The sequence below is a fragment of the Neoarius graeffei genome, chromosome 12, assembly GCF_027579695.1.
Source record: "Neoarius graeffei isolate fNeoGra1 chromosome 12, fNeoGra1.pri, whole genome shotgun sequence".
Classification (NCBI taxonomy): Eukaryota; Metazoa; Chordata; class Actinopteri; order Siluriformes; family Ariidae; genus Neoarius; species Neoarius graeffei.
The window spans coordinates 44,578,344-44,866,701 of NC_083580.1; the positions used below are offsets into that span (position 1 = coordinate 44,578,344).

General features: G+C 43.2%; 5 protein-coding genes across 8 annotated transcripts; 4 read left to right on the forward strand and 1 right to left on the reverse strand.

The window, feature by feature from the left end:
* Positions 1 to 44,673: 44,673 nt before the first annotated feature.
* ghrb (growth hormone receptor b) lies at positions 44,674 to 113,201 on the forward strand. 4 transcript variants are annotated; one of them, XM_060935929.1, is made up of 11 exons: positions 44,674 to 44,795; positions 53,686 to 54,426; positions 54,610 to 54,747; positions 84,813 to 84,905; positions 92,836 to 92,962; positions 93,245 to 93,417; positions 98,955 to 99,139; positions 100,082 to 100,223; positions 100,319 to 100,409; positions 100,654 to 100,723; positions 107,663 to 113,201. In XM_060935929.1, exons 4-11 carry the CDS (start codon positions 84,824 to 84,826, stop codon positions 108,428 to 108,430), a joined length of 1,638 nt encoding a protein of 545 aa, XP_060791912.1. In that variant the 5' UTR covers positions 44,674 to 44,795; positions 53,686 to 54,426; positions 54,610 to 54,747; positions 84,813 to 84,823; the 3' UTR covers positions 108,431 to 113,201. The 4 variants fall into 4 exon arrangements, with proteins under 4 accessions (XP_060791912.1, XP_060791909.1, XP_060791911.1 ...); XM_060935926.1 differs by lacking the exons at positions 53,686 to 54,426; positions 54,610 to 54,747; XM_060935928.1 differs by lacking the exons at positions 44,674 to 44,795; positions 53,686 to 54,426; positions 54,610 to 54,747 and adding an exon at positions 44,802 to 44,984.
* Positions 113,202 to 113,236: 35 nt separating this feature from the next.
* LOC132895382 (coiled-coil domain-containing protein 152-like) lies at positions 113,237 to 203,128 on the forward strand. The gene is made up of 8 exons (XM_060935930.1): positions 113,237 to 113,432; positions 113,584 to 113,689; positions 114,203 to 114,271; positions 114,372 to 114,436; positions 121,399 to 121,501; positions 200,048 to 200,175; positions 202,233 to 202,328; positions 202,961 to 203,128. Exons 1-8 carry the CDS (start codon positions 113,373 to 113,375, stop codon positions 203,084 to 203,086), a joined length of 753 nt encoding a protein of 250 aa, XP_060791913.1. The 5' UTR covers positions 113,237 to 113,372; the 3' UTR covers positions 203,087 to 203,128.
* Positions 203,129 to 248,374: 45,246 nt separating this feature from the next.
* nim1kb (NIM1 serine/threonine protein kinase) lies at positions 248,375 to 266,550 on the forward strand. Its single transcript, XM_060934864.1, is given in 4 exon segments — positions 248,375 to 248,639; positions 249,245 to 249,513; positions 265,803 to 266,203; positions 266,205 to 266,550. Coding segments are annotated over 4 exon segments (1,281 nt in total).
* Positions 266,551 to 273,007: 6,457 nt separating this feature from the next.
* On the reverse strand, positions 273,008 to 274,253 carry gadd45gb.1 (growth arrest and DNA-damage-inducible, gamma b, tandem duplicate 1). The gene is made up of 3 exons (XM_060935048.1): positions 274,061 to 274,253; positions 273,734 to 273,938; positions 273,008 to 273,610 (listed from the first exon to the last, which is right to left on the reverse strand). Exons 1-3 carry the CDS (start codon positions 274,201 to 274,203, stop codon positions 273,497 to 273,499), a joined length of 462 nt encoding a protein of 153 aa, XP_060791031.1. The 5' UTR covers positions 274,204 to 274,253; the 3' UTR covers positions 273,008 to 273,496.
* Positions 274,254 to 277,757: 3,504 nt separating this feature from the next.
* On the forward strand, positions 277,758 to 278,400 carry LOC132894915 (growth arrest and DNA damage-inducible protein GADD45 gamma-like). Its single transcript, XM_060935049.1, has 3 exons — positions 277,758 to 277,861; positions 277,958 to 278,162; positions 278,287 to 278,400. The coding sequence occupies exons 1-3, from the start codon at positions 277,761 to 277,763 to the stop codon at positions 278,398 to 278,400; spliced, it is 420 nt and encodes a 139-aa protein (XP_060791032.1). The 5' UTR covers positions 277,758 to 277,760.
* The last annotated feature ends 9,958 nt before the right edge of the window (positions 278,401 to 288,358 follow it).

Here is a 288,358-nt window from a genome sequence, read left to right on the forward strand (position 1 = left end):
CTCTGCTCATTCCTTTTCAAGAAGGACATTTTCGCTGTTTTGCCGACCAGCTATGGTAAAAGTCTGATCTACCAGTTGGCTCCGCTGGTAGCCAAAAGGATGGGGCTAGTTTGTGCAGTACGAAGAATTAATAAACAGCTTTGAAACATTACTTTTTGATTGTTTCTTATTTTCCCGTTATTTTAAATTTAAGGGAAATTATTTCACCAAACACCACTAAATAAAAACTCTCAAAAACAGTTTAAGCAAACCCTTGAAAAACACTTGGAAAAAAATGAGTGTATGTGGTACAGACTCCAAACTTGTGGTCATTATCTCCAAACTTCTTAATATCTAGAACCTGTTTATTAATTAATACGCATTTTGAAAAATTATTTATTTCAAGGTCTCCCCCATTGCTTTCTGTCGCTCTGACTACGTCACAGTCACTGTTGTGCTGATTGGTCAGAGCGTTGGCCTATACGCACAGAGACAGTTTGAAAGACAGCGGTTTGTTCCTCCCAACCCCGTCGGAAATGTCTACGGATCGAGGCCAGACTAAATATTCACATTTAGTCTGGCTTGCCAGGTTAGAGATAGTACTGTTCTGATGCTGGATTCAGATGCATCAACCTCTATGACGAAAGGCTTAGTAGGACCAGAGTGTTTTAGAATGGAGTAGATGTAAAAGCTGTGTTGAGTTGGAAGAAGGCTCTTTCAGGATCTTGGTACCAGTGGAGGCATTTGAGGCCCTTTTTGAGCAGGGTTTTGAGTGGAGTGGCAATGGAACTAAATCATCTGATGAATCTCCTGCAGCAGTTGGCAAATCCTAGAAAATGTTAGAGCTCCTTAATTGTAGTAGGAGTGGGCCAAGTGGTGACTGCAGAAATTTTATCTTTGTCCATAGTTCTCCATCTGAACTGATGACATATCCTAGAAAGGAGATTTGGGTGACATTAAAAAAAACACATTTTTCAGCTTTGACAAGGAGTTGATTCTTAAAGGTTTGGGCTAAGATGTGCTTAACATGATTTACATGACTTTCCAGGGTAAGGGAGATGATCAAGTTATTGTAAATGTGGACAAAATTGAATTTGAAATGGCAGAGAAGAAAGCCCATACGGCATCATGCAGTACTCATAATGGCCAGAGGTGATGCTAAAAGCTGTCTTCCACTCATCACCTACCCAGATGCACACCAGATTGTAAGTGCTGCATAAGTCAAGCTTAGTAAACACTTTAGCTGAGCGGGGTTGTTCAAGAGCTGAGGGACTTAAAGGCAAGGGGTAAGGGTACTTTAGTGTGATCTGATTGAGTCCTCTAATCAGAGCATTTTTTAAGGATTTTCCACTAGAAGACCAACTGGTCTGGGCAATACAATCACAGGCCCCAGAGTCCATGTGGCTGCACCGCTGCGGCATATTCTGTGATGCAAAATGGTTCACCAATCACCATACAGACAAACACACTACAGTGACTACACAGCTATCAAGAGCAATTACCAAGCACAAATGTTGTCAAAGACATTCAAAGTTACACAGTAATGACATCAGATTCTGACATCAGCCATCTCAGTAACCAAATTTTAGTTTTGTTTTTCTTAACCAACATGATCTTGTGTGTATATCTTATAACATAGATCTTTGTTTTCTTTGTTAAATGTATACTTACAATGGTACTTGGTTAATTAATTGCAACTGATTGAACCAAATGATAAGACATAACTTGGTTTAAAATTAATTGCAACTGATTGAACCAAATGATAAGACATAACTTGGTGAAGCTGGTTTGGCATTGACTAGGAGACCAAATCTGGCCACTGGGAGACCATTTGGTCTCCCAGTGACTATGTTAAAAAATGCTCTGCCTCTAATAGCAATGCATAGCCTCAGGCCCCCTCCTTTCTTCTCCACAAAAAAGAAAGCAGCAGAAGCAGACATAAACATGCAGTGTGTGTGTGTGTGTGTGTGTGTGTGTGTGTGTGTGTGTGTGTGTGTGTGTGTGTGTGCATATAATTATTCTTTTTCTAACCCCTAAGTGGTATAATTAAATGTAAAAAAAAAAAAAATTGTCCTTGAGGAAAAATTATATATATATGAGTCACACCACAGAATTTTTGTACCAGATGCTCGGTTTACATAATGCATAAAAATGGCGTTGAAAAGTGCGTGATATTTTGCACTGTTTTTGGTGGCTGATCCAGTAACTATCACCTCAATAGCACTCCTACAGGATACATTTACCATGTTTAACATCATCCATGACTGTGTTGGATTGAGGCTGGTTCTAGAGGACTTGAGACAGGGACTGGTTTTAAATAACTACCATGTAGTTACTGTCCAGAGCTAAAAATGAGTCAACACTCAATAGCGTGCATTCATTGGACATGTACTCACTGATTCTGAGCCCTAGTCTCCATGTTTTCAATACAGCATGTTCAGAAGTTAGAAAGAATAAAATCACATTTTATGACTATCTTGTATCAACAATAGTTCTAGCATTGTTGGTAATATTTTGTAGAGGTTAAAGTTGGTCCCATGTGAGAAACAGAGTATTGGTGACTAATATTCTGACATAATTGTCACAGTGCCAAAAATGAATTTGGCATGGTGCCAACCAATCAATGAGGCATCAAATTAAATTACCTATACTAGTGCATCTCAGAAAATTAGAATACCATGAAAAAGTTCATTTTTTCATAATTTAATTCAAAAAGGTAAACGTTCATATATTCTATATTCATTACATGTAAAGTGAAATATATTTAAAGTCTTTTTTGTTTTAAATTTTGAGGATTATGGCTTATAGCTCATGAAAATCAGAAATCCAGTATCTCAAATTATTAGAATATTCCCTAAGATCAATCAAAAAAGGATTTACAATACAGAAATGTCCAACTTCTGAAAAGTATATTCATTTACACACTCAATACTTGGTTGGGGCTCCTTTACCATGAATTACTGTATCATTGTGGTGTGGCATGGAGGTGATCAGTCTGTGGCACTGCTGAGGTGTTATTGAAGCCCAGGTTGCTTTGATAGTGGCCTTCAGCGTATCTGTATTTTTGGGTCGGGTGTTTCTCATCTTCCTCTTGACAATACCCCATAGATTCTTTATGGGGTTCAGGTCAGGCAAGTTGGCTGGCCAATCAAACACAGTAATATCATGGTCAGCAAACCATTTGGTAGTAGTTTTGGCACTGTGGGCAGGTGCTAAGTCCTACTGGAAAAGGAAATCAGCATCTCCAAAAAGCTCGTCAGCAGATGGAAACATGAAGTGCTCTAAAATCTCCTGGTAGATGGCTGTGTTGACTTTGGACTTGATAAGATACAGTGGACCAACACCAGCAGATGACATGGCACTCCAAATCATCACAGACTGTGGAAACTTCACACTGGGCTTCAAACATCTTGGATTCTGTGCCTCTCCACTCTTCCTCCAGACTCTAGAACCGTGATTTCCAAATTAAATGCAAAATGTACTTTCATCTGAAAAGAGGACTTTGGACCACTGAGCAACAGTCCATTTCTTTCTCTCCTTAGCCCAGATAAGACACTTCTGACATTGTCTCTGGCTCAGGAGTAGCTTGATATTAGGAATGCGAAAGTTGTAGCCCCTTTCTTGAAGATGTCTGTTCATGATGGGTCTTGATACACTGACACCAACCTCAGTCCACTCCTTGTGAAGTTCTCCCAAGTTCTTGAATCAACTTTTCTTGACAATCCTCTTAAGACTGCAGCCATCCCTGTTGCTTGTGTACCTTTTCCAGCCACCCTTTTCAGCATTGACCTTTTGTGGCTTACCCTCCTTGTGGAGGGCATGAGTGATCATCTTCTGGACAACAGTCAAGTCAGCAGTCTTCTCCATGATTGTGGTTGTGTGTACTGAACTAGACCAAGAGATACACTGTGTTCATACTGTTTTACTCAAACTTGAAGTGAAATATTCTAATATTTTGAGATGGGGTTTTTTTTAATGTTTTTGTACTGTATGCCATACTGATTAAAATTAAAATAGAAAAATGCTTGAAACATTTTAGTTTATGTGTAATGAGTCTATAATATATAACATTTTCACTTTCTTAAATAACTAATGGAAGATATTGAACTTTTTCACAATATTCTAATTTTTTGAGATGCACTAGTACATGTTTTGCAAATTCATAATAAAAGTAGTGTCATTCTGGTCCAAAAATACAGTTTAGACCCAGCTAAAACATCATGTACATCATGGACATTTTGAAGGCTTTCTGCTTGGAAAATGGACCATTTTGGGTTGTGTGCAAATGATTTCATGTCAGATTTACAGTAACTTCCCTTGGTCCAATTTCACTTTGGTCTGTATTTCCTGTATACGGAGACTTGGTAGTGTAATGCAGCAGGTATAACTCAAAATCCATAATCTGAGTGTGGCAGCGGGGGCATGGCCGAGTGTTAGTCTGTGAATGGAGGCAGAGTCAGGGAAGGTGAGTGGTCATATCGCTACACCTGTTGTCAATTAACGTGTGTTTGCGTGTCTTTTACAGTGATGGCGCCCTATAAAAGGAGTGAGAGGAGGAGAGATCAGAAGAGAACACGATAGTAGTCTGTGTGTATGAGTGTGTGTTTGAGTGTCCCCAATGGACAGAGTTGTGCTGAAAAGCAAGAATAAAAATAACTCAGAAGCAAATAACAGCCTGCCGTACTTCTGTGCTCCACCCACATCCGGAACGTTTCTACACTGAGCATCTGGTATGAAAACCCATATGCTACTTAAAGAGACATTGTAATATTTGTTCCATCCTTAGAAAGCTGGAAGTTGGCAAAAGAATGAAAGTAAGTTACATGAGGCAGTTATTTCAGACCTTTTCCTACAATGTGATATTTAGAATAATGCAACTTAATCCACAAGTCTTATTTTCCTATATTACATAAATGAATGCTTTTGACAGTGTTTACTGTTAGTAGTAGTACTAGAATCAATATCATTGCTATGGTTTTCACTAACTTTGTTTTATTTCAGAAAATAAAATGGGGAGATTTACTGAAGATGAGGACTGTAGGTGCAATAGGACTGGAGACCAGGGGTTTAAGCAGTGATATGTGAAAGGTGGGGTGAACACATTGCATGGTGAGTGGTAAAGCCAGTCTGATGGAATATGGATTGATTACCTTGCTGATAAGGAAAGGTCCTAGGTACCTGGGAGCCAGCTTGTGGGAGACGGTTCTGAGTGGCAGGTGGCATGTGGACAGCATGACTTGTTGCCCCACCCGGTAGGTGGGCGCCTTAGAGTGACGTTTGTGAGCCTGCCTCTTGGATGCTAGGGAGGAATGAATGAGTCTTCTCCGGGCCATTGCCCACGTCCTCCTGCAGCAGCGTATGAAGATCTGGGCTGAGGGTACGGCGACCTCCTGGGGAACAGTGGTGGTTGGTACCCTAGTGAGCACTGGAATGGAGAGAGACCTGTGGCAGAGGAAGGGAGAGTTTTATGTGCGTATTCGATCCAAGGTAGGTACTTGCTCCAAGAACTGGCATCCCTGGATGCCATGCACCTGAGTGCAACCTCCAAAGCCTGGTTAGCTCATTCTGCCTGGCCATTGGTGGAAGCCTGAGGAGAGACTACAGGTGGCCCCGATGAGTTTGCAGAAGGCTCTCCAGAACTGTGCAGTGAACTGAGGACCTCGGTCAGAAACAATGTCGGTAGGCAGACCATGTAGGCAGAAAACGTGGTGGACGAGTAGTTCTGCAGTTTCTTTGGCTGAGGGGAGCTTGGGCAGAGGAATGAAATGAACGGTCTTAGAAAAATGGTCAATAACAGTGAGGATGCATGTGTTGCCACCTGTTGCCACCTGAAACCAGCTGTGATGTATGGATTAGAGACCGTACCCTTAACGAAGAGACAGGAGGCAAAGTTGGAGGTGGCGGAGTGGAGGATGTTAAGGTTTGCGATGGGAGTGACAAGGTTGGACAGGATAAGGAATGAGCACATCAGAGGGGCAGCACATGTGGAGAGCTTGGGAATTAAGCTAAGAGAGATGAGACTGAGATGATATGGGCACATCCTGAGAAGAGATGCAGAGCATGTGGGAAGGAGAATGTTGAGGATGGAGCTGCCAGGCAAATGAAAATGAGGAAGGCCAAAGAGGAGATGCATGGATGTGGTGAGAGAGGACATGAAAGTGGCAGGTGTGGTAGAGAAGGATGCGGAAGACAGGGCAATGGAGACGAAAAATCCACTGTGGCAACCCCTAATCGGGAGCAACCAAAAGAAGATGCATGTGTTGCCACCTGAGTTGGGGAGTCCTGTGACGAAGTCCAAGGCAATGTGAGACCAAGGATGATGTGGAGTCGGGAGGGGTCTTAGCAAGCTGGCAGGGGGTCGATTGGCTGTCTTGTTCTGGGAGTATGTGTCACAGGCTGCCACAAACTCCTGGATGTCCTCCTTGATGGATGGCCACCAAAAGCCCTGCTGGATGAGCGCCAGGGTTCGAGCAGCTCCCGGCTGACAAGCCATCTTGGAGCCATGACCCCACTGCAGCACCTGGGTTTGCACAGAACAGGGAACAAACAGATGATTAGGTGGTATGTTGCTTGAGTTACCTTCACCAGGGTCCTGCTCCAGGGCCTTCTGCATGAGTGTCTCAACCTCTAGAATGGCGGCCCCCACCAGGCAGCATGGAGGAAGGATGGTCTTGGGTGGCTTGGACTCCTCTTGGTGGGAGAACATCCTGGACAGGGCATCAGGTTTGCCGTTCTTGGAGCCTGAATGGTAGGAGAGCATGAAGTTGAACTGGGAGAAGAAGAGAGACCAACAGGCTTGATGGGAATTGAGACGTTTGGTAGACTTGAGGTACTCCAGGTTTTTATGGTCAGTCCGGACTAGGAAGGGGAGATCCAACCCCTTGAGCCAGTGCCTCCACTCCTCCAAGGCTAGCTTGATGGCCAACAACTCTCTGTAGCCAATGTCGTAATTACGTTCAGCAGGGGACAGCTGGTGAGAGAAGTAGGAGCAGGGGTGGACCTTGTTATCGCTGGCCCTCTGGGAGAGAATGGCTCCGACCCCAGACTCAGAAGCATCGACCTCCACGATGAACTGTTTGGTTGGGTCTGGTGAGAATGAGTGCCGTGGTGAACTTGCGCTTGAGCATGGAGAAGGCTTTCTCTGCTTCCTCCCCCCACTTGAACGAGGCCTTGGTTGAGGTCAGGGCTGAGAGAGGTCTGGCCACCATGCTGAAGTCGCAGATGAAGCACCTGTAGAAATGAGCAAATCCCAGGAAACACTGGAGCTCTCATCTCGAGGATGAGGTAGGCCAGTCTGCAACTGCCTCAAGTTTGAGGGGGTCCATCTGGATCCTAGCCGGCGAGATGATGAACCCCAGAAACGAGACAGAGCTCTGGTGGAATTTGCTCTTTTCTGCCTTGACAAACAGCTTGTTTTCTAGCAGGCACTGGAGGACCTGCTGGACATGGCCCTCCAGGGAGCGAGAGACGATCAGGATGTCATCCAGGTACACAAAAAAAGATGTTAAGAAAGTCCCTTAGGACATCATTGACGAGTGCCTAGAAGACTGTGGACATGTTGGTCAGGCTGAAAGGGACCACGAGGTACTTGTAGTGGCCAGTGGTGGTGTTAAAGGCCGTCTTCCACTTTGTCCCCCTCCCTGATCCTGACGAGATGGTAGGCATTGCATAAGTCCAACTTGGTGAATATCTTGGCTCCCTGGAGTAGTTCAAAGACCATAGTCATGAGCGGTAAGGGGTAGCGGTTCATGACCGTGATGGTGTTGAGACCTCGATAGTCAATGCAGGGGCGGAGTGACTTGTCCTTTTCCATGAAGAAAAATCCTGCCCCTGCTGGGGAGGAGGAAGGGCAGATGATCCCTGCTGCCAGAGACTCGGAGATGTACTTCTCCATGGCTTGCCTTTCAATGGGAGAAAGAGAGTAGAGTCGCCCTTTGGGTGGTGCTGTCCCAGGCAGGAGGTTGATTCCACAGTCATAGGGTCTGTGAGGAGGGAGGGACACTGCTTGGGTCTTGCTGAAAACAAGTCTTAAATCCAGGTATTCCAGAGGCACATGAGAGAGGTTGGGAAACTCGCTGGCTGAAGGCTGCGGTGGTTTGATGGGAGGCAGAGCGGAGTTCAGGCAGGACGCTAGGCAGGAATGGCTCCAGCCTAGGATGGTATTATCGGCCCAGTTTAGGTGGGGGTTGTGCTGCGTTAACCAGGGTAATCCTAGGATGATGGGTACGTGGGGGTTGTTCATGACAGAGTTGGATGGTTTCAGAGTGATTGCCGGAAATCCTCAGGGTGAGCGGGGCGGTAAGGTGGGTGATGGTGGTCAAGCCGGTGCCATTGAGTGTCAGGACTGTGAGAGGGACGTCAAGGGCGAGTAGTGGAATTCCCAGACGCTTGGCGGTGGCAGAGCAGATCAGATTCCTGTCCGCCCCTGAGTCAATGAGGGCCTGGAGATGGTGATGCTGGTTGTTGTGGATGATGATGACAGGGAGTAATGGTCGATCAGCAGGGGGCTGGTTCTGAGTGTTGCCTACTAGGGCCCCTCGATTAACTGGTGGTTTCGTTCCCTTTAGCGGGCAGACTCGGCAGATGTGTCCTTGCTAACCACAGTAGAAACAGGTCCCTGTGCTCCGCCAGCACTGTCGTTCCTCCACTGACACCCGTACCTGGTCTACCTGCATGGGTCCGATGGATGAGACGGGAGGTGGAGAGGAGGTGAAGCTGAGGCGGGTCTTCTCTCTCCTCCGTTGCTGGAACCGGTCATCGATATGGTTGGCGAGGTCCATGAGACTGGAAAGGTCCGATGGCAGTTCCCGCAATACCAGTTCATCCTTAATGGCATCGGACAAGCCATGCAGGAACACATCGACCTGGGCGCGCTCATTCCAACCGCACGATGCCACCAATGTCCAGAACTCGATGGCGTAGTCCGAGGTAGACCGGGACCCCTGCCGCAGCTCCATGAGCTCTCTAGCCTCCTCCCGGCCTGACAGAGAGCGGTCGAATGTTCACCTCATCTCCTCAGAGAAATCCTTGAAATAGGAACAAAAGGGTGCATCGGCATCCCACACTGCTGTTCCCCACTCTCTGGCCTTGCCAGTGAGGAGCATGATTGTATATGCTACCCGGGAGCGTTCTGTGGGGAAGGCCAGAGGTTGCAGCTCTAGGATCAAAGAGCATTGAGATAGGAACGATCTGCAAGTACCTGGTTCTCCATCGTAGGGCTGAGGTGCTGGAAGTCTGGGTTCGCAGAGAGGAGCTGAAGTAGGAGACGGCTGGGCAGGGGTAGGCACGGCTTGATAGCACTGTATCTGTGTGGTGAGGAGATTGAGTGAGTTGGACAGGGTGGCGAGGTTCTGGGTGATCTGCTGAAGGTCTTGTAGATTGGTCCCAAGGAGAGTCCCTTGCTGCTGGATGGCCGTTTTCAGATGGGTGAGTTCCGCTGGATCCATGTTGGCCAGAACGTACTGTTAGGGGTGGTGGAGGTGTGGTGAGATAAGGATCCACAAGCAGAACACAGACAGTAATCCAATAAATAAGGTAATCCAGGGAAAAGGGCATGGCAAAAACGGGACAAAAACAAATGCCAAAAATAGTCCAGGTAAAAAGAGACAAAAACTTGACAAAAACATGAGACAGACAAAGACAAAAAAGCTAGAGCAAAAAAACCATGAACTAGAAAAAATAGCTTGAGCAAAAACCATGAAATGCAATGAAGGCACAGAAACAGCTAGAATAGCAAAACGAGATGTTTTGGCAAAGTTAGGGTCTGAGAACGACTTATTTATACAGAGCAGAGAGAACCAGGAAGTGAAATGAAGGCTAGATGGAATTCCCGTCCCGGATCCAGATTAGCGCTGACCTGGGAGATAAGTAATCTTCGGAGTGGAAGTCTGGGGCGGAGCATGACAATAGGTTTATCAGATCAGTCTCACGTAAAAAGGGATCAGTCTCATAAATTCATTAATCATTAATTCAAGTGTCTAATAGTTTATAGCTAAACTATTAAAATCAATGGAATAACTTATTGGTGATGTTGCTATAGTTTTAGTGAGTATTGTAGCTCTAATGTAATACATTTACTCTAGATCAATAACATTCATATAACAACCAAAATGGGTGAAGGCGATTAGATTAGATTAGATAAAACTTTATTGATCCCTTTGGGAGGGTTCCCTCAGGGAAATTAAGATTCCAGCAGCATCATTACAGATAAACAGAGAAAAGAAATAGAGAAAAACTTCTAGATAAATTAAAATAAATTAAGTATTTACATATACAAATATAAAAGAATAAGATATGGGGAAGAGAGGAAGGGGGAGGGGGAAGGGGGGAGAAGTGGGGTTATGGTAAGTGTGTGTGTGGGGGGAGCAGGAAAGATATTGCACTTTATATTGCACATTATATTGCACATTGTCCGGTATTGCTTATTGTTAGGCTAGGCTACTGCTCCTTCCTGTCCTCTGTCCTCCTGTTTGGCAGAGTGTTAAGAAGCCAGATACAAACAACCTGAACCCCCTAAATGTATGCAATAATGTGATAGTCAGTATGTATGACACTAAAGTGGATGTAACCAAAGGGCACAGACTTACCACCAGGCCTCTGCACCAACACAAGCGGTGTCTCGCGTAGACGGAGAGCTCGCGCATGGAGCCGCTCCTTCTCCACTCCCCTCCAAAGCTCATATATTTGGGGAAAACCCCGAAAGTAAAATAAATGAAAGAAAACATATTTCCAACTTAAATCCAAAAGGGAGGCGAAATGCAAATCCACCGTAAAGTTCAGCGATCACAATAGTTGGCTGTCTTCTCATTCAAACAAAATGGTCTTCCATACATTCTTGCTCGTAAGCTTATATGCCTGGCTAGCCGAACCAGCAGAGTAGCAGCAAGCCAGTGCCCCCTGGTGGATATGATGTGTTCGTGAACATGTACTGTCTATCTACAGTGCAACTACCAGGAAACAACATCCTAACATCCCTCCCCCCCCTTAAACAAAAAAAGACTTTTTTTCCTCTTTTCATCAAACTGATTTTTTTTTTATAAATCTTTTCTTTTATATAAAAGCGTGCTGACCAACCAAGTACTAGGCTTAATGGGGCCCATTCTAATTACAATCACTACAACCCCCCTCAACACCTCAGGTCTCATCCTTCGGCTGTAATTGCGATAGCACATCAGCAACTACATTGTTCCTGCCAGCGACATGCTTGACTACCAGGCTATAGGGTTGGAGCACCAGGCCCCACCGGAACACTCTCTGATTGGAAGTCTTAAACTTGGCCAGGAAAATCAGAGGGCTGTGATCAGTGAAAACCACGACATCACCATTAGACCCAGACAAATACAGTATATTTCAAAATGCTGGACAGCTAACACCAGAGCTAGGGCTTCTTTCTCAGTGGTGGAGTAGGCTCTTTGATGCCTGTTTAACTTCTTTGAGTAATAAGCTACATGCTTATCCAGACCTGCTGAATCGGCCTGTGACAATACTGCACCTATACCTACAACCCCGATTCCAAAAAAGTTGGGACAAAGTACAAATTGTAAATAAAAACAGAATGCAATAATTTACAAATCTCAAAAACTGATATTGTATTCACAATAGAACATAGACAACATATCAAATGTCGAAAGTGAGACATTTTGAAATTTCATGCCAAATATTGGCTCATTTGAAATTTCATGACAGCAACACACCTCAAAGTTGGGATGGGAAATAAGAGGCTGGAAAAATTAAAGGTACAAAAAAGGAACAGCTGGAGGACCAAATTGCAACTCATTAGGTCAATTGGCAATAGGTCATTAACATGACTGAGTATAAAAAGAGCATCTTGGAGCGGCAGCGGCTCTCAGAAGTAAAGATGGGAAGAGGATCACCAATCCCCCTAATTCTGTGCTGACAAATAGTGAAACAATATCAGAAAGGAGTTCGACAGTGTAAAATTGCAAAGAGTTTGAACATATCATCATCATCGACAGTGCATAATATCATCAAAAGATTCAGAGAATCTGGAAGAATCTGTGTGTGTGTAAGGGTCAAGGCTGGAAAACCATACTGGGTGCACGTGATCTTCAGGCCCTTAGACAGCACTGCATCACATACAGGCATGCTTCTGTATTGGAAATCACAAAATGGGCTCAGGAATATTTCCAGAGAACATTATCTGTGAACATAATTCACCGTGCCATCCGCCATTGTCAGCTAAAACTCTATAGTTCAAAGAAGAAGCCGTATCTAAACATGATCCAGAAGCGCAGATGTCTTCTCTGGGCCAAGGCTCATTTAAAATGGACTGTGGCAAAGTGGAAAACTGTTCTGTGGTCAGACGAATCAAAATTTGAAGTTCTTTATGGAAATCAGGGACGCCGTGTCATTCGGACTAAAGAGGAGAAGGACGACCCAAGTTGTTATCAGCGCTCAGTTCAGAAGCTTGCATCTCTGATGGTATGGGGTTGCATTAGTGCGTGTGGCATGGGCAGTTTACACATCTGGAAAGACACCATCAATGCTGAAAGGTATATCCAGGTTCTAGAACAACATATGCTCCCATCCAGACGACGTCTCTTTCAGGGAAGACCTTGCATTTTCCAACATGACAATGCCAAACCACATACTGCATCAATTACAGCATCATGACTACGTAGAAGAAGGGTCTGGGTACTGAACTGGCCAGCCTACAGTCCAGATCTTTCACCCATAGAAAACATTTGGCGCATCATAAAACGGAAGATACAACAAAAAAAGACCTAAGCCAGTTGAGCAACTAGAATCCTACATTAGACAAGAATGGGTTAACATTCCTATTCCTAAACTTGAGCAACTTGTCTCCTCAGTCCCCAGACGTTTATAGACTGTTGTAAAGAGAAAAGGGGATGTCTCATAGTGGTAAGCATGGCCTTGTCCCAACTTTTTTGAGATGTGTTGTTGTCATGAAATTTAAAAATCACCTAATTTTTCTCTTTAAATGATGCATTTTCTCAGTTTAAACATTTGATATGTCATCTATGTTCTATTCTGAATAAAATATGGAATTTTGAAACTTCCACATCATTGCATTCCGTTTTTATTTACAATTTGTACTTTGTCCCAACTTTTTTGGAATCGGGGTTGTACATCACAAGCGTCAACTGCGAGCTTGAACGGTTTACTGAAGTCAGGAGCTACCAACACTGGTTCACAGGAAAGAATGGCTTTGATCTGATTAAATGCCCTCTCACACCCACTGGTCCAAAGAATTTTCACCCCCTTCCTCAGAAGATTGGTCAGAGGCTCAGCTACAGTCGCAAAATTGAGAACAAAGCGCCTGTAAAAGCCACACATTCCCAACACCTGCATAGCCTCATGCCGTGTCTTGGGGACCAGCAGATCTATGATGGCCTGTATCTTAGCCCGCCTTGGAAGCACCTTCCCTCGTCCCACCAAATGACCCAAATAAGTCACCTGACCTTTCCCAATCTCACATTTGACAAGGTTGGCTACCAATCCTGCCTGCTGTAAGCGTTGTAGTAACTGCTGGAGATGCTCAAGGTGTTCGACCCATGTATTGCTATGGACTAAGACATCATCTATGTACACCACCACATTAGGGAGGCCAGCTGTCACCCTACCCATCAACCTTTGAAAGGTTGCGGGCGCGTTCTTCATTTCAAATGGAAGTACATTACACACATATAGGCCATCAGGCGTTGCAAAGGCTGAGATCTCTCTTGCGCGAGCTGACAATGGGACCTGCCAGTACCCTTTAATTAAATCAAGTTTAGACACGAATTGAGCTTGACCTATGCGATCAATATAATCCTCAAGTCGAGGAATAGGGAAAGCATCGGTTTGCGTCACCTGGTTGACTTTGCGATAGTCTATGCACAGTCGCCACGACCCATCAGGTTTAGGCACTAATACCACAGGCAAACTCCAATCACTTTGCCCTAGCTCCACTGCCCCAATCTCTTCCATATAAGCCAGCTCTTCCTTAACCCTGGACAGCTTCACAGGAGACAGCCTATAGGGATGTTGCTTTATAGGGTCTGCCTCACCAACCTCAACATCATGAACCACCAATGTGGTAAGACCAGGACAATCTCTGAAGACCCCACTAAATTCTTCAAACAGCCTACACACATCTGCCCTCTGCTCAGAAGACAAACGTGCAAGATTTTCTTCCAACTCCCCCAATGCCGCTACATTACACAAGTGAGCCGTAACAGGCTCCACACCTGCCATATCATCCTCCCCCTCCCCCTCAAAATCCAAGGACACAAACACCATAACCAGGGCTGAATGACCATGATATAGCTTCAAAAGATTAATATGGCAGAGCCTTTTTTTCCGCCTACCGTCTGGAGTACTAATGACATAGTTGCGGTCTCCCACCTTCTTAGCGACACTGTATGGTCCAGCAAATGCTGCGCTCAGACCACCTCGCATTGGCTTCAGTACCAAGACCTTATCCCCCACTGAAAAAGATCGAGCCACTGCCTTCTTATCATGCTGATGTTTCATTCGCTCATGCGAAACTTCCCAATTGCCCCGTGCTACCTCACAGGCGGCTACCAAGCGCTCTTTAAAACAAGACACATACTGTAATAAACCCCCCTCCTCCTGCCTGGCTAAAAACTGTTCCTTAACCATCTTCAGGGGACCACGGACCTCATGGCCATAGGCCAATTCAAAAGGGGTAAACCCAGTAGAGTCATTGGCAAATAATAAAAAAGGAATTGAACAATCCCAATCACCAGGGAACTGCACACAGTAGGCATGCATCATAGATTTTAAAGTCTGATGATACCTTTTGATAGCCCCCTGTGATTGAGGATGATAAACGGAGGACACCACCTGGACTATCCCCAGCTCAACCATTGCTTGCTGAAAAACACCAGATGTAAAATTGGTGCCACAATCTGACTGGACCTCTTTAGGCAACCCAAAGCGAGAGAAAAACTGAAGCAGAGCATCCACAACAGACCGAGTTTTCATATTGTGAAGAGGCACTGCCTCTGGAAACCGTGTAGTCATATCCATGATGGTAAGCAAATACTCCGAACCCTTCATCTTAGGTAGTGGTCCTACACAATCAATTAAGACGTGAGAGAATGGTTCAGCTACAATGGGTGGAGGACACAAAGGCGCCACCGGAATTTTCTGGTTGGGCTTCCCAGAAACCTGACATGCATGACAAGAGCGAACAAAATTGACCACATCTTTATGCAAGCGTGGCCAATAAAAATGCCTCATAACTTTTGCTTGAGTCTTCCGAACTCCTAGGTGTCCAGCCATGGCTGCTTCATGGGCCAAACGCAACGCTTTCTGTCGAAAACAGGAGGGAAGCACCACCTGCTCAACCACCGCCCAGTCCTTAGTGGCTGGTTGCTCTGGTGGCCTCCATTTGCACATCAAGACATTGTTTTGGAGGTAGAATCCTTCAGCTATCATCTGACTTTCCTCAAAACCAGCTGCAGCCTCTCTCAGATTTAAAAGCTCACTATCCTTTTTCTGAGCATCAATAAGGGCAGCAGGACTAAATTCACAGCTAGTGGGCACAATTCCCACTGCTTCAGGGGATGGCACTGACGATTTACTAGGGTGCTCATCAAAAGTCTTGTCAGAAGATGCGTGCTTAGACATAGCGCAAGTGACAAGCCGGAAAAGCTGCTGGCAACTGAGTCTCTAGAGCCTCAGCCTCAGGACTTAAACAAGGAGAAGCACTAACCACAGGGGATGTACACACCTGGTTCCCTGCCAGGTCATTCCCCAGCAACAGACTAACCCCCTTAATAGGCAGTGAAGGCATCACACCAATAGGGACACAGCCATTAACCACATAAGACCTCAAAAACACATTGTAGAGAGGAACAGATCCATACTCCCCACCTACACCTTCAACCAGCACCGACGTCTTCAGAGATGATCTCTCTGGGAGCTCTAAAACTCTAGCTAACAGCAAAGACTGTGCTGCTCCCGTGTCTCTCAAAATGGTAACCATCACCTCAGGCTCTCCCTCAGAGACTGAGACAGAGCCCTCAGAAACAAACCCCTTAAAAAGCGGGTCAGTTACAACAGATGGTACTATGCTACTTCTATCCATGTGCAACCCCTGCATAGAACCAGGCATGACTAGAGCAACTTCTTTACAAACTTCATCTCTACTATTATCAAAGTGCCTCTTCCTTTGCAAAATGGGACAACGTGATTTAATATGTCCAAGTTTTTTGCAGTAATGACACCTAACATCATCAAAGGACCTCTTAGCAGCACTAACAGTAGGCCAACTAACCATAGGCTGACCAGCACTAAGTGGACTTTTAACAGGTGCCGGAAAATCACCTTTACAACAACCATCACTTCTCTTCTCCTCACCAGCATGACGTGAAGGAGCACCACCAGACTTCCTTGGCCACACTCCTCTGTGTATCAACACATAGTTATCCGACAATTCAGCGGCCTTAGAGGCAGACTGTACCAGCTGCTCATTAAGATGAACTTCAAGCTGGCGTGGGACACTGGACTTAAATTGCTCTAAAAGCATCAACTGTCTGAGCTCCTGAAAAGTGTAAACTTCACTAGCCCTGAGCAACTTATCAAACAGCAACTCCTGTTGCCTACAAAGAGCTCCATAAGTTTGCCCAGCCTTTAATTTCACAGTTTGAAAGTGCTGACGATATGCTTCTGGAAGGAGCTCGAAAGCTCTAAGTACTGCCTTTTTCACAGCCACATAATCCATATCATTCTCAGAACTGAGTGCAGCATAGGCCTCCTGAGCCTTTCCAGTCAACTCCCTACGTACCAATGTCACCCATTCTTCCCTAGGCCACTGTCGTTCGTGCGCAATGCGCTCAAATGTGTCAAAAAATACATCTACTTGATATACACTAAACTTCGGCATTAAAGCAAAACACTTGGTCAAATCAAATCTGGTTTCATGAGTGCGCTGATGCTGATTATCTTGCTGTCTAATGTAGGTACACAGTCCGTCTAAGAACTACAACAGCCCGTCTCTTTAAGAAACTACATTTCCCATCAGCCCACTTCCGCGTTGACCTACGTCACGCGTGGGCGGGATCACCAATGTCACGTCCTCCATGAATGCATAAGAGACCCGGAAACGCTCAGCTCGCTCTCTTTCCGTCGCGGGACCAGCGGTCTGCGTACACAAAGAGGCTGCTCACCCGAGCAAATTTAAAAAGACGTCTTTTCTTTCTTTCTTGCAAGATCCACGAGTTAGCGCGATTTCTTTGTTTACCTTTGGCCACAGTAAAAATCCAGAATCGCGCAATTTTAAACTCAGTGAGTTACAACCAGTTTTTCATTCATTAAAGTACGTATGACTGCAGCTCAAAGCAGTTAATTTATAATTAGGAGCGACTAGAATTCCTCCTGATTGAAGCGCTGTGCATATTATTTTGATCAGAGACTTTCTTTTCATCATGAGCAACCGCACGCCGGATCACGAAATTCTCTGCGCTTTCTCACGGAAGCGGCTCACGTGCTCCAACGGCGAAATTCCAAAAGTCTCGGAACATCTCTTCATAATCTTGCTAGAGGCAAGATATTGAGTAAGACTTGGCAATTTTGGGCATAATTAAAGCTAGTCTTAGGAATTTGCTTTTATTGAAACAGTGTGAATTTAAACTCAGGAAAGTTTTGTTTACACTATTAGACATGCAGCGTGTCGAATTGAATTGTTCTGTTTTGTTTAATCTCTCAATTGTTTTAATAGATAGCCTGTGCATGCTCCTCTTTATTCCTACTAACATATTTAATTCTCTTACTCTACATCTTGACCGCATCAAGATTTCAGTGGATTCAGTACTGTTATAAGCTAGTGAAATTAGCCTATGGTTAATTTCTTTTGGCTCATTAGCATCCAAAGCTAATCCTTTTGTTTCATTAGCCTCCAGGGCTAATTGTATTGTCTCAAGGGAACACTAGGCCTTAACACATGGCGGTCCTTCCCCCACACTCACACACACCTTTCTTTGTTTTAACTCCACGAGGTAGGGTCCTTGGGCCTTAGCTAGCCACATGGCTAATTCCATTGTCTTAGCTTAGCCACACAATGCTAATCTAGGGCCTTTCACACACACAGGCCACACACACAAGCACACATTAGCAACACGTGCTAATCCTTTTGTTCTACTTGGATAGCATTCCTTTGTCTCAGCTAGCAACCAAGCTAGGCCTCCACCACCTACACATACACATACACACACACACACACACACCTCACTGTTTGTATATATTTCAATCTGCTATTATCCATTTTTATCTTTGTTATAATAAATTCATTTATTATTGAAACTGTGTGTTTTATTTGTGCATAATATACTTGAAGTCCCCAATCTCCCAAAGAATTCAAAAAGGTGCAGATGATTTATGTAATATGATAAGTGATCATAATTTGGAATATACCATAATTTAGCTGTTTGGTAATTTATTATTAAGCACCAAAATTAATGGTATGATTCACTTTGAACGATTCAAATGAGACTGATTCAATTTAATTATTAACCTTCAGATTTAATGAGACTGATTTAATTAGATTGATCACTTAATAATTACCAAATGCACCTACAGTTAAATTGGTGCCCTGTGTGAGGAGATTGGTTTGTTGACTTCTTGAATATTGTTGCAGCAACAAATAAACCACCAGTTTAATTCAGCAACTGCTAAGGTATATCCCCAGGTGTGTTAAAACGGTTAACAGTAGTGTGATAACCATATCACGAATACTCATAACCTATTCATAACTTAGGATAAGAGATAGCATTTACAAACAAACAATTGATTAATTACATAGTTAATGTTAATTAATAAAAATGAATTAATAAATTAACTCATTGATTAATTAATTATTCAATATCCAACCTAAGCAAAATGGCATCCCCTCGTGTCTCAAAAATTGAAGACAACGCTCAAGACGTGTGTCTCCTTGAGGTCATCGCAGACCTCATTCACTGCTCTGCCTCCGAAAAGGCAAACATTAAGTACACAAGTAAGAGTGAATGCCAAAACAACATAGATAACTCGAATAAACATATGAGAGATCCGAAAAGAACAACTTTTAGTGTCCAAGCGGCACTAGGTAAGCTATTCCTGTCATATTTCCAAGATACTGATTCAGAAATCAGACACCTCCGCAGAGAGGTTGAAAGGCTGACCACCAGCAATGCCGAGCTGGCAGCCGATAATAATGATTTACATAGGGAGTGTGAGCTCTTGAAGAACTCCCTTGATTGTGCCAAAAGGCTAGAGAAAGCCGAAATGGCTGCCCAGAAGGCTGCGGAGGAGCAGACCCCCCAAGAAGAGTGCGAGGGGCATGAAAGACCCCCAACGATGCGCCAAAGTTCAGAGCGGGAAGAAGCGTCTGAACCGGACACCATAGATGACCTGGTTGAGAACCAGACACCCCGCCAAACTCCAACTCGCTACACGACTTCGTTGTTTAGCCAGGATGGAGCCGTACTGTGCTCATCCTGAGCCCAGAACCCTAGCACACCCAGGTCAGTGTGCTACAGTATCCCTGATCCATCATCAGATGAATCAGGCTATGAATCTAGTGCGAAACGGGAGCAACACCAGAGTAGCTTAGATAGTGAGTGCTCAGAAGAGCCAAGAAGGCCACACAAGGACATGCACCAAACCCTTTGCTTACGGCAAATTGACCTACTTGCCAACGATGTTGAGCGATTCGATCCCGACAATCAAAGAACAAATGTAAATGATTATTTGCGAGAAATTGACCGATGCCTGATGGACCTGCCGAACGCCACAAAGCGAGAGAAACTCAAACTAATCTGGAAGACCTCCAGTAGCAGCGTTCGTGCCTTTTTAGAGACTCTACCCCCAAACATTCGCGATAGTTACGCAAAACTTCGCAATTACATGAGGGAAGAATATGCGCCGTACACAGACGAAACCTCCGCGACATTGTGTGCATTACAAATCAAACAAAAATGGTCTGAGGCACCTCGTGAATATTATAGACAGCTACGTGCTGCCTATTTCCAGGGTAGTAGCGCACCAGGCTTGGAAGAAGATAGAGGCTTCAAATCTCTCTTCTTACATAACCTCCACCCAAGCGTGCGGACTCAAGTCGCACTGACGTGTCGGCAGGGTTTCCACTCAATGAGGGAAATTAGGCGACTAGCCCAAATGACCTGGGAGACCATTGTCAAAACTGCAAACGGAAACGATGATGAACCCAGAGTCCTTAGGCTCCAGGATGCAGACGAGCCCCCGCTAGCCTTAGAAGGAGGCGAAGCTCCAAAAGGGTGACCCCCCTGGAGAAATCCTGGTCCGAACCGCCCCTTGCCGAGCCATCACCAGCGTGAGCAGAAAAATCAGCAAGGTAAGGCCAGGAGGGACCGAAGGCAAGTCCACAGTGACTATGGCAACCGCCCATCACATGAAAAGGGTCGTAGGGAACAAGGCGGTTGGCAGCAAGATCGTCATCCCCACTCTGGCCAGAGATGGCAGGAGCGTTCTGACCATAGCTCCACACGTAGGGGTAGAGATGAACAACACAGTGACTCAGACCAACCTGGTAAGATCCGCTCAGAGCTGGATTCTTTAAAAGCCCAGTTGGCTGAGATTAAAGAACTGTTACAAAAGAAGTCAGACCCCTCAACAAAATAAATCGAAACGAGCGTAAAAAAACAAAAGGCCTACTACGACCGAAAAGCCTCCCATCACAAATATCAAATAGGCGACAAAGTCCTATATTTTAACTTTGCCAAACCGGTAGGAGTTTTAAAAAAAAAAAGTTCCTACCACACTGGTCAGGACCTTTTGATCATAGGAAAACTGTTCACCGTCGCGTATCGCATTAGGACATCCAGGCCTAATCAAACGCGCTCATATCGATTTCCATAACAATCAAATCAAGCCTTTTGAACAGTCCTCACTCCAAGAGGGGGGTGTGAGGGAATTTTTAATGGATGAACATTATTATTCTCTGTGTTTCTGTATGTTGAGCTCAAGTGGCCTATACTGAGAGATGTTTTTTCCTATGTTGTAATCGCTTTTCTGTGGCCTTCGTGGTAATGAGCAGGGTGCTTGAGTTCAACCTAGCTTGCATCTTCTCATGATGTAACCACCTTTCCTGACCTTGGGGGTGATAAGCAGGGTGCCTGAGTTCTGATAACTACGCATCCGCCCAAACGCCAGGTGCACACTCTAACAAAGCTTCATAGAAAATCTTGAGCCAATCACGTGAAGATGCAAGCAGTAAGCAAATGCCTTTAGAGTATAATAGATAGCAGCCACTAAAACACAACTCAGAGAGCGCGCGCGTACTCTCACATCACTAGAGGTGATGCTTTAATTTTCTTTCTTTCTTATATACCTTTGTATGATTTACTTTAATAAATGACTGAAAAGACGACTGTTAAGCGTTCTGAAGTGTTTATTAGAAATTTCCATTACAGGGGACGATAGCTAGGCCCATCCTGTCCACCTAGCTTGTACGCCTCACTCACCCATAAGCGTACACTAACATTCCCGGTCAGACTTATCAACCCAATAAAGTAATAACCCTTCAGTATAACATGGTAGATAAAATACTAAAATCCGCTATTATTACTAGTGTGTATTCATCGCAAATACACCTGGCATATAGTCTTGGCAGTGCTATCCTCATTTTTGTGAATCCACAAGACTTAGAGATGTGCACCTCCACTAAAGACATCCACTGGGTCTGCCCAAGCAACCCATACATAACACTACACGCCAAGCTGGATAAGATGGTCTGCGTCCCTGACAGCTTTAGCCGCAGTAGCGCACGCTTTCTGGCCAGACCACCCACTGCTATTACACCTTTCTAGAAGATTAGGTTTACCAACCCAAACACTAATACTTCTTTCCTTCCTTCATTTCTTCTCTTTCCTTGTTTTTATGCATAGGAAATTAAACACTACATGTTTTACGTTTAATGTTTAATTTTTTTGTGATTTTGTGATGTGATTTTGACCTACGGTAGTTAGCTAGAATGATTATATGCCCAAAATGCCTATAGCCTGACTATCATCCCTGTACTTAAAACTCCCCATGCCAAAACAAATAACGACTTCAGCCTATTTAGCCTATGGTTAATTTCTTTTGGCTCATTAGCATCCAAAGCTAATCCTTTTGTTTCATTAGCCTCCAGGGCTAATTGTATTGTCTCAAGGGAACACTAGGCTTTAACACGTGGCGGTCCTTCCCCCACACTCTCACATACCTTTCTTTGTTTTAACTCCACGAGGTAGGGTCCTTGGGCCTTAGCTAGCCACATGGCTAATTCCTTTGTCTTAGCTTAGCCACATGAGGCTAATCTAGGGCCCTTCACACACACAAGCAACACACACAAGCACACATTAGCAACACGTGCTAATCCTTTTGTTCTACTTGGATAACATTCTTTTGTCTCAGCTAGCAACCAAGCTAGGCCTCCACCACCTACACACACACACACACACACACACACACATACACACCTCACTGTTTGTATATATTTCAATCTGCTATTATCCATTTTTATCTTTGTTATAATAAATTCATTTATTATTGAAACTGTGTGTTTTATTTGTGCATAATGTACTTGAAGTCCCCAATCTCCCAAAGAATTCAAAAAGGTGCAGATGATTTATGTAATATGATAAGTGATCATAATTTGGAATATACCATAATTTAGCTGTTTGGTAATTTATTATTAAGCACCAAAATTAATGGTATGATTCACTTTGAATGATTCACATTAAATGATTCACTTTAAATGATTCACTTTAAACGATTCAAATGAGACTGATTCAATTTAATTATTAACCTTCAGATTTAATGAGACTGATTTAATGAGATTGATCACTTAATAATTACCAAATGCACCTACACTAACTTTAGCCCGTTCAAGCTCCAATTTCGCTAACTCCTTAGCCTCTTCCCTATCCTTCTGAAACAATTCCATTTCTTTGACTTTCCTCTCCAAATCTCTTTCCTTTCTACTCTCCTCCTCTTCATTTAACTGTTTTCTTTTTGCAGCTTCTGCCTCTAAATCAGTGACACCCAAATATAACAACACATTTAAGATTTCATTTTTCTTGGCATCTTGAGAGACTTCTGCTTCGCAAAATTCAACCAAAGTAAAGAGATTTGGCTTTGTTAGTCGGACTAAACGCGCACGGGTTACTTCCTGTTCCATGAATTCCTCTGCATTAAACTCAGACAGACATCACTATTTTTAGCAAACACAGCCAAACTGAAACTACACTGTCAACCAATAAGCCAGACGCAATGACAGCATTGAAAAACAAAGCAAACAAATTGTGTGCCTAGCACAACACTAACGTTACCAAAACTGCACAAAATTATCCAAATTAGGCCTCGCACAAACCACAAGAGACTGGCTTACAAACTGCAGTATACAAGTAACAACAGACCAACCAAATGCTTACTTCCAAAGTTACCACACACAAAAACTTCCACAAATGCAGCTAATGTTAAACAACACACCCATCGCTACCAAAAGCAACCGAGTTCAAAACAAAACTATGTTTCCCACAACACAAACACAGCTCCCGGACGAGCCCCCACACTGTTAAGAAGCCAGATACAAACAACCTGAACCTCCTAACCTAAATGTATGCAATAACGTGATAGTCAGTATGTATGATACTAAAAAGTGGATGTAACCAAAGGGCACAGACTTACCACCAGGCCTCTGCGCCAACACAAGCGGTGTCTCGTGTAGACGGAGAGCTCGCCATGGGCGATTGCTCCAAGACAACGAGGGAGGCTCAGCCTCCTCTAAAAATGACGAACCTCGTGTAGGATGAATTGCTCTAGGCTTATGTTATAGCCGACCTTATAACATTGCTATTTCAGATCCACAATCATAGAAATATATGTGCTCAACCCAACTACAGTGCGAAATCATTCCGTTATAACTTTCCCCAGTTCGCCTAATGTGTGCGTGAGTTTTTCCCCCTCGTGACAGCGCGATGCAGCCCAGCTTCAGTGAACTTCAATGGCATTTGGGAGCTATGCGCTTTTCAATCTCAAAATGCAAGACGATTATTGGACAAATACTGCGAAAACGCCCGCCCACCGGACTCCCAGCCTCAGTGGACTTCAATGGCATTTGGGAGCTATGCGCTTTTCAATATCAAAATGCAAGACGGTTATTGGACAAATACTGTAAAAACGCCCGCCCACCGGACTCCCAGCCTCACAGTGGGAGGGACATGGCAGTTTCCGCGAGGAGACTGGTGATTGGTGAAAGCGGCCGGATATTTTCTTTGATTGACAGCTCGTTTCAACTATAGATAGGCAGCGGTGAATTTCAGTTCAGTCCCATGCGGATTCGCAAGTGCTGTGGTGTATTGTAAGAGATCAGCTTACATTTCAATTTCATTCATTACATATGGTTTCTACCAGCTGTTTTAGTTTGTATATATTTTCATTGTAAATAAAGTGTAAATATAGTGTTGTCAAGTTTGCCATCTTAGTTCCAGAAATTTCATTTATTTGAGTGACTGAACTTGAGGGGGCTAGTCAGCTAGCAAGAAAGCTGCACACGGATGCCAAGCATTGCTGATTTAATTTTGGCGAAGCCATTTGCCAGTCTTCCTTTCGAGGAAAAAATTAAAATTAAAGAGCAGGGTAACTGGTGACTCTAAATTGACCGTAGGTGTGAATGTGAGTGTGAATGGTTGTCTGTGTCTATGTGTCAGCCCTGTGATGACCTGGCGACTTGTCCAGGGTGTACCCCGCCTTTTGCCCGTAGTCAGCTGGGATAGGCTCCAGCTTGCCTGCGACCCTGTAGAACAGGATAAAGCGGCTAGAGATAATGAGATGAATGAGATGAAGAGCAGGGTAGACCAACGCCTCAAATTGACTTGGTGAAAAAGGTAGGGAATAATACTCATTCCTTTCAGCTCTCCTGGTACGAGAAAGTGAATTGGCTAACAGCAAGTGACCCACATCAACAACAGTAACTAGGCTACTTTAGTAATATGTCATGGATGGACCAAAAATATAGAATCTATTTAAAATGTTTATGCTGAGTATATTATATTGGAATATATATTTCTCTGGATATGAATTAAACACAGCTACAATTTGGAAAACATTTTTAAACAAAAACACAGCCGAGAACATTTCACACTACAGACCTGGATTAAAAGTGAAGGATTATCAAAATTGTCAATAAAACATTTCTCAGTCAAAATAAGTAAAATATAGGGAAAGTGTCATTGAATGAAATGTGTGGCACCCAGCTCTATGTTTGGCTCCCCAAGGTCAGTGCTTGTGCCTATTCCAGAACACACTGCTGTTACTGCTGAGGTTCCTGACAAAGAGCTGCTTTCAATAATGATCAATTTTTAAACAACATGCCACAATTTTAAAATATAAAATGTTAAAATATACCCCCCCCCAACACCACCATCATGTATATTGGACAGTAGGCTAATGGGCCAAAAGAACCTGTTATTTCACAGTTTGTGACCCTGCCAACAATCAGCCAGATCAGAGGCAAGAGTATGGGCAAAGTTTGTGTGTTTTTTCTTTTTTCTTTTAAAATCTGGAAATATCGTAACCGACCAGCCTCTCCTGTTTGAAAGACTACCAGCCGCCACTGGAGCTCGCGCATGGAGCCGCTCCTTCTCCACTCCCCTCCAAAGCTCATATATTTGGGGAAAACCCCGAAAGTAAAATAAATTCCAACTTAAATCCAAAAGGGAGGCGAAACGCAAATCCACCGTAAAGTTCAGCGATCACAATAGTTGGCTGTCTTCTCATTCAAATAAAATGGTCTTCCATACATTCTTGCTCGTAAGCTTATATGCCCGGCTAGCCGAACCAGCAGAGTAGCAGCAAGCCAGTGCCCCCTGGTGGATATGATGTGTTCGTGAACATGTACTGTCTATCTACAGTGCAACTACCAGGAAACAACATCCTAACACAGAGGTTGGCACTCAGTAAATGTTGTAGCAATAGACAGGACACAGTTTATTCCAAAGATACCATTTATTGAAATAGCTGACATGAATTAGCAAACTAATACTGATCAGATATAGCAACAATAGCAGCCAAGGATTAATTCAATATGAATGGTGATACAATGTATACAGGTAATAATCATTAGTGTATATGATAACTAAGGCGCTAATGGTGATCAGAAGTAATAAGCTATATGCAAGTTTACAGTGTAGGGGCAAGTGGATTTTAAAATGTGGGAGGGAAATCACGTGTTTGTGTGTCTGTGTGAGAGAGTGTGTGTAAGAGTGTGTGTGTAAGTATGTGAATGGAATGCGCGAGCCTTGTGCTAAGCCTCACCTAAAAGGGGATGACCAACAAGGAGAGTGCACGAGGGAGAGAGAGAGACAAAGGATCTGTAGTTTAAAAACTAGTCTCGGCTAGACCTTAAACCCAACTTTTACTCAACCCTTAGCTACTCCTGAAATTCCAATGTTGAGGGGTGTACTGCAATGGAGGGAGCTAAAAAGAGAGAGAGAGAGAGAGAGAGAGAGAGAGAGAGAGAGAGAGAGAGAACGCATGTACGATCTAACAAAATACAGATAGTAAACAAAGCAAATCAAACATGCGGTCTAAGACCGACTTTCATGTGAATCAAAATGCGTACATTTAAACCATGAATGAATTCAAATAAACAACATTTAAACCATGAATGAATTCAAATAAACTTCACATTAACTAGCCACAACTAAGACTAGCAATTACCCAGATGCCAGCCTTACTTGAGATCACTCTTGCTTGGCAACTGAAAGTGCACCGTCTGTTATCCGAAGACAGCGCGGAGTGCAGATCCAGGGAGAAAACAGTTCTGTTCCTTTTATTTTTACAGCTTGTCAGCTGAAGATCTTCGGTGTCCTGTCAGTCATCCGATGATCTGGAAGGAATTTTGTTTGTAGTTCATCGACATTGCAAAAGGGGAAAGGGATCCGGTCGCCTTTTCTCTTTAAAATACTGCATGGGCTGCAGTAACTAACCGGTTCAGTTATTATTGCAACTATGCGAAGATCAAAGGCATTGAACTTTGGCTAAAGGTCCAGTATCAATAGCTCGTTCTTTGTCCTTTGTTCTTCTGTAGCAGTCTCTTTCACGCGTGGAAACCCACCGCCAGAGAGAAGGAATTTCAATTCCGCCGCGGGTTTAAAGCACAGTCATGACGTCACTGTATTTGGTATCTGGTATCATCTCTTTATCCAATACCATTACAGGGAGTCAGAAGAATGGGCAGAAATAGAACATGGCATTGAGTACAGGGATTGGTGTGTTCAATGCTGTACAGTGAAAGGGAGAAAATGATTCGTAAATGATTACTATGACTACGGCATGTCAATCCATCCCTACAGGACTAAGAGGAGTGATTATGTAATCCTTGCAAACGAATGACTAAAATACACTGAATTGTGTTTGTTTTTCTGTTTGAAAATCAATGACATCTTTGTGAAAAGAAAAATGAGATTGGATTTACCTGACTCTTAAAAATGATCATTGTTCTTCACTTAGTACAATTCTGTACAGTTCACATATTAAGAACAGCTACAAGGACTTACCAGTTTGAATTCATGGTTATGATGTGACTACATGAACACATTCATATATGTGAATTTGTACAAACCAACTACAGAACTACAGAAAAAAAAATAGAGATCAGTGAAACATGGTGATGTTCCTGGCTCTTGGAGGTAAATCTCTCTTTGCAAAGCCATACAAAAATTATTTTGTCACACACTGCTGAGGAGTTCAGTCCAAATTTATGAGTGTCTTCTGGAAATGGCATTACACAGTGCAGGTTTCACCAAAAGTTTTTTGCTGTGAAAATCAATTCTGAATTATATCTCTGTTGTTGCTAATGTGCTAGCTAGCTACTGTAGCTAGCATGTTCCTCTTTTATAGCTATCTATAATGTACATTATGCCAACAATGTCAGTAGTACTGACATTCATCTGTTTATGTCTACATTTTAGCAAGTTTGAACTATGTAATGATACTCAGCACCTTGAAATTTTACATTACACCACTGATATTTGTAAAATCATTACGTTGAAAGATTGTACATGCATTATATGGCCAAAATCTTTTAAAAACTTGACCATAACACTTATATGTGATTTTTGAAAATCCAATTCCAGAGCTACTCTCTATTTGCTGTTATAATAACCTCCACTCTTCTGGGAAGCCTTTCCACTAGATGTTGTAGTGTAGCACTTGAAATTTGTGCTCATTCAGTCACAAATGCATTTGTGAGGTCAGGCACTGACATTTGCTGAGGAGGCCTGGGGTGCAGTTCATCCAGTTAATTCTAAAGGTGTTCAGTGGGGTTGAGGTCAGGGCTCTCTGCATGACACTTGAATTCTTCAAGTGTTTTCATGGACCTCACTTTGTTCACAGGATTGCACAGGGGCATTATAATACTAGAACATGTTTGAGCTAGTCCATGAAGGGAAATTGTAATGCTGCAGCGTACAAAGTCATTCAGTATAATTTCAACTTTGTGGTAACAGTTTGAAGAAGACCCACAGATAGGTGTGATGTTCAGGTGTCCACATACTTTTGGCCATATAGTGCATATGGTACATATTGAGTGAGCATTAATGATTTTCTCATTATGGAAAGCCATGAGGTTACTTGCTAATTAACAGTTATTCCACGAAATCAAGTCATGCATAAGCTTATAGCTTACGAGACTCATAGTGCCAAGTCAGTTATGAGCCATGTACAGTGGTGCTTGAAAGTTTGTGAACCCTTTAGAATTTTCTATATTTCTGCATAAATATGACCTAAAACAGTGGTTCTCAAACTTTTTTCACCAAGTACCACCTCAGAAAATACTTGGCTCTCCAAGTACCACCATAATGATCAACATTAAAATACAGTAGCGTAGTAGGCCTAAGTATTCATTAAAAACAAGGCGGAGGTTTTATTTAACAAGTAAATGTAAAGGTCCCATGGCATGGTGGTTTGTTGATGCTTTAAACGGGCTCGTGGAGGTTTCCGGATGTTATATCCGCAGCCTTTCTCGAAATGAACCCTCGGCACGTAGATATAGCCTCCTGGGAGAAAGCCCCATTTCAGTGCTTTTCCCAGTGCGTCGTTTTGCTAATGAGAAGCAGGAGGCGGGGAAGGGTAGAGGGTGGGGGCGGGTCTTATCATTAATATTCATGACATGTAAACGTGTTACCTCTGATTGGCTAACAGCACTGTGACGCTACCTCCAGTGGGTCAGAACAAGCGGATGTGGGTGTCTTACTATGGCGAGAGAGAAGGAACAAACCGCGAAGGGAAAAATACCGCGCGCTGACGTCATTAAGGTGCGACGCGAGGAAATAAAATAAATTCAACAAATGTTTGGGTTTTTACTGAACAAACAAACAAATAAAATGAACGAGTGACTTAAAAAAAAGAATGTGGGTGTCTTTGTAAAAACTGTTTTGATTGGCTATTATAACAGAGCATGCTGCATGCTTTTTGGTTTTGTAGCGCAGAGTACCTGGCTAACTGCAGGAAGCGGTTAGCTGCACAGCTAATGTAGCCATTGCAAGGCTAACGTGGCACCGATTTTAAAACACGGCAAAACATAAGCTCATAAGTTACAATCAATTTCCAGACTAAACTCAGTTTAACAGAGCATGCTGCATGCTTTTTGGTTTTGTAGGGCAGAGTACCTGGCTAACTGCAGGAAGCGGTTAGCTGCACAGCTAATGTAGCCATTGCAAGGCTAACGTGGCACCGATTTTAAAACACGGCAAAACGACTTAACAGTTATACACTTACTTGTTCGCTGTTTGTGGCTGATGCGGCAGGGATGCTTGGCACAGACCCAGGCTTCAGTGACAGTTGATGTGCAAAACCTGCCCTGTACTGTCCCAAGTTGTGGAAACATTCATCAGGAAAATGCTTCCAACAAACATACACCATCTTAGGTAGACTCGACGGCGTATTATTGGAGTAAATAAAATTAAGCCACTGCGTCTTCAGGGGCTCTCCCGTCGGCAGTAAAAACAGACTCCTTTCTGTGTTGTCACATCCATGTACAGCGCAACTTCCATGTTTGGTGGCAACTTTTGAGCTGGGCGGGCAATCCATACAGTGGGTGGGAATCCAGAGGGGGGGCGTGGGGATCATCTCCCTTGCTGACGTAGGCAAGGGAAGAGTTTATCAAAGCGCCGTTTTGACGCGCCATTCTCAAATGTTGGGCATAGTTTGGTTTACACATTATGAAATTTCTAGCCACTGGGGTGACTTAAGAAGGTCAGAGGAACTCACTTTAACGTTAAAAAACCTCAGAAAGTGAAAATTTCATGCCATGGGACCTTTAATATTGTTGGCCACTGTAACATTACGCACAGTACTTTGAACAGTAACACTGTGTTTAAATATAGGAAAATAAAACACTGTACTTAAATAATGAATCAAATAAAATTAATTGCACATAAAAGTGAAATAAACATTGTACTAAAATAAATATTAAGAGTTCTTAAAGATTAAATGAAAATGTACTTAAAAGTTAAATAACTGTACTGTTCTTAATGCGCTCAATCAGTATCTTTTTAACATCGTCAGCCATGTCGTTTATTATCCTTGACATGGTGTCATTTGAAAGCGGCACCAAGTTTAACTCTCTGGCAGCTTTCTCTCCACACATGATACGTGTCATCTCTTTGGCTAATGGTAAACACAGCAGTTCCCCGATTATGTGCGGCTTACCGGCTGTGGCGATCAGGAGGCTGGCACGATATGAAGCTTCCTGTGCTTTGGCTACGGGTGTACCATAGGACAGAATGGTGGACTTGGACTGCTTCAGTTCATCACGTTTTCGTAAAAAAAATCAATTGGTTTGTCCTTTAGTGCTGTGTGTTTGGTTGTAAGATGCCGTTTGAGATGCGATTGTTTCATGGACTCATTGCTCAGAACGTCCCCGCATACAACACACTGCGGCCTGGGCAGCTCCTCTGTCCCACTCCAAATGAATCCCAGTTTTAGGTATTTTTCATCATACTTCCTCCTCACTGGTTTCTGCCGTTTGCTAGCAGTTCTGGGGCTGGTTTTGCCACTGTCGTTAGCATCTGTGCTCGGCTCACACACGTCCTCTTCAGTTCTCCCTCTCCCCTGATCCACGCTCCCATTCGCGGATTTAAGCCACGACAGTAATTTTGTTGTATTCGTCATAATTAGCAAAGCCACCTCCACCTTTTCCCATCACAGCCTAGTCTACCAATGGCGGATAACCGTCTGTCAGCGGAACCGGCGGGAATGCGTACGTACGCTACGTATGGCTACCCAGAAGCACTTGCAAACTTTTTAAAATTATTAACTTAATTTGTATCTCCTTTCATTTTCTTGTCATCGGTTGATAAGATATTTTCATCCATTTGGATATTATGGATAGTATTTCACGTTTTATTTTTTTTTATTTTATTTATATTTAATTAAGTAATTCTTTGGCGTACCACTAGTGGTACGCGTACCACAGTTTGAGAATCACTGACCTAAAACATCATCAGATTTTCACACAAGTCCTAAAAGTAGATAAAGAGAACCCAGTTAAACAAATAAGACAAAAATATTATATTTGGTCATTTATTTATTGAGGAAACTGATCCAATATTACATATCTGTGAGTGGCAAAAGTATGTGAACCTTTACTTTCAGTATCTGGTGTGACCCCCTTGTGCAGCAATAACTGCAACTAAACATTTCTGGTAACTGTTGATCAGTCCTGCACATCGACTTGGAGAAATTTTAGCCCATTCTGCCGTACAGAACAGCTTAAATTCTGGGAGGCTGGTGGGTTTCCTCACATGAACTGCTCGCTTCAGGTCCTTTCACAACATTTCGATTGGATTAAGGTCAAGACTTTGACTTGGCCATTCCAAAACATTAACTTTATTCTTCTTTAACCATTCTTTTATAGAACGACTTGTGTGCTTACGGTCATTGTCTTGCTGCATGACCCACCTTCTCTTGAGATTCAGTTCATGGACAGATGTCCTGACATTTTCCTTTAGAATTCACTAGTATAATTCAGAATTCATTGTTCCATCAATGATGGCAAGCCGTCCTGGCCCAGATGCAGCAAAACAGGTCCAAACCATGAAACTACCACCACCATGTTTCACAGATGGGATAAGGTTCTTATGCTGGAATGCAGTGTTTGGCTTTCTTCAAACATAACGCTTCTCACTGAAACCAAAAAATTCTACTTTGGTCTCATCCGTCCACAAAACATTTTTCCAATAGCCTTCTGGCTTGTCCACATGATCTTTAGCAAACTGCAGATGAGCAGCAATGCTCTTTTTGGAGAGCAGTGGCTTTCTCCTTGCAACCATGCCATACACACCATTGTTATTCAGTGTTCTCCTGATGGTAGACTCATGAACATTAGCCAATGTGAGAGAGGCCTTCAGTTATTTAGAAGTTACCCTGGGGTCCTTTGTGACCTCTCCAACTATTACACTCCTTGCTCTTGGAGTGATCTTTGTTGGTCGACCACTCCTGGGGAGGGTAACAATGGTCTTGAATTTCCTCCATTTGTATACAATCTGTCTGACTGTGGATTGGTGGAGTCCAAACTCTTTAGAGATGGTTTTGTAACCTTTTTCCAGCCTGATGAGCATCAACAACACTTTTTCTGAGGTCCTCAGAAATCTCCTTTGTTCATGCCATGATACACTTCCACAAACGTGTTGTGAAGATCAGACTTTGATAGATCCCTGTTCTTTAAATAAAACAGGGTGCCCACTCACACCTGATTGTCATCCCATTGATTGAAAACACCTGACTCTAATTTCACCTTCAAATTAACTGCTAATCCTAGAGGTTCACATACTTTTGCCACTCACAGATATATAATATTGGATCATTTTCCTCAATAAATAAATCTCATCTCATTCTCTCTAGCCGCTTTATCCTTCTACAGGGTCGCAGGCAAGCTGGAGCCTATCCCAGCTGACTACGGGCAAAAGGCGGGGTACACCCTGGAGAAGTCACCAGGTCATCACAGGGCTGACACATAGACACAGACAACCATTCACACTCACACCTACGGTCAATTTTAGAGTCACCAGTTAACCTAACCTGCATGTCTTTAGACTGTGGTGGAAACCGGAGCACTCGGAGGAAACCCACGCGGACACTGGGAGAACATGCAGACTCCACACAGAAAGGCCCTCGCCGGCCCCGGGGCTCGAACCCAGGACCTTCTTGCTGTGAGGCGACAGCGCTAACCACTACACCACCATGCCGCCCCAATAAATAAATGACCAAGTATAATATTTTTGTCTCATTTGTTTAACTGGTTTCTCTTTATCTACTTTTAGGACTTGTGTGAAAATCTGATGTTGTTTTAGGTCATATTTATGCAGAAATATAGAAAATTCTAAAGGGTTCACAAACTTTCAACCACCACTGTATGATGAGATTGAGTGGAAGAACTGTTTTATTATATCCACATTCACTGGGTTTTGGGAAACAGAGCATTTTTATTTTACACAAATTCCAGAAATAAAAACTTTATATAAAACTTCCAACAAAATAATTTCCACTTAGAATGTAAACAAACTGGCGAAATGATAGTAGCAATTTGTGAAAAAATGCTATAATAATAATTCTTGAAAAAAAAAGATATGTTCTTCCCATCAAATCCCTTTATTCCATATATTGTTGCTTTTTTGTGTTGGGGCGGATGTTTTTGAGTAGAGTTTTTATTTGTTCCTCAGCTGGTTCAGCAATGTGCGCCGCCATTTTGTTTTCTCTACTCATGGTATATGAGCTGATAGCCTAGTAGTCTACTATGAGTGTACAGTTACTACTATCAGTTAGAGTGCATGTAGCCAGTCAGAGTGTACGATTGCTCATATCCAGTGAATGTGGATAGAATAACACTATATAGCATGCATAGATCAGCTTGCTGATGCATACAATTAAGTAAAATAATGTGTCCTAAAACAATGAAGCAAAATCAAAAACATTCACATTTTATAATATGACTTATTTGGAAAAAATTAGCCCTTTTAAAATTAATATTGAACTTAAGTCGGTCAAATGCTTAACTGAAATGAAAGACAAACAGAATTCTATACATTATATGTATTACTTTTAAATACTCATAAATACTATTATTACTGTGTAGTACTTTTAAATACTCTCTCACCTCTCACCCTGACGCCTTTAGGCCAACGGCCTGTAAGTTGTCAGCCTCTTTATGAATGCTCTCCATACTGTTCTATCCTCAGCCTTTTTCTTGACTGCTTGGAAGTCTGGTTCTTCTCTTCTGGTTATCTCAGTGATCTGATCCAGCCATCTTTTTCTTGGTCTACCTGCTGGCCTTTTCTTTTTGGGTGTCCAGTTAAAGATTCTCTTTACATCTCTGTCCTCTGGCATCCTGTGCAGGTGTCCAAACCACCTCAGTTGATTTCTTTCAACTAATGCCAGTATGGACTCAACAGACAGCGTTTGGCGGATGACTTTGTTTCTGATTCTGTCTTTTCTGGTAACCCTAAAGATGAGTCGCAACACTCTCATCTCGGTGGCTTGTACCCTACTTTTCAGTTTTTTAGTTAGAGTCCAGACTTCGCTCCTGTACAGAAGGACTGGTCTTAAAATGGTTGTGTATATACATATTTTCACGTCTTTGGGTATACTCTTCTCCTTCAGGAGAGGATACAGGGCACACAAATTTTTAGTGAATTTTGTGATCCTGTTGTTAATTTCTTCCTCGGTCAAGTTATCCAAAGTAATTTTGCTACCTAGGTAGTTAAAACTAGTCATTTTTTGAGGATGTGGTTATTTATGGAAATGCGGCCTCCATCTTGCTTTCGACCCACTCTCATATACTCCGTCTTTTTGTAGCTGAGTTTTAATCCTGCTGTAGTCAGCTCTTGGTCCCACTGGGTCATAACTCTTTGTAGCTTTCGTGTGCTGTTTCTGGTTTGTGCAATGTCATCTGCATACCCAAAGCGTTCGATTTCGAAGTCTTTCCTTTCTATATTTTGTATAGTACGGTTAAAGTAGATAATGAACAGAAGTGGAGAGAGAACACTTCCTTGGCGTACACCGGTGCTGGTTTCAAAGTAAGTAGTGCCTCCCAGTACAGTACTGTGCTGGTTCTCATATGTGCTTCTTATAGCTTTAAGGAGTCTATTACTAATGCTGGTTTCTCCTATCACTTTCCACATTTTTCCTCTCGGTATGCGATCGAACGCTTTTTCCAAGCCAAGGAAACATATGTGTGTTCAATGGAGTATTCCCAGCTCTTCTCTAGGAAAAGTCTCAGTGCTGCTATCTCAGTGTTTCCCACAGACCAGGTAGCAATTTGTGGTGCTCCACTGTGCCAATGAGGGAATCGTGCACGGTGGTGTCATGGCGGTCGGTGGAGTCGGTCATTGGGGTGTATGCAAAGTGTTTACAGTGGGCGGTGTTCAAACACACAGTATTTTTCTTCAGAGTCACCTGCTGGGACTATTTTAAAGCTACAAATTTGAGATTATTCAGTTCAATCTAAATTCTTTTAAGTTCTTTAAGAGAAGACAGCTAAAACAATTTTTACCAGAACCCTGCCTGGTTTCATTCCTCGACCCAACTTTACATTACAGGGCAGGCCATTAGTTTGCTGGGCTTGATGTTGGTGGAAAACCTCATCTCATCTCATCATCTCTAGCCGCTTTATCCTGTTCTACAGGGTCGCAGGCAAGCTGGAGCCTATCCCAGCTGACTACGGGCGAAAGGCGGGGTACACCCTGGACAAGTCGCCAGATCATCACAGGGCTTGGTGGAAAACCTGTCTTTTAAATTTATGAAAATTACTCACCAAAATTGAAGTTAAAGTTTAGCTTTTACCTTTGTTTTTTGCCTTTTTGGTGGCAATCTTTCAATCATTCTTTAGTTGACATTCAAGGAATAAATTGCAAAAAACAAGCTGGAGGTTTTTATTTTAAATATTGAACTCAACACTTACCTCAACCAATACTAAAATGAAGTAAATAGTATAATGTAACAAAATAATAATAAAATATCATTAATAGATGTAAGAAACCACTTAAGGTAACACCAAGGCAACTAACAATCAGACCCTCCAGGATTTTGCGATATTGCGATTTGCAACTTCAATGCAAATTCAACCAATCCCAGCGAATTCAGGGCGGTGTTGCAATTATATCCAATCACCGCAACTTTCCCGCAAATTTGACCAATCGTTGGCGTCGTCTTGAGGTGACGTCGACAAACTACCTTCCGCCTTACTTCTGTGTATACGTTCAAGAGAAGCAGCATGTGCGCAGTGTTGCCAGATTGGGCGGTTTAAAGTGCATTTTGGCGGGTTTTGAACATATTTTGGGCTGGAAAACGTCAGCAGTATCTGGCAACACTGCATGTGCCAGTCAGTGTTTATATAGGCTTAAATTCTGTTACTGAAAGTGTGTTATGTTTACAGTGAAGGACTGTGCACTTTACATTATTTTTTTACTTAAAGGGCTGATGACACGAACATGACTCTATGCAATTTCTTAAATAAACTATACAACATGGCAAACATGTTAGATTTCTGTTATAATTACGTGAAAAGAAGCTGTTGTTACGCAAATATCCAACTTTTAATTGCACAGCGCAAGAAAACTGGGTCCGTGGCTCGCGGCCATGTTGTGACATCAGCAGAACACGCTGCGGTTCACTGGCTGTTCTACTCTGGTTCTACTCAATGGAAATGGCGCATGAAAATGCCGGTGAACTCTCTAGTGCTAGCTCTTCCTCTTCTGGGAGTCTAGAATTGTGTTGATCTCTTCCGAATAGAATCTATGATAGCCTACCCTCTTTACCCTTTGCCTCTCATTGCTAGGCGGCAGTTACATGAAAGCCGCAAGCTTTCACAAGCAAATACATGACTGATATCACGCTGACTTTATGATTACATTTATGATTATCATGTAGAATCTATAGCTCTACGTACCTTTATCTTATGTCGTTTCACAACACATGTTCTGACAGGAGGACTGTCTTTGGATCCGGCATAGCTACTAGTAGACCCCCTCTGGAATACTGGCAGTGTTGCCAGATTGGGAGGAATCCTGCCCAGTTGGGCGGTTTCAAGTGCATTTTGGTGGATTTTGAACATATTTTGGGCTGGAAAACTTCAGCAGTGGGGCGGCACGGTGGTGTAGTGGTTAGCGCTGTCGCCTCACAGCAAGAAGGTCCTGGGTTCGAGCCCCAGGGCCAGCGAGGGCCTTTCTGTGTGGAGTTTGCATGTTCTCCCCGTGTCCGCGTGGGTTTCCTCTGGGTGCTCCGGTTTCCCCCACAGTCCAAAGACATGCAGGTTAGGTTAACTGGTGACTCTAAATTGACCGTAGGTGTGAATGTGAGTGTGAATGGTTGTCTGTGTCTATTTGTCAGCCCTGTGATGACCTGGCGACTTGTCCAGGGTGTACCCCGCCTTTCGCCCGTAGTCAGCTGGGATAGGCTCCAGCTTGCCTGCGACCCTGTAGAAGGATAAAGCGGCTAGAGATAATGAGAGAGAGATGAGAGAACTTCAGCAGTATCGATACTGCTGAAGTTTTCCAGCCCCAAATATGTTCAAAACCCACCAAAATCAATACTAAGTATCGATACTGCTGAAGTTTTCCAGCCCAAAATATGTTCAAAACCCACCAAAATGCACTTGAAACCGCCCAACTGGGCGGGAAACCTCCCAATCTGGCAACACTGTGTAGGCACTGCTGATGGTAGTAACACACGTTTATGATGAACTGCACACCCAAAAGATTCTTTTAGGCTGGGAAGGGTGTCAAAACAATCCAAATCGAAGTGTTCAGAGCACAGGACGGATGTTGGTGAGGGCTCCCACTTGTCACGAGTGCGCCTGACTTACTTCACCCACTTCGCATGCAGCTCGGGATCTCTGGGAAACTTGAATAAACTTACCCCATCCTTGTGGGCTTTGGAGCAAAAGCCAGCAACACAACACGAAGGCATAATAAATAAATAAATAAATAAATAAATAAATAAATGTATAATAATAATACTAATAATGACAAACTGAACACCTGTCGCATCAACAACAAACTGGTAAGTTAGGAGGAAGGTTCTTTCACTGATGTCATATAGCTCCTCCTTCTCTTTCGTCTCCTGGGTGCTGCAGCCCTGTCAAATTTGCCCAAATAGCCGAGTTTTTTATCATAACTTGTAAAATAGGCGCCTTTGTGAATTAATATATGGATCATCGGGAATTACTTTTTATGTTATAAAACATCGCCAAAGATGTCAAAAACGTGTCATCAGCACTTTAATACAAGAAATTAATGGATGCCAACATTTTTGCCAAAATGGTATTTTATTTTCCATTGTTTAGGCAGCTTCAGCATCATACTGTGAGATTCTGTTCAAATTGTTTTTTTTCTTCTATGAAGCCTGAGCCATTTATTTTATTAGTTTATAATTATTGTTTAATTTAGTCTTCAGGAGAGACTGCCTGCACACGGTACTAGTATTAATAGTTTTTTTTTCTTACATGAAAGCTGAGGCATTTATATTATATTTTAAGGTAACTTCATGTTGTGCTGTGAGGTTCTATGCACTTTTACTTTTGAACGAACAGGTGCATTTGGATAAGTAAAGCCTATTTTTCTGCATTTTTGTAGTCCTGGTAATCTTTTATATTGGTAAAGTTGTCTATAGGACCATTTCTCAGTGTCTGTTTTTTTAATCAATAGTTTTTCAGTAATAACTTAATATTTAACATATCACTCAATTTTAATCACAAAAAGAGAAAATTGCAACAATTCCTCGCAACTTTCACTTCCTCCCGCAATGTAATCGCAGCAAAAACCTAAAAAATACCGCAACTTTCATTGCAATTTTTTGGAAACCCCCCCCGCAACATCAGACATTTTAGCCCGCAACAATCACAAAAAAGGCTCGAGGAATCCTGGGGGGACTGAACAATAATGAAAAAGCATTACCCTAATTGGTGCAAAGCCTGCATGCCCTATCAGAACATTTAATTCTGCGTGGCTTCCTGAAAAAAAACTCAAGTGCCCTATCGTAAGGGAAGTCATTGGGTTCGGGACCATTTATGGAGATTCGTAAGCAGGCTGCCAGGTGTTCCCCTTGGAGCCTATTCCTGAGGTCTGTTTTAATCTATGGATAAAAAAAGTACATTTTCTTCATCATCAAAGCGCTAAAAATTTCCATTACATCAAAAAAATATACAAAGGAATACTGAATTTCTATGTGCTTACCCTATTCATAGCTGAGAAATCCCGCTAGCATGAGGCTACCTTTTCTGAGTTACATACTGGGCAGGTGTGTTTGAGCACAGTACATCATACTAACCTTTGGTAGACTTCAGATATCGTTGACCGTCTTCTCTGTGCTAAATATCACGCAGCGTTGGGTTTTTCTCTTGATAGCCCTCGAGCAGTATGCGTGGAGAGGAGGAGTGGGCGAATCAGCTGCCAGTGTGTGTACGTATCACTGATGCAGCGATGGTTTATCTACTTCGCCAGTAAAGCTAATAAAGATGTTTCTTAAAATATTCAGATTTTATGCTTCAGATAGCATCAACTAGGCATCCCCACGAGTATAACATTATTTTATTTAGGCTAGTGGGAAATCCTTATTTATTGTGAATGTCAAGCCATTATTAATAACTTGCATGAATGCTGAAGCGAGATAAATGGGATAATGCAATAAGGCCGGTTCCTCGCGTCAAGCTGCTACTGTATGCATCAAAATTGGTTTATAGCCTGACTCAGGGATGTCCGTTTCCTGTAAGCCAAGAAGGCTATGATAAAGCTCATCATGAGCACGACGTAGGCTACCTTTTAAAATAAGGGGTTGGAAGGCGAATCAGGAAGGCTGCGTTATTTTTAATTAGCCTAACAGGCCTACTTGCGCACCGGCAGGCCTGTGTACACGCCTCTCTCTGTGTGTGTGTGTGTGTGTGTGTGTGTGTGCGCGCGTGCGTGAACGAGAAGAAAGAGCACTATGAATGAACGGAACGATACACAACGGAATTTTTTTTTCAAAATCGCGAGTCTGATTGTGTGGCGATAGGAATCCATTGTGTGGCGCTGCGCCACACAATGGTCTATGTATGGGAAACCCTGTATCTGATCTACTGTTCCCCTGCCGGGTCTAAAACCGCACTGGCTTTCACTGAGCAGGCTCTCTGCTTTTTGTCTCAGTCTTTTTTCGAGGATTCTTTCATATAGTTTGCCAATGTGGCTCATGAGGGATATATGGTACCCCTGTAGTTTTTGCACTCAAGGGGGTCTCCTTTGTTCTTAAAGATGGGACAAATTACAGACCTGTTCCATTCTGCCGGCACTGTTCCTGATTTCCATGCATGGTTAAAGATGTCTAGTAACGTGTATTTAATAGTTTCTCCTCCTGCCTTTACCATTTCAATAGGAATGTCATCAGGCCCTGGGGCTTTGTTGTTCTTTGTAAGTTTTAGAGCTGATTCTACTTCCTCTATTGTTATGGGATCATCCAGTTCTTCCATCATGGCAGTTGTTTCTTCTGCCTGTTGAGTACTATCTGTGCCATGTGCCTCTTCTACATCAATGTTCAGCAAGTCTTGGAAGTATTCATTCCATCTGTTTGTGATGTTGCTTTGTCCTGTTATCAGATCACCCTCTCTACTCTTTATGGTGGAATTCTTAGGCTTGTCATTACTCCTATTTCTATAGGCTTTTGACATACTGTATAACAGTTTTTTGGTTCCTTTGCTATCTTTCTGTAAGTCTTTTCCTATGTTTTCCCACATTTCTTTTTGGGCTTTTCTCTTCATGCGAGTAACACTGTTTCTCTGTTGTATGTATGCCACCCTACTTTCGGGTGTTCGTTCTTTCAGCCATTGTTTAAAGCATTTGTTTTTCTCAACTACTTCGGCTTTGACTTCTTCTGTCCACCAACCAGTTCTTTTCTTTTTAGGGTTATCCACAACAGTCATTCCTACTGTTTTCTGCTGGATGTCTTGCAGGCAGGTTTTTAGTAGCCTGGGCCCGCCCATCCTAAGTGTGACGCAACATGGGGGGCTGTTGCAGAGCTTTGAAGTTGCGTTAGCCAGACTAGGTTTTTAGGGAGTTCCAGTGATCCTCCACATCTTCTCCATTAATGTTATTTTTCTCATTTTGCTTTTAAATATTAATAAATTAATTCATAGTTGCTGCAATTTAAGCGATAAACTGAAATTGCAAGCACTGCATCACTAATGAACAATGCATTAAAGGTACTTGTGCTGTGAGATGGAGTTAAATCACAGACAGGTACAGGATGTACTGTGTAGTGCAGGGGTGGGCAATTATTTTTTCCATGGGGCCACATGAGAAACAGAAAATTTTGTGGAGGGCCGGACCAAAAGGCTGAACTAAATTCTGCATAATATTAATTGTATTTCTTTATATAAAACAATAAATAACATTGTTTTTACAAGCTGCTAAGACTGGTAAGAGTATGGAAAAAACGAGGTTGCCTTACAAAAAATGTCATTTATTCAATCAAATTTCCCAAAACAATGGTTAACAAAATGTGAACGTTTGTACCCTTTTTTTTTTAGTCACATTCACCCCAAAACACAAGACATCACAATATTGTCTTTCTACTCCAAATATCAAGCAAGATGCATCATATTATAATAATGATGCCCACATTTGTAGTTTAATCACCTCATTTGGTGCTTTTCACTGGAGATCGGCTCCGGCGCCTGCTGGTGATGTCACACGATGTGATTGGCTGGACCGTTTGAAGGATGACGTACAAGTTTGTGGTTGGTCTGGACAAATTACGGAAGTAGTTATCGCGGGATTAGGTTTCGTTAGCCTGGGAAATCCCATGCTGCTTTGCACAATCGTTCCGATCTGAAAAGACATATTTCACTTGTGATATGGTCTGGTGTTAACCAGACTAAGGTTTCATGGGATTTCATGTCATTTTCATGTCGCGCGCATTGCGTTTTTGTTGAACACAACTTCAAAATAAAAACAATGCACATTCAGTCCATGCATGAGGTAAAATTAGAAAATACGTTTATTTTGTAATTTCTAATTAACCTTACGCGGGCCGGTCAGAATGAACCAAAGGGCCGGATGCGGCCCGCGGGCCATAAAATGCCCAGGTCTGGTGTAGTGCCTCCAACTAATTATACCTGTTTAAGATAAGAGCACAGTACAGCAGGTCATTTGTTTGTTTTATACACACACACACACACACACACACCAGTCTGCATAGTCTGGGGTTAAAGATCACTTTTTCTTAGGGTACGTGACAACACTCAAGTGTATATTCAAGCACAAAAGTATCAGCACCCTATATATGAATGAGTGTATATGATGCTGTACAACAAACATAATGATACATATATTTACACTCAAACAATTGAAGAAATATTTCCTATAACAGGCGGCACGGTGGTGTAGTGGTTAGCGCTGTCGCCTCACAGCAAGAAGGTCCTGGGTTCGAGCCCTGGGGCCGGCGAGGGCCTTTCTGTGTAGAGTTTGCATGTTCTCCCCGTGTCCGTGTGGGTTTCCTCCGGGTGCTCCGGTTTCCCCCACAGTCCAAAGACATGCAGGTTAGGTTAACTGGTGACTCTAAATTGACCGTAGGTGTGAATGTGAGTGTGAATGGTTGTCTGTGTCTATGTGTCAGCCCTGTGATGACCTGGCGACTTGTCCAGGGTGTACCCCGCCTTTCGCCCGTAGTCAGCTGGGATAGGCTCCAGCTTGCCTGCGACCCTGTAGAAGGATAAAGCGGCTAGAGATAATGAGATGAGATGATATATATATATGAACAAGTGAAGTTAATTTCAACAAGAAAGATAAACTTAATATCTTTGCACCACTGTATAGTATTCTTTTCATTATACAGACACATCCACAAAAAAAAAGTTAATCGAAAGAATTTTAATTTTGAACCAGTCCGCCATTTTGACAACGCACGTCAAGTCAGCAGGAAAACATTGGAAGTGATGTCATTGATGTCCTCATTAGTGAAGATATTGGAAATTATTATACATACAGGACACTTTTTCAACGTAATAAAAACATGTATTCTATTCCCTTCTAGCGGGTTTCATTCATTTGGGTTGATAGCATGCAATATTTTTAGAATATTGCTTATCCTACATGTATTATATCCCTCTACCCAATGGAGAATGAGCATTGAATATGGTTTACGATATTGCATGGTTGTCAAGACAACATGACATCACATGTCAGAGACGCAAAACCTCCATGCTAGTGAGCAACTGTGACAATTTGTAAACAAACATGGCCACCAAGTTTACTTCATTAAATACGGAAGATTCTGAGAGAATTTTGAAAGAGAAAGACGTGTTGAACACCTGAAAGGAATGTATAATAATAATAATAATAATAATAATAATAATAATAATATTGGCTAGCTTTTTTTTCGTGGTATATCAGATATATTCCATTCAGCTAGAATGATATTGAACTCATCTTCGACTCGTTCAATATCATGCTAGCTGAATGGAATATATCTGACATACCACTCAATGCCAGACAATATTATTTAAATATGTTACTCAGGGGGGCGGCACGGTGGTGTAGTGGTTAGCGCTGTCGCCTCACAGCAAGAAGGTCCGGGTTCGAGCACTGTGGCCAGCGAGGGCCTTTCTGTGCGGAGTTTGCATGTTCTCCCCGTGTCCGCGTGGGTTTCCTCTGGGTGCTCCGGTTTCCACCACAGTCCAAAGACATGCAGGTTAGGTTAACTGGTGACTCTAAATTGACCGTAGGTGTGAATGTGAGTGTGAATGGTTGTCTGTGTCTATGTGTCAGCCCTGTGATGACCTGGCGACTTGTCCAGGGTGTACCCCGCCTTTCGCCCATAGTCAGCTGGGATAGGCTCCAGCTTGCCTGCGACCCTGTAGAACAGGATAAAGCGGCTAGAGATAATTAAGATAAGAGCACAGTACAGCAGGTCTGTTACTCAGCATGTTACTCAGGTCTGGGAGTTTTTCAACACAACAAGATAAATTTCATATCTTCAAGCAAACATGTAATTTTCTTTTTATTATATAGACACATTCACAGACAAAAACTACACAAGTTAATCAAAACAATTCATTTGTACCCTCAATAGTGAGGAGATTGGAAAATATATTCCTCAATGTCCCAAAGGTAGTTTGTATGAAAAATGCGAGTGGTGTATTTCCAGTAAAACACTCGTGTCTGAATTATATATATGAGACCAGGTCTGCTTATTTAAAATTTTTAAATAAATGAAATGTTGGCTATGTGTCCTTGAAATATAATGTCATGTTTCCCTTAAAACAATACATAAAGCTTTTTATCTTTGGGAGGAAAAAATTGGCTAATTTTCTTCGTGTGCTAATAATTTTGGAAATGAATACTCTTGTGCTCCATCGCAACTTGTGAATTCATGTTATTCAAATCAGTTCAGTTCACCAACCTTCTGTCTTCAGATACATGTCCCATGTTTGTGAAAAGCTGGTTTTACATGTTTAGACATGCTGTGGATCTTTTTTCCCTTTGAAGCAGCACAATTGTGTCCCACTGACGATAAAATGAATCGATTTATTTCCCAGACTAAAGTGTATGTCTGTTTACTTAACTAATCTTCAGCTACGAAGTCCACACGACCTTATCAGTGCATTACTAGAAAGCAGGCGAGAACAGAGCGCGCGCGCTGAGGGCGGAGTCCCCGCCTCAGGACATGAATGCGAAAACAAGTCTCAGCTCCAATTCATGGTAGAAGGTCGGAACAACTTTACACGTCATCTGATCGAGTATTTTTTTAAACGAGTCTCACCATATCTGCAATCGCCAGGGAAGCCAAACGGATGAGAGGTAAATGAGAGTAAAACGCTGACTCCAATCTAGATTTATAAGCGCACGTGGGAATCTGTTGAAGAATCTGATACGCACTCTTCTAAAAGCAGTTTACGTGCAGGTCTTGAGGACTGGATATTCCACAATTCCTTGGGAATAGCAAATCTGCTTCTGTGGAGTTTGAAGGTTTGCTTACTTTCTGTAACGGTCAGTGTTTAACTGTTGTAGTAGTTAACTTAAACATGGTATTTAAACGCACACACGAACGAAGAAACAGGATTATTATATGGGCCCTTTTCACATGTGGTCTGGGAATGTTGTTGACATTTCCAGGGTGGAATTTTATTTTTGTTGTCGAGGTTCTTGCACAAGAATATTTGGGGGAAGTTATGGAAAGTAAAAACACATTTCCTGGAAACTTTTGGACTCTTAAGTAACTTTTATGTAACTGCATTATTGGTACTTGTGTGGAGTCCCCCCCCCCTTTTCTCTCTCTCTCTCTCTCTCTCTCTCTCTCACACACACACACGGTTTTTTTTTAAACACGCACGTGTATAAAAAAAAAGTGTGTTTTGACACTCATTTGTAGCTTTCTTATCTTTATTTTGACGTTTTACGTTGAATACTGAAGATCTCAACTATGAAGTAACGTGGAATGGGTATGGAATTTTTGTAGTAAACAAAAAAAGTGAAAAATGTTTCATATTTTAGACTCTTCAAAGTAGCCATGATTTACCTTGATGGCAGCTTTGCACACTTGGCATTTTGACTGGTACTTTTTTTTTTCTACACTAATAAAGCCATGATGATCTTTACATTAGGAGACTTGAGCATGCAAACAAAGGAATTTATTTTTTCCACAAAGAAAGTACAAGGACCTTGTTCTGTTAATTATATCAAAAGATAACCTTCAGCAGTGTCAACACTGTTTTGGGTTATTGCTCAATCCCTTGGAACACTGGTTCAACTTGCATGCTGGGAACAGACTGGAAATGAAGTTTGTTGGCTTTTATTTCTACGTATGGAGTTATGTGAATCCTGTGATGACCTGGCGACTTGTCCAGGGTGTACCCCGCCTTTCGCCCGTAGTCAGCTGGGATAGGCTCCAGCTTGCCCGCGACCCTGTAGAACAGGATAAAGCGGCTAGAGATAATGAGATGAGATGTGAATATTCTCAGAAATCAAGAATGAGTCAACTACTTGGTCTGAGCATATACTAGTGCATCTCAAGCAATTAGCATATCAAAGTTCACTTTTTTGTAACTGAATTCAAAAAGGTAAATGTTCATTACACGAAGTGAAATATTTCAAGCCTTTTTGTTTTAACAAGGATCAATCAAAAGCAGATTTACAATACAGAAATGTCCAACTTCTGAAAAGTGTGTTCATTTATACACACAATACATGGTTGGGGCTCCCTTGCTACAAGTTGCCACATCAATATGGCATGGCATGGAGGCAATCAGCCTGTGGCACTGCTGAGGTGTTATTGAAGCCCAAGTTGCTTTGATAGCAGCCTTCAGCTTGTTTGCATTTTTGGGTCAGGTGTTTCTCATCTTCCTCTTGACAATACCCCAGAGATTCACTATGGGGTTCAGGTTGGGTGAGTTGGCTGGCCAATTAAACCCAGTAATATCATGGTCAGCAAACCATTTAGTAGTAATTTTGGCACTGCGATCAGGTGCTAGGTCCTGGTGGAAAAGGAGATTAGATAAAACTTTATTGATCCCTTTGGGAGGGTTCCCTCAGGGAAATTAAAATTCCAGCAGCATCATTACAGATGGAGAAAAAACTTCTAGATAAATTAAAATAAAGTATTTACGTATACAAATATAAAAGAATAAGATATGGGGGAGAGAGAGGAGGGGAAAGGGGGGGGCAGCAGGAGAGATATTGCACATTGTCCGGTATTGCTTATTGTTAGGCTAGGCTACTGCTCCTTTCTGTCCTCCTGTTACACCCCCCCCCCCCCCCCCCCCCAGAGAGGAGTTGTACAGTCTGATGGCATGAGGGACAAAGGAGTTTTTGAGTCTGTTCGTCCTGCATTTGGGAAGGAGCATTCGGTCACTGAACAGGCTCCTCTGGTTGCTGATGACTGTGTGCAGAGGGTGACTGGCGTCGTCCATGATGTTCAATAGTTTGTCCATAGACCTCTTCTCTGCCACCATCACCAGAGAGTCCAGTTTCACGCTGACCACAGAGCCGGCCCGCCTGATCAGTTTGTCTAGCATGGATGTGTCCTTCTTGGATGTGCTGCCCCCCGCCACCATCACCAGAGAGTCCAGTTTCACGCCGACCACAGAGCCGGCCCGCCTGATCAGTTTGTCCAGCCTGGATGTGTCCTTCTTGGATGTGCTGCCCCCCCCCCCCAGCACACCCTGGTGTAAAACAGGACAGGACACTACACTGCTTCCTTTTCAGATGCTCAAACATGCAGGATGTGCCTCCATGCCAGCTAAGGTCAGCTTTACAAATTGTGCAATTCACAACCCCCCGTAGTTCAGTATGAAATGCTCCCACACTTTGGAGGCTTTTGTTTTTGAAGCTGCCATCATGCTTTTGTTAACTTTTCTCCAATAAGCAGTAATGCCAAAAGTATTCCTAGCTGTATTAAACCTTACTAGCAGCTACCTATCAGTCACCTTGGCCTCAGAAGAAACCAAAATATTCACAGCTTGTGTAATCAAAATGCTAATTTCAAATGCATGTATTTTTCCAACAAATTACATGTAAATCTTATTGTATGACTGCAATACTTGACACAGATATTGTGTGAACATACATGTGTAACTTCATAAAAGGATTTGAACCCATAATCTCTTTAAATGTATCATGTTTATAAGAAAATTGATTAATTAAAACTAATCAAACCATTTACCAAGTTCCAGGATTTCCAAGAAACACTTTTCTGGTTCTATACTCAGATTTCTGAACCACAAATAAACAGTGCACCACAAGAGCTACTTTGCATATTATACTCTCGGCTCAAACAATTTGAATATCATGAAAAAGTTTAATTGGCATCTCCAGAAAGCTTGTCAGCAGATAAAAGCCTAAAGTGCCCAAAAATCTCCTGGTAGATGGCTGTGTTGACTTTAGACTTGATAAAATATAGTGGACCGACACCAACAGATGTGACACACCAAATCACCATAGACTGAGGAAACTTCACAATGGACTTCAAACATCTTGGATTCTGTGCCTCCCCACTCTTCCTCTAAACTCTAGGACCTTGATTTCCAAATGAAATGCAAAAGTAACTTTCATCTGAAAAGAAGACTTTAGACCACTAAGCAACAGTCCAGTTCTTTCTCCCCTTAGCCCAAGTAAAATGTTTCTGATGATGTCTCTGATTCAGGAGTGGCTTGTGACAGTTGTAGTCTCTTTCCTGAAGACATCGGTGCATGGTGGCTCTCGATTCACTGACCCTAGCCTCAGTCCACTCCTTATGAAGCTCTCCTAGTTCTTGAATCAGCTTTTCTTGATGCTTCTGTCAAGGCTGTAGTCATGGAAATATGATGGGAAATATTGAACTTTTTCATGATATTCTAATTGTTTGAGCTGAGAGTATAATATGCAAAGTAGCTCTTGTAGTGCACTGTTTATTTGTGGTTCAGAAATCTGAGTATAGAACCAGAAAAGTGTTTCTTGGAAATCCTGGAACTTGGTAAACGGTTTGATTTAATTAAAACTAATCAATTTTCTTGTGAACATGATACATTTAAAGAGATTGTGGGTTCAATTCCTTTTATGAAGTTACACATGTACATTCACACTATCAATATGTCAAGTATTGCAGTCATACAATAACATTTACGTGTAATTTGTTGGAAAAATACATGCATTTGAAATTAACATTTGCATTTCGATTACACAAGCTGTGAATATTTTGGTTTCTTCTGAGGCCAAGGTGACTGATGTGTAGCTGCTAGTAAGGTTTTTAATACAGCTAGGAATACTTTTGATGTTACCACTTATTGGAGAAAAGTTAACAAAAGCGTTATGGCAGCTTCAAAAACAAAAGCCTCCAAAGTGTGGGAGCATTTCATACTGAATTCTGGGGGGGTTGTGAATTGCACGATTTGTAAAGCTGACCTTAGTTGGCATGGAAGCACATCCTGTATGTTTGAGCATCTGAAAAGGAAGCAGATTGGCTCCCTGGATGAAGATTCATATCTGAAAGTTAGCTAGCTAGCTAGTCAGCTAATGTTAACAGCTGTCTTATAGTCTTCGTGTTATGAGCTATAACTTTTTTTTTTTCCCTTCTATTTGAAATGCGTATTCTTTTGAATTGTTAATGGAGTTGGAACAGAGAAGCAAGTAACAACTTATTCATGACAAACCTGTTCACAGTCCAAATAACGTTTACACTTTTAAATGTTGCTTCATTGTCATGGTGACGTTTATGGCTGGAGATAGTGTTGTTGCTGACTGCACAAGTTTACAGATATCTAGAGAATTTGACCTTTTCTTGCGAAATTGCAAAGAAGATTCTACACCTCCTGTTTCTGCAAGTGGTCAAAGTGATTGATTTATGGATTTGTTCTTGTCAAAACTTGACTTTTTTGGGGAAAAGTGACCGCCCAGCCTGAATAACATTTCCATTTATGGTGAAACTGGCCAGATGGAGGGCAAGCATTTTATTTAGAGTGCATTCTGATTTCTACACAGGATTATAGAATCAAAAACAAAAATGGTCTGAAATGTAGATTTCTTAAATGGAATTGAGGTATTTCACCCACGTGACCAAGTCACGTGATGCAGCCATTTTGGACGGCATGCTTAAGTCCTTCAGTGCAAGGCACTATGAGATGGTGGAGACCTTTGCACATTTTAACAAGAAAGTAAGCTGTGATTCGTGTTAAATTGGATCTGTCTTTTATCACAAACACTGTACCCAGCCTTGGTATGGAGCCAAGGTTGTCGACAGAAGTCAACAGTTTGATGAAGGATGACCCCAGCAGTTTGAAACGGTACAAGGTAGGCTATGTTCACAACACTGTCTTGTTACTCGGGGGATCCGAGATCCCCTGAAATAGACATGAGATCCTTTGAAAACATGATTTGGGAAATGTTGGGGGGTCTCTAAAATATTGGCAAGATGTTTATTGACCTAGCAATCGTGTGTAATGGGAAGCATTTGCATATCCGAAGTGTTGTGTTTACATGACAACGACTGCTGCTGCCAGGTTGGTTGTTGAGTAGCCTGACTGTTTTTTTTTTTTTTTTTTTTTTCCCTTGCGTGTGGTATCATTGTTGACACGAGGTTGTTTTTTGAACATGCCAATGTGGACACGATTTCCCCTGATGAGTTGTGACTTCAGACGCGATGTGTGTGTGGAGTCCGCGTGATATGTGCGTAAGAGAGGCTTCTCATGTGTTTGGAGATCCGCGCTCTTTCTTTTTACTTAATTTCCCTGTTTATTTCTGTGTCCCGTTTCTTTCTAGCCTCTGTTATTGCGTTTTATGTCTGATGTCTGCTACATGCAACCCTAGACAAATTAACACTGCCTTGTTTCACTGCTCAGATGGGTTAACAAACACTGACCCATTTACTTTTTGCTATATATTTTATCAAAATTGCGTTAACTGATAAACTAACCTGAAATGAAATGATCACTGCAAAGTCTGGAGTACTCTGTTGGCTCCCAATCCTGTCTTTTCACAGCTGTAATCCCTCTTGTCTGGGTCAGTAGTAAACCGGTAGTGATGTGTCGGTCGCGAACGATCCGGTTCAAAGAGCTGGCTCTTTGAAGTGAACGACGGGAGCCGGCTCTTCGGTGGGAGCCGAGTTGGGGAGCCGAATTATTTTTTTGTCCTTAGGTGCCTCAGAGAGAGAGACTTTCACAAAAAAAAGTTGCTGTCTGATTGCGTCTTTGTGTTGTCTATTACCATTCAAAGGAAAAAAGTAGCATGGTGTATGCCTACTTTTTTTGGTTGATGTCATTCACAGCTGCGAAAATACGAAAATTGGTGTAATGCTTAAAGCTGTGGAGCGCAGGGGAGAGGAGTCTGTGAGGCACCTGAGGAAGGGAAAATCAGCTGTGTATTTTATATTGGTAATATAACACAGTTTTGCATTATGTTTGTGAGAAAATAATTTATTAATTGGTAAGTTTTATTTCTATAGCTAGAACATTGTTACACTGCTATACTTTACAAAGCTTTACAATGGCTACAAAAACTAAAAAATAAAATGGAAAACATCCTATTGATAAAATATAAATAATGTAATTAATTAACTAGTTAATTGCAGCAATTAAATCAAAAATAAAATCTCAGGAGCCGTTTGGGAGCCGAAAGAGCCGGCTCCTTATAGTAAGAAGAGCCAAAAGAGCCGGCTCCCGAAAAAGAGCTGAAATTCCCATCACTAGAAACCGGTAAAACGAGCGTCCTGCACGCTGTCCCTGTCTGTTGTGGCAGCCCACAGCACAACAAGCAAACACCATGGTTATTTATAGAGTGCTTACTGACAAATTAATCTATTCTAGGTGTCTGTAACACATTTTTTTTCAAGCCGGTTCTCCCTCTCTGTCTGCAGCGTTAGTATGTAGCTTGACGTTCAAAATGGCGGACACCGGGGCGTCATGTGACCCTGTGACGTCAGGTGAAATACCTCAATAGGACAGATGGAGCTGTGATGTGCAGTAAGCTGTTTACTGGCAAAAACAATAAGCTAAACTGCCGCTACAGTAGTGACCATACATATGGAGAAACAGTTCATGTCTTTTCGCCATAGATTAACTCAATTTTAATGACCCAAGTTGTTTTGGAAGTGCAGAGAAAGACCTACTGGCACATTTAAACGTTTGGGTACAAACTGAAATGTTCCATCCTTATGCTTTGTCGTTCACCTCTGATCATCTTCTTCTGGTTTTATGGCGGTTGGCAAACCAGCGTATTTGGTGCATTACCGCCACCATCTGGACTGGAGTGTGGAACAAGAATGGCTAACCACCCTCTACCCTAAAAAAAAAAGTGGAAAATAGATGCCAGGGGAGACTGGCAAAAACACGGGGAACCTAAATTCTGTGTATTAACCCTGTGGTTCTCAAAAAATTGTATACATAGTTGAAGCATACATGCCCTGTACTTAACTGTAAGATGTTGTGTAGAGTAAACTCAACATGTTCTTGTTGTAGCTGATCCTTAAGTCTTTGTCTGTCTATGTGATATTTTGGACACACCATGAATACATGTTCTATGGTCTCCTGGCTGTCACTGCACTCACAGGTTCCGTCAACATGTTTCTTTATTTTGAACAACGTGCTGTTAAGTGTTGTGTGGCCAAATTGCATTCTTGAAAATACATCCTCCTCCTTTTTTCCCTCTGTTTGTGCTTCTACCTTTTCCAACTTCATTCTGTATCATATGGTATTGCCGTCCTGTGTTCCCATTATTCCACAGACTCTGCCATCTAGCACTGGTCTTAGCTTTGACTATACTTTTGACTTCGGCCTTGCTGTGGGGAATTTCCAGATCTACGCCTTCTTTCTTTGTGGCCTGCTTGGCATACTTGTCAGCGAGCTCGTTTCCCTTGACACCTATATGAGCTGGCACCCATATGAATATTACTTCAATTCCAGCTTTAATTAAATTGTTCCCCATCTGTGTTACCTCATATATAATGTCTTGCCTTGATTCAGACTGGCCGTTTCTGATGCTGGAAAGTGCTGAACTGGAGTCAGAGGCTATCACTGCTTTCCTTGGTTTATGCTCTTCCACCCACAATAGTGCTAACCATATTGCCACCAGTTCGGCTGTGTACACAGCTGTGTTGTTGCTTATTCTTTCACCTTTTGCAATCTTCAGCCTTGGGATAGCACATGCCACTCCAACCCTGTCATCTGCCCTTGACGCGTCTGTGTAAACCTCAAGTGATCCTGTGTACTTCTCTCTCATGTAAGTCATCACTCTATTGCAGTCCACTTCTTTTTGTCTCTCCTCCAGTAGCCCTAGATCAACCCTGACCTCAGCATACAGCCATGGGGGGGTTACTGGGAATACGACAGTGGGTGCTATGTTGACTGCACTCAGTTCCATCTCATTAACCTTGTGCATGATTGTCCATCCAAAGCTTTTGCTTTCCCTTTCTTGGCAGTGTAACAGTACTGACTGTCATATGGCTCTCACTGTGTCCCCTCAGGTTCGCCCAGTATACCAGAGAAAGCTGGTCTCTCCTAAGGTGGAGAGGCGTCTCTCCCATCTCCACTTGAATTGCTGCTACTGGCGTTGTCTTAACTGCCCCACAACATATTCTCAGTGCTTGATTATGGATTACATCTAGCCGTTTAAGTGAAGTGGCAGCTGCTGAACCATATACCATACAGCCATAGTCTAGCACTGTCACCTCTGATCTGTATAAACATTATTTGGTATCAAGAAACGCAAACATTCACATTTGGCCATTAAAATATTTTCATTTATTGGTTACAACTTTGTAAAACAACTGTTTCACACACCAACATTCCATTCCACTGCTACTTCCTGGTTATAATGGGAAACTGGGGGGCTGTACCATGTACAGGCAAATGAGGGTGTTTGGTGGTATGGTCCCATTTGACAAGTGTGTTTAATGTAAATGGTAAATTTTTATGGGTATTTTTGTCTGTGTAAAGGGGTCTGGATGAACAAAGTGTTTTTTGTATGTTGTAGCAGTGGGGGTGTAGTCAAATGTCAGCTGTGAACATCACGGAGGCAGGTTGAACCAGCAGGTGACATGTGATGAGGTGCACCTGTGTGAAATTACTAGCTGTCTATTAACCTGTGTCTCTGCGTGTCTTTCAGACAGTCAGGAACGAGAGCTATGACACCCAGTCACGTGTGTGTTTTGTGTTGTGAAAAGTGTGCCAATAAAAATGAACTCCCCTATTCTGAAGCCTGCTTCTCGTTCTTCTGTTTCCCAAAGTTAGAAAGTTGTTACACTGGTGCTGAAACCTGGGACTGAGGAACAGATGCTGTTATGGGATCCTAACCAGTCCAAGAACTAATCCAAATGCTCACCGATGACCTCCAGCAGCACACCCTTGTCATGCTGTTCATCGACCAGGGCCGACACTTCCAGACTCTGCTCGAAGCCCAGGCAGAGGATTGATAGGTGATCTAGAGCTGGGTCTAGTCTGCAGGTGCTCCAGCCATCGTCCCTGTGGCCAGCATGCCCATTCAGCTAGTGAAGATGGGGCCGCAGGATGACCCCGACACCTTCCTTAAGCTGTTCGAGCATGTCGCGGAGGCAAGCTCATGGCCAGCCTCACAATGGTCAGCTCGCCTACTGCTGCTCCTGTCAGGGGAAACCCAGCTTGTGGCTCGATGGCTCCCGGCCACCACCATGCTGGAGTATCCCCTCCTGAAGTGAGCCGTCCTATAGTGGGTTGGCTATGGCCCAGAAGAGCAGTGCCAGTGCTTCTGCTTGCTGGCTTACAGTGAAGTGGGCCAGCTGTTCGCGTTCACCCAACAGCTCCGAGGTGCCTGCCGACAGTGGCTTCTAGCCAGCGAGAGCGATGTTGAAGCTGTCATCGAGCGAGTGACACTGGAGCAGTTCTTTGCTCAGCTGCCGAGTGGGCTGTCCACGTGGGTCCGGTGTTGCTGAATGACATTGCTGGAGGAGGCTGTCCGACTGGCTGAGGATCATCTGATGGTGCATCTGGAAGTAGGCTCTGTTAAAATGTGCACTCTTTCTCGCTTTCTTCTTCTCCCTCTTCTTGCCCCTATCCCAGCCTCGGGGAAATGGGGGCCAAATCCCCTGAAACCCACTCCCCGTGCCTGTGTCTATCCTTGTGTTTCCACTCCTCCTTTGGTGTCCGTGTTTGCTATTAATCCCCTCTCTCCACAGATAAAGTCCTTCATGCCCACCAGAACAGAGCGCGAGCTTGGGCAGATCTGTAGGTGTGGAGGGAAGGCAGGGCTACTGATTCATGTTGCCAATGCACCTCAGGCTTCCCCTGATTGAGTGGGGGTGTACAGGATAGCTGTGAGTATTCAAGGGGGTACACATCTGGGTTTGGTGGATTCAGGTTGTAATCAAACCTCTATACATCAAAGCCTGACTCAATGCGGGGCACTGGGAAATGCACGTTTGGTGAAGGGTGTGTGTGTGTGCACGGTGATGTATGCAAATATCCACTGGTGCCTGTCACTATCCACTTCCAGGGAGAAAAACATCGTGTAGAGAGCGTGGTTAATAAGTCTCCCTCGCCCACTGATCCTGGGAACCAATTGGCTAGGGTTTGAAACATTTAATGAAACAAATAGTAGTGGGTGAGTCTTGCAGTAGCGTGTCACGGGGGGGATCCCACCACAACATTGGCTGGGGAGGTGGTCTCGGGCGCATCAGCACTGCATCATGAGGACACTGAGGGAGGGTAGAGCCCTCCTCCCTCTCTAGGGAATCCCTTGGGGGACTTTCCATTGGAGCAGGCATGTGATGAGTCTCTGAGACATGCCTTTGACCAAGTGAAAGTAATTGATGGCCAAATCCTGCAGCCTAACGTTATGCTTTCCTTCCCATACTTTGGTATTATTAAGCATGGGCTGTATTGAGTGATGCAGGACACTCAAACTAATGAAAAGAAAACACTGTTGTTGGTCCCAAAGAGCTGTAGGGAATTTTTATTCTGTATAGGTCATCATAATCCTATGGCTGGGCATTTGGGGCAAGATAAAACACTAAGTTGTCTCTTGGCCCGTTTCTGTTGGCCAGGGATTCACACTGATGTCTGCAGGTGGTGTGTGGCATGTCACGAATGCCAGCTGGTAAATCCAGTGGCCACACCAAAAGTGCTGTTGTGCCCATTGCCACTGATGGAGATCCTCTTCGAAAGAATTGGCATGGATCTCATTGGGCCATTGGATTGTCTGTCACTGTGTATTGGTCACTGTGTATTGGTCACTGGTTGTCACTTTGTATTGGTCGTTGTGGATTATGCAACATGATACCCAGAAGCAGTGCTTCTCTGCAGTATCTCAGCACGCAGTGTTGCGGAGGCACTCTTCCATGTTGTCACCGGAGTTGGGATTCGGAAAGAAATCCTGACTGATCAAGACACTACATTTGTCGCACACACCTGCACGAATTACTGGGGATTAAATTTGTACTAGTGTTTTATCATCCACAAATGGATGGGCTGGTTGAACAATTTAACCAAACACTTAAAGGTCATGTGTCTAACTTTTCAGACGTCACCAGCCCGCTGACTGACCTCGCTAAAAAGGGGGCACCAGATCCAGTCCAGTAGCTGGAGCTGTGTGAACGGGCTCTTGCTCAGGTGTGGGTGCAATCAGTTAATTATTGAAATTAAGTGATCAATCTCGTTAAATCAGTCTCATTAAATTTTGAAGGTCAATAATTAAAATGAATCAATCCCATTGAATCGTTTAATTTGACTCGTTTGAATTGAATCATACCATAGAATCAGTCTCATTCAGTGAATCATTCAGTGAATCATACCATTAATCCTGGTGCTTAATAATAAAATTACCAAACAGCTAAATTATGGTATATTTCCAAATTATTACAATCACTTACCACATTACATAACTTTTATATGCACCCTTTTTGAATTCTTTGAGAAGATTGGGGACTTCACATATTATTGTTCACACAAATAAACACAGTTTGTTTAATAAATGAATTTATTATACAAGGATAAAAAGAAAAATAATAAATAAATATATACAAGCAGTGAGGTATGTGTGAGAGAAGGACTTGACCATGTGTTTAGCCTCGTGTAGCTAACTACACGTGGTGGAGGCCTAGCTTGTTGCTAGCTAAAACAAAAGAATGTTATCTAAATAGAACAAAGGATTAGCTCTGTGTTTAGCCTCGTGTAGCTAACTACACGTGGTGGAAGCCTAGATTAGCCTTGTGTTGCTAGTATGTTTGTGAAAGGCCCTATGGCCTAGCTAAAGTGTGTTTGTTAGGCCTTATGAGGCCTACTGAGAACGTGTTGCTAAAGACAAAGGGAAGCTATCTAAAGTGTATCAGGCCTGGTCAGGCCTGTTGAGCACGTGTTTTCTCAGTAACAAAAAGATTCCACACTCATAACATTACCAAACTCACTGAAACCTTGATAAGGTCAAAATGTATGATAAGGAAATTAAAGTGTTAGTCAGAATAAGAGAGAGAGAAGCATGCGCAGCCTATTAAACAATTGAGAGAACATAGAACCAAAATAAATCAACACGCTGCGTGTCTAATAGTGTAATGAATAAACCTGGGTTTAAATTCACACTATTTCAAATAAAAGCAAATTCCTAAGACTATCCTAATTATGCCCAAATGCCAAAATCTTACTTAATCCTGCCTTTAGCAAGATATGAAGAACTATTCGCTGGTGTAGTTTCGGCCTCGCCGTGGGAGCACGTGAGCCGCTCGTGATGGAGGCGTAGAAAACTTTCGGGTCCAGCGGAGCACTTGGGTGGGTCCCGTGGAAAGCAGAGGATTCTTGGTCCGAACCTCAGCGTTCGTGAGGAAAAGTCTCTGATCAGAATAAGATGCACAGCGCTTTTGAGTTAAAAAGGATTCAATCGCTTCTTAACTTTTAACTGCCTGGGCTGCAGTCATGACGTCACTTCTAATGCAAGTAAACGGGTTGTAACTCAGGTTGAGTTTAAAGATCGCGCGACTCTAAAGTTTACCTTTGCCAAGGGTAAGAAAGAAAATCGCGCTGAGTGATGGATCTTGCAAGAAAGAAGACGTCTTTCTGGGTGGAGAGCGCCTCTTTATACATCCAGATTCATCGGAAGCCAGACGTGAGAGACCAAGATGGAAGCGTTGTCCCATTGTTTTAATGTTTCCTTGAATGATGACGTAGATGATCCCGCCCACGCGTGACGTAGGTCACACGGAAGTGGACTGGGAATTGTAGTTCTGACACAAGATGGCGGCATGATACCTACACAGGTGACTGTGGTTTTGCATGGGGGCTTGCTGTTGCGTTCTCCTGACTTTACTTTCCCTTTTGTTTTACAGGCTGACGCATCAGACAGAGGGCTGGGGGCCATTTTGTCCCAGGTGGTGGTGGGGGAGGAGTGTCTGGTGCTGTACATCATGCGAGAGTCAAAGTACAGCACAATAGAGAGGGAGTGCCTTGCCATCAAGTGGGCAGTCCTCCTTCTCCACTACTACCTGCTAGGGTACCCATTCACCCTCTGTTCTGACCATGCCCCTCTCCAGTTGCTCCACCGTATGAAGGATGCCAACCAGGGCTCTATGCTTTTTTTTTTTTTTCTTTTTTTTTTTTCAGGAGCACACATGCTCCTAAGTTTAAAAATTTTAGGAGCACAGGGAAAAAAATGGGGGCACAAGTAGGTTTTCATTTTAAAGGTTTATTGCAGCGCAAACCTTAGACACACCAACACAAAATGCAAAATTCAATTGAGAACGAATGAATGAATGAACAAACAAATGAATAAATAACGAACAACTGAATGAATGAACAAACAGTAGCTAAACAGAGAGCAGAGCTAACATCATCATCAGGGACAGCTCCCACCCTGGCTCTGAGTTCTTTGACTTGCTGCCCTCAGGCAGGCATTACAGGTGCATCAAAGCAAGGACCAACAGACTCAAAAGCAGTTTTTCCCCCACAGGCCATAACCACCTTGAACAATTAGCCTTTTTCACATTGTCACTTGCAGGGGAACTCGTATCCATTTTCAGCCTTTTGAATGGAAGAAGAGGTATACGGCGGCAACATATGTTAACAAAACTGTGTCATTCACAGATAAGACTGATAATAATATTGTGCATTGTTGTTTATCATTACGTATTGTTAGCGACCATTCCAGTCACCTATCTGCCTTGTTTTGGAAAGGAAGTTTACTGACTTTCTATGGTTGCTACTTGTTAGCCAGCAGATTAGCATGCCGCTTCTTCTTCCATTCAAAAGGCTGAAAACGGATGTGAGGTTCTTCTGCAAGTGATGTAATGTGAAAAAGGCTAATTGCATGCACGCACTGATGCCACTTCTGGCAGGTGCAACAATGCACCAACAAGGACCTAAAAGGACAATATTCTCACACTTGCCTGATACAGTGCAATACTTATTACAGTGCAACCTCACAGAGCAACTTTTTAGTTTTTATAGCTTTTGTATATTTATATTTCTACACTTTTACATCCATACCCCAGGGCTTTTCAAAGTGTGGGGCGCGCCCCCCCGGGGGGCGCCAGAGTTCTTCGGGGGGGGCGCAACGTGAGAGACAAAATGGATTGATTTTTAGTACCTAAAGCTACAGGGAGTGAGGAGACGGCCAAGCAAAAAAACAGAGCCTCCAGGATGTTGCAATTTGCAATTTCAGCGCAAATTCAACCAATCCCCACGAATTCAGGGCGGTGCTGCAATTATATCCAATCACCGCAACTTTCCCACAAATTTGACCAATCGTTGGCGTCGTCTTGAGGTGACATCGACAAACTACCTTCCGCCTTACTTCCGGATGTCTATGTTCAAGAGAAGCAGCATGCGCGAAGTGTGGCCAGATTGGCGGTTTCAAGTGCATTTTGGCGGGTTTTGAACATATTTTGGGATGGAAAACGTCAGCAGTATCTGGCAACATTGCATGATGTGTGAGTCAGTGTTTATATAGGCTTAAATTCTGTTACTGAAAGTGTGTTATGTTTACAGTGAAGGACTGTGTGCACTTTATTTTTTTTACTTAATACAAGAAATTAATGGATGCCAACATTTTTGCCAAAATGGTATTTTATTTTCCATTGTTTTGGCAGCTTCAGCATCATACTGTGAGATTCTGTTCAAATTGTTTTTTTTTTCCTTCTATGAAGCCTGAGCCATTTATTTTATTAGTTTATTGTTTAATTTAGTCTTCAGGAGAAACTGCCTGCACACGGTACTAGTATTAATAGTTTTTTTTTTTTTTTCTTACATGAAAGCTGAGGCATTTATATTATATTTTAAGGTAACTTCATGTTGTGCTGTGAGGTTCTCTGCACTTTAACTTTTGAACCAACAGGTGCATTTGGATAAGTAAAGCCTATTTTTCTGCATTTTTGTAGTCCTGGTAATCTTTTATATTGGTTAAGTTGTTTATAGGACCATTTCTCAGTGTCTTTGTTTTTTAATCAATAATTTTTCAGTAATAACTTTAATATTTAACATATCACTCAATTTTAATCACAAAAAGAGAAAATTGCAACAATTTCTCGCAACTTTCATTTCCTCCCGCAATGTAATCGCAACAAAAACCTAAACACCGCAACTTTCATCGCAATTTTTTTGGAAACCCCCACAACAGCAGACATTTTAGCCCGCAACAATCACAAAAAAGGCCCGCGGAATCCTGGGGGACTGGAAAAAGAAGGAGGTATGACCACAATTATTTAAAGTTTGGATTTTCATGGACTGGATCTGAAGATGCTCCACTGCTACAGTGTGTTGTCTGCCAAGAGGTGCTAGCTAACTATGCTATGAGATGTTTAAAATGTGTAAAACAAGATGTTTTAAAAAGCACAGATGTTTAAAATGTGAAAAAGAAAAAAATGTGTAAAACAACCATTTTTTTTTTTTTTTTTTTAAAATACGAATGGAACATTAAGTATAGCAACAACAAAAATTGTAAGGGGGGGGGGGCGCTGTTGTTTATTTGCTCTCCGAGGGGGGGCTGACTCTCCCACACTTTGAAAACCCCTGCCATACCCAATACAATGCAATACCAAATACAGTGCAATATCCTGAGTTTTGTAGCTGAACTGAGTTTCTATAACTAATGTGCAATTAAGATCTGCAACTCAACACGCCCAGTTGTGTGTGTGTGTGTGTGTGTGTATATATACTTTGTTTTTCTGCTGTGTTGTGACATGCACCATTTGTATATACTGTATATTTGTTTTTCTGCTGTGTTGTATGTTCCCATCTAAATGTTTGCACTGGGGTGTGTGCTTTCCATCTCATTTTATAATTTTCCCGCACCTTCTCCCATCGTTCTAGCTTTCTTCACTACACTTTCTTCCTCGTCCGTTCTTTTATTCTTGTTTCCACCATCATTGCTTTTAAAAAAATGCTGTTATTCTCTGCATAGCGAATATATTTCTCAGCTCGGTCCGAACCAGCTCTGTTATCTCTCAGTTGAATGATCTGATGAATCCCTAAAAAGCACTTTTCCCACATAATGCCACACCCACAACATACAACCGTGGGAAAGAGGGGCAATCACAGAAAGATGTGGCAGAACGGCAAAAAAAAAAAAGTAACACCACCCCCACCCCCGGCTGCCATGGGAACCACCACAGGTGCAAGACAGGCAATGCACGCAACTACAGACAGGGAGCAAGGCGCAGGCAGAACACACACACACACACACACACACACACACAATACAGGCCGTTACTCGTTACACTATATTAGGTAGGCTATCCAGCGCTGGATTTACATACTTTGCAGTTTAACGTTTGATACATTTTAGAATGTTAAACTTGTCACGTCTGTGCTCAGTGCTTTCCTAAATTGTCGGCCGCAAGAAGCCCTCGCACGAATGCGCATGCTTTTTTTTTTTTTTTTTTTTTTTTGTCGTTCGCATGCCGAAAAATTCGCTCGCAAATGCGAGTGAAACGTGCGCACTGTAGAGCCCTGATGCCAACGCACGGATCACTCGTTGGTATCTAGCAGAGGTGTTAAAAGTATTCACATTCATTACTCAGGTAGAAGTATAGATACTAAGATTTAAAAAGACTTCTGTAGAAGTATCAACTCAAGCTTTTTACTCAAAAGTACAAAAGTATTGATTTCAAAACTACTTAAAGTATAAAAGTAAAAGTAACGCATGAAAAAAAGTCATTATGGGCAAAGGCTTAGGCTGCGCCACAGGGGCCTATGGTGCCCTACCCCCCCCCCCCCCCCCCCCCCCCCCAAAAAAAAATGTTCTAAAGGCCATAATGAATGTGTTAACATTTTAATATAATGTTGAAAACTTTGGGATTAAGTAGGCTACCCGTTTCAGCTGCATAGATGCCCAGTAATGAACACATTTTTAGTACAATACAAAATGTATCATAGAACAATGTGTGTGTACTACTGAACATGCGTTTCATGGAGCAGAGATATGATGATAAATTGCCTATAAGTATTGTTATGGTGCAAAGAATCAAACTTATGAGGCATGTTAAATATCAGAAACTTTTTTTTATTGGAAAGTAAATGTACATCCAAGCTGAGCTGCTGGAATCTGAGGGCAACAGACGCGAGAAAACTTGACTAGAAAATTGGTGTACCCAGAGCAGGCTTAATAACAATTACCCTTGTATAGCTATTTATATATAGTAGACATTTCTGTGAAGATTCTCAGTCATCCAGGTCATAGTAACTGTGGGTGGTAAAAGGGGGCAACTGGACTTGCTTGAAGATTCTTGAAGACGTTTCACCTCTCATCCGAAAGGCTTCTTCAGTTCTGTCTGACTAGTAGGGAGTATCAGGTATTCATCCTCTCATGGATGAAAAGCTCATCTAAGGTGTCGTTGAGTCATCCTGTTGGTGTGGGTCACTGGGGGCTGGATGTGAACGACCTCGAGAGTCGTTAGGGTGATCAATGGATTGCCCGTTAAGATGATCAATGGAATGCTGATTCTCCCTGTCCTCTTGTGAGTCACTGAAAACAGCTGGGTTTTGGTGTGCATTCAGTTTGTCTGGGAAGTGTGCCAAGGACTGCATTGTAGGTGGCTGATAAATGATGTCTTAGACCCCCACCTCTGTTCAGTGATGGCCGTTCCAAGTTGACAAAAATGGCTTCTTTAACTCCTTGCTCATACCAACAATCCTCTCTGGCTAAAATGTGTACGTTGCAATCCTGAAATGAGTGTCCTTTGTTGTTAAGATGAAGGTAGACAGCAGGGTCCTGGCCTGAGGAACTGGCTCTCCTGTGTTGAGCCATATGCCTGTGAAGCGGTTGTTTTGTTTCCCCAATATAGGACTCCGTGCATGCCTCACTGCACTGAATTGCATACACTACGTTGTCCTGTTTGTGTCTGGCTATTCTGTCCTTAGGGTGGACCAGTTTCTGCTTCAGGGTGTTACTGGGTCTGAAATGTACCGGAATGTTGTGTTTGTGGAAGATCCTCCTGAGTTTCTCAGATAGACCAGAAATGTAGGGAATGACAATGTTCTTGCGTTTGTTCCTGTTATCCTCCTTGTCCGTTATGTTCCTTTTTCTGCTCTTGAAGAAAGACCAGTTGGGATACCTGCAGTTCTGAAGTGCTTTCTTGATGTGATTCTGCTCCTTCTCTTTTCCCTCAACCGTTGTAGGGATGTTCTGAGCCCTGTGTAGCATGGTCCTAATGACCCCCAATTTGTGTTCCAGTGGGTGGTGCGAGTCGAAGAGTAGGTACTGGTCTGTGTGTGTGGGTTTCCAGTAGACCTCAATGCTAAGGCTTCTGTCTTGTCTAACGTGTACATCACAATCCAAGAAGGCTAGATTATTCCCACTGACGTCCTCCCGAGTGAAATTGATGTTGATATCCACTGCATTGATGTGCTTAGAGAAGGCTTCCACTTCATGGGTTTTGATTTTAACTCAGGTGTCATCCACATATCTGAACCAGTGGCTGGGAGCAACTCCTGAAAAAGTGGTCAAAGCTTTATGTTCCACTTCCTCCATGTAAAGATTGGCCACAATAGGGGACACCAGTGAGCCCATGGAGCATCCATGCTTCTGCCTGTAGAAACTTTCATTAAACTGGAAATAAGTGGTAGTCAGGCAGAGGTCAAGCAGGGTGCAAATCTGGTCCGTGGTGAGTTTCGTTCTATCCAGTAAGGTATTGTCTTGAAGGAGTCGTTTTCTAACAGATTCAGCTGCTTCTGTGGTGGGAATGCAGGTGAAAAGAGAAGTGACATCGTAAGAAACCATGGTTTCATCTAAGTCTAGTTTGAGGTCTGCAACTTTTAGTAGCAAAATCTTGGGAGTTTTTGACGTGATGTAGCGTATTCGCAACAAGAGGAGCCAGGATGGTGGCTAGGTGTTTCTCTGGTTGGGTGAGTACCCTATCGGATAAGTTCTTCACCAATTTCTCTTCTATGTCCGGTTGTGTAGCCTGGATGACTGAGAATCTTCAGACATGTTTCCACGCACTTCGGGATGAGAACCCTTCGAGTGGTGCGGGAGTATGAGAGGACTTCCAGAAAACTGGCAAACTACAGGAACCACCTGCGTTTCAACCTGAGATGCCGACAATCCAACATTATCCCCACTAGCCTACGCCTGCATTCAATGGTCAAAGGACACAGATCTGAAATAAACCGGACATAGAAGAGAAATGGGTGAAGAACTTATCCGACAGGGTACTTACCCAACCAGAGAAAGATGTTTTATCCAAGGGACTTAACTTTGCAGTTTCACCAGAGCGGATACCAGTGGTAGATCTCCTCACAGCCACAGAGTCAGCCATCAGAAACAACAATCTGACCAACACAGAGGCAGAACAACTTAGACTGAAGATATCAGCTGCTCTGTCCAGTGCAAAAGCACCCCCCTCCAACCTCACCAGCCAAGAAAGGAGGGCTCTTATATTGCTTCAAAGAGACCGGGACATCGCCATCCTTCCTGCTGACAAAGGGAGATGCACAGTGGTGCTAAACACAGCGGACTACCACTCAAAGATGACCAGTCTCCTCAGCGACACAACCACCTATGAAACCTTAAGGTGTGACCCCACCAGTTGTTACAAAAAGAAAGTTGTTAGCTGCCTGCAACAACTAGAAAAGGACCAAGCCATCAACCGATCTCTGTACTACAGATTGTAACCTGGGGAAGCCGTTCCTCTCGTATACGGACTCCAAGATTCACAAGGAAGGAGCTCCACTCAGACCTATCATCAGCAGTATAAACTCTGTCACCTATAACATTGCCAAACACCTAGCCACCATCCTGGCTCCTCTTGTTGCGAATACGCTACATCACATCAAAAACTCCCAAGATTTTGCTACTAAAGTTGCAGACCTCAAACTAGACTTAGATGAAACCATGGTTTCTTACGATGTCACTTCTCTTTTCACCTGCATTCCCACCACAGAAGCAGTTGAATCTGTTAGAAAACGACTCCTTCAAGACAATACCTTACTGGATAGAACGAAACTCACCACGGACCAGATTTGCACCCTGCTTGACCTCTGCCTGACTACCACTTATTTCCAGTTTAATGAAAGTTTCTACAGGCAGAAGCATGGATGCGCCATGGGCTCACTGGTGTCCCCTATTGTGGCCAATCTTTACATGGAGGAAGTGGAACATAAAGCTTTGACCACTTTTTCAGGAGTTGCTCCCAGCCACTGGTTCAGATATGTGGATGACACCTGGGTTAAAATCAAAACCCATGAAGTGGAAGCCTTCTCTAAGCACATCAATGCAGTGGATATCAATGTCAATTTCCAGGACATCAGTGGGAATAATCTAGCCTTCTTGGATTGGGATGTACACGTTAGTCAAGACAGAAGCCTTAGCATCGAGGTCTACCCAAAACCCCCACACACAGACCAGTATCTACTCTTCGACTCGCACCACCCACTGGAACACAAATTGGGGGTCATTAGGACCTTGCTACACAGGGCTCAGAACATCCCTACAACGGTAAAGGGAAAAGAGAAGGAGCAGAATCACATCAAGAAAGCACTTCAGAACTGCAGGTATCCCAACTGGTCTTTCTTCAAGAGCAGAAAAAGGAACATAATGGACAAGGAGGATAACAGGAACAAACGCAAGAACATTGTCATTCCCTACATTTCTGGTCTATCTGAGAAACTCAGGAGGATCTTCCACAAACACAACATTCCGGTACATTTCAGACCCAGTAACACCCTGAAGCAGAAACTGGTCCACCCTAAGGACAGAATAGCCAGACACAAACAGGACAACGTAGTGTATGCAATTCAGTGCAGTGAGGCATGCACGGACTCCTATATTGGGGTAACAAAACAACTGCTTCACAGGCATATGGCTCAACACAGGAGAGCCAGTTCCTCAGGCCAGGACTCTGCTGTCTACCTTCATCTTAACAACAAAGGACACTCATTTCAGGATTGCAACGTATGTATTTTAGCCAGAGAGGATCGTTGGTATGAGCAAGGAGTTAAAGAAGCCATTTTTGTCAACTTGGAACGGCCATCACTGAACAGAGGTGGGGGTCTAAGGCCCTGTCCACACGGCAACGGATTCAGGTGACTCCGATACAATTGCTTATCGTTTAGGCCTGGCGTCCACACGGCACCGGCATTTTGGGTGCCCAAAACGCAATCTTTTTGAGAACGGGTTCCAGAGTGGAAAGATCTGGCAGTGTTGCCGTTGTGAAGTCGTCTGGATGAGTAGAACGGATTTGTTTATGATGACGTCACAACCACATGACTGTGAGTGCTTCACGCCGGGTAGAAGTGTAACGAACTCGATGCGAGTTGTCAACAAATCCTGTAACTTGGTTCATGAAACGCGCTTACAAAATATTTTCACTGTGAATATTTATGTAATGGTGCAAAGTGAGAGAGACTCTGCCCTTAGGGCTGAGTCAATCCCGCCAGCAAAAATAGGGGAAAAAAGGAGCGATCTCACCTCTTCAGATGTTGGTTTTAGTCCTACACTACATTCCTCAAAAAGGGCGTAGAAGAGCAAATTAATCCATCAACGTGTAGCATTCAATTTATTCCGGACCATTAAAGACGCCGCCTTCCGCGTAGAATCATATGTCATCCTTGCCGCCATATTGGATAGGTCAAAGCGGAGAATAAAGATTCATGTGCTGCGTTTAACTGTACCAACAGGTTTGCCGTCCAAACGAGATCACATGGGATTACCTTTCACAGGTGAGACTGGAAAAATACTTTTCATTGTATTTGGTCATTATAATGTAATTTTACGAACAGATTTTCCTGACTTTGTGGCTAATATGAAGTCTCGCGCATAATAGTTTATGCGCATGCGTCCTTATTTCTTCTTCTATTGTTCTGGTGTCTCCGAAGGGACCGTCTTACAGCGCCCCTAGAGGTGTGGCATGTGTATTGCATCGTTTTCAGCAAGCGTTGCGTTGCCATATGGACCTGATATTTTACTGATCGTTGCCCATTTGGACGCGATATATTTTTAAATAACATCTCGTTGCCGTTGCCGTGTGGATGTAGCCGAAGACCTCATTTATCAGCCACCTACAATGCAGTCCTTGGCACACTTCCCAGACAACTGAATGCACACCAAAACCCAGCTGTTTTCAGTGACTCACAAGAGGACAGGGAGAATCAGCATTCCATTGATCACCCTAATGACTCTCGAGGCCGTTCACATCCAGCCCCCAGTGAGCCACACCAACAGGATGACTCATCGACACCTTAGATGAGCTTTTCATCCATGAGAGGATGAATACCTGATACTCCCTACTAGTCAGACAGAACTGAAGAAGCCTTTCGGATGAGAGGTGAAACGTCTTCAAGAATCTTCAAGCAAGTCCAGTTGTTCTCTTTTACCACCAATAGTTACAGTAGACATTAGTGCCGTCAAAATGATTAGGCCTAATCCAAGAGATTAATCAAAAATAAAAATACAATAAAATGATACCTGCCTGGTATGTATTATGCTCAATTCTATAGCTCAGGGCTTTTCAAAGTGTGGGGCGCCCCCCCCCCCCCCAGGGGGCGCCAGAGTTCTTCAGGGAGGGCGCAACGTGAGGAAAAATAAACCAGAATAAGTTACTATTGTGGACATTTAGTGAACTTCAGCTAGCCTTTACCAGAGACAAAATGGATCAATTTTTAGTACCTAAAGCTACAGTGAGTGAGGAGACAGAGTCTGGGCCAAGCAAAAAAACAGAGCCTCCAGGATGTTGCGATTTGCAACTTCAGCGCAAATTCAACCAATCCCCGCGAATTCAGGGCGGTGTTGCAATTATATCCAATCACCGCAACTTTCCTGCAAATTTGACCAATCGTTGGCGTCGTCTTGAGGCGACGTCGACAAACTACCTTCCGCCTTACTTCCGTGTATACATTCAAGAGAAGCAGCATGTGCACAGTGTTGCCAGATTGGGCGGTTTCAAGTGCATTTTGGCGGGTTTTGAACATTATTTTGGACTGGAAAACGTCAGCAGTATCTGGCAACATTGCATGATGTGCAAGTCAGTGTTTATGTAGGCTTAAATTCTGTTACTGAAAGTGTGTTATATTTACAGTGAAGGACTGTGTGCACTTTTTTTTTTTTAAACTTAATACAAGAAATTAATGGATGCCAACATTTTTGCCAAAATGGTATTTTATTTTCCATTGTTTAGGCAGCTTCAGCATCATACTGTGAGATTCTGTTCAAATTGTTCTTTTTCTTCTATGAAGCCTGAGCCATTTATTTTATTAGTTTCTAATTACTGTTTAATTTAGTCTTCAGGAGAGACTGCCTGCACACAGTACTAGTATTAATAGTTTTTTTTTTTTTCTTACATGAAAGCTGAGGCATTTATATTATATTTTAAGGTAACTTCATGTTGTGCTGTGAGGTTCTCTGCTGTGGGTGCAATCAGTTAATTATTGAAATTAAGTGATCAATCTCATTAAATCAGTCTCATTCAATTTGAAGGTTAATAATTAAAATGAATCCCATTGAATTGTTTACTTTGACTCATTTGAATTGAATCATACCATAGAATCAGTCTCCTTCAGTGAGTCGTTCAATGAATTGTTTAGTGAATCACTTAGTGAATCGTTCAATGAATCATTTAGTGAATCATACCATTTAATCCTGGATAAATTACCAAACAGCTAGATTATGGTATATTTCCAAATTATTACGATCACTTACCATATTACCTAACTTATATATGCACCCTTTTGAATTCTTTGAGAGATTGGGGACTTCAGATATTGTTCACACAAACACAGTTTGTTTGCGTAAATGAATTTATTATACAAAGATAAAAATAATAAATCAATATATACAAGCAGTGAGGTATGTGTGTGTGTGTGTATATATATGTGTGTGTGTGTGTGTATATATATATATATATATATATATATATATATATATGTGTATGTATATAAAAATAAAATAAATTAGTTTGTGTGTATGGCCTAGCTTGTTGCTAGCTAAACCAAAGGAATGTTATCTAAATAGAACAAAGGATTAGCTCTGTTGCTAATGTGTGCTTGTGTGTGGGAAGGACTTGACCATGTGTTTAGCCTTGTGTAGCTAACTACACGTGGTGGAGGCCTAGATTAGCCTTGTGTTGCTAGTGTGTGTTTGTGAAAGGCCCTATGGCCTAGCTAAAGTGTGTTTGTTAGGCCTGGTGAGGCCTACTGAGCACGTGTTGCTAAAGACAAAGGGAAGCTGTCTAAAGTGTATCAGGCCTGGTCAGGCCTGTTGAGCAAGTGTTTTCTCAGTAACAAAAAGATTCCACACTCATAACATTACCAAACTCACTGAAACCTTGATAAGGTCAAAATGTATGATAAGGAAATTAAAGTGTTAGTCAGAGAGGAGCATGCACAGCCTATCTATTAAACAATTGAGAGGACATAGACCCAAAATAAAATCAACACGCTGTGTGTCTAACAGTGTAACAGCTAAACCTGGGTTTAAATTCACACTATTTCAATAAAAGCAAATTCCTAAGACTATTTTAATTATGCCCAAATGCCAAAATCTTACTTAATCCTGCCTTTAGCAAGATATGAAGATGTTCGCCATTGCAGAGCTTCGCTGTTCATGAAGCACGTGAGCCGTCCGTGTAGAAAGTGCGGAGTCTTCTTGGGTCCGGCGGAGCACTTGGGTGGTTCCCGTGGAAAGCAGAGGACTCTTGGTCCGAACTTCAGCGTTCGTGAGGAAAAGTCTCTGATCAGAATAAGATGCACAGCGCTTTTGAGTTAAAAAGGATTCAATCGCTTCTTAACTTTTAACTGCCTGGGCTGCAGTCGTGACGTCACTTCCAGTACGAATAAACCGGTTGTAACTCAGGTTGAGTTTAAAGATCGTGCGACTCTGGAGTTTACCTTGGCCAAGGGTAAGAAAGAAAATCGCGCTGAGTGATGGATCTTGCAAGAAAGAAAGAGACGTCTTTTTGGTGGAGAGCATCTCTTTTGTGCGTCTAGATTCCTTGAAATCCAGACACGAGAGACCCAGAGCGGAGTTTCCGCTTGGACTTATGCGCGCATGGCGGACTGAGGTAGATGATCCCGCCCACGCGTGACGTAGGTCAACACGGAAGAGGACTGGGAATTGTAGTTCTTAGAGACAAAATGGCGGCATGATACCTACACTGCACTTTAACTTTTGAACCAACAGGTGCATTTGGATAAGTAAAGCCTATTTTTCTGCATTTTTGTAGTCCTGGTAATCTTTTATATTGGTAAAGTTGTTTATAGCACCATTTCTCAGTGTCTTTTGTTTTTTTTAATCAATAGTTTTTCAGTAATAATATTTAACATATCACTCAATTTTAATCACAAAAAGAGAAAATCGCAACAGTTTCTCACAACTTTCACTTCCTCCCGCAATGTAATCGCAACAAAAACCTAAACACTGCAACTTTCGTCGCAATTTTTTTGGAAACCCCCCTGCAACATCAGACATTTTAGCCCGCAACAATCACAAAAAAGGCCTGGGGGGACTGGAAAAAGAAGGAAATATGACCACGATTATTTAAAGTTTGGATTTTCATGGACTGGATCTGAAGATGCTCCACTACCACAGTGTGTTGTCTGCCAAGAGGTGCTAGCTAACGATGCTATGAGATGTTTAAAATGTGTAAAACAAGATGTTTTAAAAAGCACAGATGTTTAAAATGTGAAAGAAAAATGTGTACAACAACCATTTTTTTTAAAAGTATGAATGGAACATTAAGTATAGCAACAATGAAAATTGTAAGGGGGGGGCGCTGTTTATTTGCTCTCCGAGGGGGGGCTGACTCTCCCACACTTTGAAAACCCCTGCTATAGCTAATGTCAAATTTAACTAGAAGATGTAACAAACACCTTTCTAAATCAGGATCTACTGTATATCAGTCAAGCACAGAGCATGCAACAAAGCATTACCAATAGGCTTTGTTCAGCTGCAAAAGGACCTGGTTCTCGAAGTTCTTGGAGCCAATGCATGCTCTTCTTGGCCTGAAGATCAGCCCTGCGACACTAAAGAGTCTTTCACAGGCTGCTGATGCGGGGAGTGCTGTATTATGTTTAAGTGACAGCTGGGAAGGACTTCAGAACCTTTGTGATACCACGGGGAACATATTTTAATAAGGGCTTTTATTTTGACATTCTAATTTCTAAGACTTTGGTATGATGTAACTTCCTGTTTCTGGAGTAGCCGTTGTTCAAGGTGAAGGACACGTCAGCTCAGCTCCTCTGAAACTTTATCTTTCCTTTTGGTGTGGCATTGCCATTTTACCTTCTTTTCAATAAACCTTGCTAACTACAAGACCTGCCTCTTCCTTGAGGGATTTGTTGAGATGAGTTTAGCTGGCTGTTGGCTTTAAGAACAGTACCGTAAAATGGCAGCCTCTCATCAGAAGATGGATGAAGATAAAGAGATTCAGCAAGAGCTTTCTGTATAAGAAGTGCAAAACGACACTGATGAACAATCTTTCGAGGTTAGATCCCAGGTATCCGGCTCTCACCGAACCAAAGGCTCACGGGCTTCTGCAATTAGCATGACAGCTGCACAGGCATGGGCAGATGCTGAAGCAGCTAAGGCTAGAGCAGCCTACAGCAGGAAAGAAAAGGAGCTAAAAATTGAGAAAGCTCGCCTAGAAGCTGAATTGGAGGCACTCAGTCAAGAGAGAGATGCAGACGCAGCTATCGCTAAAGCACTCGTCATGGAAGCTGCTGCTGCTGCTGAAGGAAGCTCTCGTGGTAGCTTGGCAGATTTTGAGTCATTATCCAAGGAACAGAATGCACAAGAGAAAGTCAGCGAATATGTTACTAAGCACACTCATGTTGCAGAAAGCCATTTAGAAGAAGAATTGGATTCAACCCCTCAATCACCACAACTAACTGCCCAACCCACGCACATTCATGGGCACGATGCTTCCATTCCAGCACAACTGAGCACCCTTCCAGATGATGGGATCCAGCAACACCTCAGACCGCATCACGCCCATATTCAGCCTCCTGCATCGCAGCCATTTATGCAACCTCCAGTGTCACATCACACATGTATGCAGCCTCCTATATTACATCAGATCGACAGAGAGCAACGTGGGTCACAGCCTAACACCTTATATTACCAATACTCACAAGGAGTCAACCAGCCTCACCCCAAAAGAGAACCAGGGGTTAATTCCTACTCACCACACCATCCATCCAGCCAGGATGTAAACGGCAACATATCAGATCTAGCTAAGTTTCTGATGAGTCAGCTGATAAGTGGACTGAGTCGCTTCGATGACCAACCCGAAAACTACCTCAGCTGGAAGGCAACATTCACCAGTGTGTTGCAGGGCTTAGATATCTCAGCCAACGACAAAGTTGACCTTCTCATTAAATGGTTAGGCCCTGAGTCAAGTCAGTTAGCACGCAGGATGAAAGCGGTTAGTATCGGCCACCCATCTGCTGCTCTTAGACTGATTTGGACCAGGCTGGAGGAACGATATGGAGCTCCAAAGGCCATTGAGAAGGCGTTGTTTGCTAAACTGGATAACTTTCCCAAGGTTTACAACCGGGACAACCACAGGCTTAGTGAGCTGGCAGACTTGGTGCTAGAACTTGAAGCTGCTAAACAAGACCGCTACCTCCAGGGGTTAGCATACCTGGACACAGCAAGAGGAGTTGGTCCCATTGTGGAAAAATTGCCATTCTATCTGCAAGAGAAATGGATGACATTTGGATCAAAGTATAAGGAAGAGAAAGGAGTTGCATTTCCGCCGTTTGTAGTGTTCTCTGACTTCATAAGAAGGGAGGCCAAGGCAAGAAATGACCCGAGTTTCAACACCTGCAGCTCCACAGCACCTACCATGAAAAAGGAAAAGACAGGAAATCTAAATAACAAAAACCAAGTCACAGTTCACAAAACCGTTTCCAAGGAAACAACAGAAAGTGGAACAAAGCAAACAGAGGACCCAAACATACATTTGTCCGATACATAAGAAACCCCATCCATTAAGAAAATGCAAGAGCTTCAGAGCTATGCTGCTCGATGACAGGAAGAAGTTCCTGAAGGACAACGGTGTATGTTTCCGCTGCTGTGCGTCAGTCTCACACATGGCCAAGAACTGTGATGTTGCTATAAAGTGTGCAGAATGCAACAGTGAGAAACACCTTGCCGCACTGCATCCAGGGCCTATTCCAAAGGGACCTAAACTGCAAAGCCCTTCCAAAGACTATGGCAGGGAGTCAAAGGATGTGTCGGAGCAGTCTGACGATGCATCAAGCTCAACTGTGATGACCATGTGCACACAAGTTTGTGGTCAGGGCTTCAAAGGCAAGTCTTGTTCAAAGATATGCCTAGTCAATGTATATCCAGAAGGTCATCATGACGAGATGAAGAGGATGTATGTGATCTTAGATGATCAAAGCAACGTTTCATTGGTAAAGACTGAGTTCTTCAACGCTTTCCACATTGAAGGGCCATCACTGCCATACATCCTTACGACATGTGCAGGAGCCGCCAATGTCACTGGAAGGAGGGCCAACGACTATGTGGTCGAGCCACTTACAGGAGAATTGAGCATTCCCCTTCCTACTCTGATAGTGTAACAACGTTCCTAACAGTAGAGCAGAAATTCCCACTCCAGAGGCAGCATACCACCACAGCCACATGCAACGCATAGCTGACAGGATACCTGCTCTGGATGACTGCAGAGATTTGGCTGCTGTTAGGACGGGACATACTGTAGGTCCACAAAGTACGTCAGCAATACAATGGCCCACCAAGTGAACCCTTTGCCCAGAAGCATGACCTTGGGTGGGTGATTGTCGGCGACGTCTGTTTGAGTGGAGTTCACTCTCCAAAAACAGTGAACACATTCAAGACATGCTTTATGGAAAATGGCCGTCCAAGCTGCATGGATCCTTGTCTGAATGTTGTCCGAGTCAAAGAACACTTGAGTCAGAGCTTCAAGCAAGATAGCCCTTGGTCATATGCTGCTGTGTGACAAGAGGACCACCTGGGCAGAACAGTCTTCTTGAGGTCTGACGAGGACTATCATCTAGCGCCATCTATTGATGAGCTGACGTTCCTGCAACTAATGGACAAAGAGTTTGTCAGGGATGACAGCGGAAGTTTGGTAGCACCACTGCTGTTTTGGACCCCAAGGAAACTACTCCCTAACAACAAGCGGTATGCCAATGAACGCTTCATGTCACTGCAGCGCAACTTCCAGAGGCGACCCAACATGAAGGAAGATTTCCTACAGTTCATGCAAGGGATTCTGGATAATCACCATGCAGAGCGGGCACCGCCTTTTAGAGGATGGAAAAGAAGCTTTGTACCTTCCTATCTTCGGAGTGTACCATCCCCAGAAGCCCGGGAAGAGTCGGGTCGTGTTCGACTCAAGCGCTAGCTTTGAGGGAGTGTCCCTGAACGACATCTTGCTTCAGGGTCCCAACCTCAACAATAGGCTTCTCGGAGTGCTTCTAAGGTTCCGGAAAGACCCGGTAGCAGTTACCACAGACATCAAACAGATGTTCTACTGCTTCTTTGTGAAGGAGGAACACAGGGATGTATTACACTTCCTGTGGTTCAAGGACAACAACCCTGAGAATGAAGTGGTAGATTACTGCATGACAGTTCACGTGTTCGGGAACAGCCCGTCACCGGCAGTTGCAACCTATGGGTTGAGAAGATCAGCCCAAGAGGGAGAGAAGGACTTCAGCAGCGACGTCTCGGAGTTCATCAAGACTGACTTCTACATTGATGTCCTCTGGTCCTTTCCCTCAGAGGCCGAAGCCGTGGATGTCTTGACGCGAGCTCAGCAGTTGCCAAAGTGCTACAACATAAAGCTTCACAAGATTGCCTCCAACAAAGCAGAGGTTATGGAAGCTTTTCCTGCAGACGATCGGGCCAAGAGCATCGAGGCTTTAAATCTTGCTGTTGATGACTTACCTGTCCAGCGCAGTCTAGGTGTTGCCTGGGACATGACTAAGGACACCTTCACGTTCACCATTCCTAAGTCGCAGAAGCCTTTTACACGCAGAGGCGTTCTGTCCACAATTAACAGCTTATTCGATCCGCTTGGATTCTTAGCATCCGTGACCATCCAAGGCAGGTTTCTCCTGAGAGAATTAGTGTCCCAAGGTACAGACTGGGATACGCCATTACCTGATGAGAAGTTCAAGTGGCAGAGATGGCAGGAGTCTCTGCAGAAGCTGAATCAGCTGAACATTCCTCGCACTTGCACTTCCTTCCCAGTAACGACAGCAAAGTGCACAGAGCTATGCGTCTTTTCTGATGCTTCAGTGAAGACGATTGTAGCAGTAGCTTACCTCAAGGTAGAGGATGAGAATGGCCACGCAGAAGTAAGCTTTGTGTTGGGCAAGGCCAAGCTTGCACCTCTGATGGAGCTCACTATCCCCAGACTGGAGCTTTGCGCAGCAGTGTTAGCTACAGAGATCACAGACCAGGTCAAAGAAGAATTAGGCCAAGCACTGGGCAAGATCACATTCTTCACTGACAGTAAGGTGGTATTGGGCTACATCAACAACAGGTCCAGAAGGTTTTACGTGTTTGTGAGCAATCGCATACACCGGATCTGGCAGTCCAGTCACCGGAGTCAGTGGAGGTATGTTGCCACCAAGAACAATCCAGCAGACCATGCTATGAGGTCAGTGTCAGCAACCCAGCTGCAAGCAACCAATTGGCTTACTGGACCAAAGTTCTTGCTACAGCCAGGCAGAAGTGGCACGCTAAGAAACCAAACCTCAAGGAAGGAGACATAGTGCTATTGAAAGACAAGCAAGCCAGAAGAAATGAGTGGTCCATTGGAAGAGTTGAGAAGACCTTCCCAAGTGATGATGGACTTGTCAGAAAAGTGGACGTCAAGGTCGCATCTCATCATCCGCCGAAGACTTACCTGAGACCTGTCTCTGATATGGTTCTACTCCTGGAGGCAGAGACTGTTTAGGTTAAGGGGGTGTGGCATCTAGGGATGCCAGGCGGGGAGTGTGATGCCACGGGGAACATATTTTGATAAGGGTTTTTATTTTGACATTCTAATTTCTAAGACTTTAGTATGATGTAACTTCCTGTTTCTGGAGTAGCCATTTTTAAGTTGTTCAAGGTGAAGGACACGTCAGCTCGGCTCCTCTGAAACTTTATCTTTCCTTTTGGTGTGGCATTGCCATTTTACCTTCTTTTCAATAAACCTTGCTAACTACAAGACCTGCCTCTTCCTTGAGGGATTTGTTGAGATGAGTTTAACTGGCTGTTGGCTTTAAGAACAGTACAACCTCTACTGTATCTTCTGGGCACCCCAGGTACACATCCAACTGCTGGGTCGTTTCAAGAGGGCCAGTCGTCTTCAAAGAGGATAAGTCTTCCTCAGAGGATTGGGAGCCCTCACTGACGTGACTCTCCGCCTGACGGTCCAAGTGGCTTTTAATATAGTCAAGGCCTGTGGAATAAAAAACAAATCAGAACAATTTGGATTATGACAGCATTATAATTGTGTATTGGATAGTGGTATTTGTGTCATTAAATGTCATTTTAAACTCATTTTATGGTCTCCATAGAAATTGCATGTATTAAGGGGGAAGTTGAGAAGTGACACACCAAGTTTGAGGACATTTTTGTCACTTGTCTAGCAGGTCTTAAATTTTGGGACAAGAATTGCTGCAGCTATCAGCTCTGGATCTGCGAACGTGTCTCTGAAGTGTTCTTCAAGGCCTGAAAGAAGTGCCGTGATCAAAGGCTCACAGAACTTGGAGGTGACGCTAAGTTGCTGGAGCTTGGTTCTTAGTAGAGTTATGGTGGGGACCAACCAGCCCATCTGCACACTGGTTTCTCCCTGAAGAACATCAAGTGCCTTTGCAACTGGGCTCATTGTCTTCGCATATTCTGCAAGGAATGCAAGTTCCACTGGAGTAAACCTGTACAAAGTACAAAAAGAAACACACACCATGGTGCATTTAGCCTACTTGATGTAGCACCTTAAACTGGAGGAACTAATAATTAAAAATATTGTCATCTCATCTGAGACTTTTAGAAATGTTGTGTTGCTTAAAATCACATCCATAATAAATATGGGGACTGTATATTGGCAAAGTGCATATGTGTGTTCTACAGCATTCAAAGTATAAAACTGACAATCTATTGTTAATCACTTCCTTAACTGAAAGGCATGAAAAATATACTTAGGTTTATCTAGTTCACTGCAGACAGCTGCAAGGGCTCCTTTGCCTTGTTCTCTTGTTCTCACTGTTCTTTCTATGGCTGAGAAGAGTGAATTCCACCTTGTAGCAACAGGTCTTACAAGTTGGAGTTTGCAGTGGTCCTCAATTACTTCAGATGCAGTTGTTGATCTAGAACTTTTGTTCCACAGGCTAGAGCATTTGGCAAATGTGGACCTTGACACGCGCTTGTACAATGGGTTGACCTCTGCTTTTGAAGCATCAACTGTGGACACTAAATTGAGGAGGTGGCAGGCGCAGTGCTTGGGTAACTGGTATTCCAAGTAGTCATCTTTGTCCAGCAGGGCTCCGGCATCAATAAATTCAACTCCCTCAGGGCTTTCCTCTTCATCGTAATCATCATTTTGGACACGATCATCCTCTTCTCCATCACTCTCTCCAACAAGTTCAGGATTGTTGTTCTAGTCAGTGTGCCCATAAATTCTGAAGGCTTTCAGGAAGTTTGATCCGTTGTGTGTTGTAGTGTGAACGAGCTTCTCCCTGATATTGAATTCTGTGTGAAATATAATTTAGGGCACCAGCCAGGGCAGAAAAAGTATGTGACCCTTTAAGTCGCTTGCATGCCAGGGCAGCACAGGATCTCTGCATGGTCTGGGGGTTCAACCAATGTGCAGTGACGCCAATGAAACCGCAATGGTGTGCCGTCTAACAGTCTGTTGTTGCTATGAACTCAATTTCACTAAGGGCAGCTTTCAGTTTTTTCATTTCAACAGAGGCCTTTGTGACTTTGTTTACAACAGTATTGCACGTCATGATGTTTGTATTTGGCTGAAGATGTTGCACAAGATTAATGAAGCCCTGCTGCTTAACAATGTGTGGTGGGTGCAAGCCTTCAACAACAAATTTGAGGATTACTTTATCCACACTTGCCTGAGACACTCTTCGAGATTCCAAGAGCTTGGTTTGTTTGTTTGGAGGGGCCAAAGAACCTTCAGTGGATGACTTGCTTTTGAGGGCTGCTGAAGTAAGTTGTGTGTACCTCTCTAGACAAGTGGGGTGTTTCGTCTGTGGAGAAAATGAATGCACAGGCACAGATTGAGATTCATATTATTTCTCTCAAACCACAAGCTCAGACTATCTAGTCTAGGATTTGTGCTGAATTAAATGTAAATGTTCGTGAAAGAAGGTCAGACTCAGCCTACAAGTTAGGGTCTATGCAATTATCTTGAGCAGACAAGAATATATATGAAAACTTTATCCACAAATGTGTAAATTTGACTAGTTTCACCATAAAAACTCAGACATGACAAAGACTTGTACATTTTACAAGGTAATATGAGGTGCATGCACTCTCATACACAGACAGGATCATGCCTATCCTTAGTACATGCTTTATCAATCAGTAGACTAAAGTTTTGCATAATTAACTTACAAATATAGCTATAATATAAACTCAACATTTGGCTAAAGGCAAATTTCAAATCTCAGATCCCACCAAATTAACTTGCAAGGTTGAATCATTGCCTAGCCTACTGCTAGCAAGCAAACCTATGCTTAGCTTAACCTTAGCTTTACAATTAGTACCTTACTAGGTCACTACAATCAACTAATAACAGAAAATGAAGCTTTATACAATTAATATACAAATTTGTAATTTGGTAATGGACCCTTTTCACGTGACGTCACGACAAACGCGGCCGCCATTTTGGACATGTACTACCAGTAGTTTACCACAGCCAGCATTGAGGAACGGCAGCAAAGAAAGTGTTTATTTTCAGCAAGACTTCCATCATGCCACTATGTTGTTGTGCACCTGGATGTAGTAACCATCAACAAACAAGGCAAGGGTTATCATTTTATCGGATCCCGGTAGATGCTGACCGACGGAGAAGATGGATAGCGGCATACCAACGCTTGTGTAGTGACCACTTTGTTGGAGGTAAGATGAATAAAATTAGCCAGAAAAGGCATTACATTGCTGTTAACATTCCATTCTAGTTTACTGTAATTATGATCTGGCAGCTATTTACACCGGATCCAGTGTAAATAGCCGCCGGAGCCAACGTCCGAGGTTCCGGAGCGCGCTTGCTCGCGGCCCGGCCGGAGCCGGCGGCCGCGGAGCCAGCGCGCGCTCGCTCGCGGCCCGGCCGGACGTTGGCTCTGGCAGCTATTTACACTGGATCCGGTGTAAATAGCTGCCAGATCATAATTACAGTAAACTAGTAAATACGGTTTTCTGCATCTCGCTCCTTTTTCTTTTATGTTTGTCGCCTTCCTCGCATTCAAACCGATTTGAGCCGAAGTCCACTACATGTCCAGAATGGCGGTCGCGTTTACGAAGGTCACGTGACTGAAAAGGGTCCATAATATTGGTGCAGATATCTCATCTCATTATCTCTAGCCGCTTTATCCTGTTCTACAGGGTCGCAGGCAAGCTGGAGCCTATCTCAGCTGACTACGGGCGAAAGGTGGGGTACACCCTGGACAAGTCGCCAGGTCATCACAGGGCTGACACATAGACACAGACAACCATTCACACTCACATTCACACCTACGGTCAATTTAGAGTCACCAGTTAACCTAACCTGCATGTCTTTGGACTGTGGGGGAAACCGGAGCACCCAGAGGAAACCCACGCGGACACGGGGAGAACATGCAAACTCCGCACAGAAAGGCCCTCGCTGGCCACAGGGCTCAAACCCGGACCTTCTTGCTGTGAGGTGACAGCGCTAACCACTACACCACTGTGCCTCGGCGCAGATATCATTTGACTAAAGCAAATTTTTAAATCTCTCATAGAGCCCATCAAACGAACTCTTAACGTTGAGTCATAGCCTACCGCGAGCAAGCAAAGTATGGTGGCATGTCTTGGCATGTACCTAGCCATTGCAAATTTCCCATTCTACGTCAGAAGTTACTACCATGTTTTGTCAATAATTGACTGATAAGAAACTTTCGGCTGACCTCAATATGCTTTTTCAGATTAGACGGCGAGTTTTTGAAAGCAATTAGCTCGTGGTACTTGGGTGCGCAGAGCTTGCAGCGCATTCGAAAGGAGTTCTTTCGGCATCCAACCATTTCGAAAAATTCTTCCAGGGATGTACCAGGGTTGGCTGGTCATCCTGGCTACCAACCTCCTCACTGGTGCTTAATTGCGACATTTCGCTCAAGTTCTCTTCAGTCTGTACCACGGACATCTTCATACAAGTGTGTCTTGCTGGTGTGTGACGTGATCACTGATTCTGTGTCATTTGCAGGTGCGATGAATCGCGTACAAACCTATAGGGTGTTGGAATTGTATATGTTTATACTTCTCATCCAACCACAGTCAAATTCACTCCATGTGGATGGCGCAAATTATCAGTGGTCTTTTTTTTGTTTTGTTTTGAACGAAGACAAGCTGGAATGAAAACAAGCCAAAATGAAATGAGTAACGAGGCTATTTTTAAAATGTAAGGAGTAGAAAGTACAGATAATTGCGTAAAAATGTAAGGAGTAGAAGTAAAAAGTCGACTGAAAAATAACTACTCCACTAAAGTATAGATAACCAAAATTTCTACTTAAGTAAGGTAACGAAGTATTTGTACTTCGTTACTTGACCCCTCTAGTATCTAGCCCTTCAACTCTTTTTAAATTCGAGGTAGTCCACAGGCCAGGGGCACAGATGGTGGTGGCAGATTACCTCTCCTGCCAGGGGAAGTCAGCTGCAGGCCAGACGGCTCCCCAGCCTGAGTTGGGTGGTGGGGGTATGTGGTAGGAGTGGTATGGTTGACCGTCAGCTGTGAATGGCGAGGAGGCAGATTGAACCAGCAGGTAACATGTGGTGAGGTACACCTGTGTCAAACTACTGGCTGTCTAAACTGTGTCTGTATGTGTCTTTCAGACAGTCAGGGACAAGAGAGAGCTGTGACACCCCATCGTGTGTTTGTATCGTGAAAAGTCACTGAAAAGTGTGGCAATAAAAACAAACTCTCCTGTTCTGAAGCCTGCTGCCCGTTCCTCGGTTTCCCAAAGTTAGAAAGTTGTTACATACATTTGTTTAGTTGAGTCATAATTGACTTATTTTTGGATTTGGTTTGTCTGGTGGGTGGAGCGAGCCTCTCACAAGAACCTGTGGAGATGCTGTGTGTGTGTGTGTGTGTGTGTGTGTGTGTATATATATATATATATATATATATATATATATATATATATATATATATATATAAAATATATTTTTTTAATATAGCCTAATTCGGTTGCAACAGAGTGTAGATAGCAGAATGCACAAAGCACGGAATGCATGTTTCTATCCTCACTGTTTAAATCTAGGTGGGTTGTTTGATTTACTTGATTAAGGGGAAAACTGATGTTTTATTTCTGGTACTTTGCTGATCTTGGTTTAAAATTGACAGGAAAATGGATATTGGTATTTTTATATTGGCAAGAAAGTTCATTAAAATATTAATTTTAAATGAAGTATTCATTTTGTTGTACTTCTATACATAGGCTAACAATGAAGACAAGCTAAATTTAAAAGCTGAGGGCTCAAGAGTTATTTGGTAGTTGGGTGATACATAATCTGAATAATTGATTGATTGAAAGGAATAACCAATAGATCGGTCAACTATCAAAACAATCATTTGTTGCAGCCCAAGACTGGAGTAAGGTTATCTTCTGAGTCCAATTTTCAGCTTTTCCCATCACCTGGCCATCCTAATGGTTAGATGGAGACCTGGAGAGGCCTACAAATCAGTGTGTCGTATCCATTGTGAAATTTGGTAGAGGACTAGTGGTGATCTGGGGGTGCTTTAGGCCCTGTCCACATGGCAACGGATTCAGGTGAATCCGATAAAAACTTTTTATCGTTTCGGCCTGGCGTCTACATGGCACCGGCGTTTTGGGTGCCCCAAAACGATATTTTTTTGAGAACGGTTTCCAGAGTGGAAAAATCTGGCAACGGCGCCGTTGCGAAGTCGTCTGGATGAGTAGAACGGATTTGTTTACGATGACGTCACAACCACATGACTAGAACAAGCAGCACTCACTCATTCACGCTGGGTAGAAGAAGGGGTTTATGCGCATGCGTCCTACTTCTATTGTTCTGGTGTCTCCGATGGGACTGTCTTACAGCGCACGTAGAGGTGTGGTATGCGTATTGCATCGTTTTGTTTATTTTTGGTTTTTAAAATCCTGGGAGGGTTTTTGTCTTTTAAAGTGTATGTAGTGCTTTATTATCTCTAGCCGCTTTATCCTGTTCAGGGTCACAGGCAAGCTGGAGCCTATCCCAGCTGACTACGGGCGAAAGGCGGGGTACACCCTGGACAAGTCGCCGGGTCATCACAGGGCTGACACACAGACAACCATTCACATTCACATCTACGGTCAATTGAGTCACCAGTTAACCTAACCTGCATGTCTTTAGACTGTGGGGGGGAAACCCACGCGGACACTGGGAGAACATGCAAACTCCGCACAGAAAGGCCCTCATTGGCCACGAGGCTCGAACCCGGACCTTCTTGTTGTGAGGCGACAACGCTTACCACTACACCATCATGCCCCCGTGCTTTAATCTAATGCTTTAAAATGAATATATAATCATTAGTAACGACCAAAATGAATTAGTAAATTGGGGGGGAAACTAATTTTCATTATTAAGCACAAAACTATCGATTAAATCGTAGCTTCTGGGTCCTGGAAAAAGGCAGCCTTGCCTGAGGGCTAATGTTGCATGATGACACATGTGGAACTGTGGTTATCTAGGTCATTTCGGTTCATCTGACTCTGTGCTTGTTTACTCACTGAAATTTAATAATGTTGTTGGAATCTTACAAAAATAAAGATGGGAAAGCACTTCGTTGTGTTTGGGTGTTCAAATCCATATACAACAGGACATTCAATTCATGAATTTCCGAGAAATGACGCTAATCTAAAGCGACAGTGGGTGAAGTTTGTGTAAACAAAGCTGGTGGATTTCGTGTCCCCTACTAATAATAAATCTGATTCAAGTCTTCACTGGCACCCGAACAACCACATGGGAATTATTGGAGCAAAAAAGAAACCCACTGATTTTATTAAATGACATTTGGACAGTTCGTTGATTCCCCTTTTATCGCCCACTTCATATCTTCTTTCAATAATTGCACTGAATAAGTGTACGTTTTAAAGATTATATTTCTGCCTTTATTGAGAGACATATTTTCCCTATATTTTGCAGTGGTCAGCTTAGAATAAAAATCCACAAACCAGTCTGGTTTTTTTTTTTTTTTTTCCAATTCTCTCTGGTTGCTGGTGTGCTATTGGTGGTGAGTGGGACTGTTGTGAACTGGCAGTTTCTCATCTTGGGGGCTTGAAAAGGGAACCATTTACTCCGGAATATCCTTGATAATCTTCTGCCCTTTCATCTGCCACACAAGAATCCCAATGACTATCAGAATTCTCTCCAAAATGTGATTCCATATCGAGACTAGTCTAACCACTGCTGTGCACTGGAATGAAATTGATTCTTGGGTTGTTACACATGTGACTTCATGCACCCCTTTGGGATCTTCTGGTTCAGTCTTGGCAGATTCCGTGAAAATCGGCTGATCTTATTGATTTTCTATCAATTTATGGCCTTTTCGATCAACTATGGTTTGAAAACACATAGTCAATCAACATGATTGTTGCTTTATACGGGGGGAGTGTGGTTTAGGGGCATTAAGGGTCTTGGCTCAGGGACCAAACTTTGGCAGCTTGGCAGTGTTGGGATTCAAGCTCACAAACTTCTGAAAATTAAGTTAAATTTTTTTTTCACACATTCACTGGATATGAGCAATCGTGTGCTCTGATTGGCTATTCTACTACTAGGATATCAGCTTATATACTGTGAGTAGAGAAAAACAAAATGGTGGCTTTATCAAGCATTAAAAAAAAGCTAAAATAATTTAAAAAAACAAAAACCAATAGCTCATTTCACACTCCAGCCCAGTTGGTGGCAGTAATGTACCTTTAAGTTGGTTTGTCAACTGCTAACCCCCAAAAATACCAAAAAAAGCAACAAAATATGGAATAAAAATATTTCATGGTAAGAACATTTATATCTTTTTTTTTTTTTTTTATATATTATATTATAGCATTTTTCATAAATTGCTATGGGCATTTTGCCAGTTTGTTTACATTCTCAGCAGAAATGATTTGGGCACATTTTGTATAACATTTTTATTTATTGAATTTGCTAAAAAAATAATGCCCTGTTTTTCAAAATCCAGTAAATGTGAATAGAATAAAAGGGTTATTCCACTCAATTGCGCCATACATGACTTGCATTCAACTCGGTGCTACGTGCCTTGTTGGCTATTGGCTCATATATGACTTGATTTCGTGGAATAACTGTTATATAAAATAATAGTTGCAGGAATTAGTTGGTGTTATTCAATTAGACAACTAGGATTGTGAATCAACCCTTGACTTGTTAGAACAAACATTTTACTCTTTGTTCTACCTGTTATGGCTAGCATTAGCACACAGTGAGTTGAGAGACTGTTTAAAAATTGCAATTAGTAGGGCTGCACGATGTGATATGATTTCCTCAGTCAGCTGTCCTGATATACATAATTATCTCCAAAAAGCATACTTTATAAAACACTGACTGACTAATGACTGCTTTCTGTCTTTGTTGAATACTATACTTTATATAACTTCAGTAATTCAGTCATAGAGATCATGATGAATGATGTCAGAGTGCATGTTTCTGAGAGATCCTGGGGCTTTGTTTGTTTTTTATAATAATAATAATAATAATACTGAGTTATTAACCTACTCTGTGTAGGGGTCTGTGCCATGAGGATTCATTGCTCTTTCTTCATCTGCCTCTTCCTTGTTGCTGCTGTTGCAACAGAAGATGTACAAGCCTCAATGCAAGGTACGTTCTTGATTTTTACTTTGCATTTAGGCAATTCCAGAATTATGGCTGTGATATTGGAACTTTTATTGACTCCGACTTGGCAAGATACTTTGTCTAAGACATTTATCTATGTATTAAATACAGTTAAGGTGAGCTCACAACACTTTTGTTATCCTGACATTTGCATTGAATTACCCATTGGTCTATTTCTGTGTACAAGTTCAACCCTGAAAAGACGTTAGCTTGGGATCTGGCTCCTTTGGACTACAAACAACACTTTATTTATTTATTTATTTATTTATTTATTTAATATTTTTTTATTATTTTTTTTAATTGCTGAAACTACATCAGAAATAGGTTGTTTTCATCAGGAAATGCCTAATGTCAGAGAACGTCATTTAGTGATTTGTGAGAACCCCTCCTCCCTCTGAAAGCACAAGGCCTCTATAGAGATCTTGCATGTGACGTCACAGCCGATCCAGATTGTGACAGACGCCATCTTGTAGGTCAAACGCCATATTCCGACTTCTACTTCTGCTTTTACTTCTACCTTTTCTTCTGGAAAACCCTACTATATACAATTCTACTACAACGGCTGCGGCTACAAGCTCTCCTTACCTGTGCACGTTTTTTATGTTTTTTGTGTGTATTTTTGCGTGTTGTTCGTCTGTACCGGACTTCAATATCCACTACAACCGTATGGACTTACTGGACATTGGTTTCCAGCAGAAAATGATGGTTTGTAGCGATTTCCATCGCATGCACAACATTCCGGACGAGAAAAAAAAAACCCACAACATTCCGGACGAGATTGTGAGACCAGCGGGGTCTCCGTGGATTGTTATCGGAAGCAAAGCGAAGGAGGCACGCCGGGAGCCGAAGCAAAAGCGAGGCTGCAGAGCCAGCCTGTTGACTAAGCTCAGAAAACAGCTATTCAAATCTCCACTGCCAAGCCTCTACCTCTCCAACGCCAGATCCATGTAAACAAGACAGACGATTTGGAATTACCTTATTCTATTCTATAATCGGCTGGTCAGTGCTATACTCAATACTTACTTACCCATCCAGTGAGGATCATTTTCTTGTTTACAAGATGCTACATCTGAGTCGCTGACAAATCCTGAATTTCTGTAAAGATAACTGTGCAGAGATTTATAAGCACGCAGTGCTTCACCACTGAACAGCGAGGGAAAGTTGATGAGGTAATCATACACGTCCGGTATTCCGCTGGCAGTTCAAAATCCGGTCGTGAAAACTCCGTCCGGAAAGCCATAAGGGTCACAAATCTGTAGATCGTTTATTTTAGACATATATCTAGTTATCTGTTCATTAGAAAAATGAGCCGTGTAGTCCGTCGGTTGAAATTGATCCATTCTGCACATGAGTGCAGCAGTATTCAGCGGTGTTTTTGACCGACATGATGGCGGTTGTGTACTTTCCGGTCACGTGACTGCAAGATCTCTATAGGAATGTGCTTTCCCCCTCAAGAGGCCACTCTGTGTGTCCTGTTCAGCTGCTGCAATGTGACCTTGCATTTATAGTACACCACAAGATGTAATTCACTGTTGTATAAAATGTGAAGTACAGGACATGTAATTTGTGTTAAGCAAAACTGAATGAATTACTTGGAATTGGTGCATGTCCTAAATGAAGGAGCTATTTGGTATCGGGACCAAAATGGGATATGATACAGTCTTGTATTATATTGGTGTTAAAAGGAAAATGATGCAGAGCTTGAGGACAGAATTTGTTAGTTCATTATGATTGAGTGTTAACATTTCAACCTTTTTACTTTTTATTTTTTATTCTCTATGAATATTGTAGCTGAGAAGAAAGACATGATTTGGGTTATAGTCTGAAAAATTGAATTAATATTTATATAGCACTTTAAACAGTGGACATTGTCACAAAGTAGCTTTACAGAAATTCAGATATAGATTTAAATTTATCCCTTGCATTGTATGTAGTCTCCTGTGGTAACTTTGGACATGATATCCAATTTAGCACAATCTGTGAGCATAATTCATGGGTGGATTGTGTATTTGCTTGGCACTATCATTCACCAACCAAGTTGAATTCAAAAATGGAAAAACGGGGGGGGGGGGATTTTTGAACTTATCTAAATATTGAAGAGGCATTGGTTAAATTTGAAAAAAAAAAAGTACAAATTAATATATTTGCTAAATGTAGCACATTTAAGTCTATTCCAGGAGGGCCCCCCCCCCAAAAAAAAAAAATTATTATTATTATTTTATTTTATTTTTTTTTTTAACAAGCTGACTTGGCAAGAACATTCCTCTCAGGATTGCAAGTCCAAACTTCACATTCTTGGTATTGAGAAACAGCACACTTGTAGACTTTAAAGTGCATTTTCTCATTTTAGCTGTTGACATTGTTCAGGTACTCTATGGGCTGTTTTATGTTAAATGGTAAGTAGACATATATGAATTCATCTAATAAAATATTACTCTCAAATAAGGTATTTTTTAAAAATCTTACAAAAAACACCTCTGATTTTTAAAGAGGAAAAAAATATTGGAACCAAGCATCCTGAATCTTTTGTGTGGAGGAAAACTGTAGGCATTGAGGAGTACGTGTTGGGAGATTTTAAACTCAGATATTTATACAACCTCTCTGAAGCATTGTATAACTACTACTATCACTGTAAGAAATAAAACACTTGGGGGCATGCTGTTCCATGGAGAAAAAAAAATGGTGGTGCAATGAAGTGGAGTAACTGTTTTACCAATGATTACAATTTACCAATGATTACAATATTGTATCAATTTACCAATGATTACAATATTGAATTTATTAAAGAATTTGTCATCCTATTTAGGGTTTACAATATAGTTAGTTGCTGTTATCACATTCATTAGTTATAAATATAGTTAGTTGCTGTTATCACATTCATTATAGCAGCTATAAACAGTCATTACCATTATTTTGCCTTTTTTCTGTCTGTTGAAATTAATAAGGCAAAAGTACAGATTTCACATGTTGGCAAGAAAGTGCAAAGCATAAAGTCCTTTGTCCTGAAGACTTGCAGTCCTTTATGACTGAAGACAGTGTCTGAAAAATTAAAATTACAGCTTTACTTCTGACTGTTACAAAGTCCTGACACTGGAGATCCCTTTCAATAATTTTAAATACACTTGCAACATATTTGATTCCAAGCCCCCCAAACCCCCACCCCACCCCTCTGGACAAAAGAGGAACTTCAGATCTGGCAGGCTTTGATAAACAGGATATTAATACTTTGGCTCTGAGCCAAAAATGGAGCTGTTGCAGAATGTTCACGCACACTGCCTGCCAAATCCCTCACACTCCCACTGATTCACCTTCATGTATGGAAGCTTTAACAGGATCTACCTTCCATATGAAGGTGTTTTTAAACAGTTTGAAATTATCTTCTTCAGCATTGTTTCTGTCCTGTGTATACACATTGGCTTATATGGCAAAGATCTGAACTTAAAATGTGTAACAATGTGATTTTGAAATTGATTTCACCAGTTGGCGTTATCTGTCCTCCTGAATAAATATTTGAAATAGACGTTAAAGCTCAGTGGAAGGAGGGATTCTGGAAGCTTTAGCAGAAGCCCCATGCTGAGACACCAATGTTTTTACATGTGAAAAATGCTAGCCAGTACTTCCAGGAAAAGGCTGGCCTCTTGAGCTGTACTACAACTGGGATTTGTGTTGCATCCTGTCACTCCTGCAGTGGAAATAAGAGCGTCTGCTTTCTGAGAACACTATGAACAGTGTGACATGTCCACAAATAGGCTAGAAGTAGATATACTTCAAGTCCTTCATTTCAAAGATTATAAAATGTGTTTTAAAAGCAGTATTAATCCTGACACAAATCCATATTTTTGTGCATTGTGTTTATATTAAATTAATAATGCAATTATTATCTTTACATGCTCAAACTGAATAAGAGCAAAGCAAAATTGAATCAATATGTATGTCATTAGTTATATCAGTATCACTATTAAGGGAGTGAACTTGCAGCAAGCAAATTCTGGTAATACGCAAGATAAAATATACAGTCAACAATATAAATGAGGAAATAAAAAGATTAAATTGAATAGGTATATGAATGGAAACTTAATTCAGTTTTATTGTCATTAGGGTTGTGTCTCTTTCTTTGAAACCAAAAAAGTATGGAAAATATAGAATATAATGCAATAGTAATCAATTTAATTATGTGTGATTTTTTTTCTTTTTATTAGATAGACACATTCACAAACAAACAAGTACCAAAATTGATCAAAACAATTCATCGATTTCCTCATGAGTGACATTTCTGAGATTTATGTCACGGGTTTGGATTGCCGTGTCCCGGATGTAGCTCGTACGAAAAATACAAGGGGCACGCGTGTGTGTATGTATATATGTATGTGTGTGTATGTGTGTGTGTGTGTGTGTGTGTGTGTGTGTGTATATATATATATATATATATATATATATATATATATATATATATATATATAGTGCATCTCAAAAAATTAGAATATTGTGAAAAAGTTCAATATTTTCCATCAGTTATTTAAGAAAGTGAAAATGTTATATATTATAGACTCATTACACATAAACTAAAATGTTTCAAGCATTTTTCTATTTTAATTTTAATCAATATGGCATAAAGTACAAAAACACACAAAAAAACCATCTCAAAATATTAGAACATTTCATTTCGAGTTTGAGTAAAACAGTATGAACACAGTGTATCTCTCGGTCTAGTTCAGTACACACAACCACGATCATGGGGAAGACTGCTGACTTGACTGTTGTCCAGAAGATGATCACTCATGCCCTCCACAAGGAGGGTAAGCCACAAAAGGTCATTGCTGAAAAGGGTGGCTGGAAAAGGTGCACAAGCAACAGGGATGGCCGCAGTCTTGAGAGGATTGTCAAGAAAAGTTGATTCAAGAACTTGGGAGAGCTTCACAAGGAGTGGACTGAGGTTGGTGTCAGTGTATCAAGACCCATCACGAACAGACATCTTCAAGAAAGGGGATACAACTTTCGCATTCCTAATATCAAGCTACTCCTGAGCCAGAGACAATGTCAGAAGTATCTTATCTGGGCTAAAGAGAGAAAGAAATGGACTGTTGCTCAGTGGTCCAAAGTCCTCTTTTCAGATGAAAGTACATTTTGCATTTAATTTGGAAATCACGGTTCTAGAGTCTGGAGGAAGAGTGGAGAGGCACAGAATCCAAGGTGTTTGAAGCCCAGTGTGAAGTTTCCACAGTCTGCGATGATTTGGGGTGCCATGTCATCTGCTGGTGTTGGTCCACTGTATTTTATCAAGTCCAAAGTCAACACAGCCATCTACCAGGAGATTTTAGAGCACTTCATGCTTCCATCTGCTGACGAGCTTTTTGGAGATGCTGATTTCCTTTTCCAGCAGGACTTAGCACCTGCCCACAGTGCCAAAACTACTACCAAATGGTTTGCTGACCATGATATTACTGTGTTTTGATTGGCCAGCCAACTTGCCTGACCTGAACCCCATAGAGAATCTATGGGGTATTGTCAAGAGGAAAATGAGAAACACCCGACCCAAAAATACAGATACGCTGAAGGCCACTATCAAAGCAACCTGGGCTTCAATAACACCTCAGCAGTGCCACAGACTGATCACCTCCATGCCACACCGCATTGATGCAGTAATTCATGGTAAAGGAGCCCCAACCAAGTATTGAGTGTATAAATGAATATACTTTTTCAGAAGTTGGACATTTCTGTATTGTAAATCCCTTTTTGTGATTGATCTTGGGGAATATTCTAATAATTTGAGATACTGGATTTCTGATTTTCATGAGCTATAAGCCATAATCATCAAAATTAAAACAAAAAAGGCTTTAAATATTTCACTTTTCATGTATGAATATAGAATATATGAACGGTTACCTTTTTGAATTAAATTATGAAAAAAAGGAACTTTTTCATGGTATTCTAATTTTTTGAGATGCACTAGTGTGTGTGTGTGTGTGTGTGTGTACACATACAGTGGGTACGGAAAGTATTCAGACCCCTTTAAATTTTTCACTTTTTGTTTCATTGCAGCCATTTGCTAAAATCAAAAAAGTTCATTTTATTTCTCATTAATGTACACTCAGCACCCCATCTTGACAGAAAAAAACAGAAATGTAGAAATTTTTGCAAATTTATTAAAAAAGAAAAACTGAAATATCACATAAGTATTCAGACCCTTTGCTCAGTATTGAGTATCCAGTAGAAGCACCCTTTTGAGCTAGCACAGCCATGAGTCTTCTTGGGAATGATGCAACAAGTTTTTCACACCTGGATTTGGGGATCCTCTGCCATTCTTCCTTGCAGATCCTCTCCAGTTCCATCAGGTTGGATGGTGAACGTTGGTGGACAGCCATTTTCAGGTCTCTCCAGAGATGCTCAATTGGGTTTAGGTCAGGGCTCTGGCTGGGCCAGTCAAGAATGGTCACAGAATTGTTCCGAAGCCATTCCTTTGTTATTTTAGCTGTGTGCTTAGGGTCATTGTCTTGTTGGAAGGCGAACCTTCGGCCCAGTCTGAGGTCCTGAGCACTCTGGAAGAGGTTTTCTTCCATGATATCTCTGTACTTGGCCGCATTCATCTTTCCTTCAATTGCAACCAGTCGTCCTGTCCCTGCAGCTGAAAAACACCCCCATAGCATGATGCTGCCACCACCATGTTTCACTGTTGGGATTGTATTGGGCAGGTGATGAGCAGTGCCTGGTTTTCTCCACACATACCGCTTAGAATTAACATCAAGAAGTTCAATCTTTGTCTCACCAGACCAGAGAATCTTATTTCTCATAGTTTGGGAGTCCTTCACGTGTTTTTTGGCAAACTCTATGCAGGCTTTCATATGTCTTGCACTGAGGAGAGGCTTCCGTCGGGCCACTCTGCCATAAAGCCCCGACTGGTGGAGGGCTGCAGTGATGGTTGACTTTGTGGAACTTTCTCCCATCTCCCTACTGCATCTCTGGAGTTCAGCCACAGTGATCTTTGGGTTCTTCTTTACCTCTCTCACCAAGGCTCTTCTCCCACGATTGCTCAGTTTGGCTGGACGGCCAGGTCTAGGAAGAGTTCTGGTCGTCCCAAACTTCTTCCATTTAAGGATTATGGAGGCCACTGTGCTCTTAAGAACCTTGAGTGCTGCAGAAATTCTTTTGTAACCTTGGCCAGGTTTGTGCCTTGCCACAATTCTGTCTCTGAGCTCCTTGGGCAGTTCCTTCGACCTCATGATTCTCATTTGCTCTGACATGCACGGTGAGCTGTAAGGTCTTATATAGACAGGTGTGTGCCTTTCCTAATCAAGTCCAATCAGTTTAATTAAACACAGCTGGACTCCAATGAATGAGTAGAACCATCTCAAGGAGGATCAGAAGAAATGGACAGCATGTGAGTTAAATATGAGTGTCACAGCAAAAGTTTGGGACGACCAGAACTCTTCCTAGACCTGGCCGTCCAACCAAAATGAGCAATCGTGGGAGAAGAGCCTTGGTGAGAGAGGTAAAGAAGAACCCAAATACTTATGATAATACTTATAATACTTATGACCATGTGATATTTCAGTTTTTCTTTTTTAATAAATTTGCAAAAATTTCTACATTTGTTTTTTTCTGTCAAGATGGGGTGCTGAGTGTACATTTAATGAGAAATAAAATTAACTTTTTTTTATTTTAGCAAATGGCTGCAATGAAACGAGTGAAAAATTTAAGGGGGTCTGAATACTTTCCGTACCCACTGTGTGTGTGTGTGTGTGTGTGTGTGTGTATACATATACATATGAGAGCGAATTTGAGTCACATCAAACAAAAAAGACTTGTTTAACTAAAATTAATTCACTTTTAATCAAATAACTTTTTATCCTTAAAATATGTATCTTTGTGACCTAGAATAAATCAAATCTACTGTAGTAACAGTTCATTTCTTTTCTAGCTCAAAACAAATCTCTGCCTCATCTGATTGGCTGCTATTCTCGGGAACTCATGACATTTCGCTGCCACTGGGATGTTCGATCTTTCTGGAACCTGACAGAACCGGGTGACCTAAGACTGTTCTACAAGTACTGACAATTTTGTGCTAAATTTATTTTTATGATTTGCTCATTTAACTTTCATGTTTCCCTGCTTTAAACCCCAAACATTATAAATATACATTTCAACTGAATACAGGAAAAACACTTTTCTGAAAGGGAAAAAACACATCAATGTTTACTTGTGTTATTACTGTGATTTAATAGGTTCATCATGCCCTGTTTGATGGTTTGTTGTCGGTGGTGGTCTTGGTACTAGCTTGATACATGCCTAGGCTTAACATTCCTTTATTTCTCTTTTCTGATGTGCAGGGAATCGAAGAGTGATGGCAAATGGCTTGAGTGCCCAAGTTACAGCGCCGCAATAGAAAATGAGTGCTACTTTGATGCCAACCATACAAGTATCTGGTTACAATATGCCATCCAACTGCGCTCACAGACCAGTGATGTTTATGATGAAATGTTCTTTTCAGTGGAAGAAATTGGTAGGTCAATCTTGTAAATGCAGATTTGATTGGATCTCTAAAACTGGCACTCAGCCATCTTTATTTAGCAAAATCTATTTGTCCAAAGAAAGACAACAGAACAAATAATTTTTGCAGTGTCTGAACACCAGAGAGGGTGTGTTCACATTTGGTGGCTGCCTTTAAAACACAATGTCTCTGAAATACTTTGGCAGAGCTTAAAAAAAAAAAAGCACTGCAGTGTTAGTAATAATGTTTGAAAATAAGCGTGTATGCTTGGGACATTCAGTAGTAAATGATGTGATGTCCCACTTTAATTGTGATTGCATGTGGCCAAGTCACTCATTCAGCTCAAATTCTCTTGATTTTCTGCCTCCAAAGCTACAACCTACTCATCATTAAATAATCTTTATTTCATCTGCATTCTTCCTTCGGCTACTCACGTTAGGGGGTCACCACAGCGGATCGTCTGGATCCGCATATTTGCGTAGGTTTTTACACCATATGCCCTTCCTGATGCAGCCCTCCCCAGTCTATCTGGGCTTGGGACTGGCACCAAGTATGCACTGGCTTGTGCAGCCCCAGTTGCTGCTGGGTTTATTTATTTATTTATTTATTTATTTATTTATTTATTATTTAAACCTAATCTGCATGTCTTTTGATCTGTGGGAGGAAACCGGCACACCTAGAGGAAACCCACACAGACATGGGGAGAACATGAAAACTGCTTACAGAAAGGCCCCTGCCGGCCGTGAGGATTGAACCTGGAACCTTCTTGCTGTGAGGCGAAAGTGCTAACCACTGTGTCACCCTTTGTTTCATCTGCATTAACCCTCTGGGGTCGAGAGCTTCACCGGCGAAGCTTGACAGGTTTAGAATAAGTAGGTCATGCGTTTAGATAAATATCTTTGAGTTTTTCATCATAAAAGCACAATAAACATATTGACAAACTTTTTATACTTTACACTTTCCTATGTGCCCACTGCCAAATAATATTATAGTTTTTAAATTACCTAAATTAGATGAAACATAAAAACTTGTCACCTTACTCAGTCACACTGGAGTTGGAGTGTTGAGCACGCGCTTACACATTCATAAGACTATTTACTTGGTAATGGCATGATAATCACTTTCACGCTTTCTATTTTGATTGGTTTCTCTTTCGCGGTGGGAACGCTCACCATAAACAGGATAAAATCTGTCAGACATACAGTAGTTCATGCTATTTGGAGGTAAAACTTGTTTCTAGATGGCATACGTTTTATGCGCTTCGGATGATTCAGGACAGCGATTCAATTCAGTCCTGAGAACTGTGACACTGATGAGCGGTGCCCCCCCCCCCCCCTTTTTTTTTTTTTAAAGAGCTGGTTGTGGCTCTTAACTGAGTAAAATAGTACAAGAGTTAATTTCAAGACACACTGAAAAGAGTCTCATACCAAAATAAAGTCAAATACCAGATAAATGAAGCTATTGTAAAAAGCAGTTTTAGAACTCTGTTGGAATGTGTGAAAAAACATTACCTTACCCATTGTGACTTGACCTGATGGGATTGAGTTAATCTGATGGGATTAAGAAGTGGCAGTGGGAGGGGCTTCACTCTTCTCATTGAATGGAATGGAAATTTTTTACCCTTCTCATTGAACACGCCTCCCACTGCCAACCCTTTTATCCCAAAACAATAGGACATACTGTACGTATTTTGATGGCCAATTAATTGTCCAAGTCAATGTTGCAGATTTAAGTTTTTGTGCTTGATACATTCCTAAGACTGAACAGAATCGCCTCAAGTGACCAAAATGGTTCGACAGAATGGGTAAGGTCATGTTTTTTTCCACACATTCCAACACAGTTCTAAAACTGCTTTTTACAACGTCTTCATTTATTTTTTGTAAAGTACAATCATGACATACGTACTATGTAGATATTATTATTATTATTATTATTATTATTATTATTATTGTAGCTGAACTTGTGCTGCATACAAAAAGTCATATGACATTGAGAATACTGCTTAGATTTGTTGAAATTGACAACAAAATCAGAGCATGCCAAAATAATTAGAGTGCCAGAACATATCCTCAGACCCCAGAGGGTTAATGATGAATCTAATATAGCAAGCAAACTAAGCTAATGAGTTAGCTGATACTAGCTAGGACTGGTAAGAGTGTTGCTATGGTTACAGTGTGTGCATTGCATCAGCACAGATAACTTCAAGCACAAACAACATTTGGCTGGCTTCCACAAACAATATGACAATCACTATATGGCTGAGCTTATAATTGGTTGTTAGAAATGGGGCATGCCCAAACTGATTAATTCTAAAATGGATGACTTTGAGGACCAGCAGTCTTTTTTTTTGTATGGTCATCATTTTCGGATATAAATTGCTGTGAAATTTTAATCGCTTCACCTGTACAACTGGAGCAATTGTTTGTAACAATGTGAAACAGCAGAGATTATGCAAGTTTGAAAGCTCATGAAGATGGCTTCATCTTCAGACAACCCTTGCATTAAATGTTCTGAGGCCTCAAGGTACTCCAGCCATTACTTTTTTTTTAATAAAAACACTGTAAAAGTAGCCATACTTTACAATGCTAGCATAAAATCCCACTAAAATCTGTTAAAATGACCCCTTTCAGCAGCAGGAATCCATTCATGTCAGTGTTCAATGTATTTAACAGCATTTAAGTTGAGCCATAGACTGTGAAATAGTGCTGCAAGCATTTTCCAGCTAGCACCTACAACCCGAATTCCAAGAAAGTTGGGACAAAGTACAAATTGTAAATAAAAACAGAATGCAATAATTTACAAATCTCAAAAACTGATATTGTATTCACAATAGAACATAGACAACATATCAAATGTCGAAAGTGAGACATTTTGAAATTTCATGCCAAATATTGGCTCATTTGAAATTTCATGACAGCAACACATCTCAAAGTTGGGACAGGGGCAATAAGAAGCTGGAAAAGTTAAAGGTACAAAAAAGGAACAGCTGGAGGACCAAATTGCAACTCATTAGGTCAATTGGCAATAGGTCATTAACATGACTGGGTATAAAAAAGAGCGTCTTGGAGTGGCAGCGGCTCTCAGAAGTAAAGATGGGAAGAGGATCACCAATCCCCCTAATTCTGCACCGACAAATAGTGGAGCAATATCAAAATGGAGTTCGACAGTGTAAAATTGCAAAGAGTTTGAACATATCATCATCTACAGTGCATAATATAATCAAAAGATTCAGAGAATCTGGAAGAATCTCTGTGCGTAAGGGTCAAGGCCGGAAAAAACATACTGGGTGCCCGTGATCTTCGGGCCCTTAGATGGCACTGCATCACATACAGGCATGCTTCTGTATTGGAAATCACAAAATGGGCTCAGGAATATTTTCAGAGAACATTATCTGTAAACACAATTCACCGTGCCATCCGCTGTTGCCAGCTAAAACTCTGTAGTTCAAAGAAGTCGTATCTAAACATGATCCAGAAGCGCAGATGTCTTCTCTGGGCCAAGGCTCATTTAAAATGGACTGTGGCAAAGTGGAAAACTGTTCTGTGGTCAGACGAATCAAAATTTGAAGTTCTTTATGGAAATCGGGGACGCCGTGTCATTCGGACTAAAGAGGAGAAGGACAACCCAAGTTGTTATCAGCGCTCAGTTCAGAAGCCTGCATCTCTTATGGTATGGGGTTGCATTAGTGCGTGTGGCATGGGCAGCTTACACATCTGGAAAAACACCATCAATGCTGAAAGGTATATCCAGGTTCTAGAGCAACATATGCTCCCATCCAGACGACGTCTCTTTCAGGGAAGACCTTGCATTTTCCAACATGACAATGCCAAACCACATGCTGCATCAATTACAGCATCATGACTACGTAGAAGAAGGGTCCGGGTACTGAACTGGCCAGCCTGCAGTCCAGATCTTTCACCCATAGAAAACATTTGGCGCATCATAAAACGGAAGATACGACAAAAAAGACCTAAGACAGTTGAGCAAGTAGAATCCTACATTAGACAAGAAACGGTTAACATTCCTATCCCTAAACTTGAGCAACTTGTCTCCTCAGTACCCAGACATTTACAGACTGTTGTAAAGAGAAAAGGAGATGTCTCACATGGCCTTGTCCCAACTTTTTTGAGATGTGTTGTCATGAAATTTAAAATCGCCTAATTTTTATCTTTAAATGATGCATTTTCTCAGTTTAAACATTTGATATGTCATCTATGTTCTATTCTGAATAAAATATGGAATTTTGAAACTTCCACATCATTGCATTCCGTTTTTATTTACAATTTGTACTTTGTCCCAACTTTTTTGGAATCGGGGTTATACATTTGAAGACTTCAGTTCATATAGTTTTAAGAAGGTGAAGTAGGTAATGTCGTCTTTTGTACTTACCTGCTGAATCGCCATATGGCAAACCTGTTGAAACCAGCTCAACAAATTATTCAGCTGGGTTGTCAGGCATGATCGCAAATGATGTCTTGAGCATGTGGACTTGTACAACACTGGCTAAATTTCTTTTCACTGTTTGTTGGGCTACACTGTTGGAGCTTTCCAAACCATGACTCCCCCCCCCCCCCCCAAATCTAAATGTTCTTACCTGCCCATATGCCAGAATAACAGCTAGAGTCTGATGACACATCACATACAGATGGTGGTGTAACCCTTAGCCTATAATCTTGTACAGAAAATCTGGTCATCTGTAAATGGCAGATGGCTAATTGAAGGTTGAATGGTTAACTGTTCCTTTTCAGCCTTAAGGTTATTATAAATTACATTTTCAATGATTCTGATGAGGGTGGTTTGGTGGCCATGTGTTATTGTGTCACAGTTCCAGAGTCCACAGTTTGAGCTCTGGGTCTGTGTGGAATTTCACATGTTCTCCTCATGTTCATGTGAATTTTCTCCAGGTTTTCCTCCACTCCGCAATTTATATGGATGGACCAAATGTGGCGCCCTGAGATTTCATCTATGGTATATTCAAACCTTGTGCTTGGTTTTCTGGAGATAGACTTCATGTCCTTTGGCTCCTTGGTATGATTAAGTAGTTACAGAAGATAAAAAAAAAAAGTGTTCTGTAGGTGATGGGTATGATTATTTGAGGAAATATTCATACATTGACTGTTCCCCACATCATGAGGGTGTTTTTTGTTCTGCCATAGCAGAGGGAGAGCTAGGACTGTGGCAGGAATATATCCTGGATGATATGCCAGTACATCATGGAGCACCATGCGCGCACACACCTTCAGTCATTTATACCTAGAGCAATTTTGCACAGAACCCAGAGGAATCCCACATGGACATGGGGAGAACATGCACAGAAACTCCTCAAAGACAGTAACCCAAAATCAGGATTAATGTGGGGAGCTGTAATGTGGCAATGCTATTTTTGCAAAACATCTTATTGTTAATGTTTATTTGTATAAAGAAGCCAAATATTGTGATTTTTTTTTTTTTTTTTTTTACTACAATTAATGATTAATTGTGCAACTGTAGTCTGATGTAAACCAAACACACTGAGATTACAATAATTTATTTAAATTTTTTTTTTTTAGTATTTCCAGACCCACCTGAAGTGCTGAACTGGACTTTATTGAGTTTGGGCCCAACTGGATTGTTCTATGACGTGATGGTGAACTGGGACACACCTGCCTCAGCAGCAGACAGTGTGAAGATGGGATGGATGACGCTTTGGTATGAGACTCAGTACAGAGAGACCGGCTCAGAGCAATGGAAATCTGTGAGTCTGAATGTACTATTGTAGTAAATCTATTTGACAATATTTACAATACTTTTAAAGTGGGTAGTAATAGTAGTAGAGCAGTGGTTACGGTTCTAAGCTAGTGAATACTGAATTTTTTAAACGGCACATTTTAAGGGTTAATTTTTTTGTCCATTTCAGTGTTAAATATTTTATTTTGGAATAATTTTTAAATCAAAGTCTAATAACTCTGTTTTACATAGGTTTTTTTATGCAACACTACTGTTTTACTTTGATGCATATCCTGTATCATAGTAATATCTTTGTCATGACATTATTTTATTATGTCGTGACAGTCACTTTATCATGTCACCATCCCATAAACATAGCTACAGTTTCCTCCTTACCTGAAATCAATCAAGACATTGCTGTCCAACAATGGGTACTTCTTGTCTTTTGCAATAGAGCTATGAACCTAATTTGGTTAACAAGTAAGGTAAGCTAATGGCCACCATTGTAAAAACTATGCATCTAAACCATCACATATTTGCATCACTTCAGTTGGCTTCGTGGAGAAGCAGTCATGAAATATAAGAGCCAATCAAGTTCTCTTTTCCATGGGGAGGAAGACTGGTGCATAAACTTGTTTGTAATTTTCATATATAAAGGATATGGACTTCTTACTGAGAATACAACCATATAGTCATGTTTAGGAGTGATTTCACGCGATGAACATTTATTATACTTATTTTGATTTGATTTATTTGGTAAATAATGAAAAACATATAACAAATATGAAAGACATTAAGAACCAGGATAACACATGAAAGTGAAAACACTTATTTCCAATGTGGTCCTAGGAATCACATAACCATCATGGACACATTACTACAAAAAAATGTCCATACATTTTAATACAAAGCAAACTTAATGAACTTTTTTTTTTTTAAGTTAACTTTGGCTGTATTTGTCATTTTCTAGCTTGACAGTGGCAAGGACATGCAGGCTAACATCTATGGCCTTCGCAGTAACACGAAGTATGAAGTCAGGGTGAGATCCAAAATGCGGGGATACAACTTCGGGGATTTTGGTGACTCTATCTTCATACTTGTTTCCAGCAAAGGTGCAACCTAAGGCTAAACCTATAGCTAAGAATAATCAGCTTATGTTCAATTCATGTGTTATTTGAATGAACCAAAGCTCTACTTTTGTTTTTAGGATCAAGAATCCCCATAACTTCTGTGTTTATCCTTGTGGCTACTGCTATTGGAATCATGTTCATCCTGATTGTGGTGTCACGTAAACAGAAGTAAGAGACTACTTTGACATTGTCAGCCACAGAATGACTGTTTACCAAAAAAGTGACACTTGGGTTCATTAAAAATGCAGTAATTTGCAGCATGTACAGAGAAAAATACCCTCAAGTCAAATGGGAAAATTTCACAGCCGATTTAGTGTTTCACTTGTATGATGTGTAATCAGCATATGATGAAATGACAATTTAAATTTTCAATTAAATCCTGTGTTTTTAAAGATTAAAACTGTTGTTTCAGGCTTATGGTAATTCTTCTGCCACCTGTTCCTGGACCAAAAATCAAAGGAATTGATCCAGTCCTTCTACAGGTAAATATCTATTGTGGCTATAAATGTGTATAAGTAATGTCTGTGATGTCTATTTAATGGTGTACAAACTAGGGATGGAAATGTATTATAAATCCACATTATTACAATTGTAAGCACACTACAACCCCGCTATAACAAACTCCTTGGGGATGTCCAAATAGTTCCTTATACCGAAAAATTTGAAAATGAAATGGACCCATTTGTCACACCAAACACTCACTCTTGCATAAAACAAGACCAACTGTGTTTAATTTATCTCATCTCATCTCATTATCTCTAGCCGCTTTATCCTTCTACAGGGTCGCAGGCAAGCTGGAGCCTATCCCAGCTGACTATGGGCGAAAGGCGGGGTACACCCTGGACAAGTCGCCAGGTCATCACAGGGCTGACACATAGACACAGACAACCATTCACACTCACATTCACACCTACGGTCAATTTAGAGTCACCAGTTAACCTAACCTACATGTCTTTGGACTGTGGGAGAAACCGGGGCACCCGGAGGAAACCCACGCGGACACGGGGAGAACATGCAAACTCCGCACAGAAAGGCCCTTGCCGGCCACGGGGCTCGAACCCAGGACCTTCTTGCTGTGAGGCGACAGCGCTAACCACTACACCACCGTGCCGCCCTGTTTAATTTATATTTATGCTTAATTTGCTTACGTATTTATGAAGTAAAGGAAATAAGTCACTCTTTTAAATGTCATAAAAAGAATGGGAATATTGTAAGCCTTTAGTTAGTAAAAGTACATGTGGCAGCGAGGACGGGGTTGAGCATCAGGTTGAACCAATAGGTAACATGATAAGTTACACCTCTGTCTAATTACTGGCTGTCTAATATTGGTCATTCTGATGGCCAGTAATGAGAGAGAGGGAGAGCTGTGTTCCCCAACGTACATGCGTGTGCACGTGTGAAACCTAAAGCCACTGAAAAGTGCCAAGTAAAGATGAATACTAAAACACACCTTGACCTGTTGCGCCTGTCTCCCTGTTCCTCATTGCCTCAGCATGCAGACTGTTACAGTACGATACTAGTGTCCCATCAGTTTTACTTGCCAAAGAAACTTGTAATCCTGGATTGCTTTTTCTTCAATGACCTAAATATCAGTCTCACTATCGGAGTTCATTGACCAAGTTAAAGGATTATGAACATAGGCAATGATTTCTTTGTCTGTTATGGAAATGATGGAGGTTACCAGTGTATTTGCAAACATGAATAAACTGAATAGTGAAGATTTAGAAAACATAGCGAGTCAATGGATGAATATGATGTCATTGACAATGTTGTCAATGACATCATGTTCACCCACTGACTTGCTATGTTTTCTAAATCTTCATTCAGTTTATTCATGTGTTACAAATCACAGACGATGTCAGCAGTCATTTCATCCTTTTATCAACCCTTTGATCACTGTTCTCGATAATATTGTTAGTGATCAACACTTAAGTTTGGCTAGTTAAGCCGTTGTTTTATGGGATTAGCACGTAGGGGAGAGCGGGGTAAGATGAGCCACTTTTTACATTTTTCATCATAACTACATGTTAAAGCCATTTTTGCTTCCAGTCTACACACCATACCAAATTTCAAAGTGTACTGTTACTATCTGAGCAAAAAATAATTGATAAGCTCTTATGGTTACAGTGATATTACCTCTTGAAAAAAAAATGTCAAGTGGCTCAACTTACCCCATGCACGGGGTAAGATGAGCCACTGTGTGGGGTTAATTGAGCCAACACAAAACATGTTAGGTTAACAAAGTAAACAACTTTTATTATTAGAAATGCAATCAATGAATCAAGTCAATCAAGTGGGGGATAGGGCTGTTGCATAGAGAAGGGGAGATGAAGAGAGAGGTGATAGAACGAGATGGGATAGGGAGGGATAGATAGATGGATAGAGAGAGAGATATGCGTAGATAGATAGAAAGAGGGATGGTTAGAGAGGGAATGAGATATATACTATATTATAGAAATTACTAAAACAGTAGAGCAGTGCCAAAAAATCTTATTTCTTTCAGTAGGTTAAAACATTGCTAAAACATGCAGCAATCATTTCATCATTATTCAATGTTCCAAGCGTTCAAATTGCAAGGGAACACCATTTGCCTCTCCCTCCGTGCTGTCCCCCCAACAGTAAAGGGGCAGGGCAATTTTTTCACAATATCCTGTCTTGACAGGACAGCCTCATCTTTCTCTTTGAAGACAAAGGTTGGCTTTCTTGCAGAGCCATGGCATGACCGGCTTCTTTTGAGAAATCTTGCCTCTATTTCGAAGACATCCAATTTGATTATCTGGCCAATGAAGAAATGCACTTTCACCAACTTGGTATAACCTGTCTCTACCTCTCCATTCTTTATCTTTTCAATGAACCTAGTGAGAGTCATCCTGTCCAAATGCATATCCCTCGCCACAGCCCGAATAGGCCTGCCTTTCCTGACTTCCTCTGCGGCTCTCTCCAAAACTGCACGGGACTGTTGTACGGCCCTGTCTGTTTTTCTTTTGTATGAGTGTGGCATCATGCACACCTGTAATAACAGAGGGCATTATTTTATTTATTAAAAACCTTTTAAACATATTATTTATATTAACGTTATTTATTTGTTTGTTTATTTGTTGCTGTTGTTGTCATATATGACCAGTAAATGTAAAAACTTAAGTATCATCCATATTGGGTAAGCTCAGCCACCAATGGGGTAAGTTGAGCCAGTGGCTCAACTTGCCCCACATCTAATGGCTCATCTTACCCCGTGGCCACCATTTTGTAGAAAAATGCTAATAAAGGGGATTAGGCTAATCAAAATTATTTTTATTAGCATTCATATCATAGCTTAGAAAGCCACTAACTTAACCCTAATGTGTCTAAATATTATTCTACTTTTGTCTTCTCTAAATCATCTTCACTGTGGACAAACATGGAATTGACTTAGAAAGCACAAAAACACATTTTTATAAATATCTCCCTCACCTAGTTTGACATGTGGTGCTCCTCTCCACAAGTGTAAGTAAATGGTCCCGCCCCCCTTTGAATGTGGTCACATTTGTTTACTGTTTCTTAGAAACAGGGGGTGGCTCATCTTACCCCCTGGCTCATCTTACCCCGCTCTCCCCTATTATTAATGTGACTGCAGACTTGATTACTTACACTTTGTTGTTTGGGAAGAGGCGTGCATGGCTCAGTGATGTGTTTTGATTGTGTTTTTTATTTTTAGACTCTGACTCAGTGTAGGGCGGCACGGTGGTGTAGTGGTTAGCGCTGTCGCCTCACAGCAAGAAGGTCCTGGGTTCGAGCCCCAGGGCCGGCGAGGGCCTTTCTGTGCGGAGTTTGCATGTTCTCCCCGTGTCCGCGTGGGTTTCCTCCGGGTGCTCCGGTTTCCCCCACAGTCCAAAGACATGCAGGTTAGGTTAACTGGTGACTCTAAATTGACCATAGGTGTGAATGTGAGTGTGAATGGTTGTCTGTGTCTATGTGTCAGCCCTGTGATGACCTGGCGACTTGTCCAGGGTGTACCCCGCCTTTCGCCCGTAGTCAGCTGGGATAGGCTCCAGCTTGCCTGCGACCCTGTAGAAGGATAAAGCGGCTAGAGATAATGTGATGTGTGATGTGTGTGTGACTCAGTGTCACTAATGGCAGGGGACATGAACTTTGTTCGCTGTATGTGAAAGTTCATGGTAAAAGAATTCTTTACAGCGGGGTTGCAGTGTATGAATATCACACTTTAAATTGCTTGACAAGGTGGGACACAAGGCCTCCTGAATATAAAATTGTGAGGAAGCAGGAAATGGCTTGTAAAATCCTGAACTCTGGTTCCCTTCCTGGGGGGGGAATATATATATATATATCATATCAAGAAATCCGACCAGTGGCTGGATAATGCAGGACTGACAGACAGCACAGAGGCACTAATCATGGCAGCACATGAACAGGCCATAAGCACAAGAGCCATAGAGGCCAGGATCTACCAGAGTAGATCAGACCCAAGATGCAGACTGTGCAAAGAAGCCCCTGAAACAGTCCAGCACATAGTAGCAGGGTGTAAGATGCTAGCTGGATCAGCATACATGGAGAGGCACAACCAAGTGGCTGGGATAGTATACAGGAACATCTGAAACCAGTATGGAATAGAAGTACCCAAGTCCCAATGGGCCATACCACAGAAGGTGGCTGAGAACAACAGGGCCAAGGTTCTGTGGGACTTCAGCTTCCAGACTGACAAACAGATCCTGGCTAACCAACCGGACATAGTGGTGGTGGACAAAGAGCAGAAGAGGGTGGTGGTGATAGATGTGGCGATCCCAGCTGACGCCAACATCAAGAAGAAGGAACATGAGAAACTTGAGAAGTATCAAGGGTTGAAAGAGCAGCTGGAACGGATGTGGAAGGTCAAGGGTTGCGTGGTCCCCGTGGTAGTGGGGGCACTTGGGGCAGTAACCCCCAAACTGGGAGAGTGGCTCCAGCAAATCCCAGGAACAACATCTGAAGCCTCAGTCCAGAAGAGTGCAGTACTAGGAACATCGAAGATACTGTGCAGAACCCTCAAACTCCCAGGCCTCTGGTAGAGGACCCGAGCTTGAGGATGACATGGATACCCCCCCCCCCCCGCCGGGGGTGAGAAGGAGATTTTTTTATATATTAGTCAGCCACCAATTGTGCAAGTTCTCCCACTTAAAAAGATGAGAGGCCTGTAATTTTCATCATAGGTTCACTTCAGCTATGAGAGATAGAATGGGGGGAAAGAATCCAGGAAATCACTGTCTGATTTTCAAAGAATTTATTTGCAAATTATGGTGGAAAATAAGTATTTGGTCAATAACAAAAGTTCATCTCAATACTTTGTTATATACCCTTTGTTGGCAATGACCGAGGTCAAACGTTTTCTGTAAGTCTTCACAAGGTTTTCACACACTGTTGCTGGTATTTTGGCCCATTCCTCCATGCAGATCTCCGCTAGAGCAGTGATGTTTTGGGGCTGTCGCTGGGCAACACGGACTTTCAACTCCCTCCAAAGATTTTCTATGGGGTTGAGATCTGGAGACTGGCTAGGCCACTCCAGGACTTTGAAATGCTTCTTACGAAGCCACTCCTTCGTTGCCCGGGCGGTGTGTTTGGGATCATTGTCATGCTGAAAGACCCAGCCACGTTTCATCTTCAATACCCTTGCTGATGGAAGGAGGTTTTCACTCAAAATCTCACGATACATGGCCCCATTCATTCTTTCCTTTACACGGATCAGTCGTCCTGGTCCCTTTGCAGAAAAACAGCCCCAAAGCATGTTTCCACCCCCGTGCTTCACAGTAGGTATGGTGCTCTTTGGATGCAACTCAGCATTCTTTTTCCTCCAAACACAAGTTGAGTTTTCACCAAAAAGTTCTATTTTGGTTTCATCTGACCATACGACATTCTCCCAATCCTCTTCTGGATCATCCAAATGCTCTCTAGCAAACTTCAGACGGGCCCGGACATGTACTGGCTTAAGCAGGGGGACACGTCTGGCACTGCAGGATTTAAGTCCCTGGTGGCGTAGTGTGTTACTGATGGTAGCCTTTGTTACTTTGGTCCCAGCTCTCTGCAGGTCACTAGCTCCCCCCCATGTGGTTCTGGGATTTTTGCTCACCGTTCTTGTGATCATTTTGACCCCACGGGGTGAGATCTTGCGTGGAGCCCCAGATCGAGGGAGATTATCAGTGGCCTTGTATGTCTTCCATTTTCTAATAATTGCTCCCACAGTTGATTTCTTCACACCAAGCTGCTTACCTATTGCAGATTCAGTCTTCCCAGCCTGGTGCAGGTCTACAATTTTGTTTCTGGTGTCCTTTGACAGCTCTTTGGTCTTGGCCATAGTGGAGTTTGGAGTGTGACTGTTTGAGGTTGTGGACAGGTGTCTTTTATACTGATAACGAGTTCAAACAGGTGCCATTAATACAGGTAACGAGTGGAGGACAGAGGAGCCTCTTAAAGAAGTTGTTACAGGTCTGTGAGAGCCAGAAATCTTGCTTGTTTGTAGGTGACCAAATACTTATTTTACCAAGGAATTTACCAATTAATTCATTAAAAATCCTACAATGTGATTTCCTGGATTCTTTCCCCCCATTCTGTCTCTCATAGTTGAAGTGTACCTATGATGAAAATTACAGGCCTCTCTCATCTTTTTAAGTGGGAGAACTTGCACAATTGGTGGCTGACTAAATACTTTTTTGCCCCACTGTGTGTGTGTGTGTGTGTGTGTGTGTGTGTGTATAATGTAATGTGTCTTACTGTAGTAGAAAGGGAATGATTCACAGTATCCTCTGGAATTATTGGCACCCTTAAAATGGCATAAAAATGACCAAAAAGTATTGTATAAACATCGGATTTTTATCGGATACTTTTTTTTTTCCACTCAAATAGTGTGAGAGAGTTTTTATCTTTTGTTCTCATGAAAGATAATTCTCAACAGAATTACTTAAACACTGTTTTCACTGGGGCTACAATTACTAACACTCCTAAGTAATATTTTAATTAAAACAAATTGTCATTCTTGTCATTTTTCATTTGCTCTCAATCTCCAGAAACTCTGATGTTGCCTTTAATCATGTCCTGTTTCCCTGGGATGTAAATATGAAGTTGCACACATGTAAAAGCCCTTTGTAAATCAGTATTATGGGTAAAACCAAAGAACACAAGAGAGACATGTGATTTTATGCAGGTCAACAACAATGGGGTAATGTAAAAAAAACAAAAAAAACATAAGATGTTAATTAGGGCCATAACAAAAAAAAAAAACAAAAACATGTATAAAATAGTTGCACATTCACCATAATAATGCTGGAGGGTGCTATAACTACTTCATATTACTTTATCATACCAAAATACCATTACAACCTGGATTCATGCTAATTGTTTTTACTGATAAGGTTAGAATTTCCTGAGACATTTTCCTTTCTTTTTTGTCTTCATAGAAGGGTCGGCTAACAGAGTTCACCTCAGTCCTGGGTGCTCACCCAGATCTGCGTCCAGAGCTCTACAGTAACGACCCATGGGTGGAGTTCATACAGGTGGACATCGATGAACCAACTGAGATGATGGATGGTTTGGCTGCACCACTCCTCTTCGGTGAATCTCGTGTCGCCGACTCCCCTCCAACATCCGGCGGGTTCCAAGATGACGACTCTGGTAGGGCAAGCTGCTGTGACCCTGATCTGTCTGATCATGATCACCAAGATTCTCATCATCCTTCAACCAGCACCCATGATGGCTTTCACACTTTGATACCTCCTGCTAATTTGGGAACTCTACAACCTGTGGTTCCTCCTGCTCAGGAACCTGCATGGCAGAATTCCATTTACTCTCAAGTGGCTGAAGTCATGCCATGTGGTGAGACACTGCTGTACCCAGAGCAGAACGTGACTGATAACTGTGGTATTCAAGATAAAGGTACTGACACTAAAGAGAAAAAGTCCTGGTTGATGGTGTCCCTCAATGAAAGAGGTTACAGTGTCAATGAGCCAAGCTCATCCACAGCAAACCCTGTGGTATCAGCCTTTCCTATCCTAACAATGCCAACTTCTCCAGAATACACTATGGTGGATGGAGTGGGCTGGAAAGATGGCCTTCTTTTAAAGACGAGCCATGTAGCAGCTTCTGCTTTTGTCACATCAAAATCCAGACCCGCTCCTGAGGGATATTTGCCTCCCGACTTGCTACACAGCATTACTCAAAATAAGTAGTGCCAGAAATGTACTGAGGTGAGATTTGGAGAAAGAATGGATTAGCTGTAAAGCACATTGGACATTTTTAACCAACATCAAACAAGTCTGGGCTAAAAATTTGTAAGTCAAGCACATTTCTCATTGACTGGTATTTTATTATATTACTGAAACATTTTAGCAAGATGGGTTTGGACTGGATGAAATCTATTGGATTAAATTAAAATAACCTATTTTCTGAGGTGTGTAAGTATTGCAAATCATAGATTTACTGTTTCCCACTTTAAGGGCTGATACATTACTCTAATGGAATCTGTATATTATTTGTATAAAATCTTGTCGGTGGATTAATGAACATTTACACAGATGAGGAACCTGCTAATTTGTTTACATACAGTAATTCTGATATCTTGCAGCACAGTTTTAAATAGCAAGCATAAGCTAATTTCTACAGAAGTGAACTTGTAAGTACAGAGCCTTGTTTCTAAACCCAAGCACACCATATAGTAGGGTCTGTATAATACCAGATCATCCTGTATTTGAACATAAAATACTGCGTCCTGTATCAAATCAATACGGGACGCAAATTGTCCCATGTTTTCACACACATCGTTTCATAGCCTATACTCCGTCTTCAGAGTGCTGAAAATAACATACTATCAAGTAAAATCAAACCTACAAGTGAAGTGAAGCTGTTTAATTTCTGTGGTGAGCTCCTGACTGACAAGCTCTGCGTGCTGTGTGAAATTGCACGTCACGTGAGGTCAGCATCAGCGGTTGCCCTGTGCAGTTAAGCATAGCAGTAGCGCCTCAGTTGCTGTTTTAAAACGACGTCTGCAAGTCCATCTGTGACACGTAAGAGGCTATCAAGATATAGGGCTGAATGGGAGACAGAATACCAGTGGGTCAGCTCTGTCCCTGGCAATGAATACAAGGCAAACTGTACAGTTTGCCGTTGAGCTTTTTCAGTGGCGCATAGAGGGGTGCGTGACCTTAAACAGCACACTGCAGGTACTACCCATGTCCGAGCAACTAAAGAGTGGACTACACAGAGTGGAATTGCCCAATTCCTTATACCTCACACCAGTGGCGGCTGGTAGTCTTTCAAACAGGGGAGGCTGGTCGGTTATGATATTTCCAGATTTTAAAAGAAAAAACACATCAATTTTGCCCATACTCTTGCCTCTGATCTGGCTGATTGTGAAATAACAGGTTCTTTTGGCCCATTAGCCTACTGTCCAATATACATGATGGTGGTGTTGGGGGGGTATATTTTAACATTTTATATTTTAAAATTGTGGCATGTTTAAAAATTGATTATTATTGAAAGCAGCTCTTTGTCAGGAACCTCAGCAGTAACAGCAGTGTGTTCTGGAATAGGCACAAGCACTGACCTTGGGGAGCCAAACATAGAGCTGGGTGCCACACATTTCATTCAATGACACTTTCCCTATATTTTACTTATTTTGACTGAGAAATGTTTTATTGACAATTTTGATAACCCTTCACTTTTAATCCAGGTCTGTAGTGTGAAATGTTCTCGGCTGTGTTTTTGTTTAAAAATGTTTTCCAAATTGTAGCTGTGTTTAATTCATATCCAGAAAAATATATATTCCAATATAATATACTCAGCATAAACATTTTAAATGGATTCTATATTTTTAGTCCATCCATGACATATTACTAAAGTAGCCTATTTACTGTTGTTGATGTGGGTCACTTGCTGTTAGCCAATTCACTTTCTCGTACCAGGAGAGCTGAAAGGAACGAGTATTATTCCCTACCTTTTTCACCAAGTCAATTTGAGGCGTTGGTCTACCCTGCTCTTTAATTTTAATTTTTTCCTCGAAAGGAAGACTGGCAAATGGCTTCGCCAAAATTAAATCAGCAATGCTTGGCATCCGTGCGCAGCTTTCTTGCTAGCTGACTAGCCCCCTCAAGTTCAAGTTCAGTCACTCAAATAAACGAAATTTCTGGAACTAAGATAGCAAACTTGACAACACTACACTTTATTTACAATGAAAATATATACAAACTAAAAAAGCTGGTAGAAACCGTATGTAATGAATGAAATCGAAATGTAAGCTGATCTCTTACTATACACCACAGCACTTGCGAATCCGCATGGGACTGAACTGAAATTCACCACTGCCTGTCTATATTTGAAATGAGCTGTCAATCAAAGAAAATATTCGGCCGCTTTCACCAATCACCAGTCTCCTTGCGGAAACTGCCATGTCCCTCCCACTGTGAGGCTGGGAGTCCGGTGGGCGGGCGTTTTCGCAGTATTTGTCCAATAACCGTCTTGCATTTTGATATTGAAAAGCGCATAGCTCCCAAATGCCATTGAAGTCCACTGAGACTGGGAGTCCGTGGGAGTCTGTGGGCGGGTGTTTTCACAGTATTTGTCCAATAATCGTCTTGCATTTTGATATTGAAAAGCGCATAGCTCCCAAATGCCATTGAAGTCCACTGAGGCTGGGCTGCATCGCGCTGTCACGAGGGGGAAAAACTCACGCACACATTAGGCGAACTGGGGAAAGTTATAACGGAATGATTTCGCACTGTAGTTGGGTTGAGCACATATATTTCTATGATTCTGGATCTGAAATAGCAATGTTATAAGGTCGGCTATAACATAAGCCTAGCGCAATTCATCCTGCACGATGTTCGTCATTTTTAGAGGAGGCTGAGCCTCCCTCGTTGTCTTGGAGCAATCGCCCATGCCTCACACTTCCCCTGAAACAAACATGGTATATTGGTTCATAAGTATATTGCCAACTGTAGCCTATATTTTCACCTAAGTTACCCAGTCTTACACATTTATCCAACATAAGTGGCTTTTCAATAATCAGCAACTTGATCATGTCCCCATTCCATGCATTCTCATAAGGTTAGGATAGTTATTTTATAATAAGTATGATACAAAATGTGAATGACAATACACAATTTAAAACATCTAAACCTTTGTTTACTCTGCATCATCCATAAACATGATGCATATTAATTTTTTTTGTAGCTCAAGAAAAAAAAGGATCAAACTATCTTGTAGTATTTAATAGCCCAGTCCATAGATATTTTTAATCTAATTAATGACTACTCCTTCAGGTAACTGCTGCAGAGTTGACACATGTATACCACACTGTTAAAGTATATGTAATGCCTTATTGTAATGCTTTAAAATAAATATATAATCATTAGTAACAACTAAAATGAATTAATAAAGCAGGGGGAAAAATAATATTAATTATTTATTTTATTATCAAACACAAAACGATCAATAAATCACGGCGTCTGGATCCCGGAAAAAGGCAGCCTTGCCCCAGGGCTAATGTCACATGATGTCACGCATGGAACCCTGGTTATCTGGGTTATTTCAGTTCATCTGACTCTGTGCTTGTTTACTCGCTAAAATTGGATATTGTTTTTGGAATCTTACAAAAATAATGGGAAAGCACTGCGTTGTTTGGATGTTCAAATTCATATACAACAGGACATTCAGTTCACGAATTTCCGAGAAATGACACTAATCTAAAGTAACAGTGGGTGAGGTTTGTGCAAAGGAAGCGGGCAGATTTCGTGTCCCCTACTAATAATAAATCTGATTCATCAAGTGTTCACCAGAACGACCACATGGGAATTACTGGAGCAAAAAAGAAACCAATTTATTTAATAAATGACATTTGATCTGACATTTGGACAGTTTGTCGATTCCCCTGTTATTGCCTACTTCATATTTTCTTTCAGTAATTGCACTGAATAAGTGTACATTTTAAAGATTATATTTCTGCATTTATTGAGGTACATGGAAATATTTTCCCTATATTTTGCAGTGGCCAGCTTAGAATAAAAATCCACAAAACAATCTGTGTTTCCAGTTCTCTCTGGCTGGTGGTGCGCTATCAGCGGTGAGTGGGACTGTCGTGAACTGGCAGTTTCTCATCTTGGGGGCTTGAAAAGATAACTATTTACTCTGGAATATCCTTGATAATCTTCTGCCCCTTCATCCGACATGTAAGAATCCCAATGACTATCAGAATTCTCTCCAAAACGTGATTCCATATCGAGACTGGTCTAACCACTGCTGTGCACATGAACGAAATTGATACCTGGATTGTTACACGTGTGACGTCATGCACCCCTTTGTGATCTTCTGGTTCAGTCTCGACAGATTCCGTGAAAATTGGCTGAACTTATTGATTTTTCATCAATTTATGGCCTTTTGGATCAGCTTTGGTTCGAAAACACATGGCCAATCAGCATGATTGTTTCTCTGTACAAGGAAAAAAGTGTGGTTTAGGGACATTAAATTCACTTTAAGCACAACCTGAGCTTTAACAGTGCCGATTATGCACAGAAGCTAAGCCAGAAAATCTTTCAAGACTTGAAAATTGCCAAGAAAATGTCTTGTGGAAGAACAAAATCAGAGGCATTAGTGAAATATGTCCTTGCAGCAAAGGCAGTGGAGGATGTGGTAAAAATTTTGACATCAGAAAGACCTTCCACTTTTTTGGGGGGCGTCCCTTATTTCTCCACACAGAAGATAGCAACCCTACCATATATCTGTATGTGGATTACAACCCAAATGTCTCATCTTGTTTGTATTACTTAAATTGTTTGTTTCTTATCTTTTTTTTCTGTTCTGCTGCGCTTAGTGAAACTACAACTAAGCAAGTTTGTAAAAAGGAAGTGTCAACAAATATGACTTTCTAAGTGGCTTGTTAAAATGTACATAACGTATATATTAAATAAAAATGTAAGCAATTAAAATATATCACTTTATACCTTTTACATTGTAATTCGCTACCTGAGGTAAGCTCTTAGTCATTTGAATTGATTCAAAGAGTCGGAGCTTTGGATTCGACTCTCAACTCCCAATGCATGGGAACCGAAAAATCGGCTCTTTTTTTTTTTTTTTAATTCATCTGCCAGCTGCAGTTTAACCGTGAATTTGCAAGTTAAAATGAAGAAAACGGTTGTCAACCTCGATAAACTAATTCAAGATTTCAGTCTTCTGGAGCAAGTATATCACTGACAGCTCAACACATTTTTTTTTCCTTGAGAAAAATAAACAACTAGAACTTGTTACTGCAAAATTTGTGGTTAGCATACTAGCTAGCTGAGTAAGCCATATTTGATTTACCTGAAGCAGTCGTTTTGTTTGTATTCATAAGAAAATAACAGAGCTAAGGGGGAAGAACAACATCCTTGAAATAAAATTGGACGAGTCCAGTAGACTTCTAAAATTGTCACAAAGCAAGGAAAAACATTTAACTGAAAGTAAGTACAGGTTTAATAATAATTTGAGATGGTATTTGGTGCTTAAGGGTGGCTGTCTCACGTCAAATTATTGTACTTGATTTTAATTGTCAGTTGTAACAAAATGAATAGAAAGTGAGGAAAAACAAATCAATGGATGGGAATACTGAAAAAAATCGATCGATAATACAGAGCTGTAGCTATATAATCAGCTTTGTGACTTGTCTGTAGTTGAGTGCAAATGTGATTGAAATATTCTCTGATTATTTATGCCAGTCATTTTGCCTTTATAAGTTTCTCCAACATTTCCATATCTTACAAATTGCATTTGCATCCTCTCAGATGTGATTGTGTACATTTCCCTTGCCTTTTAATTCAGACCTCATGGTGGATGCAAATTTATACACGCTAGGTACTAACAGTGTAATATTTACCGACTGATAGGCTTTGTTACCCTCTAGTGGCAGGTAATGGAACACCCATTAGTGCATATCCAGCTTATTACTGTAATTGTAATAAATCCTGTTTCTGTAGAGAAAGATGGATTGTTGGGAAGCGTTAAATGTCTTCAGCACAACTTGGAACAACAGTGTAACCTTCGAGGTAGGATATCTGCTAGACATAATTATATTTTTGTAAGTAAATTGTGAATGATGGGGGGGTTGCAGTGATTTCTGGACAAGGTTATTTTGTCTTAATCTAGATGAAAACGAGAAGCTGAAAAATGTCATCATTGAGCTGAAGAAGCAAAATGAAGAACGAGTGGAGGTAATCCACTTTATCTTTTAAAGATGCCCAGTTAGAGGAAAAGGTGGGATTTTATTTTATTTTTTGACAATGGTTCATTCTAATATAATGAATAAAAATGTTTCACCCCACACAGTATGTATTAACACATCAAAATAATAGTGGCATATTGTGGCATGAAGTGGTGGTTGTTATTGATGATAATAATAATAATAATAATAATACAATTTTCATTTAAGTTTTGTTCATATATCATTTAAATTTAATTTAGGTTTTTATATTATTATTTTGGATTTATTAAAAAGCAGCTTTGTTAAACTCAGGGTTGCTTAATGGGAGGAAAACACAATCCGATGGAATCAGAAACTAACATACAGTAAATTCAACAACACTGCTCTCAGGAGAAAAAAAAGGAGGGCAGGGATCACGTTAATGCAGAAATCATGCATTTTTACGCACAAAAATGTAAAAAAAAAAAAAGTATGTTCAGAATTTTAATGCGTCCCAGGACGCAGGGCAAAAGTCAACAGAACGAAAAGGTCACAGCATTGTGGTCGCTTTCACATGACGTTATTGTAACTGCAGATTTGTTTATCCGTCCATATTGCCTGGTGAGCTTTGTGTTTGACAATGACCAGCACAAGTGTACACCAAATTTAGTAAACATCTACAGATAAACTTGTAGAAGTTACATCTAAAAGAGCAATGCCAGAGACCTGTAGTGCTTTTGGGTGTAATAACTCCTCTCCAGATGTGGAAATGAGTGTGGTTTAATTATTCACCGCTTCCCGGCAAACCCAGAAAGATGAGAAAAATGGCAAGCTGCAGTTAAAAAGGAAGACTGGATGATAAAAATATCCCTGTGTATGTGGAAAACATTTTATATCCGGTTAGTGTGAAAGGGACACGATATATTTTATTAGACCTAATGCTTGGCAAAACTAGCAGCATGTTTATGTACTGATAGTGTAGACGAGGTTTAACATGATAAAATATGCTAGAGCTACACCCTGGCTTGTTTATTAATATTAGAAGTCCATGTTTGAGCATATCTTTGTCATAATAAGGTATTTTTCTTTATCAGGAAATTCCCATAACATTCTGGCATGTACAGTATGATACCTGCGTCGAAATATAGGCATCTGTATTTTCGTGTGCCTTTAGCATCCCCGGTGTCTTTAGAAAGTTCCAAATACTAAATAGTTCAGGATGTCAGTGTCCCAAATTCAGTAGCTGGTTTACCGTACACTTTTCAAGTGGAATCAATACATTTGTGTTTACAAGTTAAGAGAAGCAGCATTTATTTTTGTCACGTGTACAGTCAAGCACACCAAAATTCCTCCTCTGCATTTAACCCATCTGAAGCCGTGAAAACACATGCACACACAAAGCAGTAGGCAGAATAAATAGTAAATAAATATCCATTTGTAGGGTATATGGATCTGTGATGCCTGCATGTTTCAGCTTTTGGATGTAATGTAATCTGCTGGTTTAAAATACATTTTTAATTGTTTCAGAGAAATTGTACTGACTGAAGTCATCTCAATTTTCATTGTTAACTGTCACCATTGTTTCTTTGTTTGCCTGGCAATATGATGGACACTGCAAATGGGTGAACAAAAACCTGTGATGTCAGTGAAAGACCCCATTCCAGGTTAACCACTTGCAAAGAATTATCTAAAAACCTTTAACTCCATGGATTTGTCAGTGGAAAAAATGGCAAGATTATGGCCACACACTGCGACTGTATGGGTAAATAAATACATTTCTCTGACCGTTTTATTTGGGACCCACAAAAAATGCCAGGTACCCCAATTTGGCCAGTCATGTGGGTTCGTAGACCTAGAACGAAAAATCCTAGTGCCATTCCTGGAGGGTGAATGTGTTGAGAGAAAAGTAAGGTTTTCCTCACTGCTTTAAAAGAGGAAATAAAAGAACAAGATGACTAGTTCAGCTGTTTTGAAAGTATTTGTGATGCCTCCAGTAGTCTGAAAAGTATATTGTGAGCAATATTATTATAATACGAGTATTGTACATATTGTCATATGGTTCATGCCTGTTTCTAGGGTCACATTTTTCCCCCATAATGATTCATAACAGTGAAATCTGAAAACCTGCCTGATATTACAACCCTAAATCAGAAAAAGTAGCGACGGTATGTTGAAATTGAAATTAAAACAGAAAACGATGATTTGTAAATAATCTTTCACTTTTATTGCACTCAGAACAAGACAACTGCATATTACTTGATGTTTCATCTCATGAAATAAATAAATTCATTCAAAATAAACACGTTTAAATTTTGATTCTTGTAACCTCATCTCATCTCATTTTCATCCGCTTATTCGGGGCTGGGTCGCGGAGGCAGCAGTCCGAGCATGGAAGCCCAAACTTCCCTCTCCCCAGACACCTCAGCCAGCTCCTCGGGAAGAACACCGAGGCGTTCCCAGGCCAGCCGAGAGACGTAGTCCCTCCAGCGTGTCCTGGGTCTTCCCCGGGGCCTCCTCCCAGGGGGACATGCCTGGAACACCTCCCCAGGGAGGCGTCCAGGAGGCATCCGAAAGAGATGCCCGAGCCACCTCAGCTGATTCCTCTCAAGGTAGCTGTAGGGGGCCGGTGCAGTGTGGACTGGGCGGCAGTCGAAGGCAGGGGCCTAGACGACCTGATCCCCGAACACAGCGGCTAGCTGTTGGGACATGGAATTCTTGTAACACATTTCAAAAAGTTTGGACCGTAAAGCATTTACCATTTTATAATGTTGCCATATCCATTGAAAATATGTCCTCTTGAAGGCAGCCTATGTTGCTTTGAAACCTCAGTGTACTTTTCTGCATTAATGCTGCCATCACAGAAGTATAAGTTATCTTTACCATGGGCACTGACACAATCCCATACCATAACAGACCCTGGCTTTTGGACTTGTTGCTAGTAACATGCTGGATGGTCCTTTTCATCTTTGGTCTGGAGCACACGGTGTCCATTTCTTTTAGGCTACATCCACACGACAACGGCAACGAGATGTTATTTAAAAATATATCGTGTCCAAATGAGCAACAATCAGTAAAATATCAGGTCCATATGGCAACGCAACGCTTGCTGAAAACGATGCAATACACATGCCACACCTCTAGGGACGCTGTAAGACGGTCCCTTCGGAGACACCAGAACAATAGAAGAAGTAAGGACGCATGCGCATAAACTATTATGCGCGAGACTTCATATTAGCCACAAAGTCAGGAAAATCTGTTTGTAAAATTACATTATAATGACCAAATACAATGAAAAGTATTTTTCCAGTCTCACCTGTGAAAGGTAATCCCATGTGATCTCGTTTGGACGGCAAACCTGTTGGTACAGTTAAACGCAGCTAATCTTTATTCTCCGCTTTGACCTCTCCAAAATGGCGGTGAGGATGACATGATTCTACGCGGAAGGCGGCGTCTTTAATGGTCCGGAATAAATTGAATGATACACATTGATGGATTAATTTGTTGTTTCTCACCTGTGAAAGGTAATCCTATATGATCTCGTTTGGACGGTAAACCTGTTGGTACAGTTAAATGCAGCACATGAATCTTTATTCTCCGCTTTGACCTATCCAATATGGCGACGAGGATGACGTATGATTCTATGCGGAAGGCGGCGTCTTTAATGGTCCGGAATAAATTGAATGATACACGTTGATGGATTAATTTCTTCTCCGCCCTTTTTGAGGCATGTATTGTAGGACTTAAACCCACATCGGAAGAGGTGAGATCGCTCCTTTTTTTTCCCCCTATTTTTGCTGGCGGGATTGACTCAGCCTTAAGGGCAGAGTCTCTCTCTCTCTCTCTCTCTCTCTCTCTCTCTCTCACTTTGCACCATTACACAATAAATATTCACAGTGAAAATATTTTGTAAGCGCGTTTCATGAACCAAGTTATAGGATTTGTTGACAACTCGCATCGAGTTCGTTACACTTCTACCCGGCGTGAAGCACTCACAGTCATGTGGTTGTGACGTCATCATAAACAAATCCGTTCTACTCATCCAGACGACTTCACAACGGCAACGTTGCCAGATCTTTCCACTCTGGAACCCGTTCTCAAAAAGATTGCATTTTGGGCACCCAAAACGCCGGTGCCGTGTGGACGCCAGGCCTAAACGATAAGCAATTGTATCGGAGTCACCTGAATCCGTTGCCGTGTGGACAGGGCCCCAAAAAGAGTCCTGGAATACTGATTTGTCTGAGCATAATACACGTTTCCACTGTGTGATGGTCCAGGTTCCCAGATATCTCCGGTGCTTTTGGACACAGTTAAAATAAGGTATGACCCAAATTCCAAAAAAACCCAACCCTAATTTGGTTAATTGGCAACAAGTCAATAAGATGATTGGGTATAAAAAGAGCATCCCAGAGAGGCTGAGTCTCTCAGAAGTAAAGATAAGGAGAGGTTCACTGCTCTGTGAAAGACTGCATGGGCAAACAGTGCAAGAACTTAAGAATAACGTTCCGCAATGTAAAATTGCAAAGAATTTAGGGATTGCATGATCCATGTTGCATATCATTAAAAGAGTCAGAGAATCTGGAGAAATCTCTGTATGGAAGAGACAAGGCTGAAAACTGACATTAGATGCCTGTAATCTTCAGGCCCTTAGGCGACACTGCATTAAAAGCAGGCACGTGTCTGTAGTGGAAATCACTGTATGGACTCAGGAACACTTTAGAAAACCACAGTTTGTGAAAACAGTTAATTACTGCATCCACAAATGCAAGTTAAAACCATATAAAAACAATATCCAGAAATACTGCAGCATTCTCTGGGCCTGAGCTCTTTTATGATGGATTGAAGCGAAGTGGAAAATTGTCCTGAGGTTTGATGAATCAAAAGTGGAAATTTGTTTTAGAAATCGCGTACACCACATTTTCCAGACTAAAGAGGAGAAGGACCATCCGGCTTATCAGTGCACAGTTCAAAAACCAGCATCTGTAATGGTATGTGGGTGCATTAGTACACATGACATGGGTAGCTTGTACATCTGGGAAGGCATCATTAATGCTGAATGATGTATACACATTTCAGAGCAATATGCTGCCATACGGGCAAAATCTTTCTCAGGGAAAGCCTTCCTTCTTTCAGCAAGACAGTGCCAAACCACTTTCTGCACATATTAAAACTGCATGGCTCTGTAGTAAGAGAGTCCGGGTGCTAACCTGACCTGCCTGCAGTCCAGACTTGTCTCCCAGTTTAAAACATTTGGTGCATTATGAAGCACAAAATATGACAAAGGAGACCCCGAACTGTTGAGCAACTGAAATTATATATTAGGCAAGAATGGGACAACATTTGTCTTTCAAAACTACAGCAGCTGGTCTCCTCAGTTCCCAAATGTTCCCAAAAGTGTTGTTAAAAGTAGAGGTGATGCAACACAGTGGTAAACATGTCCCTGTCCCAACTTTTTTGAAATGTGTTGCTGACATCAAATTCAAAATGAGCATATATTTCAGGGCTAAAAATTAACTTCAGTGCTTGGTCGCCACGTGGGCCAATATCCCTGAATTCTTAGTGGCCCAGGCCAAAATAAAGTGGCCCTTAAATTTCCTCTAGTTCAACAGAAAAAAAAAACAACAAAATTAAACCGTTTTTACTTGAACAACACCCATCAGTGTTTAATTTATGCCCCCAGAAATTGATCAATCGATAGCAGTAATTCTATGTAATTGTTGTTTAGATATTGTACATTATTCAAACATTACGTTAGTCATTTAGCTGACATTTTTATTCAAAGTGACTAACAATAAGTGCATGTAGCCAAGGTAGCCAAGCGAATCCAAGAGTGACCAGTGCTGAAGGACTGTAAACAAATAGCCTACAAATACCATCCAGTATCTGGAATGATCAGGGTAGTTAAGAAGTTGAAGAAGCTTGGACAAATACAGAGACAAGGAATTATTTAAGTATGATATGTTTATTGTTGGGCAGCACGGTGGCGTAGTGGTTAGCGCTGTCGCCTCACAGCAAGAAGGTCCAGGTTCGAGCCCCGTGGCCAGCGAGGGCCTTTCTGTGCGGAGTTTGCATGTTCTCCCTGTGTCCGCGTGGGTTTCCTCCGGGTGCTCCGGTTTCCCCCACAGTCCAAAGACATGCAGGTTAAGTTAACTGGTGACTCTAAAATTGACCGTAGGTGTGAATGTGAGTGTGAATGGTTGTCTGTGTCTATGTGTCAGCCCTGTGATGACCTGGCGACTTGTCCAGGGTGTACCCCGCCTTTCGCCCATAGTCAGCTGGGATAGGCTCCAGCTTGCCTGCGACCCTGTAGAAGGATAAAGCGGCTAGAGATAATGAGATGAGATGAGATGTTTATTGTTGGGCAGCACGGTGGCGTAGTGGTTAGCGCTGTCGCCTCACAGCAAGAAGGTCCAGGTTCGAGCCCCGTGGCCGGCAAGGGCCTTTCTGTGCAGAGTTTACATGTTCTCCCCGTGTCCCTGTGGGTTTCCTCCGGGTGCTCCGGTTTCCCCCACAGTCCAAAGACATGCAGGTTAGGTTAACTGGTGACTCTAAATTGACCGTAGGTGTGAGTGGTTGTCTGTGTCTATGTGTCAGCCCTGTGATGACCTGGCGACTTGTCCAGGATGTACCCTGCCTTTCACCCGTAGTCAGCTGGGATAGGCTCCAGCTTGCCTGTGACCCTGTAGAACAGGATAAAGCGGCTAGAGATAATGAGATGAGATGTTTCTTGTTTCCAAAGTTTGACAGTATTTGCATCTGCATTAAAATGGTTAGGGTTTTTTTTTTCTTTTTTCTTTTGAATATGTTGCATGCCCGAAATACAGAAATGGATGTATATTAACAAATGAAATGAAGTTGACCACACAAAACATGAACTATCTTGGGTTCATACTGTCTGCAATGAAATACAAGTCAAAGTATATTTAGAAACCACTTTCTTTTTTTAATTTGCATTTTCCATACTGTCCTTTTTATGATTTGGGGTTGTACATGTAGGAGAGCAGAGCTTGTGTTCAGAGGCTACAGTGTGAGATGAGAGCTTTGCAAGAGCAACACCAGAGGGAGCTGGAAGACTGTGCTGCAGATACAAAGAGGAAATGTGAGAGCAAGAACACACTGTCTTTCACCTGCAGCATCAGTCAAATTCCACAAATATTTATTGCAACATGTAGATCAGCACACTTAAATATGTCAACTGTCATATTTACATACAAGAAGGACTAGACTGAGAAACAGCACAATTTTATGTAGTATTAGTCATTTTATAGGGTTGATGAATTTGTTTCAGAAAATTGCCAATTCTGCTTTGTGATTTTGCCAATTCTGTCCCCTACCCCCTTCTGTAATAAGAAATGGGGAAAAGCTTTTTCTTTCGATTACGTTCATTATGTCTTATATTGAATATTGTTAGTTTTTTCTTTTTTTATCAGACATCTAATTTTTTAGGTTTGTTTACCTGACATGTTTCGACGTACGACTGTCGTCTTCCTCAGAGTGTCACCGGATGTTATTGGTGATGCATCTTTTATCAGCTGATGTTTCCGAAGGCGTGGTCTTCCTGTCTGGTTTGACAGGTCGGTCACGCCTTCTACTGTCAGTTCGTCCCCTGCAAGATGGCACTCCAGGTATGGGAGAGCATGTATGCTCCCTCATCTCGGTTGATGGTCCTCGGACTTCGCTTACGGATCTCTATGGCCTCCCTGATCCAGCACTGATGTTTATTATCTTCTGTGCGGATGACTCTGGCATTCCCCCAGTCCATAATATGATTTTCCCTTTTGCAATGATCTGTTATGGCTGACCTTATAATTTTCCTGTTGTGCCTTTTCTTTTATTGTTCGGGTTTGTCTTGTAGCTGTCTCCTTTTCGCACTCTTTCTTATGTTCATTTTTTCTTGTGTTGAAACTCCTTCCTGTCTCCCCGATGTAAGTTTTATTGCATAATTGGCATGGAATCTCATATATGGTGTTGCATCTGTTGTCTGGATGTATTCTGTCTTTGGGATGAACCAGGATCTGACGGAGTGTTGTGTGTGGTTTGACAGGTGTGTTAATGTTGTATTTCCTCATTGCTCTTTGAATGCGTTCCGTTATTCCTCTGATGTATGGTAATGTCACTACTCCCCTGTGTTCTTGTTTGTTGGTTTGTTTTTTCTCTTTCTTCTGTGTTTTATTGTTTTTGACCTGGTCCGCCCCTTTGGATATTGCCCATTGTGGATACTGACATGCCTTCAGTGCGTGTTGTATATGTTGTTCTTCCTGTTCTTTGTCCTGTGCAATTATCTGTAATTATTGCTGCGCGTTCATGTAATGTTCTAACTACAGGTATTTTGTGCATTATGGGGTGTTTGGAAGTCCAGTTTAAATATTGGTCGGTGTGTGTGGGTTTCCTGTGTACTTTTATTTTGATGTCCCCCTCTTCTGTGTGATGTATTTTTAAGTCCAAAAATGCTATTGACTGCTCCGTTTCCTCTTCATGTGCGAATTTTATATTGCCGGTATTGTCTATAGTATTGAGATGGTCGGTAAGTTGTTGAGTGTATCCCCTCTTTACTTTTTCCAATATGTCGTCCACATACCGTTTCCAGAGTGTTGGTCTGTATTCCGCTGGTATTGTAGTGAGTGCTTTCTGCTCCAGGTCTTCCATGAAAAAGCCGCACATGATGGCTGATAGTGGGTCTCCCATGGCAAAACCTTCCTTTTGTCTGTAAATTGTGTTCCTGAACTGAAAGTATGTGGATGTGGCGATGAATTGAAGGAGTTGCATAATGTCTTGTACAGTGAGGTTTGTGCGTTTCTTGAGCGTCCTATCTGTTTTTAATTTGTCTTGTACTACCTGTATGGTGGCTTCCGTGGGTGTTCTGGTGAAAAGAGATATGTCATCATGTGAAATGAAAACTTCGTCTTGTTGCATTTTGATGTTTTTTAGTTCTTCTGCCAGTTGTTTTGAGTTTTTGCAGTGTTGGTCTGTGAGTCCTAGTAATGGTTTAATTATTTCGGTAAGTGCTTTTGATAAGTTGTATGTCACTGAACCAATGCTATCTACTATGGGGCGTAATGGTGTTCCTGGTTTGTGTATTTTTGGTGTACCGTAAATCCTGGGGATGACATTGGCTGTGGGTACTAAATGATTATATGCCTGTTTATCTATTTTATTTTCATCGAGTAGCGGTTTGAGTAATGCTTTAAGTTTCTTTTTCTTGTCTTCTGTTGGGTCTTTTCTAAATATCTCGAAGGCATTGTCACTGAGTAATTCCATCATTTTGTGTTCATATTCATTGGTGTCCATGATAACTACTGTTCTGCCTTTATCTGCTGGGAGGATTGTGATGTCTTTATTTTTTGCTAATGTTCTCATGGCTTTGGCTTCCTGTTTGGTGATGTTGCTAGGTGGTGGTTTGGCCGTTTTCAATATACCAGCTATTGCGTTTCTTAGTGCTGCTTTTTGTGCCTGATCCTGTATTTTCTCACATGCTAATTCAGTTGCGAGAATGAATTCATCGTGTGGTATATTGTGCGGTGTGACAGCGTAGTTGAGTCCTTTTCCTAGTATACTGCGTTCTGCTTGTGAGAGTTCGTACCTTGATATGTTGTGGATCCATTTTTCGTTGATGTGTGCGTGCTCCGGTTCTGCCTTCTTTTTCTGTGCGATGAGTCTGTCCAGTTTTCGGATTTGTCGGGTTTTTGTCTTGGTGAATTCCTGCTCGTGTATGTCTGCCAAGTGTCCGTGTATTGCTAATTCCATTTCCTTGTTCTGGGGAAACCGGCATTTGAAAGTTTCCGTCTGCCTATGTAGTTCGCTGTTGATATTATTTAGTTTGTCAGTTGTGCACCGTATCCGTTCTTTTACCAGAGTCATCCGCACTTTCCTGATCATCTTTCCTGATCATCAACATTAACACACCTGTCAAACCACACACAACACTCCGTCAGATCCTGGTTCATCCCAAAGACAGAATACATCCGGACAACAGATGCAACGCCATATATGAGATTCCATGCCAATTATGCAATAAAACTTACATCGGGGAGACAGGAAGGAGTTTCAACACAAGAAAAAATGAACATAAAGAGTGCGAAAAGGAGACAGCTACAAGACAAACCCGAACAATAAAAGAAAAGGCACAACAGGAAAATTATGTCGGCCATAACAGATCATTGCAAAAGGGAAAATCATATTATGGACTGAGGGAATGCCAGAGTCATCCGCACAGAAGATAATAAACATCAGCACTGGATCAGGGAGGCCATAGAGATCCGTAAGCGAAGTCCGAGGACCATCAACCGAGATGAGGGAGCATACATGCTCTCCCATACCTGGAGTGCCATCTTGCAGGGGACGAACTGACAGTAGAAGGCGTGACCGACCTGTCAAACCAGACAGGAAGACCATGCCTTCGGAAACATCAGCTGATAAAAGATGCGTCACCAATAACATCCGGTGACACTCTGAGGAAGACGACAGTCGTACGTCGAAACATGTCAGGTAAACAAACCTAAAAAATTAGATGTCTGATAAAAAAAGAAAAAACTAACAACAAATGGGGAAAAGGTTCTGAAATTCATAAAAAACAAAACTTGAGCACTTTTTTTTAAATTCAATTTGTACATAATTCTAGACTTTAAGGTTTAAATTGGGAGAGTGAGAGAAAGAAGTTGAAGTATCACCTCTGCTGAAATGCATCAAAATGAAATCAGACATCATGTGCACGATGAAATGTCCCCATTAATTCACAGAGTACTCAAGTCACAGAAATAGCAATGAACATGAATTGATAACTGATGAAGAAACAGATTGGAGACCGCTTCAGCAGGATTCACCCAAACCGAGCCTCAATATCACTATTGTACATCACCATTGTGAGCTGCTTTGTATTTTCTGAGGTGAGGCATTCCCTCATCTCTGTGAGTAAGGATTTGTATCTGGAGAAGCTGCGCTCCATGACAACACTGGAAACTGGCATCTAGGTGGCCTGACTGGCAATTTTGTTCAGATTTGGTGAGCTTGACCTCCTTGCTCTCCAGAACTCCACAATGCTAACCTCATTCTGATCAGATGAGTTGAGTTCCTCCTGATGTAGATTCCTGTAGATGAGGTACTTGTCTATGAGGGCCTGGTTCACAACTGGCTCTTCATAAAGACCTGGAATTAGCTTAAATTCTAACAAATCTTTGAGAAGAGTTGGTAGTTGTATGGGACCAAACAAGCTTTGTGGAAGGGCAGGCATGGATGTGAATCCACATGCTTGGAGAACTTATCGAGGGCTGTTTCGAAAATGTTGTTGAACATTTTCATTGCCTTTTGTTTCTCTGCTGGCTTAAATTTTGCCATGTGTTGGTCCATTTTGATGCCAAATGTGGTTTCTGTTGTGTCAATGGTAAAATGAGCCCTGATATCCTCCAAACAGTTAAAAATGTGGATTGTAAGTGGTGAGCTTGTTGCCTTCGGAAATGTGATGAGGGACATCAACTTGTAGCAGTTCTCCACAATGAAGCTCATTTGGAGTTGAACCTCGCTGTACCTCGCTTTGTGTTGGGTGAGTTCAACAAGGCTATCCAAGGTAATTCCTGCTGATTTGTCAGCATGGAAGAAACCCTCATATACAAGTGATTATAATCCCTAGAGAATTGTCGAAAACCATGAATCTCATCTTGTCTTCACTGGCTCTGGTGGATTACGCACCCTCACTTGGTAAATATTCACCCAAGAAATCCAAAAATCTGCACTTTCTCAGTGTTTTTTTTTTTTTTTAATTTAAAGCAGATTGCAGCATGTTGCGGAGTGTGTTATCATTAAAAGCAGATCAGTACATGAAAATCTCACCAAGTAGGTTAATGATGTGAGCCATGCAGGGAACATGCTGGACATTTAGGCAAAAGCAAAAGGCCTTTCAAGACATCCCTGTAGGCCTTTTTACAATATGCAGCTGAATCTGTCCCAATAGCCACATCATCATTGTACTGAACATCATACTGGAATATGGCATAGACAGTGTACTGAGTCGCAGTGCTGTGATTGCAGGTGGACAGTGTGACACAACCAACAAGATAGACTTAATCTTACACTCCAAAAAGAATGTTCAGTATGGACTTATCCCTAACATTGGTAGTTTCATCAACAATTATATAAATTGACTGATATATGAGGAAGGGTTTTAATTGTTCAGTGTGATCCTCAGATAGCCTTGGCAAGTACACCTGCAGTGGTTAGCGCTGTCGCCTCACAGCAAGAAGGTCCGGGTTCGAGCCCCGTGGCCGGCGAGGACCTTTCTGTGCGGAGTTTGCATGTTCTCCCCGTGTCCGCGTGGGTTTACTCCGGGTGCTCCGGTTTCCCCCACAGTCCAAAGACATGCAGGTTAGGTTAACTGGTGACTCTAAATTGACCGTAGGTGTGAATGGTTGTCTGTGTCTATGTGTCAGCCCTGTGATGACCTGGCGACTTGTCCAGGGTGTACCCCGCCTTTCGCCCGTAGTCAGCTGGGATAGGCTCCAGCTTGCCTGCGACCTTGTAGAACAGGATAAAGCGGCTAGAGATAATGAGATGAGATGAGAAGTACACCTGCCATAACATAGACTGTTGTGGTACAAACCCCTCACCTAAGGATAGTGTTTCCAAGAACTAAAGTGACCTTTCACTGTGTTGACACGTGAAAGTCCACACTGTGCTGACAAAGTTTGCAGAATAGAATCTCCCCCAGCTTTGTAAAATTTGTTGGGGTATTGTTTGGCATGGTTACTCACTGACACCAGTGTTATGCTGTATGCACGTTTTTGACATTTTAGTAGACATTGCCATGTTGGACTTGACTACGTTATCATTCGGAGTATTCTCTGTAATCCCCGGATTGGTGGTGGCAGGTTTATTTACTCATCTCATCTCATCTCATCTCATCTCATCTCAAGCCACTTTATCCTGTTCTACAGGGTCGCAGGCAAGCTGGAGCCTATCCCAACTGACTACGGGTGAAAGGCGGGGTACACCCTGGACAAGTCGCCAGGTTATCACAGGGCCAACACATAGACACAGACAACCATTCACACTCACACCTACAGTCAATTTAGAGTCACCAGTTAACCTAACCTGCATGTCTTTGGACTGTGGGGGAAACTGGAGCACCCAGAAGAAACCCACACGGACACGGGGAGAACATGCAAACTCCGCACAGAAAGGCCCTCGTCGGCCACGGGGCTTGAACCCAGACCTTCTAGCTGTGAGGCGACAGTGCTAACCACTACACCACCGTGCCGCCCTATTTATTTATTTTATTTATTTATTTATTTAAATCCAATCAGCGTGCACACTGATCATAAGCCCTTGCGTCATTTACAACATGGTGGAACGTTGATAGTTTGTTGAGTTTGTTGATGACCTAGTTTACACCAAGATTTAATTTCTTTTTGGGAAAAAAACCCAAAAACTCACTGTATAGTTGCATGGTTTGAATTTCTAGGGTTTGGAACCTGGATGCCAACAAAAACCCGTTTTCCATTTCAGAATGGCAATCCCATTTTGGACAAGCAACTCTGTGATTTACATATTTTTTCTGTGATTGCGGGATAAAACATTATCCCTAATTTTAACCCTTTAAAAGCTGATTATTATTCACCTTTTCCCCTTTTGGAATAACCCACTTGAAAATACAAAAATAATCAATGACAGGTGGTGTAACATGACCTGATTTGAATTAGAGTTACTGTTACCAACCTGAAATTGATTCCATACAACTAATTTGATTAAAATTGATTACATTCACTAATTTGATTGTTCAAGCAGTGTTCCTATATTTCCTATAACTGCCCTGGGACTTGTCACTTTGTTCATCTGTGTTTGCCACATAAAATTCCACTTCCTATTTCAAAATGATTACTAAAGTACAGTTAGCAACATCAACAGCGGACATGACAAACTATACTTTTGAAGATGAAAAGGAGGAATGGATGACAATTTTCCCAGAAGACATTTGGCCATACTGTGTCTGAAATATCGCTCAATGTGTTTTTTTTTTTTTTTTAGAACAGTTGTATAAAAGCAACACACTCAAATTTATGCAGTTATACTGAACCCTGCAGGTTTGTACCTGCAGCGAGTCACAGTCAAGCGATATTCAGTATGAATTTACTCTTGCTTGTGTGATATTGCTTAAATAACAGCACATCTGAAGTACTTTACTCCTCTTATACCATCATTTGCCAATGCTGACAATTTTTATTCATTGAAAAATGAAATGTCATGCTTCTTAATCCCTTTATAGTTACATATGTTGTGGAATGTCCCCAAAACAAGTTAGTTTCTCTTTTCATTTATGTTATAATAGCTATAAACTTTTGTTTGCTCACCAACCTCAAACATTTTAATCTGTTTAAGTGGTGCATTCCTCCTACAGTTATGATAGAAATGATAACATCTTATAAAAGCCCGTTAATATAAACCTGAAACTCACAGACAGTGTCAGAGTTGCTTTTATTGAAAATTAATAAAAAAAAATGTAAAAGTCCTCTTGTAAAAAAAAAAAGTTATTCAATAACTACAGTTATTCAATAGCAGTGAAATAATAAGAATGCTATAAATTTACTGTAGCACTTTGGGAGCGGTGGGACACTGAAGCACTGGGTCAGGTGGGTTAGGTACTCTGATCAAATCAAATCAAGTTTATTTGTATAAATAAACTCTGATAACTGTATATTTAAGTTTTTAAGCTTTGCAATGATTCACTTTCTCGTGCTCTCTCTCTCTCTCTCTCTCTCTTGCTCACCCCCCCCACACACACACAGCATGCAGTTAAGTTCTCTCGTTCTCTTTGCTTCCGCCCTCCATATAAGCCCTTATCTGTCACTGCAACACACACACACACACACACACACACACACACACACACCATTAATTTGACACAGATGTGATCGTTTTCCCCCTCACCTTCCCTGGCCTTGCTCTCCATTCATAAACTGGTGCTCAACCATGCCCCTGCTGCCAAATACACCCACCGCTTGACTCAGGCCAGGGAGTTGTCTGGCCTGCAGCTGACTCTTTCTTCCCCTGGTGAGAGAGGTAATCTGCCACCACCATCTGCGCCCCTGGCCTGTGGACCACTTCGAACTTAAAGGGCTGCAGAGCTAGATATCAACGGGTGATTCACGTGTTGGCATCCTTCATGTGGTGGGGGCACTGGAGCGGGGCATGATCCAACTAGAGGGTGAAAGAGCGCCACAGAAGGTAGTACCGGAGGGTGAGGACCATCCACTTGATGATCCGACACTCCTTCTGAATGGTGCTGTGCTTGGCCTCTCGCACCGAGAGTTTGCAACTAATGTACAGCACCGGGTGCTCCTCTCCCTTCACTATCTGGGACAAAACGGCCCCCAGCCCTCTGTCTGATGCATCAGTCTGCAAAATAAAGGAGTAGGAGAAGTCAAGGGAGTGTAATAGTGGCCCACAACACAGTGCAGCCTTTATGTGGGTGAAAGCCCAGAGCCACACCTCCATAAACTAGACCAGACAGGTACAATAACTTAAGTCTTCTGTACAATACTCTAGTGCAATATCACATGTCCTGATGTGCAATATTACAATATCACCTTGTCACTTTAACTACAATGTCACTCTAATCATATTGTCATTTTAATTTTATCCACGCGTCATTTTATTTATTTGCCATATTTTATCTGCTGCCTTTTTTTTTTAACTTTGTTACTGGCAACAGGCCTGCCATTGTACATAATACGCTTTTTTTTCCCACCCATTTTTGTGATTTTATTCTTTGTGATTTTATTTTCTTGCTCTTTTAATGTACCGCTCTTCGCCCTTCTAATTGCCCTTCGGGGATAAATAAAGTTTTGTCTAAGTCTAAGATCTGGTGCCCCCTTTTTTGGTGGGATCATTCAGCAGGCTGGTGACATATGAATAGTTAGGCACAAACCTATGATAGTAGCTAGCCAGCCCTGGGAACTGTTTTACCCCCTTTTTGATCTTGGGCCTCTGACAGGTCACAATCACTGCAGTCTTGTAAATTTACGAATGCACCTGCCCATGACCCAAGTGGAAACCCAGAGATCGTACTTCCACCCACGCAATTGCACACTTCTTTGGGTAAGCCATGAGCCTCGGGCACCTCAACTACTCCAGAACCACCCAAAGGTGTTTTACATGCTGTGGCCAATTGTTGCTATATATAATGATGTCGTTGAGGTAGGCCACAGCATAGGCAGCATGTGGTTGAAGGACTTTGTCCATGAGACGTTGGAACATCACCGGAGCCCTGAATAAACTGAATGGGGTGGAAAAGGCCTCTTTTTTTTTTTTTGCAGGATAGGAGAGTCAAGGGGATCTGCCAATATTCCTTTGTTAAATCCAGTGTCAAATAAAAACGAGCCGCACCTAATCAATCAAGTAACTCGTCAATGCGAGACATCGAATATGCGTTGAATTTAGACACTGCTTTGACCTTTCTGTAGTCCGGTCTGATCCGCCAGCCTTGGGGACCAACACCACTGGATTGCTTTAATCGCTGTGCGACTCCTCGATTATTCCCATTTCGACCAGGACCTTGAGTTCATCCCAAACTACAGTTTTCTTCTGTTCAGGTAAGAGGTATGGGTGGCTATGCACAATCACTCCTCGTGGTGTCTGGATGTGGTGGATGAGGTGGGTATGACCAGAAAGGGGCAAGAGCATAATGGAAAACTCTGCTTATAACCTGGCAACCTCTGTGAGTTGGGATGGCAAGAGGGGGTCTCCACAGGGGACTGGAGTGGATGGAGTGGCTACATTAGTTTTTACTTCTAGCTCCAGCTCCTCCCTCTCTGGAACTATTGCCACTGGGACACCCTTGTTCCATAGTTTAAGCAGACTGAGGTAGTATATCTGAAGTGCCCCATCCCGATACATTCACTTTGCCTCGTAGACAATGTCCCCAATTTGCCATGTGACCTCAAAGGGCCCTTGCCATTTGGCAAGCAATTTTGAGCTTGATGTGGATAATATGAGTACTTTTATTTCCCACTGTGAACTCCCATAGGCATGCACCTCTGTTGTATAGTCGGGATGTCCCTGCACCTGCTGCAAACTCTCCTGGGTTAGATGACTGAGTCTGTGGAGTTTTGCATGCAGGCAGAGAATTTATTGAATTTCATTTTTACTAGTAGAAGGTCTCTCCTCTCAGTTTTCCCTTATAACCTCAAGGATGCCACATGGCTTACGCCCATACAGTAATTCAAATGGGTAAAACCCTGTGGAGGCTTGTGGAACCTCTCATACTGTGAATAACAGGGGCTCAAACCATTTATCCCAATTACGTGCGTCTTTGCACACAAACTTAATTCATAAGTTTTTAAGGGTTTGGTGAAAAATTTCAACCAAGCTGTCTGTCTATGGAGATAAATGCTTGTGTGGATCAATTTAATCCCCAGTAACTTGTCAAGTTCGCAAAGGGTGCATGACATAGACATAGTACCCTGATCAGTCAGGATTTCTTTCAGAATCCCAACTAGGAACATAATTTTAAATAGTATCTGCGACATTACGTGCGGAAATGTTACACAGCGGCACTACTTCTGGGTATCATGTTGCATAGGCCACTAAGACTAAAATAACATGATGCCCTCGTGCAGACTGATCTAATGACCTGATGAGATCCATCTCAGTTCATTTGAAGGGATCTCAATTAGGGGAAGCGCAGTGGCGCTTTTGGGGTGGATGTGGGATTCACCAGTTGGCATTCACAATGTTCCAGACACCACCTATGGACATCCCCGTGAATCCCTGGACAATAGAAATGGGCCATGAGATGGGCTAGTGTTTTGTCCTGCCATAGGGTTATAATGAGACGCACGGAATACAAGTTCCCTGCAGCTCTTTGGGACCAACGACTGTCACTTGTTCGTTGGTATGAATGTTCTGCATCACTCGATACACCCTGTCCTTAATTACTGAAAAGTACAGGCAGGTGAATGCAATGTTGGGCTGGAGGTTTTGGCCATCAATTACTCTCACTTGGTCAAAAGTGTGTTGCAGAGTCTCATCCCATGCCTACTCGAGAGGGAAATCCTCTTGGGAATCCCTTAGAGAGTAAGGAGGGCCAGGGCACTCCCCTCTCTCTGTGTTGCTCTGATGCAGAGCTGATGTAGATAGCTCTGGGACAGCCTCCCCAGCCAATGCTATGCTAGGATCCCCCCATGATGTGTTATTGCAGGACCCACACACCACTACTTGCTCTATCAAACCCTTAAACCCTGGCCTATCTGTTCCCAGGATTACTGAGTGAGGCACAGATTAACTGCTGCCTTCTGTAGTGGAAAAAGAAAAACTGTCACTCGTTTGGATCCAAACAGAGAAAAATAATCTTTATTGCTGGTTTCTCAATGCGAAGAGAGAAGCAGACCATGGATTGGTTCAGGGCGTGTGCAATTCCCCTTCCTCACGATGGCTTTTTATATCCTTGTGGAACATTATTAAAAACCATAACCCAGTTGAAAACGAAGATTTAAACTCTTACCATAGAAGGAATTGTCCTTTGCCAGCAAATATGTTCCCTTTAGGTATTTCCTGCAATATTTAGTAGACCCAGGGGATCGACTGCCATTGTTGCCAACCTCTCTCTCACTCACACACACACACACACACACACACACAGGGCTATACTAAAAATTCTGTTACATTTCCCCCCTTTGTTAATTTCATTAGCACCTTGTTCAAGCAAAAGATATCAAAATTAGACATCAGTTCCTACACCCCACAATCTGGTTTTAGCAGGAACATCATTAAACTTTGGCTGGAAACAATTATACTGCCTTTTGTGAGGCATAGACACCTCTGGTTTCAGCAATCATATAGTAAGGAAAAATTGATGCAAATAACAGATACATGCATTTTAGCTAATTATCATTTTAAATAATTTCTTTGTCTACAAAAGGTAGGCTATAGTCTTCATCTGGCCGGTCCAGGAATTCACCTGGGTCCATTTTCACCAGGACTTGCTCTTGCAGATGTATGGCCATTATCCTTCGCATCGTAGCTGACAAGCATTGCATCAAACATGGAGCACACAGACATATTAAAACTACCATCAATATTACAGGGATGATTATGTTCACATACATTGCCCACCATCCAAACAAACTGTATAGCCATCCCCAAGTGCCCTCTCTGTGCTCGTCCAGTCGTAATTGTCTTGCCACTTCCTTCATTTGGTTGATTGCAAGTGTGATGTTACCGTGTTCATCATCATTTGCTGGGACATAGGTGCAGCATTCTTCTCCAACCATTGCACAAACTCCACCTTCTTTAGCCAGTATGATGTCTACTGTCAGTCTATTCTGAGTTGTCATCAATCGTACTGCTGTCAGTTCTTGTTTAACCCCTTCTAGTGCTAAAGTGGTGGCGTTCACAAATATGGCAAGTCTGTAATGCATCACCTCCAACTGATTCCATACCTGAGTGAGGCCATACTGAGGGAAAAAAATCATGCCAGAATTTCTTTCATCTAGACTCTAGTTGGTGTTCCGGAGGTGGGAAGTCTTCATCAGTGATTGACCTTTTTTCTTTGTTGCGATGGAGCTCGGTAAACATGGATGGTCATAGGAATTTTGATTTGAATAAAAGCACATACTCCAGTCCACCCAACGCCTGATTTACGAATGGAGTTCCGTTATCACTACTAATCTTCCCAGGAATGCTCCATCTGGGAATGATTTCAGTTAGAAGAGCTTTCACGACAGCTGCTTCATTTTCTTTGGAAGTGGGGAATGCCTCTACCCATTTAGAGAACATATTTACTATTACCAGACAGTGCTTTTTTTTCTCTTCTGCAGGTGTCAATTCAATAAAATCAATCAGCAAATGTTCAAACGGTATCTATGGTTGTGGGTGTGCAGCCTGTGCTACTGTACCTGTTGCCCCCGACCTATGTTGTGTGTGGCAGAAGTGACACATTTCTCACAAAATTTTGAATCCTTTTGTAAACCAGAAATGCGCAATGGTGCTGCTTGCTCCCCCTTTTAACACATGGTCACGACCATGTGTCAGTTTTGCAAAATAAGGGAAATAACACTTGGGCAGACATGACTTGAATCCATCTGAACCATACCAAATACCTTGTTTATGAATACAACCTGCTCTTCTCCAAATCTGGTATTCTTCTGATGTAGCTTTTGCTTGTAGATCATGTAAGTCAGCAATAGGTGTCACAATAAGGTTAGTATTGTTAGTATTTGTGTTAGTGCTCTGCATGTTATTGGAAGGCCCTTGGGACATGGTTCACTTGGCCGCTGCATTTGCTGCTGCATTTCCTGTGGAGATAGGATCTGAATCTTTAGTGTGAGTAGGCCTGTCACGATAACAAATTTTGTTGGATGATGTATTGTCTCAGAAATTATTGCGATAAACAATATTATTGTTGACGTCTTTTCGAGACAATTTTATGCCACGAGTAAAATGATAATGATCATGCAAATACACCCTTTCAAAGAACAGTAAACTTTAAGTCAACTTATTCAATTCAAGAGTGGAACATCAAAATAAATAAATAAATATATATATATATATATATATATATATATATATATATATATATATATATATATATAAAACCTAAAGAAATAAAACAATCAAACAAAACCACTCACAACAAAAACAATAAATAAAATACAATCTATGGTTCTTGAAAATTGCACTTAAGTAAATATTAACTTGGCACAGAGTAATAAAAAGACATTCTTTTCTTCACAGGCAACATTCTGCCAATCCAGTTTCTCAAAGGTTAGTACTCGGATAAACAAAAAGTGCAGAGTAACAACGTATTGCCAGCTGTCATTTGGATAAAAGTAACAATTAGAATGAGATACCATATAGGCAAAGGTGTAGGTTTGGTATTAACATTGGTGGGGACAAAAACCCAATGCTAACCCCCAGTGGCACCAACTTCAGGTCAACATTAGAGGGTCACAATATTTTGCTCCATTGTGTTCCACCAAAAGACTATCCATCATCTTTCCAAAGTCCAGACTTTTAAAATTTGAAGTTCAGAACTGTAGTAATTCATGAATAATAATAATATGCAATTCATTTGATTAATTGCAAATCTTGCATGTGATGATTAACTCATTCTACCAATTTGCAAATGTGTTTTACAAGCGAATAACACATTGACTGTTGGGAGGGAGTATGTTCTTTTCCCCTCATAAATAGAAGTAAAACACATACGGATCCTTAAACACTGTGTTCCATTAGGCTGGCAGGGGGAGTAGGCTATCTTCTGTGTGCTCTTTAACTAATTTTAGAATGCTAGTTTAAGCTGATATGTGATTGATCTAACAGTAAAACAGGATGAGGTCTCTAGAACTTTTTTGACACGTTGAAAGGTTACAATTTTACTTGGCAACAAAATGTATCTGAATTCTAATTGGTTGTTGTATCTGAATTCTGATTGGTTGTTGTTATATTATTGCCCATTTTTTGTCTTCTTGAGCCCAGAGCAGAGAGGGGAGGGAGAGGAGGGAGTGACAGGGCTCTACAGAGAAAAGCTTTAAGCACACAGCTTTCAAATGAACCCCCTTGAAAACCAATCGGTTCAGCAGATGTGCGTACTTGGTATGTGACGTTTTCAAGAGAGGCGGGAGTAACCAAAAATTTCTGATCAAGAAGGCAGAGGCTGTTATGCTTATTATGTGAAAATGTTTTATTTGATTGCTCGTGGCCCAGACAGCTTTTAATGTCCACATCACCATCAGGTTGTTATTTACATGTGTCAGGTTACACGAACTCAATCAGGGCTTTCTGCAGGTCTTAACTGAAGCACTTCAAATTAAGGGTTAGTGGGCTGCTAAAGTTTGCAGGCACTTCACAAGCAAGACTAGGTGCAATATTAGCCAACATTAGCACAATTTGATATGATTTAATAATGTCTTTGTGACTTTAATGAACACCGGTTGTCAGTATCAAGTCGAATTGTTATTTACATGCCACACAAACTTAGAAAACAGTCATATTCATATGTTGTCGTATTTACACACTGAATATGAACTGTTGTTAACTGATTAATTTTATGAGCTAATCTAATGTTACATTCCTCAAGGACAGTTTGCTACCTAGCAGCCGGTCACTGTACTGCAACTGTGCTTTCTAATTGACGTGGTAGCCTAACTGCATGCTGTTTTCGTGACCATGCCCCCAGAGCGAATATTCATGAGTGAATTTTGTGTAGTTTCGCCCAGTGGAAGCCTACAGTAACCATTTGTGTACCGCGTGCGAAGCGTGATTTTTTTTTTTTTTTTCTTCAATCAGAAATATTGGTTGGGACACATCAGCCGTCGTTTGATATTGGTAGAGACACGTCCATACCCAATTCTACGGAGCAACGTGTTGTTGTCTCTTCCCCGTTCAGTGGATCCCCTGGCTGGATAACTGTTGCATGCTGGGAGGCCCTACCTCTGACAGAGAGCCGCGTGAGACGACAGAAAACAGAGTGGTGTTTTATTCAGTCAATGGGTCAAGCTAATACTCTGGCGACTTCCCTATGTAGATGTACAGTGCGTAAATGCCAAAATCACGGTAAAAAAAAATTAGAGTTCATTTACCGTACGATAAGTCGGTATATCTAACATCGTGACAGGCCTAAGTGTAAGTATCACACTTACAAATGGCAAGTTGTTCAGGTAATAAAATGGCTTCTAGGAGTGAAGCTATCAGTGTATGATGGTGTGGCAGCGGGGGCGTGGTCTAGCATCGGTCTGTGACAGGAGGGCGGAGTCAGGGAAGGTAAGTGGCAGAATCACTACACCTGTCGTTAATTAATGTGTTTGTGTGTCTTCCCAGTGACCGCGCCCTATTTAAGGAGAGAGAGCGAGAGCAGAGGGAGCTCTCTCTCCACAACCAGACGGCTGATGTGTGTGCGTGTGTCTGAGTGTGTGGGAATAGATATAAACGCTGAAAAGCTGAATAAAAGAGAGTTTTGTGAAATCAGTTCTGTCCTGCCATCCTTCTGTGCTCCACCCACCTACACGAACTGGTACAGTGGTGCCGAAACCCGGGACGAGCACAGAAGACAACAGCCCCATGGAGTCCTCCACCCTTGCTGACCTGATCCACGCCCTCGCCACGGCCCAACAGAGCCAGCACCAGGCGCTGCTCGCCCTCCGAAAGGAGCAAGAACAACGGTTCGAGGCCCTGGTGCTGGTGCAACAGGAAGATCGTCGGGCGTTCCAGCACCTCCTTGCGTTGGCGGGGTCCACCATCTCCACCGCCGCGGGCCCTTCCCCCCTCACCCTCATGAAGATGGGCCCGCAGGACGACCCCGAGGCATTCTTCACGCTCTTTGAGCAGGTAGCAGAGACCTCGGGGTGGCCGGTGGAACAGTGCGCGGTGCGCCTCCTCCCCCTGCTAACGGGAGAGGCACAGCTGGCCGCGCTACAGCTCCCCGCCGACCGCCGGCTGGCCTACACGGACCTTCGCCGGGCCGTCCTCCAGCGGGTGGGATGCACCCCGGAGCAACAACACCAGCATCTCTGCGCTTGGAGGAAGTCGGCCGGCCGTTCGCGTTTGGCCAGCAACTCCAGGACGCCTGCTGGCAGTGGTTGAGGGCCGACAGCTGCGACGCCGAGGGACTCATCGACCAGGTGGTACTGGAACAGTTCGTCGCGCGTTTACCAGCGGGAACCGCAGAGTGGGTCCAGTGCCACCGCCCGGCGTCGCTGGATCAGGCAATCGAGCTGGCGGAGGATCATCTGGCGGTTGTCCCGATGGCAGGACAGCAAACGACCTCTTCTCTTCTCTCCTCTCTCTCTCTCCCCTCCTCCTGTGTCTTCTCCTCACCCCATTCCCCCACTGCGGAGGCGGGGGCCGGCGCCACCTCAGCCAGCCCACCGCACCCGCGGTGCCCTTCTGTGTCTCCCTTCTGTGTCTGTTTCTCCCCCCCCTCAGGTGAGTGAGCCCCAGAGCACTAGTGCAGAGAGGAAGCCCGGGCTGGTTTGCTGGCGCTGCGGGGAACCGGGCCACCTCCAACAGCAGTGCTCGGTAATGGAGGTGGGCGCGGTGGTTCGGATCCCCAACGCGCCAGGAGCCGCCCTCGATCGGGTCGGAGCGTATCGCATACCGGTGAGTATCCAAGGGGATACATATCAGGCGTTGGTGGATTCTGGCTGTAATCAGGCCTCAATCCACCAAAGCCTGGTGCAAGACGAGGCAGTGGGGGGAGCACAATTGGTGAAGGTGTTGTGTGTGCACGGGGATGTTCACAACTACCCTTTAGTGTCAGTCCACATTTTATTCCGAGGGGAAAAATTTATAGTGAAGGCGGCGGTTAATCCTTGCCTTACCCACTCTTTAATTTTGGGGACTGATTGGCTGGGATTTCAGGATTTAATGACATAGTAAAGAGTGGGTCCTGCCATTTGACAGGGGGAGGTCCCGGTGTCGCTTTGGTGGGAGCAGCTGTCACAGAGCCGTCTACGTCATCTCCGCGTCAGAGTGAGGAGCTGCCGGCCCCTCCTCTCTCTATTGGGGAATCCCTCGTGGATTTCCCATTAGAGCAATCGCGAGACGAGACTCTGCGGCATGTGTTCGACCAAGTGAGAGTAATCGATGGTCAAACGCTCCAGCTGAACGCCACCCCGTCCTTCCCCTACTTCGCAGTTATGAAGGATAGATTATACCGAGTGACGCAGGACACTCAAACTAAAGAGCGAGTCACGCAGCTTTTAATTCCAAAGAGCCGCTGGGAATTGGTATTCCAGGCGGCTCACTTTAATCCCATGGCTGGACACTTAGGGCAGGATCAAACACTAGCCCAAATAATGGCCCGATTCTATTGGCCGGGGATTCGCGGCGATGTCCATAGGTGGTGTACGGCATGCCGCAAATGCCAGTTAGTAAATCCAGCAGCCATTCCAAAAGCGCCTTTGCGCCCTCTGCCGTTAATCGAGACCCCGTTCGAAAGAATTGGGATGGATCTCGTCGGGCCATTAGATTGGTCAACACGAGGGTACCGCTTTATATTAGTTCTAGTGGACTATGCAACGCGATACCCGGAAGCAGTGCCTCTTCGCAATATCTCAGCACGCAGTATTGCGGAGGCACTCTTCCGCGTCATCTCCTGAGTTGGAATCCCGAAAGAGATTCTGACTGATCAAGGCACCTCGTTTATGTCACGAACACTGAACGAACTGTATGGGTTATTAGGTATTAAGCCGATCCGCACCAGCGTGTATCACTCACAAACGGATGGTTTAGTGGAACGGTTTAATCGCACCCTTAAAAACATAATTAAAAAATTTGTAAGTGAGGACGCGCGTAACTAGGATAAATGGCTCGAACCCTTGCTCTTTGCAGTGCGAGAGGTCCCCCAAGCCTCCACGGGGTTCTCCCCGTTTGAATTATTATATGAGCGTAAGCCGCGCGGCATTTTAGATGTGCTGCGAGAAAATTGGGAGGAGGGACCTTCACCAAGCAAAAATGAAATTCAATACGTTATTGACCTGTGCGCAAAACTCCACACACACACACACACACACACACACACACACACACACACACACACACACCTAACCCAGGAGAATTTGCGGCAGGCCCAAGAACGGCAAACCCGCCTGTACGACAAGGGTACGCACCTTAGAGAGTTCGCACCGGGAGAGAAAGTACTCGTACTGTTGCCCACATCGAGCTCTAAATTAGTCGCCAAGTGGTAAGGACCCTTTGAGGTCACACGGCGAGTCGGGGACGTCGACTATGAGGTGAAGTGAATGGACAGGGGTGGGGCGCTACAGATTTACCACCTCAACCTACTCAAACTCTGGAACGAGGAGGTCCCTGTGGTGTTGGTGGTTCCGGAGAAGGCGGAGCTGGGACTGGAGGTTCAAAAAGGAACATTAGCATCACGTCCCTCTCCGGTCCCCTGTGGAGACCACCTCTCCCCGACCCAACTCGCAGAGGTTGCCCAGTTGCAGACCGAGTTTTCGGACGTGTTCTTGCTCCTGCCCGGCCGCACTAACCTCATAGAGCACCACATTGAGACGCCCCCGGGGGTGGTAGTGCATAGCCACCCTTACAGGTTACCCGAACACAAGAAAAAGGTGGTTCGGGGAGAACTCGAGGCCATGCTCGAAATGGGCATCGTCGAGGAGTCCCACAGTGACTGGAGCAGCCCGGTGGTCTTGGTACGAAAGGCCGACAGGTTGGTCCGGTTCTGTGTAGACTATAGAAAAGTCAACACGGTGTCTAAATTCGTTGCGTACCCAGTGCCTTGTATTGATGAGTTGCTCGATCGGCTAGGCACGGCTCGTTTTTACTCGACACTGGATTTAACAAAGGGTTATTGGCAGATCCCCTTGACTCCATTACCCCGGGAAAAAACGGCCTTTTCCACACCGTTCGACTTGCGCCAATTCGTCACACTTCCTTTTGGGCTGTTTGGGGCGCCCACTACGTTTCAGCGGCTGATGGACAGGGTCCTCCGCCCCCACGCCACCTATGCGGCCGCGTACCTAGACGATATCATTATTTATAGTAATGACTGGCCGCGGCACCTACAACATCTGAGGGCCGTCCTTAGGTCACTGAGGCGGGCGGGTCTCACAGCCAACCCGAAGAAGTGTGCGATTGGGTGGGTGGAAGTACGGTATCTGGGCTTCCACTTGGGCAATGGGCAGGTGCATCCCCAGATTAACAAGACTGCAGCGATTGCGGCCTGCCTGAGGCCCAAGACCAAAAAGGGGGTGAGACAGTTCCTGGGGCTGGCTGGCTATTATCGTAGGTTTATACCTAATTATTCAGATGTCACCAGCCCGCTGACTGATCTGACTAAAAAGGGGGCACCAGATCCGGTCCAGTGGACGGAGCAATGCTAGTGGGCTTTCTTTAAGGTAAAGGCTGCACTGTGTGGGGGGCCACTTTTACACTCCCCTGACTTTTCTCTCCCCTTTATGTTGCAGACGGATGCGTCGGACAGAGGGCTGGGGGCCGTTTTGTCTCAGCAGGTGGAGGGGGAGGATCGCCCAGTCTTATACATTAGTCGGAAGCTGTCGGTGCATGAGGGGCGCTACAGTACCATCGAGAAGGAGTGCCTGGCGATCAAGTGGGTGGTCCTCGCCCTCCGGTACTACCTGCTGGGACGCCCTTTCACCCTCTGTTCGGACCATGCGCCCCTCCAGTGGCTCCACCGCATGAAGGATGCCAACGCGTGGATCACCCGTTGGTATCTGGCATTCCAACCCTTTAACTTCAAGGTGATCCACAGGCTGGGGGCGCAGATGGTCGTGGCGGACTTCCTCTCCCGTCGGGGGGGAGTCGGCTGCGGGCCGGACGGCTGCCCGGCCTGAGTCGGGCGGTGGGGGTATGTGGCAGCGGGGGCGTGGTCTAGCATCGGTCTGTGACAGGAGGGCGGAGTCAGGGAAGGTAAGTGGCAGAATCACTACACCTGTCGTTAATTAATGTGTTTGTGTGTCTTCCCAGTTACCGCGCCCTATTTAAGGAGAGAGAGCGAGAGCAGAGGGAGCTCTCTCTCCACAACCAGACGGCTGATGTGTGTGCGTGTGTCTGAGTGTGTGGGAATAAATATAAACGCTGAAAAGCTGAATAAAAGAGAGTTTTGTGAAATCAGTTCTGTCCTGCCGTCCTTCTGTGCTCCACCCACCTACACGAACTGCTACAGATGGGTAATTGGTTTTCCTGTACAAGTAAGGAATCCCCTGTGCTTTCACAGTGTGCCAAAATCATGTGTTACCCCAAAGGCATACCTACTGTCAGTATATATCATGGCTGTCTTCCCTCATGCTAATTTGTATGCTTCAGTGAGGGCAACCAACTCCACAGCTTGAGCTGAGTAGTTGCCTGGAAGTGAACCAGAAAGCAGGGTTTCATGATGTGTAATGACAGCATACCCTACCTTTTTCAGGTCTGTAGATGTATCCCTGAAGGCTGAGCCATCTACAAAAAGGACAAGGTCAAGGTTGTGAAGAGGAGTCTCTTGTAAGTCGGGACGAGGAGAACAGACCTGATTAGCCATTGCTATGCAACAGTGGGTTTCCCCATCTCCTTCGACAGGAAGCAGAGTAGCTGGGTTCAAAATGGTACAGCGTTTCACTGTAATGGTGGGCATTTCCAGGAGGACCGCATTGTATCTCAGCCACCTAGCAGCAGATAGGTGAGATGTCATCTGTTCAAGGAAGAGCATAGAGACAGCATGTGGGACCAAGCGCGTTAGTTCAGAATAACCCACAGTATCACGTGATGCTACAACAGCCTTTTCAGCAGCTGTGACTGCCCATAGACAAATGGGTAGCCCTGCTGCTACCCGATCAAGTTTAGTGGAGTAATAGGCTACCGGTAGTAACTTACCTCCATGTTCTTGTAAGAGAACAGACATCATACAACCCTTTTTCTTGTCTACGGTCTGAATGAATGGATGAGACGGATCAGGAATGCCCAAGGTGGGTGTAGTTTGGAGTGCCAGTTTGAGATTGACAAAGGCTTCTTCAGCTTCGTGTGTCCATGTGACAGCATCATGTGCCTGCAATCCTTTTCCATGAATCAGACTGCTGAGGGGAGTCTCTAGAACTGCATAATTAGATACAGTGGCATGCAAAAGTTTGGGTACCCTTGCTGAAAATGTCTGTTACTGTGAATAGTTAAGTGAGCAGAAGATGAACTGATCACCAAAAGGCATAAGGGTAAAGATGACACATTTCTTTAATATTTTCTGCAAGATTACATTTTTATTTCCATAATTTACACAGGTGTAAAATACCAAAAAATGTAAAGGACCTGAAGCAAAAGTTTGGGCACCTGACATGGTTAGTACTTAGTGACACCCCCTTTGGCAAGTATCACAGCTTGTAAACACTTTTTGTAGCCAGCTAATAATCTTTCAGTTCTTACCTGGGGGATTTTCGCGCATTCGTCCTTGCAAAAGGCTTCCAGTCCTACAAGTTTCTTGTGCTGTCTTGCATGCACTGCTCTTTTGAGACCTATCCACATATTTTCAATGATGTTTAGGTCAGGGGACTGTGAGGGCCATGGCAAAACCTTCAGCTTGTGCCTCTTGAGGTTTTCCACTGTAGATTTTGAGGTGTGTTTTGGATCATCGTCTTATTGTAGGACCCATCCTCTTTTTTAACTTCAGCTTTTTACAGATGGTGTGATGTTTGCTTCCAGAGTTTGCTGGTATTTATTCAAATCCATGCTTCCCTCGACCAATGAAATGTGCCCTGTGCCACTGGCTGCAACACAACCCCAAAGCATGATCGATCCATACCCATGCTTAAGAGTTGGAGAGGTGTTCTTTTCCTGGAATTTGGCACCCTTTTTTCTCCAAACATACCTTTGCACATTGTGGCCAAAAAGTTCTATTTTGATTTCATCAGTCCACAGGACTTGTTTCCAAAATGCATCAGGCTTGCTTAGATGTTCATTTGGAAACTTCAGACACTGAATTGTGTGGCTAGGACACAGGAAAGGTTTTCTTCTGATGAGACTCTCATGAAGGTCATATTTGTTCAGGTGTCGCTGCATAGTAGAACAGTGCACCACCACTCCAGGGTCTGCTAAATCTTTCTGAAGGTCTTTTGCAGTCAAACAGAGGTTTTTATTTGCCTTTCTAGCAATCCAACGAGCAGTTCTTTCAGAAAGTTTTCTTCATTTTCCAGACCTCACCTTGATCGCCACTGTTTCTGTTAACTGCCATTTCTTAATAACATTACGATCTGAGGAAACAGCTACCTGAAAACACTTTGCTATGTTCTTGTAGCCTTCTCCTGCTTTGTGAGCATCAATTATTTTATTATTCAGAGTGCGAGGGAGTTGCTTAGAGGAGCCCATGGCTGTTGATTTTAGGGACAAGTTTGAGGAGTCAGAGAATTTATACAGCTTTGAAATCTGCATCATCTGACCTTTCCTAATGAAGAATTTGAACAAGCCACAGCTCAATAAGCTAATTAAAGTCTGAAACCTTGGTAAAAAATTACCTGAGACCTCAAATGTATTGGGGTGCCCAAACTTTCACATGGTGTTCCTTTTATTTTTTCACTCTCCAATTGTACAAAACAAAAATAATACACAAATCCTGCATAAAATGCTGAAAAGAAATGTCTTGTCTTTACTTTTATGCCTTTTGGTGATCAGTTCATCTTCTGCTCACTTAACTATTCAGTCACAGACATTTTCAGCAAGCGTGCCCAAACTTTTGCATGCCACTATATGAAAGTTATGCAATACGAGCACATGCCTAAGAATGACATCATCTGTTTTTGTGACAGTTTTTGGCAAATTCTGGATTGTGGCCACCCTATCCTCTCCCAGCGCCTTACCTAGCGCAGAGATATCGTGACCCAAAAACTTAACCTTGGTTTGAACAAATTACAATTTGTGCAGACTAGCCTTAGCATTTCATTGTAAATGGTGGGTGACTCACAGTAGCCCTGATACAAATGTGTGAATGTGTATGACTTGCCCTCAAATTTAAATGCAAACCAGAATTGACTATCTGGATGCACAGGAACGCTGAAGAATGCATTTGCCAGGTCTACCACAAAGAAGTGTGTGCTTCCTGGTGGTATTTGTGACAAAATAGTGTATGGATTTGGTACATTATGGACTCTAGGCTGGACCGCAGCATTTACTGCCTGCAAGTCTTGAACAAAATGCCACTCTTCAGGTTCACTAGCTTTGTGTGCTTTTTTACCGGGAAAATTGGAGTACATACTGGTGAGTGCGTGCATGGAACAATTACCCCTGCCTTCTTCAGCGATTCAAACACCGGTTGAATTCCCCATGCTGCTTCAGGTTTCAGCGGGTACTGTTGTTTACATGGACGGAAGTCAGACTTAGGAGTTGTTACTACTGGCTTGGCGCTTTTAATAAGGCATACATCGTGTTTACCTTGAGCCCATAACTCTCGTGAAACTTCAGAGAGACATGGGGAATCAGCTGCCGGCTGTGTGAATTGATAACCTACGTGTTTGCCTGGCCAGGCTCTATCAGCTGTTAGTTCAACATTTCTTTTAGTTAGTATCACAAATTTAAACTAGTTTGGTATGCTTGCAAGCTTGGACTATATTTCACAGATGGGTCAGAGGTGTATTCGCAGTCAGCAGTATTCAAACACTGTCTTATCCAGGGCCCCAAATCTTTCCACCTGTCCTGCTGTCCCTTTGCCAGGGATACATGTGGCACACTACCTGGCATGGTAAAAGGATACATTTCTTTCAACTTCATGTATGCTGCGCACCTATGTCTGTCCCAAAACAACCTATCTAATACCAATTTCTCTCTTTTACTCTGTAGCTTAAACCACACTTGTTCAAACTGCTTATCTGGACATTCCCCCCCCCCCCCCCCCCCAAAACGTGCAGTTCAGTGTAGTGCATCTGTAAGCATGTACTCAGTGCCAATTGGGTTTGTGCATTCTTTTGCCATCTGCAACAGCAAGATGTTCACTGATCCCACTGCTGTGGGAACTAAATGCCATGCATACACACATACAGCAGTGGCTCACAGCTGTGCTTTACTAAGATTAAGTCATTATCATCCCTCTCCGAGGGACCTACCACCTGTAGCCCCTGTGGTGTGCTAGTTAAGCTCATACCCAATTTACACATTAGGTCATGGCCTATTAGATTAATCTGACAGCAATGTGATAACAAAAATGAGGACTTGAAGCTTACCTTCCCAGCATAGCTACTATGTAGGGTGTAGGTATCATGCCGCCATCTTGTGTCAGAACTACAATTCCCAGGCAACTTCCGCGTGACCTACGTCACGCGGGGCGGGATCATCTATGTCAGTCCGCCATGCATGCATAAATCCAAGCGGAAGCTCCGCCATTTTGTCTCTCGCGTCCGGTTTTCAAGGGAGCTAGACGCATAAAGAGATGCCCTCCGCCCAAAAGACGTCTTTTTCTTTCTTGCAAGATCCATCACTCAGCGCGATTTTCTTTCTTACCCTTGGCAAAGGTAAACTCTAGAGTCGCGCGATCTTTAAACTCAACCTGAGTTACAACCGGTTTACTTGTATTAGAAGTGACGTCACGACTGCAGCCCAGGCAGTTAAAAGTTAAGAAGCGATTGAATCCTTTTTAACTCAAAAGCGCTGTGCATCTTATTCTGATCAGAGACTTTTCCTCACGAATGCTGAGGTTCGGACCAAGAATCCTCTGCTTTCTACGGGAACCACCCAAGTGCTCCGCTGGACCCGAAAGTTTCTACGCCTCCATCATGAGCGGCTCACGTGCTCCCACGGCGAGGTCCGAGACTACACCGGCGAATGGTTCTTCATATCTTGCTAAAGGCAGGATTAAGTAAGATTTTGGCATTTGGGCATAATTAAGATAGTCTTAGGAATTTGCTTTTATTGAAATAGTGTGAATTTAAACCCAGGTTTATTGTTGCACTGTTAAACACGCAGCGTGTTGATTTATTTTGGTTCTATGTTCTCTCAATTGTTTAATAGATAGGCTGGCATGCTCCTTCTCCCTCTCTTATTCTGACTAACACTAATTTCCTTATCATACATTTTGACCTTATCAAGGTTTCAGTGAGTTTGGTAATGTTATGAGTGTGGAATCTTTTTGTTACTGAGAAAACATGTGCTCAACAGGCCTGACCAGGCCTGATACACTTTAGATAGCTTCCCTTTGTCTTTAGCAACAGGTGCTCAGTAGGCCTCACCAGGCCTAACAAACACACTTTAACTAGGCCATAGGGCCTTTCACAAACACACACACACACACAAGCACACATTAGCAACAGAGCTAATCCTTTGTTCTACTTAGATAACATTCCTTTGTTTTAGCTAGCAACAAGCTAGGCCATACACACACACCACACATGTATATACACCTCACTGCTTGTATATATTGATTTATTATTTTTATCTTTGTTATAATAAATTCATTTATTAAACAAACTGTGTTTATTTGTGTGAACAATATGAAGTCCCCAATCTCCCTCGAATTCAAAAGGGTGCATATAAAAGTTATGTAATGTGGTAAGTGATTGTAATAATTTGGAAATATACCATAATCTAGCTGTTGGTAATTTATTATTAAGCACCAGGATTAATGGTATGATTCACTAAATGATTCATTGAACGATTCACTAAATGATTCATTGAACGATTCACTATACGATTCACTAAATGATTCACTGAACGATTCACTTCAAATGAGACTGATTCTATGGTATGATTCAATTCAAATGAGTCAAAGTAAACGATTCAATGGGATTGATTCATTTTAATTATTAACCTTCAAATTTAATGAGACTGATTTAATGAGATTGATCACTTAATTTCAATAATTAACCGATTGCACCCACATAGGGGCATGGTGAATTTTTCATTTACAGCTTGGGCTGACACACCCACGGTGTTCAGGAACCTCTGGCTGAGCTTCGGAATCTCAGTGAACTCAGAGGCTTTAATGATGGAATGACCCACCACTGAGTCAACCAGGAAATCTATATCTTGGCCTAAAACACTCAGTGATCATAGGTATCTTAAGATAATCAGAATCTGTGTATATGTACCCACCATCTTTATCTGTTTCTGTTCTAGGTGAACAATCGCATCAATAAGTAGCATAGTAGTGTAAGGGAATCAGCGGAATCAGGGGATAATTCAGCAAGCGTGTCTTCATTGCAAAAAAGTGAGATAGGTAAATTCGTAGAAAGTGCAACAAACGTTTCTTCATTGCAAGAGGGCAGAGAGAGAGAGAAGAGGAAGGAGTGTCCCCAGTCAGTCACTACCGTTGTGTGCCTGCCTGTTTGCATTTGCTTCAGGGCAATCCTTTGCCCAATGCCCCATTTTGCCGCAGTTGTAACATCCTCGTTGGCCACCCGTGTTCCTTCCTCTTCCCCTGCCTCTGCCATGACACCGTCCTCTCCCACGTCCAGCATGTGGATGCTCAGGTTGGGTTAGGACCATGGTGAGCATGGCTTTGTGCAGGGAGTCTTCTTTCTTTCTGTTAGCCTTTTCAGTCCATTCTTTTGCCTGCTTCTCTGCATGCACTGTGTGGCTAATTAGTTCTGTCAGTCTGCATGTTTCCTAGGTGAAGCAGCTGTCTTTGCATGCTCGAGCGAGCTCCGGCCTCATGCCATTCAGCTAGGCATTCTTCAGGTGCGTACTTTGAACTGCAAACTTTTGAGCTACAACTTTCCTATTTCTCTGTTATGTTTGCGGCTGTTTATCACCCTCCAAAATTTAATAAGGACTTCATATGTGACTTTGCAGATTTTCTGTCAGGTGCCTCTGTGAAATACGATCATTTTCTTATTTCTGGAGATTTCAATATACATGTCTGCTGTAAATCAAGACCTCTGGTCACTGATTTCCTAAATCTCATTGAATCTTTTAATCTCGTTCAATGTGTTAAAGACCCGACTCACAAGAAAGGGCACATTTTAGATTTGGTTTTATCATATGATTTATCTGTGAGCGTTAATGAAATCTGTGAATCAGCGTGTACTTCTGACCATCTGCCTGTGCTTTTTACTGTTTCAATTCCTTGTTTGATGGCAAAAACCTGTGCTTCTACGCATCGTTTGCGCACAATTAACACTCAAACTGTATCACAGTTTTGAGACATGTATAATGACTATATCATTTCTGGTGATATACTTAGCACTCTGGATGTTAATCACGCTTTCAAAACTGAAGATCTTTTAAGCAATTTTAATTCTACTTGCGTGGATATCCTTGATTCTGTTGCACCTTTTAGAATAATGCGCATAAAAGTACTTACAAAACCGTGGCTTAACGACTCCACACACGCTCTCAGGCGCTCATGTTGGCGCGCTGAGAGAAAGTGGAAAAAAGATAAGCTCCATGTCTCTAAAGAAGTTCTTCATGAAAGCCTGTCTGTCTACCAGAGTGCTGTTAAGGCTGCTAAAATGGATTATTTCTCCAGTCTTGTCTCTTGTAATAGTCACAAGCCCCAAGTTCTTTTTAACATTTTTAATTCTCTTGTAAACCCTTGTAATAACTCTCCAGTTGTACCCTCGCTCACTCTTTGTGAGAGTTTTCTCAAATTTTTTATTGAAAAAATCTCTGCTCTTAGGCCACCTGCCTTCTCTTCTGCAGGCCCTAGCTCTGATCTCACCATTCCTCCTTTACATGCTGTTTTTGATCAGTTTGAACCTGTATCCCTCCCCTTACTGGCCAATGTAGTTCAGCATTTGCGATCTACAAACTGTTCTTCAGACAACATTCCCTCTCATCTTTTTAAAGAGGTATTCAGTACGGTGGGCTCTGATATACTTTTATTTATTAATTCCTGTCTTAGTACCGGATGTGTTCCAGTTGCTGTCAAGCATGCTGTTGTGCAGCCTCTTATCAAAAAGAAAAATCTAGATCCCTCTATGCTGTCTAACTTCAGCCTATCTCTAAACTGCCATTTTTATCCAAAATTTTAGAGAAAGTGGTTTTTATTCAGATCCAATCATTCCTAGTGGCCAATGATATCTATGAGAAGTTTCAGTCTGGCTTTAAACCATTACATAGCACTGAGACAGCACTGCTGAGAGTTTTTAATGATCTAATGGTAACCGTTGACTCAGGAAACCCTGCTATGCTAGTGCTTCTTGATTTGACGGTTGCTTTTGACACTGTGGATCATGGGATCCTCTTAGCACGACTAGAGCAGTGGGTGGGCATTACAGGCTTTGCTCTCTCATGGTTCCAGTCCTACTTGACTGATCGGAGTTTTTCTGTGCAGCTAGGTGAATTCACCTCATCCTCAGCCCCTCTTACTTCCGGGGTCCCCCAAGGCTCCATCCTTGGGCCGATTCTGTTCTTACTGTATATGCTACCATTAGGGTCAATTTTTAAGAAGTATAATCTCTCTTTTCATTGTTATGCCGATGATGTCCAGATCTATTTGCCTTTGACATCTAAATCCAATGATTCTGTACAGACATTGTGTAGCGGTTCAGTATTGGTGGGTGGAGCACAGAGGACGGCAGGACAGAGATCAGGTTCACAATAGCATTTATTGCTAGACTTTTCAGCTTAACAACATTCCACACTCAAACAGACACACAAAACTGGCGTCTTGTTCAGGGCTGAGCTCCTTCCGCTCTCGCTGTCCCTCCTGATATAGGGCGCGGTCACTGGGAAGACACACAAACACAGGTTAATTGCTCTCAGGTGTAGTGATTCTGCCACTTACCTTCCCTGACTCCGCCCTCCTGTCACAGACCGGCGCTTGACCATGCCCCCGCTGCCACATACCCCCACCGCCCGACTCAGGCCGGGCGGCCGTCCGGCCTGCAGCTGACTCCCCCCCCCCCCCCCCTTGACGGGAGAGGAAGTCCACCACGACCATCTGCGCCCCCGGCCTGTGGACCACCTTGAAATTAAAGGGTTGGAGCGCCAGATACCAACGGGTGATCCGCGCGTTGGCATCTTTCATGCGGTGGAGCCACTGGAGGGGTGCGTGGTCTGAACAGAGGGTGAAAGGGCGCCCCATCAGGTAGTACCGGAGGGCGAGAACCACCCACTTGATGGCCAAACACTCTCTATGGTGCTGTAGCGCCCCTCATGCACCGACAGCTTCCTGCTGATATACAGGACAGGGCGGTCCTCCCCCTCCACCTCCTGGGACAAAACCGCCCCCAGCCCTCTGTCCGACACATCGGTCTGCAACATGAAGGGGAGAGAAAAGTCAGGGGAGTGTAGAAGTGGCCCCCCACACAGTGCAACCTTTACCTCTGAGAAAGCCCGCTGGCACTGCTCCGTCCACTGGACCGGGTCTGGTGCCCCCTTTTTAGTGAGATCAGTCAGTGAGCTGGTAACGTCCGAATAATTAGGTATAAACCTACGATAATAGCCAGCCAGCCCCAGGAACTGTCTCACCCCCCTTTTTGGTCTTGAGCCTTGGGCAGGCCGCAATTGCTGCCGTCTTATTAATTTGGGGATGCACCTGCCCGTTGTCCAAGTGGAAGCCCAGATACCATACTTCCACCCGCCCAATCACACACTTCTTTGGGTTGGCTGTGAGCCCCGCTCGCCTCAGCGACCTAAGGACAGCCCTCAGATGTTCGAGGTGCCGCTGCCAGTCATTACTATAGATGATGATGTCATCTAAATACGCGGCCGCGTAAGTGGCGTGAGGGCGGAAGGAGCTCAGCCCTGAACAAGACGCCAGTTGTGTGTGTCTGTTTGAGTGTGGAACGTTGTTAAGCTGAAAAGTCTAGCAATAAACGCTATTGTGAACCTGATCTCTGTCCTGCCGTCCTCTGTGCTCCACCCACCAATACTGAACTGCTACAGTGGTGCTGAAACCCGGGATCTGGAGCACAGCAGCCTCACAGCCCCATGGAGTCCTCCCCGTTTGCTGAACTGGTCCACGCCCTCGCCACGGCCCAGCAAAGCCAGCACCAGGCGCTACTCACCCTCCGAAAGGAGCAAGAAGAGCGATTCGAGGCCCTGGTGTTGGCCCAACAAGAAGATCGACAGGCGTTCCGGCACCTCCTCGCATCGGCAGGGTCCACCAGCGCTCCTACCGCGGGCCCGTCTCCCCTCACTGTCACCAAGATGGGCCCGCAGGACGACCCCGAGGCATTCCTCATGTTATTTGAACAGGTCGCCGAAGCCTCGGGGTGGCTGATGGAGCAGCGCACGGCACGCCTTCTCCCCCTGCTAATGGGAGAGGCACAGCTGGCCGCGCTACAGCTCCCCGCTGACCGCCGGCTGGCCTACGCGGACCTCCGCCAGGCCGTCCTCCAGCGCGTGGGGCGCACACCGGAACAACAGCGCCAGCGCTTCCGCGCGCTGCGGTTGGAGGAAGTCGGCCAGCCGTTCGCGTTCGGCCAGCAGCTCTGGGACGCCTGCTGGTGGTGGTTGAGGGCCAATGATCGCGACGCCGAGGGAATCGTCGACCAGGTGGTACTGGAACAGTTCATCGCCCGCTTACCAGCAGGAACCGCGGAGTGGGTCCAGTGCCACCGCCCGGCATCGCTGGATCAGGCAGTCGAGCTGGCGGAGTATCATCTGGCGGCTGTCCCAGCAGCAGGACAGCAGATGGCATCATCTCTTCTCTCCTCTTTCTCTCTCTCTCTCTCTCCCCCTCCTCCTGTGTCCCGTCCTCGCCCCATTCCCCCACCGCAGAGGCGGGGGCCGGCACCACCCCAGCCGGCCTGCCGCACCCGCGGTGCCCTCCCGTTTCTCCCTTCTGTGTCTGTCTCTCCCCCACCTCAGGTGAGTGAGCCCCAGATCACCGGTGCAGAGGGAAAGCCCGGGCCGGTTTGCTGGCGCTGCGGGGAGCCGGGCCACCTTCAACAGCAGTGCACAGCAATGGAAGTGGGCGCAGTGGTTCGGATCCCCGACGTGCCAGAGGCCGCCCTCGATCGGGCCGGAGCGTATTGCATACCGGTGAGTATCCAAGGGGCTACATATCAGGTGTTGGTGGATTCTGGTTGTAATCAGACCTCAATTCGCCAAAGCCTGGTTCAAAACGAGGCATTGGGGGGAGCACAAGGGGTGAAGGTGTTGTGTGTGCACGGGGATGTTCACCGCTACCCTTTGGTGTCGGTCCTCATTATTTTCAGAGGGGAAAAATTTATAGTGAAGGCGGCGGTTAATCCTCGCCTTACCCACTCTTTAATTTTGGGGACTGATTGGCCAGGATTTCGGGGTTTAATGATGCGCCTAGTAGAGAGTGGGTCCTGCCATTTGACAGGGGGAGGTCCCGGTGTCGATTTGGCGGGAGCAGCTGTCACAGAGCCATCTACGTCATCTCCGCGTCAGAGTGAGGAGCCGCCGGCTCCTCCTCTCTCTCTTGGGGAATCCCTCGCGGATTTCCCATTAGAGCAGTCGCGAGACAAGACTCTGCGCCATGCGTTTGACCAAGTGAGAGTAATCGATGGTCAAACGCTCCAGCCGAATGCCACCCTGTCCTTCCCCTACTTCGCGATTATGAAGGATAGATTATACCGAGTGACGCAGGACACTCAAACTAAGGAGCGAACCACGCAGCTTTTAATTCCGAAGAGCCGCCGGGAATTGGTATTCCAGGCGGCTCACTTTAATCCCATGGCTGGACACTTGGGACAGGATAAAACACTAGCCCGAATAATGGCCCGATTCTATTGGCCGGGGATTCGCAGCGATGTCCGTAGGTGGTGTACGGCATGCCGCGAATGCCAGTTAGTAAACCCAGCGGCCATTCCAAAAGCGCCTTTGCGCCCTCTACCGTTAATCGAGACCCCGTTTGAGAGAATTGAGATGGATCTCGTCGGGCCATTAGATCGGTCAGCACGAGGGTACCGCTTTATATTAGTTCTGGTGGACTATGCAACGCGATACCCGGAAGCAGTGCCTCTGCGCAATATCTCAGCATGCAGTATTGCAGAGGCACTCTTCCGCGTCATCTCCCAAGTTGGAATCCCGAAAGAGATCCTGACTGATCAAGGCACTACGTTTATGTCATAAACACTGCGCGAACTGTATGGGTTATTGGGGATTAAGCCGATCCGCACCAGCATGTATCACCCACAAACGGACGGTTTAGTGGAACGGTTCAACCGCACCTCCAAAAATATTATTAAGAAATTCGTAAGTGAGGATGCACGTAATTGGGATAAGTGGCTCGAACCCTTGCTGTTCTCAGTGCGAGAGGTCCCCCAAGCCTCCACGGGGTTCTCCCCGTTTGAATTATTATATGGGCGTAAGCCGCGCGGCATCCTGGACATGCTGCGGGAAAATTGGGAGGAGGGACCTTCACAAAGTAAGAACGAAATTCAGTACGTTATGGACCTGCGCGCAAAACTCCACACGCTCACCCACCTAACTCAGGAGAATTTGCGGCAGGCCCAGGAACGGCAAGCCCGCCTGTACAACAAGGGTACGCGCCTTAAAGAGTTCACACCGGGAGATAAGGTACTCGTACTGTTGCCCACGTCGAGCTCCAAATTGATCGCCAAGTGGCAAGGACCCTTTGAGGTCACACGGTGAGTCGGGGACGTCGACTATGAGGTGAGGCAAACGGACAGGGGTGGGGCGCGACAGATTTACCACCTCAATCTGCTTAAACTCTGGAACGAGGAGGTCCCCGTGGCATTGGTGTCGGTGGTTCCGGAGAAGGCGGAGCTGGGGCCAGAGGTTCAAAAAGGGACATTGGCATCACGTACCTCTCCGGTCCCCTGTGGAGACCACCTCTCCCCGACCCAACTCACGGAGGTCGCCCAGTTACAGACGGAGTTTTCGGATGTGTTCTCACCCCTGCCCGGTCGCACTAACCTCATAGAGCACCACATAGAGACGCCCCCGGGGGTGGTAGTGCGTAGCCGCCCGTACAGGCTACCCAAACACAAAAAAAAGGTGGTTTGGGAAGAACTTCAGACCATGCTCGAAATGAGCATCGTCGAGGAGTCCCACAGTGACTGGAGCAGCCCGGTGGTCTTGGTACCCAAGGCCAACGGGTCGGTCCGGTTCTGTGTGGACTATAGAAAAGTCAATGCGGTGTCTAAATTCGACACGTACCCAGTGCCTCGTATTGATGAGTTGCTCGATCGACTCGGCACTGCTCGCTTTTATTCGACGCTGGATTTGACAAAGGGATATTGGCAGATCCCCTTGACTCCACTATCCCGAGAAAAAACGGCCTTTTCCACACCGTTTGGTTTACACCAATTCGTCACCCTTCCATTTGGGCTGTTTGGGGCGCCCGCTACGTTTCAGCGGCTGATGGACAGAGTCCTCCGCCCTCACGCCACTTACGCGGCCGCGTATTTAGATGACATCATCATCTATAGTAATGACTGGCAGCGGCACCTCGAACATCTGAGGGCCGTCCTTAGGTCGCTGAGGCGAGCGGGGCTCACAGCCAACCCAAAGAAGTGTGCGATTGGGCAGGTGGAAGTACGGTATCTGGGCTTCCACTTGGGCAACGGGCAGGTGCGTCCCCAAATTAATAAGTTGGCAGCAATTGTGGCCTGCCCGAGGCCCAAGACCAAAAAGGGGGTGAGACAGTTCCTGGGGCTGGCTGGCTATTATCGTAGGTTTATACCTAATTATTCGGATGTCACCAGCCCGCTGACTGATCTCACTAAAAAGGAGGCACCAGACCTGGTCCAGTGGACGGAGCAGTGCCAGCGGGCATTCTCAGAGGTAAAGGCTGCACTGTGTGGGGGGCCACTTCTACACTCCCCTGACTTTTCTCTCCCTTTTATGTTGCAGACCGATGCGTCGGACAGAGGGCTGGGGGCGGTTTTGTCCCAGGAGGTGGAGGGGGAGGACCGCCCTGTCCTGTATATCAGCAGGAAGCTGTCGGTGCGTGAGGGGCGCTACAGCACCATAGAGAAAGAGTGTTTGGCCATCAAGTGGGTGGTTCTCGCCCTCCGGTACTACCTGATGGGGCGCCCTTTCACCCTCTGTTCGGACCATGCGCCCCTCCAGTGGCTCCACCGCATGAAAGATGCCAACGTGCGGATCACCCGTTGGTATCTGGCGCTCCAACCCTTTAATTTCAAGGTGGTCCACAGGCCGGGGGCGCAGATGGTCGTGGTGGACTTCCTCTCCCGTCAAGGGGGGAGGGGGGAGTCGGCTGCAGGCCGGATGGCCGCCCGGCCTGAGTCGGGCGGTGGGGGTATGTGGCAGCGGGGGCGTGGTCAAGCGCCGGTCTGTGACAGGAGGGCGGAGTCAGGGAAGGTAAGTGGCAGAATCACTACACCTGAGAGCAATTAACCTGTGTTTGTGTGTCTTCCCAGTGACCGCACCCTATATCAGGAGGGAGAGTGAGAGGGGAAGGAGCTCAGCCCTGAACAAGACGCCAGTTGTGTGTGTCTGAGTGTGGAACGTTGTTAAGCTGAAAAGTCTAGCAATAAACGCTATTGTGAACCTGATCTCTGTCCTGCCGTCCTCTGTGCTCCACTCACCTGTGTCAGACCAGCGCTTGACCACGCCCCCGCTGCCACATACCCCCACCGCCCGACTCAGGCCGGGCGGCCGTCCGGCCTGCAGCCGACTCCCCCCCCTCCCTTGACGGGAGAGGAAGTCCACCACGATCATCTGCGCCCCCGGCCTGTGGACCACCTTGAAATTAAAGGGTTGGAGCGCCAGATACCAACGGGTGATCCGCACGTTGGCATCTTTCATGCGGTGGAGCCACTGGAGGGGCGCATGGTCTGAACAGAGGGTGAAAGGGCGCCCCATCAGGTAGTACCGGAGGGCGAGAACCACCCACTTGATGGCCAAACACTCTTTCTCTATGGTGCTGTAGCGCCCCTCACGCACCGACAGCTTCCTGCTGATATACAGGACAGGGCGGTCCTCCCTCTCCGCCCTCCTGTCACAGACCGGCGCTTGACCACGCCCCCGCTGCCACACATTGCTTGATTGTCTAAATGATGTTAAATCCTGGATGACCTCAAACTTTTTGAATCTAAATGAAAACAAGACTGAAATCATAATGTTTGGATGTGGTCCAGCAGACTTTCTTGCTGGCTTTCTGGGCTCCCTTACACCAAACATTTGGTTTTCTGTAAAAAAAATCTTGGTGTAATATTTGATGACAGGCTAAAATTCGATCGCCAGGTTAGCTCCGTTGTGAAAAAACAGTTTTTACCATTTGAGGATTTTATCAAAAGTAAAAGGATACCTGCCACATAGTGACCTGGAGACTGTAATCCATGCTTTTATTAACATGAGATTGGATTACTGTAACTCACTTTTTATTTTGGCCTGGACCACTCACTCTTGCACCGTCTGCAGCTGGTACAAAACGCAGCTGCCCGTCTCCTCACCAACAAACGCAAGCGTGACCACATATTCCCTGTCCTTGCATCGCTTCACTGGCTCCCGGTTGCTTTTAGAATAGATTTTAAAATTTTACTGTTTGTTTTTAAAGCTCTTAATGGCTTAGCTCCCCAGTATTTGACCGAGCTCATTCATATCCACACCCCTGCCAGAACACTGAGACCCTCTAATCAGCTGCTACTGGTCGCCCCTAAAACAAAACTAAATACCAAAGGTGACTGAGCCTTTGTGGCGGCGGCCCCTAGGCTCTGGAATAACTTGCCCTGGCACATCCGATCTGCAGGATCATTTGAGGTTTTTAAATCTTCTCTAAAAACACACTTTTTTTCCCCTGGCTTTTAACCAAGTTTAAGTATTTTAGTATTTATCTTAATTTCTTGTAATTGTGGCATTAAATGTATTATATGTATATTATATATATTAACCTGTACAGCACTTTGGTCAACCCCGGTTGTTTTTAAATGTGCCCTATAAATAAAGATTGAGTTGAGTTAAGTATGTCCAGGCCCTGCTGCAATGCATAGATGCACTGGAGCTCGAAGGATGTGGGCTTAAATTCAGCACAGAAGATTCATAGCTGCTCTCCAGCCTTTTCCCCTCCCATGACTCCGAGTCCCTTTTTGCTGCGGGTGTGGTTTGCTACAGGAGAAAAAGCTGTCCCAGCCTCTGCTGGATATGGTGGCGGGTCTTGTTCTGGTGGCACTTCTACGTTTTTCTGCTGGGGAGGGGCTTGATGTAGGCATGAGTTTAATGAGTCAAAGTCCAGATATAGTCTGGAGGATAAAATCTGCTTAACACAACATAGAGGAAAAAGAAGGGAGAGGACAAAGCGAGAGCAGAAGCAGCAGTAGCACCAATGACCCCTTTCTTACTTCTCCCTTTCTCTAGTGGTTGTGAGCATCTATTTCTTGTCCACGCTTCTGCCATCCACATGTCAAAGGTGGGCCAATCTATACATACTTAATCCTTTTTCCTGCGTTTCTCATTATCTTGTTCAACTTGCTTTAGTCTGTCTGAGTGTATTTAATTGCTTCAAACTGAAACTTCCCCCTTCAGAGAACCCACATTTCTCTATCCAAAATCTGAACTGGGAACACAACTCCGGGCCATAATTGGTGATCACAAAAATAATATTAGGGGGTGGCACGGTGGTGTAGTGGTTAGCGCTGTCGCCTCACAGCAAGAAGGTCCGGGTTCGAGCCCCGTGGCCGACGAGGGCCTTTCTGTGCGGAGTTTGCATGTTCTCCCCGTGTCCGCATGGGTTTCCTCCGGGTGCTCCAGTTTCCCCCACAGTCCAAAGACATGCAGGTTAGGTTAACTGGTGACTCTAAATTGACCGTAGGTGTGAATGTGAGTGTGAATGGTTGTCTGTGTCTATGTGTCAGCCCTGTGATGACCTGGCGACTTGTCCAGGGTGTACCCCGCCTTTTGCCCGTAGTCAGCTGGGATAGGCTCCAGCTTGCCTGCAACCCTATAGAACAGGATAAAGCAGCTACAGATGATGAGATAAGATGAGATGAAAAATAATATTGGCCAACCATGGTAGCAGAACTGAACCTTTCTCTTGCTTGGACCCCTTTTGTCCTACTTTACATCAATATTATGCCAATCCAATAATACCCTATCATTTGTTGTCTGCTGTCTGGAATGTGAAAGTTTATTCTCCGTACTGTGTCCTAGACATGCGTGTGGTCATACAAATACTGTATCTGTGTCAAAATACAGGCAAGGTTTCCACAAACCTTAGCTTAAAGAACAGCGGACCTTTTCTCTATTTATATATATGTACCCATTCATTCATATATATTTTACACGCGTTGTTGTGCAATTCAAGATTCCACACTATGATCTTTCACCGTTCCAGATCAGCAAATTAATAAATTAGTAATTTTAGTCAAAAATATCACGTGAGAATTTTTCTCTCGCCAAATTGTTCAGTCCCAGCGGCAGCAGTGAACTTTCCTTTTGTGTCCTTCGCCTCACTCGCGTGTGGACTGCAAACGCAGATCTGTCTCTGTAGAGCTTGTTCAGATCGCCTCTAAAACAGGAAAAAAAATTCCCACTGTGGTGTTGTCGGTAGGATCCCATGCCAATTGTGGTGAAAAAAGAAAAACACTCACTTGCTTGGAGCCAAGCAGAGAAAAAGAATCTTTATTGCTGGTTTCTCAGTGCAAAGAGAGAAGCAGAGCATAGATTGATTCAGGGCGTGCGCATCCCCCACTTCCTCATGATTGCTTTTTATATCCTTGTGGAACATTCTGTTAAGGACTATAACCCAATCAAAAGCAAGGATTTAAACTCTTACCAGAGAAGGAATTGTCCTTTGTCAGCAAACATGTTCCCTTTAGGTATTTTCCCTAATATTTAGTAGACCCAGAGGACTGACCACCATTGTTGCTAACCTCTTCCTACACACATACACAGCGCCAGATTCATGAACGGGTCATGAACCCCTAACACACAGGGCTATACCAAAAATTCCATTACACTTCACACTATGATTTTCCCCCAGAAATTGGATTCTGACAAATACCAGCGGGTATTCGTGAACTTCCCCGTGCGCACACGGAACCTTCACCAAACATGCTGTGCCCAGTGCCTCACCTTGCACCAAGCTTTGGTAGATGGAGGTCTGATTACAGCTTGAATCCACCAACACATGCTAGGTAGCCCCTTGGATACTCATCGGTATATGGTATGCTCAAGATTGATCAGAGGCAGATGCACACCTTATGTGCAAGTATAAATAATTCGCCTTGCATGAGTGTCAATATCATGCCTACTGTGTAGATTCTAAGCACAAGTGTAAACTGGCCTTTACTGTATCCCTAACTTGAATTAGTAGGCCGTAAGGTGAACCTCGAAAAGTCCTTCCGAAAAGGGATCCCGCTCCGACCTCTCCGAACCGCACACGCTTCAGTTCATAAAAAAGAATGAGTTGTGGTAAGATTACAACAAAACAGTTCGCGTCACAGAATCGCGCTCATTTCTTAAATCGCAACATTTAATGAAGAACTAGTATCTCCCAGGCGTATGTACATATTCGGCAGGCGTAATAACACTTTGGCTCGCGAGAGGTGCCACGGTTCAAACGTCATCAGACTGGATGAATCGGGTAGCTGGTAGCTACCAGCTGTGCTAGGTAAACAGAAGCAGCATGGCAACCACCGGAGTAGCAGTGCTATCATCCAGCAGTACCGAAGATAAGAAAACTCGGCCGAAACTGTTGAAAAAACTAAATCTTCAACACGTAAGACTTGTTATATGCACATATCTTCTGTGAAGCATGAAAAACACAGAATTTCACCAGCATACGGTGGAATACTTACCGAAACAGCCTTCGGCAGTGGCTGGAGTTGAGGGGTGAGTGCAGAGACATATCCGAACATTACAAACACTGTCTTGACTTGGATTTTGATAAAATTCCTGAAGATGCGGCTTTCTATCCCACATGTTACTGGAGGTTCATTGACAAGTGCGAAATTGAAAGAGCAAAAAGGCGTCTCGTGCAAGAGAAAGAGCGGGGAGATGATAAACAAGACCCCCAGACCAGCGAGGCTATCCCTGCAACAGTGACTGGCACGACTCCGACAAGGAAACTTCGTTCCAGATCAAGCCTGCCCATCTCAAGCTCTGGCCCCGTCCTTCCTGCCATCTGTATAATATGCAAGAAAACCTGCAAATATGTCGTCAAGGCTGGCAGACGACAAAAAGAAGCTTTGTCAAAGACACAGACTTTAACCGCAGGTAAGCTAAAAGGCATCTCGCCCTCATCCCCCACTACACAGTAGGTAGTCTATGCAAATGCATCCCATCCCCCAGCGCGCGCGCGCGCGCACACACACACACACACACACACACACACACACACACACACACACAGAGAGAGTAGTTGAATGACTATCTACACTGCTACTGACTGCACACAATCTCCTTGCATTTGTCTAATTTCTAATTTATACTTTTTCACAGGGACGGGCAACAGGACATGCATCATTGACATTACCAAGGTGTCATCAGCTCTCGGAGCCAGTGTGTGTTCAGCCTTGATTGGGATACGTACATTCACTGGGTGTGACTCCACAAGTGCCTTTTATGGCAAAGGCAAAAGGAAGACATTTGCTGTGGCATGTGAGAAAGATGTCTACCTGAAGACTTTCAAAAATCTGGGGACTGACTTTAACTTAGACCACTCAACATTTACATTACTTTGCAAATATGTATGCCATCTGTACGATCAGCCAGCTGCAGAAAATATCAATGAGGCTAGGTACAAGGCTTTCTGTATGGCATCATCAGCCTTGCCAGAATTATCTATCCCCCCAACAAGTGATGCCCTCCACCAGCACTGCGAAAGGGCAAATTATCAGGCTGCAATCATGAGGTCATGTGTGAAACAAAACATTGGCGCTCCATCTCCCGCTGGATATGGTTGGCATCTGGAAGATGGAAATCTACAAGTGACATGGATGACAAGAAATCCAGCCCCTGACATTGTTCTGCATGTGATACACTGTGGTTGCAGAGGGAGTGCCTGTGAGACAAACAGATGCTCCTGTGTCTCTGCAGGACTCTGTTGTACAGACTTGTGCAGGTGTTCCAGCTGTTCGAACACAAAGGAAACAGAAGAGAAAGAAGATAACTGCCCTGACACTGACAGTGAGGAATAGCATGTCATGTGGTTTTTATCTCTATTCTATTCCACTGATATCATTATCATTCATTTTATTATGATGTTTATTTATATATGTATATAAGTTTATGCCAGTCAATGTATACTTATGATTGTTTTTATGTGTTGTATATAGTTGAGTGAATAAATGAACAAATGAATACCTGAATGTTCCTCATCATTGATAATTAGAATTATTTCCATTTATTGATAAAAATGACAACATGAAAAGGTCTACCTTATCACCCACTTGCATCATTGTTCTTTGTGCTATAAATAAAGCACTGTTTGGAATCCATTTAGCCCACTTTAGAAATACATGAATGGTTATCACTGATAATTAAATTGTTTCCATTTATTGATCAAAATGACAACATGAAAGGTCACTTGCATCATTGTTCTTCGTGCTATAAATAAAGCACTATTTAGAATCCATTTGGCCCACTTTAGAAATACATGAATGATCATTATCATTGATAATTAGAATTATTTCCATTTATTGATCAAAATGACAACATGAAATGTCTGCCTTTATCATCCACTTGCATCATTGTTCTTTGTGCTATAAATAAAGCCCTGTTAAGAATCAATTTGGCCCACTTTAGAAGGATATTTTGGGAGATTCTTTTATGTTGGTTACATTTGACAACACCAGGCAGGCTGTCATTTTTCCAGTTTGTTGTCGTAAATCAGCTACGCAATTGGTTTAGCGCGGTCATGTGGTGTCTCGTGATGTCAAAATTGCATTCAGCTCTGAGGAAAATATTTCTTCAGAAAATGTCTCGATTTAAAAAACAAGTGTGATTCTGTGACGCGGAAAGTTTGCTATAAGTGTAACATAATTTGGTCCTTTTTATCAGCTAAAGAGCATGTGGTTCAGAGACGTCGGCGCGACCTAAAACGAAAACGGGGTTCACCTTATGGTCTATAGCATGGCATTTTTTTCAAGTGCTCTGGTGGAATGAGCTGATGGTGTCACATCATGGCACTAAAAGATGGCTCTGGACACTTACAGTAATACATTTTTGCCCGAGGACTACAGTTGCCATGAACAGTTTTTTTCACTCAAGTTTCCATCAATGAACAGTTTATAACTTCAACAAAATAGACTTCATGTTAAAACTATAATGATTTTCCTGGTTTCACAGTTATACTTTGTGACTATATAGGACACAGTGATAGAAGCGAGTTATTTATAATCACACTATCTGTTATCACCCAAATGAGGATGGGTTCCCTTCTGAGTCTGGTTCCTCTCGAGGTTTCTTCCTCATGTCGTCTGAGGGAGTTTTTCCTTGCCACTGTCACCACTGGCTTGCTCATTGGGGATAAATTAGGGATAAAATTAGTTCATGTTTAAAGTCTTTCATTTTCTGTAAAGCTGCTTTGCAACAGTGTCTGTTGTTAAAAGCGCTATACAAATAAACTTGACTAAAAGTAGTTGGTGTCTGGAAACATTGCATATGTTTTGGAGAAGTATACCTGTGAGGGAAAATGGTTTTTAAACATTATTTTGGGGCAAAGTCACCAAACTTTTTAAGCATTTTTTAAAATCATATTTTCCTGGTGACTATACATGGAGTTTTTATGTCACAGTGGACCTTGGAAGTGCAGTTACGGTTCTCTCCCCATCCATTTAGATAAGGCTCTGATCTTGTTTGCCCAAGATAAGTGCCAAGACTTGCCTATAAGGACTTTGTCTGGATCATTCGAATTAGTCACTTGTACCACACAACAACAGTATATTTGGTGTTATCACTGTCTAATATCCATTGTAAGATGAATCTCGATTTACATTAACTTGCGGTGTTAGAGTAGCAGTCAAAAATATGACAAAATGTTCATAGGATCTCTATTTTCTTGCACAATGATTGTTGTTCTCTCGTTAAATGTTTTTTTAATTTTTTTATTTTATATATATATATATATATATATATATATATTTTTTTTTTTTTTTTTGGGGGGGGGGGGTTATTTATTTATTTATTTATTTAGTCTTCGAACTAAACATTCTGCACCATTCACTTGCTGAAGTCCAAAAGTGTTCTAAACTCCTCTTTAATCATGATCATGATTTCTGGCTTTCTCCATTAATTAAATTAATTAAATATACAGTTGCAGTCAGAAGTTTACGTACACAGACATGAATGCCATCATGGACATGAATGGTATGACAGTATACATAGTTTTCACTGATGTCACGGCATTCCGGGGAACGCCCTCCAGCTGCCATCTTGTGGGGTAAACAAAACGGACCATCGCCATTACCGGCTACGTTATCTCAGACGAATTTATGAAGTTATATAGCCAGTTTTCTAAAATAAAGATCAATGTCGGCAAAATCAAGCAAACAGAAGTATATAGATACATTAGATGACATCTCACGACAACGGTATGCAGCCAAACTGGCCTTGATTGAGGGAATTGACCCCTACGAAGTGGACAAAGATGCATTTTCAAGTGAATATGCAGGGCTGCCAAAGCCTGAAACTGCCAAAGCCTGCTCCAAAGCCTGAAACTGACTTCATCAAACTTTAAAGGCTGTCTGATATATACAACTTTATATATTCTCCAGCGCGCCTTTTGGCGGATGCCGCCTTTTTCACTGCTGAATCGCGCAGATCTGATTTTTTTTTTTTTTTAGGGGGGGGCGTTGGAGTGTCTGATTATAATTTCAAAGTAAATTCTGTATTAAAATTACTAAATAAGCAAATCCGTTACAGTCCATGAAACATAGGAAGTATAAGGATGAGAAAAAAACAGTTTAAATCGGAAAGCTGCGCGATTTAAACTGTTTTTTTCTCATCCTTATACTTCCTGTTTCATGGACTGTAACGGATTTGCTTATTTAGTAATTTTAATACAGACTTTACTTTTAAATTATAATCAGACACTCCAATGCCCCCCCTAAAAAAAAAAATCGGATCTGCGCGATTCAGCCGTGAAAAAGGCGGCATCCGCCAAAAGGCGCACTGTTTGCATCCCTGGTTGATTAAACACAAATCAAATCATACAGAATAGACCTAAAATGTTTTCCAAAAACAAACTTAAACACAATTGATTGTTTATTTAAAAAACTTACCACTTATAAAATGATCAGAGCAGACTTTGCTGTGTTTGGAAGGCTGATAATCCTTGCGGTTGATTCTCGCAAGCCATAGATTTCTCCTTTGTATGCTGAGTTTCTTTGTTTGCTCGCCTTCGTGCTCCCGTACAGTGGGAATTCCATAAAAGCTCCGCTTGACGTCATCATCTGACCTATTACGACAGCCGTGAATACAACAGGTGTGCACCATTGCTAGCTTTAAATAGCCTGCTTGGGTTCTTTTGAAGACTTTGTACTCGCGCATTACAATGTGTACTCAGTGACCCGTACGGTAAGCTTGACCCACAAGATGGCCGCCTCTAGGGAATCCCTGACTCTGTGACGTCATGTGAAAACTATGTATTGGGTTTTCAATGATTTCTTTGAACTGTTCCTTTTTTGGGGCAGAATGATTGTACAGCATACATCTTTAATAGGAAAAAAAGAATTTGGTGCACAAGTTTTAATTTATTTTAGTTCTTCTGAAATCAACACTGGGTCAGAATTGTACATACAGTGTCAAATGTTTTGTGGCAGGGGCTCCCACTTTACCCCACTCGAGAAGACTGCTCCTCATGTTATCCATCTCTTGGTGCTGAAGAGACAGCTCCTGTTCAGTGCCCTGTTGTTTTAGATAGCTGGAGAGCATGTGGCCATGGGGCAGAGCGTGCACAGCTGCAGCGAGTTAAACAGGTGCTGCTCTCTACCCTCCAGCAAAATCAGAGGAATATAAAAGATGTGCTCACTCACTCAGAACATGTTCTCCTCATGTGAATTGTACTCTTTCCTCGTCTCATAGAGAACATCACAGAAAACAGCATGCCCAGGCTCCCCTGCCAGTCTTTGGGAAGAGCCTATGGAGATTGCTGAAAGAACCCATGGCCCGCCAATGTGCCGTCACCTTGTGTTGTAGAACTTGAGCTTGATCTTGGTCTCGAGACCAGTCTCAAGACCACTTTTGGAAGGTCTCAGTCTCCTCTCAGAATTGACTGCATTTTTACTCAGTCTCCCTGTCAAGTGGTGGCCTGCCATCGCTGGAGCTACAACCCAAGCCTCACCCCAAATGGAGTCAAATGGATGCCCTGCTCCACAAAACTCTTGCTTCAGCCAGACCTTTTCTCAACCACCCAGGTCACAGAGCAGGTGGCTATGGATCACTTCCTGTGGGGTCTCCCCCTGAAGAGGCTCAGGTTGTGGGTATGAGAGCACCAACTATCCCTGCTGAGATGGCAGAGGCTCTAGAGTGTGCCCTAACGATGCTGGAGACCAGCTGCCCCACCACACAGATAAGGCCCCAGAGAGAGGACAGTGCCCCTCATGGCCGGCCTGGCTGGACACCCCATGATGGTGCCCAAGGGCCCAGCAACATGGCCCCAGTCAGCTAGATGAGCCCATGCCTACCAACCCTGAACCAGAGCCCTGACACCTGGCCAGAAAACCCTGGTTGGCTGGCTATATGGTCCATACACTTCCAAGCTCCCAGAGCCCATGGACTGTGTTTTGGCTAAACAGACAGCTGATAAAGGCCTTCTTGAATTCAGGGAGTACTAACACCCTTGGCCATCCATCAGCACTCCCAACACCATTAACCCCATGTGGCACCATCAAGATAACTTGCATGCATGGGGGTGCACAAGAAGTGGCCGCTGCCAGGGTATAGGGTGGAGCTCACCAAGGTGAATGGGAGCTACTATTTGGTGTGATATTTTTTTCCCTCCCTGATTTAGCTGTCCCTCTCCTCATGAGCCCCCCACTACCACTAACTTTATCTCTTTCATGTTTCAACAGACCACTTGCGATGGGAATTTCAGTCAGGAGCAGTAGCAGGATGACCACCTGAAATTCTGTTGGGGTCAGATGTGCCTGGTGGAAGGTGAGGACCAGTAGCCACTGGTGGCCACTTCCCCTGGCATATGTCCTCATCCAGCTCTGGTTATAGGAGACTCTATCTTATGGCACATGAAATTATCTAGGCCTTTAGGGACACCAGCAGCTTTACTCAGGTGTATACTGTGAAACCAGGTATATACCAACTATGGTACTGATGGGAAAAGTAGGAGAAGAAAGAGAGGTGGAAGGCAAATTAGGAAGAAACATGAGAATAAAAAAGGCAGGAGAGTGGAATTGAAAGTGGGAACTTTAAAGGAAGATAACTGGCTGATATGATGGAGAGGAGAAAGATTGACCACCTTTGTGTACAAGAAAGTGGAAGGGAAGTAAGGCCAAGAACATTGGAGGTGGGTTCAAGCTTTTCTGTCATGGTGTAGATGGGAAGAGAAATGGTGTAGGGGTAATCCTGAATGAAGAATATGTTAAGAGTGTGTTGGAGGTAAAGAGAGTAAGTGACAGAGTGATGAGTGTGAAGTCTGTCCCGACAGAACGGTGTTTTCGTGTTTTTTGTGTTTTAAGAGTGTGTATCTGTTCATCTTTGTCGCGTCCATCAGTCTTAAGGCGCACATACTCCCGTGAGTTTCTGCTCGACATCCGCAGAACTATATTCACGGATATAAATCCAGCAGACATGGAAGTGCTATGCGACTATGGTTTGCTCCGGAGGCCTGCTCAACCACCGACCCCCACTCCTGCATCCAGCCCACAGTGGAAGTGCCACAGGCGGAACATACAGAAGCAGAAGAGGGGCAAGCGCAGAGGTATCCGGGCTAGGCTAGTGGCTAGCCCTCACCGGCCGACTATCCCTACCATCACTCTGGCCAACATACGCTCACTGGACAACAAGCTGGATTATGTCCCCCTACTCCACTCATCTTTTAAGTCTGTGAGTGAGTGTTGTGCCCTCGTGTTTGTGGAAACATGGCTTAACAACAGCATCCCGGACTGTGCCATTCAGCTAGCCCAGCTAACATGCTACCGGTCAGACAGAGCGCTAGTCGAGGGAGGGAAGACTCGCTGCGGAGGACTCTGTGTTGTTTACATCAGTGATGCCTGGTGCCGCGATGCTGTTGTGGTCTGCAAACACTGCTCACGACTGGTGGAGTTTATAATTATTAAGTGCCGGCCATTCTGCCTGCCGAGGGAATTTACAGCCATATTGCTGGTAGCATTATACATCCCTCCTGGCTCCAATAACAACAGGAGTGAAGCACTGAATAAACTCTATCAGCACATCAGTGAGCAGCAGACAGCCCACCCAGATGCTTTCCTCATCCTGGCTGGGGATTTCAATCATGCAAACCCCAAGAGCATGTTTCCAAAACTCTATGGACATATCAAATTTCCCACACGTGGAAACAATACTCTAGACCAGGGGTGTCAAACCTGATCCATAAAGGGCCGTGTGGCTGCAGGTTTTCATTCCAGCCATGCAGCAGCACCCTGATTTGGCTTATTCAATCAACTGACACACCCACCCTTTAATCAAGGGTGGGTGTGGCTGCAAGTATTTGACTGTGTGAAGACAGTTCAGTTGATTGAATGAGCCAAGTCAGGTGTGCTGCTGCATGGCTGGAATGAAAACCTGCAGCCACAAGGCCCTTTATGGATCAGGTTTGACACCCCTGCTCTAGACAATGTTTACACCATGCATAAAGGTGCCTACAAAGCCCTATCCCTCCCCCACCTTGGGGCCTCAGATCACTCCACTGTTATGCTAATGCCAGCATACAGGCCGCTGGTTAAAGTCACCAAACCAGCTACAAAGCAGATACTGTATGTGTGTGGCCAGAGTGGTCCTCAGAGGCACTCCAGGACTGTTTTTCCACCACTGACTGGAGCATATTCAGACAGGCGGTCACCTACAACAACAACAACAGATTTACAGGAGTACACGGAGACCATCACTGCCTACATGAGGAAGTGCATGGATGACATTACGGTCACCAGAAACATCTCCATTCGGGTCAATCAGAAGCCATGGCTGACAGAGGAAGTCCACAGGCTCCAGTGGGCTCGGAACGCCGCCTTCAGAGCTGGGGACGAGGTGGGCCTGAGGACAGCTAGGGCCAACCTGTCATAAGGCATCAGGGTGGCCAAGAGACAGTAATCCAGGTACATTGCTGACCATTTCAACAACAGCAGAGACACCAGAAACCTGTGGTGGGGGATTCAGACCATCACAGACTACAAGCCCTCGCCGCAGACTTGTGACAACTCCACGTCTCTGCTGAATCAGTTGAATGACTTCTTTGCTCGCTTTGAGGCAGACAACAGCACCACGGCACAGAAGACCCCACTACCTCCCGGCGACCAGGTGTTGATGCTGTCCTCAGACAGCGTGAGGAGAGCTCTCAGGATGACAAATGCACGAAAAGCCCCGGGTCCTGATTACATTCCTAGTCATGTCCTGAGAGACTGTCCCGAAGAGCTCACAGATGTCTTTACAGACATCTTCAACATCTCGTTCAGCCAGGCTGTTGTCCCCACGTGCCTCAAAGCCACCACTATCATCCCGGTCCCGAAGAAGCCATCTCCCTCCTGCTTCAATGACTACCTCCCTGTCGCACTCACTCCCATCCTCATGAAGTGCTTCGAGCGGCTAGTCATGTGGCATATCAAGTCTGCCCTCACCCCCACCCTGGACCCTTTCCAGTTTGCATATCAGTCCAACCGTTCGACCAATGACACCATCTCCACTGCCCTCCACTCAGCCCTCACCCACCTGGAGACAAAAGACTCGTACGTCAGAATGCTGTTCATAGCCTTTAGCTCAGCATTCAACACAATCATTCCTCAGCAGCTCATTCATAAACTGGACCAGCTGGGACTCAACACCTCCCTGTGCAACTGGCTGCTGGACTTCCTGACGGGGAGACCACAGGCTGTATGGGTTGGCAGCAACTCCTCCAGCATCATCACATTGAACACGGGGGCCCCCCAAGGATGTGTGCTAAGCCCCCTCCTCTTCACTCTGCTGACCCACGACTGCACACCAACATCCAGCTCCAATCTCTTCATTAAGTTTGCGGATGACACGACTGTGGTGGGTCTCATCAACAATGGCGATGAGACAATCTACAGGAGTGAGGTGAGCCACTTCGCCATGTGGTGCAAGGACAACAATTTCCGCCTGAATGTGGAGAAGACGAAGGAGATTGTGGTGGACTAAATGAGAGCGCACACCCAGCATGCTCCACTATCTATCGACGGTGCTGCAGTGGAGAGGGTTAGTTAAAAAAGTTAAAGTCCTTCCCACGCCTTACAGTACCTGGTATTCCTAGGCAGTCTCCCACTCAAGTACTAACCAGGCCCAACTCTGTATGTGGCGCATCGGGCGGCGCCGATCTCCGTTTCCATAGCCCTCGGCCTCTCGCCTATTACATAGCTAGGGTTACAGTGGGGGGGCTAGTCCTCTGGTAACCACGAGAGTTTAATGCACATCTGTATTGCAGCGTGCCTTGCCAGATGGCAGTAGGTACCATTTTTATGATGGTCTTTGGTATGACCCGACCGTGAATAGAACTCACGATCTCCTGATCGAGAGGCGGACATGCTACCACTAGGCCACTAGTCGGTAGTGGAGAGGGTGAGCAGCACCAAATTTCTGGGTGTGCACATTCTGAAGACCTGTCCTGGAGCAAGAACACCACGTCACTGGCTAAAAAAGCCCAACAGTGTCTGTACTTCCTCCGCAAACTGAAGAGAGCAAGAGTCCTGGCCCCCATCATGCACACATTCTACAGAGGCACCATCGAGAACATCCTGACCAGCTGCATCACTGTGTGGTACGGCGCCTGCACCATGTCCTGCTGCAAGACTGCAGTGCATCGTGAGAGCAGCTGAGAGTATCATTGGTGTCTCTCTCCCTTCTCTAATGGATATTTATAACTCCCGCCTCACCCGCAAAGCCATCAGGTTTGCAGGTGACCCCACCCACCCATCTCACAGCCTCTTCAGCCTGCTGCCATCGGGGAGGAGACTGCGGAGTCTCTGGGCCAAAATCAGCAGGCTCAAGAACAGTTTCTTTCACCAGGCGGTCAGGAGGCTCAACTCCCTCCCTGTTCTGCCACTCCTCCCCCCCTCTGGCTCCTGCCACAGATTCTGCTCGCACACCCCCCTGCCCCCCCTTCAGCATCTGACGTGTCACCCTCACAGTTCCCCCTCCCCCCCACAACACACACACATGCATACTCTCAACGTTCATTAACACACTGAACTCGGGGACTGCACATTTCACTTTACCTCGCTCATTTGCACTATTCCGCACTACCTCACCTTAACAGCCATTAGTTTATTGTTTATACTGCTTATTTCATGTTTACCTGCGATACCTCAAGTGCCCTTGACTATTTATTTGCACCAATTTACGTGTGTGTGTGTGTGTGTGTGTGTGTGTGTTTAGTCTATATCTAGTTCTTATCTAGAGTGTTTATACTGCTTATTTCATGTTTACCTGCGATACCTCAAGTGCCCTTGACTGTTTATTTGCACCAATTTACATGTGTGTGTGTGTGTGTGTGTGTGTGTGTGTGTGTGTTTAGTCTATGTCTAGTTCTTATCTAGAGTGTTTATACTGTTTATATCGTTTGAGTGTTTAGGCTGTCTAGTTCTTATCTAGTGTTTTATACTGTTTATATCGTTTGTTTGAGTGTTTAGTCTATGTCTAGTTTTTATCTAGAGTGTTCATACTGTTTATATTGTTTGTTTTTTCAATTATTCTATTTTTATTTATTGCACTGCCTGTTTGCACCGTGGGTCAGAGAGGACTGAAATTTCATCTGTGCTGTATGTCGAGCATGTATAGCATATTTGACAATAAACTTGACTTGATGATGAACATTGTCAGCGCATATGCCCCTCAAGGTGGATGTGAGATGGAGGAGAAAAGAATTTTGGAGTGAGTTGGATGAAGTGGGTGAAAGTATACCAGAAAGGAAAAGAGTGGTGATTGGAGCAGACCTAATGGGCATGTTGGAGAAGGGAACTAGGGTGATGAGGAGGTGATGGGTAAGTATGGAGTGAAGCAAAGAAATGTGGAAAGGCAGATAGTGGTGGATTTTGCAAAGATGATGGAAATGGCTGTGGTAAATACATACAGTGCCCTCCACAATTATTGGCACCCCTCGTTAAGATACGTTCTTAGGCTTCTAATAAATTCATTTTATTTTTAAATAATATAGGACAACAATGCAAAAAAAGAGAAAAATCCAACCTTTAATTCAATTGCATTTATTCAGTGGGAAAAAATCCCACATTAAGAAATAATTCTTTTACATGAAATCATGTGTGCCACAATTATTGGTACCCCTGATGTACAACTCCCTTTTGCCAACAAGACAGCACTTAATATTCTCCTATAACATTTCACAAGATGGGAGAATACAGAGCGAGGGATATTTGACCATTCCTCTTTGCACAATCTCTCTAAATCATCCAGAGTCCTGGGTCCTCTCCTATGCACTCTCCTCTTCAGCTCACCCCACAGGTTTTCAATTGGGTTGAGGTCTGGGGACTGAGATGACCACGGGAGGAGCTTGATTTTGTGTCTGGTGAACCATTTTTGTGTAGATTTAGCCACATGTTTAGGGTCATATGTTGCTGAAAGACCCAGTGACGATCCATTTTCAGCTTTCGGGCAGAGGCCACCAGATTTTGATTTAAAATGTCCTGGTATTTCAAAGAGTTCATGATGCCATGCACCCTAACAAGGTTCCCGGGGCCTTTGGAAGAGAAAAAGGCCATCACCGATCCTCCCCCATACTTCACAGTGGGCATGAGGTGCTTTTGTGATGTATTAGTGTTTGTTGCCAAAAAGCTCTATCTTGGTCTCATCTGACCAAAGCACACGGTCCCAGTTGAAGTCCCAGTACCGCTTAGCAAACTCCAGATGTTTACGTTTATGCTTGTAAGTGAGAAAAGGCTTTTTCCATGCATGCCTCCCAAACAGCTTGTTTGCATGTAGATAGCACCTTATGGTTGTTATGGAGACTTTGTGACCCCAAGATGCTACTCTTTGATGCAATTCTCTAACAGTGAGCTTTGGAGAACTTTTTACTTCTCTTACCATCCTCCTCACTGTGCGTGGTGGCAAGATAAACTTGCATCCTCGTCCAGGCTTGTTTGCCACTGTTCCAGTTGTTTTAAATTTCTTGATGATTCCTCTGACTGTAGATATGGGCAGGTTTATTTTCTTGTAGTGGCTATTTTCTTGTAGCCATTGCCTGACTTATGAAGGTCGACACACATCTGCCTTACTTGAATGGTGTGTTCTCTTGTCTTTCCCATGTTGAAGAGTGGATAAGAGAAATAGGCCTCTGTGTCACATCATATTTATACCCCAGGGAAACAGGATGTGATGAATTACTAATTAAAGGTTCCTATATACTCTGATCTACTTTATAAACTACAGTAGAAATGACAGAAATGCTTCAATTACATTTATTTTCTAGGAATTGTTATGGGTGCCAATAATTGTGGAACAGGTGATTTTATGAAAAATAATTATTTCTTAGTCAGTAATTTATTTATTTTTTAATTCACTTGAGTTAAGGGTTACATTTTTCTACAATTTTCAGTGTGAGATTATGCTTCTGCAATAAAAATTAAATTTATTTTAAGGCTTTTAAAGGGCTGATGACACGAACATGACTCTATGCAATTTCTTAAATAAACTATACAACATGGCAAACATGTTAGATTTCTGTTATAATTACGTGAAAAGAAGCTGTTGTTACGCGAATATCCAACTTTTAATTGCACAGCGCAAGAAAACTGGGTCCGTGGCTCGCGGCCATGCTGTGACGTCAGCGGAAGAACATGCTGCGGTTCACTGGCTGTTCTACTCAATGGAAATGGCGCATGAAAATGCCGGTGAACTCTCTAGTGCTAGCTCTTCCTCTGAACAAAAGAACAACCAAATACTGGTACTTTAAGCAGTGATCATGATGGCATGATTTTATCTGATTTTAAATAAATGAGATTGATAATAATGTGAATGTTCACAACTAGTACATACAAACTTTGCAGCTTCTGATTCAGCAGCTGCGTCATACTCCGCAAGAACCTGCAATATAAATGGAAATGCAATACACTAAGCTCAAATGACTTTTGGAAAGTATAATTTCTAATTTTTTTCTACATATTCTTGAAGTCGGTCATCGGGGTACTTGCTACCATTCCCTAACAACGCATGGCAAAGGGTAAAGTGTAGTGTTGCTACGAGTACTTGCTAAAGCCTCCGGTGGAAGATCCTCGATGTGCTGATAAGACATACAGTTCTATATAACACACAAGTGTCACGATAATTACAAAACAGATGCAAATTGTTAAAATACCTAATTTTTAAGCAATCATGTATTGATCTCTATTATCATGAATGTGTACTCTATGATGTGTACTCTATGAGCGCTCTGGAGCGAGTCACTTCCAAGATGGCCGCACAGACCGCATGGTTACTATTTTTAGCATTATGTCGGAGCACTCTATAGCTCTACGTACCTTTATCTTATGTCGTTTCTCAACACATGTTCTGACAGGAGGACTGTCTTTGGAGGAGTCGCCTTGTCCCAGGCGACTGCTGGATCCGGCATAGCTACTAGTAGACCCCCTCCGGAATACTGTAGGCACTGCTGATGGTAGCAACACACGTTTGTGCTGAACTGAACACCCAAGAGATTCTTTTAAGCTGGGAAGGGTGTCAAAACAATCCAAATCGAAGTGTTCAGAGCACAGGACGGATGTTGGTGAGGGCTCCTACTTGTCACGAGTGTGCCTGACTTGCTTCACCCACTTCGCATGCAGCTCGGGATCTCTGGGAAACTTGAATAAACTTACCCCATCCTTGTGGGTTTTGGAGCAAAACCCGGCAACACAACGCGAAGGCATAATAACTAATATATATATATATATATATAATACTAATAATGACAAACTGAACACCTGTCACATCAACAACAAACTGGTAAGTGAGGAGGAAGATTCTTTCGCTGATGTCATATAGCCCCTCCTCCTCATTCGTCTCCTGGGTGCTGCAGCCCCGTCAAATTTGCCCAAATAGCCGCGTTTTTTATCATAACTTGTAAAATAGGCGCCTTCGTGAATTAATATATGGATCATCGGGAATTACTTTTTATGTTATAAAACATCACCAAATATGTCAAAAACGTGTCATCAGCCCTTTAACGCATCTTAACCAAGGGTGCCAATAATTGTGGAGGGCACTGTACTTTAAGAAGAGCATAGAGTACCATATATGAATGGAGGAAAGTGTTCTCAGGTGGACTATATTTTATGTTGGAGATGCAATCTGAAGGAGATTGGAGACTGCAAAGTAATAGCAGGGGAGAGGATAGCTAAGCAGCATTGGATGTAGTTGGGAGGATGATCTTGGAGGTAAATGAGAGGAAGAAAGAGAAAGCTAAACCAAAAATCAGATTATGCAAGTTGAAGGAGGAAGATTGTAAGTCAGAATTTCAGGATATGGTGAGACAGACATTGAGGGAAGAGGTATTAGATGATTGGACATTTATGGCAGAAGTAGTGAGTGAGACAGCTAGGAAGGTACTGGGAGTGACATCAGGACAAAGAAATGAAGACAAGGAGACTTGTTGGTGTAATGAGGAAATCCAGGAGAGTATAAGGAGGAAGAAGTTGGCAAAGCAAAACTGGGAATAAAAAGAGAGATGAAGACAGCAGACAAGAATACAAGATGTGAAGGAAAACAAAGAGAGCAGTGGCAAAGGCAAAAGAGAAGGTGAATGATGAAGTATATAAAAGCTTAGAAACTAAGGATACAGAAAAGGACCTGTGCTGATTAGCAAGACAACAGGATCAAGCTGGGAAGAATGTGCAGCAGGTTAGGCTGATAAAGGATGCAGATGGAAATGTGCTGACAAGTGATGATTGTGTGTTGAGAAAGTGGATGGATTACTTTGAGAAGCTGATGAATGAAGAAAATGAAAGAGAGAAAGTTGGCTCAGGTGGAAATAGTGAATCAGGAAGTATAGCAGATTAGCAAAGAGGATATAGAACCCCGATTCCAAAAAAGTTGGGACAAAGTACAAATTGTAAATAAAAACGGAATGCAATAATGTGGAAGTTTGAAAATTCCATATTTTATTCAGAATAGAACATAGATGACATATCAAATGTTTAAACTGAGAAAATGTATCATTTAAAGAGAAAAATTAGGTGATTTTTAAATTTCATGACAACACATCTCAAAAAAGTTGGGACAAGGCCATGTTTACCACTGTGAGACATCCCCTTTTCTCTTTACAACAGTCTATAAACGTCTGGGGACTGAGGAGACAAGTTGCTCAACTTTAGGGATAGGAATGTTAACCCATTCTTGTCTAATGTAGGATTCTAGTTGCTCAACTGTCTTAGGTCTTTTTTTGTCGTATCTTCCGTTTTATGATGCGCCAAATGTTTTCTATGGGTGAAAGATCTGGACTGCAGGCTGGCCAGTTCAGTACCCAGACCCTTCTTCTACGCAGCCATGATGCTGTAATTGATGCAGTATGTGGTTTGGCATTGTCATGTTGGAAAATGCAAGGCCTTCCCTGAAAGAGACGTCATCTGGATGGGAGCATATGTTGCTCTAGAACCTGGATATACCTTTCAGCATTGACGGTGTCTTTCCAGATGTGTAAGCTGCCCATGCCACATGCACTAATGCAACCCCATACCATCAGAGATGCAGGCTTCTGAACTGAGCGCTGATGATAACTTGGGTCGTCCTTCTCCTCTTTAGTCCGAATGACATGGCGTCCCTGATTTCCATAAAGAACTTCAAATTTTGATTCGTCTGACCACAGAACAGTTTTCCACTTTGCCACAGTCCATTTTAAATGAGCCTTGGCCCAGAGAAGACGTCTGCGCTTCTGGATCATGTTTAGATACGGCTCCTTCTTTGAACTATAGAGTTTTAGCTGGCAACGGCGGATGGCACGGTGAATTGTGTTCACAGATGATGTTTTCTGGAAATATTCCTGAGCCCATTTTGTAATTTCCAATACAGAAGCATGCCTGTATGTGATGCAGTGCCATCTAAGGACCCGAAGATCACGGGCACCCAGTATGGTTTTCCGGCCTTGACCCTTACGCACAGAGATTCTTCCAGGTTCTCTGAATCTTTTGATGATATTATGCACTGTAGATGATGATATGTTCAAACTCTTTGCAATTTTACACTGTCGAACTCCTTTCTGATATTGCTCCACTATTTGTCGGCGCAGAATTAGGGGGATTGGTGATCCTCTTCCCATCTTTACTTCTGAGAGCTGCTGCCACTCCAAGATGCTCTTTTAATACCCAATCATGTTAATGACCTATTGCCAATTGACCTAATGAGTTGCAATTTGGTCCTCCAGCTGTTCCTTTTTTGTACCTTTAACTTTTCCAGCCTCTTATTGCCCCTGTCCCAACTTTTTTGAGATGTGTTGCTGTCATGAAATTTCAAATGAGCCAATATTTGGCATGAAATTTCAAAATGTCTCATTTTCGACATTTGATATGCTATGTTCTATTGTGAATACAATATCAGTTTTTGAGATTTGTAAATTATTGCATTCCGTTTTTATTTACAATTTGTACTTTGTCCCAACTTTTTTGGAATCAGGGCTGTAAGAAGAGCTATGAAGAGAACAAAAAGTGGTCAGGCATCCAGCCCAGATGATATACCAGTGGAGGCATGGAAATGCTTAGGAGAGATGGCAATTGGTTTTTTGACTAGATTGTTTCACAAGATCTTGGAAAGTGAGAGGATGCCTGAGGAGTGGAGAAATATACTGGTACCAATATTCAAGAACAAAGGCAATGTCCAGTGCTGCAGTAACTATAGAGGCATAAAGTTGACCAGCCACAGCATGAAGTCATGGGAAAAAGTAGTGGAAGCTAGGCTAAGAGGAGAGATGGAGATATTTGAGCAGCAATATGGTTTCATGTCAGGAAAGAGTATTACAGATCCAATATTTGCTTTGAGAAACATTGATGGAAAAGTATAGAGAAGGCCAGAAGGAGCTGCATTATGTGCTTGTGGATTTAGAGAAGGCATATAACAGGGTGCTGAGAGAGGAGTTGTGGTACTGCATGAGGAAATTGGGAGTGTCGGAGAAGTATGTGAGACATACTTACAGGATATGCATGAGGACAGGATGACAGCAGTGAGACATGCTATGGGAATGAGGGAGGCATTTAAGACAGATGTTGGATTGCACCAGGGCTCAGCCCTAAGCTGTTTTCTGTTTGCAGTGATAATGGACCGGTTGATAGACATCAGGCAAGAGGTCCCATGGACAATGATGTTTGCAGGTGATATTGTAATCTGTAGTGAGAGCAGGGAGCAAGTGGAAGAAAACTTGGAGATATGGAGGTATGCACTGGAAAGAAGGGGAGTGAAAGTCAGTTGGAGCAAGACAGAGTACATGTGCATGAATGATGGTAGGGACAATGGAATGATACAGCTACAAGGAATAGAGGTGGTCAAAGCAGATGAGTTCAAATATCTGGGGTCAACTGTACAAAGCAATGGCAAGTGTGGAAGAGAAGTGAAGAAGAGAGTGCAAGCAGGTTGGAATGGATGGAGGAGAGTGTCAGGAGTGATTTGTGACAGAAGGTTGCCAGCAAGAGTGAAAGGGAAAGTGTACAAGACAGTAATAAGACCAGCAATGTTATGTAGTTTGGAGACAGTGGCATGGACAAAAAGACAGGAGCTGAACTGGAGGTAGCAGAGCTGAAGATGCTGAGATTTTCATTAGGAGTGACAAAGATGGACAGGATTAAAAACGAGAATATTAGAGGGCAGCACATGTAGGACAGCTTGGAGAAAGTGAGAGAGGCAAGATTGAAATGGTTTGGACACACATGGAGGAGAGATCCAGGGTATATTGGGAAAAGAATTCTGGAGATGGAGTTGCCAGGTATGTAGAAGGAAAAGAGGAAGACCAAAGATGAGATTTATGGATGTGGTGAAGTACAACATGAGGACAGTTGGTGCAATAGAAAAAAGATACAGAGGACAGGAGAAGATGGAAGGACAGTATCCACTGTGGCAACCCCTAACAGGAACAGCTGAAAGATAATGATGATACTGGGAGCCAGGGTCCCAGACATAGCGGGTAATCTCTGGGTCCTAGGCAAGCACAGGTTTTGAAAGTTAGTAATTCATGTAGGAGCTAATGATGTATGCCTTCGTCAGTCTGAAGTTACTAAGAGTAACTTTGTAGACGTGTTTAGACATTGCCTTTGTTAATTTAATGCTGTGGTATGCTCTGGCCCCATCCCAATGCGGCGTGGTGATGTAGCTTACAGCAGGCTATGGTCGCTGAACTGCTGGTTGCCCAGGTGATGCTCTGAAAACAGTGTGGGCTTTATAGATAATTGGAGTAGTTTTGTGGGCAAGGCTGGCCTGTTCAGGCGTGACTGTATCCATCCCGCTCAGGAAGATGTTCTCATTTCTTGCAGCATAGCCCATAGAACAGGCCTAGTTAATTTGTGACAATCCAGAACCAAGGCCAGGTAGCAGACAAACAGGCTGAACAGACTGTCTCCTAGCTGCACAGAGTCATCACTCAGGCTCCACTATATCAAGACTGTGTCTGTTCCCAGAACGATACAAAAAAGCAGAAGTACTCAGACATTGTTCAATTAATCTCATTAATATAAAATTAGATCATACTGACTGTCATTGCCAGCATCTTTGATCTAAATGTAAGAATATTAAATATAAAATCTATTGCATCTAAAGCACAAATTGTTAATGAACTTATTACTGATCAGGAGTTTAGTGTACTGTGTTTAATAGAAACATGGAAGAAACCAAATGAGCATGTAGTATTTAAATGAAGTTAGTCCTCCTGGATACAATCATATACAACAGCCTCGTCTAACTGGCAGAGTAGTAGATGTCGTGGTTATTTATAATGATTATCTAGGCCAGTGGTTCCCAAAGTGGGGGGCGCGCCCCTCGGGGGGGCGCAGAGCCATTGCAAGGGGGCCGTGGGGCGCGGATGGAATGAATGAATGAATGAATCAATCAATAAATTACACTGCTAGCATAACATGGAGAAGTTTTTGGCGGGGCTCCCACGTAAACGCAAATCAGAGGATGAAGCATCGCCAAATGTGCTTCCAAAGCAAGTTCATTCCAAGGCAAAGACAAGAAAATATGACGACACATATCTTGTCTTTGGCTTCACCTGTACAACGGTCGGTAATGAGGAGAGACCGCAGTGTGTTGTCTGTCTTAAAGTGCTAGCTTGTGACAGCTTGAAGCCGAACAAGCTAAGACGCCACTTGGAGACAAAACATCCAGAGCACAAAGACAAGCCAGTTGAGTTTTTCAGACAAAAACTCGTAAATTGCCGTGCTCAACAGTCCCTATTTACTAAAGCTGCATCCGTGCCGGCAAATGCTCAACTCGCCTCATATAAAGTTGCCTACCGAGTGGCACAGTGTAAAAAGCCGCACACAATAGTGGAGGAATTAGTACCTCCCTGTGCTATGGACATGGTATCAACTATGCTTGACACTGCAGCCAGCAAACTAAGGGCTATTCCTCTGTCCAACAACACCATCGGCAGGCGCATTTATTACATGTCAAAGGACATAGAGGAGCAGCTTAATGACAAAGTGCGTGACAGCCGCTTTTCTCTTCAGATGGATGAAGCCACTGACAGTAACAAAGACTGTTTATTAATTACTTACATCAGATTCATAGATGGAGATGACATGAGGGAGGAATTGCTTTTCTGCAAAAAAGTTACTGGCAGAGCCACAGCAGAAGAACTGTTTAAAATCATTGACTCTTAAGGCCTCTGCATGCTCTTGCGACAAGGCTTTCGCAGATAGCTTTTCGCAGACAGTTGTAATTTATTGTTGAGCGGGGGAATAGGCGTGCGCGATGTTATTCACCGGCACAACACAAGGGGGTGCGAAGTCGCTAGGAGTAGTTGGTGGGTGTGGTTAGTGGAGTGTTTATCCTCCGGTTACTTATAATGACTAGAACTTTTTTTTTTATAATGACTAGAACTGGAGTCGTATAGATGTACGTACTTCCTCACTTCCTCAATCAACCGCTCTTCATGCTGCTCCATCTTTGCTCGTGTTTTTAAAAATGCCGGTCGTGAAAACAAAACAAACCGGGAAAGTAGGGAAGCGGAAGTGCGTGTACAGCGGGTAGAGTGGACCAATTAGAGCCCTCTTGTCTGCGGCGCTGTCTGCGAGGCTTCTGCGGTGGTCACAATTTTTGGGAGGTGCGCGCAGAGCGTCTGCGAAGGTGGGGGGGCTACGCAGACACTGTCTGCAACACCGTCTGCGAGGACTGGGTTGTCAGCATAAATTGGCCTTTACTTGAAAGAGGCCAACCTGAAATGGGAGGACTGTGCGGGGATCTGCACTGATGGGGCGCAGGCTATGGCTGGGAAACGGGCAGGGCTGCAAGCGCTCATCAAGCACGTCTCCCCCAATGTGCAGTGGACACACTGCGCGATGCACCGCGAAGCACTGGCATCTAAACAGCTGAGTCCCGAGCTGAATGATGTAATGACCAACGTTATTGCCACTGTCAACTACATCAAAACACGACCTGTCAAAGCCCGGATTTTTTCGGCACTGTGCGAGGAAATGGGCTCCGACCACACAGCTGTTCTGTTTCACTGCAAGTGCCGATGGCTGTCACGTAGGAAGGTGCTGTCCAGGGTCTTTGAACTGCGAGATGAAATCCGCATCTTTTTGAAGGAAGAGGGCAATGATCTTGCCCACAAATTTTACTGTAACAAGTTCCTCATGAAACTTGCATACCTCAGTGACATGTTTCTGAAACTCAATGAAGTGAATTTGCAGTTGCAGGGCACAAATACACACCTCCCACATCTGACAGATAAAATCACATCATTCACCAGAAAACTTGAGATGTGGCTGCAGCGAGTGAAGGTTGGAAATGTGGACTCATTTGAGAACCTGAAATCATTCATTGAAGACAACAAACTGTAGAACACAGTGATCCCATGCATGAAAGCACACATCTCTGCCCTTCAGAACCATTTCCAGAAGTATTTCCTGATGCAGGATCCCAAAGAATATGACTGGATCCGTGACCCCTTCAGTGCAACACCACCTGCCAACTCCAGCACATCAGAGGAGGAACAGTTCATTGATGTCACCTCTGATTCAACAATGAGGCTGCAGTTTCAGTCAAAGACACTGGCTGCATTTTGGATTGGGGTGGAGAAAGATTACCCACTGCTCGGTAAGAGAGCCCTGGCCATACTTCTTCCTTTTGCCACATCCTACCTATGTGAGATAGGTTTTTCTGCTGTGGCCTCAATCAAGACAAAATACAGACCAAAGCTGGACATTGAAAATGAACTCAGAGTGGCAATCTCAAAACTGCAACCCAGATTTGAGAAGATCTGCAGCATGAAGCAGGCCCACACCAGTCACTGAAAAGATGCGAGGATTAAAGGTGTCATTTTTGCACAGCAAATCTTTAGGTTTTTGTTTTTTTCTTCTCAGGGAGTTGGCCATGTTTTAAAACCCATTTTTGCAGAGAGGCAGTGTTCGAAAACTGCATTGATAACAATGTTGAATATTAAAAAAAGAAACCTGTTACACAGTTAAGGTGCTTGAAAACAGTTATACTTATAATTATATTGCAACCTGTAGTTTATAGCAGTTTGCTTTTATTTGTTCAAAAAAGGTTGAGGTTTGTATTAATAAACTGCAGTGGAGTCTGAAAACAAAATATGTGTATGTGTGTCCTGTTTATCTTTTTTTTCTCTTTTTGTCTGGGGGGGTGGGGTGCAAAAATTTTCTTATCTACCAAAGGGGGGCCCAGCAGAGAAAATTTGGGAACCACTGATCTAGGCGTAACACAAAAACCATAAATTTAATATGTTTGAAGTTCTTCATATTTACAGTACATAATACATGTTGCCACAACAAATAAGTCTACCCAGTCAATTCTGTTACTTATTATTTACAGGGCCCCAGGGCCATATTCGAAATTTCTTTCTGAATTTGTGGATTTCATCTCAGACCTGGTTATTTCCTGAGACAAAGCCATAGTTGTTGCAGACTTTAATATTCTTGATAACTCAGAAGACCCTCTGCAAACAGCATTCGTGTTCATTCTAGATTCAGTAGGGGTTAATCAGAACGTCATAGGACCACCTCATAATGGTAGTCACATTCTTGATCTAACACTAAAATACAGGTTAAATATAGAAAATATAGTCACTCCTTCACAGCCTGAAGCTACCTCAGATCATTATCTCGTCTTATTCAAAATATGTCTGAGCAATAATATATGCACCTTGCCATGCTACTGTGTCAAACGTACATTCACATCAACTACTTCACAAAGTTTTTTAAATAGTTTCCCAGTGTTATCAACTTTGATTGGATCACCATCAGACCCCACAGAACTTGATCAGGCAGCTTAGAGTCAACACTCCGCTATACTTTAGATAACGTAGCTCCAATTAAAAGATAAATGATTAGAGAGAAAAAAACTAGCACCCTGGTATGATGATTACACACACACCTTAAAACAGACCACTTCAAAATTAGAACATAAATGGCATCAAACAAAATTGGCAGTATTCCAATTAGCATGAAAGGAGAGCCTCCTGAAGTATAGAAAAGCTCTTAGTGCTGCTAGATCAACGTATCTCTCCACCTTAATAGAGGATAACAAATATAATCCTAGATCCTTATTTAATACTGTAGCTAAATTAACTATGAAAAAGACTACCATAGACACATGCACACCTGCAATATGTAGTAGCAATGACTTCATGATTTTTTTTCAGTGACAAAATTTAAAATACTAATTTAAGGCCAGATAATTTAAGCAATTTAAGTTCACAATATAACTGTATCAGATCAGCAATTAGAATGTTTTATTCCCCTTAGAGAAATCAAGCTAATCTCATTAATTTCCATATCAAAATCTTCAACTTGTGTACTCAATCCCCTACCTACATGACTCTTCAAACAGATAATACTAGAAGCAATTGAACCTCTTCTAAAAATAATAAATTCTTTCCTTAGAATTGGCAATGTACCCAAATCCTTAAAAGCAGCTGAACTGCTAGACTGCTGCTCCCCTTTATCTTCAAGCAGTTTAGCTGAACTGCTTGGAGATAAAGGGGAGGTTTGATATTGGCCTACAATTGGACAGCTAACAGGGATCAAGGTCAGGTTTTTTTTTAAATCAGTGGTTTTAGAACTCTAAAACCACTGATTTAAAAAAAAAACTGACCTTGATCCCTGTTAGCTGTCCAATTGTAGGCCAATATCAAACCTCCCCTTTATCTCCAAGATCCCAGAAATAGCTCTGGCACAGCAGTTATGCTCATATCTGCATAGGAATAACATCCATGAAATGTATCAGTCAGGATTTAGACTTCATCATAGCATAGAGACAGCACTGGTTAAAGTAATAAATGACCTACTGTTGGTATCTGATCAGGGCCTGCTTGTATTGCTTGACCTTAGTGCAGCCTTTGACACTACTGGTCATTCCATTCTCCTAGTTAGACTAGAAAATGTGAGAATTAAGGGAACAGCCCTCTCCTGGCTCAGGTCCTAGTAAACTGATAGCAATCAGTTAAATGATGTAAATGGTCATTTTTCTATACGTACTGAGGTAAAGTTTGGTGTTCCACAAGGTTTTGTTTTAGGCCCACTGCTTTTTTCTTTGAATATGTTACCTCTGGGTAATAATATTCATAAACATGGTATTGGCTTCCACTGTTATGCTGACTTTATGACCCACCATGGCTACTTAGATCAGAAGGTACAGGCTGTCTATTGGTACCTCATATGGTGAAGGCTACATCAGGGGGTAGAGCCTTTTCTTACAAAGCCCTACAGTTATTGGAGAGCCTTCCAAGTAGTGTTCAGAACTCAGACACAGTCTCAGTTTTCAGTCTTGGCTGAAAACATGTCTTTTTAGTCAAGCCTTTTGTTAATAGCTTTTTGTTAGGTAAATGAGTAGATCTGGAAGGTCCTCAGACATACTGTTTTGACAAACTGGGATGTATGGATGCTGTTGCCCCCCCCCACACACACACACATTCACTCGGGTTTGTTGATGGTGGAGTGGCTGGCTGCTTTATGTCCCAGGGCTCCATCATGTCTGTTACCTTCTGGCTGTCCCTTTGAGTTATGCTGCCATAGTTGGTCTTGCCAGAGTCACTGCTTACACTCAGCACAAAATGTATACTGTTCTTAACCATTAGGTGACAATGGGCATACCCAACAACCTGTGTTTTCTCTCTCTCTTGCTCCCTCTATCTCAGTGATTCTCAAACTGTGGTATGCGTACCACTAGTGGTACGTGGGCTCCATTCTAGTGGTACGCCAAAGAATCACTTAATTAAATATAAATAAAATTTAAAAAATAAAATAAAACGTGAAATACTATCCATAATATCCGAATGGATGAAAAATATCTTATCAACCGATGACAAGAAAATGAAAGGAGATACAAATTAAGTTAATAATTTAAAAAAGTTTGCAAGTGCTTCTGGGTAGCCATACGTAGCATACGTACGCATTCCCACCGGTTCCGCTGACAGACGGTTATCCGCCATTGGTAGACTAGGCTGTGATGGGAAAAGGTGGAGGTGGGTTTGCTAATTATGACGAGTACGACAAGATTACTGTCGTGGCTTAAATCCGCGAATGGGAGCGTGGATCAGGGGAGAGGGAGAACTGAAGAGGACGTGTGTGAGCCGAGCGCAGATGCTAATGACAGTGGCAAAACCAGCCCCAGAACTGCTAGCAAACGGCAGAAACCAGTGAGGAGGAAGTATGACGAAAAATACATAAAACTGGGATTCATCTGGAGCGGGACAGAGGAGCTGCCCAGGCCGCAGTGTGTTGTATGCGGGGACGTTCTGAGCAATGAGTCCATGAAACCATCGCATCTCAAACGGCATCTTACAACCAAACACACAGCACTAAAGGACAAACCAATGGATTTTTTTTTTACGAAAATGTGATGAACTGAAGCAGTCCAAGTCCACCATTCTGTCCTATGGTACACCTGTAGCCAAAGCACAGGAAGCTTCATATCGTGCCAGCCTCCTGATCGCCAGAGCCAGTAAGCCGCACACAATCGGGGAACTGCTGTGTTTGCCATTAGCCAAAGAGATGACACGCATCACGTGTGGAGAGAAAGCTGCCAGAGAGTTAAACTTGGTGCCTCTTTCAAATGACACCGTGTCAAGGAGAATAAATGACATGGCTGACGATGTTAAAAAAGACGCTGATTGAGCGCATTAAGAACAGTAGATATTTTACCATACAGCTTGATGAGACTACAGATGTTGCAGATTTGGCCAATTTATTTGATTCATTATTTAAGTACAGTGTTTTATTTTCCTATATTTAAACAGTGTTACTGTTCAAAGTACTGTGTGTAATGTTACAGTGGCCAACAATATTAAATATACTTGTTAAATAAAACCTCCGCCTTGTTTTTAATGAATACTTAGGTCTACTACGCTACTGTATTTTAATGTTGGTCATTATGGTGGTACTTGGAGAGCCAAGTATTTTCTGAGGTGGTACTTGGTGAAAAAAGTTTGAGAACCACTGCTCTATCTGTTTCTCTGTGTCGAGTTACATGTTGATCTGTGATCCTGATACACCAGTGATGCTGACCTCTTCTGCTCTTCAGACCTGCCTGATCCATCCTGATGCCCTACATCTGGCTGGAGTCAAGTCAAGTTTATTTGTATAGCGCTTTAAACAATAAACATTGTCGCAAAGCAGCTTTACAGAATTTAAACAACTTAAAACATGAGCTAATTTTATCCCTAATCTATCCCCAATGAGCAAGCCTGTGGCGATGGTGGCAAGGAAAAACTCCCTCAGACGACATGAGGAAGAAACCTCGAGAGGAACCAGACTCAAAAGGGAACTCATCCTCATTTGGGCAACAACAGACAACACGACTATAACATTAACAGTTTTAACATGAAGTCAGTTTCGTTGATGTTATAACTCTTCATTGATGGAAACTTGAGTGCAAAACTGTTCATGACAACTGCAGTCCTAAAGTTAGCAAGTCAACTGTAGTCCTCAGCCATAAAAGCATTACTGTAAGTGTCCAGAGCGTCCTCCAGGTGTGACTTTCAACTGTCCACATGGGGCCGTCCTCCACAGGAGCGAGGCGATGAGACTCTAACCAGACACAGGGCACCAGGATGGATCAGGCAGGTCCGAGGAACAGAAGAGGTCAGCATCTCAATCTCAGGATTGACATGTAACTCAGAGGGACAGATCTGGCTGGAGTCTCATCACATTGCTCCTGTGGAGGATGGCCCCATATGGATAGTCAAAAGTCGCACTTGAAAGATGGCTCTGGACACTTAGTTTTGCTATGATGGCTGAGGACTACAATTGCCATGATCATTTGAAGAGTGCAGTTGTCATGAACAGTTTTTCACTCAAGTCTCAATCAATGAAGATCTTACCGGCATTTTCTAAAATTTTAGAAAAAGTAGTGTACAAAAGAATTTTGAAGCACCTAGAAATGAATAACATTCTATATTTACATCAATATGGATTTCGGAAAAATTATTCAACATATATGGCCCTTTTACAGCTCATAGATAAAATGACTTCAGCCCTGGAAAATAACGAATTTACCATCGGAATTTTTCTTGACTTATCTAAAGCTTTTGACACTGTAGATCACAATATAGGCAAGGCAAGTTTATTTATATAGCACATTTCATACACAGTGGCAGTTCAATGTGCTTTACAGAAGTAAAAGCAAAACAGTAAACAATAGAAAATAAAATTACATAAAATAATTGGGGAAGAAAAATAATAAGAATTAAACAATAGTAGAAATAAAATAATAAAATGAAATAAAAGTTCAAAAAAGGAATCAGCCTCGAGATTAATTATTATTATGGGTTTAACTCATAAAGCGCGCTCTTCCTGTGGCTCTTCCACGAGGATCACCAAAAATCGTCCCGCAGAGAAAATCTACGAGGATTACCAAATAAAATCGTCCCGCAGACAAAATCTACGAGGATCACCAAAAATCGTCCCGCAGACAAAATCTACGAGGATCACATAAAGCGCGCTCTTCCCGTGGCTCTTCCACGAGGATCACCAAAAATCGTCCCACAGACACAATCTACGAGGATCACCAAATAAAATCATCCCGCAGACAAAATCTACGAGGATCACCAAAAATCATCCCGCAGACAAAATCTACGAGGATCACAGTAACAAAGAATTAAAGTAAAAGTAAAATCATTAAAATCCAAGATTAAAAAGAAATTAAAATAAAGAAAGTAAAATCATTAAAATCAAAATTAAAAGAAATTATGTTAAAGGAAATTAATTACTTAGGTAAAAATTAATCAAGTGAAAGCATCTGAAAACAGCTTTGTCTTGAGCCTGGATTTAAAACTAACAACAGTAGGAGCATTTTTGATATCATTTGGAAGTTGGTTCCAAAGCTTAGCAGCATAGCAACTAAAGGCTGCTTCACCACACTTCATTTTGACAGCTGGTATTACTAGCAAGTTTTTCTCCTGTGATCTTAGAGACCTAGTTGGTGCATATAATTGAAACATATCCAGTAGGTAGCTGGGTCCCATCCCATTTAATGCTTTACATAGAAGAAGTAATGCCTTAAAGTCAATTCTATAGCTCACTGGGAGCCAGTGCAGAGACCTTAGGATTGGAGTGATATGGACTACCCTTTTTGTTCTTGTAAGAACCCTTGCTGCTGCATTTTGGATTAGTTGAAGCTCTTTGATGGTCTTTTCTGGAAGACCTGTGAAAAGGCTATTGCAGTAATCAACCCTACTGGAGATGAAAGCATGAATAAGTTTTTCTAGATCATGTTTTGACATGAGACCCCTGAGTTTAGAAATGTTTTTTAGGTGATAGAATGCAGACTTTTTTTTACCACTTTCATATGACTGTTGAAGTTAAGTTCGCTGTCAATAAGGACACCAAGGTTTTTTACAGTATCCTTTGCTTTAAGCCCCTTAGTTTGAAGAACAGTGGCAATCCTAAGCCTTTCCTCCTTTTTGCCAAATATAATTGCTTCAGTTTTATCTGCGTTCAGCTGAAGAAAATTGTGAGACATCCATTTGTTAATTTGGTCAATGCATCTATGAAGAGACTCAAAAGGGGCATAGTCATTAGGTGACATAGCTAAGTAAAGCTGAGTGTCATCTGCATAGCTATGGAAGTTTATTGAGTTATTCTTAATAATTTGTCCAAGTGGGAGCATATAAAGGTTGAATAGTAATGGTCCCAGGATTGAGCCCTGGGGAACCCCACAGTTCAAGGACATGGGTGATGAACTGTGGCCTCCAATGGCCACATAAAAAAATCTTTGTTGTAGGTAAGATTTTAACCAGTTGATTACTATACCAGTAAATCCAACCCAATGCTCCAGTCGATGTAACAGTATGGAATGATCTACTGTGTCAAATGCAGCACTTAAGTCTAAAAGCACCACGACTGATGTTTTACCAGCATCAGAATTAAGACGTAGGTCATTCATGACTTTAGTAAGAGCTGTTTCAGTGCTATGATTGGCACAAAAACCTGACTGAAACTTATCAAAACATCCGTTTAATGTCAGGAAGGCAGTTAATTGATTAAAAACAATTTTTTCAATTATTTTACCAACGAATGGCAAATTGGATATGGGCCTGTAGTTGTTGAGTACTGAGACATCCAGGTTATTCTTTTTCAGTAGGGGTTTTACAACCGCTTTTTTCAGAGATGAGGGAAACATGCCAGTTCGTAAGGAGGTGTTGATAATCTGAAGTACCTCGTCTGATATTAGGTGAAGAACAGATTTGAAAAAGACTGTAGGTAAAATGTCCAGTTCAGATGTGGAGGAGCTGAGACTTTGTACTGTTTTTCTCAGAGTCTCAACATCAATTAAACTAAATGTTGACATTGTATTACGACCCCCTCTCTCGTTATCCAATGGTTCCAGATTTTGAAGTGTTTGCACCTGTGTGGCTATATTCATACGTATTTTATCAATCTTTCCTTTGAAAAAAGATGCAAAGTCGTTGCATGTGTTAACTGAGAGAAATTCAGAAGGCATTTGTTTTGATGGGTTTGTTAGCTTTTCAACTGTAGAAAATAGCACACGGTAGAGCTGTGCAATATATCGTATTTTTATCACGATATCGATATTGGTGTCAAGCGATATCAAAATTCATAATATCGATATGAAACGATTTTTTTGTCATTTGTCGAAAGGGACGTGCACAATATTTCTACAATGGCAATAAAACAACAATAACATTGACGTGACAGTAAGGTAAAACGAACCCTTCTGTCCCCTAAGGCACACCGTAGCCTTGCATACGTCATCCATTCTACTCCCGCGATATCTCCGCAACAGTAAAAAATCAGTTCTTCTGTTTTCATACGTGTCGGGTGATTTGATATATTGATTTCTTAATATGTTGTTTGATTTGCTTGCTAATAGTTATAATAATACAATTAACATATATTTACGTCATATTTTTGGATGTGGGACTGGGTAATGTAAAAATGGCATCTACGGAAGAAAACAAGCACAACAATATTAGCACATATCCAGCTTGCTAGCTGTGTTAGATGTGTTAAACTGTGTGGATTTAAGTGGAATAATTGTGAGTCGTCCTGTGGTCAAGGCAGCGTTTTAAGGTAAGGCAATTTGGTTATTAATGTTGCCCGCCGCGGCATGTTTACTTGGGTTCATTTGATTTTGACTTGTGCATCTGCAGCTAGCATCATGCTTTGAAGTAGGTTCTGCTAAGGACGGGTTTATTGCGCGATGTAGACGGACTCAGATGTAATTACATTGTTTTTAAAATTCCGTGCGCTTAAAACGGTGTCCCCCTGCTAATCATGTAGCCCTAATCATGTGTTGCTTTTACTTAATGGCGAGTGAAATATCTCTGCAAATGGTATTTCAATGCTGACATGCCAAAAAGATAGCGGAGTCCACATTTGGAAGATGAAGGAAGAGAAGCCTATTTTCATGTATGTTAATTCTTAAGGACTTGTCTCTATATTGTGCGTGTTTAATGTTGGTGTCTTAACAACACACAAGCTTACGTTGTAGTGTGTGTGTGTGTGTGTGTGTGAGAGAGAGATTTTATCCTTGGCTGGCTACGAGCCAGTGTGGACGTTACGCAGTAATCACTGGTAATACCAGCGCTGGCTCCATCCTCTGTGATCAGAAATGTTGAGTGAGGAGAACGTGAGCCTTGTGCAGGCTATAGGACCTATGCAAAGTACGCGCTTGCACAGTAAATAGTTTAAGTAAAAGGCGTTTCAGGGTACAACGGGAAGGGTTGACAGGTAGCCTATGAGGCCTGTACTATAAAAATGTGGCCCGGTGCCTCAGGTGTTGATGATCAGGGCTTTAAAAAAAGGTGTATAAATATCGTTTTAAAAATCGCGATATCGATATTTACTGAAAAAATCGTGATATTGATTTTTTCCAATATCGAACAGCCCTAGCACACAGGCATTGTTGATATTCCTATTAATAATGTCAGCAAAAAAAGACTGTCTTGCTTTAGAAATTTCTAAGTTGTATTTACATAACATCCCTTTGTAGAGTTGATAATGAATCTGGAGTTTAGATTTACGCCATTTTCTTTCAGACTTTCTACATTCCCTCTTTAACATTTTAACTGTTGGATTTAGTTTCCAGGGTGCTTTTCCTTTGTCTATGACTCTTTTGGTTTTTAAAGGAGCAATAGCATCCATAATATGATTCATTCTTGAATTAAAAATTTCCATTAGATCATCTGCACAATCTGAAGATTGACATGGGAGTTCTGAGAGTGCCTGCTCAAAAACAGCTGCTGTGCCATTGGTAATTACCCTCTTTTTTACAGTCACAGACTTGTTTTGAAAGTGAGGGGAAATGGAAACATCAAAGAAAACACAGAAATGATCAGATATACCCAGGTCCATGACACTAGTAGATACATTAAGACCCTTAGTGATGACAAGGTCGAGGGTGTGGCCATGGGAGTGTGTTGGCCCTTGTACATGTTGTGTTAGGTTGAAGGCATCAATCAGTGTAAGAAATTCATTTGCATACGTATTATCTGGATTATCAACATGGAAATTAAAATCCCCAGAAATAATAAGATTGTCAAACTCTAAACAAATATTTGACAACAGTTCCCCAAACTCCTCTAGGAACAGTGGTGCAGAAAGTCTTGGTGGTCTGTAAATAGTCAACACTAATATGTTAGAAGAACATTTTAGGATTGCACTTAGGTATTCAAAAGATGTAAAATCACCAAGAGTTGTCTGTTTGTACTGAAAACATGCCTTGTATATATTTGCTATTCCTCCTCCCCGTTTATTGGCTCTTCCAACACTCATGAAATCAAAGAGTGGGGGAGTTGCTTCACTACTCTATACTACTCGATAAACTAAACTCCTATGGTTTTAAAGGTTTTGCCTTCCAATGGTTAAAAGATTATCTGTCAGATAGAAAGCAATATGTTTTTAGTAATAGTTTTGTCTCATCCCATAAAACTGTAACATGTGGAGTCCCTCAAGGATCCATACTTGGTCCTCTTTTGTTCTTGATTTATGTGAATGACCTCGCCTTGGTATCAGACAAACTCTTTACATTACTATTTGCAGATGATACTAATCTATTCATGTCCCATAAAAATTTTGATACACTTATAATAACGATAAATGATGAACTAGGCAAGCTAAATCACTGGTTCAAGGCAAATAAGTTGTCCATCAATATAGATAAAACAAATTTCATAATTTTTACAGGAAGAAATAAGAAATACAGTATAGAAACGGCTAAGGTATTCATAGATGACAAACCGATTAAACAGGTAAGTAATACACGTTTTCTTGGAGTCATAATAGACGAAAAACTTACATGGAAGTTTCATCTCATCTCATCTCATCTCATCTCATTATCTCTAGCCGCTTTATCCTGTTCTACAGGGTCGCAGGCAAGCTGGAGCCTATACCAGCTGATTACGGGCGAAAGGCGGGGTACACCCTGGACAAGTCGCCAGGTCATCACAGGGCTGACACATAGACACAGACAACCATTCACACTCACATTCACACCTACGGTCAATTTAGAGTCACCAGTTAACCTAAGCTGCATGTCTTTGGACTGTGGGAGAAACCGGAGCACCCGGAGGAAACCCACGTGGACACGGGGAGAACATGCAAACTCCGCACAGAAAGGCCCTCGCCGGCCACGGGGCTCGAACCCGGACCTTCTTGCTGTGAGGCGACAGCGCTAACCACTACACCACCGTGCCGCCCTGGAAGTTTCATATTGATTGTATTTGCAAACAGATTTACAAGAATATTGGAATTATAAGAAAAGTTGCAAGTTGCCTTTCACGTAAAATATTTATGACTTTGTATTACAGCTTGATATATCCCTATTTAACATATTGCAATATTAGCTGGGCAAATACTTATACTACTTCCATCAAACCACTGTACCAGTTACAAAAGCGCTTTGTGAGAATTGCATCAAATGCCTCTTTCTTAGCAAACTCAGCAATTCTATTTTACAATCTGAAAGTCTTGACAGTATATGACATAAACTTCAAACATCTATTTTCGTTCATAAAGTAATTCATAAATGTTCTTATTTACCAGAGCATTACAAGGATTTATTCAAATTCAATTTAGATATTCATAGTCATAGTACCAGACAGCAAAACAATTTAAGGCCAATAATGACAAAATCTAATCTAAAGCAATTCACAATAATGTTTAGAGGCCCCTCTATATGGAACAGTTTAAGTCAATCCCTAAGAAATTGTTTGTCCCTACCCACTTTCAAAAAATATATAAAAAATGACTTCATAGACAAGCCAACTACCACCTCCTGATTTGTTTGTTTTTCTTGTTTTTTATGTTTACTTATATATGTAAAGATTTGGTATTTATTTTTTCTATTATATACTTATGATTTATTATTTATTAGTTTGAATTGTGTATTTGGTTTTCTTTAACTTCTGTTTAATTTGATATGTTATTTGATTGTATTATCTCAAGTTAGTTAGTTCGTTAGTTTTTCCTTATTTTCTTGTATTTTGATAATGATTTGCTTTTTTTCTTTTGTTTGATCTTATTTATTTATGTATGTATGTGAGAATCAACAGTAATTGTTATGACTATACAGTAATTAATCACAGTATAGGGGAAAACCCTCGAAAAACCTTGGAGGTTTCTGGTCTTCCCCTGCATGTTCTTTTTTCTCTGTTTTAAAAAAATGACTTGTTTCTTTTATGTGCAAATGAACAATAAACAATGAAAAGTTGATAACTTCAACAAAATAGACTTCATGCTAAAACTACAACCCCGATTCCAAAAAAGTTGGGACAAAGTACAAATTGTAAATAAAAACGGAATGCAATGATGTGGAAGTTTCAAAATTCCAAATTTTATTCAGAATTGAACATAGATGACATATCAAATGTTTAAACTGAGAAAATGTATCATTTAAAGAGAAAAATTAGGTGATTTTTAAATTTCATGACAACAACACATCTCAAAAAAGTTGGGACAAGGCCATGTTTACCACTGTAAGACATCCCCTTTTCTCTTTACAACAGTCTGTAAATGTCTGGGGACTGAGGAGACAAGTTGCTCAAGTTTAGGGATAGGAATGTTAACCCATTCTTGTCTAATGTAGGATTCTAGTTGCTCAACTATCTTAGGTCTTTTTTGTTGTATCTTCCATTTTATGATGCGGCAAATGTTTTCTATGGGTGAAAGATCTGGACTGCAGGCTGGCCAGTTCAGTACCCGGACCCTTCTTCTACACAGCCATGATGCTGTAATTGATGCAGTATGTGGTTTGGCATTGTCATGTTGGAAAATGCAAGGTCTTCCCTGAAAGAGACGTTGTCTGGATGGGAGCATATGTTGCTCTAGAACCTGGATATACCTTTCAGCATTGATGGTGTCTTTCCAGATGTGTAAGCTGCCCATGCCACACGCACTAATGCAACCCCACACCATCAGAGATACAGGCTTCTGAACTGAGCGCTGATAACAACTTGGGTTGTCCTTCTCCTCTTTAGTCCGAATGACACGGCGTCCCTGATTTCCATAAAGAACTTCAAATTTTGATTTGTCTGACCACAGAACAGTTTTCCACTTTGCCACAGTCCATTTTAAATGAGCCTTGGCCCAGAGAAGACATCTGCGCTTCTGGATCATGCTTAGATGCGGCTTCTTCTTTGAACTATAGAGTTTTAGCTGGCAACGGTGGATGGCACGGTGAATTGTGTTCACAGATAATGTTCTCTGGAAATATTCCTGAGCCCATTTTGTGATTTCCAATACAGAAGCATGCCTGTATGTGATGCAGTGCCGTCTAAGGGCCCGAAGATCACGGGCACCCAGTATGGTTTTCCGGACTTGACCCTTACGCACAGAGATTCTTCCAGATTCTCTGAATCTTTTGATGATATTATGCACTGTAGATGATGATATGTTCAAACTCTTTGCAATTTTACACTGTCGAACTCCTTTCTGATATTGCTCCACTATTTGTTGGCACAGAATTAGGGGGATTGGTGATCCTCTTCCCATCTTTACTTCCGAGAGCCGCTGCCACTCCAAGATGCTCTTTTTATACCCAGTTATGTTAATGACCTATTGCCAATTGACCTAATGAGTTGCAATTTGGTCCTCCAGCTGTTCCTTTTTTGTACCTTTAACTTTTCCAGCCTCTTATTGCCCCTGTCCCAACTTTTTTGAGGTGTGTTGCTGTCATGAAATTTCAAATGAGCCAATATTTGGCATGAAATTTCAAAATGTCTCACTTTCGACATTTGATATGTTGTCTATGTTCTATTGTGAATACAATATCAGTTTTTGAGATTTGTAAATTATTGCATTCCATTTTTATTTATAATTTGTACTTTGTCCCAACTTTTTTGGAATCGGGGTTGTATAATGAATTTCCTGTTTACACAGTTGTACTTTGTGACTATACTTGACACAGTTATAGAAGAAAGTTATTTATAATCGCGCTATCTGTTATCACCCAAATGAGGATGGTTTCCCTTTTGAGTCCAGTTACTTTCAAGGTTTCTTCCTCATGTCATCTGAGGGAGTTTTTCCTTGCCACCGTCACCACAGGCTTGCTCATCTGGGATAAATACATTTATTAGTGATAAATTAGCTCATATGTTTAAAGTATTTAATTTTCTGAAATGCTGCTTTGCAACAATGTCTCTTGTCAAACACACTATACAAATAAACCCGACAAGGAAAAACTTCACTAGTGCTTTTTCCACATCATGATTTGCTATATGAAGTTCATGATCATGTCTGTCCCATAATTCACTTCATGAAGTTCAAGATGAAGTCCATCAAAAGACACGGCGTCCCTGATTGTACTTGGAGGCTGCATGTTTCAGGAAGAAACCTCCTGCTGTATCTCATTCTTTTTGCTGGGGTTCCCATTGTTTCTGTCTCTGTGTTGAATACTCTTTCAGACCTACTTGACTGGAAAAGCGGAATGGCTCCGGGCCCTTTCAAGTATGATATTGAAGTCTGAGCTTTCAAGCGCCTAACAAGCCTGGTTGCGGGACGATAATCGCCAAGATGTTGCAAACGAGACCTTCTGCCTGTGTAACACAGTGATTTCCAGTATGATTGTCTATTACTTATTTCATACATACGTACTTGCAGAATAAAAACTTTTTGGTGAAAAACTAGGAATCTGTAAGACTATTAAAATATGCCCATAAGCCTGACAAAAAAAATAAAAATCTATAAGATTTATGGCTATTCCTTATGGGTTGACAGGAATGCGCTTTCAAATTGGACCTCCTCCATAGGATATACCTGTCTGCGCCTTCTTCCACTCTTATGCCACCCTGTGTTGCTCCCTCTTCTTGAAATACATATTCACCACAGACATTTCCATTTTTTTTCACAACATTCACCACCATCTGTCCTTCTACAACCACAATTCCAAAAGAGTTGGGATAAAGTACAAATTGTAAATAAAAACGGAATGCAATGATGTGGAAGTTTCAAAATTCCATATTTTATTCAGAATAGAACATAGATGACATATCAAATGTTTAAACTGAGAAAATGTATCATTTAAAGAGAAAAATTAGGTGATTTTAAATTTCATGACAACAACACATCTCAAAAAAGTTGGGACAAGGCCATGTTTACCCCTTTTCTCTTTACAACAGTCTGTAAACGTCTAGGGACTGAGGAGACAAGTTGCTCAAGTTTAGGGATAGGAATGTTAACCCATTCTTGTCTAATGTAGGATTCTAGTTGCTCAACTATCTTAGGTCTTTTTTGTTGTATCTTCCATTTTATGATGCGGCAAATGTTTTCTATGGGTGAAAGATCTGGACTGCAGGCTGGCCAGTTCAGTACCCGGACCCTTCTTCTACGCAGCCATGATGCTGTAATTGATGCAGTATGTGGTTTGGCATTGTCATGTTGGAAAATGCAAGGTCTTCCCTGAAAGAGACGTTGTCTGGATGGGAGCATATGTTGCTCTAGAACCTGGATATACCTTTCAGCATTGATGGTGTCTTTCCAGATGTGTAAGCTGCCCATGCCACACGCACTAATGCAACCCCATACCATCAGAGATACAGGCTTCTGAACTGAGCGCTGATAACAACTTGGGTTGTCCTTCTCCTCTTTAGTCCGAATGACACGGCGTCCCTGATTTCCATAAAGAACTTCAAATTTTGATTTGTCTGACCACAGAACAGTTTTCCACTTTGCCACAGTCCATTTTAAATGAGCCTTGGCCCAGAGAAGACGTCTGCACTTCTGGATCATGTTTAGATACGGCTTCTTCTTTGAACTATAGAGTTTTAGCTGGCAACGGCGGATGGCACGGTGAATTGTGTTCACAGATAATGTTCTCTGGAAATATTCCTGAGCCCATTTTGTGATTTCCAATACAGAAGCATGCCTGTATGTGATGCAGTGCCGTCTAAGGGCCCGAAGATCACGGGCACCCAGTATGGTTTTCCGGCCTTGACCCTTACGCACAGAGATTCTTCCAGGTTCTCTGAATCTTTTGATGATTTTATGCACTGTAGATGATGATATGTTCAAACTCTTTGCAATTTTACACTGTTGATCTCCTTTCTGATATTGCTCCACTATTTGTCGGTGCAGAATTAGGGGGATTGGTGATCTTCTTCCCATCTTTACTTCTGAGAGCTGCTGCCACTCCAAGATGCTCTTTTAATACCCAGTCATGTTAATGACCTATTGCCAATTGACCTAATGAGTTGCAATTTGGTCCTCCAGCTGTTCCTTTTTTTGTACCTTTAACTTTTCCAGCCACTTATTGCCCCGTCCCACCTTTTTTGAGATGTGTTGCTGTCATGAAATTTCAAATGAGCCGATATTTGGCATGAAATTTCAAAATGTCTCACTTTTGACATTTGATATGTTGTCTATGTTCTATTGTGAATACAATTTCAGTTTTTGAGATTTGTAAATTATTGCATTCCGTTTTTATTTACAATTTGTACTTTTGTCCCAACTTTTTTGGAATCGGGGTTATACTTTCCCCTCCTTCAGACCTACAGTAATATTCCAAAAGACCTAATATTTGGTTAAATATCCTTTAGAAATTTTCATCTTGATCAGACGCTTTTGGTAGCAACCAACAAGCTTCTGGCAGAATACTTGTTGGGTGTTAGAGTTCAGTTAGATTTGTGTATTTCCTGATACAGACCTGACTTTTAAGCACAGTCCACATTTTTTGATAGAGTTGAGGTCAGGTCTTGTTTTAAGCTTAAAGTTAGCCTGCTTTATCTATTCCACAACTAGCTTTATGTGTATTTGGGGTCATTGTCCTGTTGGAACACCCGGTTATGTCCAAGTTTTAATCATCTTGCTAATGGTTTGAGCTTCCGCTGAAGAATCCTGAGGTCATTATTTCAGCCACCTTCCAGGTACCACCACCATGCTTAAGTTGATAGTGTTCTTCTGTACCTCTGGTCATTCTGGCCAAACAACTCAATCTTTGTCTCATCTGACCATAAAAAATTGCTGCAGAAGACTTTTTCTTTGTCCATGTGGTGAGCTGAAAATTTAGTCGAGCTTGAAGGTGTCAGTTTTGGAGCAGGGCCATCTTTCTTGGAAGCCTTTTAGTCCATGGCAATGTAAAACTTCTTTGATGGTAGACAGTGTTCCAGAAGTTTCTAGTTCATGGCAACCATGTGCCTTGATGTTCCCTGGGTTTGTTCCTTACCATCTGAATCCCTAAGGCTGAGGGTGACAGTTTGGGTCTTCTTACAGCAAAGTGGTTGCACCTCCCACTAACTTATACTTATTTACAATTGTTTGAACTGATGATCTTGGGAACTACAGTTGTTTAGAATTGTCCAAGAGACATTCCTGAATTATGTCAATCTATGATCCTCTTTTTCAGATCTCCACTGAGCTTCCTTGGACTTTCCCATTATACTGTGTTGGTCAATCCAGTGAGTGCTTTATGTTGGTACAGAGATGCTACCAGCTGTAGTCAATCATGATCACTAACAGGAAGTTAAAATGTCTTTTCCTTGACAAGTTAAGACATTTTGTAACTTCAGCACCACCGAATTAATAATTTAAGTGGGCGGATGTAAATTTTTGACCCTGTATGTCCCTGTGTTGATTTCAGAAAACCTGAAATAAATTAAAACTTGTGCACCAAAGTATTTTTTTTCCGATTAAAGGTGTATGGCTTTGCAATCATTCTACCACAGAAAAAGAACAGTTCACAGAAATGATTTTTGCTATGATGTTCATGTCCCTAATGACATTCATGTATGTAAACTTCTGACCACAACTCTAAATGGACTGTATTTCTAACCTTAGCTAAATTTATTTAATTGGCTAGATATTGTTGCATTAAATTACAAGTTCTTTATTTTATGTTGCATGTTTGTTTAGTTGCTTATAATGATGACATACATATTTGTTTAAGTAGAATTGTGTTTATATTTGGTCTTTTAAAGATCACTCAATTTGTCATCTTATATAAGGTTAGTATATTTGACTCCAGGATTAAATGTACAGCATGAAAGAAAAGCTTTTTTCCCTGTTTATTAAAATGATACCATGTTACACATTTGAATTCCTTAACTGTCTGTATAATTGCTTTATTTTAACCAGTATTGTGCAGCCTTAGTGTGAAGGGATGACAGGTTGATAATTGATTGTTGCATACTGTGTTCATTTAAAAGTGGAGGTTAAAGATGTTGAAATGAAAGTGGCTCTGGACAGAGAGGAACATGCGATGGAAGCGATGAAACGAAAAATGAAGGACCAGGAGAAAGAAAAGCAAAGTGAAGTTATAAAGCTGCAAATGGAGGTACATACATCTGACGTTTCTTCTTTACAGGTGCTGTGGTGTTCAGTTACATCTCCGTACCTGACCCCTTTTTAATTGCACAGTTTAGTGTTATTCCTACATGAATAAAGTCTGCTAATTACGTAGCTCTGTGCCATCTGTAACATTTAGGCTTATTTGATTTATCGAACTATGTATCCCAAGTGAAACTTAATTTCTATCTGACATGTATATAATGCTGATACCATTTCCCTAAATTAGTTTAGGGTTTAACCGTTACACGTTCACATTTCAGTGGAAAAGGAAATGGACACATTACATTCAAACTTAAAGTAACTTAATATAACCCACAGATCCAGGCTTTATTCCTTAGAGGTTTAAAAGTAGGGAACTGGAGCTGAGTAACTGAATAACATTGCTGTTATAAATTTATTTACTATTGATTTGTGTGAATAAGTCAATAGCTGAGGTATGTGCCCCTCCCCTGCAAATTCATGACACCACATCTTATTAAATTCAAGAGAGAGCAAAATGACAGTTATAGTGTGGCAAAATGTGGTTCTAAATACATATAAATACATTTGAAACTAAGCTTTATCCAAATTAAGTTGAACCATGGTTTAGCCAAAAATGAGACATTTAACGTGTTAGAATCAGTTGCAGCATTCCTGTCCTTGAAGTTAATCTGATCAGATGGTTTGTTATACCACAGCATTGTTGAATTCTCAAATCTGTTTTGTCAGGAGGTGTTGACTAATTTTCTTTGACAGTAGCTCTGACAGTAGTACAGCTACAAATCACAGGTTTACAGTAATGCACCCATTCTAATGTTATTTCTGTATTAACAGATCTTAACAGGGACTTTTATGGTGGACACACCACATAAACTAAGACAAATAATAAATGTATATTTTAGAGTGTTTGAGAAAAAAATGTGTAAACTTTGCTTTGGCAAAGCTTTCTTTGAGGGAATATTTAAATATGTATTTATCATCTATGAAAGAAGACTTAAGTCAGTGTCGGTGCTTAGAGGTAAAGCTATAACATTTAAGTTTGCTCTAAAAGGGAAGTCTTCAGAACAAAAGATTATTTTTTTTTTTTTTTTTTTGGGGGGGGGGGGGGGGAGTTCTCATGATGAGCCGTATTTTTTGTTCTTATTAATTTGAAGAGGGTAAAAGAGATGGTGAAAGAACAAGAGTGTTGACTTACTTGTTTTACAGCAATAAATGGGTTAAAAAATGAAGTGCTGTTTTTAAATAAAAAAGTTGTAATTATTGGCAAATTGCTATGGCCTAACAGGAAAAAATTCTTTGTGGATGTCCTTTTATAGAACAGTTGTTAACTTCAGGCTGAAGAATGTTTCATCACACCACTGCATCACTGATTGTTTCCCTGTGGCACAAGACAGTGTTTTATTCTTTAATTAGCATAAAGACATCCAGGTAAGGGGCGGCATGGTGGTGTAGTGGTTAGCGCTGTCGCCTCACAGCAAGAAGGTCCGGGTTCGAGCCCCGTGGCCGGCGAGGGTCTTTCTGTGCGGAGTTTGCATGTTCTCCCTGTGTCCGCGTGGGTTTCCTCCGGGTGCTCTGGTTTCCCCCACAGTCCAAAGACATGCAGCTTAGGTTAACTGGTGACTCTAAATTGACCGTAGGTGTGAGTGTGAATGGTTGTCTGTGTCTATGTGTCAGCCCTGTGATGACCTGGCGACTTGTCCAGGGTGTACCCCGCCTTTCGCCCGTAGTCAGCTGGGATAGGCTCCAGCTTGCCTGCGACCCTGTAGAACAGGATAAAGCAGCTAGAGATAATGAGATGAGAGAGACATCCAGGTAATTCAGTGGGGGGGGGGAAGGGGTGAACTGCCTAATGCTGTAAGTGTAAGCTAACTTTACGTTCTCTATCAAAACCTAAAACAGTCTAAAATTTATGATATGAATATTGAAGACATTTATATTTTCTCTAAGTAAAATCATAACAACTGAAACTAACTAAAAGGGGAGGTGCTGCAAGCTTTGGTGATTTGACATTAAAATGAGGTATGACTGCAAATAATACATATTTTCTTTCTTTTTTTTCTGCAGTTCAGCGCTAAGCTTGCAAGGGCTCAGAGTATGTCAGTGAAGCACCAACTACAGCCACAAGCATCTTGGATCATTCCTCAACACATCTTTAAAAGAGTAAGTTGTCATTTTTGTGATGAGAGATTTGTCCCGCCATTATTGGACAAAGGAAAAGCAATGGATATATAAGTATATTTGGTACTTTAATACATAGACTATGGTACACAGTGTATGGTTTAAGAATATATTGTACTATGAGACTGGAATATTTTGATACTTGTACTGTTATATTACCCTATTATTCTAAATTAATTGTTTTTTACTGGGCTGGTCCTGGTTCTGCTGTATGTTTTGACATCCCTGCTTTATACAGCCTTTTATCTAAGCAGGCAGAAATGGATCTTGTACAGGAAGCAAGTCATAGTCAAGAAGATTTGTTATGGTACATGTTATTTTTAGCCATTTTAATGTCTTTAATATCATTAGGAAGCCATGGCGTAAAGGTTAGAAGCAGCTTTGGGATCAAAAGGTTGCTGGTTCAATTCCCTGGACCAGCAGGACTGGCTGAAGTGCCCTTGAGCAATGCACCTAACCCCCAACTTCTGTGGCAAGAGTGGTGTCATAACTTGTGTCTGTTTAGCCAAAGAAAAACTGATGACATGATTTTCAGTTTGGGTGGTAGCCTGGCCCAAAAAAAACAACAACAAAAAATTTACTCATTGATTGTATGCAATTCCGTTGGTCTTCAGAAGCTGCAGTTCTTTCAGGAGGAGAAGAACAAAGAGATTGAGGCTCTGCGTCAGAGAGTTAAAGAGCTGGAGCAGCAGATCCTGTGCGCCTTCTCCGAGGCCCGTCTGAAGAGGAGAAAGATCTGAATGACAGTTTCACCTACTGTAATGTAACCAGTGTGGTGTCAAGCATTTCACGTATACAGCACAATGTGTCTTAACACGACACTTGATATATTTTGTGACAGTGTGAAATTGTGCCTGCTTTTGCGTTCAAAATAATATGTATGTACATACAGTGTTCTTTTTTTTTTTCATTTAAAATTAATGCCAGTATATGAGAAGTGTTGTTGAGGCTGTTAAACACTGAAGGACATGCGAGTTCAAATAAACACATGCTCAGTGCATGTCAAAGTCTATAATCTGTTCATTAGAAATGCTTTACAGACATCATTCAATGCTTCTCTCTCTCTCTCTCTCACACACACACACACACACGAAATATGAACATACACAATATTGGGTATCTGGAATGTGTGGCCTCATTTACATAATCAAACTACCTTAGTCATCTATTTTTTAAATATGGCACAAACAATTTATGACCAATAGTCCATTGCCAATGAAACCATGCAACTTTTATTCATCAGAGTGCAACTGACATACAGTGCGATTTTTACTATGTTTGCGTAAGAAGAATTTTGTTTGTGTATATATATATATATATATATCATCTCATCTCATCTCATTATCTCTAGCTGCTTTATCCTTCTACAGGGTCGCAGGGAAGCTGGAGCCTATCCCAGCTGACTACGGGCGAAAGGCGGGGTACACCGTGGACAAGTCACCAGGTTATCACAGGGCTGACACATAGACACAGACAACCATTCACACCTACGGTCAATTTAGAGTCACCAGTTAACCTAACCTGCATGTCTTTGGACTGTGGGGGAAACCGGAGCACCCGGAGGAAATCCACGCGGACACAGGGAGAACATGCAAACTCCGCACAGAAAGGCCCTCGCCGGCCACGGGGCTCGAACCCGGACCTTCTTGCTGTGAGGCGACAGTGCTAACCACTACACCACCGTGCCATATATATATATATATATATATATATATATATACAGTGGTGCTTGAAAGTTTGTGAACCCTTTAGAATTTTCTATATTTCTGTATAAATATGACTTAAAACATCATTAGATTTTCACACAAGTCCTAAAAGTAGATAAAGAGAACCCAGTTAAACAAATGAGACAAAAATATTATATTTGGTCATTTATTTATTGAGGAAAATGATCCAATATTACATATATGTGAGTGGCAAAAGTATGTGAACCTTTAGGATTAGCAGTTAATTTGAAGGTGAAATTAGAGTCAGGTGTTATCAATGTAATGACAATCAGGTGTGAGTGGGCACTCTGTTTTATTTAAAGAACAGGGATCTATCAAAGTCTGATCTTCACAACACATTTGTGTACGTGTATCATGGCATGAACAAAGGAGATTTCTGAGGACCTCAGAAAACGCGTTGTTGATGCTCATCAGGCTGGAAAAGGTTACAAAACCATCTCTAAAGAGTTTGGACTATCTCTAAAGAGTTACTGCCCACCTCAAGTTCAAAACTGCTCAGCAAATGGCAAGGGCCCATTGAAGTCACACGGCGAATTGGGGAGGTTGACTATGAGGTCAAATGGCCAGATAAGGGGCGACACGTCAAATTTACCACCTCAATCTCCTAAAACTGTGGAGAGAGAAGGTTCCTGTGGCTCTGGCAATGGTAGTTCCAGAGAGGGTAGAGCTGGGACCGGAGGTAAGTCTAAAAAGTGCAGCCCAATTCACCCCAGTCCCCTGGGGAGACCACCTCTCACCGTCCCAGAGAGCACAGTTCATTAGGTTGCAGGAGAAATTCTCCAATGTGTTCTCATCCCTCCCTGGTCACACTAACCTCATTGAGCACCACATTGAGACTCCCCCAGGGGTGGTGGTGCACAGCCACCCGTGTTGGCTCCCCAAACACAAGAAAAATGTGGTTCAGGATGAACTCCAGGCTATGCTTAATATGGGAGCAAGTGAGGAGTCGCACAGCCACTAGAGCAGCCCAGTAGTCTTGGTTCCCAAGACTGACAGGTCGGTCTGGTTTCCATGTAGACTATAGAAAAATCAATGCAGTGTCTAAATTTGATGCATGTCCGATGCCTCGCATTGATGAACTGCTTGATCAGTTAGGCACGGCTCACTTTTACTTGACACTGGATTCAACAAAGGGATATTAGCAGATCCCCTTGACTCCATTATTCTGCAAGAAAATGGCCTTTTCCACCCCGTTTGGCTTACACCAATTTGTCACCCTTCCTTTCGGGTTGTTTGGGGCTCCAGTGATGTTTCAGCATCTCATGGACTGAATTCTCCATCCACACAATGTGTATGCAGTGGCCTACTTACAGTGGTGCTTGAAAGTTTGTGAACCCTTTAGAATTTTCTATATTTCTGCATAAATATGGCCTAAAACATCATCAGATTTTCACACAAGTCCTAAAAATAAAGAGAACCCAGTTAAACAAATGAGACAAAAATATTATATGTGGTCATTTATTTATTGAGGAAAATGATCCAATATTACATATCTGTGAGTGGCAAAAGTATGTGAACCTTTGCTTTCAGTATCTGGTGTGACCTCCTTGTGCAACAATAACTGCAACTAAACATTTCTGGTAACTGTTGATCAGTTCTGCGCACCAGCTTAGAGGAATTTTAGCCCATTCCTCCATACAGAACAGCTTCAACTCTGGGATGTTGGTGCGTTTCCTCACACAAACTGCTTGCTTCAGGTTCTTCCACAACATTTCGATTGGATTAAGGTCAGGACTTTGACTTGGCCATTCCAAAACATTAACTTTATTCTTCTTTAACCATTCTTTGGTAGAACGACTTGTGTGCTTAGAGTCGTTGTCTTGCTGCATGACCCACCTTCTCTTGAGATTCAGTTCATGGACAGATCTCCTGACATTTTCCTTTAGAATTCGCTGGTATAATTCAGAATTCATTGTTCCATCAATGATGGCAAACCGTCCTGGCCCAGATGCAGCAAAACAGGACCAAACCATGATACTACCACCACCATGTTTCACAGATGGGATAAGGTTCTTATGCTGGAATGCAGTGTTTTCCTTTCTCCAAACATAATGCTTCTCATTTAAACAAAAAATTTCTATTTTGGTCTCATCCGTCCACAAAACATTTTTCCAATAGCCTTCTGGCTGACCAAGTATAATATTTTTGTCTCATTTGTTTAACTGGGTTCTCTTTATCTACTTTTAGGACTTGTGTGAAAATCTAATGATGTTTTAGGTCATATTTATGCAGAAATATAGAAAATTCTAAAGGGTTCACAAGCTTTCAAGCACCATATGTCATTGTGGTGTCAGATAAACAAACAGTTCATTATCATGGACAGATGCTAAGCAATTTTGAGAAAAACACAGAATCCAATACTGTTATTTTGTAAAAGACTGAATTTCAAAAGACTAGTTTAATTTTCTTTCAGTTGCACCTTTTAAATTACAACAGTGGACAAGAGGAGTCTACAGGTCCTAAGACACAAGATATATAATGTGGCAGCGGGGGCGTGGCCAAGCAGCAGTCTGTGAATGGGGGTCGGGGAAGGTAAGTGGCTAAGTCATTACACCTGGTGTCAATTAGTGTGTGTGTGTGTGTTTGGTGCAGGGATGGAGTATAAAAGGAGGGGGAGAGCAGAGAAGAATGACCCCCGACCAGAACATGTGTGTGTTAAGTGTGTGACGGTGTGAGTGAGAGAAGCTGAAAAGCAGATGATAAAAAGTAAAATAGTGTCTGTGTGAACACCAACTCTCGTCTGCCGTGCTTCTGTGCTCCACCCACATCAGGGATTACTACATATAAATGCTTAAATTACACATTTCTTTTCTGACACCCCATAGTTGGTATCATCATATGAATAAGTACAGTGTATTTTTTTCCCCTTTGGGTGGCACGGTGGTGTAGTGGTTAGCACTGTCACCTCACAGCAAGAAGGTTCTGGGTTTGAGCCCAGCGGCCGATGAGGGCCTTTCTGTGTGGAGTTTGCATGTTCTCCCCATGTCTATGTGGGTTTTACTCCGGGTGCTCTGGTTTTCCTCACAGTTCAGAGAGATGCAGTTAGGTTAACATGGGGCAGCCATGGCCTGAGGTTGGACTGAAGTGCCCTTGAGCAAGGGCACCTAACCCACAACTGCTCCCCAGGCGCTGTAGCACACTTGCCTACTGCTCTGGGTATGTGTGTGTGCTCATTGCTCACTTGTGTGTGCATGTGTGTGTTCACTGCTTCAGATGCGTTAAATGCAGAGGTTAAATTTCACTGTGTGCTTGAGTATACATGTAATAAATAAAGGTTTCTTGGCTGCTTCTTCTTCTTACCACTGTAATAATTTAACCCTCCTGATGAAGATGAAGCATGTATTTGAGTTCTTAAATAAATTCATTTTGTGTACAGTTTAGCTCGTGGAAAAATAGAAAAAAAATGACCTTTAAAGTCTGGGATGTATACATAGATACTAAAAGGACAATAAGCCAGCACATACAAAATAGGAACACTTTTTTTTTTTTAGAAGAATAAGAACAGGTTGACTCAATTGTAGAAAGAATTGCCTCATATTTATCAAGTATTTAAAAAATAAGTTCACCAAAATGCACATTATTAAATCTAAAAACAAAAAAAAAATGGCTTGAAATGAATCTTCAAATGTAATGAAGAACTTGGATCTTCTTTTACTGTGTATTTCTCAATAAATGCTGAATTCTTGTCCAAGGCAATAACAAAATGAAATAACAGTAATTCTTAAAAACAAACAAACATCCTTACTGTAAGCTCTACAAGCCCTTTCCATAATATTACTTCTTACGCTCTTCCAAAACCTGGTGAATTGCGTATGGCAAAATCCATGTCAGATCTGAAAGCAGTGTATATTGTATGAACTGGTATGCGAAGAATATTTTTGCAAGTATTGGCCACTGGAAAGCAGGAATGAGTGATGAACTTTAAGCTTGGCTTTGGAGAGAAACCCAGTGCTGGAATGCTGTCACATCCAGTGAAGAAAACAAGAATATCTTACAGAGAGACATTGCTTTCAGCTGTGAAACATAAAAACAGATTAACACAATTAAATGATGACTGGAGTCATGCAAAAGTGATGTAAGAGAGGTGGGTAATTAAATTCCCCTAAACCAGCATTATTTTTTTATTTATTGAAATCCAGGTGGGCTGAGACAGCATCTAGATGGCTTTGGCTGAAGAGGAATGACCAATGGCCCAACCAGGCTGGCAAAAGAGAGGGAGGACAGAGCTGAGTGATGAGTAAGCAAAAGGGAATATATGAAAAATATTTCAATTCAAAATAAACACTCAAAATGATCCTTTCATAGTATATCATGCTATTATTGCAAAAACGAAGCACATAAAACAGGCAAATGTGACAAAACGGATCAAAAGCTTACCTGCATCCCTTCTCAATTGGATCAAAGGTTGCCATTATTTCCTGCATTACTCTGTTGGAATCCTAGTCACAGCCAAATTCCAAGGCAGATTTTGTGTGTGCATTTTCAAAAAGCCAAGCTTTCTTGGCACATGTGTAGATGTATGGTCTGGCAGAAGAATTACCTCTTTGGTGAAAGACTGAGCAAGAGGACGTGTGCCTGAAACCTGAGAAACATTCAAGAAAATCAAACTATATTCACTTACATTAAATATTCATGCATGTACTGTATAGTCACTTATCTTTTCTGTTTACAAACAGCCACCTATGTCAGCTGTGAATATATTTTTTTTTAACTATTTACTTATTTTTGTGGATAGTCAACATTTGTCTTACCATGGTACACTACACTATTACTGTGTAATAGTAATACTTCATGATTTACTGCAATGTTATTTTAAAAAAAAAGTGTGATTAATACAGCACTCTCCAAGGTGCAAATCCATATTAGTGGGAAGACCTACAACCCCAATTCCAAAAAAGTTGGGACAAAGTACAAATTGTAAATAAAAACGGAATGCAATGATGTGGAAGTTTCAAAATTCCAAATTTTATTCAGAATTGAACATAGATGACATATCAAATGTTTAAACTGAGAAAATGTATCATTTAAAGAGAAAAATTAGGTGATTTTTAAATTTCATGACAACAACACATCTCAAAAAAGTTGGGACAAGGCCATGTTTACCACTGTAAGACATCCCCTTTTCTCTTTACAACAGTCTGTAAACGTCTGGGGACTGAAGAGACAAGTTGCTCAAGTTTAGGGATAGGAATGTTAACCCATTCTTGTCTAATGTAGGATTTTAGTTGCTCAACTGTCTTAGGTCTTTTTTGTCGTATCTTCCGTTTTATGATGCGCCAAACGTTTTCTATGGGTGAAAGATCTGGACTGCAGACTGGCCAGTTCAGTACCCGGACCCTTCTTCTACGCAGCCATGATGCTGTAATTGATGCAGTATGTGGTTTGGCATTGTCATGTTGGAAAATGCAAGGTCTTCCCTGAAAGAGACGTCGTCTGGATGGGAGCATATGTTGCTCTAGAACCTGGATATACCTTTCAGCATTGATGGTGTCTTTCCAGATGTGTAAGCTGCCCATGCCACACGCACTAATGCAACCCCATACCATCAGAGATGCAGGCTTCTGAACTGAGCGCTGATAACAACTTGGGTCGTCCTTCTCCTCTTTAGTCCGAATGACACGGCGTCCCTGATTTCCATAAAGAACTTCAAATTTTGATTCGTCTGACCACAGAACAGTTTTCCACTTTGCCACAGTCCATTTTAAATGAGCCTTGGCCCAGAGAAGACGTCTGTGCTTCTGGATCATGTTTAGATACGGCTTCTTCTTTGAACTATAGAGTTTTAGCTGGCAACGGCGGATGGCACGATGAATTGTGTTCACAGATAATGTTCTCTGGAAATATTCCTGAGCCCATTTTGTGATTTCCAATACAGAATCACGCCTGTATGTGATGCAGTGCCGTCTAAGGGCCCGAAGATCACGGGCACCCAGTATGGATTTCTGGCCTTGACCCTTACGCACAGAGATTCTTCCAGATTCTCTGAATCTTTTGATGATATTATGCACTGTAGATGGTGATTTGTTCAAACTCTTTGCAATTTTACACTGTCAAACTCCTTTCTGATATTGCTCCACTATTTGTCGGTGCAGAATTAGGGGGATTGGTGATCCTCTTCCCATCTTTACTTCCGAGAGCCGCTGCCACTCCAAGATGCTCTTTTTATACCCAGTCATGTTAATGACCTATTGCCAATTGACCTAATGAGTTGCAATTTGGTCCTCCAGCTGTTCCTTTTTTTGTATCTTTAACTTTTCCAGCCTCTTATTGCCCCTGTCCCAACTTTTTTGAGATGTGTTGTTGTCATGAAATTTCAAATGAGCCAATCTTTTGCATGAAATTTCAAAATGTCTCACTTTTGACATTTAATATATTGTCTATGTTCTATTGTGAATACAATATCAGTTTTTGAGATTTGTAAATTATTGCATTCCGTTTTTATTTACAATTTGTACTTTGTCCCAACTTTTTTGGAATCGGGGTTGTAAATAGATGAAGGTGTTCCAAAGGTGTTTGCTGATTTGAATAGCAGATTTGAACAAGTGACCCTTCATTTAAGACATGAACTTTGTCTCCTTTTCTCACTCTCTCCTTTTCTCTGTAACACACACATAATGCACAAAGAAACGATGCATCCTTCACATCTTGAGAATCAAAACAGTACAGGTGTAGGTCTATATAATCTTTTTTAGTTTAGTGTTTGGTTTTAGAAAGAGAATGGCATTCACAGTTCCAGGATTAACCTATTTTGACACGCTTTGAGCACCGATCAGCTGAGCTGAAAGTGCGCAATGCATGTGCTGGTTGCTGTATGCACTGCTCCCGTCAGCATGTGTGTGTACATGTGCGCATGTGTGTGTGGTGTTTGAGAGAGAGAGTGGGAGAGTGACAAAAGAGCAGAGCACCGTCCCTTGACAGTGGGTTATTACACACAATGTGTCTGCAAGTTATTAATAACTTACTGAGAATACTGCTTTGACACTTAACCCGAACCTGGATATTTTCTGGGTAGACCCGCACATCATTACATGGAGTCTATGGGACTCAAAATGTTAAATGGTCTATATAGCCTATTAAACATGATAACTGTTGTGTCATTGCCGGTATAGTCTTCACAATCATCCACAGTAATATCTCTCTGATATTTCTAGTTTTGCTATGATGAGTTCATGACAATCAATTCATACCCACAATCGAAATGCATCTAATTTTACCTCTTGGGCCTGGGCAGCACGATGGTGTAGTGGTTAGCACTGTCGCCTCACAGTAAGAAGGTCCTGGGTTTGAGCCCAGTGGCCAACGAGGGCCTTTCTGTGTGGAGTTGGCATGCTCTCCCAGCGTCTGCGTGGGTTTCCACCAGGTGCTCCAGTTTCCCCCACAGTCCAAAGGCATGCAGGTTAGGCTAATTGGTGGCTCTAAATTGACCGTAGGTGTGAATGTGAGTGTGAATGGTTGTTTGTGTCTATGTGTCAGACCTGCGATGACCTGGCAACTTGTCCAGGGTGTACCCCGCCTCTCGCCCACAGTCCTCTGGGATAGGCTCCAGCTTGCCTGCGACCCTGTAGAACAGGATAAGCGGCTACAGATAATGGATGGATGGGTCTTGGGCCTCTTCGAGTGAACAGGTGAAGATTATAGATTGGGGCTGCGGCGGAGGACTCCTGTGAGGTGGGAGGCACATTTCTGTCTGGAGTAGGAATTGGCTGAATTGTGAGGTTCACTGTACTCTGTCTCCTGCGATGAAACAGTGGAAACACTTCTTCATTGGTAGAACAGTATTGAGTACGGTTACCAGTTTTATTTTGGCCCGTACATGCATTGGCCAGGGTGTTGATAATGTTTTCATTATTTAGTTTTGCAGCAACTAGATTCCTTGCTGACTCACTCATACTGCTGTCTTGCAGCAACATCCATATGAAATAGGCTACGGATGGCGCAAGTTCCTTGATGACGTCAGATTCAGTTTCATTCCATATATTCAGACTTAACTTCATACTTTATATATATATATATATATATATATATATATATATATATATATATATAAAGAAGGGTTCTCGCTAGGTCTTTTCCATGTATTGGGCTGATACACAATGTTTCCTTACCGCTAAGACCACAATATTGCTGACATGCCTGTGAAATTTGTTGCTACACTAATTAAAACACTTTTCAATCTTGAAAATGTGGTCCTCTGTTTAATTTTGTCTTATCTCCACGCGGTGGTGACAGAGTGCCGCCATGCGAATGTTCTACATTCAGACATATCCACATAAGCACCCAGTGCATAGCTGCCCAAGTAGTTCCATGTGGAGATTGTCACTGATCATGCTAGTCCAGTTTACTTCCTTCCTTCTACTGAGTTTGCGGTAAAGTGCCATCCGTGTTCAGAGGCACTTATGCGCCATGCATGCATTCTATACGTGCCGGTCCCAGGCAATTTTTTTTTAATGATGCAACACGGTGCATTGAAACCATCAGAGTAACAGTCAGTAGGGGAACGCATGATATGAGTTAGATCTGGATAGTCATGCACTGTAATTGAATGGTTGAAGCTGAAAATAAAGCTGACACTTTGTGAACATCAACTGGTTGTTTTATTCTTATTCTATGCCACTAATATAGCTGAATATTAATTATTAAAAAGTCTGCAATTAAAAACAATCACAGCAAAAACATCTCATTAATATTACCAGTAAAGAGTGACTTTCAAGAAGGCCTGCAAGTGCCAGGACATGCGCTACAATGCATCTCCAAGCATGTAGAACCTGTGAGCTTTCGGAGGCCACCTTAGGAAACCCCCGCTGTTATGATTGGTGCGACTATGCTGATATTTTGATCTAGTTAGAACCCTGATTTATACAGTGGTGCTTGAAAGTTTGTGAACCCTTTAGAATTTTATATATTTCTGCATAAATATGACTTAAAACATCAGATTTTCACACAAGTCCTAAAAGTAGGTAGAGAGAACCCAGTTAAACAAACGAGACAAAAATATTATACTTGGTAATTTATTTATTGAGGAAAATGAGCCAATATCACATATCTGTGAGTGGCAAAAGTATGTGAACCTCTAGGATTAGCAGTTAATTTGAAGGTGAAATTAGAGTCAGGTGTTTTCAATCAATGGGATGACAGTCAGGTGTGAGTGAGCACCCTGTTTTATTTAAAGAACAGGGATCTATCCAAGTCTGATCTTCATAACATGTAAGGATGCAGGCACTTACAGATGTATGCGCAGCAGAAGACAGCTTTTGAAGAGCAAACCAAAACAAGAGACAGGAATCATAGGCAGTAGGCTAGCGTGGGTCAGGTGATCAGTAAACAGTGTTACGAGGACAAGACAAAGAGCGAGAAAAGAAGGAAGAACAAGCGAGGGTCAAAAGTCAGTAAAGCAGTCAGAAGGATACAAGGCTTGGTATGAACTGGAGACTCAGGATGATTCTTCACAATGGGTGAGAGTGTGACTGGGGTTTATATAGAGGGACAGGTGATTGCGGAAATGTGAGTCAGCTGCGATTCAGTAGGCGGGAGATAGAGGGCGCTGTGTGAACTGGAAGTTGTAGTCCGGGTTGTCCATGATTGTAGTTTGCTCCTTTTCAGTGGGTTTACGGACAGAGCCCCCCCCCGAGGAGCTACCTCCAGGAGCTACACTTTTTCAGGGATGTCCTCTACCTCTGGGTGCTGGATTGCTGGGGTGTTGGGCATGGAAGTCCTGCTTCAGAAGGGGATCAAGGATGTCTTTAGACTTGACCCAACTTTGTTCCTCTGGTCTGTACCCCTCCCAATCTACCAGGTACTCGATTTGGCCTCCTCTTCGTCTGGAGTTGAGGATCTTGTTGACCTGGTAGATGGGTTCCCCCTCTAGACTCAATGAAGGGTGTTCTTGGGTAGGTGTATTGTTGGAAAGGAGCCCTGGGATGGCAGGTTTGAGGTTCCAGACGTGGAATGTGGGAGACACTCGGCTGTGAGGTGGAAGTTCCAGACGGTACGAGACTTCATTGATGCATCGGAGAACTTTGAATGGCCCAATGTAGTGTGGCTGGAGCTTTCTACAGGTGTTGGTCTCTCGTAGATTTTTTGTGGCCACCCATACTCAGTCGCCGGGAAGGAAGGTAGGAGTCTCTCCTCTATGTCCATCAGCATATGTCTTGTACTTGGTGCAGACGACTTCTAACTGTTGTTGAACCTCCTCCCAAATGACTTGACTGCGCTTGAACCATTCATCAATGGCCAGTACCTGGATGGGTGCGTCATCCCAGGGGAACAAGGGTGGTTGGTAGCCGAGTATGCACTGAAATGCCATGAGTTGAGTGGCAGAATGTTTTAGCGAGTTCTGTGCATACTCGGCCCATGGCAGGAAGCGTGCCCAGTCCCCCTGGTTGCACATACAATAGATCCGTAGGAAGCAGCCAATTTCTTGGTTCGCTCTTTCTACTTGTCCATTGGATTGAGGATGATAGCTGGAGGTAAGACTTACAGACACTCCCAACCTCTCCATAAAGCTGGACCAGAACTTGGAAATGAATTGCGGTCCTCTAATCGTTGACAATGTCTTCTGGAATGCTGTAATACCCGAAGACCTGCTGGAACAGTAGCTCCGTTGTCTGAGCTGCCGTGGGGATACCAGGTAGAGGAATGAGCTTCAAGGCCTTCGAGAAACGATTGATGGTCACCATGATGGTGGTATTGTTCTGTGAGGAAGGGAGGTCTGTGATGAAATCGATCACAAGGTGTGACCAGGGTCGCTGTGGGATAGGTAGAGAACATAGCTTGCCAGCAGGAGATGATCGCAGAACCTTGGCCTGAGCACAGTCGGAGCAGGAAGAGATGAACTGGTTTATTTCCAAGAGCATATCATCCCACCAGTACCTGTTCTTCAACATCTGGTAGGTGTGTTGACTATTTGGGTGACCGGTGGTGGGAGATGCACGTGCCCAGGTGAAGAGTTTGCTGCATAGATGCGTTGGCACATAGAGAAGACCAGGCAGGAGGTGACTTGGCAAGGTTCATGGTTGTGACTTATGATTTCCTTGTCTAAATCCCAAGTGATGGATTGCGCAAAGTGTTGTGATGGAATGATGGGTTGTGGTTCTGTGTCCTTGGGGGAAGGTTCTACTGCCCGGGACAAGGCGTCCGCCTTGGTGTTCTTGGAACCTGGACGGAAGGAAATGGAGAAATTAAATCGGGTGAAGAACAATGCCCACCTGGCCTGACGTGAATTCAACCTCTTGGCCTTGTTGAGATACTCTAAACTTTTATGGTCAGTGAGGATAACAAATGGGTGAGTGGCCCTTTCCAACCAGTGTCACCATTCTTCAAGGGCTAATTTGATGGCCAACAGCTTGCAATTTCCTATGCCATAGTTCCTTTCGGTGGACGTCAATTTCTTTGAGAAGGCAGCCACCGGGTGTAACTTAGGTCTTTCCCCGGACTGCTGGGAAAAGATGGCTCCTAATCCCGTTTCCAAGGCATCTACCTCCACGACAAACGGTTTCATGGGGTCAGGGTGCTGGAGTATCGGGGCTGACGTGAATGCGGACTTTAGCTGGTTGAAGGCCTCCTCTGCCCTCGGATTCCACTGAAGGCACTTGGGACCCTTCTTCAGTATTGTGGTTAATGGAGCAGCCAAGGTGCTGAAGTTTCTAATAAAACGATGATAAAAGTTTGCAAAGCCTAGAAATCTCTGAAGGTCTTTGACTGACTTGGGGGTTGGCCACAAGGTCACTACTGAGACTTTGGTAGGGTCCACGCTCACTCCTTCCATGCTGATTATGTAGCCCAGGAAGGAGATTTTGTTTTGATGGAATTCACATTTCTCAGCCTTTATGTAGAGGTGGTTTTCCAATAACTGTTTGAGAACAGTTCTGATGTGTTCCTGGTGACTGTGGAAGTCTGCGGAATAGATCAAAATGTCATCAATATAGGCAATGACATATTTGCCCAGCATGTCCCACAGCACATCATTGATGAAGCTTTGGAACACGCTGGGTGCCGAAGAAAGGCCATACAGCATGACCCGGTATTCGAAGTGACCTGTGGCCGTGCTGAAGGCGGTTTTCCACTCGTCGCCTTGTTTAATCCAGATCAGGTTATACGTGCTGCGCAAGTCCAGCTTGGAGAAAACTTTGCCAAAGCGAATTTGCTCCAGAGCTGCCAAGACCAGAGGGAGAGGATACAGGTACTTAATGGTGACTTCATGCAGGGTTGCAGTCCACTTCTTCATTTCTCCATGAAGAAGAAGCCTGCAGACACAGGAGATTTCGATGGGTGGATGTAACCTTGCTTGAGAGCCTCCTGAATGTATTCCTCCATGGCAGCGTGTTCTTTCTGGGACAGGGGATAGATGCGACCTTGGGGCGGAGCCATGCCTGGCAGTAGCTCTATGGCACAGTCATATGGCCGATGTGGTGGTAACCCACAGGCCCTCCCCTTGCTGAAGACTTCGGGAAGATCCCGGTAGCACTCGGGAACATTGTCCATGGAGTCGGGTAGTGGACTCTCTACAGAAGTGGAGGAAACTAGGAGTTGAGGACGAGAAAGGCAGCTCTGAAAACACGTGGGTGACCATTGGAGAATTTCCTTGTTTTGCCATGAGATCAGGGGATCATGGAGTTGTAGCCAGGGATATCCTAAGATGATGTCGTGATGGACAGTTGTTGTGATGTAGAGTGAGATGAGCTCCTTATGTAATGCACCCACCTGTATCTGTATGGGTTGAGTTCATGATGTGACCAGTCCATCACCTATGGGTTCTCCGTCGATTGTCCTGATGCTAAGAGTGCTGTGCAAAGAAGTGACTGGCAGGTTGAGCTTCTGCACGAGGGCCTTACTGATAAAGTTCCTTTCTGCCCCTGAATCAATGAAAGTGGACAAGACATGGGTGGAGGATGCCATCTTCAGTAACACCGGAATTTGAAAGGATTTAGAATTAAGCTCTCTCACCGGACTCGTGGCTTGGACAGGTTTATCTGTTGGGGCTCCCTGGGCAGGTCAGACTCGGCAATGCTGAATGCTGCAATTTGAATTCCCACAGTAAAAGCATAGTCCCTCCTTACGTCGTCTGGCACACTCAGCATGGGTCAACCTTGTGCATGATACCTCCCATAGTTGAGTTATCCTCTGGAGGTGAAGCTGGCTTTTTGTCAATGAGGAGCAAGGGCCGGTGCTTTAAAAGCTGGTCTAATCAGATTGCCTGGTCAATGAGGGCATCTAATGAGAGATTCTCATCCCTACACACCAGTTCACTGAGTATCTCAGGATGTAGACCTTAATGAAAAACTGCCTTCAGGGCAGGCTCATTCCATCCACTGGTGGCTGCAAGTGTCCTGAAGTCCAGGGCATATTCTGCAACACTTCTAGTGCCCTGTGAACTGGTGAGTAGACTTTCCCCAACTTCGATCCCTTCAGGTTCATGATCAAACACCTTAAATAGGGAGAGAAACTGCTCGTATGACCTTGTTGGCTCTCCACCCCGTTCCAGACAGCTGTAGCCCAGCGGAGCGCTTTGCCCATGAGGAAAGACAGAAACTTAGCGATTTTGTGCTCATCAGGTAAATCAGGCATGGTGGCGAAATACAACGAGCATTGCAACAAGAAACCCTTACATGCGGTGGTGTCTCCAGCGAACTTCTCTGATGTGGGGAGTTGCAATGCTGGATGAGGAGGTGGTTCAGGGTGTGCTAGGAGGGCCTGCGATATCACAGTTGTGAGCTGTGTCATTCTGGTGTTTAAATCGGCAAGCATCTGTTGATGTTCTCCTAGCAAACGCCCTTGTGCGTTGAGAGCCATCTGTTTTGAATTCTCTGTTACATCCATGCTGGCAAAGTATCCTGTGAGGATGCAGGCACTTACAGATATATCAGTCAAAAGTTTTAGAACACCCCAAATTTTCCAGTTTTTTATTGGAAACTATTCAGTTTGTTTCATTGCACTCTGAAATGAAAGCATAGTACAAATAAGCAATTGGAGTTAAAAAAGAAATCATGGAATCAATTTATAGACCAAAATGTATTCTAAACTTTTGACTCATCAAAGTAGCCACCTTTGGCAGATTTAACGGCTGAACACACTCGTGGCATTCTTTCTACAATAGAAATCAAATATTCTTTAGAAAGTTCTTCCCAAATCTATTGCAGAAGTTCCCATTAATGTGTGGCACTTGTATGCTGCTTTGCTTTCACTTTTCTGTCCAGTTCATCCCAAACCAGCTCAATGGGGTGTAGGTGCAATTTGTAATTAAGTGATCAATCTCATTAAATCAGTCTCATTAAATCAGTAAATCAGTCTCATTAATAATACCATTAATTTTGGTGCCTCATAATAAATTACCAAACAGCTAAATTATGGTATATTCCAAATTATTATGGTCACTACTAATACAACAATAATGGATCACTTACCGTATTACACAACTCAAATGCACCTTGGAATTTTTTGAGATTGATGACTTCAAAGAATATAGAAGCAACACAGACACAGTTTAACAATTAATTGAATTTATTATAACAAAAATAAAATTGAATAATAGCAGTTGAATACATTCAAATATGATATAGTCATATACTTGATGAGCGTGTGTGTGTGTGTGAGGCCTGTGGCCTCCAACAAAAGAATTAGCTCTGGGTGAGTGTGACCACGTGGTGGGAACAAAAGAATTAGCTCTAGGTTGCTAGCTAAGGCGTGTTTGTGAGGCCTGTGGCCTAAACAAAAGAATTAACTCTGGGTGAGTGTGACCACGTGGTGGGAACAAAAGAATTAGCTCTAGCCCCGATAGCAGAGGGTCGTTGAAACGACGTAGAGTTTTGGTCAGAATGGTCGGTTTCCGTCGTACGTCAGAAAATCAACGTTGAAACGGCGCCGTGAAACGTCGATTTCTCCGCCGTCTGAGAGGGTCGATTTATCACCGTTGAATCAACGTGGGTAAAGGTTGATCTGTCGACCGTCAGAGAAGGTTGAATATACGACGTTGAACCATCGTCACTTTTGCCGGCCAGTTTTCAACATTGGTGAGCAACTGGCCCGTAGCCAGGGGGGATCGGGTTCGTTCGATCCCCCCCCCCGCGACACCGCGCCCCGGACACACACGCCTCAAGATTACTCAAGATTTATTCATTTGTTCATGTCCGATGAATATACATTGATTCACATTTAAATTTACAATATCAAATCCAGACTAATCAAAAAAGAAAAGTAGACTAAGTGAGGACGAGTTAGAAAAACGGGTTCATTTCTCCTATGTTTATGTTTACACGTTTTGTTCAGACTGCTTTACACCCCAATCCAGTGGGTGGCGGTAATGCCCCCATTAGACCCCTTTCACTGACGTCACCCGAAACCGGAAGTAAACAAACCCTGCGCCACATTGGAAGACCAACAAACTCGTGATTTGGGGGAAATAAAGGCAGCGCGCGGTATGTGAACCCACGAGGCACTTGGTTCATCATAAACCTACAATGGTAAACTTTTGTGCTGTGTTAGGGTTCTAACAAAGCTGATGGGAAAGGTGAAAAGAAGTCTTTCTACAGAATACCAGCTGTGATTGAGACACAAGCAAACCAAGGAGCTTTCTGCCGGGAGACAGAGAGAGGATTTAGCTGCTTTATGCAGAGCGGATCTGAATACTTCAAGTCTATTTTGTTACTGGTAAGTCACTAGGCTAGAGTGTTGTAGAACATTTTTTTAAATGTTTACTGAATAAAAACATCTTTAATTTTATCAAATATTCTCTACTCTATATTTCATTTCTTTCTTTTGTTTTAATTTTCCTCCGTCCATCCCTCTTTGGATTTTAAATATAGTTTTTCCCCATGTCCAAATAATGAGGTAGGGTGGCATTTAGAAACCCATAGCCTACTGCTGACTTTCTTTATCAATGCTGCATCAAATTAATTTTGGTTATGTTTTTCTGTTTCCATGTACAGGTCTGCGCCGCAGGAGGAATAGGCCACAATTATAAATAAATCATAAAATGTTTCTAAGAACTTGTTCAAGTGTGTTCTGTTCCTTATAAATGTTAAAAGTTATGCCTCATTAGATAGCTTGACAAACATTAGGAGAGGTGCATTGTTGCATGCATTTTTATATCCTGTTGTACATTAAACAGGACGTAGCCTACGCACATTGATATAAATTAAGTTTCACTTTCATGGTTGAAGTATGCATGTGTGTGTTCATCCTAGGCAAGAGCCCCGATGCTTTATTGTTAGCTAGTTTAATTTAGCCTGTTTTGCTTAATTTGTAGCCTTCCTGTTGTACATAAAACAGGAAGTAAAGTTGGATGAATCATCGCCGAAAATTCAACTATAAATCGACCGAAATACGTAGTTGAATAAAGGGTGAAAGGGGGTCTATTCTCTGTCGACCACCAGCCACTTTTCAACGTCGTTTCAACGGAAACTCGTATGAGCAAAGCGGTGTTGAATCAACGTCGGTGATCGACGGTGATTCGACGGCGTATAGGTCGAAGAACATGCCGATGATTCCACGTCGAATCAACGACCCTCTGCTATCTGGGAGGTTGCTAGCTAAGGTGTGTTTGTGAGGCCTGTCGCCTAAACAAAAGAATTAACTCTGGGTGAGTGTGACCACATGGTGGGAACAAAAGAATTAGCTCTAGGTTGCTAATTCAATAGCTTATAACATTCCTAAATCCACTGAAACCTTGATGAGGTCAAAATATGTGTAATAAGGAAATCAAGAATGTTAGTAATTATAGAAGAAAGCATGCACGACTTATCTTTTAAAACAACTGAGAGAACATAGAACAATGTAGAACACAAAATCAGTGTGCACAATTAAACAATTCCTGAGTTTAAATTCACACTACTTCATAAAGCTAATTCCTAAGACTAGTTTCTGCCCAAAAATGCCAGCCTTACTTCAGTATCTTGCTTCCAGTGCAAGATTATAGAGGTGTTCCGAGACTTTTGGAGTCCACAGGAGCACGCGAGTCGATTCCGTGGAAGGCGCAGAGAATTTCTTGGTCCGACGCTTGTCGTTCGTGAAAGAAAGTCTCTGATCAACAATGTGCACAGCGATTTAGTTAGAAGGAATCTGGTCGCTTCTAACTTTTAATTAAACTGCTTGGGCAGCAGTCGTAACGTTACTGATAATAGACAAACAAACCAGCTGTAGCTCAACCGAGAGAGAGAGAGATGGCACGATTTAAGTAGTTCTACCGTGGCCAATGGTAAACAAAAACCGCCCTGAATCGTTTTTCTCAGGAGAAAGACGTCTTTTCTTGGGTTTTCTGGTGCAGAGTATCTCTTTGTGTCTGGACGGCTTGAAATCCACGACAAGAGAGAGAGCCTCTTTATGTCAGTGTATGTGGCGAGTCACATCCGCGCCAAAAGAGGAAGTATGGCGGATTTCCGGGTCACTTATAGGATCAGGGAGGAAGTGACGTAGGTGATCCCGCCCAGCTGTGACGTAGGTCACCGCGGAAGTTAGTTGATGGGAGTTGTAGTCCTTAGACGGACTGTGACTGTGTACCTACAGGGGTTTAAGTCCGGAGACTGTGCTGGCCACCCCATGTTTTCAAGCTTACCATCTTGTTCTTTTTCCTGAGGTAGTTCTGGCATAACTTGGACTTGTGTTTTGGGTCATTATCTTGTTGTAGGATGAACCCCTGACCAACTAGGCGCATACCAGAGGGTATTGCATGGCTCTGCAGAATGCTGTGGTAGCCGTTTTGGTTCAGGGTGCCTCTTACTCTGTGCAAGTCACCAACCGTGGATCCAGCAAAACAGCCCCAGACCATCACACTTCTTCCTCCATGTTTGACAGTTGATGTCACACACTGTGGAACCATCCTTTCGCCTACTCGACGGCGTACAAAGATCCTGCGTGATGAACCGAAGATTTCAAATTTTGATTCATCAGTCCATAATACCTTCTTCCAGTCTTCAGCAGTCCAATGGCAGTGTTTCATGGCCCAGGCAAGCCTCTTTATCTTAGGTGGTGTTTACATTAGACCGTATCGTTGTCGTTGCGGATGCACTGTCTGTGCACATTAAAACACCGGGAAACGACTCCACAGGCGGAACAGTTTGAATCCGCCAGGGCCCACGTATTCAACCCAGTACGTATCTGATCCGGTGCTGTGTAAACATTGAGGAACAAGGATACACAGTGCTGAGCTCTAGCTGACGTCATCATTGGACAACGTCACTGTGACATCCACCTTCCTGATTCACTGGCGTTGGTCATGCCACATTGGTCATGTGACGCGACTGCTGAAAAACCTTCTCCTCTTTAGTCCCAATGACACGGCGTCCCTGATTTCCATAAAGAACTTCAAATTTTGATTCTTATGCTCTCTCACTCTCGCTCGCTTGCTCTCTCTCTCCTCTCTCTCACACTCTCTTGCTCACTCTTTCTCTCTCACTCACTCACTCACTCACTCACTCAATCTCTCACACACTTTATGTGCTTGCAAGTGGTGAGTGACTTGCGCATGCCCGATATGCACTGGGATCATGTGACGTGCCGTCTAATTAGTCATGTGATTAGCATATCCGTGTATTGGCGTTGCTGTGTGCACAGGGAATGGTTTTGTTGTGGGCACAGAAATTTTGTGTGTGTACACGAATCGTTTTAAAAACGTTAATCTGATGATCCGCTGATTCGAAATAATGTAAACAGGGCCTTATTCTGACATCTTAGCAATGGCTTTCTTGCTGCAACTCGTCCTGTCAAACCTGCAGCTCGAATTCTTCTCTTCACAGTTGAAACTGAGACTTGCTTACTACGACCACTATTAAGCTGTGCTTGAAGCTATTGTCCTGTGAGCCGCCTATCAAGCAAGCTGTTAACTCTCAAATTTGTCCTCCGATTCAGTTGTGGCTTTGGGTCTGCCAGACCTCTTCCTGTCAGAGTTTCCCCGAGTTTCTGAGTGCCTTTTGATGGTGAAGAAAACTGTACTCACTGACACCTTGACTTTCTTGGCAATTTCTCTGTAGGAAAGACCTACATTTTTAAGTGTTATGATGGTCTGTCTCTCTTCCATTGTTAATTGCCTTTTTCTCACCATTTTTGTAGCAACACTACTTTCTGCAGTACAATAATGTTCAACTGATACTCACGAGGGTATGGTACCACAGTGCGTTCCAACACTGCTTTTATGCAGACAGAGAGGGTTGTAAGCAGTCAAGAAAAGTTGGAACACCTATAGAAATTAGTAGCACCAGCTTTCAAGGCTTGATCAACCTTCATTGCTGCAAGAGGCCTTTTTGTATAATTCTGAAATGTACATTATTTTTCAGTTTTGGGTAACCTTACCTTTTTTTTAACCTCTGACAGTTCAGCACCTACCTTTGTACCATTTCAAGCTATTCATTGGAGTTGAACGACTTGAATTGCAATAAACAACTGGAAAAATTGGGGTGTTCTAAAACTTTTGACCGGTAATGTATGTGCGGTGGAAGACAGCTTTCGAAGAGCAAACCAAGCCAAAACGAGAGACAGAAATCATAGTCAGTGGGCTAGCGTGGGTCAGGCGATTGGCAAACAGTGTTACGGGGACAAAAGTGAGAAAAAGAACAACAACAAGTGAGGGTCAAAAGTCAGTAAAGCAGTCAGAAAGATACAAGGCTTGGTATGAACTGAAGACGATACTTCACAATGGGTGAGAGTGTGACTGGGGTTTATATAGAGGGACAGGTGATTGCGGAAATGTGAGTCAGCTGTGATTCAGTAGGCAGGAGATAGAGGATGCTGTGTGAACTGGGAGTTGTAGTCAGGGTTGTCCATGATTGTAGTTTGCTCATTTTCAGTGGGTTTACTGATACAACATATGTTTGTGGAATGTATCATGGCATGAACAAAGGAGATTTCTGAGGACCTCAGAAAAAGCATTGTAAATGCTCATCAGACTAGAAAAGGTTACAAAACCATCTCTAGAAAGTTTGGACTCCACCAATCCACAGTCAGACAGATTGTGTAAATTATTACAATGGTAAGAAGAAGAAGCAGCCAAGAAACCTTTATTTATTACATGTATACTCAAGCACACAGTGAAATTTAACCTCTGCATTGAATGCATCTGAAGCAGTGAACACAGACATGCACACACAAGTGAGCAATGAGCACACACACATACCCAGAGCAGTGGGCAACTATGCTGCAGTGCCTGGGGAGCAGTTGTGGGTTATGTGCCCTTGCTCAAGGGCACTTCAGTCCAACCTCAGGCCATGGCTGCCTCATGTTAACCTACTGAATCTCTCTGAACTGTGAGGAAAACCAGAGCACCCAGAGTAAAACCCACGTAGACAAGGGGAGAACATGCAAACTCCACACAGAAAGGCCCTCATCGGCCGCTGGGCTCAAACCCAGAACCTTCTTGCTGTGAGGTGATAGTGCTAATCACTACACCACCGTGCCACCCAAAGGGGAAAAAATAGACTGCACTTATTGATATGATGATACCAACTATGGGGTGTCAGAAAAGTAATGTGTAATTTAAGCATTTATATATCTTGTGTCTTAGGACCTGTAGACTCCTCTTGTCCACTGTTGTAATTTAAAAGGTGCAACTGAAAGAAAATTAAACTAGTCTTGAAATTCAGTCTTTTACAAAATAACAGTATTGGATTCTGTGTTTTTCTCAAAATTGCTTAGCATCTGTACATGATAATGAACTGTTTGTTTATCTGACACCACAATGACATATGGTGCTTGAAAGCTTGTGAACCCTTTAGAATTTTCTATATTTCTGCATAAATATGATGTAAAACATCATTAGATTTTCACACAAGTCCTAAAAGTAGATAAAGAGAACCCAGTTAAACAAATGAGATAAAATATTATACTTGGTCAGCCAGAAGGCTATTGGAAAAATGTTTTGTGGACGGATGAGACCAAAATAGAAATTTTTGGTTTAAATGAGAAGCGTTATGTTTGGAGAAAGGAAAACACTGCATTCCAGCATAAGAACCTTATCCCATCTGTGAAACATGGTGGTGGTAGTATCATGGTTTGGTCCTGTTTTGCTGCATCTGGGCCAGGACAGTTTGCCATCATTGATGGAACAATGAATTCTGAATTATACCAGCGAATTCTAAAGGAAAATGTCAGGAGATCTGTCCATGAACTGAATCTCAAGAGAAGGTGGGTCATGCAGCAAGACAACGACTCTAAGCACACAAGTCGTTCTACCAAAGAATGGTTAAAGAAGAATAAAGTTAATGTTTTGGAATGGCCAAGTCAAAGTCCTGACCTTAATCCAATCGAAATGTTGTGGAAGAATCTGAAGCAAGCAGTTTATATGAGGAAACCCACCAACATCCCAGAGTTGAAGCTGTTCTGTATGGAGGAATGGGCTAAAATTCCTCTAAGCTGGTGCGCAGGACTGATCAACAGTTACTAGAAACGTTTAGTTGCAGTTATTGCTGTACAAGGAGGTCACACCAGATACTGAAAGCAAAGGTTCACATACTTTTGCCACTCACAGATATGTAGTATTGGATCATTTTCCTCAATAAATAAATGACCATGTATAATATTTCTGTCTCATTTGTTTAACTGGGTTCTCTTTATCTACTTTTAGGACTTGTGTGAAAATCTGATGATGTTTTAGGCCATATTTATGCAGAAATATAGAAAATTCTAAAGGGTTCACAAACTTTCAAGCACCACTGTAAGTAGGCCACTGCATACACATTGTGTGGATGGAGAATTCAGTCCATGAGATGCTGAAATGTCGCTGGAGCCCCAAACAACCCGAAAGGAAGGGTGACAAATTGGTGTAAGCCAAACGGGGTGGAAAAGGCCATTTTCTTGCAGAATAATGGAGTCAAGGGGATCTGCCAATATCCCTTTGTTGAATCCAGTGTCAAGTAAAAGCGAGCGGCGCCTAACTGATCAAGCAGTTCATCAATGCGAGGCATCGGACATGCATCAAATTTAGACACTGCATTGACTTTTCTATAGTCTACATGGAAACCAGACCGACCTGTCAGTCTTGGGAACCAAGACTACTGGGCTGCTCTAGTGGCTGTGCGACTCCTCACTTTCTCCAATGTTAAGCATAGCATGGAGTTCATCCTGAACCACATTTTTCTTGTGTTTGGGGAGCCAATATGGGCGGCTGTGTACCACCACCCCTGGGGGAGTCTCAATGTGGTGCTCAATGAGGTTAGTGTGACCAGGGAGGGATGAGAACACATTGGAGAATTTCTCCTGCAACCTAATGAACTGTGCTCTCTGGGATGGTGAGAGGTGGTCTCCCCAGGGGACTGGGGTGAATTGGGCTGCACTTTTTAGACTTACCTCTGGTCCCAGCTCTGCCCTCTCTGGAACTACCATTGCCAGAGCCACAGGAACCTTCTCTCTCCACAGTTTTAGGAGATTGAGGTAGTAAATTTGACCTGTCGCCCCTTATCTGGCCATTTGACCTCACAGTCAACCTCCCCAATTCGCCGTGTGACCTCAATGGGCCCTTGCCATTTGGTGAGCAGTTTTGAACTTGAGGTGAGCAGTAAAATGAGGACTTTATCTCCTGGTGCAAATTCCCTTAACCATGTGTGGCAGCGGGGTCGTGGCCAAGCAGCAGTCTGTGAATGGAGGGTGGGGTCAGGGAATGTAAGTGGCTAAGTCATTCCACCTGCTGTTAATTACTGTGTGTGTTTGTTTTATATATAAAACAAACACACACAGTAATTAACAGCAGGTGGAATGACTTAGCCACTTAGTTTATTATATATATATATATATATATATATATATATATATATATATATATATATATATAATAAACATTTGTAAGAATTTCAGGTCCCACCTGCCATGCTTCAGGTCCTGCCTGCCATGCTTCTGTACTCCGCCCCATATCAGGGTGTGGCAGCGGGGGCGTGGTCAAGCGCCGGTCTGTGACAGGAGGGCGGAGTCAGGGAAGGTAAGTGGCAGAATCACGACACCTGAGAACAATTAACCTGTGTTTGTGTGTGCCTTCCCAGTGACCTGTTCGAACAACGTGATGAACGCCTCGGGGTCGTCCTGCGGGCCCATCTTGGTGACAATGAGGGGAGACGGGCCCGCGGCCGGAGCGCTGGTGGACCCCGCCGACACGAGGAGACGCCGGAACGCCTCGCGATCTTCCTGCTGGGCCAGCACCAGGGCTTCGAAGCGCTGCTCCTGCTCCTTTCGGAGCGTGACGAGTGCCTGGTGCTGGCTTTGCTGAGCCGTGGCGAGGGCGTGGACCAGATCGGCAAACTGGGAGGATTCCATGGGGCTGCTGGTTTGGTGCTCCACTTCCCGGGTTTCGGCACCACTGTAAGACTCCCTACATGTGGGTGGAGCACTGAGGACGGCAGGACAGAGATCACGTTTGCAAAAGGCTTTATTGCCACACTTTTCAGTGAACAATGTTATATTGGCTAGACACACACACACACACAGCCAGCGTCTAGTCCGGAGATCAGCTCCTCTGCTCTCACTCTCCCTCCTTAAATAGGGCGCGGTCACTGGGAAGACACACACAAACACAGGTTAATTGTTCTCAGGTGTCGTGATTCTGCCACTTGCCTTCCCTGACTCCGCCCTCCTGTCACAGACCGGCACTTGACCACGCCCCCGCTGCCACACAGGGATTTGCTACAGTGGTGCCATGACCCAGATTCGAGTATGGAAGGGAACCACCCCATGGAATCCTCACCAATCATGGAGCTTGTCCATGTCCTCGCTGCTACCCAGCAGAACCAGCATCAAGTGCTGACCTCCCTCCGGAAGGACTAGGAACAACCCTTTGAAGCCTTGAAGCTGGCCCAGCGGGAAGATCGCCAGGCATTCCGGCATCTGCTGGCGTCAGCAGGGACATCCAACATTACCACCCTGGACTCCCCTCACGTCACCCTCATGAAGATGGGCCCACATGATGAGCCTGAAGCCTTCATCGCTCTCTTCAAGCAAGCGGCCCAACGGTGGGGGTAGCCAATCGAGCAGCACGAGGCTCACCTCCTCCTGCTCTTGACAGGCAAGGCGCAGCTCGCAGTGCAGAAGCTCCCTGCCAACAGCCGGCTCAACTATGCTGACCTCAAGAGGGCCATTTTGCAGTGGATTGGCCACTCCCCGGAGCAACATCACCAGTGGTTCCGGAAGCTGACACTGGAGGAGGTCGGCCGACCGTTCGCATTTGGCCAACAATGTCAGCGGTGGCTGAGGGCGGAAGACTGCGATTCCGACAGGATCATCAACCTGGTGGCACTGGAACAGTTAATCTCTCGGCTTCCGGAAGGAACGGCAGAATGGGTCCGATGTCACCACCCGGCGTCGCTCCAGCGAGCGATCGAGTTGGTGGAGGACCATCTGGCAGCGGTTCTGACGACAGGCGGAAGAGGCGAAGGCACCTCTCCTCATTTCTCTTCTCTCCCCCCCTTTCTCTCTCCCTCTTGCCCCATTCCCTCACCGCAGAGGCGGGGGCCAACTCCCCCCCAGCCTGCCCGTCGCACCAATGGTGTCCTCCCGTCTCCCTCTTCTGCGTCTGTGTCTTTCCCCCCTCAGGTGAGTGACGCCCATAACACCAGTGCAGAGGGAAAGCCTGGTATGCTGGCGCAGCGGGGAGCCGGGGCATCTCCAGAATCAGGGTTCCACAAGGGAGGTGGAAGCCGTGATTCAGATCCTCGACGCGCCAGAGACTGCCCCCGATCAGGCCAGAACGTATCACATGCCGGTAAGTGTTCAAGGGGATACAGGCATGTGAAAAAATTAGGACACCTCATGAAATCCTGTGTATTTTAAAATATATTTGGACATATGGGTATTTAATGTAAATTTTAATTAAAATGAGGGATCCAAGTAATATAACTAAACAATAAAAAAATAAGAAAAGCCTTTTTAAAACTTTCTGTAAAATTTAATTAAAAAATAATGCAATTTCTGGTGAGGAATAAATTAGGACACCCCCCTATATTATCCCTCTTAAAATGTTGAAAATCCCAAACAGGTGCATCACGTCAGGTGCACATGATTAGTACATCGTTACCCAGCATTTGAATGGAGCCTTGCCCTATTTAAACCTCAAATTTAGTTTGGTGTGGCCCTGACAGTTGGGATGTTGAGGTGAGCGCCATGGTGAGGTCTAAAGAGCTTCCTGATGCCCTCAGAAAGAAGATTGTGGCCGCTTACGACTCTGGTAAAGGATTCAAAAAGATTTCAAAAGCATTTAACATTAGCCATTCCACCATTCGCAAAATTATTTACAAGTGGAGGACATTTAAAACAACTGCCACCATGCCAAGATCTGGCCGTCCGAGCAAGTTTACCCCAAGAGCAGAACGCAAGATGGTCAAAGAGGTCCTGAAAAATCCTAAAGTGTCATCAAGGGAATTACAGCAGGTTCTGGCAACTGTCAATGTGAAAGTGCACGACTCTACCATCAGAAAGAGACTGCACAAGTGTGACTTGCATGGGAGGTGTGCAAGGAAGAAACCTTTGCTCTCTAAAAAAAACATCAAGGCCAGACTGAAGTTTGCCAGAGAGAACATAGACAAAGACCACGACTTCTGGAATAAGGTTCTTTGGACAGATGAGTCTAAAATTGAATTATTTGGACACCAGAACAGAAGACATGTTTGGCGTAAACCAAATACAGCCTTCCAAGAAAAGAACCTCATACCAACTGTAAAGCATGGAGGGGGCAGTGTCATGGTTTGGGGATGCTTTGCTGCAGCAGGACCTGGCCAACTCACCATCATAGAATCCACCATGAATTCTACTGTGTATCAGAGGGTGCTTGAAGAAAATGTGAAACCATCTGTCAAAAAATTAAAGCTGAAGCGTAACTGGATACTGCAACAAGACAATGACCCAAAGCATACCAGCAAATCCACCAAGGACTGGCTAAAAAAGAAGAAGTGGAGAGTCCTGGAATGGCCAAGTCAAAGCCCTGATCTTAATCCCATCGAAATGCTGTGGGGTGACTTGAAACGGGCTGTACATGCAAGACACCCCTCAAACATCTCACAGCTAAAAGAATTCTGCATTGAGGAGTGGGCCAAACTTTCTCCTGATCGATGTCAGAGACTGGTAAAAGGCTACAAAATGCGTCTCGTTGAAGTTATATCAGCCAAAGGGGGCAACACTAGCTACTAGGGGGTAGGGTGTCCTAACTTTTTCCTCCATTGAAATACATACTTTATTTTTTTTCTTTTTTTGGATTTGTCAAACAATGTTCATTTTTGTTGTTAAATTGCAATCAAATCACTTTCTTTTTGAAAAATACATAAAAACATGCCTGGATATTGGTATGTGTACCATTTCTAAATAAAAAGCTGATTATTTAATGGGGTGTCCTAATTTTCTCACATGCCTGTACATATCAGGCCTTGGTGGATTCCGGTTATAATCAGACCTCAATTCACCAACGCCTGGTGCAAGGTGAGGCACTGGGGAGAGCACAAGCGGTGAAAGTGTTGTGTGTGCATGGGGATGTTCACAATTATCCCTTAGTGTCTGTTTGTATTCTATTCCGGGCCCAAAGGCATAGAGTAAAGGCAGCGGTTAGTCCTCGTCTCACCCACTCATTGATTTTGGGTACTGATTGGCCAGGGTTTAAAAAAGCCGTTGAAATACTTAACACGTAGTGGGTCGTGCACTAGTAGGTCACAGGAAGATCCCGGTGTGGCGTTGACTAGAGAAGCTGTCACAGAGCCGTGTACGTTAGCACTGCGTCAGAGTGAGGAGCAGCCCGCTCCTCCTCCCTCTCTCGGGGATTCCCTTGGGGATTTCCCGTTAGAGCAGTTGCAAGACGAGACTCTGCGGCATGCATTTGACCAAGTGAGAGTAATTGATGGTCAAACTCTTCAGCCAAGCATGGCACCAACCTTCCCTTATTTTTCTATTATTAAAGATTGATTGTACCGAGTGATGCAGGACACTCAAACTAGTGAACGAATAACCCAATTGTTAATCCCAAAGAGCCACAGGGAACTCGTATTCCATGCTGCTCACTTTAATCCCATGGCTGGACACTTATGGCAAGATAAAACACTAGCCCAAATAATGGCCCAGTTCTATTGGCCAGGGATTCGCAGGGATGTCCGTCGGTGGTCTGCGGCATGCTGTGAATGCCAATTAGTAAATCCCACGGCCACTCCAAAAGCGCCGTTGTGCCCTCTCCCTCTAATTGAGACCCCGTTTGAGTGAATTGGGATGGATCTCGTCAGGCCATTAGATCGGTTGGCACAAGGGTATCGCTTTATTTTAGTTCTGGTGGATTATGCAACGCGATATCTAGAAGCAGTGCCTCTCCGCAATATCTCAGCACGCAGTATTGCGGAAGCGCTCTTCCACTTTATCTCCCGGGTCAGGATTCTGAAAGAAATCCTGACAGCCCAAGGCACTTTGTTTATGTCATGCACACTGCGTGAGCTGTATGGGTTATTGGGGATTAAGTCTTTCCACACCAGTGTCTATCACCCACAAATGGATGGCTTAGTAAAGCGATTTAACCAAACACTCAAGAACATAATCTGGAAATTGGTAAGTGAAGATGCATGTAATTGGGATAAGTGGCCCGAGCCCCTGTTGTTCGCAGTACGAGAGGTCCTGCAAGCATCCACAGGGTTTTCTCCATTTGAATTATTATATGGGCATAAGCCACGTGGCATTCTGGACGTGCTATGGGAAAATTGGGAGGAGGAACCTTCACCTAGCAGAAATGAAATCCAGTACGTTCTTGACCTGCGCGCAAAACTCCACACCCTCACACACTTAACCCAGGAGAATTTACGGCAGGCACAAGAACATCAAATCCGGCTGTATGACGGGCACATGCCTGAGAGAGTTCACACCGGGAGACAAAGTGCTCATATTATTGCCCATGTCGAGCTCCAAATTAGTCGCCAAGTGGCAAGGGCCCTTCGAGGTCACACGGCAAGTCAGGGACGTTAACTATGAAGTGAGGCTAATGGATAGGGGCAGGGCATTGCAAATCTACCACCTCAACCTTTTAAAACGCTGGAATGAGGGGGTCCCTGTGGCATTGGCGTCGGTAGTCCCGGAGAAGGCGGAGCTGGGACCGGAGGTGAAAAAGATAACATCTCGGACCACTCCGGTCCCTTGTGGAGACCACCTCTCACCAGCCCAACTCACGGAGGTGGCCAAGTTGCAAAAGGAATTTTCCAACGTGTTCTCGCCCCTTCCTGGTTGTACCCACCTCATAGAACACCACATCGAAACGCCCCCGGGGATGGTAGTGCATAGCTGCCCTTACTGCTTGCCTGAACACAAGAAAAAGGTGGTTCGGGATGAACTCAAGGCCATGCTCAAAATGGGCATAATTGAGGAGTCCCACAGTGACTGGAGCAGCCCAGTGGTCCTGGTTCCCAAGACCAATGGGTCGGTCCGGTTCTGTGTGGACTATAGAAAGGTCAATGCAGTGTCTAAATTTGACGCATACCCAATGCCTTGCATTGATGAGTTGCTTGATCGGTTAGGCACTGCTCACTTTTATTCGACACTGGATCTAACAAAGGGATATTGGCAGATCCCCTTGACTCCTCTATCCCGAGAGAAAACGGCATTTTCCACACTGTTTGGATTACACCAATTTGTCACGCTCCCTTTTGGGTTATTTGGGGCGCCCGCTACGTTCCAGCGGCTTATGGACAGGGTCCTCCGCCCTCACACTGCCTACGTGGCTGCATATCTGGAAGATAAAATTATCTACAGCCATGGTTGGCCACAGCTCTTGGAACACCTGAGGGCTGTTCTAAAGTCTCTGAGGCATGCGGGCCTCACAGCTAACCCAAAAAAGTGTGCAGTTTGGTGGGTGGAAGTACGGTATCTGGGGTTCCACTTGGGTCATGGGCAGGCGCGTCCCCAAATTAACAAGACTGCAGCGATTGCAGCCTGCCTGAGTCCCAAGACCAAAAAGGAGATATGACGGTTCCGGGGGCTGGCTGGCTATTATCGTTGGTTTATACCTAATTATTTGGATGTCACCAGCCCGCTAACCAATGTCACTAAAAAGGGGGCTCCAGATCCAGTCCAGTGGACGGAGCAGTGCCAACAGGCCTTCTCTGAGGTAAAAGTGGATGGGCCACTTTTACACTCCCCTGACTTTTCTCTCCCCTTTATTTTACAGACTGATGCATTGGACAGAGGGCTGGGGGCCATTTTGTCCCAGAAGGTGGAGGGCGAGGAGCGCCCTGTGCTGTACATCAGCCAGAAACTCTCGATGCGTGAAAGCAAATACAGCACAATCGAGAAGGATTGTCTTACCATCAAGTGGGTGGTCCTCGCCCTCCGATACTACCTGCTGGGGCACCCTTTCACTCTCTGTTCAGACCACACGCCCCTCCAGTGGCTCCACCGCATGAAGGATGCCAGTGCGCAGATCACCCATTGGTACCTCGCCCTCCAGCCATTTAAGTTCAAGGTGATCCACAGGCTGGGGGCACAGATGGTGGTGGCGGACTTCCTGTCCCATCCTGGACTCTTGTATGCTGCATAAATGGGAATAAAAATATATATATTTTTGAGAGTTAAAATCGACCACAAAGTTGGCATTTGAGCTGCCCCAATGAGCCAGCCCTGAGTGCGTGATGTCACAGGAGGAACCGGTATTAAGGCCGAGGCCTCTGACAGCTATAGACCAAAGTCATATAAATAAAAATGTATGGTGAAAGTAAGAAATACCGTTACCGACTTGCTCATCTAAGACTGATTCGACTTCATTGATTGTGGGGGTTGACTCTCATTAAAACAGGATAGATCTTATAACTTATGCAACATACATGTACATGCATGCATTTTCACTGATAAAACGTAAAAGACTAATTCATTAATCAGATGAACTGAGACAATCATATTGTGAAGCAAATTAAATAATCTTAAATACACAATACAAGTTACATGTATTTATCTAAATGCAGGTAAACAACAAGTGTTGTTTTTGTTGTTGTTTTTTTATCTAAATGAGAATTGCTTCTTACCATCTGTGTTCTCGCTTCTTGAAGGCCGATCTTGTGGCCGATTGTTTTGAAACAATCTGACTTTCAGTTGTTCATTCAGTTCTCCGTTCATTTGCTTCTTCTATGTAAGGGCGAGATATTGCTGCTGAGGCAAGCATATCCAGTGGAAAAATCAGACGGCTGGTCCAATCATTCTCTATTTTCTCCATACTGAGTACTTCACCATTACTGCTCAGCTCAGGCAATTACTAAAACCTGGGACGGGATGGGACGTCACTGGTTTTAGCAACAACTGCAGGGAGGTAACTGCCTGAGTGATGTATCATGTCCCATCCTGTTCTGTGTTTTAGCAACAACCCTCGGCTCACGCACCGGGAGAACTGGTGCAACTGAACTTATTTTCCTTTTCTTGTAGCTTTCTTTTCCTTTAATTGTTGGTACTGCACCCTCTTTCAATATGGGCTTATCGCCAACACTCCTCAACAGATCAGAGGTCTCAGTAAAATGTGCAGAGCAGAGGAGAGACCACTTTGTAGGCGCCCAATGTGCCTGTGAATTTCTCACAAAACGCATCCAAATCTTTGCAGTTTGAACATTCTTGGGCCATGAATGCAGCATTAATACACCTTCTGTTGTGTTGCTGCACCCACCAGCAGCACATCTACGTGGCATGGTGATAAATTAGCTTAAAATGGAAGCCCGAAGTTGCAGTCAGTTCTGTGTTTTAGTACTGTATAGCGGAAATGGCGATGAGACCGTTAGCCTTCCTGCTGTGACGTCACAGATGTCAAGGTCATTCACTCAGACCGCGACCTATGTGAATCATTTTAATCGTAAAAATTACTATATTAGATTTATTGTTAATGCTTAAAACTATTCCTATGCCATTCTTGAGGTCTCAAGGCATTTATAAACCAAAAGTGAGGCCATGGTTCTGTGTATTTCCTTTAAGTGTTTGGTTAAATTGTTTGACCAGCACGTCCGTTTGAGGATGATAAACACTAGTACGAATTGATTTAATCCCCAGTAATTTGTACAATTTGCATAGTGTGCATGATAGATAGTGCCTTGATCAGTCAGGATTCCTGACTCAGGAGATAACGTGGAAGAATGCCTCCACAACACTGCATGATGAGATATTGCGGAGTGGCACTGCTTCCAGATATCCATCCATCCAATCAACCCATCCATCCATTTTCTGCTGCTTATCCAGGTCCGGGTCATGGGATAGCAGCCTAAGCAGAGCGGTCCAGACTTCCCTCTCCCTGGCCACCTCCACCAGTTCTTCACGGGGAATACCGAGGCATTCCCAGGCCAGCCAAGAGATGTAATCTCTCCAACATGTCCTGGGTCTGGCCCGGGGTTTCTTCCCAGTGGGGCATGCCCAGAGAACCTCCCCTGGGAGACATCCAAGGGGCATCCTAACAAGGTGCCTGAACCACCTCAACTGACTCCTTTCAATGTGGAGGAGCAGCGGTTCTACTCTGAGTGTCTCCTGAATGACCAAGCTTCTCACCCTGTCTCTAAGGGAGAGTCCAGCCACCCTGTGGAGAAAAATCATTTTGACCGCTTGTATCTGAGATCTCATTCTTTCAGTCACTACCCACAGCTTGTGACCATAGGTGAGGGTGGGAACATAGATGGATCCAGTAAATTGAGAGCTTTGCCTTTTGGCTCAGCTCTCTCTTCACAACAGACCAGTTTAGCATCCGCATCACTGCCCCGAGCCATCTGTCCAACTCCCGCTCCCCCCATCCTCACTCATGAACAAGACCCCGAGATACTTAAACTCCTCCACTTGAGGTAGCAACTCCCCCCTGATTTGAAGTAGGCACTCCACCCATTTCTGGTTGAGCACCATGGCCATGGACTTGAAGTTGCTGATCCTCATCCTAGCTGCTTCACACATGGCTATAAACTGTCCCAGCGCATGCTGTAGGTCACAGATTGATGAAGCCAACAGGACCACATCATCTGCAAAATGCAGAGATGCAATCCTGATGCCACCAAACCAGACACCCTCTGCCCCTTGGCTGCACCTAGAAGTTCTAGCCATAAAAGTTATGAACAGAACCCGTGACAAAGGACAGCCCTGGTGGAGTCCCACAGGCACCAGGAACAAGTCCAACTTACTGACGGCAATGCAAACCAAACTCCTGCTTAGATCATACAGGTTCCGAATGGCCTGCAGTAGTGGGCCCCAAACCCCATACTCCCGAAGCACCCCCACAGGGCACCCCAAGGGACATGGTTGTAAGCCATCTCCAGGTCCACAAAACACATGTAGACCAATTGGGCAAACTCCCATGCACCCTCTAGTACCCTTGCAAGTGTAAAGAGCTGGTCCAGTGTTCCATGACCAGGACAAAAACCACATTGTTCCTCCTGAATCCGAGGTTCAACTATCGACTGGACTCTCCTCTCCAGCACCCCAGCATAGGCTTTCCCAGGGAGGCTGAGAAGTGTGATCCCCCTATAGTTGGAACACTCTCTGGTCCCCTTTTTTAAAAAGGGGGACCACCACCCTAGTCTGCCAATCCAGAGGCACTGTCCCTAACCTCCATGCAATGTTGAAGAGGCATGTCAGCCAAGACAGCCCAGCAACATCCAGTACTTTCAGGAACTTGGGATGAATCTCATCCACCCCTGGAGCCTGGCCACCAAGGAGCTTTTTAACCACCTCAGCAACCTCAGCCCCTGTGATGGGCGAGTCCTCCCAAGCACTCTCAGAGTCTGCGTCCTCCTTGGACAACATGAAGGTGGGATTAAGGAGATCCTTGAAATATTCCTTCCACCACCGGACGATGTCCTCAGTTGAGGTCAACAGTACTCCATCTCTACTGTAAACAGTTGGGACAGAGCACTGCATCCTCTTCCTGAGCTGCCAGACGGTTTGCCAGAATTTCTTTGAGGCTGACTGAAAGTCGCTTTCCATGGCCTCACCGAACTCATCCCACACCCGTGTTTTTGTTTCAGTGACCACCAGAGCTGCATTCTGCCTGCCCGTCAGTATCTGTCAGCTGCCTCTGGAGACCCACAGGCTAACCAAGCCCAATAGGACTCTTTCTTCAGCTTGATGGCTCCTCTCACCACAGGTGTCCACCACCGGGTTCGGGGATTACCACCATGACTCGCACCAACAACCTTGCAGCCGGAGCTCTGCATGGCCACCTCAGCAATGGAGGTACGCAACATGGTCCACTTGGACTCGGTGTCCTTCCGGATATTGCATTGCATTATCCACTATGATTAGTACAAAGTGTTACCCACATGCAGATCGATCTAATGGCCCGATGAGATCCCTGCCAATTCTTTTGATGGGGATCTCCATCAGTGGCAAAGAAAGAAAGAAAGAAAGAAAGAAAGAAAGAAAGAAAGAAAGCACAACTTTATTTATCACACACTTGTGAAATTTCCTCTCTGCATTTAACCCATCTGAAGCAGTGAACACACACATGCACACACACATACCCAGAGCAGTGGGCAGCCATGCTAACAGCACCCAGGGAGCAGCTGGGAGTTAGGTGCCTTGCTCAAGAGCACCTCAGCCCAAGGCCATCCCATATTAACCTAACCGCATGTCTTTGGACTGTGGGGGAAAACGGAGCACCCGGAGGAAACCCATGCAGACACGGGGAGAACATGCAAACTCCACACAGAAAGGCCCTTGCCTGCCACTGGGTTTGAACCCAGAACCTTCTTGCTGTGAGGCGACCGTGCTAACCACTACACCACTGTGCTGACCTGGGCGCAATGGCGCTTTTGGTGTGGCTGCTGGATTTACCAGCTGGCATTCGCGACATGCCACACACCACTTGCGGACATTGGCGTGAATCCCTGGCCAATAGAAACAGGCCATGAGATGATTGTGTTTTATTCTGCCCCAAATGCCCAGCCATAGGATTATGATGAGCTGCATGGAATAAAAGTTCCCTGCATCTCTTCGGGACCAACAACTGGGTCATCTTTTCTTTAGTTTGAGTGTCCTGCATCACTCAGTACAGCCTATCCTAAATAATACAAAAATACAGGAAGGAAAGCGCAACATTAGGCTGGAGGATTTGGCCATCAGTTACTTTCACTTGGTCAAAAGTGTGTCTCAGAGACTTGTCATGCACTTGCTCCAATGGGAAGTCCTCTGAGGGGTTCCCCAGAGAGGGAGGAGGGCTCTCCCCACTCTCTGTGTCATCATGACATGATGCTGATGCAGACAATCCTGGGATTGCCTACCCAGCTAACGTTGAGGCAGGATCCCCCATGACGTGCTACTGCAGATCCCACCCACTACTATCTGTTTCATTAATGTTTTAAACCCCAGCCAATTGATTCCCAGGATCAATGGGCGAGTGAGGCTCAGACTAACCACAGCCTTTATGCTATGTTTTTCTCCCCAGAAGTGAAACATGATGGACATCAGCGGATATTTGTGTATATCACCATGCACACTTCACCTTCACCAAATGCGCATTTTCCAGTGCCCTACATTGAGTCAGGTTTTGATGTATGGAGGTCTGATTACAACCCAAATCCACCAAAACCTGATGTGTACCTCCTTGAATACTCACAACTATGCCCCCACTCGATCAGGGGAAGCCTGAGGTGCACTGAAGACGCGAATCAGTAGCCACACCTTCTTGTGGAAGCGCTGATTCCCCGCCTTCCCTCCGCACCTACAGACCTGCCCGGGCTCACTCTCGGTTCTGGTGGGCATGGATGAGTTCATCTGTGGAGAGAGAGGGGGGTTAATGGTGGCACAGACACAGAAGGAGAAGGGAGAGTAGAAACATGAGGACAGACATGAGTGCGGGGAGCAGGTTTTGGGGGAATTGGCATCTGTTTCTGTGGGGCTGGGGTAGGGGAAGGGCAAGGAGAGGGATGGAGAGAAGGAGAAAGCAAAAGTGAGAGAGAGAGCAAGGAAATTGCCACAGAGCCTGCTGCCAGAAATGCTGGCAGATGATTTTTGGCCAGTTGGACTGCCTCCTCCAGCAATGTCATTTGGTGACACCAGATCCACACTGACACTTGCCAGCCAGCAGCCACTGTTTGCAAGCATCCCAGAGCTGTTGGGCGAACACGAACGGCCAGCCCACTTCACCGTAAGCCAATGAGAGGAAATGCTGGTGCTGCTTTTCTGAGCCATGGCCAACCCACTGGAGGATGGCTCACTTCAGGTGGGGGTACTCCAGTATGTTGGTGGCCGGGAGCTGTTAAGCTGCAAACTGGGCTTCCCCTGACAGGAGCGGCAGTAGGCAGGCCACCCACTGTGAGGTTGGCCACGAGCTCACCTCCCCGACATGCTCGAACATCTCGATGGTGTCAGGGTCATCCTGCGGCCCCATCTTCACCAACTGGATGGGCACACTGGCCGCAGGAATGATCGCTGGAGCACCCGCAGACTGGATCCAGCTCTGTATCACCTGCTGGTCCTCTGCCTGGGTTTCAAGCAGAGCCAGGAAGCGCCGGCCCTGATTGACAGACAGTGCGACAAGGGCGTGCTGCAGGTGCTGGAGGTCATCGGTGAGTGTTTGGAGGAGCTCTCTGATTGGTTTGGATCCCATGGCAGCGTTCATTCCTCAGTCCTGGGTTTTGGCATCAGTGTAACAATTCTCAGACTTTTGGCAGAACAGAGGAACTGGAAGCAGGCTTCAGAACAGGTGTGTTCTTTTAATTTTGACACTTTCCAGTGGCAGCTTAACACATAACCATACACACACATGCAGAGTGACACTGCTCTCTCTCTTGTTCCTGACTGTCTGAAAGACACACAGAGACACAGGTTAATAGACAGCCAGTAATCTGACACAGGTGCATCTCATCATGTGTTGCCTGCTGGTTCAACCTTCCTCCCTGCTGCCACACTATGATGCAAAATTATCACATTATAATGTGAAATGTTTCACGTAATAACATGAAAAGATATTGTTATAGCATTTAAAATATTTTATTATAACAAACTTTTCATGTTATTAGGTGATACTGATTTTTACATTTTTTTTTCTGTTGTGGCAGTAATACGCTTCTGTACATTTACCATAAAACCACTATGCTTCTATTTGAAATGTTATACTCTTCTTTAGCCTGCACCTAATCCAGAGGTCTGCCTCTGGATGAATATTGTTGAATATAAAATTTAATATTTATATCATAGCATGCTCAATGGAAACATTTCTCACATCATGGTTATTAATATACACATTTCCTTTTATTGTACCTTATCCACATTAAAATGGTGAGACTGACTCAAAAGATTAAGCTAAGGATAATCACATTACGTCAAAGAGGGACAGCCCTAATCTTATTCAGCAGTTACATAACATCAGATCTTGCCCTTTACACTGAAGACAAATTGGAGATCAATTGCATTACAACTTTTAAATTAATGTATATTTTTATGGTGTGTCTTTTTCTCAGGATGCCAAATGAATGATAAATCTGATATACTATAAAAAACTCCCAATGATGCTTGAGCTTGTGTCTGTCAATTCATCAGTCCATCACCTCTCTTGTTCTGGAAATTAGGGGATTAAAGAAGGCCTAAATAAAGCTTAAAGGTTTACATGCTTGTCAGGAGTGTAATCCCTCCTTCATTATGATCTAGAGAGGTGAGGTGGGAGAGAATAAATTAGCACTGTAGGAGGTCTAGAATCTCCCCAAGAGAGCTGACATTCATCTGAATGGGTAAAAATGTGTTAGCATAGAGAACAGCTGAGCACTCACTGGATCAAAATACATCTTTAAAAGACAAGAAGATTTGGATGAATTTCTGACAATGTTCAGTGGCAGCATTCTCCACTGGGACAAAATCAGGACTTATTGATTCAACTATAACATCACACGTCCCAGGAAATTCATACTAGTATGTGGAACTCTATGCTGGAAACAAGTTATTTCGACTCATTTAAGAAGTAGAACACAAGGGTGAGACCTAAATTAGACTTATGGTTAATGCCATGCATTCTCTGTTATTTTTTGTGAATTTAACTGTTTAATGTTGCTATGATCTAAAGTATTATAACAAATGTCAGTGAATAATAACCTGTATCACAGTATTCAATTCAGTTTTATTTGTATAGCACTTTTAACAATAGGCATTGCTGCAAAGCAGTTTTACATCAATATAAAGTGGTGCTTGAAAGTTTGTGAACCCATTAGAATTTTCTATATTTCTGCATAAATATGACCTAAAACATCATCAGATTTTCACACAAGTCCTAAAAGTAGATAAAGAGAACCCGGTTAAACAAATGAGACAAAAATATTATATTTGGTCATTTACTTATTGAGGAATATGATCCAATATTACATATCTGTGAGTGGCAAAAGTATGTGAACCTCTAGGATTAGCAGTTAATTTGAAGGTGAAATTAGAGTCAGGTGTTTTCAATCAGTGGGATGACAATCAGGTGTGAGTGGGCACCCTATTTTATTTAAAGAAGAGAAACGTTTGATCTTCACAACACATGTTTGTGGAAGTGTATCATGGCACGAACAAAGGAGATTTCTGAGGACCTCATCAGGGTGGAAATCAGGTGCTCATCAGGGTGGAAAAGGTTACAAAACCACCTCTAAAGAGTTTGGACTCCACCAATCCACAGTCAGACAGATTGTGTACAAATGGAGGAAATTCAAGACCATTGTTCCCCTCCCCAGGAGTGATCGACCAACAAAGATCATTCCAAGAGCAGGGCACATAATAGACTGTGGTCACAAAGGACCCCAGGGTAACTTCTAAGCAACTGAAGGCCTCTCTCACATTGGCTAATGTTAATGTTCATGAGTCCACCATCAGGAGAACACTGAACAAGAATGGTGTGCATGGCAGGGTTGCAAGGAGAAAGCCACTGCTCTCCAAAAAGAACATTGCTGCTCGTCTGCAGTTTGCTAAAGATCATGTGGACGAGCCAGAAGGCTACTGGAAAAATGTTTTGTGGACAGATGAGACCAAAATAGAACTTTTGGGTTTAAATGAGAAGCATTATGTTTGGAGAAAGGAAAACACTGCATTCCAGCATAAGAACCTTATCCCAACTGTGAAACATGGTGGTGGTAGTATCATGGTTTGGACCTGTTTTGCTGCATCTGGGCCAGGACAGCTTGCTATCATTGATGGAACAATGAACTCTGAATTATACTAGTGAATTCCGAATTATACCAGTGAAATCTGAATTATACCAATTATACTAAGGAAAATGTCAGGACATTGTGGCAGTGGGGGCGTGGTCAAGCACCGGTCTGTGACAGAAGAGCGGAGTCAGGGAAGGTAAGTGGCAGAATCACTACACCTGAGGTCAATTAACCTGTGTTTGTCTGTGTCTTCCCAGTGGCCGCGCCCTATTTAAGGAGGGAGAGCGTAGAGCAGAGGAGCTCATCCCCGAACCAGACGCCAGTCGTGTGCGTGTCTGTCTAAGTTAAGAGTTGTTCACTGAAAAGTGTGGCAATAAAACCCCTATTCCAGAACCTGATCTCTGTCCTGCCGTCCTCTGTGCTCCACCCACGCATACGAACGGTTACAGTGGTGCCGAAACCTGGGACGTGGAGTGCAGCAGCCGGTCAGCCCCATGGAGTCTTCCCCGTTCGCCGAATTGGTCCACGCCCTCGCCACGGCCCAGCAAAGTCAGCACCAGGTGCTAGTCTCCCTCCGAAAGGAACAGGAACAGTGGTTCGAGGCCCTGGTGCTGGCCCAGCAAGAAGACCGTGAGGCGTTCTGGCACCTCCTCATGTCGGCGGGGTCCACCAGCGCTCCCACCGCGGGCCCGTCCCCCCTCACCCTAACCAAGATGGGCCCGCAGGACGACCCCGAGGCTTTCATCACGCTCTTCGAGCAAGTCGCGGAGACCTCGGGGTGGCCAATCGAGCAGCGTGCAGCATGCAATGCGCCTCCTCCCACTGCTAATGGGAGAGGCGCAGCTGGCCGCGCTACAGCTCCCCGCCGACTGCCAGCTGGCCTACGCGGACCTCCGCCGGGCCATCCTCCAGCGTGTGGGGTGCACCCCTGAGCAGCAACGTCAGCACTTCCGCACTTTGCGCTTGGAGGAAGTTGGCCGGCCGTTCGCGTTTGGCCAGCAACTCCGGGACACCTGCTGGCGGTGGTTGAGGGCCGACAACCGCGACACCGAGGGGATCATCAACCAGGTGGTACTGGAGCAGTTTGTCGCTCGCTTGCCAGCAGGAACCACGGAGTGGGTCCAGTGCCACCGGCCGGCGTCGCTGGATCAAGCAATCGAGCTGGTGGAGGACCATATGGTGGCTGTCCCGGCGGCAGGACAGCCTCTTCTCTCTCCTCTTCTCTCTCTCTTCTTGTGTCTCGTCCTCGCCCCATTCCCCCACCGCGGAGGCAGGGGCCCGCCGCACCCGCACCGGCCCGCCGCACCCGTGGTGCCCTCCCATTTCTCCCTTCTGTGTCTGTCTCTCCCCCCCCTCAGGTGAGTGAGCCCCAGAACACCGGTGCGGAGAGGAAGCCTGGGCCGGTTTGCTGGCGCTGCGGGGAGCCGGGCCACCTCCAACAACAGTGCACGGTGATGGAGGTGGGCACAGTGGTTCGGATCCCCGACGCGCCAGGAGCCACCCTTGATCGGGCCGGAGCGTATTGCATACCGGTGAGTATACAAGGGGATACATATCAGGCGTTGGTGGATTCTGGTTGTAATCAGACCTCAATTCACCAAAGCCTGGTGCAAAACGAGGCATTGGGAGGAGCACAGGGGGTGAAGGTGTTGTGTGTGCGCACGGGGACGTTCACAGCTACCCTTTGGTGTCGGTCCACATTTTTTTCCGAGGGGAAAAATTCATAGTGAAGGCAGCGGTTAATCCTCGCCTTACCCACTCTTTAATTTTGGGGACTGATTGGCCGGGATTTCGGGATTTAATGACACACTTGGTGAAGAGTGGGTGCTGCCATTTAACAGGGAGAGGTCCCGGTGTTGCTTTGGCAGGAGCAGCTGTCGCAGAGCCGTCTACGTCATCTCCACGTCAGAGTGAGGAGCCGCCGGCCCCTCCTCTCTCTGTTGGGGAATCCCTCACAGATTTCCCATTAGAGCAATCATGAGACGAGACTCTGCAGCATGCGTTTGACCAAGTGAGAGTAATCGATGGTCAAACGCTCCAGCCGAACGCCACCGCGTCCTTCCCCTACTTCGCAATTATGAAGGATAGATTATACCGAGTGACGCAGGACACTCAGACCAAAGAGCGAGTCACGCAGCTTTTAATTCCGAAGAGCTGTCGGGAATTGGTATTCCAGGCGGCTCACTTTAATCCCATGGCTGGACACCTAGAGCAGGATAAGACACTAGCCCGAATAATGGCCCGATTCTATTGGCCGGGGATTCGCGGTGATGTCCGTAGGTGGTGTACGGCATGCTGCAAATGCCAGTTAGTAAACCCAGCGGCCATTCCAAAAGCGCCTTTCTGCCCTCTGCCATTAATCGAGACCCCGTTCGAAAGAATTGGGATGGATCTCGTCGGGCCATTAGATCGGTCAACACGAGGGTACCGCTTTATATTAGTTCTGGTGGACTATGCAACGCAATACCTGGAAGCTGTGCCTCTTCGCAGTATCTCAGCACGCAGTATTGCGGAGGCACTCTTCCGCATCATCTCCCGAGTTGGAATCCCGAAAGAGATTCTGACTGATCAAGGCACCTCATTTATGTCACAAACACTGAACGAACTGTATAGGTTATTGGGTATTAAGCCAATCCGCACCAGCGTCTATCACCCACAAACGGACGGTTTAATTGAACAGTTTAATCGCACCCTCAAGAATATAATTAAAAATTCATAAGTGAGGACGCACGTAATTGGGATAAATGGCTCAAGCCCTTGCTGTTTTCAGTGCGAGAGGTCCCCCAAGCCTCCACGGGGTTCTCCCCATTCAAATTATTATATGGGCGTAAGCCACGCGGCATTCTAGATGTGCTGCGGGAAAATTGGGAGGAGGACCTTCACAAAGCAAAAACGAAATTCAATATGTTATGGACCTGCACGCAAAACTCCACACCCTCACCCACCTAACCCAGGAGAATTTGTGGCAGGTCCAAGAACGGCAAACCCGCCTATACAACAAGGGTACGCACCTTAGAGAGTTCGCACCGGGCGATAAAGTACTCATAATGTTGCCCACATCAAGCTCCAAATTGGTCGCCAAGTGGCAAGGACCCTTTGAGGTCACACGGCGAGTCGGGGACATCGACTAAGAGGTGAGGCGAACGGACAGGGGTGGGGCGCTACAGATTTACCACCTCAATCTGCTTAAACTCTGGAATGAGGAGGTCCCCATGGCGTTGGTGTCGGTGGTTCCGGAGAAGGCGGAGCTGGGGCTGGAGGTTCAAAAAGGGGCATTAGCATCACTTATCCCTCCGGTCCCCTGTGGAGACCACCTCTCCCCGACCCAACTCGCAGAGGTCGCCCAGTTGCAGACCGAGTTTTCGGATGTGTTCTCACCCCTGTCCGGTCGCACTGACCTCATAGAGCACCATATAGAGACGTCCCCGGGGGTGGTAGTGCGTAGCCGCCCTTACAGGCTACCCGAACACAAAAAAAAGGTGCTTCAGGAAGAACTCGAGGCCATGCTTGAAATGGGCATCGTCGAGGAGTCCCACAGTGACTGGAGCAGCCCGGTGGTCTTGGTACCCAAGGCCAATGGGTCGGTCCGGTTCTGTGTGGACTATAGAAAAGTCAACGTGGTGTCTAAATTTGACGCGTACCCAATGCCTCGGATTGATGAGTTGCTCAATCGACTAGGCACTGCTCGCTTTTATTCGACACTGGATTTAACGAAGGGATACTGGCAGATCCCCTTGACTCCACTATCCCGAGAAAAAACAGCCTTTTCCACACCGTTCGGTTTACACCAATTCGTCACACTTCCGTTCAGGCTGTTCGGGGCGCCCGCTACGTTTCAGCAGCTAATGGACAGGGTCCTCCACCCCCACGCCACCTATGTGGCCACCTACCTCGACGACATAATCATCTTTAGCAATGACTGGCCAAGGCATCTCGAACACTTGAGGGCCGTCCTTAGGTCACTGAGGCGAGCGGGTCTCACAGCCAACCCGAAGAAGTGTGTGATTGGGCGGGTGGAAGTACGGTATCTGGGCTTCCACTTGGGCAATGGGCAGGTGCGTCCCCAAATTAACAAGACCGCAGCAATTGCGGCCTGCCCGAGGCCCAAGACCAAACAGGGAGCGAGACAGTTCCTGGGGCTGGCTGGCTATTATCGTAGGTTTATACGATATTATCGTAGGTTTATACGCGGTTTTGTCCCAGGAGGTGGAGGGGGAAGACCGCCCAGTCCTATACATCAGTAGGAAGCTGTCGGTGCATGAGGGGCACTACAGCACGATAGAAAAAGAGTGTCTGGCAATCAAGTGGGCGGTCCTCGCCCTCCGTTACTACCTGCTGGGGCGCCCTTTCACCCTCTGTTCGGACCACGCGCCCCTCCAGTGGCTCCACCGCATGAAGGATGCCAATGTGTGGATCACCCATTGGTATCTGGCACGCCAACCCTTTAATTTCAAGGTGGTCCACAGGCCGGGGGCGCAGATGGTCGTGGCGGACTTCCTCTCCCGTCGGGGGGGGGGGGGAGTCGGCTGCGGGCCGGACGGCCGCCCGGCCTAAGTCGGGCGGTGGGGGTATGTGGCAGCGGGGGCGTGGTCAAGCGCCGGTCTGTGACAGGAGGGTGGAGTCAGGGAAGATAAGTGGCAGAATCACTACACCTGAGGTCAATTAACCTGTGTTTGTGTGTGTCTTCCCAGTGACTGCGCCCTATTTAAGGAGGGAGAGCGTAGAGCAGAGGAGCTCATCCCCGAACCAGACGCCAGTCGTGTGTGTGTCTGTCTAAGTTAAGAGTTGTTCACTGAAAAGTGTGGCAATAAAACCCCTATTCCAGAACCCGATCTCTGTCCTGCCTCTTCTGTGCTCCACCCACGCATACGAACGGTTACAGACATCTGTCCATGAACTGAATCTCAAGAGAAGGTGGGTCGTGCAGCAAGACAATGACCCTAAGCACACAAGTCGTTCTAACAAAGAATGGTGAAAGAAGAATAAAGTTAATGTTTTGGAATGGCCAAGTCAAAGTCCTGACCTTAATCCAATCGAAATGTTGTGGAAGGACCTGAAGCGAGCAGTTCATGTGAGGAAACCCACCAACATACCAGAGTTGAAGCTGTTCTGTACAGAGGAATGGGCTAAAATTCCTCCAAACTGGTGTACAGGACTGAACAACAGTCACTGGAAATGTTTAATTGCAGTTATTGCTGCACAAGGGGGTCACACCAGATACTGAAAGCAAAGGTTCACATACCTTTGCCACTCACAGATATGTAATATTGGATAATTTTTCTCAATAAATAAATGACCAAGTATAATATTTTTGTCTCATTTGTTTAACTGAGTTCTCTTTATCTACTTTTAGGATTTGTGTGAAAATCTGATGATGTTTTATGTCATATTTATGCAGAAATATAGAAATTTCTAAAGGGTTCACAAACTTTCAAGCACCATTGTATGCACTGATCAGCCGTAACATTAAAACCACTAACAGGTGAAATGAATAACATTGATTATCTCATTACAGTGGCACCTGTCAAGGGGGTGGGATATAATAGGCAACAAGAGAACAGCCAGTTCTTGAAGTTGATGTGTTGGAAGCAGGGAAAATGTTCAAGCCTAAGGATCTGAGTGACTTTTTGACAAACTCTTGAAAATGTTAATGATGGCTAAAATAGAAAGGTGTCAGCATAAACTTTTACACCAATTTAAAGTGGACAATTCTTACACATTGCACCTTTAATCATCTTTTACTTTATTACAATCTTATACAGTAATAGGAAATATTAGCTCAGTTTGACTCTATTTAAGATACCTTAATTTGCTGAGATGTATGTATGCAGCTGCAGTGTATAATGTGTCCAAACACATTTTTAATTAAAAAATAAGGAAAAACTAAACAACTGGTGCAAAAGTAGATTTTTAAAGGTGAGCTTTGTGATATTTTAAATTTGTTTTGAGACCTGTGATCATATAATTTCAAATATACTTTAGAAAATATGCACTATTGTCCATGCAATGGATCTCGTATATCATATTATTCATATCATGCCTGGCTTTGCATTTTTACAATCCTGAAATAGACCTTGACCCTGTTCATTTTTACAAGTTTGTCAGTGTAAAAAATAATAATAATAATTAGGACACCTGTAGTGCAGTGAGAAAAGAATGTTGAGACATTATTTAATGGAATATTGATACATTGCATACAGTGTATTTTGTGAATTAGAAAGTCACTACAGGCTTGGTATAATACACTCATTCAGCAATGTTTTGTCCTAAGATTGTGCTCTAATTTTGTCATTTTAGCCTTAAAGATGACTCAACAACACTTGCAAGCATGACTCTGGTGTCTGCACATATACCACGGCACAGCCTGTATAGCCTGATGGATAGATTGGACTGTGATCTAGATAATAAAGATGATGATAATTCATCCAGGCAACTTACACCTCTGCAGAAGCTAATGCTGGATGTGTGTCACGATGAAAAAAACATCAAGGAGCTGAATGTCGGAAGAAGGGTGGGATTCTATAAAGCATGTGGTCAGATTGGGTGTGGAAACTTCTCCAAAGTCAAACTGGCCTTTCATAGCCTTACCAAGGGTAGGTAAGATACATGCTGAAACAGAGGTGCCAGCATCTCTTGTTTAACTGTAGTATTTGATTTTTGACCCCCTGCTACAATGATCCAGGAAACATGTTAAAGTAAAGGAGGATACAACTAAACTTTTATGATTTACTTGTTAGAAGACAACTAAACTTTTTTTTTTCAGCTGAAGCAAAGGTCACACCAAAAGCAAATAATATGCACCCAGTGGAAAAAGCAGTTCACTGAAGGAAAAAGCGCATAGGATATGAAAGTTGTTGATCTTGTGATGATCAGTAGGAAGGGGGCAGGGGGACTATGAACTCTTTGGATGTTTAAAATAGAGGTGCTGCTAATTATTAAATAGCTGTCACACCAGACTTTTGCCTTGCTGTTTTCTTCCTGCTGCTTGGCACACATCTGATAACAAAAAAAAGAGTTGTATCATTAAGGTTTTTGTGGTATAATTCTGTTGCCTCCACCCACCTGTGAAAATGTTCTTGTTACAAATGTTGGCACATTTAGGTCAAACAACTAAACTTGTTTAAAGATCAGAAATCTGATGCTAAATGAACTAATTATTCAATTTAAAAACACACACATTATTGTGTTTTCTCTCCAGACAAAGTGGCTATCAAAGTCCTGGATAAGATGCAACTGGACCTACAGACCCAGAAGATGCTATCCAGAGAGATCTCCATAATGGAGAGCTTGTATCATCCAAACATGCTTTGGCTCTATGAGGTGTTGGAATCACCAAGCCGATTATACCTAGTGCTGGAGTATGCTGGAGGAGGAGACCTGCGCACCAGGATGAGATCTCAGGGAAAACGCTCCAATCTAGAAAGCAAACTTGTGTTTGCCCAAATCCTGTCTGCAGTAAAGCACATGGTCAGTTTAGTAGCATTTAGAAGATTTATATGAATGCATTTGTACAACCCCGATTCCAAAAAAGTTGGGACAAAGTACAAACTGTAAATAAAAGCGGAATGCAATAATTTACAAATCTTAAAAACTGATATTGTATTCACAATAGAACATAGACAACATATCAAATGTCGAAAGTGAGACATTTTGAAATTTCATGCCAAATATTGGCTCATTTGAAATTTCATGACTGCAACACATCTCAAAAAAGTTGGGACAGGGGCAATAAGAGGCTGGAAAAGTTAAAGGTACAAAAAAGGAACAGCTGGAGGACCAAATTGCAACTCATTAGGTCAATTGGCAATAGGTCATTAACATGACTGGGCATAAAAAGAGCATCTTGGAGTGGCAGCGGCTCTCAGAAGTAAAGATGGGAAGAGGTGTTAGGGTTTTGCTGGGATTCGAACCTGGTTCGTTGGTGTGATAATCCAGCAAACCCCCACTAGGCCACCAGGGGGATGACTCAAATGCAGAGGCGTGAGGCGGAAGTAGAAAAAGAATCAAAAGGTTTATTTAAACTATATACACTATATACAGGGCAAAACAAAAGACAAAAAAAAAACCAAAGAGTATAATCCAAAAGAAAAGCAAAGTGCAAAAATTCAAAAGCTAAGAAGATCAAAAAACACAGTACAAAGGAAACTGGAGATAAACATAACAGCACAAAGACTCCGTGACAAGAGGACTGAACTCAGGGGTATAAATAGACAAACTAATTAAGGACACAGGTGAAGATAATTAGGCAATTAACACAAACACAAAACACAGGAACAGTGGCGGCCTCTAGAGGCCAAAATAAACACGACATGAAAAGGAAATAACAGCGGCCTCTAGAGGCCAAAACAGTCCTAGTCCTAACAGGACCCCCCCCTCTAGGAGCGTCTCCTGACGTTCCCAGGGCGATCCGGATGGGCCGAATGGAAGTCCCGACATAGTTCTTTATCAAGGACATCCCGAGCAGGAACCCAGCAGCGCTCCTCAGGACCATAGCCCTCCCAGTCCACCAGATATTGCAACCCGCCGCGGACCCAGCGGGAGTCAAGCAGGCGATTCACAGTGAACACAGTCTGCCCCTGGAAGATGCGGGGGGGTGGGGGGTTCCTAGGGGTAGGGGCATACGTAGACGTCAGTACGGGCCGTAACAGGGAAACATGGAAAGTGGGGTTGATCCTCAGAGTCCGGGGCAACTGGAGCCGGTAGGAGACAGGGTTCACCCTGCGCACCACCTTGAAGGGGCCAATGTAGCGAGGAGCAAGCTTGCGGTTCTCCACCCGCAGTGGAAGGTCCTTAGTGGACAGCCAAACACGCTGCCCAGGGCGGAAAGCGTGTGCAGGTCTTCTATGGCGGTTGGCCTGAGTCTGGTTGGTTCTGGAGGTCTGTATGAGGGTCTTCCTGACCTTGCTCCAGGTCTTGCGACACCGTCTCACATATTGGTTGACCGAGGGCACCCCCGCGTCCTCCTCCTGGTCCGGGAACAGAGGTGGCTGGAACCCGAATTGGCACTGGAATGGCGACAGCTTGGTGGCCGATGACTGCAGGGTGTTGTGGGCGTACTCCGCCCATGGCAGCCAGGTGCTCCACGATGTCGGGTTATCCATAGCCAGGCCTCGCAGGGTGGTTTCCAGGTCCTGGTTGAGCCTCTCCGTCTGACCATTGGACTGTGGGTGAAACCCAGAGGAGAGGCTGGCAGTGGCTCCGATGACCTTGCAGAACCCGTGCCACACTCGGGAGGAGAACTGGGGCCCTCGGTCTGAGACGATGTCCTGTGGAAGACCAAAGACTCGGAAGACATGATTAAACAAAAGTTTCGCAGTTTCAAGAGCAGAGGGGAGTTTGCACAGTGGTATGAAGCGGCAGGCCTTGGAGAATCTGTCAACTAAGACCAAAATGACCGTGTTACCTTGTGACTCAGGGAGACCCGTGATAAAGTCGACTGCCACGTGGGACCAGGGACGCCGGGGAATGGTCAGAGGATGCAGGAGACCCTGGGGACGCTGTCGTGGGTTCTTGGTTCTGGTGCAAACCTCACAGGACAGGACAAATGACCTTACTTCCTTCTCCATGTTAGGCCACCAGAAGCGTCTTTTCAGGAAGTCCAGGGTCCTCCGAGCTCCCGGGTGGGCGGTGAGAGGGGAAGAGTGACCCCACTGGAGAACCTTGGCCCGGGCTTGATGTGGGACGTACAAGAGGCCTGGTGGCCCCGTCCCAGGACCGGGGTCCTGGCGTTGGGCTCGTCGGACAGCCTCCTCAATACCCCAGCGGACAGGGGCCACAATCCGGGACACAGGGATAATAGGCCCGACTTCATTCTCCCTGTTAGTGGCAGAGAACAGTCTGGACAGTGCGTCAGGTTTGGTGTTCTTGGAGCCGGGGCGGTATGAGAGGGTGAAGTCAAACCGACTGAAAAACAGGGCCCACCTAGCCTGTCGAGGGTTCAGTCTCTTGGCTTGCTGGAGGTACTCCAGGTTCTTGTGGTCAGTCCAAACCAGGAATGGATGTTGTGCTCCCTCCAGCCAGTGCCTCCACTCCTCAAGGGCCAGTTTGACCGCTAGCAGTTCTCGATCCCCCACATCGTACCGGGACTCAGCAGGACTCAGGCGGTGGGAGAAGTAAGCGCAGGGGTGCAGCTTTCCTTCCGAACGTTGAGAGAGCACCGCGCCGACACCACTGTCCGAGGCGTCCACCTCCACGATGAATGGTTGGGAGGTGTCCGGGAGAACCAGAATGGGTGCCGTGCAGAAGCGGTCCTTGAGGTCTTTGAACGCCTTTTCTGCCTGAGGAGACCAGCCATAAGATCCACCTGTCCCTTTGGTGAGGTCTGACATGGGTGCTGCCACAGAACTGAAGTTCCTGATGAACTTGCGGTAGAAGTTAGCGAATCCTAAGAACCGCTGAACCTCCTTAACGGACTTGGGAGTAGGCCAATCCCGGACGGCCAGGGTCTTGGCAGGGTCCATTTGGAGTTGGCCTGTCCGTACAATAAATCCCAGAAAGGAGACCTCGGGAACATGAAATTCGCATTTCTGGGCCTTGGCGAACAGATTGTTCTGTAGCAGCCTCTGGAGAACCTGGCGGACATGGTGGCGGTGCTCCTGCACGGTCTTGGAAAAGATAAGGATGTCGTCGAGGTAGACAAAAACGTATAGGTTAATCATGTCCCTTAAGACGTCGTTGATTAGGGCCTGAAAAACAGCTGGTGCGTTGGTGAGTCCGAAGGGCATCACCTGGTATTCGTAGTGCCCAGACGGGGTGTTAAAGGCAGTCTTCCACTCGTCTCCCTGTCGGATACGGATGAGGTGGTATGCATTCCGTAGGTCCAACTTGGTGAAGACGGTGGCGCCTTGGAGCAGGTCGAAAGCTGTGGACATCAGCGGAAGGGGATATCGGTTGCGCACAGTGATCTTATTCAGGCCCCTGTAATCAATACATGGTCGGAGCCCCCCATCCTTCTTGCCGACAAAGAAGAAGCCGGCTCCAGCAGGTGAAGTGGAGGGTCGAATAAACCCAGAGACCAGGGCATCTTTGAGGTATTCCTCCATGGCCTTGCGTTCTGGCTGAGAGAGGGAAAACAGTCTGCCACGAGGAGGGGTAGTCCCAGGGAGCAAGTCGATGGCACAGTCGTAGGCCCGGTGCGGAGGAAGAACGGCGGCCCTGCTCTTGCTGAATACCTCCTTGAGATCCCAGTACTCTGTGGGAACTTGAGATAACTCGGTGAGATCAGGGGGCTCGGCAGGAGACACAGGAGAGCTAGAGAGCAGACAAGAGGCATGGCATGCAGGGCCCCATTCCACAACCTGGCTTGTTACCCAGTCTATGCGAGGGTTGTGGCGAGTAAGCCAAGGAAGGCCTAGAATAACTGGGAACTCAGGTGAAGGAATCAGGTGCAGGGATATTTCTTCCTTGTGACCTTGAGACTGGAGGAAAACTGGAGAAGTAACTTGGGTGACTCTTCCATCACCTAACGCTTGGCCATCGAGGGCAGACACAGACAGTGGGACTTCAAGAGGTGCAGTCGGAATATTGATGCTTTGGGCGAAGTGAATATCCATAAAGTTCCCAGCCGCCCCTGAGTCTATCAAAGCTTGACAAGAGTGGACAGACTCACCCCAGGAGATGGAGACCGGGATGTAGATTCCTTGGCCAGGGAGTCCGGGAGAGAGGGTAGGCCCCGTCACAACCCTCCCTCGGCTGGACGGGGCGGTCCTTTTCCCAAGAGTTCGGGACATGATGCTCGGAAGTGACCAGGCTTGCCACAGTAGATGCAGCACTTGTCCCTCCTTCTGCGCTCCCTCTCAGATGCGGAGAGGCGAGTACGACCCACTTGCATGGGTTCTGGACAGTCACTGAAGGAGGTAGACGGTCTCCAGGTAGAGGTAGGGAGGCTGGGGGGGCTCAAGGCTTGGTGGCGTTCTCTCATCCTGTTGTCCAGACGAATAGCATGTGAGATGAGGGTTTCAAGGTCACTTGGGCATCCAATAGAGGCCAGACCGTCCTTGATGGGGTCAGACAGACCATGGTGGAAGGCTGACACCAGGGCAGTCTCGTTCCATCCACTTACTGCTGCGAGTGTTCGGAACGAGATGGCGTAATCTGCGACGCTTCCTCCTTGCCGGATGGACATGAGCTTTCGGGCTGCGTCGGTACTGATGTCTGCCTGATCGAAGACCCGAAGCATCTCTTCAGAAAACAGCTGGAAATCAAAGCACTCAGGTCCCTGTCTTTGCCAGATAGCAGTAGCCCAGGCTCGCGCCTTACCAGCTAATAAGGTGATCACAAAGGCAATCTTGCGGCGATCCGTAGTGTAGGTGGTAGGCTGAAGCTCAAAGGTGAGTTGACACTGGGTAAGGAACTCTCGGCACTCACTGTGCTTGCCGTCATACCTCTGTGGTGCAGGAAGGCTGGGTTCGCGAGGTGAAGAAGGCAGCATTGCAGGAGGCACTGGAGCAGGAGTGGGAGCTGGATCAGGAGCAGGAACTGGATCAGGAGCAGGAGATGCAGGCAGAGATGTCAGCTGTGCCAGGGTTTTCCCAATTTGCTGAAGCAGTTCCTCGTGGCGAGCGAGGGCCTCACGTTGGCTGGTGAGCGTACGTCCATGAGCGTCCATGGTCGCTCCGAAGCGTGTCAAAGCTGCCATAATTCCCTGAAGGTTGGCCGGGTAGACAGTTGAAGCAGCCTCTGCTGAGTCGGTCATGACGGAGTCTTTCTGTTAGGGTTTTGCTGGGATTCGAACCTGGTTCGTTGGTGTGATAATCCAGCAAACCCCCACTAGGCCACCAGGGGGATGACTCAAATGCAGAGGCGTGAGGCGGAAGTAGAAAAAGAATCAAAAGGTTTATTTAAACTATATACACTATATACAGGGCAAAACAAAAGACAAAAAAAAAACCAAAGAGTATAATCCAAAAGAAAAGCAAAGTGCAAAAATTCAAAAGCTAAGAAGATCAAAAAACACAGTACAAAGGAAACTGGAGATAAACATAACAGCACAAAGACTCCGTGACAAGAGGACTGAACTCAGGGGTATAAATAGACAAACTAATTAAGGACACAGGTGAAGATAATTAGGCAATTAACACAAACACAAAACACAGGAACAGTGGCGGCCTCTAGAGGCCAAAATAAACACGACATGAAAAGGAAATAACAGCGGCCTCTAGAGGCCAAAACAGTCCTAGTCCTAACAAGAGGATCACCAATCCCCCTAATTCTGCACCGACAAATAGTGGAGCAATATCAGAAAGGAGTTCAACAGTGTAAAATTGCAAAGAGTTTGAACATATCACCATCTACAGTGCATAATATCATCAAAAGATTCAAAGAGCCTGGAAGAATCTCTGTGCGTAAGGGTCAAGGCCGGAAAACCATACTGGGTGCCCATGATCTTCGGGCCCTTAGATGGCACTGCATCACATACAGGCATGCTTCTGTATTGGAAATCACAAAATGGGCTCAGGAATATTTCCAGAGAACATTGTCTGTGAACACAATTCACCGTGCCATCCGCCGTTGCCAGCTAAAACTCTGTAGTTCAAAGAAGAAGCCATATTTAAACATGATCCAGAAGCGCAGATGTCTTCTCTGGGCCAAGGCTCATTTAAAATGGACTGTGGCAAAGTGGAAAACTGTTCTGTGGTCAGACGAATCAAAATTTGAAGTTCTTTATGGAAATCAGGGACGCCGTGTCTTTTGGACTAAAGAGGAGAAGGACAGCCCAAGTTGTTATCAGCGCTCAGTTCAGAAGCCTGCAGCTCTGATGGTATGGGGTTGCATTAGTGCGTGTGGCATGGGCAGGTTACACATCTGGAAAGACACCATCAATGCTGAAAGGTATATCCAGGTTCTAGAGCAACATTTGCTCCCATCCAGACAACGTCTCTTTCAGGGAAGACCTTGCATTTTCCAACATGACAATGCCAAACCACATACTGCATCAATTAGACCCTCCAGGATTTCGCGATGTTGCGATTTGCAACTTCAACGCAAATTCAACCAATCCCTGCGAATTCAGGGCGATGTTGCAATTATATCCAATCACCGCAACTTTCCCACAAATTTGACCAATCGTTGGCATCGTCTTGAGGTGACGTCACAAACTACCTTCCGCCTTACTTCTGTGTATATGTTCAAGAGAAGCAGCATGTGCGAGTCAGTGTTTATATAGGCTTAAATTCTGTTACTGAAAGTGTGTTATGTTTGCAGTGAAGGACTGTGTGCACTTTACATTATTTTTTTACTTAATACAAGAAATTAATGGATGCCAACATTTTTGCCAAAATGGTATTTTATTTTCCATTGTTTAGGCAGCTTCAGCATCATACTGTGAGATTCTATTCAAATTGTTTTTCACTTGTATGAAGCCTGAGCCATTTATTTTATTAGTTTATAATTATTGTTTAATTTAGTCTTCAGGAGAGACTGCCTGCACACAGTACTAGTATTAATAGTTTTTTTTTCTTACATGAAAGCTGAGGCATTTATATTATATTTTAAGGTAACTTCATGTTGTGCTGTGAGGTTCTATGCACTTTAACTTTTGAACCAACAGGTGCATTTGGATAAGTAAAGCCTATTTTTCTGCATTTTTGTAGTCCTGCTAATCTTTTATCTTGGTAAAGTTGTTTATAGGACCATTTCTCAGTGTCTTTGTTTTTTTAATCAATAGTTTTTCAGTAATAACTTAATATTTAACATATCACTCAATTTTAATCACAAAAAGAGAAAATCGCAACAATTTCTCGCAACTTTCACTTCCTCCTGCAATGTAATCGCAACAATTTCTCGCAACTTTCACTTCCTCCCGCAATGTAATCACGACAAAAACCTAAAAGACACTGCAACTTTCATTGCAATTTTTTGGAAAATCTCCCGCAACATCAGACATTTTAGCCCGCAACAATCACAAAAAAGGCCCGCGAAATCCTGGGGGGACTGATCAATTACAGCATCATGGCTGTGTAGAAGAAGGGTCCGGGTACTGAACTGGCCAGCCTGCAGTCCAGATCTTTCACCCATAGAAAACATTTGGTGCATCATAAAACAGAAGATACAACAAAAAAGACCTAAGACAGTTGAGCAACTAGAATCCTACATTAGACAAGAATGGGTTAACATTCTGTGGCAGCGGGGGTGTGGTCAAGCATCGGTCTGTGACAGGAGGGTGGAGCCGGGGAAGGTGAGTGGCAGATTCGCTACACCTGACTGTAATTAACCTGTGCTTTGTGTGTGGTTTCCCAGTAAACCGCTCCCTATTTTAGGAGGCTGAGAGAGAGCAGAGGGAGCGCGACCCGGGATTGGAGGCTGAGTGTGTGTCTGTGTGCTGCGATTATTAAGACTGAAAAGTTTATTAATAAATACGCTGTCCCTACCTCCAAACGTTGTCCTGCCGTCCTCTGTGCTCCACCCACTCATTGTCCGCGCTACACATTCCTATCCCTAAACTTGAGCAACTTGTCTCCTCAGTCCCCAGACGTTTACAGACTGTTGTAAAGAGAAAAGGGGATGTCTCACAGTGGTAAACATGGCCTTGTCCCAACTTTTTTGAGATGTGGTGTTGTCATGAAATTTAAAATCACCTAATTTTTCTCTTTAAATTATACATTTTCTCAGTTTAAACATTTGATATGTCATCTATGTTCTATTCTGAATAAAATATGGAATTTTGAAACTTCCATATCATTGCATTCCGTTTTTATTTACAATTTGTACTTTGTCCCGACTTTTTTGGAATCAGGGTTGTATTTTATGACCAATGACTAGAACATACAACCAACCTTACAGTCAATTAGTAAAGACCTTTAGAATCTGAGGTTTGCTTCTTTAGTTTAACTATGAGGTAATATAGCTAACAAATAAGAAAAATGTAACATTATGGAAAGTGTATGTCAATCATTACACGCTGTCCTCATTAGACATTGTTTATCTCAATACCACAATTTGTACATAAGAAGCTTCATAAATTACACTGCCTTGCCAAAAAAGTCACAATATGGATTTCAATAAGTAAATACATGAGAGCCTTTGATTGGATAATTACTGCAGTGATTATTATGTTTCAGCTTGCGACAATTCTTTTAAGCCTAACCGATAGCCAATAACTTCTAATTTCTTAAACAACCATGTTGGAAATGTATCCTGTTGTCATGGAAAATATGTTACTCTGATTCAGAAAAGTCAAGTAATTGGCCTGCATCAAACAAACAAAACAACTAAGGTGATTGCTGAAATTACTGGAACTGGGTTAAAAACTATACAATGCATTATTAAAACCTGGAAGGACAGTGGTGAACCACCAACTTTGCAGAAGAAATGTGCTCAGAAAAAAATCCTGACTGACGTGATTGGAGATCACAAACACTTGGTGAAGTCGAACTGTAAAAATCTACAGTAGAACTCACTGCTATATTTAATAGTGAAAGTAAGAGCATTTCCACAAACACAATGTGATGAAAAATCACAGGATTGGGACTAAACAGCTGTGTGGCCATAAGAAAACCACTTGTTAGTGTACCTAACCAGAAGAAAATGCTTCAATTTGCTAGGGAGCATAAAGATTGGACTCTGGAGAAATGAAAAATGTAATTTGATTTGACGAGTCCAGATTTACCCTATACCAGAGCTATGGGTGTGTCAAGGTAAGAAAGGAACTGCCAAAAGCAATGCACCCATCATGCATAGTGGCCACTGTACAAGCCTCTAGAGCAGGGGTCATCAAACTATGGCCCGCGGGCCGATTCCGGCCTGCCACCCCCCTTTGACCGGCCCCCCAGCTCCTCTGCCCCCACCACTTGAACCGGCCCTATGAGGCAATCCCCAAAAGTGGTCATAGCCTATTTTTTTAAATTGCTTTTTGTCAAATAATAACATGTCTGCATCTTGCATTTTGTTGATTTTATCAATTAAAATTGATATTTAGTTATAAAATGAACTATTCATATTTTCCGAATTTTCGTCATATGCTTGCGATCAAACAGTGACAGACAGCGCACGCGCAGAGAACTGTCAGTGTTCAGGACAGCAAAATGGCTAGCGGTAAGCGAAAAGTTGACAGAGAGTGCAGAGTTTTTAAAGAACAGTGGACCACCGATTATTTTTTCGTTCAGTGTAAGGACCGTGCAGTTTGTCTTGTATGTAAAGAAAGTGTGTCGGTTTTCAAAGAATATAATCTGCGTCATCACTACAAAACCCACCACAAAGAGTATGCTAGTTTGCGAGGGCAAACAAGAGAAGACAGGATTTGGAGGATGAAATGCAGACTGGCTGCACAACAGAATGTAGTCCTTCGCCAAACCCAGATCAACCAGGCTGCTGTCCGAGCTAGCTACGGTATAAGGTAGCTCACCTACTAGCTACCCATGGAAAGCCGTTTACTGATGGGGACTTTGTTAAAGTATGCATGCTTGCTGTGGCCGAGGAGGTGTGTCCCGACAAGAAGGATGCGCTCAATGCGGTGAGTCTCTCCGCACCTACTATGACCAGGCGAACCGAAGATTTGGGGGACAACATGTATGACCAGCTGAATGAGAGAGCGTCAGAATTTGAGTTTTTTTTGCTTTGGCCATGGATGAGAGCAATGACGTGCAGGACACAGCACAACTGCTGTGATCTATTGATCTATTGCTCATATTATTATTATAATTTCACTGTTTTTTAAAATGTATTTATTTTATAGGCCTATTTATTTGACCTTTATTAAGTGCTGCACACAATTATTATTAATAATATCAACAGGCCTACCTACAATTTTTATAATTTTCCACTCACCTTTGCCAGTGTCAATCACCTCAACTAGGCAGATGTTTCTTACCTTGACAGCTTTGATGTTATTTTTATTAGAAAATAAATAAATGGAATATCTGTGGTATTTCAAATTAAAACAAAGTGTGAAGACTCAATTACTACTTTTGCAAACCACTAGTAAAGATAAACAAATATGTGCCAGGAATCAAGTGTTGATATAGTAGTGTGGATATAGTAGTGGGGATGGCTGTGCCAGGCTAGTAATCTCTACTACACAATGAGGCCTGCTGGTGGTCATATTTGTCTGGGTCATACAATTCTATGTTATATAGCTGACCTGACCCCGGCCCCCCATCACATTCAGGAACGACAATGTGGCCCCCAGAGAAAAAAGTTTGGTGACCCCTGCTCTAGAGGCAGCATTATGATCAGGAGCTGCTTCATTTGGTCAGATCTAGGCTTGGCAACAAAAAGAAGTATACCTAATGGCCCTTTTCCACTACCCTTTTTCAGCTCACTTCAGCTCACTTCAGCCCGACACGGCTCGCGTTTCGACTATCTCAGAGCAGCACGAGTCAGCTCGCTTCAGCCCTGCTTAGCACCCAAAACTCGCACCATTTTGGAGTGGGGCTGAAGCGAGCCAAACCGAGCCGAGTGGGGCTAGGGGCGTGAGGAGACACTCCCCTGTGCACTGATTGGTGAGGAAGAGTGTTCTCACATGCCCACACACGCCCCACGAGCATGCTGGGATCTGTAAACCCGGAAGAAGAAGAATTACGAATTACGAGAATTTCTGAAGCCTTATGCGCCTCGCCTCATCTATACGCTCTTGCCAGTATCTGTTGGCGTTGTCGGTGACAACAAGCCACAGCACCAAGACCAGCAACACTAACGACTCCATGTCCTTCATGTTTATTGTTTACTCTCCGGGTCGTGAGACTACCGCTTAAAAGATCACTGATGTCACTGTTTGCACCGCCTAACGACATCACGTGACGTCCACCCACTTTCGCTAACTCCACCCAATGTGTCCACCCACTTCCAGCCAGCACGGTTCAGCGTGGTTGTAGTCGAAATGCAACTCCAACAGCCCCACTCAGCTCGACTCAGCACAGCACGGCTCAGCCCAACTCAGCCGCGTTGGTAGTGGAAAAGCGGCATAAATGTACTGAATAACTAGGTTATCCCCTCAATAGATTTTTTTATTCCCTAAAGACATGGGTCTATTTCTGGATGACAATGCCAAGATTCATGGGGCCCAAATTGTGATAGTAGTTCAGGGAGCATGAGGAATCATTTTCACAAATGAATTGGCCACCACAGAGTCCTGACCATTGGAAAATCTTTGGGATGTGCTGGAGAAGACTTAACAGAGTGGTTCAGTTTTCCCTTGTCAATATAAGATTTTGATGAAAAACAATTAGTGCAACTCTGGACAGAAATAAATGTTGTGACATTGCATAAGGTTCATGCTGTTGGCACCAAAATCTGACCCTGCCATCTGTGTGCCTCAGCAGAAATCAAGATTCATCAGACAAAGCTTGTTTTTTTATTTTTAAACCCCAGTCTTCAACTGTCCAGTTTAGCCACAGTTTTCTTTTCTTGGCTGACAGAAGTGGAAACTGACATGGTATCAGAAAAAAGCTTTATTGCCAAGTAATTTTTGCAACTACAAAGAATTTGGCTTGGAGTTAAGGTGCTCAGTAAATAAATGCTAAATAAAGACAGTCTATTCTAAGATGTTAAGAAATAAGAACTAAATAAACAAGATAAAAATAATATAAAATAAACAACTGTGCAGATAAACAAATGTGCAGATTAGGTAAATAATAAGATTAAGTAAACAAATGTGCAAATCAGGTAAACAACTGGGGGGGTAGAGTAAATGGGGTCACTGGTCATGTTTATTGAGGTGGGGGACAGAGTGGGTCAGGAGTCTGAGGTATGATACTGGTGGGGGGACAGAGTAAGTGGGGGTCACTGATCATGTTTATGAGGCCAGTAGCTGCAGGAAAGAAACTGTTTCTGTGACGTGAGGAGGGGAGTGTCTCAAAGAATTTATGTCCGGGGTGGGAGGGATCAGCCACAGTCTTTTCTGCCCGTCTCAGTGTCCTGGAGGCAAACAGGTCCTCAAGTGAAGGCAGGCTGCAGCCGATCACCTTCTCTGCCAAGCGAATGATACCCTGCAGTCTACCCTTGTCCCTGGCAGTGGCAGCAGTGTACCAGAAGGTGATGGAGGAGAGGAGGGGCTGGGTTCTTCCTGAAGTCCACAATCATTTCCACTGTTTTTGCAGCATTTAGTTCCAGGTTGTTTTGGCTGCACCAAGTCACCAGATGGTTGATCTCCCACCTGTAGGTGGACTCATCCTCACCAGAGATGAGTCCAATGAGGGTGGCGTCATCCGCGAACTTCAGGAGCTTGACGGACTGGTGGGTGGAGGTGCAGCTGTTTGTATACAGGGAGAAGAGCAGAGGAGAAAGAACGCAGCCTTGGGGGGATCCGGTGCTGATTGTTTGAGTGTTGGATACATGTTTCCCCAACCTCACTTGCTGCTTCCTGTCAGTCAGGAAGTCAGTGATCCACCTGCAGGTGGGGTCAGGCACATTTAGCTGCGACAGTTTGTCCTGTAGTAGAGCTGGAATCCACACACAGGATCCTGGCGTAGGTTCCTGGGGAATCCAGATGCTGAAGGATAAAGTGGAGGGCCATGTTGATGGCATTGTCCACAGACCTGTTGGCTCTGTAGCCAAACTGCAGGGGGTCCAGAAGGGGGTCTGTGATGGCTTTGAGGTGGGAGAGAACAAGGCGCTCAAAGGACTTCATCACCACAGAGGTGAGGGTGATGGGTCTGTAGTCATTTAGTCCTGTGGTTCTTGCTTTTTTGGGGATGGGTATGATGGTGGAGGACTTGAAACAGGCTGGCACATGGCATGTCTCCAGTGAAGTGTTGAAAATGTCTTAACACTGGAGACAACTGGTCGGCGCAGTTTCTCAGGGTGGATGGAGAGACAGAGTCAGGTCCAGCTGATTTACGGGGGTTCTGTCTCTTGAACAGTCTATTGACATCCCTTTCCTGAATGGCGAGAGGCACAGTGGGGAAGGAGGTGGAGGGGGCCTTTGATATGGACAGAGATGAGGGGGAGCGGGCTCCTGAAATGAGGGGGGAGGTATCAGGACTATCCCATTGTTTTTCAAAATGGCAGAAGAAGGTGTTAAGGTCATTTGCAAGGTGAAGGTTGTTGACCGAGTGAGGGGGTTTGGGTTTGTAGTTTGTGATTTGCCTTAGCCCTCTCCAGACTGATACAGAGTTGTTAGTCAAGAACTGGTGTTGTAGTTTCTCAGCATACAGCTGTTTACCATCTCTTACCGCCTTGCTGATCCTGTATTTGGATTCTTTAAACCTGTCCCTGTTCCCACTCTTGAACGCCTCTTCCTTCTGCCGTCTCATCTGTCTGAGTCAAGCTGTGAACCAGGGCTTGTCATTGTTATAACTCACCCTGGTATGAGTTGGTATACAGTTGTCCTCACAGAAGCTGATGTATGAAGTCACCACCTCTGTGTACTCATTTAAACTGTTTGTGGCAGTCCAGAAAATGTCCCAGTCAGTTGAGTCCAGACACGCCTGAAGGTCCTTCACAGCCTCCTTGCTCCACTTCCTTGATATCCTCACAACAGGCTTGCTAAGCTTTAGCTTCTGTCTGTATGAAGGGTGGACCATGACATGGTTGGAGTGGCCTAGTACAGTGCAAGGGATGGCATGATAAGCATTGTTAACTGTTGTGTAACAGTGATCCAAAACATTCTCCTCTCTGGTCGGACATTTAATAAACTGTTTGTATTTGAGGAGTTCAGCTTTGGGTAATATTCACATCAACCATCAGAATAAGGAAATGAGTGTGATCTGAGTGATTTTGACCATGGCATGATTGTTGGCACAGGTGGGCTGGTTTGAGCATTTCTATAACTATTCTGGTGTTATAGTTCATTCGCCTCAAGGTTTGAAATGCTATGCATTCTGAGATACTTTTCTGCTGATCATAATTATACAGAGTGGTTATCTGAGTTACTGTAGCCTTTCTGTCAGCTTGAACCAGTCTGGCCATTCTCCATTGACCTCTCTCATCAACAAGGTGTTTTTGTCTGCAGAACTACCTCTCACTGGATGTTTTTTTTCTTTCTTGCACCATTCTGATTAAATTCTAGAGACTTGTGTGTGAAAATCCCAGGAGATCAATAGTTATAGAAATACTCAAACCAGCCCACCTCCACCAACAATCATGCCACGATCAAAATCACTGAGATCACACTCATTTCCTCATTCTGATGGTTGATGTGAACATTACTCAAAGCTGCTGGCCCGTAACTGCATGATTTTATGCGTTGCATTACTGTCACAAGATTGGCCTATTACATGATTGCACAAATGAGTAGGTGCATAGGTGTTCCTAATAAAGTACTCTGAGTGTAAATTTCTTCAATTTCCCATTCACATATTTAGTTCTGACCTGCAGCTAGACCCAATTTGCTCTTTAATGCGCAAAAATGAAAGAAAAATTTTTTACTGTAGTTTCATCTTATCCTGTCATATATGACCTATCATTAAATGTTCATAGAGACATTGTGAAGAAACATAAACTTTGGAAGGAAGGAGCAGAGATTATTGGCACCTCTGGTGAGAGTAAAAAGATAAAGTGCTTTGCTAATCTGCCAATAAAGCAAGTATAAAGTCAAGCACAGAACAAATCAAAACCAAAAATTATATGTGTATATCATAATGGACTGTAGGCTAATGCCAACAGTAAGGCCCTGGTCACACTACAGCTTGCAATGGGTTTGCGAATACGTGGTGATGAAAAATTAGTAGCATCTCCACCAATCATGCGATGCATGGCGAATCTTCTCCAAGCTTCTTGAGTTGTTTTTTGGTGTGTGTCTGCCTTGTGAGTGGCCAAAAACATTGCAAAAAAAAAAATTCAATGTATGCATTGAATTTTGGTGATGATGTTTTCATTGGCAAACTAAGCAGCAAATACTCATTGATGGGTTTGGGAATACTTCCTGAGGCTCGGAGGACCTCCATTGAGCCTTTTGATATATTTGTCTCGAATCCATGTCCCTGATGCTCATGGGAGCCTCATCAGCACAACACAGCCTAACCTTCACTGAGACTTGAAAAGTGCATTTACATTCAGGGATCCTTTAGAGCGCATTGTGCATGCTCTTGGGACCCAGTCGTTATGGGAAATATTTAATGCTGATTTGAGTGCAATCAGCACACACATATAAGGACACTGTTTTCACAGAGACTTTGCGAAGTATTCTGTCAGGTATGTGGCAGTAGACATATGTAAGTGCAAGAAGAGTGTTTATTAGCAGGCGTGATATTTACAAAAACAAAATGTGAGGCAAGATCAGAGTAACAAAACACAAATGAAATCAAAATCAAAACAGAAAGCAGAGTCATAAAGCAGAGTATTTAACCAGAGTCATAAACATGACTAGAAATAAATATGACAGTGATAATGATAATACTTGGCAAAGCCTCTAGGAAAACAGTGTCTTTATATGCACATACTGATTGCGCTCAAATCAGCATCTGGTGTTTTCCCATAACAACTGGGTCCCAAGAGCACTTATATCATGCTCTGTGAGTGAGCATGGCCACTCAAGGTGCACGAAGGTGTGACAGTCAAGTGTTTGCCTGCTGTGTGACCACAACTTTTAGCTCACCTGCATAACTCCATGCATTGCCACCAAAATGTCTCATTTTCATTGATAACCCATCACAAAGCATTGCAAGCTGTAGTGTGACTGCAGCTTAAATAGACACTCGACAGTGCACTCTTAAAAGCAACAACAATAAACATTGCTATACACTTTCTCAAGAGACAAACTACAAGCAAAATAAGTGATTTGTTGCTTGCTAGTGTGAACCACATTTGAGGAAAGTGGCAAAATTTCATGTTTGGTAGTATCTCTGTATATCGTCTATCATTATATTTCATGCATTCCTCAGCATGACAACAATATCATCCATCAAGATCTAAAGGCAGAAAACATCCTCTTCACTAGCAGCTCCTGTGTAAAAGTAGCTGACTTTGACTTCAGCACAAAGATCAGCAACCGCAGCCAGATGTTAAACACCTTCTGTGGCTCCCCTCCATATGCAGCACCAGAGCTCTTCAAAGACATGGCCTACATGGGGCCACCTGTAGACGTGTGGGCTATGGGAATTCTTCTTTTATTAATGGTGACTGGGACCATGCCTTTCCATGCTGACACTATTCCTAAGCTGCGCCATTGTATACTACAGGGAGTTTATGTTCTTCCCCCATGGGTGTCTGCTCCATGTCAGCACCTGATACAGGGGATCCTCAAACCAGAACCTACAGAGCGCTGTGCACTGGATCAGATACTGAGTTGAGTGGATGCTCCCAGTGGAGATTCTGCATCCCATCCCTCACTTGTACCAGCTTAACCCTGTCCACTTGCTTAAGGTGCAGCCAGGATGGGCAGAGCAGGAAGAGGTATGTGCTGCCCTGCAAGAACTTGGAGTCACAGAGGAACACATTCTCAACAACCAGGGCAAGAACAGTCAAAGCCCAGTAACAGGTATCTATCGCATTGTACTCCATCGGATCCAAAGAAACAGGAGAACCAAGTGTCTGCCTTTAATCACAGGTGTAGTCAAAGACCCAAAGCAGGACAGTCTTCGCATCTACAGGAATTTACGACATACCTCAAAACTGTGTGTCCTTTCTTAATGAGCTTAACTCTGAAGTATATGGGTTTTACTTGTTTCAGTTCACATGGTTCATTCTCTTATATAGAGAGCTCTACTGTCAATAGGCTATGTGAATACTGAACTGCACTTTATTGCAACTACATTAGCCTTTGAAATCCTAAATATATTTTAAGAAATAAGATGAAAATCTTAATGTACTGTACCAGTCAAAACTTTGGACACACCTACTCATTCAAAAAATGTTCTTTCATCTGGAATGCTTTTCAGTTAACAGGTGTGCCTTGTCAAAAGTGAATTAAAGGAATTTCTTGACTTCTTAATGTGTCTGCAACCATTAAATAGTAAATAATAAAAATTCAGTAAATAGCCCTATTCAACAACTGTAATAATCCATATTACGTCAAGAACCGCTCACTAAGTAAAGAGAAACAACAGTCTGTCATTAATTTAATACATGAAGTGTCTTTTAATTAATAAAAATAAAGAAAAACCATTGAATTAGGTGTGTCCAAACTTTTGACTGGTACCATATGCTTTAAGAATATAAATATATATTACATGGACATGAGTTTTACGGGGAAATACACCACTTGTATTTTTCATGCTAGTTATATCCAGGACATGGAGAACCAAAAATGTGACACAATTCTCTATATGTCACTTGTGAGGAAATCGATGAATCACTTTGATAAATTTGGGTACTTTTTGTTTGTGAATATGTCTTTTTAATAAAAAGGAAAATCACGCATTGGCTTGAAGATATGAAGTTTATCTTCTCGTGTTGAAAAACTCACATTTTTCAGATGAAATGCACTGCAGTTTTGAGTGACATATTTAAATAATATTGGCTGGCTTTTCCATTCAGCTATCATGATATTGAATGAGTCAAAGACAAGTTCAATATCATGCTAGCTGAATGGAATACATCTGATATACAATGAAAAAAAAAATATTATTATTATTATTATTATTATTATTATTATACATACTCTCTTTTCCATTTTTTTTTTTTGTCCATTGGTATGTTTTTCTCTTGTAAACAGAGAGGAACCATCAGGGCCTTCTAGACCTTCAGAGAAGGCCCAAACATATCAGCATTTCAAATTAGATATTTAATTTCTTTCATTCTTTAATTCTTTTCATTTTTTCCATTATAATTATTCTCTTCTAATTTAGCCTCATTTTCTATCAAATTTGCTTCAGAAATGAAGGGGTTACTGTCCTGAAAACATTAAAATAGAGTTATCCAATTAGATTTTTTTTGTTTGTTTCTTTGTTGTCTCTAGGCTGAGAAGAGTTTAGAGCTGGCTCACTCATTGGTTTAGGACTTCACTGCCAGGACAGAAGGCCATGACAGTGTATGTATATGTAGGAAGTGACAGATGAATTAATCAATCAGATTTTGATTTATAATGGGAGGGATTAAAAATTTAGCGTCCTAGGCCTTCTCAAAGGCCACCGCGAGCTTGACTGCAAGTTGGTGCTGTCAGCACAGCAGTGAAGTAACCTTCCAGCCGGTGCAGCGTTCATTAGTAGTGTTAGTGAATGCTAATAAAGCAGTCAAGCCAGTGTTATTGAGAACAAGTAGCACAGACTAATGACTGAGAAACTAAGATTTCTGTCTCCACACTCTTCTTCCAAACATGCTCACCACAGTATTTTTCACTCAGACTTAAGTATTCATTTCCCTATGTAATTTATTTAGTTACTTTTAAAATCAACATCGACAGCTACACAGAATGGAGCTACCTGGCAGCCTGCCGCTAATCCCTTGCAAAATCCTTTGCCCTGTTGCTTTTTTTGGTGTGTCTGGTTAAGTTTTGGCTGAGCTGAAGTTCCAGCTCTAACAGTAACTGTTTGCCACTGCTTGGAAATATGCATGAAGAATACAGTATCTAATGAAGTTTTGGTAGCCTTTCAGGTGTTCAACGCATCTTTCTCTTTCATGGGGAACAAAGACATGCTTCTGTGCATGTGCAGCAGAAAACTTTCTCATTGAATATTTGCATCAGCTTTGATGCGTGACGTCATGTTTTCTTGACAACCATGCAATATTGTAAACCATATTCAACGCTCATTCTCCATTGGGTAGTGACATAATACATGTAGGATAAGTGATATGCTAACAATATTGCATGCTATTAAACCAAATGAATGAAACCTGCTAGACGGGAATAGAATAATTTTTTTTTTTTTATTCCATCAAAAACATGTCCTGTATGTTTAATAATTCCTGTTATTTCACTCTGATGTCACTCCCAGTGTTTTCCTGCTGAATTGACACGTGTTGGCAAAATGGCAAACCAGTTCAAAATTGAAATCCTTATGATTGTCTTGCTTTTTTTTTGGATGTGTCCATATAATATAAAAAAACATTACACTGTGGCACATAGATATGAAATTTATCTTCTTGTATTGAAAAATATATCACTCATTTTCTTCACTCACTCGTTATATATATATTTCACCACTCGAAGATAAACTTCATATCTTCACATGACTGTGTAATATCCTCTATATACTCATCACTCAATCAAGACACCAAAAATCATAGACCTAAAGCTGAGATCTTTACCACAATCATGTCATCTCAAAGTGTTCTATATTTATTCATCAAATGTCATTGCCGTCTTTCTTTTATGTACCTTTTCTGGATAGAAAACAATGCAAGATATAAGCATAGTGTATATACTCTGACCAGTTTATCATGTCCTTCTACAATATCGATTTCATAGTCAGTGTAACATTATTGACAGTAGCCCATCTTTTACTATGCACAATGTATTGGCCTCACCTTCACATCTGAAACTGACACTAATGAATAGTACAGCTGAAGTAATTCATTAAAGTTGGTTTTAGACGATGATTTTGTCAGGCTTTTAAGATTATTATTTGTACGAGACTGTATGAGATCCCAATAAAACTGTGGCTGAATTATACATCAGACTGTACAATAACATTCTCCATATCAGATTATACAGTGGAGATCCTTTTAATTATAGACCTATGATTAAAGAAAATTACTGTTCTGTTTACAATGTTAATTGATGTAATCTGAGGTCATGAATAAAACAGTTCACATAAAGAAACATTTGTGCACTTGAGGTAATAAGATTACTTTTTTGTCTATTAGCATGTCTCACTTACATTTTGCCATTACCACTACTGTATTTATAACTGTCCTATCAGTTTGGTGTCATCTTATGCCATCCTCCTATTGGTGGCTTACAGTGGTGCTCAAAAGTTTGTGAACCCTTTAGAATGTTCTATATTTCTGCATAAATATGACCTAAAACATCATCAGATTTTCACACAAGTCCTAAAAGTAGATACAGAGAGCCCAGTTAAACAAATGAGACAAAAATATTATACTTGGTCATTGATTTGTTGAGGAAAATGATCCAATATTACCTATCTGTGAGTGGCAAAAGTATGTGAACCTCTAGGATTAGCAGTTAATTTGAAGGTGAAATTAAAGTCAGGTGTTTTCAATCAGTGGGATGACAATCAGGTGTGAGTGGGCACCCTGTTTTATTTAAAGAAGAGGGATCTATCAAAGTCTGATCTTCACAACACATGTTTGTGTAAGTGGATCATGGCACGAACAAAGGAGATTTCTGAGGACCTCAGAAAAAGCCTTGTTGATGCTCATCAGGCTGGAAAAGGTTACAAAACCATTTCTAAAGAGTTTGGACTCCACCAATCCACAGTCAGACAGACTGGGTACAAATGGAGGAAATTCAAGACCATTGTTACCCTCCCCAGGAGTGGTCGACCAACAAAGATCACTTCAAGAGCAAGGCGTGTAATAGTTGACGAGGTCACAAAGGACCCCAGGGTAACTTCTAAGCAACTGAAGGCCTCTCTCACATTAGCCAATGTTTATGTTTATGAGTCCACAATCAGGAGAACACTGAACAACAACGGTGCGCATGGCAGGGCTGCAAGGAGAAAGCCACTGCTCTCCAAAAAGAACATTGCTGCTCGTCTGCAGTTTGCTAAAGATCATGTGGACAAGCCAGAAGGCTATGGGAAAAATGTTTTGTGGACGGACGAAATCAAAATAGAACTTTCTGGTTTAAATGAGAAGCATTATGTTTGGAGAAAGGAAAACACTGCATTCCAGCAGAAGAACCTTATCCCATCTGTGAAACATGGTGGTGGTAATATCATAGTTTGGGCCTGTTTTGCTGCATCTGGGCCAGGACAGCTTGCCATCATTGATGGAACAATGAATTCTGAATTATACCAGTGAATTCTGAAGGAAAATGTCAGGATATCTGTCCATGAACTGAATCTCAAGAGAAGGTGGGTCATGCAGCAAGACAACGACCCTAAGCACACAAGTCGTTCTACTAAAGAATGGTGAAAGAAGAATAAAGTTAATGTTTTGGAATGGCCAAGTCAAAGTCCTGACCTTAATCCAATAAAAATATTGTGGAAGGACCTGAAGTGAGCAGTTCATGTGAGGAAACCCACCAGCATCCCAGAGTTGAAGTTGTTCTGTACAGAGGAATGGGCTAAAATTCCTCCAAGCCAGTGTGCAGGACTGATCAACAGTTACCGGAAAAGTTTAGTTGCAGTTATTGCTGCACAAGGGGGTCACACCAGATACTGAAAACAAAGGTTCACACACTTTTGCCACTCACAGATATGTAATATTGTATCATTTCCCTCAATAAATAAATGACAAAGTATAATATTTTTGTCTCATTTGTTTACCTGGGTTCTCTTTACCTCCTTTTAGGACTTGTGTGAAAATCTGATGATGTTTTAGGTCATATTTATGCAGAAATATAGAAAATTCTAAAGGGTTCACAAACTTTCAAGCACCTCTGTATAGCTGAGTGTCATAGCATTGCTCACAGAGTATATATATGTGTATAAAAATCACATCACACTGCCAGAATTTTGCCATCTGCTAGTTTTGGTTGCAGTGGAACTAAACTATCCAGTCATGTGTATTTCACATTATTTGTTGTAAGATTGTCGATCTCAACTCATGACCAAAGAATTATTTTATGGTGTGTGATTATTTTTTAAATCTGTGATGGCTAAATTGAGCCTAATGATACATTTCTCACTCTCATAACTACTTATGTATTAGCTTTACTTGTTCCTGAATACATTACTATTTGCTGAACAATATATAGCCTATGCCTTAAGAAGAAAAACTGAATAAGAGTTCAAGATGTTAATACTTGGTTTAAAAAGCGTAGTATGTTTACACAGTTTTAAATCCCAACAATACTGCCGTACTTGATCCACTCGACCAGCAAAATACACAGTACCATGTTATTGCTGCTGCTATGCTAAGAATAAACCACCATCCAAATAATATCTGCTCAGGGGTTTTCCCTTTCCACTGATGGACAGAGTAGAGAGGAGCTGATTGCGACAGATGGACTACAGTCAGTGTGTGTGCATGTATGGTAGGTGTAGGTGATGGGACAGAGAGTGTAGACACAAGGTGTATCCAAGAAGTCAGGGTATATATATTATATAAGGTTGCACAAAATGTTGAATTAAACAGTAACGTTTCTATAAAGTCTTGCAGTATACCTACACAAAAAAAAAAAATCAAAGAACCCTAAATATTTAAAAACTAGTAAAAAGTGTGGAAGCAGTGAGTATGTAGAATATAAATAAAATCACAGAAAGTGGTTTAAGTTACAATACATTTTACTCCTAGCACTCGGATTGCAGCAACACTTGTAGAGTTAGTGTAAGTGCGCCTGGACATAAATTAACACGTTCTCACTAGGTATTCAACCAGTATTGTCCTTAATTAAACACTTCAACACTAACCATTTGTGTGTGTGCATGGTCACACTACTGTGTTCAATACGACTTTCATTTGAAAAGAGGGTGCAGTCACCCTTGCACATGCTACAAGCAGATGCAGATTGTACACAATGCAACAGCGAACTCTGAGCCAATGCGAAAGTGAGCTCAACATTCAAACACCCACTCTCCCCCTCCTTCTCCTTTCCCTCCCAAAGCCTACTCTTCACCTCCCATCTGCTCGCTGTGGCAGATGGAGTTTGCGTGGCAGCTCGGACATCTGCCGCCCCAAACAATGACTCCCTTGTGCAGACTCCCAGTCTGAGCCAGAGGCGTGCTGCTATTGTGTTTGAATCATACACATGCAGATCAGTGGCCATGGGGCCAGGCTGCTGACAGTACACACAACCCCACACTGCAAGCGTGTGCAAGTACTTATGACAGTTCTTCGGTTCTGGCTCAGTGAATGACGAGAGTGCAGACATAAACACATTAGGCAGCATTTATTTCACCAGTTTATTCATCTTTGTTCCATTCGTAAAAATTACAATTACATTTGTTAGAATTAAAATGAATTAGATTTTTTTTTGTCTTTTTATGATATATTTCTAAAGTGAAACCTTTAGACTTCATTTTTTGTCATAAATATTTCTAAAGTTAAACCTTTAGAGAATAAGACAATTCTGGAAAGTGGAAAGAAGCACATTGCTGACAGTAAGGTACGTTATACTATGCGGCAATTACGTTTTTTTTTAAACGTCCCTGATGTTAATAAGTCCATTTTTCACAAAAACGTCGCTACGACGCACCACCGCGTCCTCTGCGTGTCTAACGCATGATGCGAAATTTGCGCTGTGGAACACAAACTCGCTTTCTCCTTCCTCTCCAAACCTCATCCGCACAAAGAATGAGGGCCGCTGGGTCGCTCTCGTGGCATGCCCGGCCTCGTTCACATAAAGAAGGAGGACCATCTTGGCATGGAAGGGTCGAGAAACGACGGAACCGTGAGGCGAAAGGCCACTTCGGGCCTGCATGCCCCGCGCTCCCTGGACTGCATTAGAGTCTCCTCAGAAGCGTCCAGGGATGCGAAGATACATCATCATCACCCTTTAATTCAAAGGATGCGTGTATTTCCGTTAAGGGTTAACAGCCTCTCGTGTGAGAAGAGTCCCATCAGCAGATCAGCGAGTCGGCAGAGTGATCTCTGGAAGCCAGTCGTTGGAGCGGCGGCTTTCTTCGCAGAACATGTGCAGCTTCTCCAGAGCTGGGTCTTCCCACGAACCATCAGTGGGACTCTGTGGAAAAACAAAAATAATGATGGGCAACTCCGTTCAGTTGTTCAATAGATTTAAATGCGTTGTGAAATGCGCTGACTGATGCTGTAGGCATATTGCTCTGGCACATGTGGCATGTCTTACCGTGATAAGAAGGCAGTGACAGTCCTCAGTTTGAGCTTTAGCGCCGACAATTTCACCCAGACATTGCACGTCGTTCACTCTCACGATGCTGATGTCGTTATCGAAGCAGAAAGCCTGGATAAGAGTGAAGTGGATTTGGAGCGCGATGTCACACTCAAACTCTTCATCCATGGCCAGGACGCAGAAGGAAACGCTGTCAGGATCACTGCAGAAATAAAAAAGAAAACAGTGCGTGAGTACAGTATCACGCATCACATGTAAGGCTCAGTCAGCCTCAGTAAGGTACGTTTGCGATTCTAAAAGCAAGTGCACAAATCGGATACTTACACATTCATCACTTTAGCAGATTCATACACGCCGATGGTGAGGCACTCGTGCGTTTTGGCAGACACCAAAAGCTTCTCCAGTGCTTTGCCGGTGCCTTGAGCTCTCTCGCTGGGCTTCTGGATGGCAACTTCCTCAAAAGTCATGATGCTGGTGTTATGAGTCGTTCTGAGATGAGCACGGTAGAAATGTAGAGAACGGGATAGTCCGAAAAAGCTTGGTGGCGAATCAGAGCCAGGCGTCGGTTTTTATATTCTTGGGCTCGTGATGCGCCTGAAACGGCGCTGATCCTGATTGGACCGTGTTGCATTGGTATGCTAATACTATTATCACACTCCGGCTCGTGGCAGATTGATGGAGATAATCCATGGCCTTTTTTGTGCCCTGGACTGCACGCTACTTTAAAACAATTTTGCATAAGAAGAGCATAAATCTGAGTATTATGTTTAGATATGGAAATACACATTTTGTTGTCGAATGCATGGTCTATGAGAATTAAAGCAGCAATTCATTTGAATATTGCGAATTTGTTTTACACGGTCTTTATGTTTTAAAATCAGCATACATTTATAATTAGCCTTTATCATGGGCTATAAAGGTTATAAACGTCGAAGGGGGCAATGGAAGTCATATGAATAATTATCATAAGACTTCTTTTAAATGATAACAAAAAGCGTAAATATAGACCTAGTAAACTTTTTATGAGTAAAAATTAAAAGAAGAGTTCTAAAATTGAGTAGACTTAGTACAGCTGCTGGAGAGAGAGAGAGAGAGAGAGAGAGAGAGAGAAAGTGTGCATATGAACCCCTCCTCGTGCAAAAGGACAGGTGGAGTGTGGCCATCTGTAGACATTTTGAAACGGCCCCATTATCAATTCAAAAACTTCTATTATTGGACGCCTATACAAATGCAAATGAGCAACGCGTGCCATGACGCCCTGCCATGCAATCTGCTTGGCTCTGTGGCGCAGGTCACACAGAAGCTTTGTAAAAGGAGATGACTTTGCAAATGCATCTGGAGAAAAAAAAAAGTAAACAAAATGCACGTGTGTGTGTGTGTGTGTGTGTGTGTGTGTGTGTGTGTGTGTGTGTGTGTGTGATATGACCACTGTTTTGCGTCACACGAGCAACTATTAAACTTTTAGGAGCGTTGGAGGGTTTCTCACTGTCACTTCGTACTATACTGTAACAATATTAGCTTAATCATTTGTTAAGCTTAGCGTTTGGAAATACAAAGACGTTAAGCAAACAAAACAACGTTTAGGTTATAGGCCCATTTCTGATAAGTTTTGTGTTATTAGTGATCGGAAAAAAACTGCAAAACAAATCAGGCCTGCAGATAAAAATGTGTCGTTTGAGAGGACAGAGAGAGCAGATTGACGCTGACAGATTCAGGCCTATTGTTACTGGGCAGAACAGGAGCAGATGGAGGGGCCTCACTAGGATACACCCACTCCAGTCACCCTTTATCCCTCACCCTGCATCACCTCACGTTATTATGTTGATCTACCACACCAAAGTCATTAAAATAAAGCATAAGTTTGTACTGGGGTTTTGTATTGAGTTTTACTTTAAAAAGGCATACGCCGATGTTAGAAAAACACAAGTGAAACTTTTTGAATGTGAATTTAGACCAAATTACGTTAAAAAGAGGGTGAGAAAATCCTGAGTAATGTGTGTGTATAGAATATAATTTAATTTTGAATCAGTGCAACATTCTGCAATGAAATATATAGGCTAATTCATATGCATAATCAACTTTCCTTTGAATAATAAAGTATTTGACCAGTAATCTAATATAAAGGTATAAATGCACATTTGTTTCTGTGCCCTCTTTAATTGCAACTAGAATATTGCAAAGGTCTGTCTTAAACTCGTGCAATTTGCATGCACTTGTACCACTGAGTTGACCTCAGCAGAGGCGCGTGCAACTCGTCTGCCTCTCTGTATTGCGTGTGCGTCACATCTGTAGCCCGTCCGTCCGTCTCGCGCTGCACACGTGCTTGCGAGTGACAGGTGGTCCCGTGAACAATTACTTTTAGTACCTTCTCGCCACTAACCCCCCCCCCCCCCCCCCCACACACACACACACACAGTGTGTGTGTGTGTGTGCGCGTGCGTGTGAGTGAGAGAGAGATTAGCCCTCATAAATCCGACTCTGCCTTACTTCTTATTGTTCTGAGAGCAACAGCAGGCGCGTGCTACTGTCAGACAGGAAGAGGAACGAGCTACGTTAAAACAGAGGACACTTTCAGTTGACCACTCTGCACCCTGCTGATATTAATACTAAGTTTAGTGGAATACTAGGTTTAATTTGTCACAGCTAAACTGAAGATGCAATAAATCGAATTCTTGTGTTGCATTAACTTTATGAAGAATTAAAAAAAAATGAAATGCCGCGTAGTCAATAGTTTTTTTGCACAAGTCATAAAAATATTTATCTATTTTTTAACCTTTAAGTTTTATTATATGTTTTTAAAGAAATCTATCGATTGTTTTGTATTGTCTTTAGCAAGTTGGAACAAAAAAAAAGAATCCTTCGAAAGTTTATCATATCATCTTATCTTATTTTCATGGAAGTAACATAGTTACTTCATTTATCAATTAAACCCATTTTATAGCCTATCTCCATAAAATTTTTATAGAGAGAGAGAGAGAGAGAGAGAATTTGCAATATAAGTGTTCAATACTTTCAACACTTTGGATATTTACTAGGACCACGATAGCTGGTAGGATTTGATTGATCCTTTAATATCTCCGATGAACAGATGTGATCTGCCACCACCAGAGGAGGGGGGTCTAAACACGCCACGCTTCAAATTCGGGCCACCTTTGCGTATGCTAAACAACCACGCGTGCTGTTATCGTCTACAACCACACGACCATTAGTTGCAATTCTGATGTGCACAAGTACAATTTGAGTATCTATCTATCTATCTATCTATCTATCTATCTATCTATCTATCTATCTATCTATCTATCTATCTATCATTACTTTTTCTTATTACATTCATATTCCATTTTTCAAGACGCCACGAACCAGCCCTTTTATTTTCGTGGCTGAAATGTGTGGAAAAATAAGTTATAAAGAAACTTATTTTCACACTATTAAATGGGATTTCTTCATCAAAAGATAAAAGTGGGTACAACTCCATTTTGTACTTCAGATTTACATACTATTGCACCACTCTTTTATATTGTAATTACGTACATTTATTTTAATATTAGCGTAGTACAAAATTGCCATGTTCTTTATCGCATTACAGCTGCATAACTGATGAGGCATCTGCATCTAAGAACTTCATTCACATTTTATGCTTTTTGTGTATGCGCAAACTTTGCAACCTGTGCCGTGAACATATATCAAATCTATTTGCTTCCGTGTATCTTGCAGTGCACGTGCCCGAACGTCGACAGGCAACAAAAGCTTTCCATTAAAAACAGAAACAAATTAAAAGTCACCAGCGTGCAAAATTGACCTTTTTCCATTATTAATTCTTTGAGATGTCATGCATGTCTATCGGCACGTGCCTTCAATTGCTCATTCTTTTATTGTCCTGCCTTGGCCAATCAGAATGCAAACGCGTGCCGGCTTCTGACTATAAATAGGAGACACTTGTTACCAAAACTTCATTCCAAACTGTGTGAACTTGCTAGTAGGATACATCGTACGACTTTTACCACTACAACAAACCCAGTCCAAGATGGTTAATGAAAGCAAATCGCTGGTTGAGGCTCTGCAGTGCGCCGAGGCTGAGGGCCGCGTCACCGTCGGTGTCTACGAGTGCGCAAAGATAATGAATGAGTGAGTATAGTTGCGATGTCCATGGCCAGACTTCAAAATTATAGGAGGCTATAAGTGAATTTCAGCTCATGCGCTGTTTTCTTCTTATTTCTGCAGTGATCCTGACAACGTGTCGTTCTGCGTCTTGGCCATGGATGAAGAGTTTGAGTGCGATATCTCGCTCCAAATCCACTTCACTCTTATCCAGGCTTTCTGCTTCGAGAACGACATCAGCATCGTGAGAGTGAACGACGTGCAACGTCTGGGTGAAATTGTCTGCGCTAAAGATCAAACTGAGGACTGTCACTGCCTTCTTATCACGGTAAGACATGCCACATGTGCCAGAGCAATATTGCCTACAGCATCAGTCAGCGCATATCACAACACATTTAACTCTATTGAACAACTGAACGGAGTTGCCCATCATTATTTTTGTTTTTCCACAGAGTCCCACTGATGGTTCGTGGGAAGACCCAGCTCTGGAGAAGCTGCACATGTTTTGCGAAGAAAGCCGCCGCTCCAACGACTGGCTTCCAGAGATCACTCTGCCGACTCGCTGATCTGCTGACGGGACTCTTCTCACACGAGAGGCTGTTAACCCTTAATGGAAATACACGCATCCTTTGAATTAAAGGGTGATGATGATGATGATGATGATGTATCTTCGCATCCCTGGACGCTTCTGAGGAGACTCTAATGCAGTCCAGGGAGCGCGGGGCATGCAGGCCCGAAGTGGCCTTTCACCTCACGGTTCCGTCATTTCTCGACCCTTCCATGCCAAGATGACCCTCCTTCTTTATATGAACGAGGCCGAGTATGCCACGAGAGCGACCCAGCGGCCCTCATTCTTTGTGCGGATGAGGTTTGGAGAGGAAGGAGAAAGCGAGTTTGTGTTCCACAACGCAAATTTCGCATCATGTCGTTAGACACGCAGAGGACATGGTGGAGCATCATCACGACGTTTTTGAGTAAAATGGACTTAACATCAGGGACATAAAAAAAAGTAATTGCCACATAGTATAATGTACCTTACTGTCAGCAATGTGCTTCTTTCCACTTTCCAGAATTGTCTTATTCTCTAAAGGTTAACTTTAGAAATGATTAATGATATGAAGAAATTAAGTCTAAAGGGTTCATTGTTTAAACGAGTTGGAGAAAATGACCTTTCTGTTAAACACATTTTTTTTAATCACAGAGTGCAAAATCTTAGATGGTATACACATTGGTTTCATTCTGATAATATTCATTCAGGGACTTCTTTGATGCTCAGACAAGTGCACCTTAAAGATAAGTCTAGATCTCTCAGTTGATCAGCCTGAATAAATTGTCAAGTGACCTTAAATGTTAAATCTGAAATGTGATTAGCATGGCACTATCAGCATTAGCCAACTGATATTGCATTTACATTAATAATCGACTTGTACTTATATATAATTTTTTTTCCAAAGTAAAGTCTAATAGAGGTAGAGTCTTTTCCAGGTGATTAAAAAGGCAGTTGGGCCCTTAACTGACCAAAAAGCAAGCACAGGGTCGATGAAGGAAGAACAGTGAACTGAACACAATAGTTGGATTAAGTGCTAGTACACAGTAGTACTACAAAATTTGGGCATAAGTGAGCCAAGCAACAAACAAATAATAATATAAATATTTAGGCACTGCCTAAAAGCGAAGCTCCCAATGAGTGTATGAGCAAAATATTTGGAAGGGCACAAAATCAACCTGAGTAGAACAATATTATAGCATATGAACCATCAAATTATGTAGTGTGGTGAATTTCATGTCAATAAATTGCTGCATTGGCTTGTGACAGTTATACCAATAATGAGATATGCGTTGCAGTTAGCAATACATATTCATTCCTTTCTCCAACACTGCATGCCATACACCAGAAACAAGACCATGACATTTATTATGGTGTGACTCTGCTGGGTGCCTGGTGGACAGCAGTAAACCAGCACTTTCACTTTATATCATGCCTGTATAGATACAATCGAATATCAAACTTGATATCTCAAACAGTTGTCTGGTTACATCTGTTACAACCATGTGCTTTGGAGCTCTGAGCACACAGCTGCAGATTGCAAAGTGTGTGCATGCCATTAGGACTAATTTGCATACACCTGTTACTGACTGGAGCTTAAATCACATCCATTCATCCATCCATTACCCATAACTGCTTATCTTGTGCAGGGTCATGAGCAAGCTGGGGCCTATCCCAGCTGACTATGGGTGAGAGGCAGGGTACACCCTGGACAAGTCGTCAGATCATTTCAGGGCTAACACACAGAGACAAACAACCATTCATATTCACAGTCAATTTAGAGCCACCAATTAGCCTAACCTGCATGTCTTTGGACTGTGGGGGAAACTGGAGCACCCAGAGGAAACCCATGTAGACATGGGGAGAACATGCAAACTCTGCATAGAAAGGCCCCCGTTGGCCACTGGGCTCAAACCCAGAACCTTCTTGCTGTGAGGCGACAGTGCTAACCAATACACCACTGTACCGCCCAGCTCAAACATAGTGCATACATATAAGGACTCTCAGTAACACACAGACATTGCAAAAGCCTTGTATTTTGTATCATTTTTCTGGTTTTGACCATATTTGTGGTTTTGGACCATGTGTATTGTATTACCTCTGCCTGTGCCTTGCTGGGCCACTGCTTGTTACTTGACTCTGCCTTTGTCTATGTTTTGGATCTGTTTGCTTGCATCTTTTCAGTAAAAATCTTCCTGCACTTACATCTGCCTATCACCCTTACATGACGGAAACTGTCAATTGTCCAACAAGCTAGTGGATTAATAAAACTGTTTTAACTAATCTTATATGAAAGTGTCATGAATATTTTCCATAAAATGTGTTGGCAAATAATCCTACACTATTTTTTAAAAAGCAAATTAAAGTGTTGGATTAAAAACCCATCTATCTTATGTAACACTACAGCTTGCGATGCTTTACGATGGGCTATCAATGAAAATGAGACGTTTTGGTGGCAATGCATGGCGATATACAAGTGAGCTAAAAGTTGTGGTCACACAGCAGGTGAACACTTGACAGTCACACCTTTGTGCACTCGAGCCTGGCACAGCTTGAGCAGCCATGCACGCTGATGGAGCGCGTTGTGCATGCTCTTTGGATCCAGTCATTATGGAAAACATCTGATACTGATTTGCACGCAATCAGCACACGCATATAAGAACGCTGTTGTCACAGAGACTTTGCGAAGCATTTTCACTGTCATTTATTTCTAGCCATATTTATGACTCTGGTTAAATATTCTGTTTTCTGTTTTGCTTTTGTTTGTGTGTTTTATAATAATAATAATAATAATAATAATAATAATACATTTTATTTGTAGCGCCTTTCAAGGTACCCAAGGACACTTTACAGTACAGAATGTTAAAATACTAGAATGTTAAAACAATAGCAAGATGGGTAATAAAACAATAAAAAAATGCAGGTCAGTAATATATGTAAAAGGAAAAGAAACAAATAAAAATCAATAAGTACATGGTAAAAGGCATTGTATCATGATACAAAATAAAATCAGAGAAAGAAGCAAATAAAATAAAATAAATGGGATAAAATAATAAAAATCAATAAGACATCATTGTGCAGGGAAAGCAAGGCTGAAGAGGTGAGTTTTGAGCGTGGATTTGAATGATGAAAGGGAAGTGCATTGTCTCAGTGAAAGTGGGAAGTTGTTCCAGAGTTTAGGGCCGGCAACACTAAATGCCCTGTCACCCATGGAGCGGAGGTTCGTGGAGGGGATGGACAAAAGAAGCGTGTCAGAGGAGCATAAAGTGCGAGTGGGTAGGTATGGGTTAAGGAGACTAGTGAGGTATGTGGGTGCTAGGTTGTGTTGGGCCTTGTAGACAAGCAGGAGAATTTTGAATTGGATGCGATATTGAACAGGAAGCCAGTGTAATTGATGGAGGATGGGCGTTATGTGATGCCAAGGTCTGGTATGTGTGAGTAGCCTAGCTGCAGAGTTTTGGATGTATTGTAATCTGTTGATAGATTTAGCCGGAAGACCAATGAGCAGGGCATTGCAATAATCAAGTCTAGAGGTGATGAAAGCATGAACGAGGGTCTCTGCAGTAGTGAGGCTGAGAGAAGGGCAGAGTTTGGAGATGGTTTTAAGATGAAAAAAATGCAGTTTTAGTGATATGTTTTATATGTGAGTCAAAGGAGAGAACAGAATCGATAATGACACCCAGGTTTTTTACTTCAGATGAGGTAGTGGTGAAGTAGCCAGGAATGGAAAACTGTGTAGTGTTTAACTTTTTCAGCAATGTCGGAGTGGCAATGACTATGGCTTCTGTCTTGGTATGGTTGAGTTTTAGAAAGTTATGTGTCATCCAGTTGCTTATATCGTTGAGACAGGTGGACAGTTGTGAAAGGGGAAGTGAGTGAGAGGGTTTAGAGTGAATGTAAATTTGTGTGTCATCAGCATAGCAGTGAAAGTGTAGGCCATGCTGGAGGAGAATGTAACCCAGGGGGAGAATGTAGATGATGAAGAGCAGGGGGCCTAGAACAGAACCTTGGGGAACACCATGGAGGAGGGGTGCACTAGGGGACCAGAAGTCACCAATGGAGACAAACTGTTCCCTACCTGTGAGATAAGACCTAAACCAGGAAAGTGCAGTGCCAGTGATGCCCAGAAGAGTTTCTAGCCGTGTAAGTAGAGTGTTGTGGCAAACCGTGTCAAATGCAGCTGTCAGGTCGAGCAACAGGAGGATGATGAAGTGTCCTGTGTCAGCAGCTATCAGTAGGTCGTTGACGACCTTCACAAGGGCTGTTTCTGTGCTATGTTTAGCCCTGAAGCCAGACTGCAGTTCCTCCCACAGGCTACACGCCGTCATGTGGTCCTGGAGCTGTGAGGCCACAGTACGCTCTAGCAGCTTGGAGATGAAGGGAAGGTTTGAAATAGGGCGGTAGTTTTTAAAATAATCCACTGCAGCTCCAGATTTTTTTTATTACAGGCGTGATGGCTGCAGTTTTTAAAGAATTAGGAACAATGCCTGTCTGGAGAGAAGTGTTGATGATGTTGGCAAGGAGGGGACAGAGAGTTGGCAGGCAGGCTTTGACTAGAGGGGTGGGCATGGGGTCCAGGAGGCAGGTGGTAGGCCTGGCCTTGATGGCGAGATCGTGAACAGTTTCTTCACTAATAGCAGAGAAGAAGGACAGTAGTTGGGGGGGGGGGGGGGTTACGGGGAGAGATGGGCCATCATTCAAAATGGGAGAAGAGAGAGACTGTAGCTGGTTGTAGATGGTACTGATCTTGTTTCCGAAATAGTTCAGAAACTCACAGCAAAGATCTGTTGATGGTGTAAGTGGGAAGGGTTTTGAAGGTTGGAGGATTTTGTTCACAGTGAAGAAGAGAGCTCTGGGGTTGCTCTGACCTTTGCTGATGATCGCGCAGTAATAACAGGACTTAGCCTTGTTAAGGGCTTCCTTATAGGCCAGAACATGGTCTTTATAGGCTTGTAAGTGGACAGTTAGCCCAGTCTTTCTACTGAGCCACTCAAGCCTATGGCCAGCTGCCTTCATTGCCCTCAGCTCAGGTGTAAACCACGGAGCTGAGTGAGAAAAGGAGACAGTACGTGTTTTCAGGGGGGCAAGTTTGTTGAGTGTACAGGAGAGGTTGGAGTTATAGGATGTTACAAGGTCATCAGAGGACGGACTGAGTGGTAGGACTGAAAGTCGGGATTGTAGTAGGTCAGATAACTCAGCCGTGTTGATGTTTCTGGTGTTCCGATATGTGATGGAGCGAGGGGGGCGGAGGCGGCGCTGAGACACAGGGACAGCAAGATGGAAAAGAATGGCTATATGGTCGGAGATAGCAAGGTCTTTAGGGACAATGTCATGTGGGGATGTTCCACTGGAGCATACAAGATCAAGAGTGTGATCTTTTGAGTGTGTAGGGAAATGTATGTGCTGAGTAAAATCATAGCAGTTTAAAACGTTTAAAAATTGGTGGGCAAAGTTACAATGGTAAGAGTCAACATGTATGTTAAAGTCACCCAGAACAAGAATGGAGGAATACTTGGGACATAGAGAAGAGAGCATTTCAGTAAATTCAGTTATAAAAACAGAGGATGCCTTTGAGGGTCTGTATACCAGTAAAATGAGTAATGGTAGGCTCCCAGTAAAACCTAAAGCAAGACACTCAAAAGATGTAAAAACCTGCAGGGGCACAGACACAACTTTAAAACAAGAGCGATGTATTACAGCCAGACCTCCCCCACGCCCTGACAGGCGGGGCTTATCAAGGAAAGTATAACCTGGAGGTGCAGCTTCATTTAGCGACATATACTCATTAGGAAGTTGCCAAGTCTCTGTTAAACACAAAGTCCAAGTCTTCATCTGTTATTAAATCATTGATGAATGGCCCTTTGTTATTAAGGGATCGCACGTTTAAAAGAGCAAATGACGACAGTGTGGTAGAGCCATGTATTAGAGATGGCTCAGATAATTTTGCAGTACATAAATTGTCCACATTTACAGAGCGCTCCTCAGCAACACCGGTGTATTTGCCTTTTGTTACTCTGACCTTGCCTTACATTTTGTTACTGTAAATATCATGCCTGCTAATAAACACTCTTCCTGCACTTAGATCCATCAACCACTGCCTACCTGACCGAATACTTCACAGTCTCTGTGAAAACAGCCTCCTTATATGCACATGCTGATTGCACTCAAATGAGCATCAGGTGTTTCTCATAACAATTGGGTCCCTAGCATGCGCACAACACGTTCCAAAGGAACCCCAAATATTAATAAACTTTTCAAGTCTCGGTGATGGTTAGGATATGCTGAGCCACTGTGTTGATGAGCATCAGAGATATGGATTCAAGACAAATACATCTCAAGACATTTGAGAGGTTCCCTGAGCTTTGGGAAATATTCCCAAACCCATCTGTGAGTATTTGCCACTTAGTTTGCTGACGAAAACCTTACCACCAAATTTCAGTGCATGCTTTGAGTTTTTTCACCAATGTTTTTGGCCACTCACAAGGTGGAGACACACCAAAAAAACCCAACTCGTGAAGCTTGGAGAACATTTGTCGTGCATCACACGAATGGTGGCGATGCTGCCAATTTTTCATCCCCAAGTATTCACAAACCCATCGCGAGCTATAGTGTGACCAGGGCCTAAATAAAGGTACAAATTTTATTGTACAGTGGTCAAATGTTTGAAATACATTGCCTTGCACTTTCAGTGGGGTTCCCTGTGGGGGTACACATTCATCGTTTGTGCGTATAGATGTTGTATGATCAAAGCCATCAAAAATCAGGTTGATGCATTTATCTCAAGTATGGAGCTCCACTATAATGGCAGTAGTCAAGCGGTATAAACAAACACAATATAAACTGCATTACATTTATGGTTGTCACGTTGGAAAATAGCACAAAGTTATAAAGAGAACATGTCTGGATAGACCCAAAGCTCCACAGATAAACTCAAGCAGAGAGAGCTCAAGAGTTCAAGTACTTTCTGAAAACCTGTCTCTTTAGGAGTTCTTAAAGGAAATACGCAGAACCATGGCCTCACTTTTTGTTTATAAATTCCTTGAGACGGGGTGGCACGGTAGTGTAGTGGTTAGCGCTGTCGCCTCACAGCAAGAAGGTCCTGGGTTCGAGCCCCGGGGCCGGCGAGGGCCTTTCTGTGTGGAGTTTGCATGTTCTCCCCGTGTCCGCGTGGGTTTCCTCCGGGTGCTCCGGTTTCCCCCACAGTCCAAAGACATGCAGGTTAGGTTAACTGGTGACTCTAAATTGACCGTAGGTGTGAATGGTTGTCTGTGTCTATGTGTCAGCCCTGTGATGACCTGGCGACTTGTCCAGGGTGTACCCCGCCTTTCGCCCATAGTCAGCTGGGATAGGCTCCAGCTTGCCTGCGACCCTGTAGAAGGATAAAGCGGCTAGAGATAATGAGATAATGAGAATTCCTTGAGACCTCAAGAATGGCATAGGAATAGTTTTAAGCATTAACAATAAATCTAATATAGTAATTTTTATGATTAAAATTATTTATATAAGTAGCAGTCTGAGTGAATGACCTTGACATTTGTGATGTCACCGCAGGAAGGCTATCGGTCTCATCTCTTTTGCTATACTAAAACACAGAGCTGACTGCAACTTCGAGCTTCCATTTTGAGCTAATTTATTGCCATGCCACGTAGATGTGTTGCTGGCAGGTGCAGCAACACAACAGAAGGTGGATTTACGTTGCATTCATGGCCCAAGAATGTTCAAACTGCAAAGATTTGGACGTGTTTTGCGATAAGTTCACGGACACATTGGGCTCCCACTAAGTGGTCTCTCCTCTGTTCTGCACATTTTACTGAAGACTCATATGAAACCTTTGATCTGTTGAGGAGCATTGACTATAAGCCTGTATTGAAAGAGGGTGCAGTACCAACAATTAAAGGAAAAGAAAGCTACAAGAAAAGGAAAGTAAGTTCAATTGCACCAGTTCTCCCGGAGTGTGAACCAAGGGTTGTTGCTAAAACCGGTGACATCCCGTCCCGGGTTTTAGTAATTGCCTGAGCCGAGCAGTAATGGCGGAGTACTCAGCATGGAGAAAATGGAGAATGAGTGGACCAGTCATCTGATTTCTCCACTGGATATGCTTGCCTCAGCAGCAATATCTTGCCCTTATGTGGAAGAAGTGAATGAATGGAGAACTGAACAAACAACTGAAAGTCAGATTGCTTCAAAATAATTGGCCACAAGATCGGCCTTCAAGAAGTGAGAACACAGACAGGTAAGCTGCGACTCTTATTTGGATACTAAACAACAAAAACAACAACACTCGTTGTTTACCTGAATTTAGATTAATACATGTACCTTGTATTGTGTATTTAAGCTACCGGTATAAGATTATTTAATTTGCTTCAGAATGTGATTGTCTCATTTCATCTGATTATTTAATTAGCCTTTTACGTTTTATCAGTGAAAATGCATGCATGTACATGTATGTTGCATAAGTTACAACACCTATCCTGTTTTAATGAGAGTCAACCCACAATCAATGAAGTCAAATCAGTCTTAGTTGAGCAAGTCGGTAACGGTATTTCTTACTTTCACCATAAATTTTATTTCTATGACTTTGGTCTATAGCTGTCAAAGGCCTCGGCCTTAAAACCGGTTCCTGCTGTGACATCACGCACTCAGGGGTGGCTGGCTCAGCGGGGCAGCTCCAATGCCAACTTTGTGGTCAATTTTAACTCTCAAAAATGCAACCCCAACTCCAAAAAAGTTGGGACAAAGTACACATTGTAAATAAAAACGGAATGCAATAATTTATAAATCTCAAAAACTGATATTGTATTCACAATAGAACATAGACAACATATCAAATGTCGAAAGTGAGACATTTTGAAATTTCATGCCAAATATCGGCTCATTTGAAATTTCATGACAGCAACACATCTCAAAAAAGTTGGGACAGGGGCAATAAGAGGCTGGAAAAGTTAAAAGGTACAAAAAAGGAACAGCTGGAGGACCAAATTGCAACTCATTAGGTCAAATGGCAATAGGTCATTAACATGACTGGGTATAAAAAGAGCATCTTGGAGTGGCAGCAGCTCTCAGAAGTAAAGATGGGAAGAGGATCACCAATCCCCCTAATTCTGCACCGACAAATAGTGTAGCAATATCAGAAAGGAGTTCAACAGTGTAAAATTGCAGAGAGTTTGAACATATCATCATCTACAGTGCATAAAATCATCAAAAGATTCAGAGAATCTGGAAGAATCCCTGTGTGTAAGGGTCATATATGTCATATATGTTCTATTCTGAATAAAATATGGAATTTTGAAACTTCCACATCATTGCATTCCGTTTTTATTTGCAATTTGTCCCAACTTTTTTGGAATCGGGGTTGTATATATTTTTTTTATTCCCATTTATGCAGCATACAAGAGTCAAGGATGGATATACTATCCACTCAGAAATGTATTTAAAAATAAAGTTTCTGCATATCTCCTTTAAACATCACACACACACACATCACATTATCTCTAGCCGCTTTATCCTTCTACAGGGTCGCAGGCAAGCTGGAGCCTATCCCAGCTGACTACGGGCGAAAGGCAGGGTACACCCTGGACAAGTCGCCAGGTCATCACAGGGCTGACATATAGACACAGACAACCATTCACACTCACACCTACGGTCAATTTAGAGTCACCAGTTAACCTAACCTGCATGTCTTTGGACTGTGGGGGAAACCGGAGCACCTGGAGGAAACCCACGCGGACACAGGGAGAACATGCAAACTCCACACAGAAAGGCCCTCGCCGGCCACGGGACTCGAACCCGGACCTTCTTGCTGTGAGGCGACAGCGCTAACCACTACACCACTGTGCCGCCCCATTCAAAATCTATAAGTTTTAATTTAAATAAGAAACATCAAAAGTCACTCCTAATTTTTATAGTGTAACATTAGCTTCAACATCTTGCATTGTTTACCAAGTTATAGGATGAGAATTAAAGTTTTGAAATGTAAA

What these genes read in the sequence shown, in the direction of transcription:
- gadd45gb.1 (XM_060935048.1), bottom strand. Translation starts at nt 274,203, where the DNA reads ATGACTTTTGAGGAAGTTGCCATCCAGAAGCCCAGCGAGAGAGCTCAA. An exon ending in TCTGCTAAAGTGATGAATGT is followed by an intron (nt 273,939 to 274,060) that starts GTAAGTATCCGA and finishes TTATTTCTGCAG; the next exon opens with TGATCCTGACAGCGTTTCCT. An exon ending in GTCACTGCCTTCTTATCACG is followed by an intron (nt 273,611 to 273,733) that starts GTAAGACATGCC and finishes GTTTTTCCACAG; the next exon opens with AGTCCCACTGATGGTTCGTG.
- LOC132895382 (XM_060935930.1), top strand. Translation starts at nt 113,373, where the DNA reads ATGAAGAAAACGGTTGTCAACCTCGATAAACTAATTCAAGATTTCAGT. An exon ending in ACAACAGTGTAACCTTCGAG is followed by an intron (nt 114,272 to 114,371) that starts GTAGGATATCTG and finishes GTCTTAATCTAG; the next exon opens with ATGAAAACGAGAAGCTGAAA. An exon ending in TTATAAAGCTGCAAATGGAG is followed by an intron (nt 200,176 to 202,232) that starts GTACATACATCT and finishes TTTTTTCTGCAG; the next exon opens with TTCAGCGCTAAGCTTGCAAG.
- LOC132894915 (XM_060935049.1), top strand. Translation starts at nt 277,761, where the DNA reads ATGGTTAATGAAAGCAAATCGCTGGTTGAGGCTCTGCAGTGCGCCGAG. An exon ending in TGCGCAAAGATAATGAATGA is followed by an intron (nt 277,862 to 277,957) that starts GTGAGTATAGTT and finishes TTATTTCTGCAG; the next exon opens with TGATCCTGACAACGTGTCGT. An exon ending in GTCACTGCCTTCTTATCACG is followed by an intron (nt 278,163 to 278,286) that starts GTAAGACATGCC and finishes GTTTTTCCACAG; the next exon opens with AGTCCCACTGATGGTTCGTG.
- ghrb (XM_060935926.1), top strand. An exon ending in GCTCAGAGCAATGGAAATCT is followed by an intron (nt 99,140 to 100,081) that starts GTGAGTCTGAAT and finishes GTCATTTTCTAG; the next exon opens with CTTGACAGTGGCAAGGACAT. An exon ending in CATACTTGTTTCCAGCAAAG is followed by an intron (nt 100,224 to 100,318) that starts GTGCAACCTAAG and finishes TTTTGTTTTTAG; the next exon opens with GATCAAGAATCCCCATAACT.